Below are 288358 nucleotides of genomic sequence, written 5' to 3' on the forward strand. Positions count from 1 at the left end.
TCTCCATCCCAGCTGGTTATGGCAAAAGTACTGGTTATTATTTTTCAGAGAAAATGCCTGAATTCCCATGTTTTGAAGTCAATAACTTAACCAAGGGACAGGTTAACAACACTGACTGTAGACTTCTGGTGATGTATGTTGGAGTTAGCTAAAAGTATGGCTTATATAATTATATTTTCACATTAAATTTTTGAAGAAGTTAGGAAAGATATGGAAATACTCCTTTAAAGCTCATCAGAGTTGTGCATCACACAGAAGCAAATGGTATCTTTCAATGACTGAACTATTTTTCTCACTTAGGTTTTCCAGAGCCAAGTGATGCATGTTCATACAAAACTTGAACACCGAATAACCACTCCTCTCTTCTCATGCACCTGTACAGTCCTGGGCTGTCACAGAGCTTTGACTCACAGCAAAAGTACAAATGTGCTGCCATGGACTAAAAGGAAATAAGATTATATAAAGATATAAATATTTTGCACAACTGAGGCCCTACCCGTTAATTTCAGACAGGATAAACCCAAACATCAAGTGCATCAAGTGCAGGCTGAAAGGCCAAGGCATGTCCAGGCCAGTTCATCCCAGTCAGTAGCTCCCCCTGACATTACGTTTCCTTCGTGTAAGCCCTACGTAAAACTTCATTCTCTTACCTTTTTTTTAAAAATTGCTAGTTCTGTCCTTCAAAATTCAGAGGTCTTTCAGCCTGTTCCACTGGACATCCTGCCCCTTCCTCAGACCTTGTGGATAACTAAGCTCTGAGAACTATGGTTTTCTGGGTTAGTCTGAAAAAATGAAAAGCATTCCATTTGTTTCACCTACCCTGTGATCCTTCACATCGCCGCACAGAGAATGGTCCCTAAGGTCCTGCATGGTAAAACTCAGCTTCTGTCTTTCCTAAATCTGTCTCTTCCACCGCAGTGAAGAGAAAATCATATTCCCCCTCCACTCTGAGATGGCTACAGTGGTTGATCTGCACCAAACGGACCAATGCTGAATTTATTTTATCCGTTAATTTACATGATAGCTGCATTCGTTAAAATGAGATCTAGTGTTATTAAACTCCTGTAGAGTAATTGTGATTGAAATTTGTCCATGAGCTAGACACATTTGAACCTCATGAACCAGAAAAGAATTCATAAAATATATTGCTTAAGCACAGGCATGTTGTTTTTAAAATATCTGAAAATGTAATTTACACAGAGAGGATAAAATTGAGGAGGGATACTATTTACCATCTGATTTAACACTCAATGCAAAGAGTAAAAGTATAGAAGAGTGGGAAAAGAAGTGTACTTTAATTTCTCTAGAGCAAGATAAACTTCACTGAAGGGACTTCAGTGAGTGTTGTTTTAAACCTAAAAGAGAACCAGTGAGAATTTTTGTTTCTTCATTGCAATCTGTGAAACTATCAGGCTGTAAATCTACCTCTGAGTTTCTTGTACTTTCCCATTTACTGACCAGCACAGGCTAAAAAGCAGAGGTAAATTGGAAAACAAAATTAGGACTATAGGAAGAAAAGTTCTTTTAAGATATTTATTACTCACTTGAAGGTCTAATGACACAGAAAGACGTTATTTTATTTTGTTAGAATGGAAAGATTGGCATGAGGGAATTAGACCTGGGTAGGATGGCCTAATCAAGACAAAAGCTTGACATTCATTAAAAGACAATGATCACATGAAGATGGAAAAGGTTTACATAAAGAAAAGTATAATGCAACAAGAAACCAATTAAAAATCACAATACAAATGTAAAACTAATTACTTTAAAAATGTACCATACATATAAAAAAATTCTTGCCTCTACCTACTCCTCAGAAACATTTATTTTAATCACTGATCAGAAGAAATTTCAGAACTCCTTTAATAGAACATATTTATCTAACTTTTAAGAATCAAAGCTCTTGCTCAGAAATACCAAGATATGTCTGAGTTATAACTATCCTTTAAGGATAACACTGCTTTGCAGAGTAAAACATAAAATTGCCCTATTTGCTTAGTAAATGCTATAAGTGATGAATAACCCATCAGCTTTCCATAACGTGTTCAAAAAGCTTTCAGAATTTTATTGGTATGGTACTCAGTTCTGATAATTCAGCTTTAATGTAATCAAGAATATCACCAGGAGCTACTTAATTAATTCCCCAGTGCACCATGAATTTAATTTTCAATGACTTTATTGAGAACTTTTTTGTTAATTTTACAATGAGAAACTATAACCACTGTTACACAACTTGCAAATATTTCAAACAAGACAGCAATCTCCTATTTTTTTGATTTTTTCTGTTCCAAATTCAGCTCCTGAGATGGATTTTCTGCTTCAGCTTCATTTTCATCTTCCTGTAAAAGAAAATGAAAACCTGAACATTAATCAACTTATTGAAGAAGTACACTTTTTCTGCTTATGTAGATGTATGGAATTCTGTACAGTCTTTTGCCTGACCAATAAGCATAAAAATAAGCAAAAAAAAAGTAATTTATTCAAGTGATTGATTTTGCTCCAGAGCTGAAATAAAAATGATAAGAAATTTAAACAAGTCTAATTGCCTACATTTATAGTGGAAGAATAATTTAATGAGTAAATATTTTACTGACCATTTTACTGGATGGTTACATAAAGAAATTATTAAATCACACACGGATAACAAGATATTCAAACACCTACAGCAGACAGTATTACACACCTTTACTTTGTTCTTGACCAGAGGTTTCCACTAAATTACTTTTGAATGCAAGAAATTTCATCATTGTACTAAAAATTACTTTTGAAAAGCATCTGCCATTGAAAAATGTTTCATTTTTTTGCGACCAGATGCGTTTACTTCACCATTTGATAAAAGACAATAAATTTAACTTCAGAGACACTTTATGTGCTGCAGCATCGTATTTTTGTCCCATCTAGCATATTTTTTTGACAGGTCTGCCAATTTTCCAATTACTTGTACCACCATATGTTATCTGAAGATCAGTCAGGTCTAAAATAGGAAACATGAGCATGTCAGGCAGCAGCATGCTTACAATATTCTACAGCTTCAGCTCCAAGAGTTGGGCTCATAATTCACTATGGGTTCCTCTGGATCTCACTGAAAAAATGAAGTGACATCATAATGCCTGTTTCCATAGGAATGGATACTATTTTGTGTCCAGTACAAAATCGTGACCTCCAAAGTAAAAATTATGGAAGAGTGAGAAAACTGTTTTATAAGGCAACTTACAACTCATCACATCATGAACAGTCCTTACCACAATTTCAAAGTAAGGCCAGTTTTCCAGTCTGCATTTTAATTCAATGTACAGAGAATCTTCCACATTGCAATAACACAAAAAAGAAATGAGCAGACATTTTGGAATGAAGAAGCATCCTGGCTGCTGTAACCCTTCTCATTACAAGCCAACAGTTGAGAGAAAGGAAACACCAGGGACATTTAGGTGGGACCCAGTAACCTGATATGTATTTTCCTGATTTAAAAGAACATTTTCATTCTTGTAGGAAAATAACTTTATCCTTTTGTATCCTAGCCCTTCTTTCACTATCAAAGCATGCTTTGTAAGGATAACTATAATATTTAGAGGCAGAAAATATATAGGAAGCACAAGTGGGCAGCACAAAATAGAACAGCAGTAGAAAATCTCATTTAAAAATCTGATCTTGTAATATGTCACGCCCAATTATAATAAAATGGAAAAGCTAGTTGTTCTATTAAAGTAGCAGATGCTCCAAGCCATTATGCCTCTGAATCCTCCCCCTTCTGGGGACAGCATAGGCATTGAGAAATATTTACATAACTGACCACTAAAAGCTAAAATTTCTGGACCGTCATCTCTTCAATTACCTTTAAAACATGTAGTGCTCCCTGTGGCTCTTTTCGTTTAGGTAAGAAAACATGTCTGTGCATGTGTGTGAAACCAAACACTGCAGAATCATTGAAATCAGAAGTGTAGAATCAGATCTTCCCCAAGCATACTGGCAGTGAGTAAAGAGAGTGCAATGTATAGTAGAGGTCACAGAGGTCAAACTTCAAATGAAAACAAGCACAGGGCAGAATTGGAAACAAAGGAGTGAGCTGTTACTGAGCTTACTGCTTACAGGTGACAAAAGAATACTGTGGAATAAAAAAACACTCACAGAAACTTTTGGATGCTACAGAAAAACAGCCAGGTTATTTAATGAAGAACATGTTAATAAAAGAACAGCAAATCTGCAAGTTTCTGAAGGTCTCTACCTACAGAAGTTGTATCCCAACTGACCTCGATGCCAACTAATCCACCTCCCTAGCACACAACTTGACATTATTCTGATGCCCTGACTTGTGCTCCCTCATACAGGAATATAAACCCTACACTATTGTTCTTTTCCCAGAACTCTTCACATATTGCTTAGGGCTGCTTCTCCTAATGGATGGAGCATGCAGAAATTTCAGAGACAACGGGGCCATACTGTCACTGAGGACTGCAAGGGGGTGAAGGCACATTAGGCTCAACACTGAACATTGGCTTCCTGAGTTTTTTAATGGCAAAAAAGTTTTTGTCTAGTGAATGAGGTTTTTTTACAGAATCTTCTGTCTTTGTGTAAATTTGAAATGTTTTAATTCTGTGCTCAAAAGGTCATACTTGCACTCTGGCAGATTTCCTAGGTTACAGCAGCAGCTGCAGTGATCAGTATATTCTGAGATGCAGAAACAATGGCTATTGGTGATGGCAGCTCCAGGATTTGCTTGGGTTGAATACTCAAGATGAAAGCATCCACCTTGGGGTATTTTGCAGAAGTAATACTCTTTCCTTTGTTGATTTCCTGTTGCTTCAACCAAGTAAAACATTCAAACAGGTAAAAACTACCAGCAGAGCATAAATTGGACTTTTATGGGTAGATCCCAGCGCACAATTCATCCAGATGCCTGACTGTTCTTTAAATGTATTGTTATTTTTGCATTTTTATGCATAAAATCTTTCTGACTAGCTTGCATTAAACCATGCTCCACATAGAACATCTTAATTTCTACAAGCACTTTTACTCCATCTCTGTTTTCCAAGAACAGAAACTCACACCTCATTTGGAAACAGAAATTGGAGTTTGGTATCTCTGAACACAGGTGACTGCTGTGCAAAGCTCAGAGTAATGATGTTTGACAGCATGAATTAGCAAGGGGAGAAAACTTTTCCTTTGTTAGAAATGCCTTGAGCCAGCTCAGTTCCCAGGCCGGTGCACTGCCACATGAACAACAGTGCCAGCACAAACAAGATAGCAGAAAGGATTTTTGGGGAACACTGGAAAGTATGAACCACCAGTTTTGGCACTCATGCAGTTTTCTGCCAGAAAAGAAGTGACAGCAGAGGCCTCAGAATCACAATGTCAGAAAAATTTGGGACATGAACCTCTATAAATTATAAGGAATGTTCTATCACTGCCAGTATGCTTGGGGAAGATCTGAACTGGCAATTTAGAGCACATATTAACCATACTACAAGATGTGAAGACTCACTATTATTTCAGTTTGCTGACAATGCAGGATTTCTATGAAATGCTTTACCTTTTTTTTAGTAGCCCAAGAGGCAGCCCAATGCCTGCACATAGAATACTGAAATGGCTGGAGTTTCTAATGTCATTAATAATGTTTGACTTTTCAGCTACACAGACTATATAGCCTAATTATCAAGAAATTATGCGAAACAGGCTGCAGATTAAATATATTTAATATATTTGTTTTAGTAATTACCACCTATCATTATCATTATAGTGCTTTTAATTCTGATGAATAGCAAAGGAAAACCTTTTATTTTCATGTTATCTGTTAAAAACCAGTCCATGACGGCAGTGTTCAAAGTTTCTATTACCAGCAGCTACACAGAGATGAAATACTGAATTCTGGTTTCTGTCCACAGAAATTCAGTTCATGTTATTTTTATTAATACCTCACATCTCTTTTTTATATTATTATTTATTTTTCTTCCAGCCACCTAAGACTCCAACATCTAGTGTTTTCTGTTCTAAAAATCCTAAAATCAAAGTAGCTTTTCCTAGCAGATGTTACAAGTCCAACTTTTAAAGTAGTTCCTGCCCTTGGATGCCAAAAATAAAACTTATCTCGGTATCTTTTCTGACTACAGACAACCATAGACTCAAATATAGTGAATAGACTCAAATATAGTGAATACACTCACCTAAAAGATGCCTCAGCACAGATTTGGTGACTTGTAAGAATAACCAAGGGAAGTGAATCCCTCAAGACTGTACCACTACTTCTACTGAAAAAGTGCACTTAACAGCCAAAAGATTAATATTGAAATTAATAAAGTTCACTAATCTGGAACTGACATTATTACGGATTTCCAAAACCAACAGTGATACAGGAAAGTATAAAGAACATTACAAAGTGCTGCTAAACCCAACGCTCTGAACTGAAATGCCAGCTCAGGAGCTCCTTAAGCCACCAGTGACTGGACACCTCATCTGTATCCTGATGACACTGATGGAGAGATGGAGCTTCCACATTAGCTCTCCTACATCCTTTGCCCTGGCATCCCACTTTTTCTCTGATGGAAACAAGGTACTGGATTAAAGGGTCCTTTGGGTGCTCTACAGGTGTTTTCAAATGTCCTGCAGACATCTCTTCCTTCCCACTGCTTAGTCTGTACTTGGTAGCTGGGCATTTAAGGGTCACAGAAACAGAATGGGGTCAGGAATTTAGAACTGAGACCCTGAAATCTGCCACATAATTAAGTGTTGTGATTTACTGAAGTCAATGAGAACGCTTCGATATTTATATATCTTTAGGTGACAAAAACTAAAGGTAAGAGTCTGACTACAAGATTCTGTTTCTAAAGTTTTGAGCTGACAGTTGAGAAAGACTGTGACATAATTTCATCCCCTTTGAAAGAATGTTTGTCAACCACACTATTCTCTGACCAAAGAATAACGGGTCTAACAGAGAAAGTTAATTTTGTAGTAATTATTCCAGAATATTCCCCTGTAGACAAATTTTGGAATGAAAAAAGAAAAAAAATAGCCTAGAAATAGGGGCTTGAGTGTTCCTTTCTCTTTTTTTCTCCCTCAAACCAATTTCCTTCAAAAAGTCTGAGAATTTATTTTTCCTCCATTAGTTAATGAAATGAAATCTGGAAAATCACAGAGACTCTGACAATTCTTAACTCCACAGGAAATCTGACACTCTTCTACATATAGAACAAATCACTCATTAATTAACTGTGCTGGGAAATGCATCAATTCCCAGTTCTGTTCATTGCAGCCCACCTGTAATATCTACAGTTGCATTAGAATGTTGCGTATTTTGCCAACTGTAACCTTAATAAACTTAATAAACAGCTATATATTACAGAATGATGTAAGGGATCATCTGAATAATAAGAAAGTATGTGAAACACAAAAATGCCCTGCTATAATGAGGAATGACTAAAGGGTTGTCTCTGTTATTACATAATCTAGAAATACCATCTCAAAAGCACTCAGGACTACATTCTGATCCCGTTACTTTCTAGAGTATCTTAACACAAAAGACCTGTAATATGACTAACAGACTAAGGTATTAAGGATGTCCAGCTGGCATTTCATCTCTTGCCTCCCAAAATCTAGCTAGGAAAACACAAGTTGGAAGCAGGTAAAAATACTTTTAATACTCTTAAAATATATCAGAAAAAAAAAGGATTTTACTAAATAATAGAGCTTTTGTTTGTGTATGTGGTGAAAGTCTAGCTTCCAAAGTCACAGGCCAAATTTGGAGGAAAATGAGTGTCAGGGAATAGTCACTCTGTTAAATCCCCAAAAGGAAAGCATCCAGCAGTAAAATTCAAAACCTATTTTAATTCCAAAGCCTATGCTATCTTCTTGAATGTATTACTGACAGCCCTTATAATGACAAATGGTGCAAAAATACAGAGTACAAATGGAACAGTTCTTTACCAATGGATATTAGAAGCAAATATAAATTTCTTGTGATAGATGACAGTTTTCTGTCACCACAGCTCTGCAGTGATAAGGCAGCTGTTTGTTTCCCAAGAAAAGGAGACCCTTGCTACATGGATCATTTTCATAGTGACAGCCTTGACAAGTTTGACATTTGCTTCATGAAGTATTCTAAAGCAGCCATCAAGAAAATGCCCCCTCTGGGACCACTGGATATCTGACAGTTGTACCTTTTAATGCGCATCGCCATTAATTCTTTCTGTCAAAGCCCACCAAAGCCCTGCAGCGCAATCTCTGCTGATCTGGGACACTATGAAATGGAGGCTATGAAGGGACTAACCATTACAATGTAAGCAAACATGACATCAATTAACTGGAAGCAGCTCTCCACCCCACTTCGTTCAGTGAAAAGAGCAAGGCTGGAGTGTTTCCTTACCGAGCAGTACGTGCTGCCGAGCTCTAGGTGGCAATGCAAGACCAGCAGAACTACTTTTACGCTAAAGCTCCTCTTTAAGAAGCTCTAAGCAGCTGCATGTTTATCACAAACGCTTTCCTTTAACTCGCACTGCTACAAGAACTTCAAAGTCTTTTTGAAATGTTTGTCAGTGTTCTGTATTTTCTATTTCCTTGTTTCTAATTCTGATTATACAGATAAATGTACCATCGCAAGAGCCCTTACAGTCAAATTTCATTTAACGCTTAGTACAGAAGTGGAATTTCATGCCAGATTTCGAATCTTCCATCTGTTCCTCTCCTTTTTAGGAGGAAACCATTCCACTGAGTGGTCCCTTTGGCTGACTGCCACTACAGTTGGGATCCTCTTCAGGGCAGGTGGTGCTTGAAACCCAACCATTGTTTTATGAGTTCAGCTGGTTCTCCTTGAAGAAAGTAGAGGAGAATGTTTCCTCTTTAAGAATTTTAGTCTCTAAAGGTTCAGGTTTATGAACGTTTGACTGCACCTATAAATGCTTAGATATCACAAACCTGAAACATCAACTAAGAAAGAGATGAAAAGCAGCTTTAACGGGATTGTACTGCGCCCATATGGACAAGCCTTCTTAATTTCCACTCCAGTGTGAGAGGGCACTCTAGTTTTCAAATCTGAAATGGCCCTGAAAAAGATTATTTTTAAGGCAAATTTGTCCTTCAGTTATAATAATTACATCTGTGCATATATAAACACATATATGGAAACTAAATAGCATTTTCTACTTATGCAGCAACATAATAATTATTTTTATGATTTGTAAATTTAAAACAGAAAGTTCCACTTTATATATTCTCGTAATACTACTACAGAATAATATTTCATAGCCTAGAAAAGCATATTATAATGAAGATAATTTTAAACATTTATGGTTATACTCTCACCATATTTACACCATACATTTACAAAATTTTAAGAAGCAAACCTTATTCATGTTTGTTTTCTTTATACTAGGAAATAAAATGGCTTCTTTTTACAATACAGGAGAACAAAAGGTGCTCAGGCCAACAGTAAGGAATTAATAGATCTATTTCTTAGTACTATTTCATGAAAAAAACAAAACAAACCAAGAAGAACAAGTTTAATTTTTAAGTGCTCAATTGTTAGGTTACCAAGATACATGTATCTTGGTAGGTACTAAATGACAGCTGAAGATTTTTTCAGGCTTTAACTGCTTTCTCAAATAAGTTTGTGAAATATAATCTGCATATAATGTATTAATCTATATCTAATATCTAATATCTATAGCCCTTTATCAAGAAGTCTGAATATTCTTTGCTTCAGAAATGATTAACAACATTAAATGGAAAAGTAGGCACAACTGAGTTATAGAAAAATGCATCTGTAAGCTACTAGCAAGACATGCTGCCCAAAGTTGAAGGCAGCTGAAAGACTTCACTGTAAACATCACTGAAGGACATGTTTATGACAGAAAAAGACAGCACTACCATATGAAAGGAATAAATTTATCTCAATAACAGAGAAAATATGGACCCTAATGGAAATGTTTTAGGAAAAATGAGTGCATTGCATGCTTCTGACCAAAATTAATTACAGTTTTAATGTTTTACATTTCCACCATAATTCTTTAAATGGTGGATTTATTTCATAGTAATAAACATTCGGTTCATTAAGTAAAGTTCAAAATCTGTGTTACTCGCTACATTTAACAACCTTTGGCCCTCTTCTTCTGTATTTCTTGATTCAGGTTTCCAAAGCATTGAATAAGCAATTGAGGAACATAAATTTCATGACTCTGCATATTTAGGATTCTTATTTCATCGAAGACAAAGGGCTATTAATCTACCATTCTATATAGAATTTCAACTTTAGTGAGCCATGATAGATACTGAAATGAACTTACAGGAAATGCTTAATTAAATTACTCTGAAAAGCATAACTAAAGTTTTTCCCTTTCTTATGACAAAAGAAAATGCACATTTAATTGGAAAAAGCCTACTGTAGTATTATAAATTTAATAATTTTAGAATTCATGAAAATATTGCTATAATGTGAGAATTCAGAAAGCTTTTTTCTTCTTATTTCATCAGAACATTTCACCTGAGCACAGCCATGAAATTCTGTTCAGGCTCAAGGCATAAAAGCTGGAACTTTCAATGGCATTAATATGATGACGTAGGAGTCTGAACAACAGCAAAGGCCTTTATTTTGTCACTTATTTTCCAAAATGTGATATAAGAAAATGTTGTAGAAATGACTTTATATTTGCTGTAATGCTGAACTCCTATATTTAGTCACAATCCATGAAGTTGCCAACAAAACAGATAGAAACGAATGAAGCTGGAGAAGTAGATGAAGGATAGACTGTGAGAGCAAATAGAATCTGTACTACTGCTGAAGAAATTAGAGAATAAAAATACTTTTGCTTTAAAAAACCCACCAAAACCCCCCAAAATTCCTTTCAGCAGGTCCCCCAAAACACATAATGATATTTAAATTCAGAATCCGACAACCATAACTAAGCAAACATTTCAATTAATTCAACAACATCAATTAAATAAAATCCCCAAAAGAGCATTTTAGGCTAGGACCAGATCCATAGTGTTGTATTAGCAGTCCCTTCCATCTCTGATGGAAGATCTAGTCTTTCCCTACTGTTATCATTCATTTAATCTGAATTAACACAAGCATTGCAGACCTACACAGAAGTCAAAATCATTGCTTTCCAAGGTGTATAAACATACTTTTAATTTGACTATATAATCAGAATGATTCCCTTCATCCATTTGGCTATGGACTTGAAACCTAAGAAGACAAGAAATCCATGGCTTTAAAGGCTGGACTTAGTTGGTTTGATGGCAGAGGAAGTGTTGTAGATTTGTTTTTGTATTCTGACTTTATTGCTCTTTTGAAGCATCATGTTCTGACCCTATAATGATGCCTGAACAATCCTGTTTCATACAATAGATTAAATCAGTTGCCTTTGAAGCACCAAGGGTGTATTGGTAATTAACATGTAGCCAATTTGGAATCAAAATTGTAACATTTAGTATACCAAGATTTTAATAATTTCAGGCTGATCAGCTTCTAAATTAAAAAAAAAAAAAAAAGAAAAAAACCAACGTATCAGATTTAACAGTAGATCTCTTCGAACTCCATTCCTCTTTGCATTTCCAAGCAAGGATCTAAAGCCAAATGTCATTTAATTCAGTGGGTATACTGAGGATGTTTTGGTAATTTGTCATGATAGGAAGGTTGCTTCACTGTAGTTTTCTGAAGTCAGAATCAGATTAAATTCTTTCAACTGCAAATAATGTGATGTCCAACCATTCAATGTTTCAAATATAATCAAAAATAACTTTCCAAAAAGCGTGCCCTGTGTAATCAGCATCTGCTCTCAAACATACTCTGAAATCCTTCCAAAACCTTGTATCTAACAATATTTATACCCTTTGTGGGAAAAAAAAAAAAAAATTACTTGCCTTTTGGAAAATTAGAATCAAATTAATTGACAGACCTCATCTCAATAATGGTAGTCACTGCAAACAGGGCTTCTTAAACGTTCATTGTGCATTTCTTTCTGATAAATTTGTAAGTCACTGTTTCACTAAACCTCATCAAAGTCATCTTTTGGTTTGTCAACAGCTTGCTTCCTATCTCTGCCTACTCTCCAACAAATCACACACAGCTTTCTTAGAAGAGTGGGAGAAAAAATACTTTGATGTGATTGAATTACTGAAAAGCTATATTCTAAAAGATTCCCAAGGCTAGGGAAATTTGGCTATAACTAATTAGTGTTTTGCATATTTATGCTAGAAGAGCTCATTACAGAGCTTACATTATAAATTGTTGTTTATGTACTTTTTCCTTAACACTCTGAAGTCACTCAATATCATTCATTGAAACTCCTTTTGAAGCTCACTAAACTCTATGCCTCAGAAGGCTTTTTGTCTCCCATTACATTATACCACAGTGCTTCCAAGACATAATACTCTTCACCATAATATTCTGTACCATTAAGGAGCCACAACTTGCAAACATGTACACATGCATCGTTACATTCAGCTCATCTGATTACTGAACTGAGCAGTACCATTGACTGGGGCTATGTATGAGCTACACTGTAGAACAACGCTTCTCTGGAATGGACACCAAGTTTAAACAGCCCCTGAATCAAGCAGGGCATTTTCATTATGGGTATTTAAGAGGAAATTGAGGCTATTTTCAGAGGGCTATGTTCTCCCGAAATCCTAGTGCTGCCACTCAACTGCCTCTACAGAGTTTCTGTCCGTCACCTTACGATGGGTCAGCTACGGCCCCACGATGATGTCTGGTACTTGCTGCTCTCTGCTCTTGCTCAACAGCTGCTTTTGTACCTCTCAGTGTTACCTAATAACATCAAGCAAAACCTTCTATCTTCATTCATTTTACTTAGTTGCAATCTATTTGGTTTTATTCATTGGCTTTTCTTTTTCTGCATATACAGGAGCTCTAGGAATTGGATATCATGATTCTAAGAACTAACAGACAGTAGCTCTTTCATTATTTTCTGTTTACTGATGATTTAAGATAAACTGGCCATGTTTCCTTCACTCACAAAACTGAACGGGTAGTATATAAAAGAAGGTTATGTAGAAAAAACAGGTTCATGTTCTTCCTTGGCAAATACCAGTTAGTATTTGAGACAACCCATTTTGCTGCTTCCTCTCCTCTACATGTAACTTAGACAACTAACACATCCAGAACCACAGAAGCTTGTAGCACTCTCATTTAAATCAGCACTTAAATTTAGGAAAAAAGATAACTTTACTACTACTTCTGCCAATGTAATTTTTAAATACGATTATTAACGATATGTAAGACTGTGAAGAAAATACAGCAAATGCCATCTATTTTGGCAGACAACAAATCAAGGATCTTACTTTTCCTGCATTAATTGATGTTTCTCTTTGTCAGTGTTCTCCTTAATGTCACTGAAAGTTATTAGCATTAGTTACTTGTTAGTTGAATTGGACTTAGGTATTTTCAATTCATTTGCACTTAAGGAAACCTTTCAGGAGATAAGTTTTCAAAAGACCAAATAATGAAAAATTTTGTTAGCTGTTGCTTCCCCTGTCCACTGAAAAGTCCACCAAATGATGCTTTTTAAGACCTAGATACAGAAAGGCCTCCAGGTCCTTCGAAGATTTGCTGTTCAAATTGATAAATACATAGATATAATATTTATTTATCTATTATATTAATAAATAATCCAAATCTGGCGAAGTCGTATCATACCACAGGCTATATAAACACATCTGGGGAGTTTGATCATGTAGAGTCTAAAATCAGCTATGAAAAAAAATGAAAGAAGAGAAGAACAAGAAGTAAAACATCAGAGAAGCTAAGGGGGTCAGGAGAATGGCCATGCACATTAACCACATTTTGGTATGCCTAATAAATGAAGAATGATTAAAAAGTGGCTATCATCAAAATGTAGCCATTAAATGCAAAAATGTAGCCAATAAAACTGCTTCAAACAGATTTTTTTTGTTTAATAAAACAAATAAACTGATTGTACAGGACAGACAGAAAAAATCAGACAGTTATTGCAGATATTTTATCAGAACAATACTAAGGCTTGAGGCAGTCTGTAGATGTGTCCTTCTGCAGGGGAAACTGAGCTGAGGTCAAGGGGACAACTCCCTGTGTAGGAAAAGCTGAGGAAACCTCTGGATTTCTGGAACATGTCATTGAAGAAGAGGAAGAAATGGAGAAGTGGTACTTAACAGGTTTTCTAATCTAAAGGAGGGTCACTAACAGAAACCAGTATAAAGCTAATGAATGTGTCAATAGTAAAGCAAGGTCTGAGACTGAGATGAGGAATTTCTCAGCTAAAATCTCTGACATTTGTACCCCTACTATAATGCTTATTTGGCCTGGAGGGTGTGGAGATTGAACTCACTGCTACATTAAAGAACGTATCTGTAAAATGTGAATAGTAATACTTTCAATGTCAGGATGGGAGTTCTATGCATGAAAAGATTTATATAAGTGCTAAGTGCTGTCATTGTTATTACATTCAGAAAGTACAGAAGACTTTAAAAGCATTAACTTTTCTAGCACAGAACATCACCCATTCTTTCTGAAGCCAGAAAAGAAGACATAAAATGAGTGTAGTTATTGCAAGAAATTGTCTGGTTTTAAGTTCTGATGCGTATTTTTTGTCTCTAGAAAAGGTAAACAACCATTAATAGCAGGAATTTTATGATACATGACATTGTATAATGTGCAGCAACCTATAAAATATATGAAAACCAGTTTTACTTCATATAAACTTGCTTTTTGTCAGGAAATTATTTAATTGGAAAGATGCTTTGAGAGCAATCAGAAAGCAATGCATAAAAAAAGATGTCTGGTTTGGAATGATGAATAAAGAATGGAGTCAATTTTTAAAATATAATGTAATAAGGAAGTAACTACCAAGTCAGTGCTAGTACATCAGCCAGAGGGATCAAATGAAATTGATGTGTCTATTCCTTTTTCTCAGAAGAAGAAGCACCTGCTCTCCAAGGAAGACCACATCCTAATGGAATTTAAGTGGTGGTCCATCTTCTCTCTGTGAAAACTGCAGCGGTCATCTGGAGTTAGGTACGTTTTTTTATATGAATGTACTTTCACGTTTAGGCCATCTTGCATCATTTGAAGATAATTGTTAAGACTGTGTTCAAGAATTACATCTTTGGGTATAGAAACTTTTGGATATTTATCTTCTGATTTTGGATTTTTAAATAGTATCATTTATGTCCTGTCTTGTGCCTAGAATTCAAACTTTACTGTCCATTCAGTGGACAGTGGAACTGTCACACACAATATTCCTTTCATCCAAGAACAGCAATCACTCATTTGTCCTAGCAACATCACATTTTCAGACATGGTCAGCATTGTCTCTACATATAACCAATTTTTTCTCTTGAAAATCTTTATTTCATTGAGAAAAATAAAAGGCAGAATTTTCTTTAATTTATTTAAAACTTTAATTACAGGAAGATGGCTACTGATACTGTCCAACATGATAAAATACTTTCTCTGAACAGAACTGTCACTAATACAGTATTTAAATTTACAAAGTGATTTCCACATGAATGCGATTGTTCCAGGCTGAAAACAACATTTTAAGTACCATAAACAAACAAGAGATGAATGTACAAAATGAACTGTTTAACAGGGGTTTATGTACCCCTTGTGCATTGTATTTGGAAATGAAGTCCTTAAACTCAGAGGCAGAGGATTCTCTTTGGATTAGAAGAGACACATGCAGTCCTTTCAGCAGCATCCTTTTATACAAAATTCGGCACTAACACCCTGTTTGCTTCAGCAAATGACTTCACGCTTTGTCCTTTTAATCCAATTTCCACCATAATATAGACTGAAGTGTCGTGAAAATACTGAAAGAGGATGCCTGGAAATTTATTGCATTAGAAATCTAATCCAGGTGGTAATCCAATCCCACACAGCAGATTTCTCATTAACTGAGATGTTCAACCCACAGATGGCTTTATACAAACCAGCATTCTGCTCTAGCTATGACTGGAAATAATCCTCACACATCAAGACATGACTCAACAAGGCAGGTAAGAGGCTAAGTCTGACAAGAAGAGGAACAGTCACTCTACTGAAAGCTACAATAATTGATTGTAACACTCATCCCAGGTTGAATAGCTCCGATTTGTAGGTTATTACAGCCATAGGTACTTGGCTGATGCAGCCCATGAGAATATAAGCCCGCCTATTCAGCAAGAGCTTCATCATTAGGTACTGTCTCCTCTCGGGTGAAAGCACCACAAGTACCTTAAACAGCCACCCCACAGCAGACAGGAGCCCATTCAGAAAAACCTTATTCATATTTTACCATCACAGAAAACAACAATGTCCTAGCCAATGGACATTGCTACTTTTGTCTTTTATTTCTTGAACTGATTCTTTCCTGGAAAGGACAGGCACTTGCAGATGCCAGCAGCTTGTCATGTATGTGTCCTGGCCAGAAAAGCAGCATCCCCGTGTTCTCCTTGTAAAAGCCATGGGTCCATTTGTGTCCCAAAGGCAACACAAGGCTGCTGCTCATTGCTTGTGAATATGAGGTGAGACTTTCTGTCAGCACAATGAGATTCATCAGGGATTTAAATAAAAAAATACAAACCAAACAGTTTTTAAGAAACTTAAACATGATGAAAGCATACTATTAAGATATTCCCATCACAACATGCAGTGCCACACACCTTTTTATCCTAGCCAAACAACTATCTATTCACAGAGGTGGTTGTCTTTAACCTGTCTTGAGCAGAAGGAGGAGAAAGAAAATGGTGTACACCCATATTAAAAATTTCTATCAAATGCTTCACAAAAATTTGTGAAGCTAACATTTTCTTAATGTAGTTTCTTTCAAATTTGTCAGTTTTATACTCTTCTTCACAGAAAGGTAAATTTGTTCCTTAATAATTTCTGTAATTCTTCACAAAATATAAGTTTTTTTTTATATAGGATATTTCAAGGTTAGGCTGGTAGAAGCAAAAAAATGTGCAGGAAAGAGAAAGAATACCCAAAACCCCAGAAAATACATTCCCTGGCAATATTCTTTTCAACGTGATTTGAACTGCAGTTTTCCTGCACTGGGTCAATAAACCAGCCTTCTTGCTTAATGAAAAGGATTTGCATTCTTGGCCTATGTAAAAATACAGGCTGTATCTGTGATTCTCTTTTTCCTGTTTCTCTGAGTGACTGAGGTGACAGCTAAGATCTTTATTTTGTCTGAATAGTTCAATAAATGCAATACAGCCCTCCCCTACTCCTTGGGTAAAGTCCCCAACATATCTTTTTTTCATTTTCAAGGTCTTATCCACTGATACAGAGACTAAAAGAGAATTTTCTCTGTGCCCAATTGGTTGTTTTATTTTGACCTGATAACTAGACAAAAGCTGATGAAAACAACACGTCTCAAAGTTGCTCCCCTTTCCTCCCACAAACTGCTTTCTTAACGTGTGTAGAACTTCATATTTAGGTGCATATTTCACCACCTTCAGGCTTGTTTCCTTCTAGCTTTCACAGCCTACTTCACAGAATTCTCATATTTTATCCAGGAAAGTTCCGGGAGATCCTTAGGATGATGCTTAAAATCTTATCAGTATAATTTCCTTTGGATACAAGCTCTTCTTTCTTTCTTTGTTGCTGTTCTTCATCTCCTTCCTTAAAAGAACATCTATTGGAAGAAGGATAAGGTAGACATAACCGCTTACCACTAACACTTACAGATATGTTCAAGGTGGGGGAACTGAGTAGATTTCATTTCCCTAGAAAGGAAATTTCTGGCAGTTGTTTCGCTTTTTTAAAATTTGGAGTCATAATTTTTCCTCTAATCTTACATTAAGAGAATGAAAGTGAAGAAACTGAAACAGGCACCAGTCTTTCCCTCTCTCTAAAGATCTAAAACATATTCTGGGATTATGTTCCAACCAGACAACCACACCTATGTGGACACAGTGACATATCTTTGTTATCACTTTCATAAATCAAATTTTAAAATATTTTAGAAGTCCCATCACATTAATGTTTCATCACTTGGAAGAATATTCAGATTCCATAGGAATGAGGCCTATAGCTATGAGATATGCCATGAGATATGTAGTGAAGGGATTTCCATGAGATGTGTCACACCCAAACCCTCTGATCTCTGAGGACTAGCTGGAAAGCAAGGGTGTTTATGTTCTGCCAAATTTCTATACTCTTAATGCAACAGATTCTAACTGTGATAACAGCAGCTTCTGTCTCAAGTGTTAGAGATTTTCTGAGGAATACAGCAGGTTGTGATCATATTCAAATCAACTGAGATAATTTTCCTAACTAACTTCTATACGTAAAATCATTCTGCTTTCACCATGCCAGATGCATGTGCCCCACTAATCCAAAAATATTAAATGCATAATTGAATTTCATTTCCTTAGGGCATATGATTTCATAACCCATGGCAGGAAAAGATGAGAAGAGTCAATCAACAACAAAATGCCTGTCCAAACAAACAAAAGGCCAGACCTCAAAAAAAGCTTGGCTTGTGCTTTCTACATTAATGTTCATGAACGAATGCTCCATCAAGCCCTTCAAAATCAAGTAGTAGATACTCTGCAGTTAACAATTTTTTTCATACTCTGAGAGGCACTGTCAAGGATATGCTGCTTAAGAAACTTTCCCTTCAGAAAGCCCTAGGTGTATCTCTCCTGAATGTGTCACTGAAATACCATTTTCAAATGCAAGACTGGCTGACTTGCTGAAATTTCTAAGCCATGCACTTAAAGCTAACTGGAATGCTATGAAAAGACCAATATGACCTCACTTCTGACAAGTGACAGCCTTCCTTAATGAAGTTATTTGGTGCTAGAAGATGTGAAATGATCTCCTCTGAAAACATTCTGAAGATAGGAATTCTCATGCTGGAATTCAGAAGCCGCCACCAGTCAATCAAAGTCTAATACATTATATGATTCTGGAGTTTGCTTGCCTCAGAAGGATTGATGTATGTTTGAAAAGTATGAGGTACTAGCAGTCAGCGTGCCTGTTCCATCTGCCATGAAGACATCACAGTTGTTCTGCAAAGCAGACAGGCTCCTGTGGTTCTGGAAGGGATGAAGACAACCAAGGACTTCTCAGTACTTTCATTTCAAAGCACAAAAAGCTGACTTGTAATGAAATCAATTCTTCTGACGTCTGAAGATACTGAGTTTACCACAGTGAGAAAAGCCTCTGCTATGTGCAATTATACATATTGGTAGCCTAATGCAGGTTTTGTCTGATGAACTTGTCCCACACTATTTTGAACCAATATTTTGAAAAATGCACTGTGAATGCAAATTTGCCAGCCTGCATCTTCATAGCCAAAAGCCAAATGTGCTGGCCTAAATAAGTGCCTGATTTCCAAGAGGTATGATCCCATACTTTGATACAGACATTATCCTCATACAGAATCTCCTTTATTCTGAACCACAAAGCAGTGGAACCTACCAGTTAAAGCAGGTTCTTATCCTGTATGTAGGCAGCTGTTCGATTGAAGCACTGTGTTATTCTGAGCCCTCTGACATGGCTGACCACAGTTCCGTGTACATAAAAAGCATAATGTTACAAAAGCTTCCTAAGACCTGAACAAAGCATAACCAAAGGTAATCAATTCATTTCTCTGCAGTTGGATATAGAACCACTATTAATTTCAATGATTGTGACTCAAATTATTCTTTCCTTTGTTGAGCTCTCTGAAAATTAGGAAATTTGCTTGCACAAGATGCATTTGATGGACAGTAGAAGGAATGCCTAGAACATAACTCATCATCCTTATGTTCCACATTGATTTTAGGATGCAACAATGCAAAAATTCCCTAATACATATGCTAAAAACATTCTGGCAAGAACAGTTGGCAAGCTGTTCTACGGAGTGCCCATCCAAGAGTAAATTCCACTCTGTCTGCAAATAATCACAAAAGGTAAAGATTCAGAGTCTGTAGGAACTGGAAATGTTTACAGAAAGAATTAAAATTGAAATTGCAAGTTTCTTTCAAGCCACTGATCATACGGTATTAAACAAGCTTTATTGCCTTATCATAGCAATTAATTTTTGTTTCACATTAATGGCATTCTTATCATGCCTGAGATGCTAATGCAATGTGACAACAGCAAATACCGTAACATCACTTAGCTTATCCATGTCACTTGTGGGGACAAATTCACAGCTTTACATTAATGACCTTCCAAACATACTAACTCCTCCCAAAATGGACTGCTTTTGTGATTTTGTTATAGAAAGATTCATTCTCACATTGTCCTTTAATATCTGATTTTTAAAGAAAACAATTATCACATTTCTAGGCAGCACTTCTAAACCAAAACACTGGGTATACCCCCACAAAATTATATTTTGATGTCTCTTATTAAATACATGACCTTACTAAATCTCCCAGTTTATTTCCCACTTTATCATCAATGTGATGTGATACTAATGAGTGATTAAAGTTATATTTATTGCTGGAAGAAAACACTTGGAGTTCAAAGTAAAATTCTCACATACATCAGAAACAGTAAGACTTCATTTCAGCTTTCTGCTTGTTTGCAAAAAGCCGTGATGGATGCCTTGGGTCTTTTGTGATGGGACTGGCTCCAAAAAAAAGCAGTGTCTCTTCTGACCAGGTACCTCAGAGAGCACCTCTCTCAGAAGACTGCAAAGCTGCAGCTGGAATTAGGGAGCTAGTAGCCACAAATGTGGTGTTGATGCTGCAGGGCTTAGGAAAGGAGCATTCACAAAGAAAACACAAAACTTAACCATTCATCCTTCAACAGATTAGAGAAGCATGGGATATGACACTTTAAAGCACTACAAATCCAATGGTTTTAAAACAGTAGTAAAGGGACAGCTGCGAATTCTGCAAAACAGATGCAGGGTTTCATCACCTACAACTTTCCTCTTCTGTTATTATTTCCTTACAAACAGTACCAACACTTCCCTGCATTTTCTTGTTAGAGAAGCTGGAAGCAGAGCTGAAAAGGTGTTGAGATACCATAGTATTTATATGAACTGTAGTATTTGTGTATAAAATGCTTCATTACAAGTGCATTTTGGATTATAATTACAGTCTTATTAACCCAATTACTTTGCTATGTATATATTAAAACATAATTATATACTGTGATATGTACCTCTCCACTATTACATTTACTGCTAAGACTGATTTTAACTAAATTAAGAGTTCATTCAGATACACTCAGTATACATGTATATTGTATTTTTTTCCCAGACTACATTACTATTGTACAAAACAGTAAAGTGCTAGATACATCTTAAGTTTTCTGTAAGAATAAAATGGGTACCTTTAAATTGACACTAAACATGTGCCATAGTTTTCTAATGTCTTCTAAACAAAATATTTCCAGGATTAGTAGGAAGTTTACTGCAAGCTTGTTTTAACTTTGACTTGACCTTCACTTTTTTTTTTAAAAAAACAAGGTTTTTGTATTCATACATATAATCCCTTTGAAGATGGGGTTAAACTTGTCCGAAGCATTTTAATAAAATACTGAAAACCTCCTTTAATTTATGGCATATATATTTTCAAGAAGGAAAATGCTGATATTATCTTGGTTATAAGCTCGCTGCTGAAATGATTTAGATATTCTTTTCCTTTCACACAGTATCTGTATAAAGCTTTTCTTTGCATGCAATGAATTATAGTTGACACTTCAAACCTATTCTATCAGTATCTTCTAGTTCAGAAAAATGAGAAAACATAAATATTTATTCTATGTATACAGAAAAGACACAGGACTCTGATAAAAACGATCCATTATGGAGTGATGAATAATTGTTACATGTGTCACACTTAGAACAGTAAAGGGCAAAAAAATTTGCCACTTTTTAATATGAGGATTTGAGGTTATTGTGCAAATAAAAATGCAGTCATTTTATCATAGTGAGCTGATAAGTGTTCGGCCCAGTGATTTTTGATGCCATTCACTTCATGACTCTATGGATGATGAAGCTGCTTGATACAGATCCTTGGTCTGATTTGACATAGCCTATTAATGACGTGCTTTAACAGCGGAAAAGTATTTATGCAAACAACCTTCCATTTTCCTGGTTGATATGCGCAATACCTCTCTAGCTTAAGTTTACCAATTAATAAAACTAGGAATTCACTTGTTCCATTCTGTGATCTGCTCATTGTCTTTAATCTTGTTTCTACTACTAACTTAAGTTTCTACATTATGTAGAGAAGTAGAGGCTATTATAACCTGCTTAATAATAAACACTGTAGGACAAGAATGTGAAATCTCCAAATATTTAAAACAATATTATCAGCCTTCTCATAAGTCTTTCCTTTAAAAAAAAAAAGATTTCTCCTATTAAGTGTAAACTCTAACCAAAATGCAGTAAAAAGAACTAATACAATGTTATTTATTCTTTTTTTTTTTAATCCACAATGTCTTGTTTTATACTAGAAATGAAAGCTCTTTGAGGTAATTATCTTCCTTTTTTTTTTTTTTTTTTTTTTGATTCAGTGATTTTAACCATATAGCCCTGACTGCAACACTGAAATGCATTCATGATACAAATTATGGAGCTAAAAACAAATACCCAAAATTCCAAGTTTTTGGGGTAAGATTGACACAAGAAAAGCATACTATTTAATTGCACAGAATTATTTGCTAATTTTTGTTATGGGAGCTTCACAGACTAATGTAGAGACCCTGTACTTATTAAATTCAGTACATATTGATTTAAATGAAAATAAAGTAGTATTAATTCAGTAAATAAAAAATAAGAAAGTTCTAAAGTTATAGTACTCTGGAAAATTGGCTAAGACATTTTCTTAAAGGGCTATGTTTGTATTAAACAGTGAACTAGAAATCACAACTCATAGATGCTTACTTAGCTGAAAAAAAATTCCAACCTGGAACCACAGCATATCCGCAATACTGCATCTGAGAAGTTTTAATCTTTGGCACAATTTCTTGGCTTCATCACTACACATGGGCATTGGCAGCTTGTGACAGAAAGAAATAAGGAGCTACAATGGACAGGAGCAAATATTTCTCTAGTCCAGTTTCTTGCCACGTAAAATGGCCACAGGCAGACACCCAGAGAAGACTGCAAGATGAAAGCAAGAACAAATCAAATTTACCCATATTAGTTTCCCAAATTAAATATTATTAAATACAATTACTTTAGAGATAAAGAAATTCCACCTGAAACACTTAGTATCATATGAAGAATTTAGAAAACACAGGCTTTAGAAATAGTATTTTCAAGAACACTCCAAGCTCTTCCACCTTTTGATCTTAGATAAAATAATTGAAATAAATGCTGATTTCAAATTTTCTTTGAGTTTTCAGTGCCTCTGAATGAGATCTTGAGGCAAGGATGGAGGGATCAAATGTATTTCACTCCACGGCATAAGAAAGACCTTGCAGAGTCATGCTTGTGGTGAAGAAGGAAGTTTCCTCCACTTCATCTTTCCTTACAGGAGCAGGGATTAGATTTATGTCTTTGGTAAGGTTTTAATGTGCTTCCCCTTTTTGAATAACTTGGTGCCTCTGCAGACGCTAAAAGCTTTCTCAAGTAACACCATGACTTCAAAATTGGGTTATTTTTACTCTGCTGCTTATCAGGCTACAATATGAAAAATGGTGACTTTAGGATTATCTACACACTGAATAAAACCATCATTTTTGCCTCAATCCCCATTTCAGATATCACCCTTGAAACTACAAAGAGACTGTTGAAACAAGCAACATTTTGCAGAAACAAACATCTAAAATTTTGCACAGCATGCACACATGCACACAAATTATATTCTGTGGGTGAATCCATTTTTAAATGCTGACTTACTGAGATTTTTTTCCCAGAGCTAAATATATAAAAAAAGACTCTCAAAAAATGAGAATAAAAATAAGTATCTAAAATGCATTAAAAAATCTCTGCTCCCTTCCTCAGATTCTCTTTCTTCATGCACTTAGTAACTTGTCTTCGATTTTGAGTATTTTATCTCCCAGATTTAGAGATTTTTTAGAACAAATATGCCTTTATTTGACTAATTTTTTACACTTTTGTAATGGGTATTTTCTAAAGGGCTGTCTTTATCCTTCTAAACTCTGGACATCTATTTTTGTAATACCCATGTGACCCTATGTGACCAACGCTGGATTAACTGAGTTTACCTATAGCAAGTGCCTATAAGTAGTAGACAAAAAGTCTACTGAAAATTTGGGGGAAACAGTAGTCAAGTACAATCAAAGGATTGGAAAACATACAGGGAATGATTCTATTGTCAGTTGTACAGATTTAAGGCAAGTTTCTCCACTGGCAGCTTGTTTTCGAATTTAGATTGTAAGTCTCCTCAAGATTAGAAGCTACTACTTGAATTTTTTTCTGCTTTCAGATAGAATTCTCAGGTTAGAATCCTAGATTTGAACTCAGAATCATGGAATTATGGAACCCTTTAAGTGGAAAAAATCTCTAAGATCACCAAGCCCAACCATTACCCTACCAATGCCAAATTCGCCAGTAAACCATGTCCCTAAGTGCAAGACCTTCAAGTCTTCCAAATATCTCCAGAGAGATAGAAACTCGATTGTTTCCCTGAGGAGCCTGCTGCAATGTTGGATAACCCTTTCCTTCAATATTTTTTCCTAATATCCTATCTAAACTTCCCCTGGCACAACTTGAGGCCACTTCTGGTCCTGTCACTTGTTACCTCGGCGAACAGACCGACCCCCACCTCAGTGCAGCCTCCTTTCAGGCAGTTGTAGAGAGTGTTAAAGTCCCCCCGAGCTTCCTTTTCTCCAGGCTAAAGACCGCCAACTCTTTCAGCTGCTCCTGACAAGACTTGTGCTCCAGACCCTTGCAATGCCATTGCCTTCTCTGGACTCACTCCAGCACCTCAGTGTATTTCTTGTAATGGAAAGCCCAAAACTGGACACATGATTCAAGGTGTGGCCTCACCAGTGTCAAGTACAGGGGGGATAGTCACTGCCCTGGTCCTGCTGGCCACAGTAACCCGGCTACAATTCAGGATGTCACTGGCCTTTTGGCCACCTGGGCACTCTGTTGGCTCATGTTCAGCTGCTGTCACCAGTACCCTGAGACTTTTTAGCTGGGCAGCTTTCCAGCCTCTCTGCACCCAGCCTGTACCATTGCATTGCGTTGTTGTGACCAAGAGCAGGACACACATGGTTCCCTGCACCTCGATGAATCCAAATGAACACTGGTAGTTTTCCAACAAGCAAAGTGTGGATATGCCTCTGTCCACTGATAGTCTGAAAAGATTTCTCCTGATAAAGATCAAAAAAAAAACGTCACAAGGATGAAAGCGGATGCACACCACTATGTGTGAATTCCAATGCTTGTGGTCCTTGATACCAAATAGGAGTCTAAATTTTGTGTAACTAATCACCTTAAAAGCAAAAATTGATCCTAATTTGCAGAAAGAAGCAGGTTTTTCATTAATTAGAACATTAGCTCTTAATTTTAGTCAATCTCCTGAACAACCCAAATATGACAAGCCTACTTTTGTGGGGTAAACTGAGAATATGGCTGTAAAATAGGAAAAATGTGCTCCTTTTGAATGGACAAACATGGAAGAACTGGCTAATACATTAAATCCAGAAACACTAGCGAGTGTTTTGAAGATTATTTTCATTTATTTTTTCTAGAGCACCCAAATGACAATGCAATCTCAGTGTCAGCCCTGGATCATTTAACTTCATGCTGACACTGAAGAGGGAAGTCAAGGTCCACAGCTATGCATGTCCTTCACCCCCATGGATCTCACTCCATGGTCTGCCAGAGTAGCCCACTGACCCAGCTCAGTTTTCTGCTAGTCCAACACAGACTGCCCTTTCAGCAGCAGTGTGGCCTTGGTCTGGTAGCCAATGAATTGCAGAGCATCTCCAGAGCCCATCTCAGCCATCCTCCTAGGTTAAAGCCTCCTCCAGGTGCCCTGGGAAGTCCTCTGCAAGTATCTTCCTTGGTAAACACTGGCAGAATCTGTGGAGTTTTAGGCCAATAGTTTTAGCCAGCTAAGTCATGCAGTAGGCATATCTCCACCTCTACTGTGCATATGCAGAACTACAGAATAATACAAAGCAGTCATTATGAGAGGACACAGAAGTATCTTAATTGATAGGAGGTGCATGCTAATTCCCTGTGATGATTCCAACCAATTTAAACAAGAATCTTACCAGAGCAGATTCACCTACCCCCTAGGACTGGATAATGGAAAACCAGCTTTCCACAGACACCGCTCCTCATTGTAGCCTAAGTCTCTCTGAATGTAACTATATTTTCAGGAACACTCCCTGTTTCTAAATAAAACAAAGACCATAGCTACAGCACAGAATATGTCGTTCTGGGTATTCCAGGTCATCTAGAGATTTTGAGAGACTAGGATAGCTACATAGCCACACTTAAAAATTAATTATAGGAAAACTGTTCACTTAAGAAGGATTTAGCAGGTCAATGAGGGCTATTAAAGATAATAGTGTGTGTTAACCTACTTGATAGTCTTTAGAAAATACATGCTTGAAGTTAATATAAATTTAGTTTTAAAATACTGTTAATTCAGGTAGATTAATGTATATATGATTATCATAAAAATACACACTAATAGTAAAAAGAGCTATTCTAACAAATAACAAATCACTTATCCTACTGCACTGAAATATTTAGGCAATATGAACTCTTCTAAATATGTCTAAATATTCTGTTTAACAGAATTACAGAGAAATGTAAAGTAACAATGCTTTGGCAAAGCAGCATTGGGACACTACTGGGATTGCACTGCAGTTTAGAGATAACCCTGAAGCAACTGGGTAGGGGAAATCTATATAACCTATGTTATTAATGACTACTGACTGACCTCTGCTTATCTTCACTACCTTAAGGATGACATTGGAATCTTTAACTCTGCTCGAGCCTCATTACCTCAAATCTAGCCTGTAATAACTTAAAAGGGTTCTGACGATATTTTCAACCTGTCATATTAAAATAGGAAATTTCTGATACTATGTATCATCTACAAAAAGGATCATTGCTTTGTTCATGTAGTGCAGTGTGAGCCCTAATATTTACACTGCATGCAATGACCAGAGAATGTATTAGCTTAATTTTTCACTTAAATATTACAGGTAAGAGAGAAGACAACAAATCCCTCAGGAAAGAAACAAAAAATAGAACATTAAGAGTGTGCACATAATATATTGAAGAAAGACGCTCCATTTCCTCCAGGAAAGAACTTCCATTGTGTACCACACGTGCCACACATATATACAGGAAATGACAATAGCAGCTCATATGGCATTGCACCATGCCACATCATGGATATCTCCAAGGAACACAGTCAAAGCTGACCACATAGTGCACTGAAGTGTACTTCAGGTACACTGAAGCTCACTGACACCAGTACAACCAGCAAAATCCTCAGCAGGCGGAAACATCTCTAAACTTGAGCTCCTTGCTATTTTCCCGCCTAAAGCTTGCTTAATTCTAATTTTCTGATCAAATTTCCACTCTCCTCCTCTATCAAAAAAAAAAAAAAATTATGATTTAAAGCATGTCATTGAAGCTGAAAACAAAGCTGTTCCTTCCTCTTAGAATGTAACAAGCTGTTAAATGCTCCATAACATTTTAAAGGGGGACAAATATAACAACATGCTCATTTCAAATTGAATTTACAAAAATTAATTTTTTTTTGTAGGCAAGGTGTTAAAGAAAAACAACGTCTTATAAAATATACAGTAGCTGTAATTTAACTGTTTCTTCCTAACCTATCCATTTTAAAAATTGTTTCAGTTTTTTTTCTAAATAAAAAAGTATCAAGTATCATTTAAGGAAAGACTTTTTTCTCTTTGGAGGAACACAATTCCAACTTATCTGTCTTCAGAATACGAATACCAATTTGTACACAAGTCATCCTAAATGCCACTGCCTTCCTGCTTTCAATGCTGCTATTTTTCCAGAGAATATATCCACAGATCAATGACCCTTTCATGTGATCTGGAAATGCCAAAGAATAATACCTCAGGGAAAATACTGTTTTCACTTGAGTTAAAATATTAATTTTTACAACAGAAAGCAAGCAGAAATCCTAAAATCTTCGAGAATGCCATCCAGAAAATCTATAGACCTGGCAAATAATAAAAAAAGAAGTAATAGAGAACTAATAATTGTTCACAGGAAATAATTCTGAACTAAAGCCATAGTAATATTAATGAATCTCACAGATTAATAAACTGCTCATTTGGCAGCATTCACTGTAGCACATTTTTGCATGTTTGGCCATTTTTTTCTTACTGTTTATTAATTGCAGCTATTTGGAATTGATGATCTCCAGGGTACTTATCATTGCTTATCAAGACTGATGAATGCATCCCAGATGTTGGAGTCATGTGGAGGGTCTATCCATGCACAGGATCTGTGCTGAAATCCTGAATGTTTTCCTGCAGTGAACTTGCAGGCTCTCCTGACAACGGAAATGCAGCTGACAGAGTAAATTCCAGGAGTGCCTCTCCTTTCCCCTCTACCACTGCATGAGAAAGATTCTTATGCTGATGTGTGAGTATGCACACATGATGGGATAGTGCTTGCTGCCCTGTGGGGTCTTCCAATCTTTTCCTCTACCCAAAAGGAGAGTGTGATAACAGATTATAACACTTAATGAACTTTGATGGTGTGCTTTTCTCTGTAGTCCATGTGTAGACAGGATTTCTGAATTCAATCATTTGGGTACTGGGGGAAAAACTTAACAACAGTTATTTTCTCAATTTTTAGCATGCTTTTAAAATTTCTTTTAGAAATATGGATGAATGTCAGGCAATAAAGGAGAAAACTGCAGAGATTTTAATTGTCTCTGATTTGGCTATTACACAATAGATATTTTCGTCATCTATATATAAAGTATCTTTGTGAAATCCTTTAAAATATGATTTCAAACCAGTGAACGCCACTTTCTATTTGCCTTTAATTTCCTCTCAATAGTAAGTTCATCAGAGTGTAACAATTAACTAACTTAATTAAGCTAACTTAATTATGTTCTTTCATAGGTCAATATGTAGAGCTACTCAGATTAATAGCAGAGCTTGTAAAGTTAATCTTCTTGTATAATGCAAATGATGCCCAGTCATGTATTAAATACCTTCCTGAATAACAGACGATATAGGACTAAATGTACTTTAAAGAAGGGCAGAGACTGTGAAAAGGTTAAATAAAGAAAAATGTCTTGGATTTGTGGAAATTTTGAACAGATCTAATTCATTTTTTAAATTAATAATGTTCTTCTAAGAGGGACCCTCATTTCATAAGGCCATTTACAGCTTAAATATACATAAATGAATTTTGACTTCAAAAGCAGAACTGCATGACAGCATTTTCCAGCCATCTTGCACCCTTTTTATTTAGTTATTAAGAAGATTACATAAAACAGTCATGTGAAGAGATTAGAGGGAAAATATGAATTTCTAACTCCAGACCATTTACATGCTTAACTGTATTTCCCAGTTTATTTTACAGAGGAACCACTTCAGTAGTCAAAGGTATTATGTTCCTTTTCTCAGTTCATTATAAATTCACTTTTAACACAGTTAGAGTCTAAGGCTCTTTAGGCATGTGGCTTACCACTTCTGTTCTGGAATATTAATGGGAACTGCAGTAATAATAATAATAATTACTTGTAGAAGCATGAAAAGTAAAATCAGACAAATCTCTTGTGTGCCAAATAATCTGAATAGGTGACCCAACTCCGTTGTTTAGATAAATGAGTCTGATGGCTGGAAGACACACTCTGACAAGAAGAGTTGGATTATGGGCCAAATCACCCATAAGTAATTCTGAAAGGAACCAAATATCAGTCTTTTCTACAACGAATCTGACTTAGGTCCAGAAAATACTCAAAATGCATTCCAATTCCAGATCTGTAACATGCTGCAACTCTTCCACTGTCACTGAAAGAAAACAAAGTGGAGGAGTGCAACAAACACTATGCAATAAACACCTTAGAGAATTTTTATTGTAAAGGAGTGCGAAGGAAAAGACCCCGGAAGTATGAAAACCACCACTGTTCAGAAGTTTTAAAACCAGAAAAAAGTACTAACAAATGCACTAGGGAGATCCATCCTATGTCTACCAGGATATGGATGACACAGACGATTCTATATGTTTTCTTCTCTTTGTTAAAGTATGTAATTTAGTGTTTGTGGTGGTTTTTTGTGGTGTTTTGTCTGTTTGCAGATCTCAGTATAGCAGCAGGTTCAGAGTACAAATCAACCTGTGTTCCAAAATCACAATCCAGTATCACTACTGGAAATACTACTGGAAATGAAGGGGAATTATCTACCTACGATAAAAAATAACTAGTAAGTTACCACTTATGATTTTTCATCAGAAAACAGACTTCTAGGTCCATACAGCATGAACATTTACAGTTACTTTTCTGAGTGGGAAAGTTCCTCAGAAATTAAACAAAAAAAATTAGTGTTCAAGACTAAATATGAGTCCAACTCACCCTATGTCAGTAACTGTGTATTTTTTTAATTAGCAATGGGTCAGAAAGAATGCATTTATAGCAACAACTGTCTGACACAAATATTCCATTAAAGGCATTCAAGCCAGCAGCTACACAGAATAGAAGGAATATATTGTTATGCCTATGAAGTTTAGAAAAGAATGCACAGGCTTTTCACAAGTGCAAGCATAAAAGCTGTGCATTTATACATACAGATAGATACACAAATATATATTTTATCTAATATATTCTTGTGTTCTCTAAGAGTGAGAACATCTGTCACCTTCTTGATGGTGTTTATTCTTCACAATGATTATTCTCTGAAATGAATTATGTCAGTGATGGAAATTCACTTATTTCATAGCCTAATAATAGCAGATGGAAAAAAATATCACATGAACATTATTACAAACTTTCCTATGAAATTACTTTCAATTCAATCATTTCAGAACATGCTACATCATACCTTGTTTAAAAAGCAAAAACCTCAGTGTAATAAAATAGCATAAGAATGGATTGCATTCACTGCTGATGAAGTTTATAGCTTTGGGTTTTAAAAAAAAGAACTCCTTTTGTACTAACTTGAAATGCTAAAGGGACTTGTTGGGAGATCAAGGAAGGAGGATAAATCAATAAACAAAAGACAATATAAGCTGCCAATCGTATTAATAGAAATTAAGCAACATTTCCTTCACTTGTATAGGAAATAATGCAGTTAAAACTGAATTCTATAATCTTTTTACGATGCTTGTACCATACTTACAACTAATGGCAGATGACTGAAGTGTGGGACACATCTTTTTCTATCAAACAAATCACTATCCCTTAGCTGCACGTTACTTATGGAAAAACATCTGTGCTCTATCCAGATAAACTGCAAGCTGCAACTGGATGTCTTATAGTTCAGAAACAGGTTAGGGGGTATCTATCTTAATCCTTCTTTAGCTGAGAAACACAACGCTTTGCACAGCTTTTATAGTTTAAATACAGCACCCAAAAAGCACCACAGACACATGCTATTCAGGTTCATATGCTACCAACACATCACTCACATTTTACCCTGAAGTACTTTCTTTTGTAGGGAAAAGTAAGGGTTTGCTGGTTGTTGAATTCATTTTTCTATCCAAGAGAAAGGATAGCACAGCTTTTCCTCTGTGTCTGTACTGTTCTGGCAATGCAGACAGTAAGAAAGAACAGCTCTGTTAGCCTCTAGGCTTACACTATTAAAACACGATTAATTAATATGCCACAGGATTGGCAAAGGAAATTAATACACATAACTCATGTACTTCTATTTTACTTCTAATTAAGCAAGAGAATATGCCTCTTATGAGACTCCCATTTAAGGGAGCTGTCAGAACCAGTATTTTCTTAGACAACAAACCACTGACATCATCCTTCCCCACGGATTAAAGTGCTGCATATGAGAAATGGTATCAAGATAAATCCCACCCATGTTGCTCTTTAGAAACATGAAAAAGGGAAAGTAAAACTACTTTAACAACAAATCTTCACTTTCTTCAGCATCTCTGTATATCCCTCAAAAACCTACTTAAACATATGTACCAAATAGGCTGCAACTGCCAGATGCACAGTGAAGCTGACCAGAGAAAACAGAAGTAAGGGTCATAAAAGCAGATTCACCAGCCTTTCAACTTTATTGAACAACTGCAGTGTTATTCAAGCAAGTGTATCTGTACATTTAAAACATTTTGGAAGCTCTGCATCTTAAATAATCATGACATCCAGAGACTTTCCTTTCATCCATTCATGGTAAAGAATGTGTAGTATCAGAGAAAAAAGGGCATACTAATAGTGATGTAGTTCTGAATTTTGAAAGGCTTGTGGGAACAAAAATCCTATCTCAAGCATTATTATGGGAGAAAAACTGCCAAAACAATATAAACTTGGAAGGTCTAACGAAATTACACTGAATTTAGGATGACACACATCTATCCCCTTCCAAATGCATGAATTCTGCTCTCAATGCCACTTTTCAATTCCAATTCTTAAAAAAACCCATGAAATATATACAACATTAACTTATCAATCACAGAGAAAACATCCTTATTTTAGGATGGACACAAATTAGAATTACTCAAGCATTCAAATCTATACAACTTAAATTTTATGAAGGCTTGCACAGCTTTTGGAAACCGACAATAAAGTATCTTTCTAACTCTAAAGTTAGTTCAGTTACTTTATAACCCAAAATGTTTCTGCATCTGAAATACACCGATGAATACATATACTTTCCTGAACTACTAACAGGTGATTCAGGACACCAGTGAAATTCACAAAAAGTTCACAGTTGTGATCTAAACAATCAATATGCTAATTATTTCTGCAGTGGCTTTTGCCCTATGCCCCATAGCTGGACGCTGTCCTGATGCTACACAGAGTTAAATCTAATTTTAGAGCATCAAAAGAGACTGGGAACAAGGGCAGCAGTAAGAGGACTGGATACCATCCTGCCCTCCTGTTGAGTAGAACTCAACATTCGACCATCATTTCTATTAGGAGGAATGACTAGACAAGCAAAACAAAGCCTCATTTGGGTGATCAAATTACATCCCACAAATATCATCCTACTGATGACATGAGTAACGGAATGTTAGATTCAGACTGTCCTACCTAAGAGGAACACAAATTGTAAGCAGGAAAACATGTGCTTTATTAAAATTAATGTGGCAGCTTGTGGGATTTTCCACACTTTCTTCCACTAGAAGCTGTGTGTCCTCACATTTGCAAGCCCAAGACTCTTTTTGAGCACCACTTTCCACAACCTTCTCAATTTTTCTCCACCTTCCTGAAACCCTTTGCTGTTAGCCACCTCGCCTTCTTTAATCTTTCCTCATATTCTCTTTTCCATGGCTGTATTTGAGCTTTTCTTTAACAACTCTCACCAATACTGATGGTTTGAATTCAGATGAGACATAAATTACACAAATAATGCACCAGTCAGTAGTCAATTCCAAATATTAACTCATTAAGCAGATACTGAAAGATATAGGAGAAGACTTCAAACAAAATAAAAAAAAAAAAAGGCATTAGTTGAAGTCAAGCTCTGCAAACACTTCTTGGACCTGTTTTTTAGGGTGTAATTCACAAATGTTTATCATGCTGACTTACCCATGAGTAACTTAGATGGGTTGTTTCGTAGTGGGTTCTGAATTTGGAAATTCAGCATACTGGTGCTCTCCTCTCAAGGTTCCCTGCAAATCCAACCACAAAACTCTTTCTGACTCACCTCTCTCTCTTGTACAAACTGCAGTAAATATGATTGGAGAAAGTCTCATTCCCTTATATAATGCATGACCCCACATACAGTAAAACAGCCTCAACATAAACTACTACTGAACTATTTAATAAAATTTGAAAGGTGTATTTCCATCTTTTGATTCTCTGCAGTTTCCTCTCCCCCACAGCTGAGCAGCTTTTAAAAAGCAAAAACTGTATACCCATCCTCCTCTTAATCACCTTTTACTAACTAACCATGTTTCATTCCTCTTTCTGCAGCACTTTTCTTCTCTTTTTATTTTTAAACATTATCTGTGCTCTCAATTTTCATTTCTCCGGTGGAGTGAGGTAAATTGACAAATTGACAATTGAGAATTAAGAGGCAGATCCTATGTGTCTCCACAGACTAGAGGTCCCTTTGCTACTCAAGAATACATAAAAAAGCATTACTAAAAGCTCGTATTACTCCATCCTCAAGACTGCTTAGATGTGATAACCTGACTTTCTATCTTGGAATATGTAGTTGATAGCCCAAAATAAGTCAATCTACTTGGTCTTAATCCAGGAGACAATCTTCAGAATTCTCCTGGCCTTGTACTCTGGACCCTCCCTCTTCAGACAAAGTGACAAGACTATCAGAGAAATTAAGATGTTTATCTAAAGGCTGCACTAAACTAACAAATGACATTATATCTCCTATGACTAGCATTTCACGCTGTCCTTTGGTGTGAAGATTACAGTCAAAAGAAATCTCAGGAAAAAAGCAGGAAAGACTAGTCTTTATATTACCTGGTACTTGACATATTTTTAATAGTAATAATATCAACTAAACTGTTTGAATAGGCCAAAATTAAGTGTTAAGGCTACTATAAAGGAAAGACTTACTTCTCACAGGAAGGGTTAATTTAAGGATAATAATGGTTCTATGGAAAGATAATTGCTACCATGAAATGAATTTATGATCCTGAATTCTACAACCTCTCCTCCAGCTATAGTGTACTGTGACAAGGATGCATAGCAGGGACAGAAAACATCTTAATTCATTGGCTATCCTATGGAACTACCTTACAAGCACCTTTGATTAACACAACAGGAAGTATGAACTTATGATCATACCACATCACTTTTTTGAAACCAAGAGAACAAAGAAAGGCCCAGTATCAGGGAGAGTCTTTCCCTTGCACAAGCCAGAAGTTAGACATATTTAAATTTTGTGAAGGATGATAAAAGGTTTATATCTACCTATATACCTATGTACAGATTCTCTTTCAGACTCTCCAGTGTAATAACATTTATTTAGCCAGAATCTAAAAGGGCTCCTGTTACTGTCACGGTGTAAAAGACAGGAACGAGAAAAAAAAAATCCTAATTACTGACAGTAAGAAACAGCATTTAAAAAGTAGTGTATGTTATGGAATATACTTGTAGGTACCATTAATAATAGTCCTGAGTTTTACCTTGGTCTTGCGCACTGTTTATATGGGAGGATAAGATTGAGCTCTAGCTTTAAAAAGTCTCTGTTACTAGCAGTACAACACTAGGCATGAAAAACAGAGCCAAATGTGTATTCCCCAACAGTTAATCTTGGAAAAGAATAGACACAGAATGTCCTACCTCTTCTGGACGTTTCTGTGCCACCGATATCAGCTCTTCAGAGCTACTTCTTGAGGTAGAGGGTACCACGTTACCTGGGGCCTCTGAGACCACCTCATTTGACGGCTCGGAGTCCTGAGGGCAAGACACAAACAGACCCCTCAGCAGCATGTTGATGTGGCACGCCAAGAAAATGAGACTTTTCAGAGGTACTGTGCTTTAAGCACAGAGAGAGAAATAAAAAATACTCGAGGTCTGACACTACACTCTTTTTACCCTGGGCAACTTCTTCTGCCCAAGTCAAAAACATCTGTCACATATTTTCTCTTAAAATAATATTTTCTTCAAGAGAGCATTTTAAGACTTTTTAAATAGCTATGGCATTTCAGAATTGCGAAGTTCTGAATAAGCATGGTTTTTTGCCCGTACCTACCCCTGCCCCTGAAGGAAGGGAATATTACATTTCATCTACTTATGGCAGATGGATGTTTCTGCAAAACAGCTGGAGCCATGCTAGAACAATCACCAACAACTATATTTTACCAATCACTGCAAACCAATATAGCACACAACCTGGTAAAGTTAAAGAAGTTAGCAGAGTTTGCTATCTTTTAGTAAATTTAACATTACAGTAAAATATATAAAAATTCTTAAGTAATTTACATTCTATTTTCCAGATTGCCTTGATTTTGCCATGCAGCATGACTACATCATTCAGAATAAAACCCACTTTAATACCTTCACTGCTTCACATGGAGGTTTTGATAACTGCATAGATTGAGACATTTTAATGCAGAGAAAAAAATCCATTAGTTGGTACAATCTCTACTGTGCTTGTCATAATGCTCATTACAGAAGATATGTTAGATGTCCTTGCTTAGCACGCAGAATATGTGCTTTTGATATATCACTTTCTTTCTACATTCATTAATTGCAAGGAAATCAAGATTATACTCTCTGAAACTGCAAGCTGCAAAGCTCATTATTAAGTTTTCAAACATAACAACCTCTAAAAAGTGAATTAAAATTTTGTAATGATAACATTCAGCAATTGCAGTTTAGCCCAATGTATGGAAAGGGAAAGTGACCCCTGGTCCAACAACCATTACTGAATCACACAGAGAATCACAGGTAAGACCAGATACTGTAAAAGAATTAACACATGGAGGCAGTTCCCAGAGACTGTAAAGGGGAAAAAATACCTTCTGAGCTTAAATATGTCTAATAAAACTTTTTTACACCTTTCTTGTTGCATCACCTCTCTGTGACTTAGAAAAAGGATATTCTGGCCCATTCTGTGGCTTGCCACCTTAAATTTAAGGTGTGGTATGAGGAAGACATTTTAGGAAAAAAAAAACAGCTTTCAGTAAAAAAATAGCTTTTATTGAAGACTAAAGAATACCATTAATTAAAATGTTAACAGTGAAGTCCAACTGCCATTGCACTGAACTGTTTTATGGGCATATGCCCATGCTGGATCTATAGAACAAGAGGAAAAATGAGATATCTTGGAAGAATACCAGCCAAACACAGTGAGCTGCAAGGAGAAACATCTCTAGCATTCTGATAATAAAAGTCTGATTTTCCCCATGCTGTATATGCCATCAAAAGGAACTTTGAACCATGTTCGTCCTGACAGCTCACTAGTTTCCCTGGATTTGTACAAGCAAACATCTTCTCTCTCAAAGGCCACTTTTGTTTGGTCCTAGTGAACTGTGATGATAAGAATCTTTCTTCTTGTTGAGCCAATTAGCCATGAGCTAACTCTGAGTATAGAACAGTACTGTTTTCTCCTTGAGAAAGTTAAATCAATGCCATGCAATTTATCAGCTCAGTATGTTTCCAGAAGCTCTTCTGTGCTACTTACAAAAACAAAAGTAACAAACACATCTGCTGGAAGAAAATTATATACTTGTCTGAATCTGTTGGTTCAGTGATTTCTCTCTTTGAATTCTGCTTGTATTTTGTGCCTCAACAAGCTTTTGTTATGCTGTTATTACCTGTGGCCAGATAATACTGGTAACACTTTTCTGTTACTTGCTTTTTTAAAGTAATAGAAAGTGTTTTCTAAAAATTATCTGAGCAACTACAATCTGGTAAGTTTACATTCCTGTTACATTCCTTTGTGTCAACAGGTCCATGGATTCTTTTTCACATCAAATCTTAAACATCATCTTCGCCAGCAGCTTGGCCGTGCTTCTCAATAGTTCTCTTAAGAACCAGCTGGCTAATTTAACACTTCCATTTTTAGGGAGATGGATGGAAACCAAATTTACTTTATTATTCAGAAACCAATCCAAGAAAATATGCTTCCCTTTCCAATTGCACTGGTTTTATTATCTCTTTTCACATTGTTCAGTTGGTCAAAGCACAGAGCTAATAACACCAAGGTCATGGGTTCGATCCCAGTATGGGACATGCACTTAAAGAGTAGGACTTGATGATCCTTGTGGGTCCCTTCCAATCCAGACTGTTCTCTGATTTAAATAAGTAACACAGGCAATCTTTGTTGTTCTGAACTAGTTTGGCGACATGTGAAATACTGCTTTCAGAAACAGACATATTCAGTAAGTGGAATAAGATCCTTTCATGGAAGGTACCACAATAAAAATGCTGCAAGGTGCAAATGAGAACTTTTACAGAGCTGCTTCTAGGTGTGTTATGAGTATGTGGCCAAGTCAGCAACAGTTCTGGTTAGAAATCCTGGTAGTTTTAGTTGTAGTCTGGCAAGTAAAACAACCTGAAAAAGTATGAGCATAATTTACACTTGTAAAGGAAAGGCAAAAAATCTGTACCACTGACCTGAATCAGTATTTTTACCTAAGAGGTGTTAAAAGGAAAAATGTACTTTAAAAAAAATTAAAATTTATTGTCCTAAAGTCACTTTATTATTTTTTCAAGGTCCTGCATAATGAAAACAATGACAATGGCATTATCATGGATCTGTAAGCCTCAGCTGTAGAAGTGATGGAAGTGGTGGTTTACGGACATATAATTTACACAGTAAGTGTTTTGGTACACGTCTTTTCTGGTGCTTAAGCCCTTCCCATTTCATTAAATTATTATTAAATTTTCTAAAATACACAAGAAAAATCACAAATCTGCATTTTCAAGTCAGACAAATCAACACATAGCTTTATAATGGATCACAGTATTTAGTTATATTAATTATTAAATTATGGGGGAAGGTCACTAAATGGTACTTCCAGCTTCCTTAAAATGTAGAAATATGTTGTGAAAATATAAGTGCCCTTTAAACAAATAAATTCCAAATGCTCAGTAATATATTTTTGCAGATTTTGATCAAAGCTCCTCAGAACATGGTCCGTCTTGGACTTACAAAACCTTGAAGAGGAAACATGAAAGGTGTAGACATTCTGCCATGTTTATGCAAGAAAGACAGCCCTGCTTTTAACTATGGCTCTTGTCCTGTGACCTAAATGTTCATGCAGTTTAAGATACCAAAACTGCATAGGCTTGATCATTTTCTTTTCTGCAAAAAATAATATTTTAATTATATGTTGACACAAATACATAACAAATCAGATATTATAGTCCTGGGATGGAATCTTCTTACTAGATTTGTCAATATTCAGTTCTCTTCCTCCCGTCATTCCAGTTGGTGTATTTGCTCTTTACATCTACCGTACAGGAGCACACATTGTGCTTTTAGTTTTGTCCTTTTCTGTGCAGAAGCAGCACTGACACAGTATGCTGAAAAATCAACAGTGCATACAGAACAGATGTGGATTTCATTTGCAAGCCACATGAAAGTGATAGATTTCAAAGGGAGATGTTTGTGTTTTATGCTATGCTTATGTTGTGGCTTAATTTAAGAATTTCACTATTCTCATATTTTGCTTTTCAAAAACCAGACCTTTAATCCAAGACTGAGAGACATATACAGATATGCATGGTATATGTAAATAGGATACAGATATGTTTATAGAGATGTGTAGTCACAGGCAAGGCACACTGTGAACATCACAGTAGCAAAATGCTGTATTTACCAGGCCATGTTACTGTCAGCACAGATACTGACTCAACAAAATAGAAACCCAACATTGCTTCTTATTTTGAAGAAAATGGAGAACTGACATATATTTTTATTTTTTTAAAATATGCATAAAATATTTTCCTCGAAAGCACAAGAATTTCCATTTGAAACGCAATGATGGAAAAATAGTGTCTTAAAATGGTGTTCATACCAGCCTAACAGCCTTCTTCTTCTATTGCCTCTTTAAAACAAAACTAAAAAAGGATTGAAACAAATCCTTTATAGATGATTTCAAGCTGACAGGTTTGAATATATTATGTTAACTCTGCATCATTTTTCACATATCATCCTTTACCTTGGTCCAGTTGAAAATTACACAAGCCATAAATTAGCTTTAAACAAGTTTTGAATCAGCCTGGAACTAGTTTTCAAATTAAAGAGCCGTCAGTATATTACATCGTACTGTCATTTTATTACCCCAATCAATTCTGTGTGGCCTGAGGTAGAAAGAAAATGGATGCTGTCTTCATTTGCAAAGGGTTTATCTCTCACACCAGGCTGCAAAAACATGACTGCAGTAATGAATTGCAAGCCAAAGTTACTAACAAAGACTTCTAACAGTAACAAAGTAGAAATATTTGTCCCCCTTTACACTTCCAAAAGTGAGGGGGGGGGGGGGGGGAGGAAGGCCTTTCTGAAACATGAAGACAGCTTCTTACAGCTGAAGCACTATGGGATGAAATTAGCCCATTTTTATTGAAGTGCTGAAAGTGCTTGTAGCCTCACAGAGTGTCATTTCCAGTGCTGCACTGAAAAAGCCTTCCTGGGTCAGACACACAGTGCCTCTCCAGCCCAGACCACAGAACACCTCTCCAGCAGCTGAGCAACCACTCCTACTGTTCTTCTTCTCTCTTACACCCCAGGGGCATACTTTGAAAGTATTCGCAACATCTTAGTCAGAATTTCGGAAAATCTGCTGCAGACAAGATATCTGTAGCTCTCCACAGTTCACAGGTGGCCAAAGTAAATCCCCAGGGAGAAATGTAGAGTTTATCTCAATCTACTCACAAGTGAGATCAATCACTTTGCCATTCCTCAGATTTTACCCTGTGTTAGTTAATGAAGCAAGAATATGGGCTTTAGACTTTCAAGTCATGCTCCACAGTTGTAAAATTTCCCTCCCTCTTTTATTATGTCTTTGTCATTCTCTTCATGGGGATTTTATTCAACATCTGACAATCTCCTCTCTTCATCTGCCCTCTCCAAAGATAGGAAATTACAAATGCAACCTCTAACATCCATGTGCTAACCTCCTACGCTGCCAGTCACAGAGGCAACACTGTTGTTATGTCCTTGCCTATTTTTTCTCTCTCTGGAGAAGGCGACGATGACTTCTATGTTTATGCATTGTTAACACAAAAAGGTCTCTTTCTCAGCTCACTCTCAAACTACTTCAGTTAAAGCAATAAACCTTAAGCTATCTCTAAAACCTCTGCCTTCTTTTAGAAACAGAAACAAAACTAAAACCTTTTATAATTCTCTGTTTTCCAAATATAGAAACTAAATTACATTTTTTGCCTCACACTAGTTTTGCTCTTTTCTTTCAAATACCTTGTGCAATATGAAGGAACTCATAAAGGTACAAGTTTCCAATAAATACCCACTTGTTCCAATTTATTATCCCCTTATCTTCCAATAAACTACAGCACTGATGAAGTATGCTTGCATCTTTGAAATCTACCCAGATTTCCACATGCAAAGGGGGAATTCCCACCTTTACTGTTGTTTTAGAATAAACATACTACTATTGTTAGTATTTTATTAGAAGTGTTTGATTGAAGTACAAAAGGAAATAGGGTCATCTATTTTCTCTGGACACCTTCTTCAATGGAAAAAAAATCATTTACATATATTTAAAACTGGAAAGAGCACTTTCAAAATGCTTTTCATATCTATTCTTCTAACTTTATCACATGCAAATAGAAACAGCAAACAGAAGAACATTTTACTTCTTGAAGGTATTATCATTCACTGACCTCTGGAACCTGAATTAGTTTCCCCTTTCTAACTCACATATTTTCTACATTTCCATTACTCAGTGTACTAATCCTACCTCTCTTGGGACTCAATTCTCCACCTTCTCAATTAAAGTCTCCTGGATTATTGTATTTCCCTTTTACTTTCTCACCATTCACTATTTCCCAACATTCAATAGCTATTCTTTTAGCTACCCTTTCAATAGCTGCCTTTTCAGTCCCCAGAATTCTTTGAACTGTACTAAAAATCATCTCTTAAAATGCGGTAATTAATAAAACTACATTAGAATACAAAAAAGGGAATTAAACTTCAAGTTATAGCCACTGAACACACTAAACTGATCCTGTATGCATAATAAGGAATACAAGTTTTCTGTTACTGTCATGGATTAAAACTACTGATCACAGATATGGTACGGCTTAAACTATTGGCAAAAATTTCTGTATGAACATGTATATCATCACCAGGAATTTTTAGAATTTCTTCACTAAAGGGAAAAACCCAATATCCATCTTTTTTGCTTTGTGTGTGTTAAATGTCCTATGTCTCGCATAATTTGATAATTATCTGGTGCACCAGAGCAACAGATTTTATATGAATATCCTTTTGCAGGATATTAATATACTGGCAAGACTGCTGTACTATGCCATTATCAGTGCATGTAAGGGCAATTTTCTCCCTTTTTTTGTCCACACTGCCTCCTTCCTATATATTTTTCCGCTTTTTTTTTTTTTTTTTTTTGTATTATGAATTAGGGTTCAGGCAGATACTGTAGCCTAAAAAGTTATTTTTATCCTAATTTTATTCTTTACAGAGTTTATAGAAGTTATTTTATTTAGTTCAAAAAGCCTCTTATGACAGTGCACACATAATTTATTACAGCTGGATCAGGATATTTCATTTCCCCTGTGCCTGTTTGGTACAGCTCTGATCTCTCCAATCCTTTTTTACACCACCCAAAAAAAAAAAAACAAACCAAAAACCCAAACCCAAACCTCAGGAGCTGCAAAACAAATTCTCAAGCACAGCACAAGCATCTACAGCCACAGTAAGTGCGGATTCCGACGTTGCCGCTGTTGTCTCTCACACAGGTGATGTGCAGTTCACGGACTATGGATCTATGTAATATTAATCTGGTACTCTGGGTACATCTTTATTGTGTAGCTGTATGCATGTTGCATAGCAATTACTGACTTCAACATATTTACAAAATTACATGGGCACCTTACACCCAACATTTAAAACAAGATTTTCTAAACAACAGATGTACAAAGTCATCTGGATTCACTCCTGGAGGGCAGGGCTGCAGCTACAACAGCTCCATTAGTAAGGCTACAATTGCAGTTGCCTCCTTCCTTAAGCAACATTTTATTCCTTCAGAAATGATCAGGGGCAGATCACAGCATCCATTCATATAGTCTCTCTAGAAGAAAGTTTTAACCAGCTGTATTTCTTTTCAAGCCATGTTTAAAATGCTCCAAACTTTCCATGCCTTTGGATTACTGAGGCAGTGACAACTTGGGAGTAAGGTACACCAGCAAACTTACTTTCATCTCTTAGGGTCAAGCTGCACATTTGCACTATTTATGGTCAAAACAGTTTGCTTTAGTCCACTTCAGCAGCCTGGGAGAACGCATACACAAAATTTGCTCACAATATTTAGCTAATTCTTAACTTGAATGAGAAGATTGAACACTTGAGAAGATCTCTGCTCCAAAAAGCAGCTGCTTTATTCTAACAAAAATAGAATGTAGCTCAGAAAAGACTTTCTTTCAACCACACAGTCTTCAGATATTACGCATCAGCATGCAGAGTGTTGTCTGTCAGATGTTGGAACAAAGCTTTAAATTGTACCATCTAACTTAATTCTCAAGACAGGGTCAGCACATTCATAGGGTTGTGGGGGATTTTTTTCATCTTTGAGAAGTCCTTTAAGTAATATTTATTTAGCTCCTTACATCTTCATCAGCACTGATTCTTGCTTTTCAACTCCTTGAAGTCCAGATTTTCCCAACATAATGCAAAACAGGGTTATATTAAAATGTGTGATCACCAAAAGCATCAAAAAATCGTCAAAGGCTACTTCTTAAATCACTACTTGTTTTCATCTCTCCCCAGTTCCAGAATTTTCTTCCAATAACAAGATGAAATAGAAAAGGAAAGGGAATAGTATAGAAATTAATGGAAAAGAAACGGATTGTTCAGTACATCCTTTTCTGCAGTCTAAGTTTATTACACAAGTTTTATAGCTTTCTATAATATCCTTACATGTGACCCACCTGTTTTTTCAGATGTTTTCTGTAAGTGCTCTACCCTTCTCTGGGGGAAGGCTTTTAGCGTGTCCTCTAAATCCTCCTTTCCACTTTGCTGCAATCCTATTTCTTAATTCACCCCATTCTCCCAATAAGGGTTTCTGTGTACTCTCTGAGTGGAATTTTCTCATTCTTATGAATGTGTGTGTGCTTACACCTCTGCTTTTACACCAAGGGTGCTTCTTGCAGTACCATTGTTTTTGCCATTGTGCTTTTCTCACTCCCATTCTTCCTGTCTCTCTCTCTTCTGAAAAACTACCATCATTTATTTTCAACTGATAAAGCAAAAAAGCAAAACATTAATTCAAAGCTAGAAAAATATTTTTTTAAAGAATGAATTATCTGTAGAAAAGCTTTCTATAAAAATGTTTCCTTCCTTCTAAGATCTCTCTGATATCTGAATGTGCCAAAAGTATCTTTTACATCCTTTGTAACAAACAAATGTCAGGAACACTATTTTGTGGCTGCCCTTGATTCATTCATTCACACTAGGCACTAGGATAACTTTTTTTTAAATTTCCATGTAACTTTATATTACTAAATAGAGATACATACTCTTATTAATTAAAGTAGCCAGCTTAAACACTAGGATATTTTATGCTGGCACACTGAGCTGCACTGACAATGGGAAGTTTACTAAAAAGGGAATGAAGAGCCCAGTTGACACAGTTTAAGATGTGACATTAATCAGCCACCTTTTGCTGAGCTCATAGGAAATGAAAGGTTACAACTACTGCTGCAGCTTTAAAACATCCTCATAAAGGCCTGGAAATTCCCTTCTTCCCTAATTAAGAACACTGCAAATGGTACATGGAATGGTGAGGCTAAATTCACACAAAATGTCAACTTTACTGCCTTGTTCCAAGAAGCGTATTTATATTTTCCCTGTGGTGTTTTTTTTTCTTAAGATTATTTCTACAAGACGAAAATTCCTTTTTATGTTTCTCATCTGTACTAGAAAACATACAGCAAGTCCCTTACTCTTAAATATAGTTGCTTAACACTGCAGATCAGATGCTTTCAGTTAAAAGTATACAGTGCTTATACAAACAGACAAATGATAAAATTTAATACTCTAGCAATATAGATCTCTGTATTAATTCTTAGGCTTTTGATCTTGAGACTACTAATACAAGATTTCCACAAATTATCTTATCAAAATAGGAATGAAACAACTTTTTTAGTAGATGAAACTAAGACACAATATACTTTTGATACAGTAAAGGCAAGAGTCACTTCATACCAGGAAACTGAGGTGTGACAGGAACAGCTCTTTAGAGCAAAGCAGTTGGTGTTGAGGACCAGCCAGACGCAGAATACGTATTTCAAAGATGCAGCTAGTTTGGTCATGAACACAGCATGCCCATTAGCAGTCAAGAATACATCCTAGGTTTTAGTGCCCCTTGACAGAAACTCACTTTGCACATTCCTAAAAACACTCCATAATGTGAACCAAAGCATAGCCACTGGTGGCAACTGGGTGATTCATTTCAAAAATGCATTTCCGACCTTAACCAAAATGCTAAGGTAAATATACACTGAAACACCTCAGATTAAAATCCATTAAAATCAGCATACCAGAATGTAGAACCATTTAAGCTAGTAATAGGACTTTGCAAAATAACAGGGTATTTTAAATACCACCTTTATTCAGAGTTCAGCAGTGTTATCCTGGACCATCTCCTCCTGAGATTCACTGGAAGCTCTCTGGGTTTTAACAGCTGTCCCTACATTTTCCCTTTTTTTCCCAAATTAAAAAAAAAAAAGAGAACATAAGAGAGACAAACATAATTTATGCCGTACTTTCAGACAATGGTTTGACTGCTGCCCTGAATTAACTGGTGAACACATTCCATATCATAATATCATAGGGAAGATCTCAGTTCGCTTCTCTCTTCCTCTTCTTAAGCGGGTTCAAAATAATGTTCCCAAGGGAATGCTTAAACTGTTTTACTATTCTTTAGCTGAAGCAGGTTGTTTTGCACGGAGGGATGAGTCAGTAAGAAAAATGATTCATTCTGTATTAGCCAGGGTATCTATTGTCTTGTGACTATGTTACTATTTTTATGTAAAGGAGCTTTTCAGTCTCTCTTTATGATATAGCCAGAAATCACATGAACAACAACAGTAGGTCAATAGCTCATTAAGTAAGAGAATAAATAACAGATTAATAAATCACAGCTCCCAAATCTCAATCTTTTTGTATTTTCTTGTAATTACCTTTAAATGTAAGATTCTTGAAGTTATCATTACATGAAATCATACATTTAAAGACCTTCAATAAGTTCCTTACCACCACCAAGTTACAAAACAAAGTATTTAGAACATAATTGTGTTCGGAAATCCCTCTGTCTTGTGCAATATATTTAGCCTAAACAAGCAGTGAAGATATTATGCAGTAGGAGAAAATGGTAGGGCAAATGCATATCCATGTGATAGAAAATATGCTTGTAAATATTAGTATCTGTTATGTATCCTTATTTATTGCATGAGACTGGTTACAGACTTAATATTCACTATGTCAATCACTGTATCAATCTGCTGACACTCTTCTACTTCCAAAAATAAATATGTGATGTGATTAACTCCCTTGAAGTACACTTGTGTGTACCTTCTGTAAATATTGAGTTATCTTGCTGTTTCCTTTTTGACACTTTTCTTTGGCTATTTATATCACATCTGAAAGGATACCATCTGCCCTTCAGTCTTCATGAGATTAGTAGCTAGAAAAAATCTTGATATCTACAGATTCCAAGGTTTTCCACATATAAAATCTTTTGGTAATGTTTGTCACAGCTGAAATATATTTAAGACTTTTCAAACACACACAAAGATGTTTCAAACCACTGAACCAGATAATAATTTTCAACTGTTACCAAAGCCACATTTACTAAAAAATCTGAGATAAACTTAATTGCTACCAGAATTTAACAATGCACCACACATTTTAAAGGTTTTGTGAATATCTTTTCAAAAGCCATCTTAAAATTCCATGTAATAGTTGTGCATTTTCTTGGTAGAACTGATTGTAATGCTCTTGCAGTTATATTCTCACACAAGCTGAGCCAATTTTAAGAGGATGGAACTTTTCTGCTACAGAATGCTAAAATCCAAGCGATGAGACACTCCTTTGCAGAGAAAGTGGCTGACACAGCACAAACTGGCAATGCTCAGCTGTCTTCTGCAAAATGTGATTAAATGTGGCTGGCACTAAGAGCGTTTCTATCCCAGAATGGCAACTGAACCTCACTTCCACTATCTAACATGACGATGAAAAGCAAATCTTGACTGTACTAAAATTCATTACTTGCCCAGCACTTCATAAAATGGCACTTTTTTTGGTTTCCTCCTTCCCCCACCCCTTTCTCTCTCCTCATTCAATATGATTAGATTTTGCCCAGGCAGCATTAGCAATTTATACTGATGAGTAACACATTACTTAAAGTGACATATAGGGCTGCATTTCTTTGAAAGACTTGAAAATAAAATCAACCTTGAGAGTACACATGAGCACTTAATTGGGTAACTATGATAATGTGTTCAGATCTTATACAGAGACTAACAATTGAAGACCTAATTCTTCTTCTGTCATATAGAATATGCTTACAGGTGATGTGCTAAAATAATTTGCAGGGTAATAAAGCTGGACGAATGAGGAATTAAAATATATAATTCTTCTTTAATTACATACCTTCTAGTTCTATGTAAAACATAAGACAAGAAATATATTTCTAGGTAAAAAATTTATCTCAGAAATCTGGTAGCATCAGAACAGCACTTTGCAACATGAGGGTGGAACAGGATGTCACCAGTCTCCAGACACACCTTTGCACATCAGGAGTCCCTGCTTATGTCACTACAAAGCATATATCTTGCCATTTTCTGTTGACTACTTATTTCTCTATGAATATTCAAATCAAAAAAAGATTATGCAGAATGGAAAAGTGGGGCTTTTTTTAATACTGCCCTCCTGGAAGCCTGTATCACCTAACCCAAGAATTTAATCAAGACTCAAAAGGTTTAAAAATTCAAGTCAGTTACAAGCTTTTCATTCACACTTTTTTTTCAGGCATTTCCAAAATCAACACATTCTGCTACCTAAGTAAATAACAACCAAAATTTCCTAACAGATTATTAACTGCAAGTAGTGATGGTCAATTATAATTTATTGCTAAATTTGTTTATGGCTCCACTGTCAGCATGAAGTCCCTAATTATCAATACCCAAAGAGCTCCTTATTTTAGGAATTCTAGAAGCAGGAAGATGGCCAAAGTAGATCTGAACATACATCAGTGCTGTAAGCTATGACTCTTTGGAAGCTACCATGTAGTAACGGTGACACGTGTGTATCTTCCTTTTGTGGCTTCACTTGAAAAGGAATGTGAAATTGAGAAAATTTGCATTAAAACCAGTATTTCTGTGTCTTACATTTCAATGTAGCATCTTCAATATGCAAAATTCACTGTCACGATGCTTCCCAATACTGTACATATCTAGGAATCAATTTTCAAAAGCACAGAAGAAAGTCTCCAGTTCTGTAAGGTGCAGTCAACCTTGTTTCCTCTGTCCTTCCTAGACACTATTCCTCTTTCGACCTTCTCAAATTCTTTGAGAATATGCATAGCTGCATACCAAAGAGGATGTACAAAATCTTCCTGTTGTGGTGCGCTGCTCAGAACTCAAAAACTGATTTTGTTTTTTTATTCTCTCATGCTGTGTTAGTGTAAAACCACATTCAGTGGCTTTATTTCAGTCATGACACCAGCTGATTTCTGGATTTTTTCCAATTGCAGCTAGCTCCCAGCAGAGATTTCTTGCCACTCAGTACTACAGCAGCAGGCAACATAGGCTGTAAATTCATTTTGTCATGGCTTAGGAAGAGTAAGTCACGATTCAGTAGCAGAGCTATTACCCAGATAAACCATAATTGTAAGCAGATTTTGTTAGAAGCATAACCTAAAGAAGGTACAGAGTAGCAGCAGCATTTTGAACACCTGCCCACGAAGAGATTTTGCTTCCTTAGCCACTACCTTAGAGTAAGTAATATTTATTATACATTAACTAGAGGTTTAGTCGTTTAAATATTAGATTGTGTATGTTTAGATTACATGCATTAAAAACGTACAACTACTATGCTGTTTATGATTTGTTCCCAGTATTATATTAATCAGGTACCTCTTAAATGTTCCACTGGCAATTGGACATGGCTATGTACTTTAACCAAAGGGATAGTTGTTGACCAAGCTTGTTTCTAATTTCAGCCATCCAGCTTTTTACGTCAGTAACATATTTTTCATCACAAAAAAGCAAAATTATCAAGAGAACTTATGAAAAGCAGGACTAACTCAGTAATAATTTGATTTGTGTGATACTCACAAAGCCTTGTAAAAATTGATTTGCTTCATTTTTGTATTGTGTTCATGTGGCAAGGTTTTGGCAGCAGGGTGGGGGGCTGCAGGGGTGGCTTCTGTGAGAAGCTGCCAGAAGCTTCTCCTCCATCTGATGGAGCCAATGCCACGTGGCTCCAACAGGGACCACTGCTGGTCAAGGCTGGGCCCATCAGCAACAGTGGTGGTGCCTCAAGGATAACGTACCTAGGAAGCAGGAAAAACCTGTGCAACAGCACCTGGAGAAAGGAGTGAGAGGAACAGCTCTGCAGACACCAAGGTCAGTGCAGAAGGAGGAGCTCCCGGTGCCAGAGCTGGATTCCCCTGCAGCCCATGGTGAGGCAGCTGTGCCCCTGCAGCCCATGGAAGACCATAGGGATGCAGAGATCCACCCTCAGCCTGTGGAGAAAACCCACACTGGAGCAGGTGGATGCCCAAAGAAGGTTGTGATCCTGCAGGAAGCCCGTGCTGGAGCAGGCTCCTGTCCCCTGTGGAGAGAGAGCCCGCTCTGGAGCAGGTCTGTAGGCAGGACTTATGACCCCACTGGAGCAGTCTGATCCTGAAGGACTGCACTCTGTGGAAAGGGACACAAGTTGGATGGAGCAGCTTGTGAAGAACTACTGCTCTCACACAAAGACAAAGAACAGGGTACAAAGTTTCAGCTTTGGAAAAAACTCTATGTTGTTGGGTTGTTTATGAAAAAGAGCAAATAAAGGTAAGGAGCAAGGGATTTCTTCCTTCTTCTGCACAACAAAAAATACGGGGAAGAAAATGAACTTGTAAACCAAAAAAATTTTTGGACCAAGTGCCATTAATATGGCTCTTTTCTTTTTTTTTTTTTTTTTGACAAAAAAAGCCTCATTTAAAACTGCAGTGCATATTTAAATCTCAATTTTCTAAGAATATACCACTGGGAAAAGAGACTCTTAGCAGGTTTATTTTAACTGCTGGTTTTTGTCAAAGTTTAATGCAAAAAAAAATTATGTATTTCACTTTGCACTCCTAATCGGTAATTTATTTTTGTAATACTGCTCAATGTTATCTTTCAGAATCAGAAATCTGGTTTTGCATTAGAAACAACAATAATACATTTGAAAAAAATAGCCCTATATTCCAATTTCTTTAATCTGGCTAGTATTAGTTGCACTATCATCTGTCAAAGAGAGACTATCTTAGGCAATGATTTTTCATGTGAAAGACAATGCTATATTGTATTGCTCATTTCCTGCTACTTTTTTTTAAATACAGTTAAGCTGCACCCAAAAAGTACAAGAACTAGAAGCCCATGATGAGGATCTGACAGTCAGCACGAGAGAATATTTGAACTGGTAAAATTGCTTTTGATGTGAAGAAGAATCAAAATATTACAAGCAAGCACGTGTTCCACAAATACTTTCTAGTGCTTAACCTTTTTTTTTTTTTTTTAATTAAAACCTAAGCCTCCCACCTAGACTATGAGAATCTTCTGCCAACTAAGCGTATCTGAATTTTTGGATTAATTTGGGGATTTAGTACCAACTAACTTATCCACTATTCATAAATCAAGTCCCATCTTAAGTTAATTTCAAGGCTGATTATTTTTGGAACATACTATGGTATAAATTATTCATTACATAGATGTAATAAACTTGTTTGCCAGAAAATAAGAGAGGCTGTGCCAACTCATTTTTTAAAAATATGATACCTGGGGAGCAAATATTAAAACACATTTGGCAATACTTCAGCCAAGTGATATTACCATACACTACAATTTCACCCTATTTTTTTACCATCTTGGTAGTGAAATCCATTTCTGTGCCAAGGTTTGGCATTACTGAAGTTCTTAAAACAGTGAATAAGTGGTGTAAGGACTTGTGTTAGATTTTCACATGGCCTGACAAATTTGGTTTATTTTCTCTTGTTCAATTCTAAGGAAATCACTCCAGTACCAAACTTCTACTGCTCTTCACAAACCTAGGAAGGCAACAGTGATTTCAAAACCAGCAAATATTTTCCAGTTGCTGTATTAAAAAACATCTTTCTTTCTATGTCACACAAGAAACCAAAGTGCTAGTTAAACTCTCCTCAAGAAACTTTAAAATACATAAATAAACACAAAAATGTTTAACTCTATCATTCTCTATGGCCATATAATAACACAGATTATAATATTCACACCTGTGGAAGACAAATGTAGTTAGCGAATTGCACTACGTAATTTGTTTTTCTTTACCTTAAAATACTTCTAAGTTCTGGCTGAAAAATGTTGCATAGAAACTGAACATTTTTTCCCATTATACTACGTTCTGCTTGAACCAGCAAGCAGATTTATTAGCAGTGTTGTTCTATCATTTTTCAGCTGCAGTGCTGGGTGCCATGATGGCTGGACATTTGCTTCTATGTTCTGTCCTCAAAAGAAGGTGCAACAATCTCTGTGATTTAAGGTGACTAAGTAAGGGTCATCCTTTGTCAGAATATGTAAATGAAGCAAGTTTGAATTAATTCTAAATAGGGATTTTTTTCTTTTTTGCATACTGTTTTAAAAATGATTTTAGATATAACTATGTAAAATTGCATTGTATTGAATGATAAAATAAGCACATGTAAAACATATTTAAGGCAAGATTAAGCACTATGTTACTACTGTGTGCCAACCTCACATGTTACATTCAAATAGGGGTTCCTTGTATGTATACACATTTTCTCCCTCTTCAGCTCAGAGAATTCAGCAATTTTACAGGTTGGGCCAATGGATCCAAGTTGGGCAAGACCAAACAAGGAGAAAAAAATTACTAAACATTTGAAAATGTTAATTTTGTCTAGTACTCGCAGGAGCTCTATGGTGAGACAAAGATAAAATTCAATTTATTGCTATCAACTACTTCAAATATAAGGTCAAAATTCCTTTTTTGCCCATTTCTGAAATCATCACTTCAGTTCTCATGCCTTGCAAACCCTAAAAACAATACTTTTTCCTAATTCTCAACCCAAATTAATCCTTTTTAGTGACCCCCGACAGCTAAATCAGAGAAGGCAGGGGTCCTAAGAAAGAAAATTAAAAAATCATAGCATGAAGTGATTAAAGGCTGCAAAGTCACACATAGCCAAAAAAGCACTTAAAGCACTGCATGGCACCACAACTTTGGTATTTCTTAAATTTTGGGAGGTTAACATTAGGAATTTTGGGTTCATTGTTTAATTTTTAACACACTTGTGAAACTATATGTGTGAGGAAATGCTTCCTGCATTTGGAGAAAAGTCATAAGGAAAAAGATGAAATTCCATAAACCATAATGAGATTGTCGCCTGCCCAGCTCCGGAGAAGATCAGACACTTCTGTACCCCTCACAGACCTTTTTAATCACCAACTTTATTTTTGATTAGAATAAAATTCCATGGACTACAGGAATTGAATCGTGCACTTCTTTCTTTTCATCTGACCAAATCTAAAGGTTTGAAATACATTTTGCATATTAAAATTCTTTTAAACTTAAAATATTATTTCAAACATTATATTCAATAATGCAATATTACAGTGTCCAAATACATTTGCATTTTCACCACGTGAAAGCAAAACATACCCAAAGAAATGCTTCTACTTGGCTAATAAGCAAAATCCATGATTTTTTTCCAACACCAAATGTGTACAGAAATATATTACTTGCCAGGGTTGGTGTGTTGTGTATTTGTAGTTCCAGAAAGTATTTCCTGGGTGGTTTAGATGAGATGCTGACATATATACTTACAACTTACTTCCACTGAAAAAATGCAGTACAGTAAAGAGATTAAATAAAAGGAAGCTAAACAGAAGTCTAGAGATGAGGCAGCTGATCTTGCAGCACTCAAATAATGACCTGACATGTACACTCAGCACTGTTTTTCAAAATAGATTATGTGCAAAGATGAGCAGATAGAAACCTAACTAGCATGGTCAGTGTAACCACCATGATAATATGTTTAAACTCCTTATTGCCTTGGTCCTCGCAAAATTTTAAAATTGGAGGAGATATTTCAAACAGTACTTTTTCACTGGAAGGCAAGAGAAAGAAGCCTACATCTAATAATAAAGACACCTCATAGTGAGATCTTACTGTACATAATGAAAAAATGGTCAGGCCACATTTATTCCTACTAAATATTACCATGTCATGATATTGAATAACTTAGTTTACATTTTATTTATCTCTCTTAAATTCAACTAGAACAACTTGAATCAAGTATCTACATTAAGCCTGAATACCACTAGTAAGAACTATCAAGAAAGTCATGATTTATAGTGGTGTTTGGCACTCCTGAAAGTGCACTGCAATCCTTTTGCAAGGTGGATGGACAGTGCTATAGAAATGGAGACCTTATAAGTTTATTTCAGCTTTCATGTGATATAACAAAATCTACAATGTTTTTGAGATGAAAGAGCTTGTCAGACCTTAGTGGTGAGCATCACCCATTCCAAAGAAGTGACAGCAAGTATTACCAGCAGAGAAGCTGTTGCCCTCATGCCCTACAGCAAAGTCACTGTCTGTCTATTATTTGACAGGCAGGGTAATAAGGGAATATGTCCCGCTGGTGGAAAAACTGACACAATTGCTGGAGAGTCCTGTGACGAGGATGAGCAAAATGGAAGTAGCATGTCCAATGTTTGCGCTAGACAACAATTTAAATCATATGTTTATTACTGCTAGATTACATCCCTTGTACTGCTGACACTTGCAAATGCTTGGCAAAATCTGAAAATAAAATAGCATTATTGCTGTCAGCAGAATGCAACTTTTCCTGAACATCTAAAATTGAATTTCATAATTAGAAGTAAAAACTAACAGCCATTATATGCTCAGCACTATGGTCTCTCTTGTCATTGAAATAGTATCATTTACCTACCAATTATTTTCAAGGCCCTATAGTGCTAATGAAGATATATGGTTGGGGAATTTAAAAATGTGTATTATATCAGTGATTTAAACTGGACCAAAACAAATGAACTAAGTCAAAAGAATGAAAACTAAACAATAGTCTCCTCAGCCAAAGCAGGAAATCCAATCACATTTTGCTGCTATAATCCATACTAGAAACTTCCCTGTGACACATCAAAAATTGGATGCAGTGAGTAACTGAGAGCCTGAAATCACTGATAGCTCAGGCTTGCAATTCATCCACAGGTCAGGCAGAGTGCAGCAAATGACCCAACGTTCTCTACACTTGTTCTCTTCTGAACTCCCAAGCACATATCTGAGAGACCGCCCCCTCTGAGGAGGGGTAGAAAAAGCCTTATCATGTCAGCTCCTTCAGGCTGTGAAAAATCACAGATATATAATACAGAACCCTAAAGCCACGTAGAACAAAGAATTTGAAAATTATGAAGTACAAAACAAAGTCCTAATCCTTTAAAAAATAGGTTCACATAAAGGCTGAAAGGAGTTTAACTTGATACCATGTTTCTTGAATTTATTACACTGCATAATACAAAACAGAAAAAAGCTACCAAGAAAGGTTTTGAGGAACATACAGGGCAATTTAGTGTTATCAGAGAAATTTTTCTGCATAGCTGCCTGGAAAAGTTATGTGAAAGTGACTAAACAAAACCACAAGGAGTCCCCATAAGACAAGTTTTTCAGTATCTTTCATATTCATTACATATTCACTCAAATGCAATTCTAATTGCCTGTACTTGAAAGCACAAGAGACTTTAAATTTACTCACTAAAAATCTTTATGAATGAAAATCGGACAAAAGAACATTTTAAAAATTTCTAATAATCACTAAGATAACACAAAATATATAATCACTCTACTGATAAATTTTGTTATCTCTTGAAAACATTCAATTTTTCAACACACCTTAAAACTAATACACACCCCGCAAGAAGTCCATCATAATTAATTTACCTGATAAAGTAGCTAAAAAATTGTACCTGATACACGGTGTACTGATCTTCAGGAAAACACAACTAGAAATTACAAACCCTTGAATTTTTTTGTTTACTTGGAAGTCAAAAATACAAGAGACACAAGATTTTAACTGATGTTATCAGAACCCCATTTTAGTTTAAGCAGCTGACAGAAATTCAATAACAATTTTAATTCACTCTTGGAACGTCTCTTGCATGTAAGTGGTATTCAAGAAAGATTGCTTGATGTCCAAACTGCAGTGGACAGGTAATTTCCGATGTCTGTCTCTGTACCTCCTTACAAAAGAACAATTTGGTTAATCCCCCAGGGGGTAACTGAGCAGTATATTTTTGCAACTGGAAAGGGACACTAGCAAGCCAAAAAATGATCCCACTCCCTGAACGTTTTGTATCTGCCAATCTTAAAAATAAATGCATGAAAGAGTTTAAGTATCCAAGTATGCTGACAAGTAACATATGAGAACACCTCATCACAGCTGTGTCCCTGTGTATCCAAATACTGAGGCACTTACTAGGTAAAAGATTCTGTGAAATACAAAGAAAGTGGCAGTAGCCTGTAAAATCTTGAAGACTTGTAGAACACTCTTTTATTTTTACACTGAGGTATCAGATGCATTTATAAATCCAATTTTGAAAATCAATTAGAAAGTGTCTCTTCAGAGATTATGGTGATGATAGAAAAGAATGCCAGTGCTAAAGAAGCTTCTGTGCAGACAAACAAAGAATCAAAATCTTTATTTTTTGAAAAGTCAGTACTACAATAGAATACTATTACTTTCAGTATTATTAAACAGCTAATCCATGTCAAAAATATAGTTCTAGTTTTACAATGTTATATTTGAACAAGGCATGCCAATAAATACAAAGTAACCTTCATATGAATTTTCAGTGAAAGAAAAAGGTTTAGCAATTTAAATCACCTTACTTTGTTTAGAAAACACATGCCTTTTCTATCTGTGTCCGTAGAGGTTTGTATTCTGTAGTACGCCTGAAATACTTTTTCTTGTCAATATTACCAATGCTGATACAGTATCTGTACTCACACCCTTCTCAGAGAGACCACAATGTCAAAAACAGGCATTTAGTAAATACAGGGGATAGTAAAATTCTCTTTATTAATTCCATTTTGCATACACTCCGGGTTTTTAATACCTATTTTAAAGAGAATCTGAAATCTTTATTTTATGACCTTCTGCTGTTTTCCAGAGCAAACCTATGCATAGCATTTCATAAAAAAACTGCAGACACTAAGAAAAACTCCTAAAACCAGAATACTTCAACTATTTTTAGGGTGCATTAACTTACTTTGGAGGATGTAGAGTCACATTCCTGACAAATCCATCCATAGCCAGTCTGTTTAGGAGACTTTTTCAAGGGAGGGTCTAGACAGCCAAAATGGTAGCAAAGCCTGCATTCATCACACCTGCAAGAGAAAAACAAAATATATATTTATATTAAATGGCACTTCTGTACTATTTTAGATTGAGCTTCCCTGCAATTCTCAGCAGAAGATTTCCTGATCCATTATCATAATAAAGAAAATCAATTTTCTATAAGCAGTAATTTTAAACAGCCACTTCAAGTAAGTTCTGCTTAATCTGGAATATTCTGATGCAGACACTCATGTATCACCTTTGTCATCATCTTATATAAATGACAACATTTCAAAGACTTGAAAATTAATGAAAAAAAAAGCTTAAATTTTTAGATACTTCAGTGTCATTCACTGCCCTTTTTTATCAGAAATTTTGACTTTTTTAGACAGTGACAATATTTATTTTTCATAGTTTTAAGACACTATTTTGCACATGTAGCTTTGTGAAAAATTCACTCACATATTCAATAACTCAGGTATAATTTACAGCTATGAATTATATTTTTTACACCAGGACTATGTGGTTGATAAACAAATGCACAAAATATTTTCTCATTCACACTGAATTTTCTGGAAAGAGGCATTAATTTAAAAGGATTTCACTGTGATCTTTCACTTATAAAAGTGCTCCGTGTATACACAACAAATTTACATTCTTCTTTAATAAACCTTTCATCAGTGTTTTATACTATGCATAGTCCACAGCAAAAGCTCAAAAAATACAGCATAGCTATTGTTAACCTACTTTTAATGTACAACCATAGAAAAAATGCTACAGTAGAACAAGTGTTTCATGAAGGGATTTTTAAATCAGTACAATAATAGGCTCAAAATGAGAAAGAGATTTTTTTCAAAGTAAATAACAGAGATTTTCATATACCCTACTGAATTTCTCTTTATTTGCATATCCCCCTGTATTCCTTTGTATGAAAAGGAAAGCTTTTTTCAAATTTACTTTGCAACAGTCTCTTCATTAAACACTCTTAAACTCTGAATTAAAGCCAATATAAATGAGTGAAAAATAAGAAAGAGCAAATGTTTAAAAATCAAATTTTTAAAGAAATCCACCACACTCTCTGCTTTCCTGGCCACTCATTTTCTCCTCTACAGTATGCACAAACACAAAAATGTCAAAAAAATTGCAGTAATAGCATGGCACAGGCATCATCAGGTCAAAGACAGAGGAATATAATTTACCAACAGAACAGACAGTGCACTGCAGAAAGAGGATTCAACTAACAGAACATACTGCTGCGTTAATAGAACAAAATGTTCATGTGACTTCTCCAAGGATTAGTCTCCAAATAAAAAGAAGTAACTGTTTTGCAATTATGATTGCTTAAGCTAAGTAAATACTTCTGTCCTCACTGCCAAGGCTGTGCTTTCTAGGAGTCACATGAGCACTGGTAAGGGTGTGGCATGTACTGTTTTCCACTAAATAGAAATTAAAAGCAATAATCTGACTATCCACAGGATGCAACACTGGACTGACATGGTTTTGATTTTTTTTTTTTAAATGATAGGACTGCTTAGCAGTGACTCTTAACTCCAGCACAAAGCAAACACTTAAAATAGAAAACCATTCTCATTCTTTAAAGAACAGAAGAGTTGTAATGTCGGAATATATTACTTAAAATCAGGAATACATGCGGTTTTATTTCCTGTGAAAGGTATATTAAAATAATAAAAAGGTTGAGAATGGGAGATGGGATAGGTCACACTCCTAAATCCCAACAGTGTATGTGACCTTCAGCAAAAGATTAAGCCTCCTTTGAGCCTCAATGTTCTCATCTGTAAAGGAGTATATTTTTACTAACCCATTAACCTAACTATCTGGAATCTTATGCATGTAAGGGCTTGCACTTGAGCAGTGCTTATCAGAACTCCCTTCATGTAAACTTAAGGATCCTCTTAAGTAACAGAAAATAAAGAAACATACTATTTCTGACTGATTTAGAGTATTTTCAGAGTTTAATCCTAAAACCTACATTTGATTTAAACAGTGTCAATTTAGATTTTTTTATGAAGCAATTGCTTTATATGTTTCTATGTTCAAAAGAAAATGTTTCCCCTTTAAAATTACACTTTGGCATCTCTTCTTACATTTTTACCATTTTGTATCTAGAATGTGGTACTTCCTGACTGTACTTTCAGCCACGTTTCCTCAGAATACACTGAGAGAATTCGCAAAGCCAGGTTGAAATAACATTGACATTGTGAAATTAAATATGGACCTCAAGGCACCATTCTAAAGCTTGATGTTTTTAATATTTATTGTCATTAGTTTTGATCACTTCAGAGTGTTTAGTTTCGTAGAAGAAAAACTGCATTTTGCTAGAATGAGTTAAAAACATCTGCATGAAAGTTTTCAGATACTAATAGCTTCTATCCTCATCTGCACAGCTGAGGAAATGCAAATGAGTATTTTCATATATCAAAACATAAAAAGCTGCATGGTGATAAAATGTAACTATACCAAATATTTTTAAATGCTTGCTTCCTACTGCTTTTTATTGGAATATGAATTCTGTATCAGAAAACAGAAATTCCCCAATTCTGAAGTTCCCAGAGAATGATGCTGAAAAAATGGATGAATACACACTGTACCTTGGTTAAAGATGATGCTCTAGCTGTCTGGCAATCATTGTCTGCTGAGACTGACTGGGGACAAAATGTGAAGCTTACACACATCACAGTGCAGAAAAAAAAAATTGGGATTCTTAATTCTTAATTCCAAAAGAAAACCTTACACCTAAGTTAAAATGGCACTAATAAAACAAGATTAATCCCTCAAGTGTATACTATTAGTTGTGTTCTTTTGTCTAGCAACATAAAAATGATAAAAATCCCACTGTCACATTCAGAAAATAAGAAAGCGACACAAAATACAGAGTACTTTCGACTTAGTTATAGAGAATGAAATTGTTGGGTCACAAAAGATGTCACGCTGACAGTCTGGCAGCCTGTCGGTAAATGCACTCACAGATCAATCACAGTCCAAACATTCACTGAGCACAGGAGTCACATGGCACCATCATTTACAAGTATTATCCACTTCCATCCTGAAGATGGCCTAATAAGACAAACAAAACTGTTGGGATGGGGAGGGGGGGAAAGGGAAAGAAGCCACTTCCTCCATATTACAGGTTGTTGAAATTTTTACCCTTGTGCATTCAAGGTCAAATGTTCAAAACAGTCCTTAAACTAGCCAATATTTTATCTTGCTGCTATTTATGGATAACTATTTTTGTGGTGAAGCACAGGACTTACAAATGCAATTAAGTGGTGGGCCCTCTTCAGTGGCCTGGTTAGCTGCTGTACTGAAAACTTTGTGGAAATAAAAGCAGAGCTCCACACGAAGACAAGCTAACCTAACCTCCTAAATTACCTCTAACTGACAGGTAATTGCTAACTATCAATGTTGCAACAAGCCTGAAATTACTTTATGCATCAAAATTAAAAATCACTGTGTTCCTCATTCCAGCAATTAATGAGGATAGATATATGCCCACTAAATACAGAGAAAATGGAGTGTGAAGAAGAAAGGCGAATTCTGACATAGCTATGATAAAAAAGTTTTTAAAAATCCCAAACAAACATGTTTTACTTACAGAAATATAGAAAGCAGGTCAGCTACATCTTCACAGCAAGAAAGCTTGATTAGGCATTTCCATACCTGAAATATGTTTGCTTTGTTCTTTAAAAGAGATCTCCATCTGCTCTTGCCCTTGGATTGTTTTTATTAGTTTTTTTAGCAGTACAGCTGGCTGTCCTCAAGCTCTACATAACTGCATTTTCGTGTTCATAACTAACTAATTATCCACTAATCAATAGTGTAGATACTGATTTTACAATGTAAATGAGATAAATGAGATAATGGCTGGGGTCAATCTCATTTTATTTACAAAGCTCAGCACACACATCCAATTTCATTACATTGCATCTACGTGCACAGGAGGGAGTCTTATCAGTTGGCCTGCAGAAGTCCGCCTGCAAGCACTGGGGAAAAAGACCTGTGCTTTTACAGAGGAGCAGTGAATGCAAAACCCACCCGTCACTGGCACATTTGTAAGCCACTGGTTAATATCATCGGAAACCACGAGGAGCTGATTCAGCCAGAGCGAAGAAACCTATTTTGCATTCACGAGACAGCATCACCCATCTATAGCTGTAAAAGTAATTACCTACATGTCCCTGAAACACAACATTAATAAGCTAATCTTTAAATACAACTTTCCAAATATGCTTCAGAGACTACAGAAAATCTCACTTATGTACGCATCATTGCACACTGCCTGCAGTGTCATGCCAAAAGGTACCGTGGTGAACCAAATACAAAATTGCAAAATAGATATACTACTCTCAATTCATCACAAGAGCTTGGGAAGATTTACTTTAATGGAAAAAAAAAATTGATACATATCATATAAAACATTGATACATATCATCACCATTGAAAGTAGAGAATTTGTCACATAAGCCTTACTCTGACAAACTTAGAATTAGTTAGAAAAAAATTAGAAGCAAGCCAACCCAGAATTTTTAAACTCTAAGGGAAATGCAGTGGGATGGGTGTGTGTACATGCACCCACTTGCTGGGAAGATGCAACACAATGTCTACTCTGGCACCTGCGCAGATTTAACTACTGATAAGCATCATCCCTTGCTGGCTTGTTTTGGACCCCATTTCTGACTAAATGCTCTTAGCACCTGAAGAAGAACATAGGTTCTTCTCAGGCACAGATCTCTCTCCCCTTTAATCCCTCAGTGTCCAAGTGCTGAGTCACTCCAAAACTGCGAACAGACGGAGACGTGCTTGGGGGTTCATTTTAAATTGCAGCCCGTTCTCAATTTCAGATGAGCAACTTAAAAACAGCCATGGCCGTGTAAGTCACTGTCAACACTTAGATTCTTACTAGCAGCTGTATGATATACCCAATAGAAAGAAGCACATAAGCATTCTCAAAAACCCAGAATAAATCAATGCAGCTCAAGTGAATTCAAACTGTAGAACCAAAATGACTGACTTCAGCCTGGAGCAGCTGAGGAGTGCTCCTGGGATACCTTACTGCAACCAGACCACAGGAGTGATAAATTCTGGGTGACAGGAATGAATAATATGGAGCGGGTTGCAGCAGCAACTCTTACGTGTCACATCAAAGAAGGTACTTTCCTGTGCCCTTATTTAAACAGTAAAATTCAAGAGCTAATGGTGAAATAAACGTATAGTCATCTATTTAGTGCACTATTATTAATGCTGTCCAAGAAGTAGATTTATCCTAGTTACTGAGGGAGGAGCCCAAAACTGTAGCATGTTTTCATTACAGAATATGTGGATAACACTCATCTTTTGCTTCTGACATTTCTTGAAACAAAGTGAAAATAAGCAACGGTATGACTTACTATCTTACCCTACCATTCTACACCAAAACTCTTCAATTCAGGCCCATTAATTCCAAAACAAATTACTTTCATTTTCCTGTGATATGTCACAGGTCAAACACAAACCAGAAGTGATGCTGTACTATATTTAGACTCTGAAATAGAAGATCTAGATTCTTATCAACTCCTTTGTTTTTAGGCAAAAAATTGTCAAAATAATAAAACCCTATTTAAGTATAAAATGAAAGAAGCTAGTTCTCTTCTTCCTGATTGCTACACTTTTGCCTTTGCCTATAAGTGGTATAACAATTAAAAATGGATGGTCATCTTGCAGTTCCTTGTTCTACAGAACAGTTTTAAGAAGTCTATTCACATAGGCCAGTCAAGCTTTAGGTGACTTTACCACCAGGAGTATGACAACATTTCAACACTAAAATTCTTATGTGACTGCATATGCATAAATTGTTGATTATAAACCAGGATATAGCCCAACTATACAGCCTCTTCACACACAGGTACTTGTTATCCTGAACAGCTCTCTACCTTCACAGATGCTAAAAGTTCAACCACATAAAACTTTAAGGAACTTCACCTAATTTCTAAGTTAGAGCTAACTTTGCAGTCAGTCCTGTGTTGAGTGGGTGGCTGGAACTGATGTCCTTCAGAGACTTCTCCAACCTACATCTTTCTGGATTGTAATATTCTCATAATTTTGATTTAGGTAAATGAAATACTCTTTCTGGGAAGGATAATGCTATGGTATTACACTAAGTAATTAAAAGTCACATTCTAATTTCTATTTTATCAGGTACAATGCAAGTACACAAAAGGAGGTCTCTCATTTACATAGTTTATAATGGTAGATGACAGAGTAGACTATCACTCTCTTCTGTTATGCCTGGAAAAGAGAGGGCATGGCTACTGTTGAAAGGTGAGAGTTACCAGATGAGGGATGATTATTGCATTCTGGTTTTTATTTTTACCTACTACTGATGAAGACAGTGTATGGGCAAGATGGACACACAGCCTGACAGAGCATGATGAGCTTATTGATCATCAACTAACAGTAGTTTCATTATAAGGTACCTATGTGCTTTTGGATATGGGAAACTGTCTAATCTCCTGTTTACTTAAATTTCTGTCCAATCTCAAGGGCATTAATAAAAACAAATAGCGTCTATCAATTATATCCCAAAACTGTGAAAAAAAAAAAAAGCATTAATCTGGCAGATATCTGTGTAGCTAGATTCATTACGTTAAACCCAAAAGTGCTGCCTAACTGATTTAACTCATGATGATAATACTAAATCAAACACCCCCTCATATCCAAAAACCTAACACTGATTATTCATGGGTAAAGAAGAATTTGAAAGGGCTATCGTTATATGTCACTCCTATGTAATCTGGATTTTTTCTGAACTACACATCATTTGCTTTAAGAAAATTAAGTTTGTGTGTACAAAATGAATTCTAAAAATGCTGAGAAGAAACTTTATTTACTATACCTGCATGTGAACAGCTTTCTTTCAGCAAGAAGTGTTCACTTTTCTCTCTCACAGGACTGCCAAACTATACAACACATGGCTTTGTTAAATTAGTTCGCAAAATTCATTAATGGCCCACATATACAAGTGAAATATAATGATAAGAACACTATTTCAGATGTGGTTGCTTTTGTTAATACACAGCAACAGTCCAGAGCTTCTATCTACAGCATTTTAATGTTTAAACTAAGAATTTCTGTGAAGATGATGACTCTACGACATGCATGAAGGTAATAAAACACCAATTACAGACACTGAAAAAGTCCTTTGACAAATTGAAAAGTGTGAAATTTAGGAAACTATCACCAAATGCTGCATTTGTTTTTCCGGAGTACATTCTAGTTGTAATACATGATTGCATCTATAGTGCCACTCTCAGGTGTTCAGACTATTAACTCTACTGAATGGTGTACTGCTTATGAACTACTAGAGAAGTCCATTATAGTTTTGAATATTCCCTTCAAACATCTTTCAAAAGGTGAAACGTCAAGTGTTAGCATCTGGCGTTCAACATAATGATATGGGGGGAGAGAGAGAAAGAGAGGAAGAGACAGAGAGAGAACGAAATTCTACAAGGAAGCTGTACTGGGGAAAAACATAGAAAATACAGCAGGAATTCATCTCAGGACTTCAAGCATGCCCAGGAAAATATCAACAATACTTGTAACAGTATTTAACACAAATTAGTCTGTCCTTAAAATCCTCCAATAGCAGAGATTACTGAACTTCCCTAACAAACATCTCTAGTGCAAGTATTCTTGTTATTAGAAAAAAACTTTCTATTGGCTAAATCATCTTGATACAATGTTGCTTTTTTTGGTCTGACCAGCTTTGAAGATTTTTTTTTTCCTTCTTTGTATCAACTTCTGTCTTTATCATCTTTATATTAATTTAGGCTTTTTGCAGATTTTCCACCTTCACTAAATTGAAGAAATATTACTATTTTAAGCTGTTTCAATTAATGTCTCCTGTGGTCTTCTTATCATCCAATTCAGTTTGCACTGGACCTTCTCTGTTTACCAAAGTGGACAGGATGCATTAGCTGAGACTTTGCAAAGGGTGAGATACTGGTCTTCTGAATATTCAGGAGGAGTACTCCAATGCGTTAAATGTAACATCTCTCTTTGTATGTGTCAGGTTTGATAAGTTTGACCCACATTCTGTGATCTGTGATCCAGAGTCCCCCACCCTTTCTTTTTTTTTGAAGTTACTCTTGATATCATAATCACACAGTCAACAGTGATTTGCCTTTTCCTTCCTGCACTGCACGCTTTTTCTGAAGGCTTTCTTAAAATTTCTTTTTTAACACTGTAGTCCCTCACATCCTACTGTCATCACCTGCAAATGTAACCAAAGCTTTACTTCAGTATCTAATACACTAAAGCAAAAATTAACAAAAATATCGTAATACTGAAACCAGGAGAGCTTGAGTGGAACCCAGTGAGCTGAATATCACTGGACAGCGAGTCCATGGTAGCTGGCTTACTTTCCTAATCAGCTACATATTTTATTGCAGCTTGTCATGGTTTAGCATGACAGTAATAATTAACAAAATCTCTAACTTAAAGGAATGTCACACACAGAAGTATTTTGAAAGACCTACTAAAGCCAAGATAAGCTACATTTATCATTCTCTCCTATCCACAATATCTAGACCGCTTTAGTTTAATAAATGATCATAAATCACAGCAAACTTTACTTTTTCTTTTTTTTCCTAAACTCAGCATGATGTATGGGCAAACATTTCTTTTTCCCCTTGCTCACACAGCACTTGGACACAACTTTTTACTTTCAGAATACTGCACAAGTGGTCAATAAACTTGGGTCCTTTCTTCCTAAAAAGGATTCATTGATCCTTAAAGATCAAATTCCTGCATTAGCATCTACTTCCTAGTGCAAATTTCTTTATTTTTAAGGTATCTTTGTGTTCCTTGCCGATACAGAATGAAAAGCATTTCTAATAGTTCCAACAAAAATCTTAACTCTGAGATTCCCCCACCCCCTTTTTAAAATAAAACGACGTGTTAGACATCAGGTTAATTTTATTTAATATAATATTCAAACATGAAATGCCCTAGTAAGATATGACTCGTAGATAAGTATACATAAATTTGTATATTCTCCTATTACTTATTACAGCATTTAATTTCTTTCTTAAGTTTAAAAAATACTTTCAAATGGAAACGTGCCTTGATAGATGACAAAACCCACCATATCTCAAAAAATTCAAAGATTATAGATCATAAAGTTACAAGTGTGATTGCATTTGAGCAGAATTTTTCCGAGCAAGTTCAAGATGAAAACGATGAAGATGTCAACACTCTGATACTGTAGATTTAAGAACTGTATCTGTACCATTTGAAGATCAAAATACTATGTGTGCATCTACCAGGATATATACGGACGGAGACGAAGATCTCAGCTGTCACGCTGTGTGATCAGTTCTTCATTCCTTCCCCAACTTACAAAACAATTTCGTGTTTGCATTGGGAGGAGATAAGCTTGTCCTGAATACTGCCAGAGAAATAAACCAAATAAAACAAATGTCTGCATATACTCAATTTTTTCTTATTTAAAAAAAAAAAATTCAGAAAGAAGTATAGGTGTAGTTCTGTTCACTCGAGTGTCTGGAGTCAGAAACAATTTGTTCATACTAATAAGCATAAAATCAATTTTTCCATGGCGAATCTATTCCTTCAGAATAGTAAGTCTCAAGTGTTTTACAGGTCTCATTATCACTGAACATTTATTTTTTTTACGAAACAATCCTTTTTACAGTAAGGTCTATGTACAACACAGTGTTCTATATAGAAATGTTCTTATTAAACTGTATATAAGAAGAGTGGCAGGCAGATGGCAAACCATTGCTTATTTCTTTCAGTATCACCATAGAGGAACACACAATATTTAAGTCCCACAGGCTTCTGTCACTCTTCAGTGAATCCAAGCATCGTATAACATCATTTGTCAACGAAGCACAGGGGAAAGAGACATTACTTAATAGGACAATCCTGACAAGACATTTATCCGGGATTTTTCAATGATGCACATACAAAATGTTCCTGATTAGTGCAAAAAAATGCAGGCAAATTAACTACCTTGTCAGTCCAAATAACAAACCAATCAATTACATTCTATCCAAGCCTGACAAGCAAACTCAGTGTTTTGTCATAATAAGCTTATAGTTGAGACAAGGTAGCTGTTCTCCTTTACTTTAGGTATTCTATTGAGAGCTTTATCCACATTTAAAAATCCTATTATAAAAGGTTTCCACGATTGCCTCCGAGGATGAGTTGTGGCAGAGTTGTGTCTCATGAAGGGTATCTACACAGTAAAGTGATAAGAAAAAAATATTAACATTGAAAGATCATAGCAGCTCTCCTCTGTCTTATGAAACATTTTAACATCACACTAAATTTAAGCAATGTGTATGCTCAGATCCAAATACTTAGACACCCACACCAAATTTCAAGAGTCTCTAAGTGTCAAAACATTAAACTGAGTTAAGTATAGCATCCTTGTAACTTTTTCTCAATACAGCTCAAAGAACAAAGGCAGTCCACCACAAGACAGAGAAGGAAATTTTCTTTTTTTTTTTTTAATCATAAGAGCAACAATTTAATACAAGTAGGCTTGATAGTGAAACTAGCATTTTTACTCAGATTTGAAACCCACAGAAATGCAGCTATGGGATTGACTACAAGCACAAATAACATGGGTACTATGTTATAACCTTAAAAAATGCTTGTTTTATAGAATAGCATTTGCAAGAAAACAAGTCTTAGGATTTAGGAAAGACTAAGTAAGGAAGGGTTTCTTTCAAAAGACATTGTAATAATTCAGTACATAAAAAGCTTTAGTCACTTCTGAAAAAATGTCTTTGAGCCAATAATTCCAAAGTCTTCAAAGCTTTTTCTTTTCCTACTTGTACTTCCTGTCTTTTGACACTCATGACATACATACTTTTAAAGAATGCTTTTTTAAAAATCAATACAATTTTAAAGTGCTGATTCTCTACATTTAAACTCCTTAAACTACTTGCCAAACAGCAAATTAATGTATCTTATAGCATTGTGAGATTTTAAGCAGGAAAGCATCAATGTTGTCTTTAAGCTGAGGAGATACATTTTGAAAGAAAGACCGATACAAAGTCTCCATCACCACATCTGGTGGGTTTTAAATAAAAAAGAAACTGCTGTCATACTTTGATGAAATATAACAGTCTGATGAACAGGAGCCATCTTGTTGCCACATGTTTAAACAAAAATTCTTTGCAACCAAATTTTAGTTTGATTATAAGGATTTTGAGTCTAAGAATTAGAGGGACAACAAGAAGTACCACATGTAAATCGACTCCCAATTCCCTCTTCATCTCTTACTTGAGACACAATTACGATTTTAAATTGGGTGTCCTGAACTGCAATTCTACAGTGCAACTTTGAACTTCTTACGAAAACTGAAGAAAAGCTTAGCTGTAAAATAGAAATACCCTTCATAGTCATCTTATTACAATCCTCATCCTTCACTGAGTGCAACTAGTTTTGTTCTGACAGCCTCAGTGGGTGAGGTTGACATGGGTGCACAGTGAAATGCAGAAACCTGAAGGGTAGCATCAGAAACAATTCAAGATAAACTGAAGGTCTCTGTGCCACCTCTACCTTCTCAGCAGCAATGTCAGTAGCTGCAACTGTACCATTTGAGTCAGGTCATCAGAATGTGACAGGCTGTCCCATCTGGGCTAGTAAGGTTTGGGCAGGAATACAGCAATCTATACTTTAAATACAAGGGGTTTTATTTTGGTTTCTCAAAATAAGTAAATGAGTATGTGAACATGTGTATACACACACATACATGTGTGTACTTATATATAAATTTCTATTTATAAATTATTTTTATATAAAAATTTTATCTATGTAAATTTTTTTATATATGAAACCAACTTCACAGCTGAACCAATAAAATAATCAGTTAAAGTTTAATAAGCTCACAAATAAAATAATTAAGTACAAGCAAGGTTCTCAGAGGAAGCTTGTAACTACTGAGATCCTAATATTTTGTAGTACTTTAGGTAAGGCTGTAAGAACGCAGACATCCAGTAGGAAGTGTAGGTAACCTATACCTGCACTAGTTATTCCTATAATATTTCTTTGTATTACATTTTTATTGGTAACAACGTGTCAAAGAATTTTAAAGGATATTATAATATTTACTCTTTTAATAAAGTGAAATTATTTTTCAAATGGTTGGACAATTTTTCCATTTCTGCTCTATTAAAAATTTACCTTGACATCATTTATTTTACATGTTCTACAGTTATCTTCACCCCTCTCATGTCTGAAATAATACAAATTAAGGAATCACTACTGACTTTGTTTAAACACAGTTCTAGCAAGTAAAAGATTGGTAAAAGACAAAGGAATATGAATGTATAAATACAATAGCGTGCAATTATTGTAGTTATTGTATTATTGTAATACAATAGCAAACTCATCTGATAACTGACTATTGTCCTGAGACCTCCCACACTGATGACATTTCTCCTGTTCTAGTCTCTCCTTTTGCTCTTCTTCCATCCCTACATACCATTTGCCAACCCTTCCTCAACCAAAGAACTGCTCCCATTCCGTACATCCATTCAAATTTCTACTGACTGAAGTACCCAGTTGTCTGCAACAGCTGAACTTGTATTTTCAGCCTCACTTAGGAAAAGGATGTAATGAGCACAAAAATCTGAAATAAGAACAGTGAGCAAAACTGAACCTTCCTCTCTTACCAGGAGATGCAACAAATATGAAGATAGAAAAAAGCATCACAGATAATGCTGTAACAGATGCTTCCAACAGGAAGGTTCTCAATTGCGTATTTGGCCCTTTAGAAGAGTTGCTCTCTCCCAGCTCTCCTTAATCCAGGACAGAAGTAATTATAAAAGCACTTTCCTTCAAATTTTGGTACAAAGAGGGAGAAACACACCAAGCTCTCTCACCCCCCTCCCTAATCACACATGGCTGTCATCTGCTTCCTCCCTTAAGTAAATATTATGTAGAAGGCAGGTGTCTAAAAGTATGTGCAGATTTCTTTTTCAAAAGACTTTGTAGGACAAGAAACCCCACAAATTATTTCAATGCTTTCTACTCTTCATTTGTGTAACAGGCACTGAAAAGTGCACACTGCAGACAAACATAATGCTTATCTCAGCAGTTTTGATCCGGGTTCTTTTCTAGCCATTTTAATCCCTGGCTTCATTAGGTTAAATACCTGTTGTAAGAGCAATGTTTCTGGCTGCTAACTGGGCACAAGTAAAAATATATTTGCAACCACAATGTAAAATCAGTTTATCTTCAAGGGTCTGAAGGCAAGAAGCTGCTTCAGCGTACCTTACCAACTCTGAAAAATTAGGATTCTCCCACCAGGTTAAGTCTGTTAAACCTAAAGAGGAATTTGGGGTATTTACAAATAACTTTAATGAGGTAAAGATTACAAGTAATATGCATTTTTAAAAGTCAGGCTGCTCAAGGTACACCTCATCTCAGAAATTAATCTGTACCCAACAGCTCTATTAAGTGGATGAGAGTTACTGAGCACTTCAGAGGGGAAAAAAAAAAACAAACCAGACCCACAAAACAATGATGAGCAATGTGTCTCCTACGCATTGCTAATTACTTCAATTTTCTCAGTATTGATCGTTATAAATATTAGCAAATGCTTCCTGAAAGGTTACAGATTTATATCTGCTAATATAAAGACTGATTAGCCTGTACAAAAGTTATCTGCAGGACAAAAGATCACGGCATCTGAGGTACCACCAGAATAGAAGAGCTCTGCTTTATTTTAATAACTGTCACACGGGAGCATAAATAATGACAGAACTGGTCACTGCATAAACATGTTGACTGTCTTGATTTACGGAATTCTGTTCTCCAAGTACTTCTATGCCCACTTCAAAACAATAACACATTTTTGAACTACTTCAAAGGAAAATTACACTTTCATTACTGAATGAAACCATTTCACTTATATGAAACCAACATTTTATTTAATCTTTTGTAGAGGATATGTAATTTTCCTTCATGCTGTACTGTCTTTGTGAATACAACCTTCTGAGAACCCATGAAAAAAATATCCAGTCAATACACTCAATACTCTACATGAAACCCAGTTTTCTCTTTTAAATGACTGCATTTACAGACCTTGTCACAACAAGGTCCCTGATGTTATCGAAGCAATTTCAAGATACTTTAATCATTGGCTAAACTCAGTGACTTGACAAGAGAAATTTGGGCCAGAAGATTTCAATGGCTTAAAAGGAAGGTTATTGAGTGATGTAATTTCATTTGGATGGGACTGATTCCAATTGATCTGTTTTTTTGCAATGCGTATCTTGCCTCTGCAGCTGTCTCTATCTGATTCAGTGCTTAACTGCAAGGAGTGACTACCCCTTCCCACTTAAAGAGAAACTCTTCCTTCCTCCTGCTATTATTTTAAATGAGCATGAGGACCCCATTTTCAAGTTCAATCTCTGTACTCACTGAAAAAGAAAAATACATTCAACTGAATACCAGCCCATGAATTCAATTGAGTCTTGTGACTGCTAGCATATGTAAGTAGAAAAACAGATCATAAAGCATTATGTTTATCATCATTATTATTATGAACTGAAAATAGTGAGTTAGGGTTTGTATAACACAAGGGCATATGGCAGTACAAAATAATTCTCAATCCCAACTGCACAATATCACATAATCTACACTGTATTAGACTCTTTTAGTTGAGTACTTAAATTCAAAAGAAAAAGACCCTGCTTGGTATGCAACAGGCATAATACTTAATAAATGGTTATGGTATATATGAAATCGTATCTTCCTATACAAGTATGGTTTTCTACAGTTTTAACAGAAAATAAGTGTACCATTAGAAACCTCACAATTCAAGGTTATTTTAAACTGCATAAAACCTGGGGGGGAAAAAACCCCCACATATACAGGGAGTTACAAAGCTTGAGAGGAGTATTGATGAATAATGTAATCATCACTATATGCTAAGGAAACAGGATGTGGCAATAGATGTTGCCAGCAATATGTAGCTGACAGGTCAACTAAGTTGCCCTTCATTCACTCAGCTTTAGTCTTATGCTGTCTGCGCACACAAAACACGCTTGACCAACAAAACATGTGACTTGCTGAATTAGACATAAATGATAATCTAGTTACCAATGAAAATGGAGTTAAAGATCAACTGCCACTCCTTCACTGCCTTCCCAACTTTTTGTATCACAGGAGATGATATGAGTTCTGCTCAATTTCACTTTTTATGTGTAATCTATATACTTCCAAGTTTTAAGAGCTTTTAAGTGTCTATACCAGCAGGAACAGTCAGGTCACTCTGAAGCAACGTGCACACCAGACAAGCCTGCAAAAACTCTTCCAGAGAAAACATGACTGACCCTCAGTACCAAACACTTTGCCTGCCTGATCCCAGGGCTTCAGTTCTGTTGACAGTAATTGTTACAGAGTATCTTCCCTGTAAAATGATGTCTTCCAAAAATGGTAAGTAATTAGGATTTCATCTATCAGTTAACTCAAAAGCATAAACTCAATAAAAATATGTACATTTTATATATTAGACAGCTTTTTATTATGAGTACTGTCACTCACTGTAATTGTTTCTGTTAATGTGAGAACTGTGTACTCCTTCATAAGTACTATACAAATACATTAACGTACCATTAATCTTACAGAGCAAACATTTTATTGGAAATAAAAATCTAAACTTTTTTAAATACAGAACCTGCATGTTACTGCTATTACGTGTAGAGCATACTGTGAGCAATATTTTAACTAGCAGAGCCCTACAATACAATAAATTAGATTATAATATTGATTTGAGATAAAAAACCTGAATAGTCTTTTAAAATAAAAAAAGTGGTGTGAAGGATATTTTTTTCCATTTCAATAGATAAAATAAAGTCTAAAGTTGTTATTATTATATGATGCTATTATAATTATTTTATTTATTTTTATAGAAAAGTAGATGAAGTAATGTATTGGACTGCTTCTTTATCAGTGGAGATAGATGAATTCTGATAGGAAAATCTATATTTCACTGTTTCAGTTTCAATACTCGACAGTCAACACCAGGGACTAACGGAGTTGCAAAGTCACTGGACTGCACAGTTTTCATACTGCTTGCAGTGAAAATACAGGCCTAACCCATTAAGTTAGCCATCAGCTATTGATAGTTTATTGATATCTGTGAAGCATTTAGAACATTCTGTGCGACTTCAATATGTTAAAATCCAAGCATGACTACCACAAGCACTACAAAACAAGTCAAAGCAGGAATTCCGGTTTCTCACTCTGCTGCTCTACTAAGCACAAGTCTAAAACACAGATTCAGAGCTCCGAGATGGGCATTTTTTTCCTCCTTTTAAAGTAACTTGTTCTTCAAGATATTTATAAGGGTTTTTCCTCTCAAAACTCCCACTCCCAGAAACCTTAAAACTGTAACAGTTCTACTGTGAGCCATTCAGAAGTCTCTATAGGATCACAGGGAACCTCTTCATCAAGCTGCTGTATATCACAGTCCAGGTCAAAACCTGTGAAGCACCTGCTGCTATGATTAAGAAATCAATTCTGATCCAATTTTATTTATAAATTAGGTTGAAAATATTAATGGCACTAGTGACACTTTACGGCTTATTGGAACCTTGAGTCCAGAGAACAAAGTGAGGGGTAAGCACAATCTCTTACCACTGCTATGGTTTAAAAATTACAAAAGAATTTACTACTTCTCGATAAGGAAGACCACAAAAAGCTGTATCATGGCTTTAGAAGAGGAAACCTAGACTTGTCAAAGGCACTGCTAGGCAGAATCCTGCAGGAAGCTGCCATGAAAGGGAGGGTTGTCAAGCAAAAGGGCTATGATTTTTAAAAGAAAATTTACTCAGAACTCAGAGAAATAAAGCAGAAGGGGCTATGTACGTGATGCGTTTGAGCTCAATGCATCAGCATGCATGGTGAAAACTTGGCCTCAGACTTCCATGCCTACCAGAGTGACATGGGAAAGAGAAGGACAGCCAACAGCAGGAAAGCAGCAAGTCAGGATCTAGTCCATTTGGATATATTCCAGTCCACAGGAATTATTCAAAGTTTCTGGAAGAGATGTTATCTCTGTCAGGATCCTGTGTAAGATCTAAAAAACACCATTACAGTCAAGGCAGGACACTGAAAACTGAAAAATGCTAAGATGAGCCCATCTTACAGAGGTGAGACATGCACAATAAAAAACAATAGTGAGTAGTACCTAGGAAATCATGGGCTGATCTTGGAAAGATCGAGGGATCCATTGTCAAACACATGAAAGTAACTGAGAGCAGTTAATAAGGGTAGAAGAGTTGGTCGTATTTGAAATGACAAATGATGTGCTCTGTGAATGGGGGAAGAGCAATGGTTGTAACACACCAAAAGGTGCCCAGCATAAGGCTTTTCAATCAGTCTGGTACAGCATTTTCCTTATCAAGAACAAGGCTGGATGAATGGGTTGAAAGCCAACTGGACTCAAAGGGCAGAAGGCAATACCTTGAGCTCTAGATGCTGTCCAGTAAAAAAGTACCCCAGGGAGCCAGGGAGAAGAGAACTGGTGCATCAGAAACAGCATCAGCAGCTGGGCAAGGGAGGGGATTGACCCACTCTGCTCTGCACTGGGATGGCCTCACCTCGAGTCCTGGGCAGTTCTGGGTGCCTCAATATAAGACATAAAACTATTAGAGAGTGACCAAAGGAGGGCAACAAAGGTGGTGAAAGGCCTTGAGGGGAAGCTTGTATGAGGAGTGGCCGAGGTCACTTTGTCTGTTCAGCCTGGAGAAGAGGATACTGAGGGCACTGAGACCTCATTGCAATTACAACTTCCTCATGAGGGGAAGAGGAAGAGCAGATACTGATCTCCTCTCTGTGGTGACCATTGACAGGATCCAAGGGAATGGCCTGAAGTTGTGTCAGGGAAGGTTTAGGTTGGATATTAGAAAAAGATTTTTCACCCAGAGGATGGCTGGGCACTGGAATAGGCTCCTCAGGGAGGTGGTCACAGCACCAAGGCTGGCGGAGCTCATAAAGCGTAGACAATACTCTCGGGTCCATGGCGTGATTCTTGGAGATGGTCCCATGCAGGGTGGGATTGGACTCGATGATCCTTGTGGGTCCCTTCCAACTCAGCATATTCTGTGATTCTTTGATTTTGGGGCTGACAGCAAAACCAAACTCTCCTCCATTGAGAGAGGGAGGACTCTCACCACAAGGCTCACAGCCACAACCTGAAGCTTAGGAGGTTTAGAGGGGACACAGATGCCTTTTCCGTACAAGGAATTGTGCAGTGAGCTCAGGGGTACTTATGCCTCAGTGCTACGGGAACAAACAAGTAAAAAGCTATGATAATTTGTTCTTGATATTCTAAAAGCTTTCATTTCCAGTATTAGAAAGCATTACTAATTCCTGTGGTCAGGATGGGAAGCCACCATGCTGAACAAAATCCTGTGATGCCCAGTGCCTGGGTCAGCAGTGGATTTCTGTCAGTTAGAAGGGTTAAGAAATTTCCCTCCCAGCCCTCTTATAGACAGTATCTGACTGTACATAAGCCAATAGTGTATTTAAGAGGTATCTGAGACTGATTATAATCAGTCTTGTTGTGCACGAATAGTATAGTATTGTGCCCTTGATGCAGTCTTAAAATTCAGTGGTACTAGGCATATTAAAGGCTCTTTTCTTAAGACTGCAAGGTGATTTCATATTCTACTGAAACCTAGACACTATAAACATTTCACCCAATAAAAGCCAGAAAATGTTATACATGTAAGTTTTGTAAGTGGGAGCATATCTAAAGCATTTTGGTAGCTATCAAAAAAACCCCAAACAACCAAAACTAAAACAAAGCAAAAAACCCAACCAAACAAAAAGCAAAAAAACTCACAGAAAACTAGTATTATTCATTTATATTTACAACTCCACAATAAAAAAACTTTACACATAAAGTGGACGACGGAAAAATTTCCCATATGTATTTACAAACAAAATAAAGGGTAAGAAAATAAAAGTAGGGAAAATGCAATGCATTCACTTGAACAGTTCATACAAATACCTGTATTTTAAAATAATCTTTTTAACACTGGACTCTTTTTTTAATGGCCATAAGGTTTCTCAAGTTGATTGACAGATGTAGAAAAGCTTAACTTACAAAGCAAACATTTCATATATTCCATTATAATTCCATAGTTAATTTTCAGTCTTCGGTATTAAAACTTTCTAAAAAGATAACAGGTCTCTAAGTGGAAATGGACTATTTCTGAAATACACAAAAAGGAATTATGATTTTCTTTGAAAGTAGTCCTGAAGCAAGCAAAATTTAGTGATAGTTTTTTTCAAAATAAGCCAGAAGTTAACTAGTATTTATAAACAGTGGATACATTTGTATTATATCATAATCAAGCTATATACTAAAAGCATTGTACAGCACTCCTGACAAGGACTATTTAGACAATATACTTAGAACAACATTTGTTATAACACAGCTCATCTATACCATGGCTGAATGCATGCATGCAAATAAAAGTCAGACATAATAAATAAATCTTAAAAGCAGTAACAAAGATAAATTGTATTATATATAAAAATCTATCCATTAATAGCATTTAAGACCACGCCAAAAGTTTGGGAACAGTGTACTACGAAGATGTTTTATTTGTGAAACGCTGTCCTAGATATTAAATAAATCCCTTCCAAAAGAACTAAAAAAGTTCAGTGAAATAATACCACAATGTCCCTTGTAACATGCTTATTTAAGACTTTTCTCAAAAAATATTAAGAAGGACCCTCAAGAAAATTATTTCATCACGACAAAAATGGAATTCAAGTAAAAGATCATGCAGATTTTTTGCAATGTCATTACCACACAACTGTATTCTTGATTACTTTCAGCAGGTACATCAATAACCTAGTCTAGATAAAGCATGAAGTTTGTTTCAACTGAATCAAGAGATGAAACTACCTATGTAGATAGGAAACTAGTAATTCATTTGTACATACATATTCTCATTATATTACATCTTGGCAGTAAAATCTATATGAAACAAACGTAAACCAAATGAAACCAGTAGGAACAAGGGATGTCTCACCCTGTACCATCCTGGGTGTAAGGTGAATCAAATTATTCCATCTGATACTCAATTTTACCATTTTCCTAGACTTTTGTTACTTTCATGTTGGGCACTTTGTTTAGATTGGTTCCACAGTAACACTGGTTCCCTGCAATACATCAGATCTTTAGCCCAGGCAGAAATGAAACAACTTTTCAAAGCAATTAAAAGCAGGCTTAAATGCATTTCAAACCATACATCTATATCAATTTCTCTCTTCAGAACTTGAATTTGGGAGAAATATAGGAATTAGAAGAATATTGTATATCATCCTGCATGACTGAAACTACAGAGTAGATTTAGCCTTTTGCCTTATTAGTGGTCATAGACATTCTGAAATGCCCTTGTTCCCCCATATTCCTTTTCACTATTTTTTCCCCTCTAGAAGAAAACAACACAGAATATTAATCTGTCAACCCATTAGAATGGTAGGCAGACAAAACGTAAAAATGATGGATACCAAGTTGAAGAACTTGATTTCAGAATACTGCAAAGTGCTTGAATCTGTGACTGTGATTAACCGATTTCTGAAATCTCTCCTTCCCTACTTATTTTTGGAGAATAGAGGAAAACAGAGAAAAATGAAACTATTCCAAATTACTTGACTACTTCATCTATTTTTTAATTAACAGGTCAAGATAGATGAACGACAGCACGTAACATCAAAGAAAACATCGAATAAAACATGGAACTTCAGAAAAAAATCCCCTTTTTTATAAAGGGTTGCTGATCAATATATATTTGTATTTATATATATTTAGTTAAATCATATACCAACATTTTTCTGCATTAAGAATAAAGAGTTTCTAAGTATGCAAAACAAATACATTGGAACTGTAACTGTATAAGTAATGCTAAGTATCCTTTAGCATAGTTTTTTTCATTAACCTTACAATTTGTACTTTTTTCTTTCTTAATAAATACTTCTTTGCTACTTTTGTAAATGTTTTGATTAATCAGTAAAAAAACCCTGTAATTTTGCAATCATAATAAATAAGTATCTTCTGCTACCTCTAACGATGAAGTAGCTGAAAACTTACTACCGTGTCATTTTCCAGTCAGCCACTCCCCATGTCAGCATCACTGACTTGTCATGACCACAGAAAACTTCTCCATTTCATATAGGCTTTCTACCCACAACTACCCCTCCCCGGCTCTTTAAACAGTTTCAGTATCCCCCCTCCTCTATTATCCACGGGGTTTTCTTGTTTCAGTGTCTTTCTCTAATCAGTCCAACTTTGTTCAATTCCTGAAGCTTGAATAGACTGGATTTAGCTGCCTCTGCACACCATTTAAATCCTATTTCTTCACATTTACCATCCAAACTCAGGTCCTTCTCCAGTCCTAGTCCCACCATGATCTGTGTACTGGGTTGTACCAGACAACCACAACTCTAAGGTCTCTCTGTCTGTAAATCAAGGCCCTGTTTCATACAGCACATCTGCATGATTTTTGGCTTAGCTTTACTGAGGAAACAAGTATATAGTACAAATGCTAAACTCTGGTAGATGAGTAAAATTCATGTCTGCTGATATGAAAAGGTACAGAGTAGTGACTCAAGAGGAAAAAAACAAAACTAAAAACCCATGAAAATTAAACCATCTGAGAATACACTGGAGAATCCAAGGAAGCCAATTCAGCTAGATAAGGATCAGCCTGGTCCAAGGACCAGCAAAACATCTCTACCTTACCAAAGACTGCCCCACCAGCAAAGATACATCAGACATCAGCACTGGGTGAGTTATTCATACTGAAGCTTAGCCTAGCAAAATGCTAGTCCTCGACACAATGTGATTGCTGTGAATTCTTGAATTCTGCACATCCTGCTCACATCTCTCTATGAATGACAAAAGATGACCCAGAAGAAGAGGAGTCACACACCTCTCCACACTCACTGCCCCATTTTACTATTCTCATCTAGAGCAGCACTTGTCCACCCTGCATCTGGATCAAAGAGGCTTCAAATTACCAGTCATTGATACTGTCCTTAACATCTTTCTTCTCAATCCACATTTCTGTTCCTTCCAAGTTCTGTAGCAACTCCAACTGTAGGGAAAAGCACACTCAAATGGCCCACAGCACACTCTAAGCACAATGACGAAAGATCTAAAACCTGCCATACCATGACTCTAATAGTTATGAGGAAACTACTTCTCTCACAATATCCTTTAAGGCTTCCCTTTCCCCAGATTTCATCGAATTGACATGAATATATTTCTCCTCTGTCCTTGGGAAAGGGAGGTCTTTGCCAAAATTCAATTTACTGATCAAAGACTTCAATTCACTTTTCTTCTTAAAGGTATGGGGTGAACAACATCTGGGCAAGACAGTACACTTGCTCAAATCTCACCTTAAAAATTTTGCCTGAAAACATCCAGCCTAAAAGACGCACAAGAGACATTAAGAATTCTGAGCCCAAGTGATTAAAATTTTGCAAGTAATAAGGAACTGAAAATGGGGTCTGGTACCACAATTATTACTACTGCCCAGCATAGCAAACTTTCATCTGTCTTAATGCTAGTTAAAAAATTCCAGAGAGTAAGCTTTGCTAAGTTCCACTCACAGACATTTTGCTTGGTCATTTCCCCATTTCTCCTTTTGCTATGAGTCAGTATTTCATAACATAGTCATTGTACAGAATACTGTATAGAATACAAATAATACATCATTCTTGATGACATTGAGTGGTCAGATTTCCCTAATTCAGAAATAAAAATCATAGTATGAATTTGAAATAAATGAAGTTCTAAAAGAAGAACCAAACTTTCATGAGAAAGTGCTCCTGAAAAAAAAGCAAACACTTTTTAGGTCGTTCGCCAATGACTTCTCTAATTAATTCCAGATTTTTTTTCCCTTGTTAACAAAGACACAGGAAGCCTCAAATAAAATGACCAACAGAAGCTGAAGTACTATTTTTCCCAAAGGTCTGGTGCCAAGGACAGAAGGAATTCTTTTGCCTGTTTGAACAGTGAAAATTGTGCATATATCTCACAAAATAGCAAAATTAAAATTAACACATAACACTCTAAAAATGTTCATAATTCTGGGGCTGGCAGAAAACATAAATATATTCAAGTAACTGCAGGCAACTGCAGCAATATTAAATATTTTTCCTTTTCTTCAACTAACTCATTAAACATATGTATCAAGCTCATTGTCAACTGATAAATTTTGCTTATGGTGACAAAAGTTATGTTTTCAACCTTATCACTTTAACTTATAAAACCCACCAGCTTCACATAAACTTTTCTTCATGTAACTGTCAGAGGAAATCTACTTCAAAAATTTGTAACACGGATTAATCTATACTGAAAATACTGTGCTGCTTAATTTCAGAATTTTATCAATCCTCACTATCAATTATCCACTCACAGATACGGTTTAATACAAAATTTAAATGCAAACAAAATGAAGGAAGCATGGGAATTTTACTGAGACAACTCATCAAACAGTGAAACTAGTTTTGAATTAAATATTAAGGTATTTTCATAATGGGAATGAGACAATAAGATTTAAATAGAATTAAGTACATACAATATTAAATGAAGTTTCAAAATAAAAGTCTTTTAAAGTTTTCAATATAAAAGTTTTTAAGCTAAAACCTCCTGAGTTTTCATTAGTAAGAAGGACCAACAGCTTAACTAATAATTATTATATACTGTAAACACAATCTATGTTTTCTTTCTCACAAGATGCAAAATGTACGCTGTTAAGAGATCCCCAGAAATCACACTGGGCCACTACAAGCTGATGTAGTGGATTTTTTAAGTGAAGAACCACACTGTGAGAAAGATATAAAGCTGTGAGAAAGAATCCAAAGGAGGGCAATAAGGATGGTGAAGGGCCTTGAGGGGAAGCCGTATGAGCAGTGGCTGAGGTCACTTGGTCTGTTCAGCCTGGAGAAGAGGAGCGGGAGGGGAGACCTCACTGCAGTTACAACTTCCTCATGAGGGGAAGAGGTGGGCAGGCACTGATCTCTTCCCTGTGATGACCAGTGACAGGACCCAAGGGAATGGCCTGAAGCTGTGTCAGGGCTTAGGCTGCATATTAAAAAAAGGTTCTTCACTCAGAGGTTGGCTGGGCTCTGGAAAAGGCTTCCCAGGGAAGTGGTCACAAAACCAAGGCTTACAGAATTCAAGAAGCATTTGGACAACACTCTCAGTCACATGGTGTGACTCTGGGGGCTATCCTGTGCAAGACCTGGAATAGGACTTTGATGATCCTTGTGAGTCCCTTCTAACTCAGGATATTCTATGGTTCTATGAAATGACAGTGAACAGGAACAGAGGACATGCCTAATATGTTTGCTAGCACTTACACTGACTACTCCAAATACAGGCACGTGTGCACATAGATACTTGTCAAAATGCTATACAGAGATATAAGCTACTACCTACAGTGTGAAAAAAAGAGGCCACAATAGTTTTTGGTGCATATTAGAAATCAATGGCACAAACTGTTCAGATCAGGTCTCCAAGGAACTAGGATCTGTAGAAGAAAAATCCTTGCTGTTAGTAATCTTCCATCACTCCACAGAAAGCCAGCTTCTGTATTCCTAGTTTTGCTTGGAATTAAGGGAGTGGGAATCTTAACTCGTAGTGTGTGTAAAAACTGCATCCACTACCCTACTTTGTGGGGTACTCCAGTACCCACCACAAGGGATGCAAAGGATAACTAAAAGGCAATCCTCCTGCTCTCATGTTCTCCATCCCTCACAAAGGACCCTACCCTTCTAGTGCAGCACCACTAGACCTTCCCTCCTCACAGTTGTAACTCCCTTGTAGCTAAGTGTGGAGTTTTAGCTGTGACATTATTTATTATTTTCTGGGGCTGGAAGAATTGGCAAAGAGCCCCTTCACAGTTGAGTTTTGTGAGTTTTTAGGTATCTCAGTCTGCTGCCAAGTTAGGTGATACAGCTCTTTTAATGCAATTTGAAAGGTGACCCCTGAAAGCTATTGTTGGGGTGATATTCTAATGTAGTGAATTTAGAAATGCATTTGAAAATGCACTTTTCAGAGGGAGCAGAGGAAGGGATTCAGAACTGTGGATGTCTTACCTGAACTTACATAGTGGAACCTCCCACTAAGATACAACTTCCAGTGGAAAACTGCAAGCATTAGCACTGATAATCCTCCGTAATGTTGTACAACTACAAACTACAACTGACATGACTTTCCCAAGACATGTATTTCATAAGCATAATTACTTTCTCGTTCTTAATTAGTGTTCTTAATGACTTGCTATATTGACTACAGAAAGATGTTTCTTTTACAACAAACTAAATTTTACCTGTTATATACAATAGAAGATTTTTTGTTTTCATGGTTTACTTTTAAGAACAATAAATACACTTTTTCTTTTGACTCAGCACTGGTGGAACCACACCGAGAACATTGTATCCAATTCTGGGCTCCCCAGTACAAAAAACATAATGGAGTTATGAGAGTAAGTCCAGCAAAGGGACTATGAAGATGATTGGCTGGAGTGAGTACCTGTCATGCAAGAATAGGCTAACGCCTGAGATTATTTAGTCTGGAGAAGAGAAGGCTCAGTGAGAATCTTCTCAGTGTATAAATAAAGGAAAGAGAGCCAGACTTCTAAGTGGTGCCCAATGAAAGGACAAGAGGCAACAGGGAAAAACTGAAAGACAGGAGATTGTTAAATATAAGAATAGGTTTTTTTTCACTCTGAGGAGGAACAAGCAACAGAACAAGCTGTTCACAGAGGTTGCAGACACTCCATCCTTGGATATATTCAAAACCCAACCAGACACTGCCCTGAGTAACATGCTCTATCTGAATTGTTTTGATTTAGCAGGCTGGGACTAGAGGAGCTCTAGAGGTCTTTTACAATCTCAAGCATTCTGTGATTCTATTTTTAATAAAAGCAGAAATTATTTAGAAAACCTTTCAAAATTAAAGAAAATTAAAGTCCTGCAGTTTACTTATTGTTCTTTAATGTGAAAAACTAAGATTACCACTAGAGTTTTAAAAGTCCACTGGTTTTCTTATCTCTTTTTCACAGCAAGTGTTATTAAAAGAACTGTCAGTAGGTACCAGCAGACAGGCTGTTTTTATGTAAATTTAAACAATTTTTGCTATGACAAAGTAACACTTTTATTTTTCCTCTTTTCATTTGCTCTGTGTTTTCAGATATTAAACTGCTGCTTTTGCAGTTTTTACATACCCATAGTTGCACATTCTCTCCAAAATGTAGAGAAACTTCAAATAAATATTACTGTTCACATCACTCAATAGGACTACTAAAGCTAGCACTACTGATTTTACTCATGCAAACTTAAAATCTTAAATGATATTACATTTTCTTTCTAAAGAGGTCATTTTAAGTATTTTTTCCTCAAGTGCTTTTCTTAACATCCTTTCATAAACTCTTATGCTGTGGCAGCTACAGGTTTCATCAAGGGAAAAAAAATCTAAAAGTTCCTCTCTTCTGCATTTATTAAGAAATGGTCTTCAATTCTGAAGCAAACAGCTCAATAAATAAGGTAATCCTTGTCACAATTTCTCATGCTGTGACTGAATCCTGTTCGTTATTCCTTATGAATATCTTCAAAAATCAACTATTATTTTTCCAGTCTGATTTTTTTGGTCACATTTTGCATATTCTCAAGTAACTTATTTTTTTCTCTTCTCAATTCTTGCATCATGAAATGTTAACACAGAACATTCACTGCCAGGAAGCTGTCCCCAGCAGTGTGTAGACTGGATCCCTTCTAGCTTTCATGTGAAATTTCAGATCTTTATTCACTACTTCAGGGTTTACAGAATTTGAAAACTGGTTTCTCCTCTATTCATAACTCACTACTATCTGCCTACTTAGCCCTTCTTTTGTGTCATTTCCTTTTCTCACTTTCCCAGAAGCTCTGTCTTCAGCAGCATTTCCATATTTTCACCTTTTACTCAGATTACTTTAAGAAATATAAATAATTCAAATAGAAATATAATTTAAATATCCTAAACGTCTCAAAACCAGTTGATGTTCTCAAATAAGAATTTCTCTGGACTTGCACAGATTCGTGACAATTAAACCAGCTATATATTCTGTTCCATCTACTTAGTGTCAAGTTCAATAAGCATTTATAAAGCACACTTCACTTCCAGAAAATTCTTCCACAAACCTCCTCGTGTAGTCAGAGTTTCTATACAAGTTAAAGGACAGACAACTTAGAAATGTATAGATTCTGCTCCCTCAAAAATAACCCTACAAAGGAAATGAGAGTCAAATTCACAATTACAATGGACTTCACAATTTCATAAAGACAGAGTTCAGAGATTAAATTTTTTATTTCATTTGCCTTTCTCCAGGCATAAGCCAGAAGTCTGCGCTCACACTTGGTTGTGCTAATGAGCATGCTCTCAGTTAGATGCAAAAATGCAGGCATGAGCCCCATCCATTATCTTTTAAGTTTTATTCACGTGGATCATTGAACAGAGGTGGGAATACTTAAATAGGAAGTCCGTATCTCAAGGTCCAAAGAGACTTCCATTTTGAGTCCTGGGAAGGCTTAACACAGGGATACTTAAAGAATAGAAGATTTAACTCCTCTCCTCTATTTCCCTAGGCAGCAACATCAGCACCAGGCACAATTTGTCTCTGACTTTTAGCGACAAGAACACTTTAAAAAGCTATTCAAATTTATGAGATTTTTAAACCCAAGGATAAACCCTGGCCACAGTTTACACTGAAGCGAGCACTTTAATCCATACAATATTTTCTTACCAAATTATAATCAAGTTTCTGCTATGCAATTTTGGTGCTGCTATCGCTAGCTTTTATTGCTGTATTAAATTGTTAGCAAACAGCTAAAGGCTGCCAGAACAATTTCATAACATCTATTTCCTTTTTAATAGTCCTTTGTACAAAAGAGCTCTGAAATTATTGTTTACATATTATGGTCAAATAAATGCCAACAAATTCTATTGTTTAGCTTACTGCCATAAGGATGTTTGCAATTATTTTAGTCTTTATTACAACATTATTTTTTAGAATTTAATAATTTAACTACCAGTCCACCACTATCACTGAATTATACTGGTTTTACTTCAATCCTCTCACACTAAAACTGAGTGATTCTTCAACTTTTAATTATTGGTACCATTTTCACCTTTAGCTATCACTGCCATTTCGGCTTCCTCTCTAAAACAAAGATACCTCCTCCAAACTGGTTTAGCATATGTAGGATGCTGAAACTTTTATAAAGTCCTGAAGCTCTCAGATGCCACACAGTTTTTCCAAGACACACCCAACTTTTAAAACCCAATTTTACGCATTAGTTTTCAGGAAAATGAGAGAGTTAGTTGCTAGTGTTTCACATTTAGCTACAAATATTTAAATTACAATAAACTGAGGTCCTCTTCCCAGAAGTTAAGATTATTTTGAATTTGTCAAAGCCAGCATGCCTTTTTGGTCAACCATTAAATAATGTGACAAAACATATTCCAACACATACATTTTCTTTCAAGTAAGTTACTGTGTAACCAAAATTCTATGTTTATTTTCAGTGACTGCAAAGTAAAATATTTTATTCCTATTTAGATCCCCCCGAGGGAAACAGAATAACTTACAATGACAACAACCATCATCCAACACATTGAAATTGCATGAGAGAAAGATAAAATAGATGAGGTGCCAAGAAAAGTTCACACATCCTTAAGAAAACAAAAGCAAGAACTGTGTTTTTCAAAGATAAAATTGTATACTGTGCTAGAAACAAGCATAGCTTTTCATCAGTTCTGAAACACAAAATTGAAAGCTGCCAAAGGATGCATGAACTACACTTTAGACTTACACTTAAGTAATTCTTCTGTCCAAGTATTCTTACATGCATTACTTTAGATACAGACAAGCTCCTGTACAGCATGAATGGAGAGCCGCTTTCTGTTTCCTCACTCCATAAAATTTTATCCTTTTCCAAGTGACAAGTGCTGACCTTTCATTGTATCATGTCTGCTCATGGTTTGCTCCCTTCTACAATCACTTCTAGCAATATACATCAAAAATGACAAGCAGAAGTAAGTGTACTGCATGTGCTGTGTTGTATAGCTGATGTGTAAGGTTTCTGTGATTGTTAATTAGAAAGGATACTTTACTGAATTATCATACTTTGTACGTAATTACTGCACAGCAGCAACGTAAGTTAACCTTACAGAGCAAGGTGTTCAATATTGATGCTGGAGATATGTGCATTTCTTTTCCCCCAAAATCTGTACAATCAAATGTCAGAAACAATGTATATTTAGAATGGCTTCAGTTTTCACTTAAAGCAGAGATTTCTGTATTAGAATTCAAATGCTTGGCCACCCTCCCCCAACCTTCCTAACCTAACTTTTGTTTTGTTTTTAATAAGAAATGAAAAAGTCAGCAAAACAAAATGTCAACATTAAATCATTTCACAGCATTTTGTGTCAGAAACGTAATGGAAAATGTGCACATCACGGGAAATGTTACTGTTCTTCCAGAACATCTTTTCATTTGGTTCAGGACTCATCCCTCTACATAACTGTGCAGGCACAACCGATGGTTGCTCTCCCTGGGCTTAATTTGGCAGTTGAAGGATTGTGGCATTTTCAGGAAACCACAGTGCAGTGATTTTAGTGGTTATCCATCTGAAAGTGATGCTATGATTTAGAATAATTGCTCTGTTTATGTGCAATGGTAAAAGTCAGTTACCACATCATATTCCAATGTCAGTTTACACTTTCCTGACTATTTCCCTAATACAACATCACATCCGATGTCAAAGCCAGAATTAGAGGGATTTAGTGTTCCTAAGCAGTAAGTGCACATGCAGTACAGTAACACTGCTGTATTTAGTTTAACTGACAGTTGGGTAAGGAGAGGAGCAGGAGGGAATGGGCCAAATTCAGCTAGTTAATCAAAGCACGCTGCACATTAATTTACGCTCGACCTTTGCATTGTTACAACCACCAATATGAAAAAGAAAAGAGAAACATACTAGTCTTCGCTAAGAGTTTTTTGATATTCTTGAAGAAAACATAAGCTTTTCCTTTTTTCTTTTTTTTTTCTTGCATATCCTTTCCACATCCTTTCCTCTCAGAACTAAGCAAATTTATTAGGCCTTTTTCAAGATTAAATCGGAGATAGGCTTAAATATTTATTTGTAACTTTATAACTTAAAAATCCATTCAAGGGTAAATGTTCAGAAAAAATCTCAAGAAGAAGAATGAGGTTGTTACAAAGTATTGAAGTCCTACCTGGAACATTCAGTGATACTGAATTCCTGTCCTAATACAGAATCTTGTCTTTGGCATTTTAAGTGGCTTGAAGCAAATCAGACACAAAAATTTAATTTCACTGAGATGAGAATGTTAAGCAATGACACAAAGTGGAAGTAATACTAATAGTCTCAGCCATTGTAAAGGCAATCCAGTTTTACAATCAGCAAGGCAATCAGCAAAATCTGAATCCAACCCTTGGATATGGCACAGATGAAAAAAACCAAAAATTATTTGGAAAAAAAAAAAATCAAAAAATTCAAAATTGTGCAAAAGAAAGGAAGAAAACTAATAACAAGGCAGAAAAATAAATGAAAAATATATAACTCTATTTTACAAATTCCTAAATTTTGCATGCAGAAAAATATTACTTTTGTAATAGACATTAGTCTAGATTATTCGATCTGTAATTGCAATGACCACACTAGCAGGGAACTACAGTAAGACAAGTAGACCAAATCTAGTCGACATCAAAATCATGCTGAAGTACAGGAAATAAACCCTACAATTCTATTCCTTTTCCCAAAAAACAAAGATATTTTATAAGAAGATTGATATTAATGTCACAATTCTCAAATTGTCCATTTAGATGTGATTACATGCAAATTATTTCAACTACTTCAAAATAAAGTTCAATATTAAAACCTGACTTCTATTCTTAGATAAACTGCCAAAAAAACAATGTTTACCAAATACATTGTAACGCTGAAGAAGCATTACAATTAAATGTTTTTTTTATTGTTCTTTTAAGTTTTTTTATCTGTTTAAAAGTATGTTCTCCAGTAAGAAGCTTTGCCTATCACTCAGCCTATAGCACAATTAAGCTAAAAAGAACAATAATATCCCAAATACATGTAGATTATCTACAGCCTCTCAGGGAATAATACTGTATGCAAAATTCTTGATTTAGAGCCAAATTAGCAAAAACTTGCATGCAACTTTGCTCCATTTATTTATTAATGAAATTAATGCCATTAGTGCAATTAATACTATATAATGGTATTATATACCATTTTAATCATGTGAAGAATAAGTCTGGTCAATGCTGAGAAAAGTGACTCAATGTCCTTAAGCTCATTGCACCTCTAGCTGCTTTTCATGTACAAGCTTCTTTGGTAATGCAAAAAATCCCAAAACACACAAACCCCATACTCTCACACTGTTCCAAGACAAAATTAGTTTTGAATAGTGTAGATGAAGTTTTGCACCCAAACTTCAGATTACCTACCAAAACCCCACACAGATTAACTAACTACAGATCAAAGACTTTTAAAAGTATTGGGCAGTAGTAACAAAAATGAGAAAAAATGCATGTGGAACAGTAAGCATCACCCTTCTACATACTAAGATTTCTTATTCAAATAGCCCATAACTCACACTACAGTTCTATGAAGAGAGATTTAATTCAGAAAACTGACTGCACAAATGTGCACTTGACACTAATTGTGACAAGTCAAAACTGATGCTGCAACATAGCATTTAAATGGTTATTGACGACTGCTGTGGTCTTCTATCACATCATTTTAATACCTGGACATGAACATTCTCAGGTCATAAATTTCGTAACTATAAATTTCAGTCTTGTGGCCCATGTAGCAATGGCTCAGCTTAACAATGCAAAACAACTGAATTGGTAATGAATTTGACATTTGCTTTCTGAGTGTGCTGTACTATGAAATTTTCTGATGTGATAAACTCGCTGCACTCAAAGTGACTGAACCAGCTTGGCCCGAATGAAGGAGTAAGTGACACATTCAAATGCCAACTGAATTGAATTATTTGATGCAATTTGATGTAAGAAAAAAATCTCAAGAATGCCCACAAAAAAAATAAGCTACTGACTCCATTCCTATGATATTTTTGCAGTCATAGCCTATTACTGGTAACCAGACTGAGAAATAATTTGCTATGTCATGAGTCTCCCGTCTTCCATCACAAACTGCAATTTCAAGATCTGCATCTTGTTTCATTAAATACTTTTAATCTTCCAATGGAGCACCTCATTCAGTGACTGTTTTATCTAAAGAGGCCACTCACTACTTATAGCAAAGAACCTCTATATCATATTTTTTCATTTTATAAATTATTATAAATCCTAGTAGTTATAGAATACAAAAAAAGGAGCAAAGGTCTCTGATACATATATTTCCTAGGGCAATCAGAAAAATCATAAATAAATTCTGAGATACATAGCTGTCCAGAGAACAGATTACAGCTGCGAAATACAGTTTCAAGCTGTTATTTACAAACCCACGATTGCAGCACAGACTTGATCAAGCAGCTGTAACTGAAGGGGAAAAAGGGAAAACTATATATTAAAAATTCAGTAATAAAAAAATGGCAAAATATTTCTTGTTAGTGGAAAACAAAGTAACCCCATAGAAAGATCCTCTTATTTACGAGTGGTTATCTTGTTGCCTATTTCTGAAGTTCATGACACTGCTACAGAAGCTTTTTGGATCAGCATACTTCAAATATCAATACTAAGAACTTCTGACAACTAATGAAGAGTATAAACTTCTACTGTTCACTAAGCTTCTACAGATTAAAGCCCAGTATGAACTTCAAGAAGGTTTGACTGACAGGTCACTAATCAGCCCAAAAAATAATGTGAAGAAAAACAATTGGGGAATGCTCGCACTGCTCTCCCCTATTCACTTGTAAGAGGAACACTAACGAACCTCATCAACTATCACAATAATACTCCAACAGGGTTTTAGTACTTCCATAACATTGAAGACAGACAAATATGCCTTTTTCCTCTATTCTAGGTACTTTAAGGATGCATACTTCTTCCCAGTGTATTAATAGGAAATGTCATTAAATAACCCCCAAAAAATCAAAGAAACATTTTTGTGGAGCGTGCAGGGGGAATCATGCTTTGCCGTTCCTGCGTTTGATCAGAAAGCACTGTAGGCCAGATAATTTCTCATGCAGTTTTGCTCTCTTTTGCAAAACGAAGGCTCAATGTTAAACTTTACAGAAAAATTACATCAGATTGTCCTGTACATATTTTTCAGCCTGAAATTCTTAATTCTGGTAACAGAATTGAATGGTAAAAAAGTCTTTTAAACATGGAAATACCTCCAAAATTTCAGTTTTGGGCCACTCCTATATAGACTACCCCTAAGATAGTTCCTTCAAGACTACACAGTATCAAGAATCAAACCAGAGATGGAACACAAAATCAGTAGCCAACGATCTGAGCTTCTATTATTTAGATGGTTTAAATTTCCCCAAAATAAAGCAGCAAAACAATCAACTGAGAAAGGTAACCTGGGCTTCAATTCCCATTTTGCTGTCTCATTCCAGGAAAATAACAGACAAGTCTACTGAAGAAATCCACTAGGTACCAGGTAAATAGATTGATGCCTAATTAACAGAAAACCCAAGGGTCTGCCATGCACTTTTAGCAAATGTTCCAGGCATGAGCAGCTTCAGGTAGCTGGAAGCCCAAATCCAAATGCACCGAGCAGTCTGCTTCTAGAGAAGCCCTGAATGACAGCAGTGTAATTCTTATTACCAGACCTATGCCTGACTCCTAGGTACTTGGCAAGAGAGCTGCACAATGCCTACAGGTTTTTTTGTAATGTCTGCCCTAGCATATGAATTTACAGAAAGTAAAATGCAGTGCAAATTCAGTTTGAATAAAGCCCTCTGTGATGAAAATGCGCATTTGTCATCATACGTACTATCCTGAAATCTAGAATAAAAAAGAAACACTTTTCAGAAGGCAATACAATAAAGAATTATGCAAAAAATGATCTAACAGGTAACTCAAGCAATTAGAAAAGTTAACTCACAGATTTAATCCCTGTAAATTTCATAGCAGAAATAAACTACACAACTGAATGTTACATTTCCTTTCACTCTCTTAGTTCATTCCAATAAAATAATGCATTTTTAATCCGCTGTAACACACAAGATTGCTGCAAATTGTGGCTTAACTAACATTTTCCTTGTGATTAATCCCTACATTAGTGGTCTTGAACTTCTATGGTAACTAACAGGCTTTCAATCACTCTGACAGACTGTGAATTTTGTTGCAGTGCATTTAAAGTAATGAATAATTTGTACTTGTTCTGGAATAAACTTCGGCTCATGAAGAGATTCAAAACTAACAGCTAAACAAATAAGGAAGAAATCCTTTACTTGAAGTTTGGCATGCCCCTTTGCATGGAAATTTAAGAAATAAAAATGCAAAGGTAAACCTATACAAGACAAATACAATTAAGGAAATCTGGTGAGAGACATTTTTGGAGAGAAGAACTCCAGAGGATTCAAAAGAGACTGTCTAGAACACACTTTCTGTCAAAAGCAGAATTAAAGCTGACCACTGTGTGCAGCTAAGCATGCAATCTTTTATACAGTATAAATTATCATCCTAAACTTGATACATACGTTTGTAGCACCAGAATCACAGATGCTGCACACCTCTTGAAGATTTTCAGTTACAGTATGATTGGATAACTCATACTATAGCCAACCTTATAGTTAATTTTACTCAATCACTTCTTCGTTTAGTAAATATGACACTGCATATATTTTATTATTTCTCCTTTCCTACTCCTCACCTTCACTGCCTTGATACAGTGACTGTACGTGCAGCACATTAGACTTGCTTGAAAAGTGAGAGAGTATATTGGGAAAAATAAGTACTTTTACATTTAGCTTATTTCCTAGTAAATATATCCATTAAAATAAATACTACTTACATGCTTAATAATTTGCTTTGCAGATCTATGTTTTTTGAATACTTTATAACCAGCATTCAAATCAATGCTTTCGACAAATTCTATTCTCTATTCTTTCAAATACATGACCTTCATATTTTTTACCCTCTCTGTAATGCTGAAGTCACAATTTTGCCTCAGTTACTGCAAATCAAATGAAATGGAAAATTCTAACTTAACTGACAATACAGCAGAAAAACTCAATACATAAAACTACAAAAGAATGTACTATATGCTTGCTCTAAATTGTTGGATGAAGAAATCAAGTGTTTTACGGAGATTTCTTTAACCTGGTTTTGGCCCATACAAGAATGATACTCAAATTCTACTCAGCTTTTCTCAAAATCTACTATTGAGATGCCAGTTTTATCTAATTCACTACATTCCAAAATATTACCCAAGCACATCTTAAAGCCAACAATAGAAGCTATACTTAATTCTTTTTTTTAATAGCAGCAGTTGAAAACTGGATTATTTTTGAGACCACTTCTTTAGAAGGGAAGTCATTTAGAAGTCTTCCCTTGAAAGTTTTTGAACTGGATTAGCTTTTGTATTCTTCTTTAAAGAACTGTTCTGTATATTAAAACTACTTTAATTCATCTTAATTTTTTATATTACTAAAGCAGATTATACAGTAATATTGTGCTAGAAGCAGTCATCTGTACAGTGCTACAATATGGAGGGCAGGTTTTACCTATTACATATTCAGCCACCGGAAAGACATTTCTTTATCCATGTTTCTACTAAATATTGGGATGTTCTAAAGAGAATTACTGGGGAGCTATTTTTAAAGATCTGCATGAGTGAACTACAGCCGCATTAAAAAACCCCCAAAAAACCAAAACAGGAGGTACTTATGAATCAAGCAATTCCTCTGCAAGATCTATACTTCTAGGCAATTCATGTGAGACTGTAATTAAGCACTCAGGAAACCTATTAAATGTCTAAACTATATATGACTTCAAAAGATTCACAAAATGAAAAGCATCGCATCTGAATTCTTTCTGAAACATACAGCAGAGGTCAGCTCTAAAAACAAACAAAACCTTTAAAATTATTTTCTGAGTTTCTTAGAAAATTCACCTTTCACATCAAGCTTTAGAAACTCCCGTATTTCAATGTATGTCTTTAATTTCATGCAAATGTTGCCAATATTTGATAACTGGTTAAGACTGAGCAGTGTCTTTTTATAGGTACCCTCTGGTTTCACAATACTTTAGTTTCAAGCACACAGTATAGCTCTTTTAACTCCTCTCTCTTTTTAAAAAGTTCTGTGTCTTCATGCCCTATATCAAACCTATCTGTGTCAAATACAAAATATTTTAAGAACTCCATCTTTTATTACTATTTCTCTCAAAACTCAGTGACAGGTCATTTGAGTAAAAGATACTCAAAATCCACACTTTTCTCTAATTACAGCTATAGCTTTCTCACTTATTTATAATGACAGTTACAGATCCAACTTTGCCTCATTTGAGTACATGGTTTCAATTAACTTTTCACTGTTAGATCTGTAAATCTTGACTGTGCCACTCACTCTTCTTGTAAATGGTAAAAATTGCAGAATTAATTAGTTCAACAGAATGTACACAGACATGTATAGAAGAATTTATAAAATAAATTCACTGTAATTTCTTAAAAAAAAAAAAAAAAGCCATCACATAAGGATCACAAGACTGATCTTTTCTAGTGGACAAAACCACAAAATCTGAACTTTCAGTTCTAGTGCATGCTACTATACTGAAAGAGCCTATCTATATTATCTGACATCCCTGATTAAATAAGCACTATCTTGACATGTCTGTAATACATACATATGGCAAACTATTAGCATATATAAAAGCAACATGTCAGTAAGTTTTAGACAAAAGCTAATAATTAAAGATATCCTAATTTTTGTTACTACAGTCACTAAGGCATAGTTCAGTCAGTAAAGTATTACAATTCATGAAATGTGCTTTTTAATGAAAAATCCTTCCATAGTCATTTACTGATTTTAAACCATATGGACAACAGGTTAAGTAAAGCCACTGAACATATAACAAATAATCCCTTAACCATCCAATGCTACCCAGAAGCAGCTAAAATGGAGACTAAAAAAAAACCATTCTAATAGTCACACAGTAATAACTAGTTAAATTATAGTTTTTTTTGCTCCAGATTCATTGCTAAATAGATTACTATTATAAATTATGAATTTCTGCTGCACTATTTGAAATAGGAAAAAATTGCTTATCTTCCTCTAATTCTTACTCAGATAGCAACTCTGGAGTCAGGGCCAAATAAATTTTACAAAAACTTACAACTTTTAAAAGCAGCTTGTCCAAGTATCATGTAACTAGCCCTGTCTGTGGTAACATGGCAGAAAAAGACAGAAGGCCCTTCAAAATTATTCCTTAAATCTGCGGTTTCACCAGTTACATATTTCTATTTAACTTAGTGATGAACTTCTCTAGTCAGAAAAATCTCTTGTATAACATCACCACAACCGCCCTTTTCTTAGTTACAGATGGGTTGGCAAGGCGGAAAATTAAATCCAGGAATTTTCGTGAAGACCAAAGACATTAAAAAAGATCTGAGAAATTTTGGGCTTTACTAACAGATAGTACCAAACAAACAGATATTGAAAAAATACTTTGTATACTGTTCCAGTTTGGGCGGTCACCCCAAGACATATACTTTGTTTTCCCTCCTAAACATATCTTGCTTGCAAGGAACCCTACAACCTTGCATTTAAAACACTATTTCTACCACCACAAAGGATTCCTGCATGATGGTACAGGGAGAAGAAAGCAACAGGGCAGGCAGAGGGTCACTTCTACCACTTTGTGACAACACAAAAGAAAATAAGCTTCTGAAAACTTTCTCTGACATAGAACACTCTGTGGATCACTCCCCTACACATCTTAGGCTGCAGAGTTACCACAATTTAGTAATTATCCAAAGTACGCCTCCACAGCTCTTTAGAAGCAGTGGTAATCTAAACCGGATAAAGTTGAAGCTATTTATAGGAATTATCTGAAGAATAGCAAGTTATAAATTTAAATATTTTTTAAAAAGTAATATGGAAAATAAGATTTAAGGAAATATTTTTCAGAAAATTACAAACAAAGGATTAGAACATAACAAACTCCTTCTCCTATGCAGGAGTACTGTTCTTGGCCTAATTATGAGGATGATTTTTAAGAGAACCTGTTGGATTTTTGGATGTAATATGTTTATTTTTGGCCCATCTAAATCACTACTAAAATCTTTTCCTGTAGTAAACAAAACATAACACTAATTTTCTACCATTATTTTTTAACTGCAACTTAAATATACAGCTCCTCATGGCATTTCCTCATCTTATCCTTTATGTCCTCCAATGTGGTATTTAAGACTTCTAGAAAAAGCCTGAACAAAAAAACTAATTCACTGCCTTTTTCACAGTAAAGCACAGTATATGTTTTACCAGGATTCCTTCCCACCACAAAATAGCCTTCCTGCATCTTTTATTTCTTGCAAACTATAGGGCTTAAGAAAGCCCTTTATCTTGTCATGGGCAGATAAAAACCTGCTGCCACCAGTTCTCATCAGTGTAACTGCACGAGCAATCCCTGTAACGCCCCCCTCTATTTCACAGTCTGGTTCTGAGTAGGATCTAGGATTACCCAGCAGTAGCAGCTTGTCTATATATGAGAGTCACACAGTTACTGATGAGCTTGTAACAGGCACTCTGCCTCCAATTTGGAAATACAACTGCACTCTGGCACACAACCTTGAAATTTTATCAACTTCTATGGAAATCATATGCTGTGATTGATACTAAAACCAGCTATTCTGAGTATGTACAAGACTGTATCTGTACCTGTGACACATCCTGATTCTTGCCTATGTGTTGCTTGCCTATGTCATCAGTGATTCTGACTTCTCTCATAACCCTGACTCCCAGAAATAAACTAAAATACTTATTTTGGAGTAATCCTTCCAGTTAAAAGCAACAATTATATGTGACCTAAAGAGAAGAACTTGTCTAGAAAAATCTGGTCGAAACGTACAGGACCTAAATACAACACACTTCTTTTAATCTGAACTTATCAGATCATTTTAATGAAATCTCTGTAGATTCAATTAAAATCCACCTTCTGATTGATAAGGTCCATGATTCTTCTTTCAAGAATTGCAAACAGTTTCTACAGCTTTGTAAAGAGGCTACAATGTGAGCTATAAAGTCAAAATCGGCAGAAGTTGCGGTCAATGGTAGCTATTTAATAGCAGCTATTCTACACTTTAATTAGATTTCTGCACCTACTAAAATATCATTCAACGGTCTTTTTTTCATTTCTGTTTCAGATAAGAAACATGATTATCCAACCCTTTCATGATCTGCATTAATGGAGGTAGCATTAATACCTTTTTAAAAACTTAAATTCCTCATAATCCACATTTCAGCTCATAAAATTGTTGATTACTTTAATTCAATTACTTTTAGGATGCTCATGTAGCTTTAATATCATTAAAATGCTGGTTTACCATTCTGACCTGCTCTAAAACATTGACAATTCACCCTGATGGGAAAAAGTTAATTCTCCTGTGTTAGAAAAACAGATTATCTTGGTTATTTAAAATATAAATATTTTTGGCAGATCAATAAGTGAATCTAGTCAGTATTTCTGATGCAATGTTTCCCCTAGATAAGGAGAGGAAATTTATTTTGTTTTTAAAAAATTCACTTTCTTCATTTTAATCATGACAGAGTGATAAAGATGGGACTTTAACTCCTCATAAGGTCAGAGTATCAAACCTACCTGACTAGATTTTCATTGTCTCCAGTGCCTTTGCAGGTAGCACACTCAGTCCTTAAATCCTCTGACTTGGGCTTCTTTTGCAGCACAGACTGCCGTTGCCTTCTTTCTCTGGGAATACGCTCCTGTCACAGCACAAGGCAAAAAGAAAGGAATGGGGGGAAAGGAGGGAAGGAAAGCAAATATTTTCAATTATGGCTTGGAAGTAACACTTCAGCCCAAAGTTTAATTTTTTGTGAAACTGTTAAAAAAACAAACAACAAAACACTATATTCCAACCTCAGGTTTTTCTTCTTCAGGCACAAAGCTTCGTTTTCGTCCTCTAGTTCTCTAGAAGAGAATATATTTAAAATTCAGTGTTAGGCAACAGAATGGTATTGCTATTTACCTATTACTCCTAACAACAACAAAAACATACTGCAAGAAATAATTTAAAGCATCACCTACAGAACGATTGCCAAACAACTACACTAATCACATTCTGGATATAAATCTATAGAATTAGCCAGAAAGTAAATATAAACACTTGAGCATGCTAAGTCTTGTTCTTAAAAAGATTGCCACTAGAATCACAAATATCTTACAGACTTTGCACAAACTTCCCAAAACTAGTAATTTGAAAATTGATATGACCAGTGAATTAAAATAAATTCATTGAGCAGTAAAATGTGCTGTTTGTAAGCCAAGTGATAAGATTAAAAAAAAATCAAAATTAAAAATTTTATCGAAACAGAAAACTCATAGATTTTGAGGAGTAACAAGAATTAAAGCTTTCAAACTGGAGCTTACTATAATGGGTATATGGCAAATGTTTATAAAGCTGTAGCATATACCAACATATGACTGGTACACAATAGATGTTTCTGATGATTCTACACAAAAAGCAGAAATTATTTCAGTATTTCAGATGGCAAAAAAAATATAAAAAAATATAAATACCAACAGTGTGGAGGACAAGAGGTGTCCATAGACTCTAACAGCAAGTACCAAGGGTTTACAAGCATCTCTTAAGTTGCTACATACAACTTGACTGAGTTCAGGTTCAGTCACTACATTTTATCTTTAAAACAGCAGCATTATGTTATATGAGTGCCACAAGCTGACAGTATCACACACTTTCCTTCTGGTTTAATAAGGGAAGTATATTAGAAGGGATGTGGAAGGAAGTAAGAAACATCAGAGACTATTCCAGTAACCCAAAATGTCAGACATACTGACATTAATAACAAAAATATATTAAAAAATCATGAAAATGCTTGTTTTTCTGGGAGGAAATAATCACAGTAGGAAGTAATTTATCATATGATAAAGGAAAGCACTGACTACTTTATGATTTCTTAAAAATTTTTGAAGCAGCTGGTGTTCACTTCAGAAAAAGTAAAAAAAACAGCTCATCAGAAAAATCTTAGACCAGTTTAGAAGCACAAGCAGTCATAAATCCAATTGCAAAGAAGCTAATAATATCATGCTTCTCCTGCTTGGGTCCTCTTTGAAGGTGATTTATACTAGCTTCAAATTCAAGACAGTTCCCTATTTTAAACAGTTTTACAGATTTAAATACAGCTACACTGCAAATAAACCTGCCACTTCAACACATCTACAACTTTATACTTATGCAGATTTTGATCTGTATACGTTAAAAATGCTCTGTTTGGGAAGACTTCCCTTTTTTAGACAAGAGTTAACATTACACTAGCAATGAATGTAGTTGAATGGAAAATGCTAGTCTACTTCATGGCTCTTTAAAATACTTTAATTACCATTAGGATTCTCTTTCACATTTCCCTAAGGGTGATTTATTAAAAAATGTAAAACCTTATCTATTTAATACATACCAATATTTACTGTACATTTAATAATGGAGGTGTGCTACATTCCACAAGCCACACAGTAGACACCCAAGTGCCCAAATCTGGAAAAAGTGATTTACTACAGGTAACTGAATTTATCAGTGTAATATTAGAGGTATTAATGTAACATGGGCTACATGTCAACTACATGTTAAACAATCCAAGGTCACTGCAAATTAAAACGAGACAAAAGAAAAGTTTGATCAGACACCAGCATACTGACTGCCAATTTTACTACTTTCAGCCTCTGGAATTAGTCCTAAGAACATTTACAAAGTTAAATAATTTTAAGTTGTGTAGGCCCTCCTGAATGCAGCTGTGTACAGATTATAAAGAAGTAGGTATAATGGTGCACTGCCAATAAAGGCAGTGTTACGGTCCTCACTCTTCATGTTTAAGCAGCAAGAGAAAAGAGCGTAGGCCTTGTAACATCAGAGTAATGCTATCTTGAAAACTGATACATAATTTGGACATCTAGGCAACAAAGACATTACTTTTGACTCTAAATAGAAAGTATTACAAGTTAATAACTCCATTTTAAGGAATAATGAAACATACTTAAACTTCAGCAAAATAGAGATGTAAGATTTATAAATAATTTAGTCACTTTTGCCAAGAAAATATTGGTTTTGACCTGTATAAAGTGCTGTATAAAGTGTTATGTATATGACCAGGAATGTCACACTAAATTACACTTTCATGATCATTTCGTTAGCTTTCTAAATCTTCAAACATACTTGAGTTTGTTCGATAATCACTAGAAAACAAACATTAAAATCAACACCTTTAGCACACATACTTGTAGGATATCTTATATGCTTTGAAAATAACAATTTTACACTTTTTTTTCCAAAGAGACCTCCATAGTTAAATATATTTGCAATGTTTCTGCTCAGATCACTTTACTATTGCCAGCATTCAACACGGAAAATAAGATCAAATTTGCAACTGAAAATTGAATATTCTTTGATTTTCAGCAACAGCCCTCCAGTAATTTGACATTCGTCATTTTACATATGTTGTCACTAAAGTTACCTTACAGGTTAACTGGAAATAATCAGGTAAATCTGGATTACTATGTTCAATATTATTCACTGCTGTTTGCCTCAAAGTACTGCATTTTAAATTGCTTTGAATAATTTCTGTCATTAGCAGGCTCAGAATGAAAACATCAGAGATTAAAAATATAAAACATTAGAGCTGCATGTACTCTCCGTAAACAATTTAAAATTTAAGATTTGGTATTTAAAAGTAGCTAAAGGAACCTTGTTATTAAATGGCATATATTACAACTGAGATAAACTTGTTCATATTCAAAACTTATTATGCTAATCCCATAAAAGATGCATATAAAACCAGTGATTTTTTTTACTCGAAATACCTGGCAATTCAATACTACAGAGATACCTTCAGTTGAGGATTTCCCTGTAACATAAAATGGAGCAAGACAGTTTTGAGAAATTTGTCCCCGCATTTCCAAAGTGTTCGAACAGTAAGTCAGGGAAGCAAAGACATGTTATCAGCACTCAAGCAAAATCCCAATGCCACTGCTGTCCCAGCAGCTTTTTTATTTTACTGCAGACGGTAGAAATGCTGTAAAACTTCTACCATTTGGGATGGACAACTCAGTCCAGATCAAAACAGAGCAAGGTATGGATAAGAGAGATGCAACCCATACACAGCAACTGTGACAAGGTGACACTTTAGGACAAGAATAATTTTTTAAAGAGTACTGAACAATGGAAAGTGGTTCAAAATATGCACCTATAAAATTTTCTACATGTAGAAATAAAAGATTTCTGTGAAAAATTATTTCAAATGTTGACATTTAACGACCACTTTGGCAAGTGTTTGGCTGTGTTTCATCCTAAGTTGTCCACTTGCACAGCTTTGGAATTCATTCAGTGGGCACTCCAGTAAGGGCAAGGTGTGCTATGTGCTCAGATACTTCCCTACTAGTAACAGTGAGACTCTGAGAGTGAGACTGAGCTCTGAAGCCCACAGCATCAGAGTGGAATCACCATGCAGCTCTGTTTACTACATAGGCAGCTGAAGATTTAAATCAGATGTCTATAGCTAAGGGCTGATTCTGTATAACCTTAGCTGCCCCAAAAACTCGGACAAACATGCCAAGCTCATAACAAGTGCAAACTCCGTTTTTCATTTCATTCCTTTCACAATTATGGCAGTGAAATAATACAAATAAAAGAATGAATTGATGCTAAAATCAGTCGAATTAGTAAAATCTGACCTCCTGATACTATACCATATTTCTATTCCTCCCCTTCTCTAGTGACTTCTTAACCTCTTCTTCTCTAGTGCATCCAAAACACACCTCCCACCGTATTCCAAAGTTCTCCCTGTGTTCCCCAACTAAAGTGAGAACCTTTTGCGTACTCAGGCCTCATCCTTCCCATTCAGCTGCTCTAATAAATACTCCAACACTTAGTTACCCTAGGCATACATAGCTCTCAGTCAAATACTGTAATAATGGGTCTACCAGTTACTAAAGGCAATGCTACTATAGTAGTGGGCAACTAACTTATTTTCATTAGGAAATCCAGTTAAAAGCTATTATTTTTTAAAATAAACAGGCCAAAGATTTAGCTGCTGCATCACAAAGAACATACCTTACATTGAACTGAAAGAGAAAGAGTATTTTATTTCAATAGCAATGCATCCCAAAATAATCTGAGCAGCCCAAGAAAGGTCAACGAATTAAAATTAAGATTCCAGCATAAAATAGAAATATTTTTAAACAAGAACAAAAGAAACACTTTGATAAAAAAGTTAAAAATTATGAAAGAGAAAATAGATTAAATTCTTCTTATTAGTCTCTTTTAGCATAACATTTTGAGGAGAAAGACATACCTCATCAAATAAACTGCTTATTAAACTCTTTAAAATCCTGTACAATTATGTTCCTTGGGTAAAGAAACTGAGCCATTTGATTCAATGAAATCATCAAGGTGAAGGGAAGACATCTTTTCCTGACCATATCTCACCGAAGGTTTAGCCTTCATAGCAATTTTAATGCCCTTTCTCTAAAAAGAGCAATGCTCTGAATAAATGAAACCTAAAGACCAACAATGTCCTTTTTTGTTTTTTATTTCAAGGCTTACCATCTGTGGAGGTTGGAGAACCATCCCACACTATTAAGGTATACCCCATTTCACTTATTTCAGTTATTTCATTAACTTCTGATTTTTCATTTAATAGTTGCAAAAGAGAAAGTCCTACCTCTTGCCTATTGTTTTAAAAATTCCCACAAAACATTACAAGAGTCCCTACAGAGAAGCAGTGGTAGGCATCACATGCAAACAGTTATCAAATCTGGAAAGAAAGAGAAGTAGCAAAACACCCAACATTGGTTTGCTCCTCTCTAATCTAATTTGCAATGATCTAGGTTGACAGTTACTACAATATCCCATAAAATACATTTCATTTTATAATATAAAATGCAAGTAATGAAACACAATTAAGAAAGAATGTTAGAGAAAGCCTAGGAAAAAAAAAAAGAAAAAAAATAGGAGAACTAGAGCATACACTTCCACAGCCAAGGGAAAGATAAATAAAAAATTGGCTTCTTTCAGCCATCACGTTTTGTGTCACAGAAGTATCCATCTGTGCTCTGCAGCATTCTGCTGTTACGGAGTGGAAACTTGCATGTTAGCTTAGGGAATTAGAAGAATCAGGACTTAAATGGCTAAAAAGTAGAATACTGACACAAGAAATTAATAATGAATGATGAAATCATAAATGATATAATGTGACACAGATCAAATGCATGAGGGTATGGGGTGATGCATGAGAGGAAATGGTGAACTCAAGACACTTTAAAAAAATCAGAACATTAAAAAACCCTGTCCAAAATGGAATGAAAATATGCTGAGGGAAAATGTGATCAACAATGGGTTCAAACCCAACTGTAGGAGAAGAAGAAAGATTGAAGTAGAAGTCTCCATTTTGAACCTGGAAAAGCTTGAAGTGAATGCTTACATTTCATATTTTTGTTTATAAGCAACTGGACAACAATATGAAACACACAAAATGAAGAAGATTAGATAATGCATTGACTATAAGATTTTGAATACTCTCAGAAAAATGAATTCCATACATGAGACAAATGAAAGACATCTATAAAGGAACAAATAAAGTCTAGGATGAACCCTGTAGTCTTTGAAAGGAAACAGACTGTTTGCAAAAGGAAACAAGGCAGCAAAGCAAAGCTGCAAAGGAAACAGTCTGTTTGCCATCACTAACAGATGCAACGAGTTGATACGTTAGCTTCCAGGTGGGAAAGCACAGTGCTGAACAGGACAGAATAGGTGCCAACATAACCCAAAAGCCCTATGGCTGTCACCAAACCTCATTGTTATGTTTCATTGTTTATGCTTTAAACCAGTTCATCCAAAGACAGCAGTAGAAGGCTGACTGTTCCCTTGGAGCACTTTTGCTTTGCCAGTCGGAAGAAAAAAATACAACATGATTGATCCAGAACTTGTGAACTGACCAAAACAGGAGAGGCGATTCCCAAAAGTCAGAAGTATATGCTCTTTGTGAGCTTTTTCTGAAATGGTCCTAGAGGATAAAAGTGTATACTGTCACCTATTTAATTTCTTGGTTTACACAAGAAGATACAGACGAGTTAACAATGTCAACAATACATGGAAAAGAGCATGAAATACTGAAAGCATCTGTGGTCAGTGGCAAGGGTTCAAATCCACTCCACATAAAGTAAACTAGCATGGTTCTGGATTTGATCTCTTCAGTCGCAGTTTTTCAAAAGGTCAATGGTGATTTCTGCATGGTAATTTCAAAAAGTTACTTGAGAAAAAAATAGAAACAAAGAAGGGGTTAGACCACAATGACATTTAAGACAACGTAAGTCATTCCCAGTCATTTGCAAAAGTTGTATTAATTCTGCCAACTATTTCACACACCACAACCAAAAAAGCACTGTTTCCAGTTCTTCCTTTGCTTACTATGCTAACTGGTTAGAATTTCCTTTAACTGTTTGCACACGCACACAAAGGCAGCAAAGAGGCCCAGCACACCTGCTCATGCCATTCTAGCTGGGTATTTTAGGTAATTCAGGGATTTCACTACATTAGCATGCATGCTTCTGCTTGCAGACAGAAAAGATGGCGATCCTTATTACGCTCATGCTTCTAAACCTCTTGGATGCCACAGAAACAATATGGTCATATTCACAGGGCTCTTCTTTCCAGCACTGAGTTTCTGATACCCCTAACAGTGCTGGTACTACAAAGTAAGTATTACTTTTATTTGCAAAGCTGAGCACAGGAAATTTAGTTGGTACTCCAAGTGCTCCTGGAGTTTGGAGGCACGGGATATCATTACGAAAACATGCATTTTCATTTGACCATTTCATATAAATAATTCAAAACTAGTCTCAGATTTCCTGTTTAAAAAATTAATGAAATTACTGAAGACATACCTGGCTTTCAGAACTATTGCTACTATGATAATTTCTTTCCTCTGCAAAAAAGTCTGTAGCTGTTGTTTTGTGTGTGCGTTCTAATTTTAAGAGGGAAAAATGTGAAGAACTTTAGATGTGTTGATTTTCGGAGATCTATAAACCTCCCATTTCTTGTTAGAAATAATAGCACATACTGTTTATGTTTCCCCGACAGACCTGTGGCTACAGTAACTACTTGAAAAAGACACATAGCTGTCTTTTACACACACTGAAATGCACAGGGAAGAGGATCAGTATAAGATTACAACCATGTTTTAATTCTGGATCCTATGCAAATTCTTCAGACATTTTCATTTCTATCTTATATCAAGTTGTAGCTGACACACTAACGATATACTTTCACAGTTTTACCTTTTCTCAAACTATGGTTCATAGATACATATCACACACATCAAAAACCTCCAAACCTCAACTCTCTCTTATGCAGCCTTTCTCATATACTGATAAGGATAATCTAAAGACAAAAAAAAATAAAAGGAATCAGTAAGCATTAGAAGCCTATATAATCATTCCAAACAAAGAGGTCATGGCAAGGAGAATTTCATTACTACAGAACAGAGGATAACTCTGGTATGAAACACAAGCAAAACAGAACACACTCAGAAAACAGAACTGGGAAAACCTTCACTATACCAAAAAAGCGACTTGAAGAAATCACTGCACTATCAATAGCATGCATAAAACAAACCACAAAAGCCTGTGAAAAAAGCCACACAGGTTGAAACTGCACAAATAACGTGTTCTCTATCCTGTTACACATTAACCATAACCATTCTGCCAAGATAGCAATTTTTAATAATCCATGATGTCACCCACCCCTTATGAAAAGTTAGAAATTACAAACTTCCTTTTGCCAATGAAAAAGTTATGATGAAACCAACTGCAGAAAAAAATCCTTCTGACACTCTTTGCTTTGTTAAAAGGCAGAAGAAGTGTTCAATTGATGGCACCACATAGGCATAAAATTATTTTAAATACAGGTAAGGACTGCCATGTAGACACCAGATGGCACACTCGTTCAATACAGATCAAAGTGAGTATCTTAAATGGTACATATTACTACTATTCAAAATATATCTCTGAAATAACTATTAAATTGTCCAGAAAAATGACAGTAATAAAAAGGGAACTGTCAGACAAAAAGAAACAGTAATGAATCAAAATATGATTACAAAAAAAACCAAGTCAACCATAAAGCTTAATTACATAGAATTACGATTTTTCTCTATTTTTTGTTTCCATTGTCTTCAGAACTTTTTCTTCTAGAAAACCAAAAATTTTGCAACATTCCTGCTGTCAAGCAAAACTATCACTGAGTCGATCAATTAACTTGTAACTACTGTTTCTCAGGCTTAAACAAGTAACAGAATTTGATAAAGAGCAGGATTGACTTCTATCCTTTTTAACACTAATTTCCTCCAAAGCACACACACAGAGAACTGAAACAGAAGAATGAGGACAAAGAGGCCAAAAGACCTCAATTTTCAAGTGTTGCTAAAACAAGTGATTCTTTCCTGGAAAACTCAATTTAAGAGTACTTATTTGCAGAAGTAATAGATAGGCCAGTTACCTTTACTTACAAAGATATCAGTATTGACACCATTGGAATACTATTTGGAATATGTCCATCTCTCCATGCCACTGCAGCATGAAAAAGTAGTGATCTTTCACCTGCAAGGTTTTTTTCCTTCTTGCTTTTGTAAAAATCAAACCAACCAACCAAAACAATCCCCAAAGTCCAAACAAAACAAATTAAAAAAGAAAATGTAAAACTCTGATACATTCCATTTGCTTCAAGCATTGTGGAAGAGCTTGATCTTACTTCACTCCATTCTGAATTTGATCTGAAGCCAGAAGAGTATCGTGTATCCATGTATTTGGCAAGCTAAATTAATTACTTTTAACATTTGTGACATTACAACATGTCATAGACTCAGTTGAACTTTTCTATTAATTAATGAAGAAAACGAAGTATTTTACAATGTTCATTATAATGAAATCCTTAAGTTTTAGAAAGTTGACTGACTACTGGTTTTTTTTCTAGAGCATTTATGTTCAGTTGACAGAAATTAATCTTTCAATTCTGTATGTCAAAACCATAACTAACTAACACAGACTTTTTACTGTTAAACAGAAATTTACTGTCTGTTCCTCTTGATTACACACAATGCAATTACAGAAAAAAGATTTTCAGGTTTCAAATTAAAAAAATAGGTAAAATAGGTTTGGTATCAGAGTATTAGAATACTTTATTTATTTACAGGCTTCAACTATTAAGTTCCCAAAATTCTTTAATTTCACCTTTATAACACTGGGTAGATAGCTGCTTCTCAAGAAAAAGGAATAAAAAATGGAATTTCCACAAAAACAAACCACACACAAAAAACCTCCTCTAATATGTTCATTAAGAGTACCAGGATCTGACAGAATTTATTGGAAGATGGAATATTCAACAACACAAACACTACCTAAATTCAAAGGATACACCTGCATCCATACACCATACACTCAGAGCACAGCTAGCCCCAGCTGCACAAACTTACTTTAGAAGATGGGTACGTATGTGACATACAGGAACTCGGTTACACTTCCGGACAATAGCATATATAGTAGGCAAAGTACAGTTTACAAAATTTTTAAAAGTTCACTGAAACTTCCTTAGGATCATTTTTTTAAAAGGACAGAAGAAAAACCCTTATTTTGCAAAAATGTTACACCAGACTAACAAAACTATTTTAGCAATTACATGTTTGATAAAAAAAAAAAAATCTGTGTATTCCTTTTTATTCTAGGACAGCAAACGAAGTCAACAGACTGTTAAAAGCTGTGTTTTTATAATATGGATCACCTCAAAAAGACTCTGAAAATCTGAACATACATAGCTGAGTAAAATCATTAATCTCTCAATTTACTGCTGAAAAATGCTATTTGTATCTCTTTAAAGTATTTTCCAAAGAAACAATCTATTCTATACTTTTAATCTTTATAATAAAAAAAGGTGAAAAAAATTGTACAGTTTTGAAAAGCAAATGCTAAAAAACATATTCAGATTTATAGTAAATATAAGGAAGGTGTTTATAAATATCTGGTTTAGGCAATTAGCTATTGGTTTCTATTAGCTCTTTGCTAATCATTAGCTATTAATTTCTATGAAATAAACTGGAAGCAGAAATAATGATTTGCAATGATTATGAAAGTGTGACATTGGAATTATAAAAATAATAGATGTTAAACAAACTTGGTTTAAAAAGTTATGCACTGAAATGCAAGAAATCTTTAAAAGGTCACTACATATGGCTTGAAATGTATAAAGCATAAACAATTCATTAAATTCTGTCTGTAAATACAGCCATCATATAACAAAATTAAGTATAAAGACCTAATGTCTTGTTTATTTACATTCATTTATAATTTGTACAGACTCTGGCTCAGAGTAAAAGTATGGTATGTTTAAATTCACCCTCATATATCCACTTACATGGTCTTAGGAAGTTTAAAATCAGAAAAGTCTTCTTGTAAACTTGTTACATTTTAATGTACAATATGATAGTTGCTGTCTCCAAAACAATGGAGTTCAAACAGCTGGACTTTCTCTCTGTCTTCCCAATTCTTTGAAACAGCTGCTCTACAACGCAGAAATGACATTGGCCTGTTACAGGTTGAGGATGGTCACCTCACAAACAAGGACACAGACAAGGCAGAGATGTTTAATGCTTTCTTTGCCTCTACCTTCAACAGCAACGATAGGCTAAGGGGTCCCAGCGCCCTCAGCTGGAAGACCATGGCTGTGAGAATGATAAATTCCCAGTCAACCCTGAATTTATGTGGGATTTACTGCTCCAGCTGGACCCCTTGAAGTCTGTGGGGCCTGATGGGATTGATCAGAGAATACTCAACTGTCTGATGTCATTACAAAACCTCTTTTGATGATTTTTGAGTGGTCCTGGGAATCCAAGAGGTCCCAGTTGACTGGAAGCTGGCAAATGTCCCAGTTTTCAAGAAGGGCAACGGGGACCCTGGAAACTACAGGCCTGTCAGTCTCACTTCAGTGAGAGGTAAAATCACGGAGAAGATTATTCTGGGAGATACTGAAAAACTCTTGAAGGACAACAAAGTCACCAGTCAGAGCCATCATAGCTTCATGAGGGGAAAGTCCATCTTGTCAAACTTGATTTCCTTAGGTTATAGTGAATAGGGTGACATCAGACTGGCAACCTATCACTACTGGGGTTCTGCAGCACTCCATACTAGGCCCAATTCTCTTCAACATCTTCATAAACCACTCGGACACAGGACCTGAAGATACACTAAGTAGGTTTGCCAATGATACTAAATTGTGAGGAGCTGCTGACTCCCTGAAAGGCAGAGAGGCCCTGCAAAGGTCCTAAATGAGACAGCTGGGAAATCACCAATAGTATCAAGCTTAACAAGGGCAGGTGCCAGAATGTGCAGGTGGGATGATGCAACCCTCAGTGCATGGACAGACTGGGGAATGAGAGGCTGGAGAGCAGTACCACAGAAAGGAACATGGGAGTCCTGGTCGATGGGAGGTTGAACATGAGTCAGCAGTGCCCTGGCAGCCAGGAGGGCCAACCATGTCCTGGGGTGCATCAGGGACAGCATCGCCAGCTGAGCAAGGGAGGGGATTGTCCCACTCTGTTCTGCACTGGGGCGGCCTCACCTTAAATATTGTATTCAGTTTTGGGTGCCACAATGTGAAAAAGATATAAAGCTATTACAGCTATTGTATCTGAACTCAGAAAGAGTTCAAAGGAGGACTATAAAGATGGTGAAACGCCTAGAGGGAAAGACATGCAAGGAGTGGCTAGTTCAGCCTGGAGAAGAGGAGACTAAGGGGAGACCTCATTGCAGTCTCCAGCCTCCTCATGAGGGGAAGAGGAGGGGCAGGCACTGATCTCTTCTCTCTGGTGACCAGTGACACAACCTGAGGGAATGGCCTGATATTGCATCAGGGGAGGTTTAGGTTGGATATCAGGAAAAGGTTTTTCACTCAGAGGGTGGTTGGGCACTGGAACAGGATCCCCAGGGAAGTGGTCACAGCACCAAGGCTTGCAGAGTTCAAGAAGCATTTGGACAATGCTCTCAGGCACATGGTATGGCTCTTGGAGGTGTCCCATGCAGGGCCAGGAGTTGGACTTCAGTGATCCTTGTGGGCCCCTTCCAACTCAGAATATTCTGTGACTCTACGATTCTATATAAATATGCAGTGAAATATTTGAAAGCTAAGAGATAGAAATACTAGAGAGCACTCACAGGGTTCTTTAAAAAGCTTATGTAGCTTTTTATAAAACACTTATATACTGTTTTATAAAACACTGTCCTGGCACACAATTAATGCGGAGAATTGTACAAGGAAGAAGCATTATCCTGACTGAATAACCTACTTCAGTGTTAGTTCCCTCACACTTCCAAATTACAGAAGGAAACTGAGTCTCCAATGTCATGTAGAAGCTGTGAACACTAGTGTGCTCCAATTGTCACAGGTCTCTGGACATTCTGGTTTTGTCTGGGATAGAGTTAATTTTCTTCTGAGTAGCTGGTATAGTGCTGTGGTTTTTGGACTTAGTATGAGAATCACAGAACATTCTGAGTTGGAAGGGACGCACAACGATCATCAAAGTCCAGCTCTCAAGTGAATGGCCCATACAAGGATCAAACCCACAATCCTGGCGTTATTAGCACCATGCTCTGACCAACTGAGCTAATCTGGCCTAATGCAGATAGAATAATGCTGGTAACACACAGATGTTTTGGCTGTTGCTAAGTTATGCATACTTCAAATCAAGGACTTTTCGGTGTCTCATGCTCTGCCAGGGAGGAGCTGCATAAAAAGCTGGGAGGGAGCTGACCGAACTGGCCAAAGGGATATTCCACACCATAGAACATCATGCTCAGTATATATACTAGGGGAGTTACCCAGAAGGAGGCCAATCAGTCAGTGGTTGATGCTCCTCTTTGACAGAGAAGCCCTGCCCAAAAGGCAGCAAAGACGCTATCTTGCAAATCTGTATGTTGTACAAAAGTAGAGAACTGGAGAGAACTGAAAGAGAGACTGAAAATTCAAGCAAAGGAACAAAATCTTTCTTAGACTGGCAGCAGTGATTTTTCCACAGTGCAGTGCCATACAGTGACACAACACATCAGTCCGCTGAAAATCAATTAATTCTGTATTACATACTACAATGTGTACAGATTTGATTTGGCACAGGAGGTGCCAAATCACCAATGCAGCACCAGTTCAGCACATCACAGCATCATGGCATGAGGGGAACACTTCAGAGCAATCAGACTTCTCTCCATTTTGCACAGAAGAACCTTGGCAGTTATTACACGAGCTTTAGAACAAACCAGTCTTGCATTCCTATTGATTTCTGAACAATGCCTTATACCACTCCTTTTTTTATTACAACTACGAAGGTCTTTCCTGCAATAATTTCAGTTCTCTTTAGTCGCAGAATCATGATTCTCCACACCCTAATAGCACTACATTAGGTATAAAAAGAGAGAAGAGAAAGAAAGAAGAAACAGGAGAAATGAGAGACAAAGAGTTCAGTAAGCAGAACACCAGATAAGTCTTCTTTCTGTATGAATAACAGCATAACAACAGTAAGTTCAACCTACCCAGGCAGCTGTAAGATTCTACAAGCTCTTAAGCAGAAGGAAGAACGGTACTTTCCCTCAACAAGGAAAAGAAAGAAGTAGTAGTTTCTCAAAATTTAATTTTGGATTTCTCACACTCCCCATAGTTTGAGCTAAATTCATCAGCTTGGCTTGAGTCATTCTTAAAGTTCTGAGTCACAGACCAGGAAAGGGAAGCCATTAGGTAAATCAAAGCTGTGGCCCAAAGTTAAAGCAAACATTTAACATTGGGTCAGGAAAATACTTGCTTAATTCTATCAGTATATGTTAAGTATGGTATGTGCTAGTATAATCATAAAATGTCTGGAAAGCTTTGTGAAGAAAATAAAGTTGTGCTGCATGAGAGATGAAGTTTATTTAACTCCAATGTGAGACATTGTAAGTATTTCTTGATAATAAGGAATATATTGGAAGATGAACCACTTACGTCTGAAGGGATATGGGAACACTACTCATCCCGTAAACTGGACCTAAATGCCCTTTGATATTTTTATGTACTTTTTATAGGTGATATGACACATCACACATGAAAAGCCTTGTTTTATGAATAAGTAAGAGAGCCAAATTTAAGTAAAAGTGCACAGTGATTAATAAAAAAATTCTACTTTCAAAGGAAGGAAAGATGCTAAATATTTCGTCAGTACAGAAAGCAAGAGCTTTTGCTTGTCTTCTCAAAATTCTATCAACCAAGAAAGTTTAAGAAAACATACAATGACTAATAAGACTAGGAAGGCAAACAAACTGAAATAACAGGGTGCTGTGATGGTCACAAAATGTGCAGTTAGTCAGCAGGTTGCCTGTAGATAGGGAAATGACTAATTACTTTACAGCTATAATTCAATATATTTAAATCTTCCCTAGTAAGTGTCCTTACTACTACAGCGAAGAAGAACTGTAAAAGCTAAGTTTAAGTGCAAACTGAATTTCTTCTTAAGCTTGTACAGCTCTTCAGTTAATTACCATGTTTCCCAGCTTTCTACTTTAGCAAAACTGTATTTACCACAACTAATAAAGCACTAAAAGGAGAAAATGGAATAAGTAACAAAAACAGAACATCAATCTAACTGAAATACCTCAGTTCAAAATACCCACAATGTAAGTCATCTGAAACAATATTATTATGAATATGAGCCTCAAAACATCAGCTCCACCATCATTTACCGTGTTCCTGATTGGAATTTTCTTCGGTTCTGTAGGCACATCCTGAGGAACAAATTTCACTGGTTCCTTAATTTGCCTCCTTGATCTTTTGGTCCCATCTGGTAAGGTTTCCATGGCGATATCAGCCTCCATATCACTGCTACCTGCCTGGTCACACTCTGAGCATTGCCTGCAAAGTGGAAGATTTTCTTTTTAAGACTGCAGTCACACGAGCAGAAAAAGAAACATATTGAAGTGTTTGTGTTTAAGATAAATTCAAAAGTTGAGAAATCAAATGAACACCTAAAACGTACACTTTACGCAACCAAGCAAAACACAAGTAAGATGTTCTTATATTCCTGACAGTATTTAACTTTGAAAACCAAGATTTTGAAAGTAGGAATTAATCTTCAAGAAATATGCACCCTATTTCATCATTTTCATTCTACCACATCCTCATTTTTAAAGCTGCCCACTGATCTGTAATCTATTAATTACTGCTGCTGCAGTTTAATTACATTATTATTCAGTGGTTTGGATTGGAAGGGATCTTAAAGATCATCTCGCTCCCACCCCCCTGCCATGGGCAGGGGCACCCTCCACTGGACAAGATTGTTAATCTTTACATTGACATGCTGCTGAATTCATTCTGATGAGAGCATGCTTTAGTGGCAGGGATTTGGAGGACATGTTTGTTATGAAAATTAATTTTAATATGTATTTCCTAAGGGAGTGGGTTTTAAATCTGAAAAAAATAGTTAGGAGAAAATTAAAAGTACAGAAGCTAGAGACATATATTAACAAACTTTGAACACTAAATTGAAAAAAGTTTCTGAAAAAAGTACAAAATCACCATCAGAACTTCAAAATTGAACAGATGCTAAAGTAATGCTATTAACATGCTCCATAAAAGAACTAAGAAAATAGGAATTCATTAAGATATGTTTTTATTTGCAAAAAGTCATCTTATGCAAAGTCATAAATGCGGATGTTCATTAATGAAAACATAAAAATTATACTCACTGGTAAGAGTCAGTTTTAATTACTTCTCACACTACACTTCCAGTTCAAAACACTACAAGTCTATTCAAATGAATTCCAATCCACCACTGTTCTCCTATTAAACATGGTTTTTTTAATAATACAAACTAAAAAAAAAAAATCAACATTATGTTCTGCTATTAACTGGCATTAACAGGGATAATAAGCACATTAAAATTATCTAAACGATGGAGCAAATTTGCTTTGGATGGAGACAAAACAAAAAAAACATGTATTTAATTATTTGAGGTTAAATTTTAGTACACACTTGTGACAAGAAGGCATATCCATCCTGTATAATCAAAAGCACAAAGTCAGATACACACGTTGTATTTGAGTCCATTTCTTCCAATTTGCACGTTCAACAGGAATAGTTCTCCTGTGAAGTTCAGTGAGGGATAAAACAATATCAAGTCTTAACCTTCCATGCTTTCTAATTCTTTCAGAGTAATCCAAGCAGTATAACCTCAGATCTCTCCTGGCTATACCAAAAGACACCAGGAGGCATCATGGTTTGCTAGACAGACCAGTGGCTACCAAGTCAGAATACAGGGAAACTAGTCATGGATTGGGTAACAGATCAGTGTAACCCTGACTAACTCAACCTTTCTCCTTTAACTTTTCCATATGTCAATTTTAGATAATTCTGGCTACATTATAATGTTATGAAGGTTCAACATCTTTATCTCAAAAGCATTTAAGACCACTGTAAATAGGACACATGAAAGTACTTGGAATATTTGCTGGTCTAGAAAAGCAGAATAGGGTAGATTGCAGGAAAGGTAACAGTTTCTCCCCTGTCTCATGGAAGTATGGAGTCTTTATGAGTAGCCAAAACACAAGGAAGTCAGTTTACATACTTTTCAAACAGTTTTGGGCCAGCATACAAGAGTATATTTCTGTATTCTTCCTTCTTGTCCAGGCTACAGAGAAAAGGGGGATGGAGTTTTTAGCACTGTTTAATTCTGTACCACAGACATCATCACTGGGGGCGTGGGTTCGGCAGCATGAGCTGAGTGCCAGAAACTAAAAACTTGCCATCTTGATTGGATCTCTCCAGAGAGAAGGTGCTGGGATCAGTCGGCCCCAGCCCCCTCTCCATCCCTGGTGGTCCCCTTTCCATTCCAAACCCCCACCTGAGCTGGCACAGCCAGACAGAGCCCAAAACCCTGTCCAGAGCTGGTGGTGTGGTGCCAGTGCCGGCCGTGGGGGACTGAGTAGAGCAACTGAGTAGGGCAAACGCTGCCAAACACAGCCGGGCGCAGCAGTCTGGAGAAACAGCGGGAAGCACAATGCCAGCGATCTGGCTTCTAAGTTTCATCCCAGTTCTTTGCTGGTTTCTTCAGACTGGGGCAAGGGAATGTTAAGCTGCAAGGGCTCTCCTCAGCTTAAAGCCTTTGTCCAGAGACCATACTGGCAGCACTATTTTTGGGAAACATTTTTGTTTGCTCCCAGGGGTGAATACCCTTTTGTGGGTAAAATACTCTCTCTCGTATACATTTTGCTATTAATACTGCTGTGGTTACTGATTTTAGTAAACCTCTCCCTATTGTTCCTCCATTATCAGAAAGGGTGAGGGAAAAAGGAGTAGCTTATTTGGAGTTTTGTTCCCTGCACTTGTTAAAATGAGCACACTCCTCTTTACAAGCCTTGGTTTGCCACACACAGAGTACTTGTTAACACCTCTAGGCCTTAAGACACTAGAATACAGAAAAATATAAGGTATAATAGCTTTCACAATGCTACTTTTTACGGTCATATGTTTACATAAATTTGTGTATACACACACAAATACGTATTCACAAGCACTTAAGTAAATAAAGGCACACAGACCAAACTACTACTGCTTTAAGATTTTTGGAGAAAGGCACTCCAATGATGAAGCAGAGAAAAGCTTTAAGTAACAATATTCCCTCAAAATCTTGCATATCTGCTTAGCTAAAAGTTACTTTGAGATCTTTATTTTTATAGGATACATTGTCTTCAAGTCGTGCAACCCAAAGCTTTAAGGTGAACTTCTATTTGGTAAGCATCAGAGAGCATGGCCCTCCGTAACACTGCAGCACCAGTCATGTCATTAATTTATGTACTGGAAAGCACAATTGAAAGTAATTACTATGATCTGCTTATGCAGATGTAACCAAGACCTATGAAAATGTTCAAAAATTCTATGATGAGCAGTTCTTACAAAACGTTTATTTTGCCCATTATTATGGCAAAAATATGCGCTCTAGATAAAGTAAAAAAAAAAGCTTCAATAACTAAAGAGCTGCACTAAAAATAAAGCTTTTATAAGAGAAACAAATAGTCATAGGGTTTTACAACAATATTTGGAATTGGGAACCAGTTTCTTGGATATACCACCCTGCATGTATGATTTAAATCATTCCTGTTTCTCTCTGTGTTATTACAAGGGAAAGACACCATATTTCTGCTACCTGTGTTCAGACAGTTCCACAGAAAATACCCATGCAGATCAGTAAAGTCCTGAATTTTCACTATTATCCTATTTAAATATATATAAGTGAAGCACTTTAACTTCAATGTTACTGAGGAAGACATGAAACATCTCAACCAAAAGATGAGGCACTGCATGCAAGTTCCTTAAATTTCGTTTTTAGGAACAAGCTTGCTCTGAAACAGGTTGTGCAAATGTGAGAGCAATCAAAATTACAAAAAAAGGTAGATCTAGAAAAGAAAGGCAAAATCATACTATGATGGGGGTGAGGGTGTTGTGTGAATCACAGAACAAAACTTCACAAATATACCAAAGGTAAAGCAGGAAAGGAGTTATAAACATGAACTTACAAGCAGCCTCTTGATTTACCAGAATAGGCTCTACTATCATAGTCAACCATGTCTCATCATCCCTATTACAAAACAGACAAGCTTCAACTACAAAGCAGTTTGGCTATTAGCTCCCACAGAGCCACAGAAAAGCTGTTACAGACACACACTCCTCTGACTTGGAAACAATCTCCTTTCAGCTCTTCTTATAGTTTATTTCAACATGGTTCTTGAATTTGAAGCACTCTTCCCATTCTGCTGTTTAATCCCAATATAGTCATAGAAAACAGCCTATCACTTCTGTTTGGCTATGCCACAGTCTTGCTCACTTCATTTCAGCTCTTCAAGCACAAGCAGTGAATAGAGAACCTGTCACAGCAGGTCACCTTTAGAACTACTGAAACAATCTTCGACTACCTCTACATCAGCAAGCATTGCTATGCAACATAAACAAAATTACAGAAGAAATGGTGCCAAAGAATCAACTTTCAGCACACAGGTTTTGTTTTGCTTTTAGTCTGGACTTGCCTAATCTGACCCACAGAGAAAATCGGTAGCAGGCAATAATATGCCTACTTCTAAAATGTGCCTACTGCTAGAATTACTGGAAGTGTTTGTTCCATAAAGAAATCTCAGTACTGATTTGAAATCTTTTAATCATGCAGAAAGTCTTTGATTAAGCACTAGCAACCTACAGAAGAAAAAAGAAATCGTGTGATTTTGTTGCGTTTTCAATCTAACTTGGTACAAGAATCAGAGATAACTTCCCATGTCACAAACATCTTATCAACTCAGTAGTAGTGAGTTGGGAAAGAGTGTATTTACATGGCTCAGCAAATACCACTACCATGCTTCCAGAAAACAGTTCTGTCCTCGGTATTTAAAAAGGAAAACTGTACAGTTACTGAGAGTGGGGCTTGTTTTCAATAAGGAAGATGCAGGTCTCATGGATATACTCTCTGACAAACCACCTCTCGCAATGTTTACAAAGAATTAAGCCACTTTGAGCTCAAGAAACATGGACCACAGCTTTAAGATGACACACTCTGGAGACAGAAGACAGTATATATGAACCAAATATAGTTGTCAAAAAGCTTCAAAGAGCACCTCACAGAGTGTGAAGTTACAGAGTGTAACAAAAAAAATTGCCATTTGCAATGACCCAAACATCCTTCAATTAGGACAAGTTACAAATACATAAAAATACGTATGTCACATTCAACTCATGTTTATGTAAGTTAATAATTTTATATCATTATCCAGTGACCCAGGATGAAAAAACATTTGAAGAGGTGCTGGATCAGTACTGAATGAATGAGGCCAGGACTATGAATGAATATCCAGATACTGCATGAATGTTCATGGGACTACTGGTCAGGAATTCTACAGCTCATACTGTCCTGTGGCCAGTACTCCCTACAGCAGTCACCACTAAAATAACTTGGCCTTCTAAAACAAAAATAAAAACAACCAAGCATAATACAACCATTAGTCCTTGTTTTGTCCATCTCAGTTCCTAGTATTTCATATGCTACCAGAAGTTATCACTGTCTGTCAGCAATCTCATTCCAGTAGAAAGAGCTAATCCTTGTTGGTACCTCCCAAGTATTTTTTTTAAAGAAAATGTCAATATTTTACAATTAGATTCATTATATAGTCTGCCAACACTTGTGCATTGCCTTAGTACCAGTTAAGATCATTCTCTACCAGGAAAATGCACAGTTCCCAGTCCATCCAGAATGGCCAGGAGCATAAAAGCACACAAGTTGCCAGCAAGAATGGTAAGACTTAGTATTATGATAACATGTGACTCAAAATGATATTCAACTGTTTAATCAATAGGATTTCTAGGAAACCGAGAATTTCAAATTTTTAAATGAAAGTAAACCACAGCATTTCTGTGTATGGTTAAAACTCCTGATCTAGGAGTTGGACTCGACTCTTTGAACTCAGGATATTTTATGCTTCTACTTTGAAAGCACAGCATCAAAACAGGCATAAATTAATGCTTTAATGTATTATTACATAAAATAGTTCCTATGCTCTTCATCTCAAATCCATTTGAAATGAGGACAGGCTTTGAACCTACTTGGTACAAACTGATGTGTAAGATGTTATAACTGTTACCTTGAAGAAAACTGTCAGGCCTCCAAACAAGGAAACTTCTTAGTGTTAAGTGTTTTAAACCAGTTAAACTAGTAAGCTGTGAAACACCGGTGCTCACCAGGTCTAGAGTCTTACTATGATTTTGCTAAGACTAAAACTGTTAACTCATTTTAAATTTTAGAAACACTGAGATAACAAAATATAATTTGTGCTTTCTTTAACAATTTAGCTTTTAAATACACAATATATTTAATTCTTTTCTCTTACTATTAACATATAATACTGGATTTAATTTAACAATTTCAAAACCCTTTTTGGTAAACTGTAATTTAAATTATTAAATGCTGAGCATGAAACAGACAAAAAGTATAACTATAAATTAGCCTATGTAGCATCACACACATAACCTGAATCACCTGACATCCTCAAACACAATAAAAAGGATGAAGTTTATGGAATAAATTCATGTTAAAATATTCATTGTTTAAACAAACATATACTGGTAAAGTACATGACCGCAATCATCAAAACTTTGGCAAGGGCTCAAGTTAGCTATTCTGAGTAAATTATTAGCAATGATAATGGAATAGAAGAAAAACCCAAACAATCATTTTTGATTGTTTCTTGATTATTATTTTAAAAGAGAACTAAACTCAGTGTTTTTAACCACTCACAAACGAAGTCTTTCAACCTGCCTAGTGTTTCAAGGAATTTCCTACTATACCAATTTTATCTTTTTGCTAAGTTCCTATTATATCCTATACAAATATCTAAAAAGTACATGGCCCCCATCTAAAAAAAAATGCACTTTTATTCATATCTTAATCAAAAGAGAAAAACTGTATTCAAAACAGCAGGGGAGGAAAAACCTGCTGAACTCGAACTTGGATTAAGGGTCTGTTCTGTATGCTCTCTACTGATCCTGAAAAGAATACATAAAGGAATGTTCAATGATGAAAAGGATGCAATCAATGAAGCTCAATTTGTCTGCTATCATCTCACACCCCAGAATATGCCTGAGCTAATTAGAAGTAAAAGCCAAGTTTGTGATCTGAGATATCACTGAAGCATGAAATTCACAACAAAGATAAGTTATAGCTTTGAAATGAAAGAGCTTTACTACCTAACCTGACCTATCTTGCCTTTAACAGCTACTGAGAATTACAGTCTTACATCTATTGGACTGATAGCTTTTAGTGAGCCTTTTCAACTTTGTTAAAAGCAGAACAAAAATCAAATCCCCTGTGCAAATGAAGAAGCTATCTAAAAATTTAAAAAAAAAAAGCTTCCATGTAAAATAACTACTTGGCAAATTTGACAAAAGAGATCTAAAGTCTCACATCACACACTACATTAAATAATTAAAGGAATATTAGGTTCAGGAAAGTATTAGTGATGGTGAAAACCTTTTTGAGACTTTCATCTTTAAAAAACAATCTCTATTAATTTACTAAGGAAATTTATTGAGGTAAATACAGGTTTTGTCACATTAAGATATAAAAAAGAGAGGCCTCCCATTTCATGTACTGGCCATCTTGTTCTGCACACAATCTTCAAAACTAACCAAAGAGATGGCTGAAGTAAATGTTTTATGCAGGTTCTTTAAGAACAAAAATTTAGAGATATATGAAGAAAAACAGAAGATAATCTTTTTCTATTAAAATAGTTTTACTGTATTTTTAGAAGCAATTCTGATACTATTCTGATTTGGTACCTTAACATTCAGACAAGGTGATGAATGACTCCTTGAGATGCTGTACACTAACCTCTTGTCAGCTACAAACTGTTTCTGAGTTTGTTCTAACACATTTCAGAGCAGTTTAAACATGGAGGTTGCTAACACTACAGAGCAGAGCAAGCTAATTTTATGACAGTTTGGAAATCAGCATTTTTGCCACCTTACCAATTCTCCATTGTACCACTTAGCTTTTGTTCTGCTCTGCAGGCATGAAAGAACTTTAATTCATGGAAATGTAACTGCAGTAAGTACACTTATGAACATACTTCTGCCATTGTACATTTGAGTCATAAGACAGCAGTAAACCCAACACTTCCCATCTTGCAATAAACAGATCTATTACTTTTATTTAAAAATATTACAAGTATTTGCCTGAAAATCCAGACAGAGAGTTGCTTATCTGAGTCCTAACATAAACAGAAAACTGAGTCTTCCATTTCCCAAAAGTATTCACCTATAATTTGCTACCACTATTATATTGCAGCAATAACAATCGCAAATGAACTCAAAACCCAACCAAAATTACAACTATAACCTATTTTTACATAGTGGCTAATAACGAGAAAATCTTTACAACTTTTTTTTTTAACCTTGAAACATCACTGCTAATAACCTGAAAATAAAAAATTTCTGTTCAAACTGCATTAAAGCAATGTCTAATCCACTCAGAATTTTCAAGTCTATTCATATTTACATCCTACTTTAAGTACAGAGACAGCACAAGAACACATCAACTGCATTCTTACCAGTAACTGTTCTTGGTCTTCCTTGGCATCCTTGTAAGAGGTGGATCCAGGCAACCAAGATGATAATGGAGTTTACAAGTGTCACACAGCAGCAGTAGGTGTTGATCATGGTTCTTCTTGCAAATTCCACAACTTTTCATGTACGTACCAGAAAAGCATTATAATTACATATTCATAAAGAATAAACAATACACCCCAGCACACTCCCCAGTTTCAATACAAACACGTGGCAACTTCAAACTGATGTATCATTTACGTGCATAATTACTTTTTGAAGTAATTGTGGAGTAATTTTGGAAGGGTTTAAGGAGCTTCTATCTAAGTACAATAAAAGCATAAAAGGCTCCTAATAAGATTCAGCAAAAAATGGCTTTCAATTTAAATTTTTGAGGGCTTCTAACAAGTTAGTAATCACTCAATACTTCAGCAAAATGTACCAGTAGCAAGTGGAAAAAAAATACAACAAATACGTAAACAGAAAATTATACTGCTAATATCAATCTGAACAATCAATCATACACTTATTAATTACCCTGAAATAGGTCTGTGCTGCTATTACACTGGGCAATGTAACTCATCAGAAATTATATCTCCTTTTTATTATTATTTTAGTGGAATTGAAATCTTAGTTATTTTGAAAAGATAGGTGTTCACTGATTGCACTATAACACGGAACTGAGTGCATTTGAATGAAACAAAACTAGTGAAGCATGACTCCAATTATCTGTGTACATCTAAATTGCCAAATCCTCAGATCACTGCCACGTTTTCAAGATTTCTACCTCTTGCAACACTAAAATTAACTTTTGCTTATGTAAATCATCCTCTTCAGTTAGCATGCTAGCTGGGCAAGACACTACTTGCTGTGGCTGGATGCCTGGCTGCTGCTCTCTAGATAAACAACAGACCATGTCACTTCTCAGCTGTGGTGAGAAAAAAAGATCCTAGATGATGTGTTTTGCATCTGGGATTCTAGTTTATGTCCCACTATTAGGCTTAATAAAAACCCAGTCAGTAGCTTCACAGCTTACAGAAGAGGGGAAAAGGTGGAACTATGTATGACAGAGTAAGTGAATACATTTTATAACCTTGGGAATTAATAAAAAGAGAAGTAGGGAAATTTAGCATGAGCAAAAAGTGAAATTCTTATATGACAAGTGTTTTGTGCATAAAGGAATCGTGACTGAATAGCATCATCACTGTTCTCAAAATCATGCACTCAGAGGACTGCATTCAAAGAACAAAGTGACCAGTTAGTTTTGACATCAAAAAAACTTCAGATGCAAGGAGTTAGCTTTGTCCTTAAAGCACTGCTGTCAAATTAGCAAAAACACCCAAGTTTTACTCATGTGTGGTAGGGTGAAGAATTGACCACTGTTCAACTTAGCACTCAAACGTATAGAAAACAGTAAAGCATTTTGTTAATTAAACACTGAAGCAAACAATTCTGAAACTGTAACTTGCTGGATACTGTTATCTATTCTGTCAAAGTTTAATTACTTGCCTATAAAGTACTGCCGGAAGTGTAGATGCCTTTTGTGTTCCTCCTTCCTTTTTACTTGGTTTCCTTTCCTTTGGAGCCCGTAAAATTGCTGGTATGTTCAATTTCTATTGGATTTGAACAAATGCAGTACACATGAGTCTTGACACTTTTAAAGAACATTCCTCTAATCTCAATGCATGAAGAACGAGACACATAATAATGAGTGGGAAATTGCTTAGCTAGCTATTTTACAGACTACACATTTACTCCAATAAGATTCTGTAATATAAAGTAATCTTAGAGAAAATTTTTCAATTCAGTAAGAAACACACGGAAAGACTGGCTTTTAGAATCTTTCTTCAAGCTTCCAATATAGGGATGGACAAGGATGCATTTCTCTAGGAAGCTGAAACAAGCAAAGACAAATTCATGAAAGTGACAGAACACTGAGGCAGTTTATTTTCCCCAGCATTGCAGCTACACTGGTGCTCAACAGGTTAATTAGAAAAATTATCTTATTGGACCAAGCCCTTCACAAAGCAGACAAGGCTCTCGTTGGGTTTCTACTATCTGCCGTATGCTGGCTTCTCAGACAGCAACCATCTATCAAAGTCATTTCTCAGCAGCCCCATGGGTCTGCATCTGTTCAACCAACTGGAAAAAAAATGTCATGCAAGCTGTGTAAATGAATTCTACTCAGCTTTTCATTCTTTTTTTTTTTCAAATTTCGTAACATTTGCATCAGGAAATATCTCTGCAAATACTTACTCAAAGGAAGGAAAAATAATCTTGGTTTAAAAGATACGTTATGCAAGAATTCTTCTTTGCAAGTAGGAGAGGTAGGCAGACAAATAGAACTAGTAAAAGGTTGCATATCTTAGGAACTATTACTGCATAAAGAAAGTGTAAGGTTCGTTTTCTGAACAGCAGCACAAGCTCAGCAGTAACAAAGGGCATGCCAAAATTGTGAATAATTGTATTTCTGCATTTTCACAATGAACAGTTTCTTCAATATCAAATCATAACTGGAAATGATTGCAATCTCCCTCTCACATCCAAAATGTCCATTGACATTTAATACCTCTGACATAAAACATATATTGAAAACACTGCAAAAATCTACACTTCTCTTTTTTCCCATATCAGTGGGAACAAAGATAATTGCTGGCAACAGGAAGTAACCCAAATCTTCTGTTGTCCTAGATATTTATATTCATTTGATCAAAATATTCTCCTCTGTCTAGTTACACACCATTATGTAAATACTGCATTTAAAAGGATTTGTATCTTATAAAACCCATAAAGAGTTAACTTATCATTTGAAGCCTACAGTAACTAAAGACAACTGGAGACAAAAACAGTAGGATTAACTCATGCCTCATGCTGAGATTCATCACAAATGACAGGTCAATCACTTATACCAAATGAAAGAATTTTGCAAACAAGAACACTATTGCAACAACAAAACGAAGCTACACATTCCCAGTAGGTGGTTTGCAGAAGTCTAGGTACTTCAATCAGGAAGCATTATCCCCCAAGTAAAGCCTGGGTCTGATCAAATCAAATCAATTTATTCGGCCATAGAAGTGGCAGAGAGAAACAAAACGGCCTATGCTTGGAAAACCTGTTCTGCTGGTTTTTTCTGTAAAGGGGGGCAAGGAACCAACCAACCTGTCCAATGATTCTACCCAGCAGAGCCCAAATGCCTTGCCCTTCATTTCGCAGTTTTCCATTCATATTTTGTAGCTCTTCCAAGGACTCACACAGCTGAAAAGTTTAAAAAAAAAAAAAAAGGCAACAGGAATGAAAAGCCATTAACAGTAATTCAATAAAATTTACTCAACCTCTTACTTATCAAGGGTGCATTAGTTTATTGTGGGAATAGAAAAACAGTGAAACTGGTATCAATATAGCTGAGATCAGTACAACCATTCAGTAATTTAACAGAACTAAGACAAAAACCAGAGCAGCCACTTGTTTTGTAAAGACCTAAAGAATTTCAGCATGGATATAAGGTTTCATAAAGTCATATGGAAAGGAAAACTAAAATACAACAATATTTTCTATGTGTTGTCCATACAACATATATAATCTTGTAGGCAGCAAGATTATAGCACGCAAACATATAAATGAATTAAAACTCTCTTTTGCCACACTCACAGAAAAAGAAAATTTAAAATTAAAGGATGCAAGCAAAAAAAAGGGGTTTTTTTTTCTCCTGGCACTAACTGTTAGGTTGTATATTTTGGGAGGTAACTATTAATTTGGTTAAAAGCCCCAGGCACAACTTCCTTTCCCTTTATCATCTTTGGGAAGTTCACAAGGATCTGCTGCTACATTTTCCTTATGTTCTCACTTAAAACACACACCAAACAGTTTAGGAATTAGTAGCAACACCATTTTTTGTCATCATTAACTAACACTTAATAGGCCCCTGAATTCAGCAAGAATTGCAGCATGTCATCCGTCACAAAAGGTACAGTATATCAATGTTTCAAAATATTTAATTATTAAAATAAACATTCATTTGATAAAAATGCACAAAATTCTTTTTTAGTCATAATGATGAGTTAATAAAAAAAATATATTAGCAACATTTTGGGGGAGCAATGCCATAATTTATGGGCATCAAATTTGTTATACCCTGAAAAGCATGCAGAGGACACTATGGAGGTGTGAATACTGATAATTTCTGTCTAAAAAAATAGTCATTAAATCTAAGCCCAACTGAAGCTGTAGTTGACATAAATAAATAAATAAATAACAGTCTGAGTATCCTAGATTGCCAATTATCAAGCAGGGCTCCAAGTAGAGAATCATGCAGGTTCAAACAAGTCCATGTGCAATTTGTTAGCGGACCTCTCAGTGGGGTCAGTCAAAGAACTTGTGTCCAGTTGAAGTATCACATTTTAGAAATTGATACTACTTGTATGGGAGAAGAAAGACTACTGAGTATTTTTAAAAGAAGAAATATGTTTTTAAATATTACTTTTAACAGATCAATAGTTTGCATCTTTCACTTTCATCCTAATCTTTTTCCAGGGAAAGAAAAATTCTATCAAAGTAAACAGCAGCAATACTAAAATGGTACAATGGTTTATCAGCCCATTTTTTTTACCTTATTATACTCCACATGAAGCTTTTCTTGCTCATTTTCTAACTTATCCTTGATATTCTTCTGTTCAGCCATATTCTCCTGGATTTGAATCATGCGCATATTTCTCTCTATTTAAAAGAAAATCGCATCATTTTCTGTTCTGGAATATACATTTTCAAGTTTTATGCACTAAAAAAAAAGTGAAGCAATCGAAAATGAAAAACCGTAACAATACAAAACTATGGCCTATAGGTTTATTACACAGAGTAGAATGAACAGTCAAAACATTTTTGTTTTGCTGCATAAATATTGTAGTTAAAGCGATGAACTTTGATCAGGATCTAGCACACAGTCAAAAAGTCATGCTATTCCACATAGAAATGGAGGAGAATTTAAGGAAAAAATATTATACCAAAAGTTACTTACTCCCTTCTTAAAGACAGTTTAGTCTCCTCTTTATACTTGAAAGATTTTATTCTTTTCTGAAATGTCTTTAAAAAAAAAACTTTGTGTACACAGAGACTCCAAGAAATAATACCTGACCTAAAATGAAGTCATAATCCACATTTATCTACTATAAACAATTAAATACAACGAAAATAAAAAAGCCAATTAAATAACATAGCACAATGCAGCAAAGTGGTACCTTTCCATTGAGAAAAATAAGGCATTTTCACCCTTACCAAGGTAATAATTCACAAAGTCAGCAGTGAGAGCTGGTTGTTTATGTTTTCTTCTTCCATCAACACTGGAACTCGTATCCGAAGTATCCACTGGAAAGATGTCTGTGCTGATTCCCATCAGTTCGGCTTTGCGCATAAGCTTGCGTATGGCCGAAGCACTGCTTGTGAGCGGCCGCGGCAGCTTCTCCCTGGGAACCCAGGCCTGTGGCCTGGTGGTGCGGGCCAGCTCCGCCTTGGCACGGTACTGCTGCAGCCTGGCATTGATGCGAGCCTGCAATGAAGAATTCCACAAATTAAACACATCAAGGAACAATTCACAATTAGTTGTGAGTTGCAATTTGGAACACATCTGCATTTTGTTTTCATTTTAAAAGCTGCACAATCTAATCAAGGTCATTTTCACTCCAGAACTCCACATCTCAAAAAACAGACATTGCTACAGACATTCCATTTTACTTCAAAGCATACACACAAACGACACTATCCTTTCACTAGGTTTTGGAGCTATGTACACATTTCTTGATGAGATTTCCCTATTGATGAAAGCAACAGATGATTGCTGGCTTTGAGACAACCCCTTCTGATAACGAAAATTTGACTGGACTGTGAAAACTCACTACTGGTAAAAGCTTTGGCTGACCTACCACATATGCATTTAGATATACTTAAAATTGGTATCCATGTGAGCAAAAAAAAGTTGATGAAGAGCATTATTACCATATTTGACATACTTTTGTAAGAACTCCTTTCACAATGCCACTTCTCTTTATTAATGTTAAACTTGCTGATTATAATTTGTCAAAAACACAATCCAAACAGAAGTGAAGCAGACAAGAGAAGCTCACAATATATATTGCTGGTGACATCTGTATATTTGTGACCATCTGGGAGACCTACCCCAAAAGATCGAGCTATTACTGACAGTTGGAAAACACTGTCTTGAGGGAACTCTATGAAGTGGCAATTCTGGCAGAAAATGACATCAACATACAAACCTTCAGAGGCAAAACTCCAGATGACTATCAGTTAGAAGCTGTTTACTTGCCTGCACAAAGAAGAAACTAAACTAATGTGACTGCCCCACCATATGGTGTGAGATACTCCTGAGACAAAAGCAAAAAGTGTGCATATACATACACACTGTGGTTAAGGAACATCTCTGACTTCAAACAGAATCATTGAAGGTAGTATTGCAGACAGTTTAACACATTATAGTAAGGACTAGGTCTTGAACATTAGTGACCAAGAAACACAGGAAACATGGCTTACAGGTCAGCTCTGACCTCAGTGGCTTTTTTCTTGGAACCATAGCAGCAGGCAACAGGTCCACCTACAGCCACCACTGTTCAATACCAAAGCCACCAATAGTGAAAACACGTGGTTGTACAAAATGTATGCAAGTTATCGTACCTATATCAAGGTGCCTATAACACTATGTCAAGTAACTCCACCTGCAGTTTTCAGCAGTCATTCTTTCAGTTTCCAAAAAAGTAATCCAAATAATTTAGATTAAAAAATTGCAAGGTCTTGGATGTGGGGAAAAGAGGAGGGAGAAAGGAAAATGCTGGGAACTTACCAGCATTATCAGCACTGCGTAACACATGCCTGAAAACAGAGCTAATAAGGCCTGTTGGATCCAAACTGATACTGCACAACCAGCACTTACCATTATCTTGGGTAGTACTCATTGTAATGCCTCCACTACACAGGTGCATTTCATATAACTCAGAGCTGAGTATATTCAGCAAGAAGTATTAAATCAGTTTTACATCAAGCTACATGAAATTCAGTACCCCATAGAAATATTGCACTCAAAATTCTTCTACAGTATGAGTTTGCTCATGCTCATTCTCAACAGCATAGGTCAGTTTAAATTAATATTCTCTTCTCCTGTTCAAAGATCTCTGAAGAACTAGAAAGGTAAGATTTTTTAAAATACGAAGTTTGACAATATGAAACTGTATTTCTTATCATTACACTATAATTCTCACTTCAGAAAAAAATCAGTCCTCTCCCATAAATGATTTCCACTATTTACAGCATCTGCTACTTGCTACAAATAAATTAGGCAAGTTTCGTTCAGGTAACAAGCTGCTTTTCTGCACAGGTGTGATTTTTCCATGGAATGCAGTTCAGTCTAAGCAGTGAAGCAAACTATGCTAGAAATTCCCTAAAGGACACACATTGAAGCATATGAAAGTATGCAGATTCCCTCAGAGGGATTGAAACCTTTACATCAACAGGACATTTATCAGTTGAGCTTATGCAGTAACTAACAGTTTTAAATGGATCTGCCACTAGACAGAGATACAGACTTGCCTAAGGCTTTCAGACAACGCCCACGCTGTAGCACAGACTCACTTCTTTGCATACATTATTTTTTTCCCTTGGAAATTTTTAGTATGAAAACACCTGGCACACAGAATTCCACTTAGACCTACAAAAATGGAAATTCAGAAATAGAAAAATGCCTGATTTTTTGTCTGTCTTTTTTTTCTTCAGAATCTTGAAGAAAATGTTAAAGAAAATCTATGGATTACAATGAAAAAGTAATTACCAATTTTTTGTCTCAAAACCTAAGTAATATTTTTCAATTCAGACAAGCATAGATATTAATATTTGATATTTATTGAAATATATATATGAGATATAACTATATAAGACATATATATATATATATATATATATACACAGAGAATTGTTCTCAGAGACCAAACCCTACAAATAGTTCACTGTACTGTTAAATGACCATGCACTATCAATATATTACCCATTTAATTTCCTACAATAATTACATTTTTAGGTTCTCTTAATTTCTGTCTTGTTCAACATGGATGATTAATGCAGAGGCATTTGTGTCACGAATACAATACCTGAGCTTCTGGCGAAAGCTGCTTTTCTCTTTCCTGCAAGGACATTTTACAGTAAGATTGTAAAGCCAAGTAGTTCTTCCGCTTCCATTTTCTGTCTAACCTGTCCGCATGCTGTTTACAATAAGCAAAAAAAGGGTCAGCTATATCCTGTTTCAGAAAAAACAAAGGGGAAGGAACGAAAATAAAGTAAGACATAAAGTAAGGCCAAAGGGCTCTGAACAGCACAAACATTCTGGCAATCAGTTCCCATGTTCGAATGGACATGTTTTTAAAAACAACTAAAAAGTATGTTTCTAAATCAATTTTGTCATGTTGATGCCATCTACAATATAAGGCGTATGTTTTTAAATGCATTAACTATTTAACTCTCTACTAGTCAATATCTGCACTATATTTGCACTCCCAGGAAAAAAAATCCAGCAAAACAAATTCCTAAGTAAAAATCCCTTTAACATATAACATGCATTAACTTCTTGTTGATTCACTGTGCCTTATAAACTAAATCCTACAAGTGCAAAACAATTCTGAATACTATCAAAGGCAATATATTTGGTTTCTCTAATGTTTTTCCAACTGTTCTGGAGGCTATACCCTCACATGATTTATCATCTCTCAAATGATCTTTTTTTTTTCCATTTTTCATTCCACTGTATCTGCACATTATCATGGCTAGGTTTATAGCAACTTTTAGCACCTGCAAACTTTGTAAGCAGACTACAAATATGTGAGCCATGAGGAGACATCCTTTAAGAAACACATTCATTTTGTATTTTCAAAAGTGTACAAACAACATCATGAATCTACAGACTAAGAAAAACTTAAAGCAGTCTTCCTTCATAAAGTAATACAAATATTAATAAATTATCTGCCTATCAAATTTTCCTTCACTCCATCTATAAAATATAGACCAATAAAATTTACTCAGACTTTCCTTACAAGCACATTTTCTTTTAATTTAGATTTTCACACTATGCAACAGCTTACTTCAAAAATTAGCAGCGCCCTAAAATGAGATTGTGCGAGACCTTGATTAAAAATTTGATTACAGAACACATGTAATAAAATTTTAAAGTGGAAAGGCAAGCAGATACGTATGTCCAGAGAGAATCCACATAAAGCATTTGAAGACTCAACCTTACACATAATCTATTTAGGACAACAACAATGAGGCAATGTGCTATCTTCCTATTTATCGGTCCAACAGAAGGAAGTATTTTGTGATTCCTTCATGAATTCCTTAGTGATCCACTGTTTTCAGAAACAGAATTGTCAAGATGAACAGTGAAAGTAATGCTTGTTTTTGTGTTACCTGTGCTACTTCCTAAGGCAAAAAGTTAAATCGTGAAGCTATGAACACGACAGGCTTAATCCAAATGATACATATCAGGATGGAATTGGGCAACCTAAAAGTACCTATACCATAAAAATGAATTGGGAAGTAGGAACTTCAAATCTAAATTGCTTTAGATCATATTACAGAGAAAAAACTGTTAAGAAAAGATATTAAGAAGTTATCAGGAGGCTATAAATACTTGCTTTTCATTCTGATTCCAAAGATTAATGTTACCACAAGGGAAGTCATATATATGTACTACAATTTGAAGAAAATACTGGAAAACAGGCATGAAAAAGTGGCATCAGAAATGTAGTTAATTTCTCAAGTCTCCTATTTGGTATGTAACAGAGATGACTATACTACACAAACAGCTAGGTAAGTACGTCACCCTCTGTGAAGTTCAGGAAATACAGCTAGAATTCATGTCTATATTGACTGATAGTCTATTAAGCCAACTTCTGTGTTAACTTTCTCTGTCCTTTCTTCCAGTCAGTTTCAAAAGGTGCTCAGAGTTGGCCAATTTGGTGAAGCACTCTCCCTGTACAGTTCCTTTACTCAGCCCAGGCCTTGTTACCTACTGTAAAAAACTTAGTTCAGTGTCTGTGAACAAAAAAGCCACCATTTCAGGTCATCTTCATAAGCTTTCAACAGAGGTTTTTTATTCTATCCTTTCCATAGCTACCTCTTCCGCTGCTGCTTCTGAGAGGAGGCCTTCCTTCTGAGCACAGGTCACATGGAAATAAGCTCTGCACATCCCAGCATCACAACTAATGCATACACCAGTTCTGGCAAAACGAGGATCTTCGCAAAAACTGCACTCCTTCATAAAGAAGAATGGAAAATGCCACAGTAAATACTTCAGGTGAGTTTTGCCTAGTATTTCATAATTTATGTCTTATATATAAAAAGCGAACCAGTAGGTTACTCCTGTGTGGTACAGAAACCAAGTATGTTCCCAACAGTTGACACTACTTAAAGCTCCATGCTTTCTCAACTCCCACTATTAATTTCATTTTCAACAAGCAATGGTAAAGTGCTTAATTAATCTAAACAGCATGTTGGATGAATTTTTATATGAACCTCCATGTTTTGCATTCCCCTTCAGCAAAACAACTAAACACCATCCAAGCAATTCAAGCACAATTAGTTGTATAAGTATGGTGTAAAAAAACCACCACTCCTCAGTAAATGTTCAACAAGTTCAGAGGACAAACAACAAAAGAACAGTGCTCTGAATGACTGAACACCATAGGTAATTATGTACATGTCCTTCGATAAGCAATGACTGAAGAGTAAACACATGACAATGCAGAAACAAATACTCAAAAATCATAATTATCAGTAGAGAAGGTTGTGATTCACTTAATTAAGGAATTATGGCTTCAGATTATTAATTAAGGAATTATGGCATTCTAGGCACAGTCACTTGCAAAACAACAAACTGACATCCCCTAATATGACCTAGAAAAAACCAATGAACTTATTTTTCAGTCAGATCAATTCCTCAGTCTGTTTCGCCACAATTTCAAACCAAATCCCTGTGCCAGCAATCTAGAGTGATGAGCACACAAGCAGGAAATGGGAACATACATTGCTTAAGCAGTGCTGCTATCCAGTGCATAAAAATGATCTAAAATTATACAGGCATGCATTTCCTAGCCTCCTACTTGTTGAATAGAGAGCAAAGCTGTTTATCACCTAGAGAAAATATCTCCATGCAGAAAGTTAAACAACAGAAAGGAATGGTAAGGAAAACTCAGTGACTGAAGAATCTCAAAACATCACATATGCTACACTAGAAGGGCACCCTTTAGCTGTGTAGCTGCAACACATAACAGATAAGAAATTAAATTAAAAGCACCATTATATTAAGGTGGTTTTGCAGGGAGGAATTTAGCAAAGTAAGCTGTAACTTCCACGCTTGATACAGAAAACAGCATTTACAGCTTTGCAGCAGTAATGAGTCTTCTTCACCTGTACAGTTCACTTTCACCTTACCACAGCAAGAAAAGATGCCCAAATTCTTTGCCTGGCTCCTATGCATCACTCATGTTATTAAAAAAGAGCATGACTTATTTCAACAACAGTTTGCAGGGTCTGGCGTGCTTGCCCCAACATTTTTTTATACAAATATTTCTAAACAACGCTAAATGCATCAGCAGGCCCAGGCTCCTGACACAGGTATGTTGAACATGGGCAATCCAAAGTGTTTTAATCTGTTTTATATATTGCATGTGTTTTTAAAACTGCACTACATATTTTCATTTAGCATTGAACTTAACAAACTGACATTCAAGAAAACAAAAGTGACTTGGCAGAAATGAAGCTTTAGAGCTGCAGGCTTACAACCAACCACCTTCCCTCATATTAATCTGATAGACATGGCTTCTCCACACTGTCTCCATTAGCCATACAAATAGTAGTCAGCAAACTAATGAGCACTGTGCTCCGCCCATTGCAATGGTTTTCTGCATGGTTTGTTCCTGACTGCTTCTGATCTGGATTGAAACCATTTGCATATACAAAACAATTTTAACTTTAGAACCATTTTTCAGCTCAAGTTGAGGATCCTATGTTGCTATGGATTTCGGAACAGCCTTTTTGTATGCATACTAGCTTACATATAAACTCTAAAGTAATTCTTACTGAATGTACATCTGCCCCTTTCTTAACCAACTTAACCTCCCATTTCTCATCTCACAAATCCTCCTCACTTTCCAGTCACATTTTGTCAATCTGCCACTAACTGACTTCAAAAGAAATTAACACCTGTGTAAAAAATCAGAGAAATTGGGGGAAAACAGTGACAGAAATTATGTAGAACAGTGGCAAGGGAACAGATAGAAGGATGGAGGGAATAACAATGGTATAACAACCATTAACAAACTTTATCTCATTTTTAGTTCTGAACCTCACTACAAAATTGCTATAAAAAAGAAAAATTGAGAAGATGCATTTTATTCTATTACATGCAAAAACATAAAATACAGCTACTCATTGGCACTACATCTCTTCTAAACTTACCTTTGCACCGTACTTTGAATAATTCATTTCTGTTAGTGTTACTGGCCGCAACTTGTCAATATCTCCAAATGCCACTCCTGGAACATAGAGGGCACAAACAATGTGGACCCACCTAAAACAGCAGACAAAATCAGGTTAGTGTTACCAACATTTTGATCCTATATTATACTCACCATTTTCAGGTTTCAAAGTGCCTTGTAAATGCTGCAGATGCTAGATGAAACGTTTGAAGGAAAGTACATTAAAAGCAGGGATAGAGTGCCTATTTGGAATTCAGGAGCTCAGACACTGAGCCGTAGAGCAAGGCCTTTCAAAGCCACTGGGATTGCTCTGCCTGCATGGATCAAGGGCTGGGCTAACCATCACCTTTATGTTCTGATGGCTCTCACAAGGGCTCCACACACTTTTCAAGGAACATGAAAGGTGTATGAAGATTTTGGTATTACTTATAAAGCTAAGGCAGACAGACACTTTAATGATGTGGTAAGGGGTAGGAAGGGGAGGAACAAAATTATACAGGTAGTCACACCAACACTGAGCTCTGAGCATATAGCATAAACACAGCATCAGTCAGACTTTGCACTGTTAGTTACACCTGTTAGTACCACCAGAACTAGCTAGTTTTAAGCAAACAGATAGGACTTGCATTCAGTAATAAACACATCTGAATAGTATTATAGAAAGGCCTATCTGAAACTCAGATGAACAGACTGTTACTTAGCTGTTCCCTTCCTCACTGGCCATGAACAAACGGGGGAGTAATCTTCAGCCCTGAGGGGCAGAAAATTAATCTGGACCTTAATGTACAGTAATTAAATAGCGTATAGTAATTTACACAATGGTAAAGGCTTCAACCTCAAGTCTGCTTTTGACAGGCATCTTCCTAACCTCCTGAAACTCTCAGCTACCCAAACAGCCTTGGAGCAGAAGGCAAATTTTCCTTTTCTTCTTATGTAATGAACATTTTCTAAAAGATCCAATGCTCATTGTCACAAACCATCAGTTAGTGACAAACTCAAAATCTGTTCTGCACAGCATGTATGACCCAAATTAACTGAGACAAACTACTCCAAATAATCTTACTATTTTATCAAAATTCAGGAAGTATTTGCTACTCCTTGCTAAATCACCAGATGGGAGAAAACAGTGATAGACGGAGGGTCAAGACTGCTCTTTTTTTGTTAACTTAAAATATTCAAGAAAATGGCCTTTCAGTTGCAGAGACTGTAGCTAACACTTTGAACCTAGAAAGTCCCACATGGCATGTAATACAACTAGGGATGTCAGACATAACTGAGCTGAAATATCCTGTTTGAGCCTCAGCAAGTGTGTTAATTCAGCACTTTACAATCTTCCCAGTCATTACTGTTTTAACAGTAAATGTATCACTAGTGAAGACTAAAACTCTCTTCTGTTCTAATCAAATAATAGAATCTACTCCCTGCATTCAAGATGACTCATGATGATGTGAGAAACACTTCCTCCCTTGTCTCTTTTACCAGGGATTCAGTACAGACCTGTTACCACTTGCTTAAATCCACATGCACGCTGCTGTGATCTTTTTTCCAATCTTCTACCACTTTTCAGCCTATCTCTTCTCCCTCCTCTTTCCTTTTTAGGTCAATTAAAAAAATTCATAGCAATAACATCCTGGGTTCAAGTGCACTTAGAACAGCTACTGTTATTAACTAGCTCCTTACAGATGAGAGAAATACTGAAGCTCATGGTTATACTATTCAGGAGCTCCATGTAGTCCTGGTTTCCCAAAGCAGCACACTTCTCATCAATGGTCCTTAGACCTACAATGCTTTATCACTCAGATTTATTAAGTTTCATGTTATTCATGGATCATATATCCAAACAGAAATTCCAAAAAAGCAAAATACGAAAGGTTCAGTAGCAAGCTCAAAAGTACATCTGTATTTCAGCCTTTACAAAGAAAACAATCATCTTTCAATAAACAAAATTGGTGGACAGACTATTTACTTACCATTTTCCCCCCAAACAGTCCAAGACATTAACTGGGTAACAGAAAAATCCCAGTAACAGTAAGAAACTACTTAAAAGCCATTAAATCACTTAACTCCGTAAGAAATTTCTCAGTAAATCTAACAAGCCACAACACTGACTGACCCATTGTGTCATATCTGATAAGACTCCTTTCACTTCTGTATTTAAAAACAAGTTTTTATCCTATGGTTGAATCACTCAGGTTTGAGATGCTAGGTAGTAAATTCCCTTTAAAACATATAATCTTAAAACAATCAGAATAATGTATATCCCAAATACACATTTATATGCAAGAACTGCATTGCTTTGCCTCCACAAATTTTACTACTGCTCTTCACATCCACAAAATTATTTGGTCTCAGCACTGTAACTATTTGAAGATGTAAAGAAAATTTAAAGGTGAGTTACAACTTTGTCTTTGAATAATGTAGTACAAATAAGACAGCCTGTTAGCTGCCAGAGAACAAGCTGAGATACTCAAGTGTTCTGCCAAACTTCTTGCTACTCAGAAAGGGAGTAAAGCTCATCACTGGTTTTATTACAGCATAAACACTCTAGTATGCCAGCACAACCCCCTAACTTAATACAATGTGAAAAAAAAAAAAAAAGACTATTTTCATTAGTATGTGAAAAGTACATCCCCACAAAACCAGTGGAGGAACAAGATATCTCTGCAGGGAAGCAATGGAGCACCAGGTACCACCTCTGCCCTTCCATGCTGTATCCGGGAGTGGCAATAGCTTGGCCTAAATCACTACCACACTTTAATAAAATGTTCCTCTACTAAAAAAAGCATAGGTATGTGCTTAAATATGCATTTTGGTAAACATTATGATTTACTAAAGTAAATACCTCATTGACATAAGCATATTGTACTTGTTTTCAAAAGGAAATTTAAAAAATTTTTAGAAGAAAAATACCACACAAAATAAATGAGACCTGTAACCTTGAGATAAATAGACTGCTTGTTTGTAAATAAAAAACATCTGAATTCTGTAAGGCTTCTCTTCCATACTCTTCCTTTAATTTAAGGTGTGTAATATAGAACAAATCTTTATAAACAGAAGCTACATATCTTCACAATTATTCGTAACAAAAATCCAAGGTTCTGGTTGGAGATTTTTGATAGTAAGTTTTAATACAGCCTACTAAACGTACCCTCCAAAGTTCACTATAACGATACACATCTTCTACAAGCAGCTGCTTTCTCAATTTAATTTGCACAGTTTTTTCATGCTCCACTGGTGTATTTAATGCTGCTGCACTCTGTAGGAGTTTATCTATGATAAACCCAACAGCTGGCTGCTTGCTTCATACTGACCTTCTCAAAATGTTTTAGTACGTCACCCAAGTATTGCAGTATCACAGATTTAAACTGCCATTTCAGTGTGATTGGCACACAAGTGCCTCATTTCTTGAACCACCTATATGCGAACTCAGACCTGAATCGTTATTAAAAAACATACACAAGTCAGTCAAGTTCACAGCTGAAGCAGCTTCAGCTGCTTTTAGTACCAGCTCTAAATATTTTCCTGCTCATTTATTTAGCTGCACATGTTTTAGAAGCTTGTAATTAAGACAAATTGGGTAATCAAAGAAGAATAATCTTCCTTGTTACTCTACCATCCATTTAGCTTGCAGCAATGATGACAGATGTTGATTAGGAAAGAAGAAAAACTCCATACTGAAACAAGGACAGAATGTGTATTTTTGGATAATAGCATTTTGAGAAGTAAAATTTCATAAATTCACATTTATACTTGTGAAACTGAGAGATTAATGTGAAAAGGCTTCTGCTGAGAAATTAAGCACCTCATTATTCTAATGATTCACCTTTCATGTAGAAAGAAATTATTCCAATTTGATTATGAAGAGAAACTGACTAGGTTTGGCTTGTGTAATTTCTAGCACTGATGTATATGAAGAATTTATTTTTAAAAGGTGGTAAGGGCATGAAGAGCAATGGTGAATTAAAGGAATCTGTTACTCAGTAGTCTCTTCCTGCTAATATGTCAAGAAAAGCACTGAATTGGATTGCAGTTTACTGAGTATAATGAAAACATAATAGACACTGCCCCAAGACTCTACAGTGCCTCCCTACCCCTGAGAATTCAAATTCATAAACAAATAATAAAAAGAGAGCACAGGAATTTTCACATATTAGTAATGTGAATTAGTAAATTGCAATTAGTATTTGTTTTTTTCTAGTACATAATCTCTTCATCTGGGAGAACAAACTTATCCAGGACAGCAATATCACATTGTCTAGCAAGTAAAGACACAACAACAATAATAAATTATTGTGATAACGCCCACTGTCAGCAAGGCAGGCATATGCCTCTGCACAGACAACCTACGTAACAAAGAAAATACCTCCAGGTTAACCAAAAGCATACCACCATTTTACAAGAAGAATTTTAAACAATTATTAAAATGTTGACTATAGTTTCTACTAGGATAAAGGGGAAGTCATATATATAGGGCTTAAATTGTTTGTAGAACACAAGAATAAAAAGGTTGAAATAAAATTTGCCAGGTGATATCAAGCCTCACATTTCTTGTTACACAATTGACTTTTACTCTTTAAAAAAAGTGTTTTTCTTGCATATAGAAGCATTATCATTAAAACAGAAAACAACTGAAAAAGCACAAGTTGCTTAGCTCTGTAAAAGCTTTATAAGGAAGATGCACATACACTCTTGAATCTACAACAGACCCGACACAAGGATCTGAACCCTAGAAGTATTAAAAGAGCACTGCTACCTCCAATGGTCAAAATTATTCACTACAAATCTTGACTCACTTGTGTAACTTGTTTTTTAAAAGCTTATGACAAGCCCAGCACATGAAAGCTTTGCTTATTACCACACACCTGCAATTTATACAACCATAGGGTGTAGGGGAAAAACCTTAATTTTCATGGTCTATTTAAAAAAAACAAACAAACAAACAAACAAACAAACAAAAAAAAAACACCAAAAAAAACCAAAACCCTATGCAGCAAAAACCAGTAAAATTAAGCACAAATCAGACATCACTGATAATCTAGTTTTTGCCTTTTGTATAGATAATTAGTTATCATTAATATTTACATCTTAATTTATTTTCCAAATGTGACAGGAATTGAAGACATCACGAGAATTAATCTGCTTATTCTCAAATTAGACCTGAATGCAATCCTAAAAAGAAGCGAAGAATATTCTCAAAAATCAATAATATAATCTTTATCATTCAAAATACTCATAATATACCAGGTCTGTCTGAATACCTTTAGCACACCTTCAATATAATTTTGTTATGCTACTTTTTCCTATTACCTGGCATTACTGACCCAGTAAAGAACTAAAAAACTTGTAGTTTTCCTTCCACTTACACCATACTTGAAAGTCAATAGACTTGAGCAGAGTCTTTACAAAGTATAGGAAAAAACCCAATCTTTTAAATGTAAGAGGATGTCAAATTTAAAACATCACTTATTCAGTCTTACCTGCCTGCATCAGTCTCCTTGAAGATCCCATCCTGGTTGGGACACAATTCACAGCTAGGAGTGACACCACATTTGCATGCATCACAAAACCAAGGCTCTGTGGAATTTTCTGAAGCTGAACTCATGATAGAGTCACTCTCTCCATCAACACCATAGCAACCTACACACAGGATAAATGCGAGATCAATATAAGAAGAGACAAGTGTAGCAGCAGACACTTCTCAGTTGAGTTTAGAAGGAAACACACACACATACAGATTCAGGGGAACAATATGAGAGAAATACTGAGATACCCAAGAAAGCTTACATTTTTGAAACTATTATTGTTAGTGCAAAATTCACATTTTAAAGAGTTTTATTCTAAAAAGTCATCTGTTTTATGTGATTGTCTTAGATTACAACTGTAAAACAAGAAGAAAAAGACTGTTTTACTTTATTTTTCTAGCCAGACTTGGTGTTCTTTCAGACTATCCGTTAGGAAGGAAAGTAAGAAAACAAGACTTGAAGCAACCAAAGATTAAAAAAAACCTCAATGCATTACGCATTTTTTTTTTCAAGAAATGTATTTCAAGATAAATGCAACAAGCTCTTCTCCCTGAAAATGAACATTTTTTGGAGGGAAGGGGAGAGTGTTTGGGTTTTCTTCTAGAGGTTCATTATCTCAGTAGAATCCAGTCAACAACTACACACTCCACTTTTCTACTTTGCATTCAGCATGCAAATCAACTACAAAAGAATATACACACGAAATAAAAAACACTATTTACCTACTTTTTGAGTTGCAGGACTGACCTTAAGAACCCTTGTGCAACTCCAAAACCAAAGTATAATTTGTGGAGCACAAACTGACAATTCTGAGACACCACATTGGTGATTGATGAAATATACATATATTTTTTAAGCACTCTCATTTGTACCTGCTTTGAAGTAATGGCTAGGCTCAATCATTCAGTTTCTCCATTCCTCTTCAGTACAACTAAGGGTATTCTTTATGACTGATAGGTGCCTATGCATGCTTAATTACCACAAATTTAGGAAAACAGTGTCTTTAAAGTGATTTGTTATTTAAATTTTGCACAAGAGCAAGAATTGTACTGGTTACTACTGCAAATGAAAAAAAGGAAAATCCTAACACTAATCACCACAAAACTGTTTTTTTTCATATCCCACCACACTTTGAACATTTAGCTGCTATTTAGTAAGAGAAAAAATATTTAATTGTCAACACTTAAAACGCAGTAGAGACTTTACTAAAAAATTAAATTCATCTATTTATCAAATACAGCAATCAAGTCAAAATTTGTGCTTCCAGAGCAGTAAAATTACTCAATTCTGCAATTAAATAGCAACATCATCTTTTACTTTGTTTCATTACCCACTGGCTGTAATAAAATAACAACAGTACTCCAACTCCCCTTGCGACAGAAGCAGAGGTCTGCATAACACACTGAAACTACATTCAGGAAATAAGCAACGCTGCAGGAACCACTTAAGAAATGTAGTCTTCCATTACAGAATGAACCTTATCAATAAGAATTAAAATAAGATGGCAAAATGTTTCTTTTCATTATAAAAAGCATCTTAGAATGAAAGGACAAGTCATGTGCAGAAGCACACTCACAGACAAATTTCATTAGGGATATACAAGATCATATAGCTCATGCATAGGGTAACTTCATCTTCCTTATAATGTGGTACCAGCTTTAAGGCAGCACTCCACAGAGTAATTTTTTCTTAATTCTAATAACATGATTTTGAATACATGCCAGCAAATCTCATTTTCAGCAATAGCACTAATGTACAAACACATGGCCCATTGATATCATAGAGCTGATGAATTATTAACCTTTTGGTAATTCCTTCAGACTTCTAAACATATTAACACTTTCTTAAAAGTACTTACCAAAAGTTTCTTAACATTACAGATGCTGTAATACTGCTCTCAATCCACATGGCAAAATAAAATCAGTTTCTTTCAAACACTGATGCTTCTTCACCAATTGAAAGTAATTAGACTTGCTTTTCTAGCCTAAGTGCCACCAGTATACTAAAATAAGAATAATGACTTTCCCAAACTGTCCTACCTTCATTCTGAAATAGTTGCTTTATTATACTTATCACTCATATATACCTGATTGTTTTTTATCCTTCCTCCCAGGAAATGACACAAATGTGCTGCAATTATTTCCATCCTTATCACATGTGTTGGCATTAAACATTATTTCTGTAACAATACAAATATAGCTCCTTTTCCAAAGTGGGGGGGGAAAAAAAAAAAAAAAAAAGAGGTCCATATTTTTAACCCAATTTTTTACCACAATTTGTATATAAATCTTAATGACAGCTTTAAAGAGTTTAAGATCTCTGACAGACAAGGAGGCATTCACTCTTTTCCTCAACTGGCATTTAGCAAAAGCTAAACACCACACAGTTACACCCAGCAGAAGGGGTGGTCTTTAGCTGGAGAAAACAGACCAGATTATTATTAATCATTGCTGACAAAAACATCAAAACAATCTGGTCCACCACACAGCTGAAGAAATCCAGCCTGTAAGACTGTAAGACTGCTGCTGACCTGGTGTACACTGCCAAATAAAGCTACTGAATCAAAGCTGGAATACAAAACCTTGCTGGCTATGAAGCCAGGTTTCAGAGAAGTGCCAATTTCAGTATGCTCCAAAGTCTAAAACAATTACCTCTTTAAAGATATCATTTTAGCATCCTTAAAAATGCTGAGTACAACAAAGGTTCAACCTATTACTACCTGCCTTCTTTTGCTATGCTGAAAGAATTTTTTCGTTCCAGTTAACAAAAATTTTAAAACCCCTTATCTTTAGGACTTCAAAATGCATAGATATGCAAATACAAAGCTGCTACTTGGTAAACCATTCCATCCTAGTATTAAGTGGCTACACTGAAGATCAATTTAAAGTTGCTCCATCCAACTGTTCTGTATGAATTATTGGGAATTGCTGGTGTTGGAACAGAAAGCAACCTAAGAGCTCATTTAGTAAAAGCATCAGGAGGTAATCTTTAGGTTCCCTCTAAAAGTACAAGTGCACAGATAGTGTGACTACTTAAGGCCTGAAAGGACAACAGGGGGAAGGATACAGAACCTGTAAAGGACATGTTTGGCTCCAGCTATTATTACTAACCTATTTGGCATTAAGTCAACCATCTGCCCCTTTGACTGGAAAACACACTGAAGAAAATAAAATAACTTTTAAACACTTTCCTGAAAAAGCACGCTGCCTTTCCTTAACATTCACAAAAATTCTGAAGTCTGGGTCTTCAGAATACCCGTAAGAGCTCCTTTTGAACTTGTTAGGGAAGATGAAACAGGAAAGCCTTATAAATATGATTGCCTGACAAAAGATTTTGGGAATATGAAAACTACAGGCGACATCGAAATGAAAGCCACTTTTGAAATACCAAATCTTAGTTACTGAACAACTGGAAAACAATGGTATGGCCGACTGAAGGTAATCCCCTCTTGATGGAACAATACCCTCTGCTTGCAGGCAGGTCCAAGGGTCAGAGCAGACCCTACTAGCTCAGCAGAAGGGGTCCAAAGAGTAGTTTTTAGAAGTTAAGATGTAACACTCTATGGTAATATAAGAACTCTTATAGGCTGTATGTAAATGCTATAGGATTTGTATCTTGTATTAGATTGGTTAGTGACAATTAGAATATTCAGTACAGAAGATGATTTATTGTATTGTAACCAAGACTTCACCATTCCTCTCTTACTCTTCGCACACTCTCACTCTCTCTCTTACTCTTACACACTCTTACTCTCTCTTCACACACACTTCTTCACTCTCATTCTTCTTGCTCTCTCTCTCTCTTACTCGCTTACTCTCTTGCTCTCTTGGGCCTGCTCAGAGCTGCCAGCTGCAGCTCTAAGCAGTGCCCCTATACCCACGCCCTTTGCAATAAACCCCATGTTCCAAGATCTGACTACAGAGATCTCTCGTCACCGTCCGTCCCGACCGTCCAGCCCACCAAAGTACCTACAGTCTGGCGCCCCTCGTGATTGCCGAACCCACACCCAGAACCTACATGAACTAAAGTTCATTAAATCCTCATGTTTGTATATTCTTAGACTACTACATCATAACTCCACTTCTGACACCTCCTTGAACACCATTAACACTAAACAATAAAAATAGTTTACTATAATACTAACCTGTGGTGGCCAGTGAACCTACATTACAAGGGACAGAGAGTGCTCAGTAAGACAAGTCCCTCGTACCACAAGAACCACTTAGGTTAGGGTGACCAGAAAGGCTTCTCCCAGGATGCTTGTTCTGTCATGTTCATCTACCCCAGTTTGGGTTCCCCGGTTGGCTGTCAGCCTCTACCCCTCCTCACTCCCCCAGAGCTTCCCCATTGGTCTCCGGTCCCTAGTCCTGCCTTTTCCCCGCCCCCGGATAAAACCCTGGTTTGCCACTGTTCTCTCGTCTTTGCCCCTGAATCTCCAGCAGAGTAGAAGCAGTAAACGCTCCTGCTGGAACTCGTGCAAAGGCCCTTCCCATCTCTTGGCGACCGACGTTTACTGAAGCTGGCCGTGTGCTGCGTGCATGTGAGCACAGAGCCGGACTGGGACAGTAATACTAACCTATGAATTTAAACACATGAAATTCCAGAAGGTAAAATTTTCACAACACTTACTGTTCCATCAATGGCATCTGTATATTACAATTACAGCCAAGTTATCTGTTGAATGTATGTCATTATATACAGAAGACAACCTTTTTTATTCCCTGATTTTGAAGTCATTTTACTCTGTCAACAGCTTATATTTTCATGTGATTGTCAATAAAAAGTAATTGTACACACTTCAAAATACTGCCATTAAAATAATTGTTCTGAGATGCATACCACTGACAGAAACAGGAATAGAGACCTAATTTTTGTCTTGGCTGCATCCGGTCCTCTGTTTCTCTGGGAAGGTAATTTTTTGCCAAAGAGGATATCTGCATACACCAACTACATCTACATATACTTTGAAACATGAACTTTCTGGTAAACTCTGTGTCTGCAAAATTAAATGCTGTGAGATCACAGTATTTAAACTATGCTTCATTCAATTCTTCATTGGACCAACAGTTTAAAATAAATACATTAATAATTTCATGCATCATAAATTCAGAACAGTATTTTTATTTAGTAAATGGAGAGTACTAAAGTACATGATTTTGAAAAATGGATTTTTATACCAGACAGCAGCAGACCACAGTAAGGGGCAAAATTAAAATGCAAAAGTGTTTTACTACACTGTAGAGCATATGGCAACTACACTATTGCTTTTAGCAAGAGAAGTTTTATTCTCTGATATACACATCAAAGTACAGTAAGAAACAAAGACAGGAGATGGAAAAGAAGCTGCTCAAAAATGCAGAACTTTCCCATTTAATTCACAGCAACTAACCCAAGGGCAACAACTGGCAAGCGGACTACCTGCACTTGTGGCAAATGATAGGATGTGTGCCAGACATTTTCTTCAGACACACTGCAATCAAGATGTCAAAAAAACTGACAACACAGTTGGGGGTGTTCTGCTATTACAAGATCTTAGCACAAACGCATTTATCCAAAATGACAGACTGGTGTCTAAAGAAGACTTTTATAAAAAGAAATGACAATTATCTTCATACAGAAGTAAAAATTCTAAAAAGCAACAGTACAAATTCAGTAAGAAATAATTTTTTCTGTTTTTTTTGGGGGGGAAAAGAGACGATGTGACAGGATAGGTTGATATGCAAAATGAGAACACACTTTTAATTGATGGACATGAACTAATTACAGGCTTTTCAAACTAGTAGATGAATGCATTGTGTAAGAGTGGGTATTAAATTAGCATTACATGTACGCTACTTATGCAGTTTAAAGGCAGTTAAAATTTGAACCAGTTATTTACACCCCTAAGAATAGATTTTTGGACACATATCTGCAGTGCAAAGACAGCTTTTGGACAAGTGATGCAGGCTGTGTAGGTGATATGAACATCACACAGCAAACAGTTGTATTAGAAAGTAAAATTAATTTCTCACAATCTCAAAACTCGTCAATAAGTCAAGTAAAGGTATTTATTAAGGGCCCATGACTTTAGGTCTGAATGAAAATTCCCCTCTAACTCTTGGCCATGTTGCTGTTTCCACATGAGCTCTGGCAGACTTGCCCCTAGATGAGTTATCACCTCCTTTTTTCCATGGAAGACCTTATGTAACAGCTCATTAATGTAAGCAAGCAATCCAACAGGAAGACAAGTCACAACTGAACAAGCAGCTGCTGCACCAGGTCCTCAAAAGGAAAAGGTGGTAGAAGAAGTAGGTTTGACTCAGAACACTATTTTCTCAGCTAATGAATAACTTCGCATTAAAACAGAGGTGGCTGTCATAGAAAAATCTGTTCCAGTCACCAGAAAGGTTCTGTGGTAGACAGAAACTTCCACTTGAACAGAACACCAAGGCATAAGTCAAGGGTGTAAAACCCCCTCCCTGTGAAGCAAAACAGTTTCTGTAATAATCAACAAGGAGAAGGAGAAAACAAGGTCTTCAGGGGAAGAACAATCAAATTGTCAGTATCATCATTATGTGGGATCCTGGGTGGGACACCAGTAGGGTGTGAAAGGAGTGCACTCCTTCCAAATAATTGTTTACCTTGCTACAGAGAAGAAGAGAAAACATGCTCATTCATAATACCACTTGATATTGCATATAAAAACTAGGAAGGAAACCTCTGTGATATTCCAGCAGCTTGCTTTGGGCATTTCGGAATAACTGGCTTTGATTCTAGGGAAAAGGCAACTGTTAAGAATCAAAATCAGACTGCAGGAAATGGGCATACTACTAAATGCAGGTAAACGTCACTGCATATTTATGAATTCTATCCAATTCATAAATAGGAGCCTCTTCATTCAATACTGTGTTCTGAAAAATTCAAAAGCTCAAATATTAGAACAAATTTCAGGACACAGTATGATATCCACAGCCACGGCAACCTACCTACTAAAGGAAACATGAAAAAATAAAACAAATTCTTGGATTTCACTGTATTTACAAAACAGACTCACTCATTACTGGAACTTATTTTTCAAACTACCAAGCAGCTATGTATAAGAGTACAAAGGACTATAAATACAGTCTATGTCTATGATCTGGGTATACATTTACAAAGTACAGATCAAAGCCAATGCCATTAAGAGTAAATCTTGCTTCTATTAACATTAAAAAAATAATTCTCAAGGTTGCAAGCCATGTTTATATGATTAGACAGTAATTACCTTTTCAACTACTTTTCAATCTATTTTGGAAATCAGCCAAGTTGAATGATTAGGCAAACAGGACCAAAAGGTAACTGTTGCACTGCATTTTGGTTTTGACTGCAACTTCTAATGATAGGTTGTCTTCATGTATTACTTGTGCATTCAGAAGTAAATAGTCAGTCAGTGAGCACTGGGCAGGAGTGCAGAAATCTCCAAGTCACATATATGTATGTGCATATATAAGATCAGTGAATCAAACTAAAGCTTCAAAGGTTACAATTCTTTTATAGCTCTTCAGGTTTTGGCTTGGGTGGAGTTAATTTTCTTCATAGTGGCTAGTGTGTGGCTATGTTTTGGATTTGTGCTAAACACAGTGATGATAATAAAGAGATGTTTTTATTATTGCTGAGCAGGGCATATACAGAGTCAAGGCCTCTTCTATTTTCCCTACTACCACAGCAGTGAGGAAGTTGGGGGTGCATGGGAGGCTGGGAGAAGACACAGCTAGGACAAGTGACCCCAACTGACCATAGGGATATTCCAGACCATCTGACATCATGCTCAATATACAAATTTGAGGGGAAGATGGAGGAACAGGGAAATGCTTAGGGTGATGGCATTTGACTTCCCAAGCAATCGTTACACGTGATGGAGCCCTGTTCTCCTGGAGATGGCTGAACACCTGCCTGACTATGGGAAGCTACGAATTAATTCTTTGCTTTGCTTGTGTGTGTGGTTTTTGCTTTCCCTATTAAACTGTCTTTAACTCAACTCACAAGTTTTCCAGCTTTTTCCTTCTCATTCTCTCCCCATCCTGCTGGTAGGGAAGTGAACGAGTGGCCATGTTTGGCTTGGTGGCTGGCAGGGGTTAAACCACAGCAATAATATTTTTATTTGCTGCAAGCAATTATTTAAACAAATTACTGAAAAAAGCTCAGATTTAAAATAGCACCTGCCCTTACTTATCATTAGAAAATATCAAAGTACAGAAACAAACACAGCAAAATAAATGTCCATTTCTACTTGAAACTATATTCATACATATCTAGTAATGAAACATACACATAAAATGTCAAGTAAAACTCCGAATTGTTCAGCTTCAAATTGTTGCTGTGGAAATTTGCATTTTTATCACAGTCATCAATTACTTTCACATACACAGCTTGCTTATTTTCCTCTAAGAATTCACCTATTCAAACAGAACCTCACAACTGCTTTGTATACACTTCCAAGTATTTATTATTAAAATTAATTGCAAAGAGCTAACTAAACACTCAACCACAAGTGTGAAAAATTAACCAACATCTATAGTCAATTACCTGGTACACACTGTAGAACTTACCAGAAGAAACTAACAAATTAAATCTTCTGAATTAATCTATTTTACTTTGTCACAATGACAACAAAAGAAACATACACGCTGTACTCTTTGTATCAGTGGGACTACAGGGAATCTTTGCTGGGAACACTGTAAAAAGAATAGCAGCCATTACTTTTAAACAGATTTAGAACTACTAAAATTCAAGTGACTTTTGAACTATGGAACTACTTTCCTGTAGAGGAAAGCCAGCTATAATCTTCCTTTTGTAGGGACAAAAGTTTAGTAAACTAAGCGAAGTGAGGAAGTGATCTTTTGGGGATTTTTAAAGCACTCCTCTTAAATAAAAAACAGATTTGCCATCATTTCATTCCAAAGTGGCAGACGATCATTTTCCTATCACAATCATTCTTCACTTTAGCAATCATTACAATCATTAAATAAATCTTCCAGAAGAATCTTCAGGGAGCTCCAGAGCTTTAGAATTTGGATGTTTTGACTGGATGTAATGTTCGGGGAATTCTCAAACATGCATTTATAACTATCAGCAAAAGACACTTTTTTTGTTCCTCATGAGTTAATATTAGACTATGCTAGGGAAAGAAGAAGATCTATCAAGATTCTATAAAACTTTTAGATAGTTACTGCATCCCAAATCAGATATATTCTGCACATTACTTTTCAAAAACTTCATGGATACAGAGGAAGGAGATCTGCGAGACACATAAATTTAGCAGCCTAACAGTTATAGTAGGCAATAAGACCTGTCTAATGCCCTCAAAGGCACGTGGAGTGTGATTCAGCTCATCATAAATTAGGTCAACTAAACTGCTCTCTAAGCAACAATTGACAGACATTATGGATCAGTTCTTCAAAAGACCACAACAGGTTCAAGAGTTGAAAGTACACATGGACACATAATATAAGGCACCTGACCCACAGGACAGAAATTCTATCCTTAGTTTCCTAAGTGATTTCAAGGGAAGAACTGAATACATCCTAGTGCATGAAAAATACTGTTTTGAAACAGTTTTCAATCTAGTATGAGAAATCCGACGCGTGAGCATGGAATTTATAAAACCACTTCCTACCTAGAAGGACATGCTAAACAGCTCAAAAAATTTTTAAATTAAGGGAGTCACATAACTTAAATAAATGCCTTGTACACTTCTGAAGAATGAAAGCCTATTTCACTTATAAATAAATGCCATGGAGTATACCTTTCTTCTTCCCCTTCTCTCTGCCATTTTGGTACAACAAAAATATAGCTGAAATAACCTTCCCTTTTAGAAGGTATCCTATTCTCATTATCTTATATCCCAATTAGGCAATCAAATTAATATACTGAACTAGGTAAGATATAGGTAAGATATAGAATATCCTAAAGCCCTGAAAATACAGTGTATAGCTCCAATATTTGCAGACTGTCATTCACTGTATTAGTATCTGTAGACTACATCCCATCCCACAGGTTCTTGTATTTGCTTTGCTAAAGCAGAAGATGGGTGTTACACCACTAAAAAAGATCAATGTAGCATTACAAAAACATACCCCCAGCATTGAAAGGTTTTGTTTGAAGAACACGAGTCAAACGAGTCAACACGAGTCAAAATGTTATTAAAAGCAAAGCATATGCTTTCGTCCTGCAATGAGAATGAAGGGTTGTATTACCTTCATGCACTGTTATTCCACAGTTGTCACACTGGATTATTTCATCAGCATCTTCACTGTTATCTCCAAGACAAACGCAACAAATCAAAATATGGTCCATTTTCTGGGAACTCCAATTTTGAGACTTCTCAAGGATCAGTGAGTCCTAATATTGAAAAATGAAGACACATTGATTATGCCAGGAACTTCAATTTTATTTAAAGCAAACAGAAGATCTGTTAATTGCTCAATTTTTCAACAATCAAAAAACCATGGAACATTATTTTCACAAGGCTAAAAGCTTCTTTGTGGTCAAAATGCTCAAACATTTCATCCCTGAATGCAAGAGCTGGGACGCATGGATCTCAATGCAACCTATAGACCTGTTAAGATCCAAAGGTCAGAGGAGAGCTAGTTCCTCAGACAGAAACATATGTCTTTGAACCATTTATATTCTACAAAAAGGAATACCTAAGACACCATTTAAAATCAAAATTTAAAAAAAGGCCAAAGGTGACATTCAAATGTTCCAGCATTCAGAAAAACTGCTTCATCTTGTTAAAATTAAAAAAATCTCATGCATCTGAGAAATCCAAGAATACACTGCTAATACAAGCCTGCCAAGTTTTCATTTACATAAAATGTAAAAAATTATCAACTCTGTATGAGTTTGTTGTAATGCAAATTTATGCATCTCTATGCAAAATTGTATGATTTATAAAAACTGTATGTTCTTCTGATTATACACAGGAGTAAGGATTTGCAGAACATGCACACTGCCCTGTTCTTCCGACCTGCAATATGAACCAGTGCTCTTAAAGTGAATGTGGGTTTTAACAGGGAATTTTTCTAAGGAAACACAGAGAAGTGCTTCATAAACCAAAGTTGTACGTAAAATTAATTTTCTTAGTAAAACTGTCTTCTTATTATTATCATTGTGTGACAGAGCCACTGTCTCTTCTGTCGTTTCATGGCCGCCATACATAGTCATTTATTTTTTATACTTGAGCTTGAACTACCTTCACTGGTAATACGAAGGCATATAAGGATGCTAAAATAGGCTAAAATATTTTTCACAATAGTGAAAAATAACCATTGCAATACAAAGAAACAGCAGTAGTTTCAAAGCAGAGCCCGAGAGTTCAATGGTACCATTCAAAATGTCAAAGATGCAAAAATATTCCAAAACTGCTGTGGCATCCAAAAAAAAAAAAAAAAAATTAGGGTGGAAGATGCCCTCTCAAACTTTTTTTTTTTAAATTCCAGTCCCCCATTTATAAAATACAGCACCAATACTATGCCTAAGGGAACATGAGCTCATGTAGAAGTAGAAAGGAACATTCACAGTGTCACACTGCTTACAGAAGGGCAATTAATTGTGAACAACAGAAGATTCTCTTAAACAGAGCTCAGACTTACGGAGCATTTCTTCCAACATCCTCCTTTTAGGATGAAGCATTTTGAGGAAAGCAATAAGCTTGGGACATTCCTGCAGCCCATCATTACTCAAAATACCCACGTTTAGCTTACCATTCACATTACAGATAGGAAAATGGCAGCAGATGCTCCCTAACTTTGGCAGATTAACTGTGCTATGGCACAGATTTCTCCGATGCCTGTGACAACTCCACAGAAATCAGCTTTTTCTGACAGTACCTTCGACTTAAACTGTTATTTGGCTTCACTGAAAGAAGCTTAAAAGAAATTTGTAATCTCTACTGTTATAGAAGCCCAAGGTCTGGTAATTAAAAAAAACCACCAAAGTATTACTTCAAATTAAGAAACAGAATTGCATTGTAAAAACAAGAGTGAAATAACACTGGTTGTCTAGGCAGTGAGAACCTATGCAAACATGGACCGAAAGACCCAAACAAACAAGCAATGATGAAAGGACATCAAATTTTTCTTCTAATGTTAGGATCCCCATCCATTAAGGTTCACCTCATGTGAAGACAGCCAGCCGGTCAAAAAAGGCAGCTGAGCAACTTACTGTTTTTAGGCAGGCACAGAGAGGGAGTGATCTGGAAAGTGTGCTGCTCTCCTCTGCTCTTAGTCTATGTAAGCACCTGAGAGACCCTACTTGTCTAAAACATGGGAACTTTTCCATACAACAGTAACTGCTGCAACTCCTGAACAAGTCCTGCTCCCTACTGAAGTGGGAGATACTATTTCAGCTGGATCACCATGTAATTCCCATTTCTGTGGTGTTAATGAAGAAAGTGAGCATTTCAATCTATATGCCCGTAGAATTTAAACTTTACAGGGGAAAAAAAAATTCAAAATACAATAACCATGTCACTGAGAATAGAAGAGTCCTATAAAGTGGTAGTAATTATAAAAACAGAAAAACACCATTTACCTACTAATGATGCTTGACCTCAGGAAAGAAAGCTAAGCTTGTATTCTGTGCATAATACAATGGAAAAGCATGTGGTATTTAATTACAGCACATGTTAAAATAATGTATATGCAGACTTCAAAATATTTTTATAAAATGTAAAGAAATAAAAATCACAGGGAAACAAGAACCAAACAACCCCTTCCCAACACCCTCCCCAGTTTCCATTCTCCAAAAATAAGCAAAGGAAAGAAAGAAGAAAGAATGCATATAAAGGACTACAATATGTTCAGAACTAATTACCTGAACATTCTTCCCTAAATTAATTGCGCATTTGAACATCTCTTTTTCTAAGAACTCACTTTCTGCAGTGCTATGAGATTTTGCTAGATGTGTCTGCTAGACAAGATTTTTCTTTACCCTTTTTCTTTTTTACTAATTCAAAATACTGCAGCAGTGGAGAGTATACTGTTACAATACAGTATATTGAGTATCAGAGAAATCTGAAAATTACAGTCTGTAATTCAGTCTATAGATACTCACTTTTGCAAGACTTCTTGATAAAGACATACTCAGAAACAGTACAGCACTTTACATGCAATAAAGATAAATTGTTACTTACAAAACTATAATTTGAACTTCAAATTTTATGTTCTGATCACTGTTCCAAATCTAAGTCAAGAATAGAATCTGATATCCATGCATACTAAGAAACTTGACAGAAGACATACCAGAGACAGCTCTGGGTTTCCGAAACAGGTCTATTTTTCCAAGCCAACAGAAATTATACTGAAGAATATATCACTAAGAATGTAGCCTCACATCTCCATTTTGATACGGGAAGCAAGTCTGAAAAAAAACTGCCTCTCTCTGTTTCAAGTTCAGATCATTAGTATTGGTACAGCACTTTCAGCTCCTGAGCCAGGAAAATGAAGATAATAATACTAGAATCACAGAGCCTGACAAGGAAAGAAGATGCCTATACAAAAAGTTATAAAAAGAAAAAAACCCAAACGAATCATGCTATTTTTTCAATCTCAATTATTACTAGTAATAAAAACAGCACAGCTCACGTGCAATAATATATATATACACAAATATATATATCTCACTATACATAAATATATATATATATAATACCTATCAAAGTATCTGAAATGGACACAGCTAATTCTTTCAAATACTGTTTAGTTCCCTGTCATTTTACACATTTAAATAAAGTTTAAAGGGAACAGCAGAACTTTAAAAAATGTCGTATTACTACCATTTACCAAATGTTATGTTGACATTGTGACTATTTCCTGAAAACTGCATGTAGATTTTACAGCAATTCTGTTTATTTTGTTCAGAATTTTGCTATAGCAGAACATGAAGTCATCCACAGTGACAACCTGGTATCCTAATTTTTCCACAGGCACAATCTTCAAGGCAACTGTAATTGTGCATAGGGAAAAAAAAGGTTACTTTATTAAACACTTATATATGTAATTTTCAGATTCTGTAATCAGAAGATATTTAATATAATAATCATAGTACCCAAATGCTTTTAGTATGGTAAGAAGTTAGTTCATTTGTGACTATATAAGCAAATCCAACATAAATGATCATAATTATTCTATTTGATTTTAAACCTAGTGTGCATATTTCTTTACTTAAAATTCTTCTATAAGTGAACTTTGTGTTCAGACTCTGATGTTTGTCACAAAAAAGGGCAAAGAGTAATGTCTCATTTATCTGTTTTATGATTATATCACAGATGCATTTAACCTTCAGAACATTACAAGTATACAACATTTACATTAAAACAGAACTAGAAGTCTCGTTAACACGTTGGTTTGCATACTGGACCTCCTATTTGTTTTAGTACTAAATCCAATCTCCTTAAAGCCAAGAGAAGTCCCTCTATTGACTTTAGTGGCATTAGATTGGTCAAATGGTCCAAGCAAGGTTATTTAATATGCAGTGCCTATTTAGCATAATTTTTCCTGCTTCATTTATTCACTTATTATTGTGTAAACACAACTCCAGCCAATCAGTTTAACTTTTAATATTAACAGAATAGCTACTGGAGAGTAGATTCCACTTGTCAACAGATATATTATAGAAAGTTGGTTGCACTACCTCATTACTCTTGCTTTGTGAAAGAGCCAGGCTATCATTTGTCAATTCCTCATCATCTGCATTATTCCTGTTAAGAACTTTACTCTTCTTCTTCTTGGAGCCTCCATCGCTAGCGGTGCTGCTATTATCTTCTTCATTACCTTCCTCATCATTGTCATCCTCATCACTTCCACTCCCGTCATCTTCATCATCTTCATTATCTCCATCACTCCCCTCTTTCCGCAGTGCATTCTTTCCTTTTTTTTTCTCAGCAGTAGGCCGCCAGTCATTGTCATCTTCACTATCATAGTCATCCATGTCATTTAGTTCTTCCATCGATACAAAATCCAGCAGAGGTCGGTTCCTGCGCAAATTCCATTTTTTTGGTTCATTTGTTTGCTCATCAGCCACAGCATCAGGTTCAGCTGCTTTCTCCTTCTCTTTCTTCTTTTTTGGCTTTTCTTCTTCATCTTCTTGCTCTTTCTTTTCAGTTTTAATTACCTCTTTGTCTGCTGTTGGCACCTCTTCTTCAGTGGAGGTTTTTGGCTGTTGCTGTTCTACTTTCTCTTCTGCCGGTTCCTCCTCCAAGATATTTTCTTCTGATTCAGTACAGGAACCTTCACCACTGTCCTTAGATGCATCTTCACTCCCATGACCACTTCCTTCAGAATCTGTTGAGCAGATGAAAATTTAAAAAAAGTTCCGACACAAATGTACCCCCAAAAATAAAATCTCTTGAAGCAAGTTGTTAAACAAAAGAATGATGCATGTTCCTCCCTCATAAGGTATTCCACCTATTTTTTCAGCTGGTGTCCAAATACTGCTATTTCGAGTGCTATGTTGAGAATCGGTTAAACATGAGTGCATTTTAAGATGCCAAAAAAAAAAAAAGATGGTAGAACTTATTAAATGAGCGTTATATGTTCCTTTGAACTGCAGCTCATATTAACAAAAAGCAGTAGCACAGAGTAATTTCCATGTGAAGTCACATCTTAAAGAAAGAGCATTCCAGTTTTTAATTTCTGGAGTTGTTTTCTACATCTTCAAAACAAAATAGCTATCCAATAGAAGAGGTTTGGAATTACAAAATGAAGAGCTTACATAACTATTCCTAAAAATAATATGGATAATCCCACGCCTTCATTTTTAGTACACGTTTTTTTTTTTTCTGGGTTTGAGGGCTCTTTCAACTTCCAAGGTTAGTTCACTTATTAAACCCACATAAACCATGTCTTACTCAGCATTGCAGCTGCACAACAATGCATTAACCTTATACCATTCATATGATACTGTTCTGTACGTACTCACTATTTCCATTAATTAACACATGCCAATATGAGCAACAGAAAAGAGAAGGATCTTTATTTTTTTAAAAAAAGACATTTTTACTATAAAGTACATGTAAAAACTATTGAAAAATGACAGGTGAACTTGTTAAATTTTATAAACAACATCCACTTTGCTATCTCTCATCTTATATCCACCTACTGCTTTTCATTCATAGTTTTAATGAAAGAAAATTCAGAAAATATTTTTTTTTAAATTTTAAAAAGAAAATGCAGTTTCTTGATCCAATGCAGGGATCAATTAGGCAGTGGCCACCATTTTCAGTTTGCTCAAAGCCATCACCAAGTTCTTGATCCACTGTCATATAGATGCAAAGATGAAACATGTCAATGCTCACAGATTTAAAAGAAAATCTTAATTGCTTTAGCTACAACCCAAAAATCTCCACCACTCAGTATCACCTTACACAGAGAATTTCTGTACACACTCATCTCTGTATAAATCCAAATAAACAGACACTGAGGTCAGTGTGCTACACATTTCATATGGCATTTATTTCCACCCCAAAGAACACTGCCAATGATTAGCCAGTTGTTACTTCAATATAATGGTCAATTTTGCCTTCTTCTGCATATACCTGCATGTGGAACTGTTCAGTGAGAAGATTATAAAACTATTGACAAAAAAGTCTGTAAGTGCTACTATTACTGATTAGAACATTAAAGCTATCCATCCCCTTACAAGCTAATAGAAACTGAAAGTTTCCAACATGTTCTAACATGTAGAGATCCAAAAAACCCACATTTTTTACAGTCTTTTGAGAAAAGTGTAATTCAGACATTTTTCTACACCTATTAGCCTTAATTGTAGTAATCAAAGTACAACATAATACACAAGAAAAAAAACCCAGAAATAACTAACATACAATCCAAAAAAATTATTTTCAAGTTACAATAACTTTGTTTGGATGCAGAATCACGGGACAGGTAAGGCTGGAAAGGACCATGGTGGTCCATTCTAGAGTACACTCCCCAGGATTGCATCCAGACAGTTCTTGAATATCTCCAGTGAGGGAGACTGCACAACATCTCTGGGCAATTCTGTCCCAGTGCACAGTCACCTGCAGGGTAAAGCTCTTCCACAGATTCAGGAGGAACTTCCTGTACATCAGTTTCTGCCCATTGCCTCTTGTCCTATTGCTTGGCACCACCGAGAAGAGCCTGGCTCCATCCTCAAAACGCTCCCTTCACATACTTATAGACATGGATGAGGTCCCCTTTCAGATGTCTCTTCTCAAGGATGAACAGGCCTAGTATACTCAGCCTTTCCTTGTTAAGAGTACCTCCACAGAAGGGCCACAAAAATGGTGAGAAGGCCACACTCCATGACAAGCTTAAAGAGTTGGTGTGGTTCATCTTGGAGAAGAGAAGGCTCCAAGGAGAACAGGGCTTGTAAGTGAGATTTTTTACCAAGGCCTGTGGTGACAGGAAAAGGGGAACCAGTTTCAAACTGAAAGAGGGTAGAGTTTCAACTGGACATGAGAAACTTTTCAATGAGCATGGTGAAATGTTGGAGCAGGTTGCCCAGGGAACTGGTAGATGCACCATCACTGAAAATACTTGAGGCCAGGTGGGACGGGGTTTTAAACTACCTGGTCTAGTGAAAGATACTCCTGACAAAGGCAGGGGGTTGGTTTAGATTATCTTTAAAGGTTTTTTGATCATGGGTTGGTATATAGGATACCTGGCCTGCTGGCAACAGACACGGCACACCAGATACAAAGTGGGGGAGGAAAAGGATCTCTGCACAGGAGTTAGCAGGGCTTACTGAAAGACTAAACTAGATTTGAAGGGGGGAAGGGATAAACCCACGTTCACTAGAGGTATACTTCAGGGCAGCACACCACTGGGGGACAACATGTTAGAAAGGTCCTTTGGTCTGTTGCCTCAGTGGGGGTAGGGAAAGGAGATCCATGCTGCAGTAAGGACACAAGGGTTATTATTTGTGAGAAAACACGGAAGTGACTGAAAACGGTCATGTAAGACTTAGGGCTTGCTCCCCCAAAAAGTTAGTGAGATAAGTAGCCCAGCTGAAGTGCCTCTACACCAATGTACACAGCACAGGCAACAACCGCGAGGAGCTGAAAGTCACTGTGCAGCAGTAAAACGATGACAATAGCTGCCACCATGTAGGCATGAGATGACACAGACAGTGAGAGTGGCTGCAATGGATGGCTATAAACTCTTCAGAAGAAACAGGCAAGGAAGGAGAGGTGGTGGAGCAGCCCCATATCTTAGGGAGTCTAGGGCATAATGATGACATGGTTAAGGGTAAAACTCAGGGGAAAGTCTAACAAGGCAATACTGGTGGGAGTCTGTTAAAGACCACCCAACCAGGATGAAGAGAAAAGCTAAACAGTTCATAAGCAGTTGGGAGAGGTCTCACAATCACTATCCCTCATTCTCACAGTGGACTTCAACTTACCAGATGTCTGCGGAAAACACAATACAGCAGAGAGGAACTGGTCCAGAATGTTCCTGGAGCATGTGGAAGGTAACTGCCTGAGAACAGCCAGTGAGGGAGCCTACTAGGGAAGACTCCCTGCCAGACCTGTTATTTGCAAACAGAGAAGGACTTGTGGGTTACGTGATGACTGGAGGCTGTTTTGGGCAGAGCAAATGTGAAATGATAGTTTTCAATTCTCAGAGAAGCAAGCAATCAGCAGATCCTGGGCTTTCAGAGAGATGATGCCCCGTTGAGAGGCTTGGTTGAGAAGTCTCTTGGGAGGAAGTCCAGGAAGGCTGGACATTCTTCAAGGAAATCTTAAAAAGCACAGGAGCAGGCCATCCCTATGTGCTGATAGACAAGCCAGCAGTGAGAAAAACTGATGTGGCTGAACAGAGAGCCAAGAGCTTTGACTGGAACTCAGAAGAAAAAAGAGAATTTAAGGCTTTTGGAAGAAGAGGCAAGAGGACTACAGGGATGACATGAGGGTTTGCAGGGAGAAAATCAGAAGGGCCAAAGACCAACTAGAACTTAATCTGACTACTGCCATAAAAGATAATAAATACATAATCAACAAAAGGAAGGCTAAAGACAATCTCTACCCCTTACTGCATTAAAAGGAAAACAGTGACAAAAGATGAGGAAAAGGCTGAGGTACTTAATACCTTTTTTGCCTCAGTCTTTAACAGCAAGACCTGGTGTTCTCTGGGTATCCATCCCCCTAAACCAGAAGACAGACACAGGGAGCACAATGAAGCACCCATAATCCAAGGGGAAATGGTCAGTGATCTGCTGCATCTCAGAAACACACAGGTCTGTGGGCCCAGATGAGCCACTTTCTATCATTTACCAGCAATCCTGGCTAACCAGGAAGGTCCCAGATGACTAGAAGTTAAAAAAACGTGATACCTATCTGCAAGAAGGGTCAGAAGGAGTATCCATGGAATTCCAGTCAGGTCAGAAGGAGCATCCATGGAACTCTCTGGAAGGTCATGAAGCAGATCATCTTGGATGCCATCACACAGCGTGTGCAGGACAACCAGGCAAGCAGACCCAGCGAGCACTGGTTTGTGAAGGCAGGTCCGGCTTGACCAACCTCATCTTTCTATGACAAGACCACCTTCTTAATAAACAGGGAAAGGCTGTTGATGTTGTCTACATGGATTTTAGTAAAGCCTTTGATGCCACTTCCCACAGCATTTCCTGGAAAAAATGGCTGCTCATTGCTTGGATGGGTGCACTGTTTGCTGGGTACAAAACTGTCTAGAGGCTGAATGGCCAGAGAGTGGTGGTGAAGAGTTACACCCAGCTGGTGGCAGGTCACAACTGAGTTGCCCACAGCTCAGTACTGGGGGCAGCCCTGTTTAATATCTTCACTGACAGCCTGGACAAGGGGATCGTGTGTACCCTCACTCAAACAGTTTGCAGACAACACCAAGTTGGGTAGGAATGTTAATCTGCTGGAGGGAAGGAAGGCTCTGCAAAGCGATCTGGACAGGCTGGATTGATGGGCCAAGGCCAATTTGACGATGTTCAACAAGGCCTGGTGTGTGAACTTGGGTCACAACAACCCCATGGAGCATCACAGGTTGGGGGCAGAGTGGCTGGAGAGCTGTCCAGTGGAAAAGGAGCTGGGGGTGCTGGATGACATCTGGCTGAACAAGACCCAGCATGTGCCCAGGCGGCCAAGAAGGCCAATGTGTCCTTGCCTGTACCAGCAATAGTGTGGCCAGCAGAACGAGTGCAGTGATTGTCCCCTGTACTCAGCACTGGTGAGGCCACACCTTGAATCCTGTGTAAAGCTTTGGGCCCCTCAATTCAAGAAAAACACTGAGGTGCTGGACCATGTCCAGAGAAGGACAATGGAGCTGGTGAAAGATCTGGAGCAGAAGTCTGACGAGAAGCAGCTGAGTGAGCTGGGGATGTTCAGCATGGAGAAAAGGAGGCTCAGGAGAGACCTTATCACTCTGAACTGCCTGAAAGGAGGTGGGTCTTCTCCCATGTAACAAGTGATAGAACTAGGTGAAATGGCTTCAAGTTGCAACAAGGGTGGATTAGGTTGGGTATTAGGAAAAACTTCACAGAAAAGGTTGCTCCTCAGGGAAGTAGTTGAGTCACCATCCCTAGAGATTTTTAAAAGATGTGTAGATGTGGCACTTATGGACATGGTTTAGTGGTAGGCTTGGCAGTGCTAGATTAATGGTTAGACTCTTATCTTAGAGGTCTTTTCAAACCTAAACAATTCTACAATCCTGTGATACTTGCCAGCTCTCATAAACACTTTACAAGAAACTCCTAAAGCTATACTCTCATACTAGACATATCACAGATTAAATGCCACATGTATGCTCAAAGCAAAATGTATTTTTGTATCTCATTTCACAGGTGCTGAGTGCCTACGTGCACTATTTGTCTCACTGTAAATATGGTAATACAGGATTTTGCCACGTAAAAATTAACTGAAATTTTTAAGTTAGATTTCATTATTTTCTCTTGCTTTATTTCCCCACCATAAATCTATGACAGACATTTGTTTTGATGCTTTAACTGTGCTGTTGCAATTATAAATAGTCTTAGACCCCTTGCCAATTTTATGTTTTGCAGGGAATCTTAAGTCTTGGTGTAGTTTGATCTTTAACAGCACTCTAAATTACTAAGACTGATTCTTGTTCATCAATACTACACCACGCAAATAATTTAAAGCAGAGAACAAATAAACACTATTTTCACTCACTTCTCTCCTTCAGTTTCTCTTTGCCTTCTGCCTGCACATTTTGCTTTCTACTCTCCTTTATACATTCATATACACACCAGAGATACCTATAGTAAGAGATATCTCTCCTTCATCTGAATGCATCCACTGTGAGAGGTGCTTTTCTAGAAAGAGCTATTCGGTGATAACAGCAATTTTTGCAGGTCTTCTTCTGTCAGCTGCACTTTTACTGAGCAAAAGGCTGCAGTATACAATTTTCTCCTTGACAGAAATGCTTAAAGAATGGCTCTTTCAAATTGGCAACCATATCATGTCATTCCCTATAGGAGAGAAGCAAAGCAACTCTAAGTGAAAGATGGGGCCAGATACACCATCAAATAGTGAAGAATATAGAGTTCCATTGAGAACAAATATGAGAGATAACAGTTGGGAGAAAGACATCATTTATTCCTCTACACCTTGTATCTTTAGCTCTACTAAGCACAACAGCAGGTGGCAGTCAAATCCAAGAGGATAATTCTGAAAGGAATTCCAAGAACAGAACATTATACTACAGAATTAACATACACAGAAAAGTGTAATAAAGAAACACTCCACTCAGCCGTGGAGTCTTGTAAAATATGTATGATGCACAAGACTTCAGGGTAAGCCTACTGAAATCATTACATGAGTCAACAAAAAAAAAATCCTCCCAGGGTTTGCAGGACCATTTTACAAACAATTTTAAATATGACACTCCATAATTTTTACTTTTTTTTCAACATTCTAAGAAAATTCATATATACAGCGAGCAAGTGCTGCTCTACAAAAGTACCTGGCCAACCACTCACAGGAGACATTCTGGTTCTTAAATGCAGTATTTAGCTTAATAAGCAGCTCTGTAAAAAACAGATTTATTGACTGTTTCAAGTGAACTCCAAAGGATAAGCTAGTTAAAGGCAATCATGGACTCGATTTTGGACTTGCCTCTTCCACTAACAAAGCTTAACAAACTCCATATAGTAGACAAAAAGCATTTGGAATCATTTCAGAATATTCTTTTATTCACACTGAATCCTATCTGGTTGAGTCTTTCCAAAGTGCTCAAAGCTATCTAAAACGAATGCAATCAAGGATCCTGGAACGTTGAAAAGGAATAAAAAAACTGAAAAACTGAGCATGCAATACAGAAAGCAACTACGAAGTTATCACTGCTAAATAATATTCAATAATAATCTAGCAATCACATGACAAAGAGCCTACAGTGGCTTTTACAATACCCTCTTTTTGAGGGCAGTAACAAAAACCAGGATGCAGGTGAGGTTAATGTCACTCAATCACCACCATCTGATCTATTGGTCCTTTACCCTCTTTTTCCCCCATCACAAGGCAAACAACTAGCCTTTGACATGATTATGTGAAATTACCTAGCTATCTCTGCTGAAACACCATGTACAATCCCTCACCCACGGTGCCTGCATCCTGATGGATGGGAAACACGGAAAGCACTACTAATTGTGTTTGTCAACAGCCTCTGGCCATAAACTTCCTTACAGAAGAACTGCTCCAGTATCACAAAAAATCCTCAGCACACGTGCTATACCAAGCATGCAAAAGCAGCTGTACTTCCTACACATCTGATCAAGGTATCGCAATAAAGACTCCGTAATACCTTAAGGAACTCCTTAAACTAACTAGGAAGCTACAATATTAATAACTGGATGTAAAAACGAGGCAGGAAAACCTAGATTATGTGTGTAAAATAAAAATTTTTAAATTACCAAAGGCAGAGTTGTGTAACTGGTAAAATTGTGACCATATCTGTCTATTAGACACAGAAGTCCATTACGCAATGATCAATGTAACTATAAGCAAGAACTAAAAAGGCTTAATACTTCATTGCAACATAATTTCAAGAAAGAGAATCTAACATACCAGTTAGATATATGCCCCTGGCTTTCTATGCTATTTTGCTTCATACGATGATTAAACACTGGCAGACTACCGGCAACTTGACATTGGCAGTGCTGGCAGTTAAAAAAATGGAACTGTCCAAAGCAACATGATTAAGAACACGTAAAACCAAACCAATATAGATTAAGATGCTACAGCTCCATGGAGAGAAACTGTCTTCTCAAATAATGCTTTGAAAAGAAGTATCTAACATGTATTAACTGCAGATGTAGACTGGGCGGAGCAGGAGATGAAACTGACCACTGATCCATGATTACACATTTCAGAAAACAAGTATTTAATAGAAAAAACGATGGAAAGGGAACAAGGGAAAGTCATTTGGTAAGCAGCTTACTCACTTCTTCACAAGCAGTAATTATGTCATGACATTTCAGTAGATGTCTATTCAAGTTGCAAAACCACTCAAAACTGAAGATTGCCAATTTTGACTTGAGTCATTAGGAAGTGCCTCATTTACAATGTTACAACACTGATGAAATTGGGCGCCCTACCAATGCCTTGTCAGCAAGCCCCTGGAATAACAGAAATCCCAGTGTTTCCAAAGAGAACGAAGTTGACAATCTTGTCAGTCACTCCCAAGTTTTACTTAGGGTGGCAGACAAGTTTTACCTGGGATGAAGAGGTACATAATGCTGGTATTTTCCATTTTCCTCAATTAGAAAAAGCCCTTGTGACTTCCAGTCTCAGGAACTATACATTAATATGGAAATACATGATAATTTACTAATGATTAATTCATCAATATTTTCTTTTATCTTCACTGTCTACTGAAACACCTTACAACTTTAGTGTTTCCTATCATTTAAGTTTAGTCTCAAAAACAAACATTTGTTTCTTTATCAAGATTTCAGTACTGTTAAACACCACAGTATTTTGATCGTTCACAAACATTTCTTTATATTACAATATCCTGTATAGGAAAGCAAAAGTGTAATCTTCGTTGTGCTAAGAGGAAAGAAGTTACATAAAGATAATAATATTTGCAACTTTTTATTTCTAAATCAAGACACAGGTTTTTAAGAATAGCTATATATATATGCATTTTTGTAGATCATTACTTGTTTTAAACAGATCTTCTACTGACTTCAGCTGCAAGAATAGTACATGATATATATGCAAGTCAGGCTCCACACTCAACACCAAAAAAAAAAATTATGAATGCATCTAAAAATTTGAGTCAACAAGACTAGTAGCAGAAGTAGTAACAGGATTGAGTTCTTCAAAGGCAGCATTCAGTTATTTTCTTCTTAGCTACACTGTGATAGAGAACCAGTCCTTAAATTCACACATGATTCTTGTTCAGGGACCACACTACATTCCTCTGCATGATTTCAATTTCAGTATATGCACTGACAAAACTGAGTTCACTGATGAGAGACAAGAAAAGTAGTAAATGCTTGCTTTGGAGCCCTACTGGGAATTACTCTACACCTGTACTCTGATTTCTGACATCAGTGTATCTCCAGCTGCTCCCACTGCAGAAAAAAAAAAACTAACAAAAGGACTCCCCAAAGCATGCTTAATTAACTTAAAAGCAAAACTTGAAATAACTGATGGGTATTGTGAAAGATACTATTAAAAGCCTTCAGTTGAATATATTACAGCACCATTATTTCAAGTCACATGTTTGTACACTCTGATTCCAAAGGGACATTTTTTTTGATTGATCCTGCATTAAGATTAAATATGACATTCTTTCTTATGGAACAAATTTTTCAAGATATTTACAAAAACCAGAAGAACACAGTACTTTAGAATATGGCATTACCAAAAGAAACAGAGAAGCCATTAAAAATTACTTTGTTCAGTATAAGCATAACGAAAAGCCCGGAGGCCTGAAAACTATTTACATTAAGTAAACTTAAAAGAATGTAACGATTCTATAATCAGTTTCTCTAAAGAGATGTCAGAATATTGAGAACTTTTAAGTGGAAAAGGCCAACTGACAGTTGGTATGACCTAAATCCAAGAAAATAAATTAACTACACTGTAAGTAGAAGTCCACATAAATTTTTTTGGTGGAAATAGAAGTTGGGTAATTTGAAATATTTTTTGTAATGAAAAATTTTACCAAGGCACCAAGACTCTGAAAACAAAAATTCAGAAATGCCAAACTGCTTCCTAAAAGTACTTAGTAACAACTTCTCAAATCCTTACTGCATTGCATTTTTCCAGAAATCTGGCAGAACAATGAAGGTGTCTAAAAGTTTAGGTGTTCAGGGTTCAGTCCCCATATATTTGCACAGTGTCATCTACTAGTACGTATCACTGGAGATCCTAAAGCTCACACATATGGACACAACACAATCATCAGGGAGAAAATTACTTCAGAATTCTTTTAATTTAAGTAATCCCTTAACTTAAATTTTCGAATTTGTTTTGTTATTTTAAACACCTATATGCGCATTTGTGAATGAAGTAAATGCAAGTATGTGTTGTGGAGCTGTGGAATTACCATACTAGAATTTATGCTCATATTCAATGCAGACTGGGTCTTATTTCTGACACACTTATTGCCTTTTGTAAGCAAACTAAACAATGTCATTCTGAATTCAAGCAAATACTAAATACTGATTTGCAACAGGCTGCTCATGAAGAGCCCTATGTATGCATGTGTGTGTGTGTAAAAAAGTCCCTTTATTTAATCACTTCTTCCAGCCAAATCTAAATGGACTAAGTGCAACCAAATTTAACATATGTTGTACCAGCTTCATTTTAAATCAGTACAGATGTTGTGCTTCAGGTATCCTGCAACTATTCATTTAAACTTGTATTACATGTAAGAAACACTTATTTGTAAAAACTTTCTATTCCCCAACTTCTCCAAACCCTCACTGATTTCTTTTTCCATCCTGAAAATCTTTGAATAAAGTATAAGATGTCAAATTCTCTTGCTGTTTCAAAGTGTTTTCACAAAATTTTAAATTTTATTAAACAGAACAATTATTTCTCCTACAAATGATATAGGTTCAGAAATGCTAAAACAACACTTCATGACATATATGAACACAAAACAGCAATTAGAAAAAAAAAATAAGTAGAATTTTTTCTCATATGCTTGTTTCAATTCAGTGTTGCATATTAAAAGAAAAATCCATTCAACTTCCTCAAAATGAAATTGATTTTGAAATACACCCAAGGCTAGATACTGACCAGCCCCCTCTAGTATATATACAGTAGCCTGAAACTCAAAAAGGATAGTAATTAAAAATTAATCTGCACTCACACATTGTTGAGTCAGGAAGCTATATTCATTTTTTTAATAAATGACTGTCTTTTGACCAACTAATATACTTCTCTGAATTAAGTGCTCATCACCCATACTCCCTTTCCAATTCTCATTTTCCCTTAAATCCTGCCTACACTACTGTTCCAAAACAGGGAGATTTCTCTGGTAATTAAAAATCATTTCCTTTTATGGCAAATTATATCCTTACTCAAAAGAAAGGATCAAAAGCCTCAGAACACAATTAAAAGAGTAGATGAAACCAGCTCCCAAAAGTCTTAACATGAAATTGGTAAGATGACATCAGTTTTACTCTCTTAAGCCACTGCAGCCTGCTCTACCAGAACAGCCAAGGGAAGTATGTCTAAGCCTAGGGGAAGAGGTGGTGAGAAGAACAAAACTAACCAACCAAACCAAACCACAAACACGGAGCATTAGGGCATATCTTAAAACTGGCACTGGGTAAAATATTCTTAAGCATTTTTAAGTTCATCAATACAGAGGAACTTGCCAAATGTTAAAGAATAAACCTTTAAATGGGAATATTTTTGCACTATACATTCACACAGAACATACACCAGCATCCCCAGTGCAGAAATAACAAAGCCAAGTTATTTGATAAGCTGCCATAATGCTTCCCTCACATCTTATACATCCTGCATCTTCTGTTTATTTCCCTCAGCATATGCCACAGAACATCCAACATGCAGTTTATTGACCAACATGGTCCTATCCCTTCTTTCCCTTTCCTTCAATATACTTGAATTTACTAATTTTATTTTGGCCATCTTGTCTATTTTCAGTTTCTGTGGATGTTCACTGCAGATAAAGGAATCTGCACATATAGAAAAGACTGCAAAGCAACAAAACTCTGTGGCAAGGACTTCCTTCTAGTATGAAGTGTGTACACTTCTCTGCATATTTCTATCTGAATGGACACCTTAAGTTTGTCTACTGTAAAAAACAATAAAAACCTGAACAGATTATCTTTTTGCTTTAGGTTCTTACTCACCAAGTACAATTAACCTTGAGAAAAAGGCAAGTTCATAAGTCCACAACAAACTATTATCCAGACTTGTTCAAAACAAAATGGCTTTAGATTCTTCTTATTTCAATACTAAATACAGTGAATATTCCAAAAATTATCTCTACACTGAAGAACTCAAAAACAATAAATACAGTTAAGGCAGTCTGCACAGAAGGTACTCAAATGTTTCTACCAAAACTTGTTTCACAGTCATGAGATTTCTGTTGAAAAAAGAATAATCACAATTTTAAGTACTGATTCCCAGTTATCCAATCAAGTCACTCCCTTCAAGGGGCTCCAAGTCCCAGCAGACTCACTACAAGCATTCTGCCTCCTATATGATATCAAATGAGCAACCATAAACCAAAAATGAGATAATTCTGAACTGAGGAGATGAGAAAGCATATTTACCTGAAGCATCTCCAACTTTAAAATCACTGTCATCAGAGCTATCATAATCTAAAGCTTCCAGCAGCGAAGCTGCCAAAGGCTTCACCTGTCTCCTCTTCGAACTGCGGTCCACTGCAGGAAAAAAAACAGTGTTGTTACTGGGTAGCATAAAGAGAATTCAGCATCGCTAAGGGCATTCAAATTACAAGGCAGAACGGGCGTGACAGGCAGGGGCAGTCCCGAGAGCAGCCGGCAGATGCAGCCGCATCGGGATCCGGGGCACACCCGCTCCCACAGGTGAGGCAGGGCAGGGTCCGCCCGCCCGGCGGAGCGCTGGTGCTCCCTGCAGGCGCCGGGAACCGCACGGCACTGCGCACCGCGGGCTGCCCGCAGCCCCGGGAGGGCTGAGTGGGCACTGGGGCCGCCAGACATCCCCGGAGCAGCCAGCATCCCCCGAGGACGCGCCCTGGCGTGATCCGCCAGCGACCAGACGCAGGGGGGACGCGCAGCCGGGACCGTGGGACGCCCAAGGGACAGCGATGCGCCCGCTCGCCGGGGGCGGGGGCGCTCCGCGGGCACAGCGGCACCCCCGCGGAGCAGGACCGGCAGAACCGCTGCGGATCACTTACTAAAGCCTGCGCGGATGGGCGGCGGGCGGGCAGGGGCCCTCGGGTGCAGCGCCGCCGAGCCCCGGGCCCCTTCCCCAGACAATGGGCACGGCGGCGACCCGGATGCAGACCCGCGCCCGCCCCTCCGCCCGCCCCGCCGCGCAGGCGCCGGCCGCGCGCGTGCGCACGGCGAGGGGAAGCCGGGGAGCGGCGCTGCCCGCGGCCCTGCAGGGCCCGGCGGGGAGGGTCCTGCCGTGACCGGCGCTGGTCGCAAACTCTCAGCGCAGAACCGCTCATTCTCAGGGGACTGCTGGTAAAGAGCAGCTTAAAAAAACACCCTGGCACTTTTCCATTTCCCCGGGTGGAAGCGAGAAAGCGTTACAAAGCTGTTCTCATTTAACCCCTGCTCGAAGAGATGCGTTTCTCGTGGATTCTGTTGCATTGTCAAGCTCATTCCTGCAGTTCTGAGGAACCGTAACCCATAGCATTGGGGAAAAAAAAAAAAAAAAAAAAAAAAAAAAAAAAAAAAAAAAAAAAAGAAGAAATTTGGGAAGAGATGTTCAAGGCCAGGTGGGATGGGGCACTGAGCAACCTGGTCTTAATTGAAGGTGTCCCAGCCCACGGCCAGGGGTTGGAACTAGGTGACCTTCAACGTGCCCTTCAACCCCGCACCATTCTGTGATAGTACAAATCCCAGGGGTTATTGTTTGACCACATCACACAAGTCTGGGAGCTCAAAAGCACAAAACCCAATGGTGACAGATGGACAGAGAAGGAGAGCAATGCTGGGCCATTGCCTTTGCAAGACTCCCAGCTTTGCCTCGGTTGCCTGGGCTGTTTTACCAGAGTCTCTTCTCATCTCGTCCCCACACCACCAAAATCGGCCACCTGCACAAAATCTTTAAAAGGGACGGCTTTAAGAGCTTGAGAATAATGCTAAACATGAAAGCTTCCAACAGGATTGTAAGGGCTTTAAAACTGGAAAGTATGTGTTTAATGATGGATAAGTGTAGGGCCAAACTTGTTCTATGGTTGTACAGAAAATCACGCTATGAAAAGCCAGTGTCCAAAAAGGAGACAGAGGAATCCTGCAACTTGATTTGAATAAAGGGAGAGTCCACTGGGGCACATGCCCGTGGAACTTTCTCTCTTGAGGTTCCTGACTGCACAGCCTCCTTTTATCCCTCCTCCTGTTGCCCTCTTCCTTTCCCCATTGGCTGAGGTACTAGAAAGGTACAGCCTTCCCAAACCGCCTACCATATATTTCCCCCCCTTGAACCTGTCATTTTACCCCAAAGTTCAGAAACTCAGACTTGTGCAGATTCACTTGCCTGTTTCAGGAGTCAGGCTGTCTGGGCTCTGTAACAAACCTGCTGCCCAAAGTTACTAGAGATATTAAGACCCATTTCAAAGACATTAAAACCCATATCTTCAATGATGGAATTGTTTGTAAAGACATTAGCACTCATCTTCAGTATCATGGTGAAGTGTGGAGGAGAAATAAAGTTTGGCAAGTCTACATACTGTGGCCAGAGCCTGTGCTACATTTAGCATAGTGCTGCATGTAGCACCCACACAGACCTTCCCAGAGCCAAAACTCCTCCTGGCATTGCAAAGATAGATAGGTAGTTATTGGCATGTATGTTTATAAATAGAGCACAGAGATGGCTGGTTGGTATATAATTACACAGCTGAAACACTTTCAACAATAATTTTCTGTGTTTCTGATTTTGAGTATTTTGGAAGGACAAAAAATTCCAAAGGTAAGTGTGAATTCTGTTTTAATTCTGTGCTTGAATTTCCTAGGGTTTTTGTAGCATGTTATCACATCCATAGTTGATGTGTTCATGCTGACTGCTCCTGTTTCCTCCATCAATTCTTTGGCTACACAGGTGGTGTGACTGCAAAGTGAATTCTTTTCCTGAATCTGTTTTTGCCAGCCCTACCCAAATATGCTATCAGCTCATGTACTCTAGTGTTTTCTTCCAAATTCTGATCAGCTTCCCTGTTCAATGAGGAATTGTGTATGTCAGCTTTTCACTTTTTCCTTTTGACTGGCAATCCCCATCCTACTTTCCATTCACACACTATTTCAGTCTTAAAAGACAAGTGGCAGGGCTCAGATCCCTTCGTTGAGACTGCAGATCCATGATAACGTGCAGGAACAGGTTCTGCCAAACCTCCTCCCTGCCAATGGGCAAGTCCCTGATCTTGTCCCATACACAGTGATTGTCAGGACAGCCCAAATCATATGTAACAGGAAGGAACAGTAAAAAGAACTGCCCCCAAGTTTGGCCCAAATAGAAGGTCAGGCTGAGTGGCGCAGACAGCTTCGAAGAATGAGAGCTTTCAGCACAGACAAGGGGAAGAGAAGCACCCTGTAGAACAATGGAGGAATTTATGAATCCTTTAAATAAGAATGCCAAGGCAGATGTATGGACTGTCTGACTTGCAGTTCAGCCCTCTGGGACAGGCTGCAATGCTAGGATTGTCTCTACCTACATAGTTCTGGAAGGAATAGGTGATCAAACAGAAGTTAATTAATGGCTGCCTGCCCCTGCTCCTCATTAGCACTTCACATTCCTCAACTGCTCCTTCCTCCTTTTCTCTTTTGTACTCTGTCCCATGACTCAAGCCCTCTTAGCCCTTCTGTCTTATTCTTTCTTGTCCCAAATCTTTTATTTTCCCTCTCCTTTTTTCCCCTCTCCAAAGGAATATTCACACTTTCATTTCTGAAAATAACATGCACACATTCTGTTATCTTCTGTACTCAGTTTGCATACTTTGCCCTCATTCCTCAACAGGAAAAAACCCCACATCAATAAAATGAAAAGAACTGTGAAGTGCCTGAAATTTATTCACTGTTTCTCTAACCTTCTAGGCACTGCAAAGATAGTGCTTACAAACAAATCCTCCAAATGTAGTAAATAGAAGTAAATAAAACATAACAACACAGAAATTAAGTAGAACTACCAGTTTATCTTTTGATCATCATTCTTTGGAAGTTTCTGGCTACTAAAACATCTGTTAAAAGGTATTTCCCCCTTAGTAGTTGCTAACCTCTTCCAGTGGAGTCAGATTATTTCAAGTAAGGGGAAAAGAAGGGAGAATTCATGCTCCAAATGAAAGAAACCTTCAGAATGTCTGATCCCCTTATTTCTGCAAGGCCTTTGCCAGTCTCAGCGGAAAACCAAGAATGTTGAAATGTTCAGTTGCCTTTTTGGTAGAAGAAAGGTGGTATTACTGGCACACTGTTGGGAGCTGGGCACTGTACTGTATTGTATTTGCTATAGCCATTAAATAGATTCTAAGTGTTGTCAGTTTAGCACCTTTAAGTACTACCCTCATGCACATACAAAAAATCATCCTGAAAGGTCATTTTTGGAGAAAAATTGTGAAGAGCTGAAATAGTACATCTAGTACGAAAATGTCATGGCAGCTCCATCACTAACATAATACCTAAAAAACTGCCTAGAAATATTTCAGTATTTCAGGTCATGTCAAGCACATCAGGTCTTTGAATTATCTCGGCATTCCATTCTCGGTTCTCGGTTCCATTCTCGGTTCTCCTCAGGCTAAGCCTTCAGTGCACAGCCTAACTGCAAGATTAGGTGTGTGAATCTCCATTTCAGTGCTGCTCTTCAACTGCTGGAGAAGCAGAGAAAACAATATCTTCTGCCTGTACTTTTGCCCTAAGAAAAAAAAATCTTCGTTGTGGCTCTGTAAAGACCATTTTAGAAGGACTTAAACAATAGCAAAGCAGCAGAGAATATAGTCACACTCAAATAAATTGCCTTAAAAATATCATTCTTAGTTTAATGAAACTGGTGAGTTTTCAAAGGAAGAAGTGCAATATTTCCTTAAGTAAGGAATAAACTCAAGAGTATGTTTCTAACTTATCTGCCAACTGTAAATGGAGAATAATAGTATGAAATCTCGTATCTACTTTTTTTTCCTGTCAGTGAGCAGACAGTTAAAGCCATGACCTACCTCTCTGAATCCAAATGGCAGACTCTTTTTTTGTCTATCCAAACATCACCATCCTTAGTGTGGAGACTGACCTCTTCAAATAACTTTCCAAAGAGAAATCTTCCTGCTTTTACTCTTTAATTGTGCCATTACAGCAAACTCTTCTCAGTGATCTCTCTTGTCTAGTATTATATGGTAAAATATAAAGAGAAAAAGACTGAATCAGATGTCCTTGCTTTTTTAAATACAAAGGGGAGAAAATTCAGTATGAATGGTCTCTGAACAATAAGACTTTGAAATAAAGTGCAGACTGCTACAAGGTCTAGTGCAGTCAAATGCTGCCAGGGAAAGTTCCCATCGGACATTGAGAGATTTCTTGCATCCGTAAGGTCATGCTCAACCTCAGTCAATTAATTATGGGGGGTTTTTGATTACATGGTACACATATTGTAAAAGAGTCCAGGAAAAGTGAAAAACAACAGTAAAAAACAACAGTATGTATCTTCAGTAGAAGAGCTTTCTGAACTATATACATATATTTGCATATCTATTCCCACCATTACCCAGGCTGTATATGCCTACCTACTTAGCCACTATGAGACCACCCCCTGTCACTCATAACCATGAAAAGGACATCATCCTCAACTCAAACCTCACTGCAGATTCTGCCACTGAAGTTATGTCCAAAATATTCAATGTAAAGCATAGCTCACATGCAGCTTTCCTATCTCCCCATCCAGCTAAAATTCTTGTCTAGGCTCATGTCCTACTAAAACCTCACTGCAGATTCTGCCACTGAAGTTATGCCCGAAATATTCAATGTAAAGCATAGCTCACATGCAGCTTTCCTATCTCCCCATCCAGCTAAAATTCTTGTCTAGGCTCATGTCCCTTCTCATTTCCATCAATCTTCTCTTTCTCTGGTTTTCAAAAATGCAGCTCTGATGTTGCCATATCTATTGTAATGATTCTCCTCAGCTTCTACCATGTTCCTTTTCCATTTTGATCTTTCCAGTGAATTTGCGTCTGCTGCATCAGTCATAAACTTTTTGAGTTTGATTTCAGTACATTTCATAGATTACTCTTTCTTTCATCTGCCATTTCTTTGTAGCAGATGAAATTCGCCATACAAATTTGTTTAACACAATGTATTGGCCTCTAGTTTGCTGTTGAATTTTCAGACAAATTTGAGGGCTTTTTTCCAGGCATCCTTCATACTTAAAATGTATTTCATGTAAATACCTGCAAACTGGGTTCATTTTTCCTCACAAATACCCTTCTACCACCATGCTCCCTAAAAATTTTGTACAATCAAATGAATATTTTGTCTTGTGTTGTCTCATAGTTTATTTGTATAGCTGTTATACAAGTATAGCAGTATAGCAAGTATATGCTGCTATAGCTGTCTCTGGTTTTGGTTCTTGTTCTATGTATGTATTACCAAACCATTTGGGGCAGACTTAGTATTTCCATTTTTGTATTGTTTTTCTATGATTTATATCAGACATGGCAGAATTTTGAGTCGTGATTAAAGCTCCCAGACATTAAAGCTACAAGAGGAATATTAATAATTTTATCATGTGACTTTCAGACAATGAACTCATCCAGTAACTCGTCCATTTTGTTTTAAAAATACATATACTTTGGGACACTGTACAAAGAAATTATAATACTAAATAACAACATATTATGAAAATTTTAGCTTATAGAGGTGTTTTTCTTATTCAGATTAAGGTATATCTAGCCTAAGAGGACAGCCAAAGGAAAGGAGGAACAGAGCAAGTATATATGATATTATACAGTCATTTCCCAACTTCCAGTTATTTTCAGTGTTGTGGGTTTCTTGATCCTGTTGTCGTTTGTCCATTTAGTGGCCTATAATGGGTCTTTCTCCTAAGAATTTGTCCATTCTCCCTTGTAACCCATGTAGAGTTCTTTAATACCTCAATATTATTACACAGAATTCCACACATCTACTACCTTATGTAGGAAAACATTATTTTGTTTGCTTTGAATCTGGCTTATGTTCTGCTATACCTCCCAAGTCATCTGTTTCCCAAGCTAAAGAACCCCAGCTGACACAGTCATCTCTGTGATCAGAGATGACTATCAGGGCTCTGATACTGTGCCTGAGATAGACTTCAATTTCTCAATGCCCCTTGTTTCACTTCAATGAACTTTTCCCATTTTTATAGACAGCCTTTCTGTAGTGAGAGGACAGCACTGAAGTACAGGCAAATAGTGCATTTATTCAGTTGAATAATACTGTTTTCTCTTTTGTTCTCTATTTTTTATTCTCTATTTCTTTCATGTGATTTTTAAGATTCTTTTTTTCTTGGGGCATGAAGTGAACATTGACTGCACAGAAATAACACTTCCATAAAACTATCATAATCCCAAGGTCTTGTTCCGAAGTCAAAGCAGTCAACTCAGAGTCCATTGGTTTATGTACAAAGCTAGGATTTCTTGCCTTCAGAAGCATAGATTTCTTTACATTTATCTATACTGCATTTCACTTCCTTTGCCTTTATCTCTATTGAATTTCATCTGCTATTTTATTTACTGTCCAGTCAAGTAAGAATTTACACCATTAGTAGTTGAACCGTTTCATACCTGAACTCTTTTAGAATTTTTGGGAAAGTGCTGGTTTCTATGTATTTTATCAGACCATTTTATCTTTCTAATATTTTATCTGTAGCTGCTTCCACAATAACTTCAAATTCAGACAGATTGTGTCCACTGAGCCCTCTCCCCCCAGAGAACTGTACTTTAGCATGGGAGCATCTTCATTTATTTTTCATAGAAAATACTGATGGAGAAAATGCATCTCTCTGAATACATTCCATACAAATGATCTGCTGGGCCAATGGCTGCTGGCATGTTTTTTCTATTTCAAATATATCTTATTACTAATTTTGATGCTTTTATTTTGTCAATTCTCAAATTCTTTTTCCATGCTGCCAAATTGATCATATTATGAAATTTAATAAATTAAATCATATTATACTTTTTATTTTCTTGTTTTAAATACAATTTGAAGGATTCCTTCCTGTTTGTGGTAGTCTCCCTAACTTTGCTGAAAAGTGATTTCAGATTCCTTTTGTATTTTCTCTTCCATTTCCATAGGTGATAAACACTAATGCTGCAATTCCGGTATAGTGTTGTCTAGTAGCTTACATGCCCATCAGAATTTAATTCCTTGGACTATTCTTGGAGAGGGGAATTGGAGGCACAAAAGGTAAAGATCAGGGGTTGAGATAAGAACAATTCACTGGAAACAACAACGAAATAAGAAAATGAACAGTAACAGCAACAATATCAGTAACAGAAGTGTACAAGAGAGAGGTGAGTGATTCACATGCAAAACATTCACCACAGAACCCAACCTGACCATGCCATACTCCCCTAACACGGAAGTGAGGTGGTATAGAATAACCTTCAGGTCCTAGCCATACCTCCTCCTGGCTACTGCAAAAACTAGCCCTGGCCTGGCCAAAATGCTGTCATAAAAACCTGAGTCTTTAGCTTCTTGTTTGCTTAAATATTCTTCCCCTTTGTCAGTAGTACTGGTACACCACAGCCAGTTACACCTTCCCAGCATCTCTTAGGAGCCTTCGCAGACTCCCCAAGGGTGTCTTGGGTGCCAGCTGGTAGCACTGTGCAAACCTGAAAGTCTCATGGGACCCCAAGCCCAGCTATCCATAAGTGCCATGACATATTCTTCTGCCAATACAACCTTTCTCTTCCTCACTGATGGAGAAAGAAATTACATGCAGTACAAGTAAAGAATGTCACTCCATTATTTTTTAATAATCAAGACTTACTCCCTCTTAACAAGATATGAAAAATGTGAACATAAGCCAGGAATTCCCACTGATTTCAGTGGGCTCTGGCTCAGGCTTTTATTTTAATGACGCTGACTGATACACTTTTTCCAGATGTAGTCTTTCATCCATCAAACCATTCTGTTGTTCTGAGGAAATCTGGGATGTAAAGAACATCTGCCACAATGAACATAAAAAGCACAGACCTGCTGTTACTAATGGGAAGTATTCTAAGGGCTTGGATTAAAAAAAAAAAAAGTTAATTAATTTTACAAGAATAATTACTTTGAATGTGAATGCCAATGGCCCTTCTCACATAAAGCTTTTCCAAAACAATTTTGTTTTGGTCTTGATGACAAAAAATGCTTCAGTTGTTCTGACAAAAATCTTTGTGAATTGCTATAAAATAAATTCTACTGAAGGGGTTTCTATAGCTTCCTTTTAAGTTCTATTTATTTATTATCTGTAAACAAAGAAGCTGAGCTGGCCTGGTTTGGATTTGTGTGATAAATTATAATGAAATAATAAAACCTCTGAGCAATCAAGAAAGGAAATAACTGCTTTTAATGTCCTCTGTTAAAATGTAATTGTGACATTTAGGAATCAATTTGCTGGTTTTTCTAATATTCATTGTATCACTGATTAGCACAATGTTTAGCAAAGACACAGAAGATGTCTTTTATTATAACAGATTTTATAGCATCTAATCTGTTTTTAATCTGGTTTTGCCAAATTGTGTCTTTTTTTCTTGAAAAATTGTATTTTAAGAATTTGAGGTGATTTAAGATCCAGTTTATTGCAAAAGAAAAGACATTCAGTTATGCCAGAGCTCCCCTTCATCTAGACATATATACAGTTTCCTTTGTCTTTTAAAAAGGAAAAGCAATCGCCAAGACATGTCTTTGTTAAGGTTCCCTGCTGGCAGCATATGGCAAAGTTACTGGCACCTTGCCTGGAAAATGTAGCAAGAACTGATAGATCTGATCTTATTCTGTAGCTGGGGAGAAAACAGATTACAGTGAAGGCCACTCTTTTACAGCCTGCGACCATCAGTTGCTTGGCAAGAAGCACAGGTTCCTGAAAACAGATCTGGGAAGGTGAAAGAGAAAGAGATTTTACCTTCCTAAGTGATGGCAGAGCCCCCAGAACAGTCCATGCTAGAACAGGACCTTCAGAAGTCTCTATGTAATTCTGTTTTATGCACTACTGTGAAATAAAACTCTCAAGGTATAAATGTTTAAGAAACAATAGCATATAAATGCAGACAAATGTTTAAGAATTACTACTCGAATAATAATAATAATAGCAACAATTTTATTATAAATAATACAATAATTTAATATTTTTACAGGTTGGTCTCAAGTTTTTCTTGAGAACTGGGATGAAGTCGTGCACCTGCAGAACTTCTGAAAAAAACCCCAGATTTTCTTCCATACTGTCATATTGGTTGAACCAGACATTAAGAGTGATGACCCATTTGATGTAAAAAATAGACTTATTTTTCATTATTTGAAATTAGCTTGGCAGTACTCAGTTTTGAAGGGTTTAGTTGTATTGAATGGAGGGGGAATCTACTGTAATTTTGATGCTTTATAAAGCAGAGACTTGAACGTCTTCAGTCCCAAACTTGGACAAGACTTCTAGCAATAAGATTCCATTCTATTCTTTCATGAAGATATTTGTATACTAAATATCATCCTATAGCAATGGTCATTTCTATGCTTGTACAGATTTAGTACCCATGACAATTATAGGGAATGGAATTGATTTCCAGATTGCTTTAATTATTTCTCAGAGTTGAGAAATGCTGCAAAAACTAAAATAGAAAGGTTCTTTTCAATTACACTGGCATGATTAATAATTTTTTTTTTCTTTAATGAGGATGTCCAGCCACAAAGGTGTCATCTTAGTCCCACTGATGGCAGGCTGCCTTTTCATATGAAGTCTGGCGTCTTCCATTCTCAGTACTTATACCAAATTGTGCAATTATCAAACCACATACTGAGCCAGTTTCTGATCTGACAGAAACCTACCCTACCAAGAAGCCCTGTGGTTCTAAGGCCAAGTGATCCAGTGCAAGCCAGGGGCAGGGACACAGGGTCAGGAACATGAGGGAGAGAGGGAAGCAGGCATGAGTGCCCAGCTCAACAGCAGCCCATATCAGATCAGGTGTGACACACAGCTGCTGGCGGCTCTATGGTCAGATCAGCTGGGCCTGGAGTGAGACAGCATGACCCCATCTCCCCTCTCCCATTCACTTCTCCTGCATGTTTTCTGCAATTACATCCTTTACCCTTGCAATTAGCACTGACCTGGAACTGGTCCATATAAAATCTTTTTTTTCATCTCTTTTGCACAGCCTTATGTGAACTGGTGCTGAATCATGAGTACCCAAGGTCGAAGGATGGATAAAACTGTATCTCCAAGTACCACTTTAAGCTTACTGTGAATTAAAATGACTGTGCTATTTTGGCCTAACCTATTCATTACATCCTTTACTGTTCCACGTAATAAAAGCATACCTGTGCTCTCACTGTTATTTATTTGTATTCTGTGACTCAAGGTGCCTCTAAAGAAATTTGTGGAATCCACAGTGCACAGTCTTTTCTGTTGCTCCTCAAAAGACTCTTCTCTCTGTTCCAGATTCTGCAGTAGTGAAACTGCAGAACAAATCAATCTAAAAAAAATACAACCTCGAAAATCATGCTACCTCCCCTTCCAAATCAAATAAGAGAGCAGAGAGGTAGAGACAGGGAGCAAAAATTCCCACTGTACTGATTTGTTTCTTTTAACATGCAATGTGGATTACTTCTTTTAAAACTCATTGCACTAGAATGTTCTGATTTTAAAATCGCAGTTATTTCAATTTGGCCAACTTTTAATGAAAGCTTGTTTTGCACAAATACACTGACTTCAAGTTTGATTAGACAGATCATTCTTGTAAAGATGTATTTGTTTTAGTTAAAAAAAAAGCTAGTTCATCTCCAGACTGGCCTCTTGCAGGACTTTTAAATTCTTTTTTTTTTAATTCGTAATGCTTCTGCTGTGAAGAGGTTGTGTAAACATACCCCCCTATATTTTTGACAAGGATGTTACTTATCAGAGCTCTAGCATTTTAAATTATGCTTGCAGAAGATACCAGTTTTAAAATTTATTCATTTCATCTGCATCTGTTTTGCATTCCACAAAGACAAGAGTACTGGGTGCTTGAACACTTTAGGAGTACTACATGGGTTTGTTAAGACAGCTCTTTCACACAAGTGCTACTGTTCTGCTTATGTCTCCATAAATAGGGATGGCAGCCTGAAGAGGTGTTTCTTAGGGGCAAGTCCCAAAGTGGAAAAACAGATGGGCAAAGACAGCATCAATGGAGTAACATCTCAAAGTATACAAGCTTGTAAGTTAGTTAGACAAATAGGTTAGTGAAAGACAGGAGTCAACTGTTTTGGACCAAGTATGTTCTGAAACCAGCAAGTAAACAAAATATTCTGTTGTCTTTAATCTGATTTCTTGTGTAATGTAAGGAGAAAACAGCCTTCTACAGAAAAAAAAGATAGTATGCTATGAAACTCATTTTCAATTAAATGTGCTAACTCTTATGTTATGCCAGTTCTCAAAGAAAAATTTTGATGTCTTAGTACATACAAGAAGAAATATCAAGACATGCTGTAGTTTTCCCCTTCACATAATTTTTATTTCAGTCAGGAGTCTGCTGTTCAAATAAAATAAATTCCTCCTCAGAAGTCTGACTACCGTTATGTATTTCATGCAATCACACAATGTGAATCTTACAGATATGCTGTATATATTATTCAAAGGAGAAGGATGAGCTCAGTCCCACATCAAAGCACGTTATTATCCTTTTCCCATAAATATAATAATACAATTCCCTACATTGAAATGAAGCTGTATTTAAAGAAAGAATAGCATGGGAATGCTACTTCTCGATAAGTGGTACATCACAAAATTTTTAACCGAGTAGAAATTTCAAAAAAGACTTAGTAAAACTCAAGAGTAACCGAAACAATTACTTTCATGCACTTTTCGATAAAGCTTTTGTGATTTATTAAAGACAGATATCTTTAATACTTTGTATTCTTAAGAACAGAACATTAAGTTTTGTACTAATCTAGACAAAAGCATAGACAAAAAATGTCGTTCTTTAAAATGTGTAGATGAAGCACTTTAATCTGCATCCAGGCTGAAACATGGTCTAGCTCTCTTCTCCCAAATAGAGAGAGTACAGCATATTTATTTATTATTTACCCAGAAAGGAAACAAGCTGTATTTCATGTTCCACTATGCTAGAAATTATCTGCATAAAGTACTAATGATTCAAACAAATGTAGTAATTTGAGATATTGCAAAAGGACAGTGGCTTAGAGGTTCTTTACAAGAACCTGTCACTGCCCTCCCATGTCAGTTTTGTTTATGTCTGAATTATACTTCATCTGGCAAAGCTCCGGAAATGTTTAAACCATTGCTAATATATCAATTTCATATCCCCAGTTATGTGCCACTGTCTGTTAAATCAGGCTGCTTACAAAACTCATCAGCCCTTGCAGTGTGCGATGTCATAGCCCTCGTAGGAGGAACCCCAAAACCAATGGTTTTGCACAGCATGAACCATGTGAAAATAGCAAGAAACAGATATTATTAGATGTTCTGCACAAGCACTCCAGGTCTCACCAGGTTCATATCAGGATACTGCAGATATCTTGGTTTTGCTCTGAAGCATGAGATTTATCCAGAAACACCTTCTCAAATGCAACCGAAGTCTATCCCTGTGCATCAGCTTTTATCTCCAGTCATTTTGGCAAAGGCCAAATATGACATCCTGAAAGAGCGATTTATTCTAGCTATATCTTAGATTGCCTCTGCGAACCACCCATATCTTTCTACAGACTTCAGAAGCAAGACTTGCATAAACTAAACTCCTAACTTTCGCATTTCTAAACTTCTGTGGAATGTATTGCCCCCAGTGCACCGTCATTCACTGAAACACATGCAAAACACACTCCACACCTATCCTTTTCAGGTGGCTCCATGTTACCCAACAGTGCCAGGATCTGCAACATTATCCAAAGACTCCTAAAATAATCAATAATAATTCTGTCATCTGGTATTAGCAGCTGGAATGATGTATCTCTTCTTTCTGTGATGCATAAAACATACTGGATTTCTCAACTACCTTAAAAACATTCTTTTGCAATTTCTATTCAGTAGTCCTTTCTTCTTCACAAATACTAACCTTCCTCTAAAAACTACAGCAGACTAGAAAGGCAAATAATATTTTCTCTGGAAAGTACATGAGTAACATTCTTACTTCCAAAATAGCTGTATCTGTCCTGTTCATAAATCGCAAGAATCCCTTGTTACCTTTTCCATAAAGAAAACAAAAGCATACGGCTCTTGTTAGGGGAAGACAAATGAGGTTTTTTCTCCAGCCTAGGTTTGTGGAAAATAGCTTGATCAGAATTATGTCTCATCCTGTCCTCTAAAGGCTCTATCACTGTCTTAAATGAGAACAAGTTTTGGCTTATTGAAACTGTTAGATTTGGAAGCCTTATTCTTTCTGCAAATTGTGGTTCTATTAAAATACTGGCATTCTTCATGGAATTAAAAAATACAGAAAAATAAATTAGAATACAAAATCTATTTATACTATTCTGAGTAATCCTTTGTTGGCACAGCTTTTGCAGATAATGCCATAGCAATAAGACTATACTTAATAAACATGCACAGTTTTCATGTTGCTTTGTTATTACTATATTGTTCTCTTTAATATTTGGAATGCATAGTGAACGTGAGATCTCGTGTATCATTCTTTACAGCTGCTGCACAGCCAATTATCCTATGTGTGTGTGTGTGTGTGTGTGTGTGTGTGTGTGTGTGTTTCTACATTTCAGAGGCTGCCTACGAGCAGTTTGCTCTGTTCCCAGACTGTCTGCTTGAGTCACTCCTGTGGCAGCTGCGGCAGTTTCTCCTAAGCAGCAATATGTCCTGGAAAGGGCTGTCAATACCAAACTATTATTTTCTGATAAAGGAGAACAGCTTTAATCAGACAGCCAAGTTTTATAAATAATTAGCCAATAGCTGATGAAATATGATAGTTTTTACTAGTGTGACTTTAACTGTCATGCCAGACCTGGAAATCCATGACTTGTCTCAGTTGGTATAATTCCCAGCATTAAAAAAAAAAAAAAAAAAAAAAAAAAAATCAGCTGAGATGTGAGTACATTTTGCTAAAACCATGTGCAAACAAAAGATTAACCAAAGGCTAGCTTAAATTTGAACATCAGAGCAGAAGACTCGTAAGAACTATCTATTTCTTCCCCTGCATATGTAAAAGAAATGACACAGAATGCTCCTGGAAGTATTTTTCAAGCATGTTTCTCCTTACTCCATAGCAGAAACTAAAAAGCATACTTTAACCTTCTATATTAAGATGAAAGATCAAAAGCCTTGAGACAATTACCGGCATAGAAACAGAAGCACCTTTAATTTGTCTCCAGTAAGTTGTTGCTGAATAGCTGAAGCAGCATCTAGTTAAAAACAGTTTCAGGTACCAGTCCTGCTTACATTTTTAGTGAAGATTTTCAATTTCTATTGATCCATTAAACTTATCTTTTATTTATGGAGTTCAGATAGTTTTTTAAATCAAACACAAGAGCAGCTTACAGGGATTCTATGGATGCAATTCCATGAAAGAGTTTATCTGTTAAAGGGCACTGGATCAGCATTGTTCTTAGGGGGAATCATTCCAGTAACTTCTTGTGGTCTTCTGGTCAGATTCAAGCCATCCAGTTGGGTGAAAGCTGTATTTCTGCATCCTACGTTTTGGCAGATTATATAACTTAAAACAAACTGTATTTTAAATATAAAGACCAGCAGTTTTCATTTGCTCTTTTGAACCTAGAAAGGAAGCATGCAGAAGCACGTACAGGGACCACAATTAATTTCATTTTAAGTACTTGATTCTCAGCTGTTATGCTTTTGCCCTGTCATTCTTCTTACTTTCTTTTCCTATTAGTCATGGAATGATACTGCATTTAACCCCACCACCCCCCCCCCCCCCCCCATATACTTTATAATTATTAGTATTTGAACCTGAATATTTTCATCCATTTGGAATGTCTTAATATTTTGTTTCTGGTTCTCTCCCATAACTACTGAAGTCTTTCAAATGAAAACATTTATTTTCTGTCAATAAGAGAAACTCTTGCTGGTGATCTGTTACCTGAGGTTCTGCCCACTGTCTCAGTCCATGCTGCTCCAAAATCTCTAGAGAAAATGTACTGAGCCAGATTTATATCTGTTTACTGGAAGATACAAACCCTCAATTTTCCATTATGAACAACTCACACAGCCACCTGGGTCACTGTGAAATATACACCTCAATAGGTTTCCTATGCATGGAACAGGTTCTTTTTATATTCCGTATGGACAAACAAAGAACTTCCCTCTAGATCTTTTATGCAGATTCAATAATAACAACTTATGAAAGCTGAGGGACAGGGATTTTATAAAAATCATATTCAAGGACAAAATTTTAAATACTTGCGAATACATGAACATTTTGTCAGAAGATGCTTCAGTTCAGGAAAGAAAAATTAATGCTTCATTTTATTACTGCTAATTTCACTTTTGCTAAATAGCACATATTCATGCAGTCACTCTCGTATGGAGTGTATTTATCTTCTTTTTAAAATAAAAGCCTTTATTTTACAGTAAGGATTTATCTGCTTTAAAGCAATTATAATTACTTTAATGCTACAGCAGTGTGTATAACTGTATGCTTAATAAAAGCATAATATTACAGAAAATCTGCACATTTGGGCTCATAACTTGAAGTTTACAAACAGCACTGTAAAAACCCAGGACACAATTTGTATTTGCAATATAAATGAATAATTATAAGTTACATACTTAAGTGCAAGTGAACTAAAAAACTTTTCCGTCCCAATAGAGTATTTTTCTTTGACTTTCTGAGCAGATTATAAATGCTATAAAACAATTCTTCCCTTAGTGATAGAACATACAGCCACTTTTGCCAAGGTTTTTTTTTCATTTCCAGATCTCTAGGAGGCCTATTTAACAAAAATTTTGCTTTTATGACTGATAGCAAGTTATGCTTCTTAACATGTCCCTGAATTGTATAAAATTATTGTGTACTTTTAATGGATATATTGAGACAGGAACCTTTATCAATGTGTATTTTTGACAGACACAAATGAGAGAAGTAGAATATTTCCATACTATGCATTTCAGTACCATTAATTTTTAATTTCTTCTTTGTTATAGCCCTTGTGCTGTTAGTTTTCAAATTTCCAGTCATCTACTTCCTTTCACCATACTTTCTTAAATGCTAGACATATTTTTGTTGCAGTTAAAAAAAAAAGTCTGGTTTCTAACATTAATCTTTTTTCTTTCTACTTTTTTTTTCCTCTATAAGCATAGCATTTGACTTAACTAACTCTAACTAATCATGAAATTCTTACACCTTTTGGTTTTGCAGAACAACCGCGATGTTTACACTTAATCACAAGCTGCTATATTGAAATGTTACTGTCCCTACCCATCCACCTCAGATCCCCATGTTTCCTTACTGCCGTTATACCAGGGATGCAGGAATAGAATCTGCAGCCACTCCATTTCACAGAGTTAGAGCCAAATACAAGTCAGATGTTAAGGAAGACGTAAGTGAACTACTCCGAATGGGCATGGCAGAGATCTGCACACGTATATCCTGTTCTGCTGTTGCCCCCTGCTAAGTACAGAGAAAGGAATACAAGGACGTACAACAGAGGGAACAGACCTATAAATGGGAACAAGAAACAGTAAAATAAAATAAATGACAAAAAATCCCAATGTATTTGTCGCATGTAAGCCGGGCTTTACATTTTTACATATTTTTTTTAAAGTTTTTTCATATATTTTGCTCTTCTAGAGACAGCAAGGAAAGCTCCTTTGCTCTCCTCTTTTTCTCTGCTAAGAATTATTTTTAAAAGTCATTGCCTTTTCACCAACTCTGATGACACCTACAGAAAATCCTCGGTTTACACATTCTTCTGATTAACAGAGAAATGTCCTGATGCTATAGGACAATTCACAGTTAATTTAGTTTCTTGATCAGTGACCAGTTGGAACATCCCCAAATCTAGTAATCTTTCCTTCCTATTTTCCTCCAAGTAAAATAAGTAACTTCAAATTAACTATAATTTTGTCTGTTTCTTTTTTTCTTTTTTAATGAACTGACTTTGTGAAACCTTAAGAGCGCAATTCTTCAAATAACCTGATTTTATTATGACTTCTGATTCTTGTTCTTTAGGAGATCAGACCTGATTATATCTGTAGCTAAAATGAGTTGCTTTAAATAAAAAAAAATGAAGTACACCATAATTGATGTTGAACAGATTAGAAATCTGCAGATTTCTTTGAATCAATTCATATTGACAGGTAAGATTTGAGGAATAAAGACTTTAGAAACAGGAAGGCCTCCAAAAACTAAAACAAAACATCTGGAATAGAAGAAAAGTTTCTGAAATCAAAAGCTCAAATGAGCCTAAGGACAGAAACAAGGTACAATAACAATCAAAGAGGGACAGTGAGAGACAGAGGCCATAAGGTGAGGCTGTACAGGACGACAAAAGACAGGAGGAAAAAATAAATGACAAAGCACCAGAATAATCTGAGGACTTGACTTTTCAGCAGTGCTGAGCACTACTGCAAGTCCAGCTCCCAGTTCTTAACGGACTGGTTCATCACAAAAACTTGCCAAAATACCTGAAGGATTTATGCATTCACTTATTTAAAAAGCAGAAACCTACACAAAAATAATTTTCCTCAGATTAAAAGAAATGACATGTCTAACTAAAGGTTTATAAATGTAATTGTCAGGTGTGAACACAAAGACACCAAACCTCAAGAGGGAATAAATGTGTTTACCTTCAGCTTGAGTAGCTAAGCAACAGATACAAGAGCAGCAAAATTATCTACCTTTATCCAGTGTTTACTGTCTTCCTGGGAATGGGTTGATAAGTTACAGAAAATGGTTAGTCTTCAAGTATGGCCAATATATTGACAGTATTACTATAAATTAACACATATAATTTATATAACTCTAGCATAGTACAAGCACTCAAACTTGGCAGCTAAGTAGGTATTTCTCAGAACCACGGATCCATCATCAAGATGCCATGAGGTGGCTTGAGTTTATACTCAGAATTTTGCCAAGTGACGCAAGTGAGGGGTTGCATTTTTTGCAATGCTGCATTGTGTGAAATTTAAAAATATTAACTTGCAGTTTTCAAATTAGAATGAAAAAATCTGATTTCTGATTGTTTTCAAACTTTTTTTATGTCTGCAAAATTCATTTCCATACACAAAATTCCAAGTATTATAAATAATAAGACATGTTTATGAACAATGAAGCAGCTGAGCCATACAGATCCAGGCAATAAAAGCTGATGTACACGATGAAAATTTATGAAAGCCCATTAAATGCGTGACAAATTTTGCAAATTGATCAGGTACTATGCCTCTTTAAATTCATAAAAGCGTACGATGACAGCAAAAACTATAAATCATTGTGAAAAAAATTATACTGAGAAACATATAAAAATCATGATATCTTTCCTAAAGATACGTGCCCAAGAAATAGCCTAGTGGAAATAACGTATCTCAGATGATCTTTCCTTAGTAGAAACAGGATACTTGAAGTCTCCAAATTTTTGCACTTAGCCATGTGTTGGCTGTGCATAAGGAAGCAGACTGTTTCAGTCTGAGCAGAGTTTTGCTGAGCAGCCCCACATGGTTTGTGGCTATCTACCCTTCGGTTGCTCCCTGATTTTCCTGAAGCTGCTTTGGCAACTGGCATCTCCTGCAATCCAAGTATATGGTGAAAAGTTCAACTACTGTACTAGAGGGTGAGCACTGTAACCTTCCAAATTACTCTTAGAGGTTTCTCTTTTATAGGAGAATAGCAGCAATGCTATTATTTTCCATACTTTTAACACAGGGAAATTGTTCTTTCCATTTTGAAAAAAAATGGAAAATTAGTGTCTTTATGACATAGTGAATACTGGAACAGTTAACAGACTCCTGGAGCACAATAACTATGCTTTTTTTCAGTTTATCAACTCTGAAACAAATGAGGGAGACAAGCAATAGGATTGCATTGCTCCAAAGAAAACATTGTTGTAACAATTTTTTTCTTGTGCCACCCAATAACTTGTCAAATGCATCTGTACAAGTTACCAAACTTAGCTATTACCCAGGTTAAACTGGCTCTGGCAATCTGAAAAAAAAAAAAAAGGACTTTTGAATGATGTGCAAGGAATATGACTTTTTTTTTTTTTTTTTTTTAAGAATATATCATAACAGAGACAATTTGAGACAATGTTTGAAAATAAGCAGAAGCCAGTCTGTGGAACTAGTGAGTGAAATAGTAGACATCCATTTATTCTCTGCCACTTTGTTATTTTTTACTTCAGAATTTTTCTTTGTTATATGGCCACAGAAACTAAGAGCATTCATGTAAAGTTGTTTTGCTTCTAACCTAGGAAAAGGACTACTTCTGTCTTAGGTTAGTAGCATGATGATTCCTTTTACCTAATAATGAATTTTTTAATGCCTGGGGGACAAATTTACTTTTTGGGCTACCTTTTGTGAAAGAAATCACACATCAAAGTGGCTGGTGATACTATCCAAAAATAGGGATTAAATTCCCAATTCTATACAAGATACACAGTAACGGAGAAAAAAATAGGGCAGCACTTGGACACAGTACTATACAATAAATAGCCATGCTGCTCATTTAAAATTATGTAACTAGAAAAGTAACTAAATTCAAGCCATATTTAAGTAATTAAAGCAACCTTGGCCAAAATATTATAGAATCATAGAATGGATCAGGTTGGAAGGGACCTCAAAGGTCATCTAGATCCAACCCCCTGCCATGGGCAGGGATACCTTCCACTAGACCAGGTTGCTCAGAGCCCCATCCAACCTGGCCTTGAGCACTTGCAGGGATGAGGTATCTACAGTTTCTCTGCACCACCTGTTCCAGTGCCTCACCACCGTCCAAGTAAAGAATTTCTTCCTACCCTCTGTAAGTTTAAAGCCCTTCCCCCATGTCCTGTCACTACGTGTCCTTGTAAAAAGTCCTCTTGCTTTCTTGTACGTTCCCTTCGGGTACTGGAAGGCTGCAAACGGGTCACCCCATAACCCTTCTCCTTTCCACACTGAACAACCCCCACTCTCTCAGCCTTTCCTCCATCCCTCTGATCACCTTTGTGGCCTCTTCTGGGCTTGCTCCAGCAGATCCATGTCTCTCCTGTAATGGGGACCCCAGAGTTGGATGCAGTGCTCCAGGTGGAGTAGACAGGGAGAATCACCTGTATGTAATATATCACTATAAACCCCTTCTGAAAATCAAAGGGCTGTCTCAATGCCACGTATGCACCCAACTTCTGCCAACCTGACCGTAGCAGAATAATTAAGTTGGCAGTTTTATGATGGATTTCATTCCCTGTATCCTTTTCAGGACAATGAAACTCTTAACTCTTTTGCCTCACCTTTAAACAACCCCTGTAGCAATGGGGAACAAAGACGACGGACCCTCTCGCATGTCCCAAGAAGATGCATTTATTGCCAACAATCGCCCCCTCTTCCTACCCTCGATCTCAACCGGAACCAAAGCGAAGCCTGACAGAACTTAATAGCAGAAGGGCACCCATTGGCTGGCACAGCTGCGGTGCTGCTGTCCACGCGTCCTATCACCCAATCAGCTTCCCGCTCACATGCCATCCACGCGTTCTTCCATCCAATCACAGTCTCACTTCCAACTGTCACTCAACCGACTCTCTCCTCGCCCCAAGTGCCTCTCAGCCCTCAACCGACTTCGTCCCGCCCGCAGCTGTGCATTTCCTGCAGGGCCTTCTGGTGGCGGTGAGCCTCGACCACTTCAACAGATATAACCCCATATTCCACAAATCCCTTCGACTTTTAACCCGGGTTGGTGAGTGCTCAGGCCTCTCCTGTGAGGGGAGCCCAGCTGAGAGGCAGACACGGGTGTGCACGTACCCAGTACCCACCACCACCACACACCTTCCCAGCAGTCCCGATGCCACAGGGAGCAGCAGGCGCCTCCCAGGAAGGCCGTGGCAGGCTCTGCCCTACGTCTCTGTGGCAGCAGCTCTCAGGCGGTGTGAGGGCCGTGCCAAGAAAGTCCTGGTGGACAACAAGCTGTCAATGAGCCAGCAGTATGCCCATGTGCCCAAGGATGCCAGTGGTATCCTGGGGTGCATTAAGAAGAGCGTTGCCAGCAGGTTGAGGAAGATGATCCTGCCCCTCTATTCAGCCCTGGTGAGGCTGCACCTGGAGTGCTGTGTCCAGTTCTACACTCCACAGAACAAGACAGGTAGTTCCTGGAACAGGCCCTGTGGAGGGTTACGAGGACAATTAGGGCAGCATCTCTCTTAAGAGGGAAGGTTGGGGGAGCTGGGCCTGTTCAGCCTCGACAGAAAACGACTGAAAGCAGACTTTATTGATACCTGTAAATATCTAAAGTGGGCGGATGTCAAGAGGATGCAGTTAGGCTCTCCTTGGTAGTGCCGTGCAGTAGAATATGAAGCAACGGGCAGAAACTGATGCACAAGGAAGTTCCACCTGAATGCGCGGAAAAACTTCTTTACTGTGCAGTTGACCGCGCACTGGAACAGACTGTCCAGAGAGGTTGTGGAGTCCCTCTCACTGGAGATATTCCAGAACCGTCGAGATGCAATCTTGTGCCATGTGGTCTACGATGACCCTGTTTGGGCAGGGAGGTTGGACCAGATGACCCAGTGAGGTCCCGTCCAACCTGACCCGTTCTGTGCGAGGGACGGCAGGCGGGCGGCCCCCATAGCCGGGCGGCCGAGGCTGCCGGGCCCTGCTCGCCGCGGGCAGCCGGGGCGCAGGCGCTGCCCGCGCGGCAGCGGGCGGGGCGGGGCTGCCCGGCTGCCCCGGGGTGCCCGGGCCGGTGCCTGCTGCCGCTCCCGGTGCCCGCGCTGCCGGCGGGACGGGGCCGCGCTGGTGCGGGGACCACGCAGGCCGGGGAGCGCGGCGGGACGGGAGCGGGGCGGGGCGGCGGCGCGGCGGCCGGCGCAGATCGGCGGAGGGCGAGCAGGCGAACGCCGGAGCTGCTACATCCGGGCTGCGGCGGCGACACCTGCCGCGGCGGGGGCCTCGGTGACATTGGGGCTCGGTGGTTGAAGGGGGAGGCAGCGCTGCGGAGCCCGCAGAGAGTGAGACTTTCGCCCGCACCCGCCGCCACCAACCCGCCACCACCGCACCGCTACCACCGCCATGGTGCTACGCGTTATCTTCACCCACGCGAAGAAGCACCCGGCTGTGAGTACCTGGGCGCGAGTACCCGGCCCCGGCCCCGCGCCCGCCCTCCCCTGCCGCCGCTCGGTGCCCCCAGCCGCGCCGGTCGCCTCGTCCTCGCCCATCCGTCCCTTGGCATTCCTGTGCATGCCGGGCCCCTGGACTGGCCGGAGCTGGTTCAGCAGACGCGGTCCGGTCCCCTTTTTCTTCTGGTCTCTGCGGCCTTGCTTGTGCTGCAAGGCTCGAGGTGGCCCTTCTGTTCTTCTTGCGCATCAATTTGCCCCCACAGTCCCACTCTGATGTTTTCGGTTTGTAATCTGAGTACAGACGGTAGGAGCTGTTTTGGCAGTGGAGGGAAGGATGTGTGTCTCAGAAACGCGTGGTGACGGGATTTTTGGTTTGGGTTTGCTTTCTCTTGAAGTAGTAGTGGTTTTTTGTATCTGCCTCTTCATAGCTGCTGGTTCCTCAATGACCCCAGGGATGTCCCGCAAACAGGAAGGTCATGCCAGGGGTTTAGAGGGCCACGCTTTTGTGACTCAAAGTCTGTAAGATTGTTTTTTGGTTTGCCATAGCTGCAGTCAGAAGTGCTATGTATGAATACTATTTTGCTGTATCATAGTATGATACTAAATTTTTTTGTTGTTACTCCAGTTGATCCCTCTGTTTGTGATCATTGGATCTGGAGGTGTTGGTGCAGGCCTGTATCTCATGCGTTTGGCGATGTTCAACCCTGATGTCTGGTATGTATACAGTAATCCCCAATGCCAGTCCTCTTGCTGCATGTGTTAGACTCCACTGCCTTGGCTTTTATGTTCCTGGAGGCCTTAATGTCTTGATCCAGTATCACCTGACATTAAGTGTGTGGAATCTTCCTTGATTTGGTGATTTGTTTACCATGATATTTCGAGACTGCTGGCAAAGGACGATGCCTTTTGCTGTGAAAACTTCTTGGATGGGTGACTCCATGACCTAATAACCACAATACATATATGAATATATTTTTTTAAAATTTTGAAGATAATGTTAATATTCTCTCACGTCTTGCATTTCTCTCAATAGCTGGGACAAGAAAAATAACCCAGAACCTTGGAACAAATTGTCTCCCAGTGACCAGTACAAGGTAAAATGAGAAATACAGATTTTTTAGGAAGCATAATATTAGGTGTAGCCTACTGCTTTAGGATGTTTGATTATATAGGGAAAGTAGTTGAATGAGTGATGTATTTGTTCTGTGCAGCATTTGTTTCTATCTAGAACCCTGAGCAGAGATGGCTGAGTTCGAGATTTAAAACTTTCCTAATGATGCTTGATAATGGGATGAAAGGAGTCTATATGAAAGCAGTCATATCTACTGCACTGTAAGGAAAAGAGGAACTATGTATGAGAGGAAGAATTTACTGGCTCATAATACTCAGAAATAAACTAAAGGGAGAAAGACAAAACCCCAAAAGTTGTGAACTACAGTTTTCTAAGCTCTATAAGCTGGTGGCCTATACTCATGAGAAGCACTGCAGGAAAATGTCAGTGTTTAACGTAACCATGAATTCAGTTCTGCAGTTGATTTTTTGAACACAAAACAGTATTGTAAGTAACTGGATGCAATAGAAATGTTCTTTAGCTGGTACTCAGCTAATTTCATTGAACTAATGAGGAAGCGTGCAAAGATGTCTAAAACATTGGGTAGTTTACAGAAATCCTAGCATCGTAGAATCATTTATGTTGGCAAAGACCTCCAAGATTATTGATTCCCACCTTTGACTGAACACCATGTTGTCACCTAGACCGCAGCACTAAGTGCCATGTCCAGTCATTTCTTCTACACTTCAGTGATGGTGGCTCCATCCTCACCCAGGGCAGTCTATTTCAATGTTTGACAGTCCTTCCAGTGATTAAATTCTTCCTGATGTCCAACCTGATCCTCCCCTGATGCAGCTTGAGGCTGTGTCCTCTCATCCTGTTGCTGGTTGCCTGGGAGAAGAGGCCAACCCCTACCTGGCTACACCCTCCTTTCAGGGAGTTGTAGAGAGTGATAGTCTCCCCTGAGCTTCCTGTTCTCGAGGCTGAACAACAACAGCTCCCTCAGACATGCCTCATATGACTTACTCTCAATACCCTTCACCAGCTTCATTGCCCTTCTCTGAACACGAATCATGTTTTAATCATGTTTTACAGAAGTGCTATTTTAGTGAATTGCTGTTAAGAATATTTTAAGATTATTCTCAAGCTACAAAAAAGGCAAACTTACTATGTTTGCCTACCTGAAGGGAATGTACAAGAAAGCAAGCTAGCGTCTTGTTCAGTACCATATGCTACTATTTCAGTCCTTGAAATAAGTAGAAAAACCCCACAGTTCCAAAATAAAACAGGTTGCAGTTCCCTTAAGAGTCCATGAAGAACATTTCATTCTTTGTTTTCATTGCCGATTCTGGAATGTTGCTGGTTTGTAAATATCTAAACTTGGCAAATCCAGCATAGTGCACAGCACAAATTCTTTTAAAGAGTGCATGACTTCTGTAGCACTCCCCTTCTGCCTTAACATGCAGGCACAGCCTCGGGGTTTGCCATATTTGGGTGTGTGTATCATTGGGGACATTCTTTTCCAAATCTACACTGTGGGAAATGAAAAGGATGTATACTCTAATTTGAGGATGACTCTTTAGTAAAAAGTTCTTGTTAGTCTTAGCTTTTGATGAGGTTTTTTCTATTGTAAACTTCTCTTTGTCATATTAACTAAGTCTTTTTCCAAAGAAAGAGTTGAAGACCTGATCATTACTGTAGGAGTTGCACAGAAAGCTGTAATTTGAATGTGCTGTAGGCTGTTTTGTTTCCTTTGAGAAAGTTAAAAAAAATTAAAAATTGGGTATAACTAAAAATAATCAAGCTAATAGTTACGTGTTTTTTTTTCTTTTGTTTTTTTAAGAAAAACATCTATGTGCTTGATGTCAAGTCAGGCTGGGATGCCAAAATATGCTGTTAGTCTGTAAACTCATTGTCCTCAGTCACTTTTCATGTTGTTCTGGATTGCTTGTAACAGGATCCAATGATAATAATATAAACTGAGTGTGTTGGAGGATTTGTTCTTGCTTTCATTCCTCCTTGTCATCCTTCGCAGTTCTAGATGCAACTACTTAAACCAAACTTGGCTTTTGCAGCACTGCAGTAAAAATGTTCCTTTGTGCCACTGTCTGTTCACAGACACTGTGCTTTGTGCCACTTGGCAAGCTGGCTTTTGCCTTCAGTATACAGGAGCCATAGATTTTGAGAAAAATGGATAAACTCAGCAGTACTGTAAAAAGTTCATCTGAATGGACTTATAATTCTGAGGGTTAAGAAGAGGAACTGTGGGTTTTCTCTAGTGGAAGACATGAGCACTGCTTCATTTTAAGTGCAGAGCTTCTAATACTGGGTGTAGAATTAATATTAAAAAGTTACTGCTTATCAAAAGTTTTAATTTATTATTGTCCAGTTCACAGACTCAAAATATTATTTCAGTTTCCTGAGTTGAATGATGCATATTTTTAGTAAATACCAGGGAAAATGTGTAGTCAAGCTTCTTAATATTTTTTCCTTTCTCTTTCCTAGTTCTACTCGGTTAATGTGGACTACAGTAGACTGAAAAAGGACCGTCCTGACTTCTGAAAACACACTCATGTCCATAAGCTGCACCGAAAGATCTTCCAGAAGCCGTCCGCACAAGTGTCATGCTTAATCATCCAGGAAATAATCAAATTTGCCTCACACAGCACTAGGTCATGTGTTTGAAACTGTTTTGATGAGGCTTAATAAATGTTTAAAACTTGAAGTGTCTGCTCCTTCATTTTGCAAAACGACAATATCCTCCTTTTAACAGTTTCTGCTGTATGATTTGTCACTTAGCAAAAGCCAGTTTATGTTTCCTGGACAAGAAAGCAAAGTTGTGATGGGCTTTATGCTCAGTGTGTTGATCTCAGAATAATAACTACATGCTCATGCAATGTCAAACTGCGACATGCAGTTACACCAAACTTCAAGAACTTGAAGGCATGTATTTATATGTGTGCATGTATATTTTTTTTAATTGCACCTGAATTTATCTACTTGCCACTTTAAGTGGTTGCAGAAAAGTCAATGCCAACAAGTCATTATCCATCAGGGAGGCAGCAGATGTTGCCATATGTTGCTGGAGAGAAGGAAAAAAAAAACCAGACTGACCTCTCCAAAAGGTTTTGTTTCTGTTCTTTTGTTTTTTCTTTTCAAGTCAAGCAGGTTTTTTTAATAAACAGACAAGTTTCAATATTTAAAAAATAAAATTCTACGAACATTCTCAACATTTCCTGTGGATCATAGTTTTAAGGAAGGGAAGCACATAGAAGAAGGTACAGGTTTTGGGACATAATTAGCTATTCATGTAAGAACAAAAATACCTTTTAGAAAGGACAAAATCTTACACTTTAGTACTTGGCTGAGTCTTACTATGGGAAGACTAACAGAAAATATTTTTGCAAGTCAGTAACTTATGGTAGGTTCTTTGTGCTTTACTGTGAACATCTGGCATTTCCTTGGATAAGGGACATTAATTCTGGACCATGACAGAGTACAGCTGTTCTTACTTGATACTCTGCTTAAAGTAGACTCCAAGAATGTAGATGACTAGAGCAACTATTACAAGTAATAAATCAAGCAGCAAGAACTTTTATTGGAGAAGAAAGACTATTCTGTGGTAATTGCAAAGTAACAGATATTTGCAAAGACTTCGTATTTTATATGGAAAAATCTTGTAGGTGCATGGATGATGTTTATTTGGTAGCAGTTCAGATTAACCCTTCATTATGTACTGAACTGGTGGATTCACTCAGTTTTTATTTGCTTGTTTGAGAGGTTCTCAAGAAGTCTGAATAAGAGAATGTGTGTTACAAAAGACATGGTTACAGTGGTGGGCAAAGCCTGTAGGTGTCCTTGGGGAATGGTTGCTCTCTGGATCCAAACAGAATGTTCTGTTGCAACACTTTAATTCAGTTTTAAAAGTATGTTGTGTAAAAATGGGAAGAGTGTGTTATAACTTGCAAGCTGGCACTTTGTTTGGATTTTACCTCTTCAAATGCAGATTCTCTGGACGTTAAGAAGGACCAATAACCAGGAAGTAAACCCAGTTCTTAGGTGACACAAGGTTATTATTCCTTTTGTCCACAGCTGACTAAAGCATAGGATCATGTCTTTCTTAATAAAGGCACTTAAATGCATATTTCAATTATATTTAACAAGCACTTAAGCTATTTAAATCTTTAAATACAGGTTGACTAGAAAACAAAAGACAATTAATTCAATGTTACTGTGTGGTGGCTGGTCAGCCTGTGGTACAAGGGAGGAAGAGCTCTGTGCTAAGACAGTTCCAAGCACCAGAAACTTCTGTCAGGTTAGGGTGAGAAGGGAAGCCTCTCCCAGAATGCTTTGTTCTGTTATGGTAATGTACCCCAGTTCTGCATTCCTGGTTGGCTGTTGGCCACCTAGCCCCCTTGCTACCTTTTATGTTTCATGTCCTAGAAAGTTCTCCACTCCAGGTTCCCCCCATTGGCCTTTGCCCCTCACCACTCCCCCAGAGCCTCTCCATTGGCTCCCATTCCCTAGTCCTGTCTTTGTACTGCCCCGTGCCCTCAGATCCTTGGTCCCTGGTGCTCTCGCCGCTCCCTTACTTAAATCTGGACTCTTCATTGCTCTCTGTCTTTGCCCCTGGAATCCTTCATCATGTGGAAACAATACACTGCTCCTGTGGAACACTATGCAGAGATCCTTCCTGCCTCTTTGCTGTCAATCCACATTACTAAGCTACCCATGAGTTTGTGCATGCACGCATGTGTGAGTGTGTGGCTGATCCTGCCGAGCAGCTTTGCTAAGGAGATGCTCTTGGAAGACCGCTGCACCCCAAGCTACGGCACAGAAGCCGCAGAGAGCATGGGCTAGTGATACTACTTGGTTTTGCTCATTACAGCATACTTGCTCCTGAAAATACACCAAACTTAAAGTCTTCTAAGTTTATCTATTCTAGAAGTCATTATCCTGAGGGGACACTTCTTTCTTTTTCTTTTAGGGGTATGCTTTTGTCCTGTGTTAAATGTAGGGGATAATAGTCACCATTACTTGCCAAACTTAAAACTCTTGACAAGAATCTTAAAAACTGCTTCTTTAAAACCATCATCTACCTCTTTCTTCATGAAGCCAAAGATGGTATTCCCTGAGGACAGCATGAAGAAATGACTGCAGTTTGGATTCTTAGGATTCCATCTTCTTACATTTATCTTTGGCTATTAACTTTTATGAAACAAGGAAATCCCATCATTAGTAGGAAAAGCGAAATCCTTTATTAATGCCGTGGCTTGTCATTTTGTTTGATCAGATGTGTTATCTGAGAAGAGACTGATGTTGTGCTGTCTTAGGTTTCAACTGAGATGGATATAGCCGCTCGATTTCTGTTCGTGGCAGATGTTTTTGGAATGGTTAGTGTGGACCTGGTCTTCATGTCCTTTTCATGAGCCACATACAGAAGATTCATCTCTTATTTTTGCAGTGCAACATTGTGCCTGCCACTGTCAGATTTTCCTTAACAGTTATTCCCTGCCTCCTTATCAGTGGTCCTGATATGCAGTGTTGTAAACGAGGCTGAGACTTTTTTAAAAAGAAAAGCCAACTTGTTTATTTATTAATGACTGAGAGCGGGAACCCAGGATAAGCCCAGGCTCTGCACGACAAGCTAGAGTAAACCAACACACGAAAAAGGACAGTGTGACCCACTGGGTGCGCCCTTGGACCCCAAGTTCTGCAGGAGGACCCCAGATAAAGTCCCAGGTCCGTTCTTATGCCCTTTGTCTATTCACAATTGGTGGATTTTGGATCCTTCTTCTCATTGGCTTGTTTCCAGGAGTTCTATTGGTCTTTATCAAGATGCATTTTTGTCCAATCATTTCCTGAGGGCATCGAATGATTGGATAATCCTTTATCCAGTAGAGGTCCAAGATGTTGACATCGCCTGCATGAGGTAATTTTCTAGTCCATCACGTCATCACATCCCCAATTGCATCTCCACCTTGTGCTCACACTCTGATATTACACCTGGACAGTCTCAAAATATCCTCAGTTAACATGCCCATTTATTCAACTATGAACTCCCCTCTTTTATATCTCGTCCAAACAGTAACAATCCACACCCCGAAACCGATTCATTTATTACATGCAGCATGGTGATTAAATTTGAAATTAACTCTGCCCATCTAGGATAAAAAGATTTACAGGTTTCTGTCATTCTGTTACATGAACACATACTCCATGCAGCATGTTGAAAAATTTGTTGTTTGCCTGCAGTGAGAAAAGCTCCTTGTGGGTATAAAATAACTATCTGCCTCTAAGAAATTAGAAGGGTGTGCCTGATATTAAAAGAATAATTAAAATTTTTTGTGGGATTTGTAGCCAAATGTCATCTGAGGAAGGAATTTCAGATCTGTTTTCAAGCGCTGCTTTACCTTTAAAGTTAGTTTGGAGTGTGACTATTGAATGACCTCTAAAATAAGGAAATGTATGTTTGATGCTGATTTGCTTGTAATACTTTGTCAGGAAGAAGGATTGAGAAGTTATTACAAGAATTTTAAAAATATGTTTTGAATGAGTTAATTGAAAATAATTAGAAATGTGCAAGTGCAGGCAAAGTTATTGTTTCTGCTGACTGGCCAGCCTTACTATGAAAGCGATTGGATGAGCTACAGAACCATTTCTTCAGGACAAAGTGAAGCACAACAGGTCTGTGACAACTACAGAAAACCGGTGTTCACTAGCATCATTGCCACAGTAGGGTTTTATTAATATTGCTTAATAGAAAACTTACTCTTCAGTTCTCTCTTTTGAAATCCAGAAGTTGGTTGACTCCATGCTGTTGTGATCCATTCACTTTTCCTTAGATGTGGTCTTGACATCAGTATTTAGTCACGAGAAGTTTCTCTGAAGCGCAAATCATTTCATATCCTCCTCTGATCTTTAAGCTTCTTAAGAGTGCCTCTGGACACTGCTATGATGGCATATTTCCCAAATGTGTGCTAATTTTGGTGCTGTGCTGTTTGGAAGAAATTTGGGGGTTTTTTCAAATAATTTCAAAATGCTGCTGTCTGTGGTTGGTAAGGCTTAACACTTTCTTAGTAAGGATGACATGAACCAGTACAGTGCAAAAAAATTACACACCATTTCCATTCTTGAGAAGCAAATGCATTTTTAGCATCCAGAGTAACATTTATCTGAACCAGGACAATCATTTGCATTTTTTCTTTTTTTCCTTTTTGAAAGTTTCATTTAAATGAAACAACAAAGTAATTTTTAGACTTTCTAAGCTAACATTATTTTCACAGGTACAAAGTGAAGAACCTAAGAGATCACCACACTTGTTCAATTTTTTTTTCTATTTTTAGTCAGAATCAGTGATGCTTTAGGTAATGTGAAATGTGAATATGTGTATGCAAGTAAAGGCAAGACAAATGTATTCAGACTTTCGATAATTTGCTATCAGCATTTACCTGACATTCATTTGCTACTAGAATAGACACAAGACTGGCAAGTGGAACTCCTGCAAGAGCAGCAAGTTCTGAAGATGATCAGAAAATTGTTTATTAACACATGGCAATGCCTACATTACAAAGAAGAAAAGAAATTCTGCTGGCAATATTCATGGGTATTGTCAATGCTTTATAACAGTCACCTAAAATAATATTTCTAGGGTCATTAATTTGAATTACTTTGGACAAAATAATGCACTACACCATTTACAGTTCATCACTATAATGTAAAGACAACTTTACAAGAGAACTGCACAAGCCATAATCCAATAGACAAATTTATAGACTTGTTTTTTTCACATTGGAAGCAAGCTAACTATGAACATGAAATGTTTTCTAATTTTAGTTTCTCTACTGCAGGCAAATGAAACAAACTGCTGAGAAGGTAATGAAAACAGATTACTTAATGGTGAAAAATCTGAGTGCCATTCTTTTTCTACCAGTGGTGCCACTGCTGGAATTTAATGGAGTGGCACCAGTGTGTCTGAATGAAGATTTTGATCCTAGCTGTTTAAAAATAGAGTTGAATCTAATAAGATTCCCTCAGTACTGATAGCTTTTTATTTCCCTGCACTGAGCGCAGGAAGATAGCAGAACTCATTATTAACACGAAGAAAGAGGAATTTCATCCCAGTTTCAAACTTCCTGCTCTAGTTCCACTTACACTTCATGATAATCTCTAGGATTTTGTTAGAGTGTTAAGAGGATAATTTGCTTCAGATGTTCTTATCTTCATGTTGTGTCAAACAAATTTAACTTCCTAGCTTTTTTGGAAGCTTAGGGGAGGAAAATTCAGGCCAGCAATAATGTGCTTAAAATGACCAGGGATCATTGAAGCTTTTTTTTTTTTTTTTTTTTTTGCATGTGATAATCATCTCTCCTACCCCTTTATGAAAGTCCAGGTAAGTTCAGGAAGTATACTGGGAGAAAAAAAAAGAGCAACAGACATGTGATGGAATAGGCAGAGGGAGCTGCATCAGGTTTTACACCAATTACAGTAAGTTCTTGGATTTAGTGCAGGAGCTTTCTTAGTTTATGTCCTTCAATTTCTGCATATATTTGGCAATGCAGAAGTTGTTTGTTACACCTGCCATGACTGCCTGGCCTATTAGGATGCAGTGAGAATTAGTCTGAGAGTAAAGACAAAAGCATGATACTCCAATGGCTTTAAATTACTGTGCAAAATAAAAAAGCAGTAGCAGAATAACTGCAGAAGAAGATCTGGTGCATTGCCTTCTGAATTTAGAGTACTAATGACAAGTTTGTATTAGTGCCATAGTGTGAAATAAAAATAAAAACAATTTTATGGCTAATTTTGAAAATAATATTCTTTCTTTCTGCATTGCCTCATAACAGCACAGTTTCTAGAACATTCCGACATTGTAAAATAAACATGTGAACTGTGTTTGAACTGCATGTATTTTAATTTATGCTTTCTTTTAATGACTTCATTGTCAGTAACCATTTATATTCGTTTAAGCTCATAGTATTTTATGTCTCAGCCTATGTTACTGTCTCTGAACAAAACTTGTCTTATGCTTTCAAACTGGAAAAGGGTTTTAGAAGATCTTTCATCTTAAATCTAATTTTATTTTTATCTATGAAAATTAAACACTTGTGTCACCAGAAAGAGTTTTTCAGCAGATTGTTACTCAAAGCATTGGAGCAGGTACCCTGTCACTTTTTCTGTAATGAAGTGTAGCATAGTAGGCAGTTGGATATGACTCTCCCCAAAATAAGGGGAGACAAAATTTCTGGGAGCTGTTTTATGCTGGTGGCATAACACCTAAATATGAAAGAACTCTTTTTCATGGTTGGATGGATGGATGGATTATGAAGAACCACCACCTGACCTGCTTTTTATCCAGGTCCCTGGTGAATGTTTGCTTTTGTCAATCCCTGGCAAAGGGGAATAAAGTCAGGAGTTGACTAATGGCCCAGACTACAACAGCTGAGTACTTAAAAGTGATTGAGACTGCCATGCAGTGTTTACAGAGTGAGGATAAAAGAGATGACTCAAACCTTTCCTGTTTCCCATATCAAAGCAAATCTTTCTCATCTGGCCTGGTAGCTGGAGCAAAGATTAGTTGAGTTTTTACAAATTCTACAGTTTATTAAGCTGCGCTTGGGCTGATAATGCATAGAAAACCATGGGCAAAGGTAAAATGAGATCCTCAAATTTAGAGTATTTTGCCAAATAACTATTTCCACCACAGAGCACAGTATGCAGTGGTCAGGCAGTAGACATGATTATATTGTATATAGCAGTAGAGCTCCTAATCCTGAAGTGTAGGTGCTTGCCCCAGCAGTCGAATGAGCCATGTAGCTGCATTTACTGGCTCATGGAGCTTGAACAGTCTGCTTCAGGAAGAGTGGAGCTCTTCTGAATGGAGCTTAATATTCCATTATCTACCTGTGTGCACATTAAATGCAAAATAAACAGTCCAGTAGTGTATCTGAAATTCTATTTGGATGTGTTTTACTGTTTTTCACTCATTACAGAGAGCTTTTATGTGAAAGAAGAATGAGCTTTTGGAGACCCCAGAAAAAGAGATTTGTTACATCCAAAGCAAGGAGAATGGAGAGACAGAAACAAGCAGCCTACTCACTCAGGCATAGGAAAGCAGAGGATGTAAAATGTGCAGTGGAAGTATAATGAATTCCTCCCTTACAAATTATTGTCACAGGGAAATGTTTTTGTACATGAATTCTGACACAGAAAATTGGATGGATTTTTTTGTTTGTTTGTATGTTGCATTTATTGAAAATGAGAAAAGCTCAGTGACAGCAGTATATAAATGTGTATAGGTATGTTGCTTAAGGTCTCCATTTTTCTTGTCTTCAGACTTTATTCTCTCATCCTCTCCTCAGCTAGATAGCCAGGGTTTCTGCTTACTAGCCTGAGAAATCCACTTCACTCATATATCTTCCTCTTGTCAGGAGCTTTCCTTCTGTGAGGCTATGCTATTTCCTGACATGCTGGAATCACTGGTACTTTTGTGTTAAAAAGAAATAACATGTTTCCCCATCAACATCTCATTACAGCTGTGTCACCAGGTTTCCAAGTAAGCAGAAAAGTTAACTGATCCAAGTAAAACTTTTTAGAATTTGCAATAGAAACCTCACTTGGCATCAAAATGTTTACCAACAAATAGATGATCTGATGGAAGCCCAATCTCTCTGAAAAAGAAGGGATCTCATATCCTGGGCAGAACAATATCACTGTACATTAAATAGATAAAATATTGTTACCTCTTTCAAGACTGTATGAGTGTGTTATTTGGTAGCATAAAATGAAATAAATTTAGTGCCACATACAGAAAGAATGTAGTGAATATTCAACTTAAAAGTGCAACTGTAAAGGACACAAAGGTATTTGTATTTTGTATTGTTTTGTTTTCTACTGAAATATTGTTAATATTTCAGGTAGAGATCTTTGTAGATCCAGAAGGGACACATATGGTGTTACTTGCTTCAAACCAGATTCTATATTACTGTACAAGGTACCTGTTGAAATTAAGAGTTCCCCATCAGCTACAGCAGGCTTTGTATTAAGAGCTTGTTGACTATTTTATGTTCTGTGGGGAAGGAAGGAATGTCCATGATGATATTTTCATGTCACTGTGAAATTTTGTGATTGCTTATAATGAGATCAACATTTCCCTTTAGGACTGGATTTTCAGTAGAGTTTGGTGGGGATACAGTCAGTTTTCTTCATAGTAGATAGAATGAAGCTGTGTGCTGAATCTGTGCTGGAAACAATGTTGATAACAGGGATGTTTTAGCTGTGGCTGAGCAGGGCTTGCACAGGTTCAAGGCCTTTTCTGCTCCTCATCCCACCAGTGAGCTGGGGGATGCACAAGGAGCTGGGAGGGGACAGAGCTGGGACAGCTGATCTGAACTGACCAAAAGGATATTCCACACCATATGGCATCATACCCAGCATGTAAAGCTTGGGAAGAAGCAGAAAGAGTGGGACATTTGGAGTGATGGTGTTTGTTTTCCCAAGTAATGGTTAGGTGTGACAAGCTCTGCTTTTGTGGGATGGTTGAATACCTACCTGCCCAAGGAAGCAGTGAATGAATTCCTTGTTTGTGACTTCTGTTCTATCTGTTACACTGTCTGTATCTCAACCCATGAGTTTTCTCATTTTTACTCTTCTGATTCTCTCCCTGTCCCACCGAGGGAAAATAAGAGAGCAGATGTGTGGGACTTGGTTGCCAGCTGGGGTTAAACCATGATAGGTAGAGGTGGTTCATAAAAGCTGCTTTACAAATCCAAGGTGTCAGAGAGAACTCTTAGAGCTACTTCTTATACTTACTATTTTGTACATGCACACAAATACATTTAAATTTAGCAAGTTCAGCTGTCACACAATTTTTTGACTCAGTGACTTTAATTCTGTAGAATGCATACTATTTTGCATTTTATCTCTGTTTCCTAAGCCAAATAGACCTTGCTTTTTTTAAGCAATCTTGACTATATTAATTTTCTTGGGACTAATTAATGCATGCAACTTCCAACAGAGAAGAAAAATTAACTTCTGATTTCTAGTGAGAGGTGTACTTGGATGTTCTGGCTAATGCTGTCAGTTAAAGGACCATACGGCCCACTTTCAAGTACACCCTAAGCCTTAAGGAAACTTGTTCAGCAGACTCCTGTGCCCCACAGCAGTGTGACTTTGGGAAAACAAGCCTGTTTTTTCACACTAGTAGCAGTCCAGCCATGACCATAGCACATGGCATCTGTTCAAGCTAGCAGAGGTACCTCACACTGCCGTGAGACCACAGCTGCTGGTGTCCAGGCTTGCTAAAAGCCATCTCAATTACTATAGTGCAGCGTTGCCCTCTGTCTTGTGAATTTATGTGGTCTGGAACATAGTTGTGATTTTAAAAGGCAAGACTGAGGGATTTAGACCATTTAATGAAAAAAGAATCATGGGAATTCTGTGGTTTTGTGCTTGCAAACTACAAAATGTCCTGTTTGGACAAAGAACATACATTAAAGTAAGTGATTCTTTTGTACATCTGTGAGTTCAAAATACTTTCTACCAAAGTGTGCACATATATGCACACAGTACGTGATATATATCAATATAGTACACACACATGAAATACTTTTTAATATTTGCACTTCAGGTGATGTGTTCCACATTAATATGGTGACATTCACGCAGCAGTGCAGAGCTTACATATCCTGTGATAGTTAAATGGCATATGGTCTTCTCTCCTTCATGAGCGTGGTGTGTCCTTTTGCAGCTGAATCTCTATAGGGATATCAGTTCTTAAAGGAGAGTCACTCATGTTGGGGAAGCAGAAGGCAGGATTTCTCAGTTGAGCTCTGTGTTTCCGGCGCTGGAAGTGGTCCACTGAGCGTTGCGTTGCGCCAGCCCTTCAAGCCCTTCCAGCTGCACCTACATCTGTGCATCATTAGAGCAGCAGAGGCTACTGCAGTCACCCAGTGGCTGTTTGTGAGCAGCTCTCTTGCCATTTTACTGCCTGGAAAGGAAAATTTCTCTTTATCTTCTCTCCACTGAGTTCCCAGTTATGTGAGGTGTGTAAGGTGCAATGACAGTGATTATGCTCATAAAGCATATCAGGTGATAAGCCTATTTCTTAGCGTGTTTTAATATTCAATGTTGGTATTCCAGCATACTTGAAAAGAAAATCTTGATGGTGTTTATTATAATTTCTTCATTCTTGCATAAAATTTATGATTTTCTAAGAGAACTCTTTATCAGCATTCTTTTAGACACAATGTTGCCATTCTGTTGAAATGTTTTTCATCTTCCTATAAAAGGTTCTTACTTGAGAACTGATCTATTTCACACAAAATTTTGGGATGTGGTGATGTTATGTTATAAATGGCAAAGCTTTATTGTGAAATCTAGTTTCTTAAAGTGCGTATTTTCTATGAACAGTCAATGCAGGCATAAGTGTGGATTTATCTACATAAATTTTAAGGAGATTTTACTTAATAGTAAAAAGCCATCTATCTAGGTATTTAGGAGTTTAAGAAGTGTATAAAAAATAGTAATCAGCATATTCAGTGCACTGGGATGACATCTAAAATTGAAAGGGTTTGTACTGTGGCTAAAAGTTAGAGGTAAAATTTACTGTTGCTTTAAATGGGACCAAGATTTCTTTTGGCGTTATTTGAAAATCATTAGTGGAAGCTTTTGCAAACTGAATTAGTGTTTGCTTAATCCCTGAGTTTTCAGCGGAGAAACATTTATGAAACATGCATGAGATGTCTGATTCTTGGCAGGAAGAGTTCTGGCTGGTTTTTTTGCAGCAAAGCATCTCAGCCTTGGCAAAACAGGAGTAACAAGCTTTAAACAGATTAATAGTTTATCTGATTTAGTGATCATCTTGCTTTAGGATAGAGTTAAAACCATCAGAATCCTTTCTTGATCTTGCTCAGAAAGCATAAACTGAGAAGTGAGAAAGCTGCTTTTAGTGCAGATGTGCTATCGCTGAAATTAATGCTGTTGGGTGTTACTGTGGTTTACTTTACTTATTGGTTGTTCTAGGATAGCCCTATTTTTGCAAATAAGTATATACATAGCACATACATATATATACATGTATGTGTGATGTTTTATCTTGCCATAGCTTTTGAATACAATAAAAACTACAAAGGAGAACTTTGAAATCCTGCTTTTTTATCATTATCTTTTTGTTGTTGTTTGGTTGGTGGGAATTTTGTTTACTTTTATATTCACGGATAAGACCTGTTTAAAAAACATGCAGTCTACAAGGAAATGTCCAGTTCTGACAATCTCAATCTCAATTTTTGGATGATTCTTTTAGTTGTTAAGTGTTCTTTGAATACACATGTTGTCCTTGAGATCAAAGAGTTAGAGGGCACGTCTTTTTTGTCAGCTGCTAGATTCTCCTTAATTTCCCTCCTTTTTATGTGGTGTACTATGCAGTTTTTGAAATTCCACACTCCACCAGCAGCTACAAATCTTTATCCCTGTGTTTATTCAATCTATTATTCAAAGACTCAATTTTAAACATTTGCACTGTGACAGCTCCAGGATCCAATGCACAGTCCTAATACTAGACTGACCTTTCCAAAAGAGTATACAGTCTGAATAAATAAGATAGAAAGGAGCTGGAGAAAGAGTGCACGTTAATCTACAAGTACAAAAATAAAAGTGACAATTCTGTACAACAGCACACAGCCACACTTTTGTTGAATGGATTGCTTCACTTTCATTTGCTTTCATTTATTGGGCCTGCCATATGGGCACACTTTTTCTTCACAGCCAGTGATATTATCTGCTTTTCTGTGCCAGTGTCCTAGCCCTTGAGGTTGTTTATCCCTGAAAAAAGAGAAGATCAAACTTGTAATCCACTGCAGCAATAGTCTTCCAGACTCAATCACATTTCTCGTTAATCTCCTTGACAAGCATGAGTGTAGCTTCCTCTGCCTGAAGAAAAGCTTAGAGTTCACCAAATCTCTGGTTTCCAGCATGGATGGTTATAATTTTCACTTTTGAACTCTGACAGCTCAAAACACCAAGTTGGTCCAATTTATTTTTAACATTGGAACTGATAAACATTTGTAAAATTACCTCAATCCTAAACTCAGCATTGTGGACATAGGGTGAATAAAAAGAGTAGGAAAGATAAATTAAATAGATTATATATAGAGGCAGGTGTAGTGAAGTGAAGGGGTGGGGGGAAGGAAGAAATGAGTATTTTATTATTTTGCACTTGATTTTAAGCAGTTTCTTAATTACTGAACAACAAAAATCCAGCTGGTAGCATAGATGTTGAAAAAAGGTTTCTAGACCTGCCGAGGAATAAAAAGAGGCTCTATTTAAGAAACTGGGGCTGTGAAGAGCACTTCTCTGTGAAGATTATGCTCAGCACTACCCTTGCACAGTGTTTAATCCTGTACAAGGCTCATATAGACTTCCTTTTCTGGTGTTGCATTATTTCCTATCCCAAGCAACTCTTTCTGTGAGGAAAAAGTAAGCTATTGTATCTAGTTGAGCACAAAATGTTCAGGCAATAACCAGAACTGCATTGTTATATTATAGAGAAATCTAGTTACTATTGCAGAAACAGGAAAAGCACATAGTCCTTGAATATGAAGTTGTAAAAAAGCCTTCTGGCTAAGAAAAAGATTCAAAACATTTCTTGTCGTGACTGTACCACTTATTAAGTATAAACTGGAGTAGCTAATAAATTGTGGGTAAAGCTGAGAATCATTTATCAAGGGTCCAACAGAAACAGGAAGTTGATTGTTTTTCCACTAGCCTTATGTACCTTAAACAAGGTACATAAAACCAAAGTCACTGTGAGACATCCAAAAATTTGTAATTGCATGCGGATAGTCTTTGCCCTTATCCACTGTTGGAAGGGGGAACTGAGGAGAAAACTGCATGATAAGCAGAGCTGTTGGATACCTGGCCAGGCTCAAGGGCTTGCTTTCCATCTCCAGTGGCTGTCAAGGTGGGGAAAAGTGCAATAAATTTTTGTTCAATGACTCTTTGTGAGAGAAATGGAAAAACTTAAAGCTTCATGGTGAGTTTTTACTCCTTTAAGTGAAACCTCAAGGAATCATATATTGAATTCTAATTAAGCAGTGAGTTTAGGTATACTTCTTCCTGATAAACTTAGGGGAATATAAAACTTACACTTCTGATAATTTATTTTGGTATTTTAAAGCAGTCCATTTTATACCATGCATAAGGCAAAACAGGAAATAAGGTAATTTTAGCGCACAAACTTACAAAATTGTCAGAAATGTGTTGTTTTAACTGTGATTCAAACCAAAATAGTTAGATACTAAAAGTAATTGTGCTCTTTTTTTATAGTAGTTGCACTAAAATGTAACCAATTACTGTAAGTAAATTTATTAAGGAACTCAATAATTTTGGTTCTTTTTAGTTTCCAGAACTTACTGATGTTTATTACTTGGCTATATGAGTATCCTGTGAGCTGTAGTTGCCTGGGTCAGTTTTTGTGTGGATGCCTTAACAGTGTTCAGTTCACTCTATGTTTGCACAGGTTAGTGTGGCTCAATAAAACATTACTCAGCTTAAAATTTTGAAACTTGCAGATCTACTAAATACCTCCAAGGTCAATCCAGTCAGTGAAAGGAATTCACTTTATAATTTCACTTCTGATATTAGGAATACCATTTATGAAAATGGCAAACGTATTCTATTAACCTTCTGTTTAGAATACTAGGTAAAAAATATATACACATATATTGCCATCAATGAATACATTATGCATACAACATTTGGGGCCCTGGATATGTGCAGTTAGCTGAGGTTCAGGTGAGCCTCTGTTCTGGAAATGGATAGAACTAGTAGAATTTTGTCTGAAGGGATAAGATGACATTAAATAAAACAAGTTGCTGACTCCTTAGTGAGAATTTTTTTTCTTTTCTGTCTTTCATACTTGGGATAACACAACTTCCCATCCTTCTGCATCTTGATTTTTCTCAGTGCAATTTCCTCTCCTTGCCAACCACACCAAATACCCACACTGCTCAGATGCATTCAGACCTTTCTCTGATAAGCCTAACACAGATCCGAAGGAATACGAGTGCTCTGAAGGGTCAGCATTAAAGGTTTGGAGGTGCTTTAAAGCCTTAAAAGGCTCCTGTCTTGAAGTTTAAAGCCAAGTCGGAGCAGGCACATTCTTCTGGCATGAAGTAAACTGAGAATGAGTAGCCTAAAAATGGGGTGATGAGCCCAATGGACTCCAGCCTCTCAGATGCACTTAAAGAACTATAATAATGATTCATTCTAAATGGATTTGCTTAACTCAAGTTAGCTGACTTGCACTGAAACATTGGGAATTGTAATTAGCAGCTTGTATTAAAATCTATAGTGCAGTTACTGTTTTTCACTTAGTTTTCTGACCAAATTAAAGCACGGTTGCTTTGGTTTCAGCAGGCAGAGATGAGCAGAAAAGAAGATGGACACTGACCTTGTTTTTATGTGTCCCTCGCTAGCTCTGTATTGAGGTCCATATTACTTCATTCCGTGTTGCAGTCAGAGGTCTGCATCTCGCTGCAGAATTCCCATTGCCCTGCATACAAAATCTCTGATTCCAGACTTCCTAGTGGCTATGGTGCTCTGTTCTCTCAGTTATCATGGTAAAGGCTGACATTTATTTTTCAATGTTTTACACTGTGGCTTTTCACCCCAGTTTACTCTTTTTGTCATTATTTCCTTTTATCAAAAAAATTAGTACTCTCTCTCCACCAATTTTCCCAATACCATCCCTATAATGCATTGTAACATTAAGACAAATATTGTGTTTTTAGAACTCATTCACCAATTTTCATTTTTCCTTCATTATTTTTCTATCTCCTCAAAGTTCAAGATATATGTATGTATATATATATATATAGACATATATATTCTGGAACTGACTGGAATACCACAATGACAAACACTTAAGCAATAGCTTATAAGAGCTCTAAAACACTTGCATTTCTCTATGAACAACAGAAAACAAAAGAATTCTTACCCATTTCCACAGCACTAATAGAGTCAATAGCACTACTGTGGGAATTTTATGTCATGGCTGACATCAAAAAGCATATTTGAAGAAAAGAAAAAGTAAAATTCCTTGATGAATTATTTTTTGAAAAACTGTCATAAAATTCTGGTGACACACTACAGTAATATTATTTCAATTGTTTTAATTTATTTGAGTGTAACAATTGTAATCATTAATGTTTAGTGGTTCCACCTAAATTTTCAAATCTTTGTGTGCAGTAGAGTCTCACTAATCTTGTTAAAGTCAGTGAGAGCAATGTTTCTAAATCCCAAGCAACTCCTTGGAAGTTCAGCAATTATGTGAGATATCCTCATCGTGAGGGGTGATCGTACTGGAACACATTAGGGAGACAGCGGTAGCTTCATCGCCAGTCTCAGCATTTTGGAAGGAAGAAAGGAAATAAGTCAGAGCTGCAACATATAGATGAATTTCCTGGTCCTATATGAGTAGGTAGATGTTCCATATGTATTGGTATTAAAGCCACATAAGAAATGGTATAATAATTTGGAAAAGCCCCCATTTAATAGGGGATGCTACTTTTTCTTCCCAGAAATTGCCTTACTATTTATTTAGCTCTTAAAAAGCACGAAGCAGCTATAAGAGCAGTAACAGTAGTAACAATAATAATAGTAATAATAATAGTCAAAAAAACTTGCCACTCAAAAGTTTTCTCTTTTTTTCTTTAATTCAGTGTTTATATAAAAAGATTTTTATGTCAAACAAAAGGATCAGCCTGACTCTCTCTGTTAAGATTGTTGTAAGGAACTAGGGAGAAGGAGGTATGGGAAAAGTTACAATCAGAAGCTCTGCAGTGAGACAAGAAGATGGAGAATTAGTTTCTGGCAAAATAACATCTTCTGTTCTCTAATACAATTCTCTGCTCACTGTTAGAAATTACTTTTTCTGTGATTCTGAAAGTATCCCATTGAAGTCCACTTATTCCAGGAACAATTTATTTGTTTACTATACATTTAAAACAAATATTCATGTTTAAATAAAAAGCTCCCTAAAGTTTTTGAACTTTCAAGTGCATGAATAAACAAAATAAAAGCAAGTTATTTTGTGGGTTGTAGAACTATTAATAACTTGTTTCCTACAGATTTTAATGCTGTCCCCTAACTCTTCCAAGAAAAGTGAGCCCAAGTTTTCCATCATCTCATGACATGCACCAGAAGCACGTACTGTGGCTAGCCAGGGTCCTAGATGCGTGCTTGTGCGGCCATCTGTCAGGTTCCAGCCATAGTCAATAACTGTCTCCTTCTGTCAGAATTCCTGTCTCCCTTACATCAGAGATGCTTGTTTGGGTCTCCTCCTTCCAGCTGATGATTTTCATGAAGTTTTTAGTAATCTAATCACTGCAGAAACTTAAACCAGTGTTCAGTCTTGTAAAAGTGGATCAACAGATCTACATATTGGTAGGGAAGAAGAGATGGAAACAAAGTCTTAATTTATTTTGCATAAAAAACCCTTAACTTATTCCAAAAGCTGGTTAGGAAAAAAAGCACAAGCGATTACCAGAAAGATTTTATTTATTTAGGCACATTTTAAGTTGAATCAAGCATGATAGTACTTCTTAAGCACTGTAAGCATAACAAAATGCTTCCCAGCAGTGGGGAGAGTCTACTAGATTTAGATTTTAAAGTAGTAATAGTAATAAGAACATATTGCTGTGTGGGATTTGCTTTATGGGAGGATAACTTGGTATTTCACAGAGTTTTTTCCCCAATGGGCCTTTACCTGGAGTCATTTGTCATTCATTCAGCTTTCAGAAATTCGTGTAGCATTATACTGCTCATAATCTATTATCTGTTTTCCTGGAGATCCCTGATTTTAATTGAATCACGATGCCATACGTGAGGCATCAGACCAACATATTTTTGAAGAGTTACATCAGAGAAAAATCCATTTCCTGCATCAGCAAAATGTTCTTTATTGTATTCTGATGGATCATTGCTACCAAGCATTCTATTGCGTGTCAAAGTGGTACTGAAATAATTGATCTTCTGATCATTTTAATTCCTTTACCAAAATATCAGTGTTTAGTCTGTGCTCAAACTACAAATAGAGATTTTTTTGTTGTCATTGTTCAGGGAATTCCTTGATTAATTTTTTGTACAAAGGTCTTCTCTCTAAGTACAATATAAAACATATCCAATGTGGCATCTTTGAGGATGAAGGACTGCAGAATGTCATCCTCAAAGCAGCTAAGAGCTTTTGATCCTTCTAGCCTCCTTCTTCTTTACATAAATAATGAAAAACATCAGGGAAAAGTGCAATTTAGATCTGGAATTAGACTCCTACCTTGCTACAACCTCCCTTCAAGTAGTCATAGAGAGGACTTCACCAATATGTGTGGTAATATCATGATCAGGTAGTTTTTAACTCCCTAAGCCCACTCATAAACTTATTAAGAGCTATTGGGTGAAATTCAATGCTGGATTGAATTTCAAATGGATTTGAAACAGAATCGTTGTACTCCTTCATGCTTTTCACCAAGTATAGCGATTGTAGAGATTGTGCAATATAAATGTGAAGTCTACTTAACAAAAAATAAGTAACATAGAAATGCTTCTTTGTATTGAAGCTTCTATGAAAAAATATTATTTTAATAGTCTAAAATAAGCTGGAAAGAAACAGGTATTTTCAAGCAAGTGCAGAGCTCAATAGCAGCTAAATATTCTGAAATACCTCAAGGCCATCATCATTCCATGCACAATTTTCAGCACAGATTCTGGCATCCTACACTGGTAATGCTGTGTACGCATATGTCCACTCTGACATACACACCATAACAAAACCATCAGCTCTCAAGTTATACTCAAAAAATGTGATGTGCAGACTACATCCACAGCACCATTCTCACTGTTATCCTTGCCCTACGTTTACCCAAAATATGCAGCTACAACTCTTCACTCTTTTTCAGACAGAGGAAGGGTTCATGCCCAGAAGATTTATAATCTATATAAAATACATATGAGGGATACGAAATTACATTTAACAAGGACAGTATCTTATCCTACTCTTCACATTACTATTGACATTTAATATGAATGTTGTTATTGTTTTTTGATACTCATGTGATAAGTAGGCTGGTGTTTCTTTGGTCTTCTAGAAGAAATAATTCTACATATAGAGGCAAGGAAGATATTTCACAGACTTAGTGAAACATGAGGCAGCTGTGAGACAAATTAACTCAGGAAGCCTATAAGCATTAAAAGCAAGAAAACTTAATAAAAAATTAAAAATAATGATGAAAGTAAAAATGAAGAGTTTTACTCAAAGGGTCTCACAGATCTTGTAAGTGTTAATTAGTGTGAATAGATGTGTGAGTAGTTGCCCTCAGTTTCAGTTCTTGTCCGTATGGTATTAAATATTTGGGCTTTAATAGAAAATTGTGTCTGAAATCACAATCATCAAAAATATATCTGGCACGAGCAAACCTTGGGATTGCATCCAGCATGTGTTTTGAGTGTCAAAGGAACAAATAATTCATTTTTGTGGTCCATTCTCCATACTTTCCTGTCCAATCACTAGCTAGTGGCTTAATGTGGTATAAACTCCTTTCTTTGAGTGCGTTGTGTGGTTTTCTTCTTTGCCAAGGTTATTATAGTAGGACAAATACTGTAAGCCATAAGGATATACAAGGTAAGTCGTAAGTCATATGGGCCAACAAAGCCAAGACTTGGCCTTGCCTTTGACAGAGGTTGTAAATTTGACAACATTGACCTACACACATGGGCACGGCTATTATTTAACTCAAGTACATCTCCTGAATGCTCTGCAGGGGACCACTGGCTAAAGCTGTTCTTTTCTGGCAAAGTTTTTGAAACAAGGCAGCACTGCTATTATTCTTTTAAAGGTAGTGTAAGGTGCAGCCAGACTGAAACTCACACTGAAGCTTGCAGTTGTGCAGAAACAAATCCAGAGACATTTTTAATAATTTTAACATTATGATTGTGTTTATTCTGCACCAGTGAATACTATTACTCTAAGTATGTTCGCAAAATCCTGTTTATAGGAAAAACCATGGGGTGTTTTCTCCTTAAAATCTCTAATAGAAGAAAAGGAACTGCAGCAGTCAAATAATGAAAAACCCAAATAGATATCTTGTTTATTTTTGGTATAATTGGTCCCCTGTAGTGTTGCTAATAAAATAAATGACAGCCAGAAAGCAAGGGAAAAAACAGAGCATCCACCCTTTTCTTTGCAGCAGCTTTCAGGAGGCCCTAGGCTTAGATGATGAATGGATGAATGAAGTGAGAAAAGAGATTTCCTTTAAAAGACCAAGCCTTCCTTTAAGCTTTTATCTGATATTCGGGCAGAAACACTATGTGCAAGTTGTAAACTAAAAAATTCATGTAAACCACTAATATTTGTAGATGAGAGGAAAAAAAATGGATAAATATGTAAATATCCTGCCACTAATTACAATGAGGAATTTACTTTCCTGTCATGTTTCAGGGCTGCTACTATGTGACAAGACTTATTAATTAATACAATGCATCAAACAGTGGGGATACCAGTAGAATTTCATTCTACTTGAGAAATATAACATGTATTTTTATCAAGGCTTCTTATATATATTTACATAAAGCTATTGAATAAAGGAATAGCTAGAAATAAGGGACAAAGTTTTCATATTATAATACTAGAAGCAACATAAGAACACTGAGGAGTCTTGGATTGCTTCTGATGGCTTAGAAACCTGGTGGTTGCCTCATTACTCTCTTAAAAAAAGTTACTGAAATAAAGCTTCATGCAAAGAAGGGTGTTTTTTAGAAAACTTGTTATAATCTTAAAGCATTGTTTAGCAAAATGAAAAATGAGTTGCTTAAACCATATATCCAGCAGACATTGACAAGTCTAATCTTTCTGATTATCTCTTCAATAAATCTTAATTTTGGAAGAAAACTGCCATTTTAAAGTATTTTTTCTTAGCTAGCAGTACAATAAAGAGGATGATGGAATTCCTATTTCATAAATCATATTGCAGAACATATATCCAGCTCAAAAAGTATGTCTTCAGCAATATTTTTCTGATCCTGTTTCAGATGGATGAATCCTTTAAAGACTTTCTTGTATCTTGTAATAATCTAGCGGTTTGCCTGTGTGTTAAATAATTCCTATCAATACCAATACCTCTCAGACCAGGCCTTTTTTGCCTGAATATTTATGATATTTTGTTTTTATGAAAAAGTCCAGGGCATGAATTAATTCTCTGTTACATACCGTAAGTCATGCTGGGAAACCTGTAGATGAGACTATAGCTGCATCTTAAATGCCTTTATTACTGTTTTCTTGAAATTCTCAGCCTGATGAAGCCCAGTGTAACCACACTGTTGGTGATAACACTCTTATTTACTTCATTTTGAGGGCAGTTGCCAACATAATTTCTTCAGCTTCACATGTACCACAGTAATGAAACAGCCTCTTATTTTCTCTCTGTATTAAAAACCACCAAAAAGCAAACAAACACATCATGAAAAATTCATAAAGTAGTTTACACAAAAGTACAATCCTTGCAGTACCAGGAATTTTTCAGTATGAATGGGTTCTGGTTGTTTACCCAGTCTGAGTCCTTATCTTACTTGCATCATGTATTTGAGCATTAGCAGGTAAAATTTTAAGATTTTAATATATTTGAAGTAGCTGTATCTTGTGACCATTTAGTGAATACCCACCCCGCCCCCCACCAAAAAATCAAGGCATCTTCATGGCACTCAGAGTGACACCATTACCAGACCTGGTTACCAAAACATCAGCCAATGACTTAAATTGTGCATTTTCTTTCTTCTGTTCCTTGAAATTATTTTAATGCTAATATTTTGCCATTTATTGGACTAGATTTCTGAAAAATATTGCCTGGATATCAAGATTGCTTATATTCCCCCATTAGTTACCTATTTTCTAAGGGACATTAACCTTATGTGGAATTTTATGAATACTCTGGGGGAACTGATCCTTTGGAGCAGGACCGATGATGTAAAAAGCATGGCTGTAGCTTAACTGTACTTTTAGATTGCTCCAATATTTGTCTGAAACTGCTCTGTATGAGATATTCAATTATATGGTTTAAAACCAGAAAAGAAAATTTCTTAGTCATTACTAGAAATAGGGAAATCATCTTTGGCTTGCGTCCAAGTTGACAGGTTAATAAATATTAAGAGCTAAAGAGAAAAATAAGAATTCTGACTTAGTAAATTCTAAATGAGATAGCATCCTTACACCAAGGCTTTTTACTGTGCCTTGAGAATATTAATATGAAATACTATGTAGGATTATTTTGTACTCTCAACTTTAAAATACACTGGTTTGTGACATATTATGTCCATGGAAAAGCATGATAGGTATGAGTCAGAGAATTACTTAAGAATATAGTTCAATTCTGACGGCACAGCTAGCTTCAATGTTACTGTTTTGGATGAAAAATTATTTTATATATTATTTTACAAAAATTAGGCATACATTTGTAACAAATAAATGCATTTTTAAAAAACAAATGCAATAATCAATTATATTTAGGCTTAACTGTAAACTGAAGAGTCAAAGCCAATCTTTTTTTACAAGTAATAGCATGCTGCATTCATTCTAGTGGCTGATGCACCACCTAAGAAACCCTTAATAATGGAAATGACAATAAATCAATGTCAGCTTGCATACTTAGGAGAGGAGATTGATAAATCTCAGTGCAAAAATATTCAACTGGGTACAGAACTGTACCTGAGAGACTATACCTTTAACAAGGTATCTGCAACACCACGTAGTGTTCGTGTGGCAGTTCTTTGAGAGTGCAAACTGCAAGGGAATTTTAAGTCTTCTGGCAGTTTGAAAGTTCTTCTTCATTCTCCTTTAAATGAGCTTATCTGCATTTCCACATTCTATTTCCTGAATATTATTTTTCTGCAATATCTGTTTATATGCTGTTTGCTTAACCTTTTTATTTGCTTTATAAACATAAAAAATCAAACACACTTTTCATTTCCTCTTTTTATCTTCTCTAATACTCTCTCTCGATTTCTCATCTGTATGGTACCTGTGCATACAATTTGCAAGTGGCTTTTTTTCTATACGAACAACTCATGATTAATATAAATGAGCTCAGATTGATTCAGATACAATAGGGGCTGACGCAAACAGGAAGGGGGATTAGCATTGTTCTTCTGCATGATGAATTGCACTACATCATACGTTAAAACAATGAATTGTCCTTCAGGATATCAAAGACATTAGCAAGCAAGATGATGGCAAATATACAGTCTTTTATCTGATGGAGACAGTATTCCTCACAGAAGATGGCAAGGCTGGAGGAGCATCAGCAGGATTGCCAACAGGATTTTTGGAAGCTGGCTGCATGGAGACAGAGCAGCTGCTTGGTCTATGAAACATACTGCCTGAAGTAAACCTTCCACAGTGAGCTCTCTTGCTGCCTCTTTTCGAACAGTTGTGTTTTAATGATGATGATGATGATCATCATCATCATCATCATCACTATCTTCCTCAGATGAGTGAAGGTCCAATCAAGTCAGTCAAGGGTGGAGATTGGAAAAAAAAGCAGTAATTGTCTGTTGCCAGTCTCACAGATGAAGGCCCTTGAACCTCACTGGCAATGTCACAGCACTAGCATGTACTAGTCCATAAGCATGGAGCCTTTGGTTTGTAGACACAATTTTCTACTGCTGTGTCAGTTGTCTTGTCTTAAATAATAATTTCTTCATGTGCAAGACAGTTTTTAGCAAAATGGGCTATTCTGCTATAGCAGCTTGCCTTTTAAGTATTTCTCTTGGCATTATTTTAGTAATTTTCCTTTATATGAATGTATCACACTGCTTGAAAATTGCAAATTACATTTGTATTTATGAATAGCTGGCGAGCAAATTTAGTTTGCAAAACCCACCTCCAGCACAAATGCAAGAATAGAATAGAGTAAACAAAGTCTTTCAATTTTAACTACTGTTTCCAGTGATCTGGTGGCCTGTTTACAGGAAAAATACTTGTGTTGTTACCTCACAGTCGATCAGACTCCTGCTGGGGCATTACACAGCAGTTCTAATTGTATCTTTCTTACCATTATGGAGAGTTCAAGCACCTTCACTTTTATTAATACGTGCTGTGATGGACCTGTTCATCTGTGGGTGTTCAGAACTTTGTTCAGAAATTCGAGTTCACATGCATATGTAGGGAAGCAAGACTTAGCATAATGAGAAACATAAAATATGGTTATAAGTGCACAGTTTTCATTTTACATAAAAATAGTACCCAACACCCTACAACAATTTAAAATCTCTTTCCTTTATTCCTTCTGAAGAGATAATTAACTTTGGTGTTAGGCAATTTTTTGCCCAATCAAAATTAATCATCCCAATCAACTCAAATGACATTATGTTTGAAATAGGAATATTTTGCTTGATCAGCTGCAGTGTATTAAAAATTATATTTCCTTCCAGGCTAGACTGCATTAGTTCTTGTTCACTTGCTTAATTTCAAGGGAGTCTCTACAGAAACAGGCACTAATTTTCATTTAATTGGAATGACAATATTTGCAACTCTGTAGTATTTAAACATTTCAAATTTCAGCAGTAATTTTCAAATTTTCATAATGACTTATGTTGTTCAAGACAGATAATGAATATTTTTTTCATATTGTTCCGTCTCTAACACAGGGTTTTTTGAGGTGAAAACATACTTTCAGAAATTTTTGACGTGATTGAGTGATGCTTTAGAAAATTTCAAATTCCTCTCTAATTGATCTGATTTGTCATATGCATACGAAACCCACAAAGAATGACAAAAATTACCATGTTGAATCCCTGTAATGCACAATCTACTCCAATACTTGTCCTGCCACTGCCAAATATGGAGAAGTATTAAAATCCTATGTTTAATACTCAAACATTCTTCTCCATTATGGACTTCCCTCTGGATTGAGGAATCCAGGGTTGGTCCTGACTTTCCTCCTCTGCTTTGAAGTCATTTACTTTTATCTGTCTTGCCTGAGACAGCTGTTCTATTTCACTGATAGATGTTATGTCACCTTACAGCTATCTTGGGCTTCTTTCACTTTATGAAGGCTGTTTTCGTCTACACATTTTCATTTCAACTCTTGTCTTCTTATATAAATGATGAGCTCTTTAAAAACATACTACTGTAATCTATTGGCACAGATCAAGAAGTGTCTGCAATCCACAAATGAAACTGGTGTGTGGGTTGTGGTTATCTCAACTCTATTCTATTCTAGACATCAGAATCATAAACTTTGACATTTCACAGAGGAAATGAAATGGTCTTATATTTTATCTGGCATAACTATACTCTCATTTGTTTCAATTGCCTCAAATTACACTGACAATATATAGTTTGTAGCAAGACCAGTTATATCAAAGATAATAATAAAAATATGTTTGCTTCAGACTGAACTGCATTTTCAATTTGGTTGCTTTCCAAAACAGAGCAGCAGTAGATGTAGTATATTAATCTGCACAATTTAAGCTTTAATGGGCTAGGAAACATGCTTTTACATTAATATGATTTAAACCTAAAGTACAGCAGTTCTATTAAAAATAAATCAACTTCTACATGGATGTCTGAATAACCAAAGTTTTTTTACAACTAGCATTGCTTTTTCTTTGCTCTAAAAGGCAGAGACAATCCTGAAGGGGCTGGCACAGGAATTTCAAGCTCCAGTGAATAATTAAAGCCATACATAACAGCTGAGGCATAAAACAAGAGCTCTTAGTTTCTTTAACATGTTTCTGTTATCAAAAAATATAAAGCAAACAACATTAATTAGGGGGATTTGTCATTTTTAAGACCTATCGTGTTGCTGTTCATGTACACGTCCAGGCTCGGTGTATGGTCAGCCCACACCAGCCATGCTCAGTGTACGCACATGTCTCCTGCTCTGTCTGCACAAGTGCTTTCCTATGCAGCCTTTCATTTTCTCTGTGTTGCTCTCTCCCTGCCCAAGATCCAGTTTGAACCTGCTGGTTTTCTCTGTCTGCTGTAGTTAGAGACCTTTTCCTTTCTGCAGGGAGATGAAAACTTTTCCAAGGGCTGTGGCAGAAAGCTGAAGAGGAGTGATATCTTTCACCAGGTTGCCAAAGTCATGGGTGACAGAGAGAGTGTAAACAAGAACAACAGGAGGGAGGAGAGCAAATAAGAACTGGCCACTGGAGTTTCATTTTGGAAACATTATAAATTTTCATTCCTTTTTCCTTTTGTGAAGGTACATATAGGAAAATTGCAGCTATGGTGAATAGCGCAAAGCAGTAGAAGATAACAGTGGTACTTGGTTTCCAGCAATCAATGGAAAAAAACAGGCTGGAAGCATGTCTTAATTTGGCACTGATTGCTAACTGCATGCATCGGAGAAACTAAGGAAACATTGAACTTCATTTTATGAACACAAATCTATTCTTTATTAATGTCACTGCATGGGGAAGTGGAACAATGAAATGCTGATGTTGGTGTAGTAGTATATTTTTGGTGTCTTATTTGAGGGTTACTTTCCTACTTCAGTATCAAATAATTATATTATCTAATTTATTTTTATTTAAATTAAGCTCATAAGAATAGATACGTCTTTTATTAGAACAACTTTTACTAATATATAAACGATATCAAAATTTTTTCCTTTCATATGGACTTCTTAAAAGTGGCAGTTTTATAATGCTTTGCTTCTACTGAATCTTAAGTACTTGTCTTCCACTTCTAGAGTGTGATGAATATAGCTTCACTGTGGCCTGAAGTATACCTAAGTATGCTCTAAGTGGATATGACAAGCTTTAAATATTAAGTAAGAATATTTAGATCAGGTTTTAGTACAGGAAAAAAAAAAGATGTTAAGACAACAATGCTGAGATTATAAAGCCAAGTGCTTGAAAGTAAAGACACTCCAGTGTGCAACAGGATTTATCCCCCTTTCTGCTGTTAGCCACTTATTAAGCAATTTGTAAATTTCCTCTGTTTCATTTCTTTTCTTCTTTGCCTCTGTTTCATGAGTTCTTGTACGCAGAGTTCGGATTAAAACGCAAGAGACACAGGGTTCTTCTTCTAATTGATGTTTATTAATTCTTATCTATGGCATAGCTGCACAGAGTGTGCCTTCTAAGTTAACAAGGTGGAAAATGGCCCCAAGTTCTAACTTCCAAGGTCTTTTAAAGCCCAATCTATCCAATTATGGAATGCCAACTAATTTATTTTTACTTATAATCCAATAACTAATTATTCATGTTCCACACTGTGGGTTTTTGAAGCAATACCAGAACACCCAGATTTGTGAAGAAGAAGTAGGAAAGAAGAAGAACTAATCCACACCCAAAATCCTCCATATTGTTACTGTATCCCATAAACCTAATATTTCTACATCTCTATATATTCCACCCATTGATATAACTTTAATTACACAGCAACAACCTCAGTGTTATCACACAATTTGGGAAGCCTTTCCCAAGGCCTCAGGTCAAATGCAGTGTGCTTTTGAAGATCATTGCCTGTTAGCACTGAAAGACAGAAATTCTTAGAACTCAGGGTTCCAACAGCAATTGAGTAGTTGCTTTTTCTATCAGTGAGCAGTGATACCATGATCTATTGCTTCAGCAGTCTCTGGAAATTAAAATAATGACTAATAAACTCAACACAGTTCAGTCATGTGCGCTGCTAATATTCATTGTAGAATTTTAGCCAATTTTTCAAGTTAAGTGATAGTGGTTTTGCACATGAATTAGGTACCACTTTAACCACAAGAAAGAAAATAGATTCAGGTAATGAATATTCAGTAATTAGGAGACCATCCTGGTTCATGAGTGACATCTGAATGTGGATTTGAGGCTTTGTACCAGGAGCAAGCAAACACACCAGGAAAAAAACTGCTCACAAAGTGCTCACTTCTAGCGACTAATGAAAAAACAATGTTATGTTCAGGACTGTGAGAGTTTTCAAAAATTCTTATGAATATGGCTTTTTAATATTTAATCTCTAAATCTAACTATTAGATAACCTTTTCATCTTCAGAAGCATTAAATCACTAGGAGCTCGCTTGCCTAGGACCTGGCACTAAAATTCTTCAGAAACAGTAAAAGTGGCAGTAATTGTCACTGTAACTTCATGAATAGAAGACCGTAAGTCCGTGAGAAGATAGGATTTCCAAGTTACCTTCTGGCTACTCAGATACTGTGAGCACCTTGAAGAGATGTAAACCCAGTCATTTGATCTCCAGCCCAGCTGGGCTAAGCGCTGGGACATATTTCTGATTAGGTTGTAAAACAAGAAATGTTAGAGGTGGCCTGAAGTTGTGTTTATTGTATTTTAAATTCTGTTTCTTCACTCCTTGCATGGATTAGAGCTTGACCATAGAGGAAGAGTTGAGACTTCTCCTTTCTGCTACTTTCTGCGAATATGTTTATCATATTTTAGTTATATGACTGCTGTACCTACTCTGGAAATTCTTGATTATAAGACAAAGAAGATATGGACAAGTAATCAATTTCTTCTTAATGATGCTGTGTGATAAATTACAGCTATTTTAAGTGTGCAGAAATAAATAAATGTGCAGAAATAAGCAGGACATTTAGGATTTTCATAGGTAAAATCGTGGAAAGGACTTACTCTGAAAAACAAAGAAATGGGGTTTTATTTTCTAATAAATGTGATAAAAGAATTATTTAGACTGGGAGAGGGTGCTTTCTAATGAAGCCTCATTAGCAGTGTATTATATAGCCATATTGAGATTGAGGATCCAGTCCTATGAGTGATTGAGCAGTGATAATTAATCTGCATTTTCTCTGGCTCAGGCCAATTGTTTTCTTAGGCGGTAATTAATGAAAGATCTATTTAGGAATCGTGAGCTTTTAATATAACAATGAGTAGGTATTCCACCTTAGGGTGTAGCACAGATGACTAAAAGTAATTTGTTCTAACAGACAGCACCTAGTCTCAATAAGAGCATTTCAAATGGAGTTCTGTTTTAGCCTATGCATTTAGAGAGCTCTTTACACTTTCATAGGATGCCAGATATGTACAATGTTTCCAGTGACATCAATCAGCTTTGGATTAGGAGTATTTGATCAGCAGTTATTCTCTTTATCTGGGTTTGGGGCACGAAATGATGGTTGAACATAGCACAACATTTTAATTGCTTGAAAGCTCAATGCATGCTTAGTATTAGTCACATAAAATTGACATGGGAAAATTTTGGGATAATTTCCTGCAGCATAGTTTTCTTTGTCTCTTGGAATACACTAATGCTATCCAGTTAATTTTTGTCATTAAACCCTGAAGCATTTACTAAAAGGAAAAAATTATAATTCTATCCCTTACACAGAATTGAAAATTTGCAAACCTAAGATTAGGTAGAACACATTAGCATGTGCACAAGTACTTAATTACATTAGTGATGCAAATGTTTTGCAATATTGTGGTTTTGTAAACAAAATAATCTTGTTATTATAGAGAATTTGTGATAACTGCAATGTGAAGGAGGCTCAGAGGCTATGAGAACTGAAACGCACTACCATGTTTAGTGCCTAAAACAAAGGTTTTTTTAAAATCCATTAAATCCCCAAAACAGCATTAAAAAAAATCCACTGTTTATTTTTAAATGGTAGATTTTGTAAAAAATCTGTTTTATTTTATTCTTGTTCTATATGGATTACTTCAAATTCAGTTGAATAATTACTTCAACAATAATATATTCAACTGTAGCAATTTTTTCCTAGCTAAGCTTCAGGATATTCTAAATCCCCAACAATCAAAACCACGTGTGTGTAGAGGAATAATTTCACACCTTCAACAGTACAACTTGGGATATGTATTCATACATTTATTTTGCAAAATATTAGAAAACATATTACATGGGATGAAATATGTTGCAATGAATAGCTAAGATTCTTAGGAAATAGGGGATCATTTCACATTTACACCTGGTAGATTACAGTCTGCATCTTGAAAATTGATGCATACCTGTCTAAAATTTTAACATTATTTTCCATCAGTCTGAAGATGTTTACTAAGTTTCTTGTCTTAACATTAAAGTGTTAATTATAATTAGTTATTAATAACAATTTTTTTCCCTTTCCTTTCTTTGGCCATATTTCTTGAAAATCTCCATCTTTTCATTGAGTTCCATGGGAATCTGAGTTGAACAAAGATAACAGATTTAACTGAAAAGTACTTTTATTACTCAAATACAAGTATTTTTGCCTGATTATCAAATAAGAGAATCTGAATGTAATTTTTCTTTGATGACCTTTATAGCTCAGGATGGCTTTTGCCAGAGGCATCCATCCCAGTTTCACAGCTATCAATACCCTTTTTCCAGGGCACAGCGAGGGCCAGCTGCTCCCTGAGGGACAGGGTGCCAGGAGAAAGTCATGATGTGAGAGGCATTTATGCTGTGGAACATGTAAGGCTATGGGAAAAATTATTTAAAATTATTTAGGTTTGCAGAATCATGTTAATGGAAATTGAGATGCACTAAGATATTTAGCTGCTTCTGTAAGCCTCATTCCCCTTCCCTGTGTGACCAAATTGTGCATGGAAGAACGACAAAGTATTATGTAAAAATAATGTAAAATTGATTAAGCCATCACTAGATTTTTACATAAAGAAGAAAGTTCACATTTAGCACTTGTTACACGTGAAACTGTGATTTTTAAAACTAACCCTCCATTGTTTACAGCAGAACTTAAGTGTTATTTCTTAGTTTTCTAAAAGGAAAGACTTCAAAGCAGTCCAAAAATCCTATTTTTCCTCATTTGGCTGTGAGCTTGAAAGCTGTGACCCATTTGGGCTGAGTTTCAGCATTTCAACCATGTGCCAAGGGAAAGTTAGCATTTCACTGTATTTTTGCAAGAAATATGTTAGGATGCCCAGAACCTAAATAGGCACTTTTATCACTTTAAATCTAAAAAAAAAGAAATTTTTCTGAAAGGATAACAAGCCTGGGTTTTTGTCCTGAAGTACTGTACAACCTCCATCAGTTCATGGCATCTCTGGTATAGCACATCATGAGGGGACCATTTCTGGAACATTTTTTGGGAAGATGGCCTAAAGTTTTTATGAGGAATCTAGCCATTGCAGGGCAAACCCTGATTTTAACCATGTTCAATAAATAAAGAAATAAACCGAGCTAAAGATTCATGTTATTTTTTAGCAATCTCCGTCTTTTTTTTTTTTTTAAGGATTTTCTCTTTGCTTTCTTGATGTTTGCATGTTGCATCAAAGGAGCTAGAAGACATAAAAAGGGCATAGAATACTTTATAATGGAAAAAGATAACCTAAGCTGCTCTCACTCCAAGTTTCCTTATCTTCTGGTATACATGTAGCTGTAGATGCATGTGTATCTATATCATCTATATCTATATGTAGACATACATACATGCACACATGCAGTGCCAGATCCTAAGCAGATTAAAACCAAAATTACACCAACCTGGCTTGTCACAGGATGAGTATGTGTCTGGTAAGGATATATACAGTGTCACAAGTATAAATAATAAAAGTTAAACAATACTCTTCTAATTCTGTATTAAAATGTAAATATAAACACACATTTGTACATACATGCACACATAAGTAAATATATATATATAAAAATATTCAAGAGACTGCTTTGCAGCTATCTGTCCATTTATCTATGTAATTTCAAGCAATTCTGTAATACTGTGATGCTTTACTACCATGAAACTCATTTCATATTCCATCAGTCCCTTAGAAAATGATGAAGTGAGATCATTTACCCTGTTCTTGTTAATGGGCTGGGTTTTTTATTCTTACTACAACAAAATGAGAGAATAGCTTGGCAAATTCATATCCATTACAACAACAGATGTACTGCAGTGATATTAGTCAGATCATGTTTAATATTTGTGCTAATAAAGAAAAATATTCTGTCTTTTGACAAAGTCTGAAATGAGAAAAATTGGCATATTTTCTTTCCATTCTGCAGAGGCTCATGTTCTGACTCAAAGTAAACCCGACCTCCAAATTTCATATCTTTTTTATGAATACTGCAAAGTTCAAGAATGCTTAGGCACATATGACTTTATTTGTGTAAGTCCGAAGATACCTGCTTTTAGCATGAGGTTCTAATTTTTTTGTAATTAATAACAATTTGCAGGCATCCAAATGTCTCGAAGCCTTCTGCAAAATTTAATTAATACTTACAACAACCTGGAGAAGTAGTCATGGGAGATAAAAGATTTTTTTCACATGAATTGAAATGCAGCTGTCCTTGGACTGGCATGTAGCAGCTGTTTAACAGGAGGTGGAAGCACAGATTAAGGCTGGAGATGAGCTAAAATCAAGAGGAAATTTCTGTAATAAAAGTAGGGAATTGAAGGTTAGTTGAAGGTGGACATTAGGTTGAATCCTCTCTTGACTGTATCATGATTTCATATGCATGGCTTATGATAACTGTATTTTGTTGTAGGTTGATTAGAAAAATAGACAACTAATAGATGCCTTCTATAATTAAACAAATGCAAACGAAATTGTATTTTGATAAAAATTGTGCACTTAATAGGTACTTCTGATTTCCCTAATGTGAGATAAGAACCACAAATCATAACAAATCTATTCCACTAGTTTTACAAAAGTCTCTTAAAGATGCCTAGAGGAGCAGAATTAATATGTATTTAAAATTAAGCTGTCATCTTTGTGCTCAAATAATAAGATGCCAATAAAAAAATAAAAATAAGGTAATTTCCTATCATAAGATCACTATTGATAGAGGTACCTTAAACAATTTGGAGGCCTTGTTTGCAGTAGTGACTGGAGATCTTTGGGCAGGTAAATATGTTCACAGAGCAATTCTGCATAATATGCAATTTGGAATGATGAGCATGTGTGTTGTAGTTATCAGAGTCAGCTCTCTATACAGAATAGTCCCTTTCCAGAGTTTCTGGCAGTGAAAGATGGCTTGTCATTATGAAAAAACAGTCAAGAACCACAGTTTTCTCAGGGTTAGAGACTCTCCTCCCACAGCACTGGGGAACCTTTGGAGGTTTAGAAGAGATCCAGGCCCATAGCCTACACCTTTGGATGACTCTGGCTGGGAGGTAGCTTTATTAAAGCACCCTCTGTAGTCCATTTTCATTAGTGCCATATTAAAGGCTTAGAAGCTAAAACAAACTCCATAACAATGGAGCAATAACTCTCCATTTTCTGCTGTTGCAGTTCATGAAATATTAATATATTAAATGTAATTTCTTCAAATGACTTGTGATAAAGGGAGTCAGTGATACTCCCCTGGGTTAGTTTCTTCATTTAAAGAGACATGCTACTGCAGAGCTTTAGTGGCAATAGTGTTTTGACAAACTGCTATAAACCAAGAAAAAGTCCTGCTTTCCAGTATTAATCCATCAGGAAGCTGTTAGGGATTCATCTTGTCTGAAATATTCATAGGCAGCAAAATGTCCTGAATGCCCTACAGAATTTGTGCAGAGTCAGGCAGGTGATTGATAGTGAAGTTCTGTTCTGAGTCACTCACAGTATGTAACTCTATTTGTCTTGCCAAACACTAAAGAGCAACGAACTCATAAAATGTAAAGGTAACGGGGCTCATATTTTCCCCAATTTAAGAAAGAACCTGGCGTCTCCACTTCACTGTACGTCACTGAAACTAATTTCCATTAAATCAAAGGGGAGAGGCACGGTGTTCCTAACAGAGCACTTAGAAGATGAATTAGGCAGGTGTCATTTATTGTGTCATATATATTTGTGTATATGATTTTTGAAAAAATCCTTCACAATTTTACATTGTTAACATCTGAGATAAATCAATGGATATGTCTCTCAATTTACAATGACATTGAAAATATATTGAAGACCCTACTATTACATCCTTAAGTAAAAACCCCCAGCAAATCTCAATTCCTCCCTGAAATACCTTTAAGTCAGTAAATATTGTGTTTTATTTTAAGTGTCATGTGGCTTTTTGGGGTTCAGGGATTGGTTTTTTTTTTTAAATGCTCATCCTATTTTCATGCCACATCATTAGTTTATTCCATTCCTCTACTGTTCTTCAGACCTCTACGGAAAGACAGAGAAAAATATAAATTAAAGATGAAGTGGCAGTTTAAACTCTGGTTTTTCTCATTTTGAGTTAGGCTATAAAAATAGCTGGAAATTTTATATAGAGTTTATTTTTTATTTGTCTGGTGTCTAGGTAGCTGCTTTCTCAGTGAGCCTCAACTGATAGCATGCATTTCTTTCTTCTAAGTCCCACAGCATCTCTGTGAAAACAGGTTTTGACAGAACTCGTCCAATGTCTTACTGCCAGGGCGCTGCTGGGAGTAAAATTCAGCTGTACCCAGAGGTGATATACATTTTCTCTCCTTTCAGAGCTGGACACACTCAGCACCACACTGACTAGGAAGAAACCTATTAATCATGAAATAATGTAGTGTCCCATGTATCAGCCTCTGCATCCATCAAAGGTATCACAGCTGAATCAAATTGTTGACCGTTTGCCCCATTTCACCAAACCGAGAAATTAATTAAATACTAGTGAAAGGTCCTCACTGGCTTCTGCAGGAATTCACAGCATTCCTCAAGAAAGTGGGCTGGGTGACACGTTGCTTTCCCTAGTACTTTAACAAGGTAGCCATTGGCCCAGGGGTTTGTGCTGGGTATTACTGGGTATAGTCCACAGTAGGGAAAAAATGTTTCCTGATTCTGGCTAGCAGTCTGTATGTCATGGATAAAATCTGGGAGATCCAGAGCTCAAACTGATTGAAACTGGTGATCTTGTTAGTAGGAACATTATGCATCTTTTCATTACATGTGTGTGCCATGTTTTCTAAGCATGGGCGCTGTAGGATGTGGGAAGGGAAATATGCATGCTCAGGACCTTGCTTTTATACAAAGTCAGTAAATTCAGCTATTTCATCTCTTCTGAGTGCAACAGATTCTATGAGAGCCTGCTGGATTTCCTATCTTGCTCTTAGGACTTGTCATCTTTGGTTTCCTACTTCACACAATAGCCTTGTAGTGTAACTGTAACCTCATTTGTTTGAGACTGAAAATGTCACCATACGGATAAAAAGTAGGCATTAAAAAAGTGCTTACACTTGAAAGATAAATTGAGCTATATACTCAGTTTTGATGGAAGAAAAAGAAAAGTAGAGAAAAAACTAAAGAAGCAACATGGGTCTTATCCACCCTTTACATAAGGAAAGTCAGATTAGAGACAGGAAGGAAAAAGGGAAGAATTAAGGCCAGGGAACTGCAGAACAACACAGAACACAACTCTCTCCATAAAACAAGTATTTCTTACTCAGCAGCATCTTTGTGTTACTCTACAATATTTGTGCTTAGATAATGTTCATCTGTTAACTTGTTTATTGAATAATAACCTGTTTTTTAAAAAAAATTATTTCATTTGGATTTTTTCCTCATTTGACTACTTTTGCCTGTTAAATTAAATGAGTGGAGAAGAGCTTTCTACTTTTATATAGAACAATTTTATTTGATGGTAAAATCATTCATGGCACAAAATGGCTGATAGAACTACCCCAAATTACTGACCAATTCACCCTCCCAAATGTAGATGAGATGAACCAACAAATGTACTATAAATTCAGAAGCATGTCCACATGTGAGCCTGTTTTGTTGCATCCTTATTCCCCTAAGCCTTATTGCAATCAGTAATGCAAACATCCTCTTCCAATCAGCAGTAAAGACAATTGAAAAAAGTTACAAAAACAATAAACTGTAAAAGAAGGTTTAATGCCTTCTGGCAAGATATAAATGGCACTGATTATACTCATGTCTCAATAAAGAATCAGCGGCCAGATTCTCAGCTGACATAAGTGGTGTCAGCAGAACTGTGCTGCTTTAGTATCCCATGTGAAGATCACTCTCTACTTAGGGAAAACCATGTTGCATCCTTAGTTCCAGAATCTAATTACATGGAAATACTGTGGAAGAGCAGAAAATTGTGTTACTTAATAGGTCTATGTATGAGCAGAAGAAGGGTTTATTGTCTACTTTAAACTGCACTGTACTTAAACAGAAGGATACCTGTGGAAGGTACAGTTGGTCAAAAATTACTCAGCTGCTTCTCTGCTTAAGATTTGAAAACAGAAAGAGGGATAAAACTCACACTAAGCATTGCCTGGATTCTGGGTCTCTCATGAAGCCCAGCAAGCCTTTGCTCTGTGATCAGGCTGATGGATGAAACTTTGGTTTATTCCAGTGTGACTGGTACCTCCTTGTGAGAAGGTCAACAGAGAGATCCAGTCTGTGATTTCTGTGCTCTGTGCAAGTGTAAAATAAAGCAGAGTAAATGCCTTCTGAAGCCGTTTTCGTGGGCAAAACTGAATGGCAAAAAGGTTAATTATGTACACTGTCTGCCAACAGTGTAAGAACAGCATGTGTTCAGGATGGGAGTCAGATTCCTGCTGAGGAATATGATCAAGATAAAACAAATGCCAAGAGACTGATAGAACAATGCAAACGACAACACTTGCCTAGCTTGGTAAAGCAGATGGAGCAGAAACACTAATAAGGTAAGGTCATTCTATGAGGATGTCACCGTATGGAGGCAAGACTATTAAAAATAACAAAGCTTGATAAAGGACAAAAATAGAATTATCACATGAATAGAATACACATTTACACAGAGTGGTGTTAGATAGATAGATGGTGCAGTATTTTCACGAGTGATTTAATGAAGAGCTCAGTAAGGGTGAACAACCATTTGTTGAGCTCTGTGTCGAGGAACCGAATTTTGACAAATTCCAAGAGGCATCAGGGATGTTCAAACAACAAAGTTTCTGGTATCAATCCACTGAATGCCACAAAAGTATTAAACACACAAAGGGAGAAGTCAAACAAACTCTCTACACATTGATTTTATGCCTTTTGGAGATTTGAGAATAAACCAGAGGACTTTTCAAAAAGAAGTGGCTATACACTCAGTTTTGAAAAAGGGAAGATAAAAGGGAAGAAGTGGGAAGGTATTCAATTCCTGCTTATGCTCAATAACAGCCATTCTCTGAGGTCCTTTTACACTGAGTAGTTCATCCTAGAAAGGCAACATGTCATAACACTGTAAATTTAATCTGAATTCCAGCAGAAGATGTTCAAACTCAGTAACTACTTGAGAACAGTGAGTATAACCAGAATTTGCACATATTATTACATCATTTTCAGAAACAGGTGGTGAGGTTCCATGCAGTGACTCATGACATACAAAAAAATAATTTAGAAGCATGTAATAAAGCGATTAAATTGAGACGGTTGCACATTTTTGGCTCAGAAAAAGGCTGCAAAAGCAAGGAAAAACCTTTCTGGTTTATGGCTGGTTGTCAAATTATGGACAAGCCTAAATATATGATCATGCCCGCCATTTTCAATACTGAGATAGTTTTCTATTAATTACTATTAATTACTTATAAAAATTGGTGAGGCAGAAAGTTTAAGCATGGATAAAGACCTAGAATTCTTCTCATTCTCTGCCTGTGGAGAATTATAGCTCTATTTAAATACTAAGAAAGGCACTATTTCAATTGTGCCTGGCCAGGTATTTCATATGAACAGGACTTGGTCATTTTGCTAAGAAAAAACAATACAGGCAAGTACATGAAAAAAAAAAGGGACTTGATTTTTTCATCTGCTAAGTCAATATGGGGAGACAAAGTTCTAATATGAAGTGATAGGAAATCGATGCAAATCCACACAAAGCCAAAAAAAGCAGAACCCAACCTAGCTGGAATATTGAAGAGAGTTTAGATAAGTGACTTTAGATAGGGTCTTATGATGGTAATTGAACCCGTTGTTCATTGAAGAGTAGGCTGGAGAACAGGACAATATCTAAAAGCAGTGAATGTGAATGACCAACAGTAAGAAAGGTCAGGCTGATGAGGGAGGGGGCTGCAGCAAATGCCCAGATTCATACGGGGAGTCTTCTCTAGCAAGGGAGCTTCCTTGAGAGAGGAAATGAATGTGAGGGTAGCAGCCAAACACAGAAGAGCTGATCTTAGCAAAAATCTAGCCAGTGACTCAAATACTGCTGGGTGCTTGGCAAAATATCCATGATATTTCATCCTCGGATGTCGTTTCTAAGTAATTTTTTGGTACTGTCCAATCAACTGACACTGATGTGTGTATCCTTGAGCAATATTCTGCCTTTGTTCTATCACCATAACCATTGTTACCTCTATTGCCTGCCTCTGTTACAAGACATTTTCACTGCAGATCTGCATATCACACATATATGTTTGTAGACCTTATTGTCCCTTATATTTAAAAGGAAAATGTAGTCTCTCATTTCTCTTTTTGAACATCTGCTTCTCTAATCTGGCAATGGCTGATACAGAAAAAAGATTGCCTTCTCACAGAGCTTTTTTTTTGCTTACCACATTATCCACATCTTCCCACAGGTTTTTCACCTTCAGTATTTTAAAAGGCAGAAACTGAACTGGGTTTGATACATTTCATTTCATCTGAGAAAAAAAAAAAGAAATAGAAAGTTGAAAGCTTAAAAGATGGACAAAGGGTTCTGGGAATCTATAGCTTCTCTTGCAGCTTTGTCTTTTGTAAGGCTTTCCTCCAATATTAAGAGCTGTTCGTTCAGTAAAATGTATAGCAGAAAAAAATACTGAAAAGTGTCTTTTGCTATATTTAAGAAATACTATAACTCTACAATGTGTTATCATTTTATAAACCTATATGGAGGACTATTTTGACTGCTTTGATATATACAATTTGACAAATCTATGTGTTTACAACACTGTTTATACAAATGGGTTACAGAGGATAATGTGAAAAAAGAATTACCCTCACTTGCCAAATACAGGGTCTTCTTCTCCCACTTAAAAGTTGCTGTTTTTCTTAACCCTGTGGAGCTATTTACTTTGAAATTGTAACAAATAGAAATAAAACTTTTTCTTATCCTGATAACTTGAATTTTGTGTTTGGTATCTGACAAGTCCCTTTCCAACAATTTTTCTTGATGTTATTCTGCCTTCAAATACAGAGAATGTTACAATTTTGCTCTGACTTACAAGGGTTTAGGAATGTGTTTTCCCTTCCTTCCCAGGGGGCATTGTTAACGTTTAGCAACTCTATTGTGTGGTGCAGCAGAAGGAAGCTTACCACTTTGATGTGGATTCCTATTAAAGCAGTGCAGAGTATTAAACTAGTGATCCAGAGATGCAGAGAGTTGAAAATAGTGCTGTTTCAGAGAGCATTCATGAATTCAGCTTCAGGAAAAAAATACCCAAGAAACCAACTCATGGCCGAAGCATAAGGTAGCAGTATTAAATTTTACATTTTGATGGGTCACTTAAAAATTAGTGATATGTATGGCAGCATTGCTGAGTACATATTATCCTTCTAATTAAACTGCGATTTGCTTGGTGAAAAAAATCTTCTTTTCTTAAAATTCACCTAAATTATCTACTTCAGTTTAAATTTGAAAGAGAAAGATGACAAGTTAATGGGAGCTACAATAACACTTTGGTTGAGACTTAATTAGTGGGAGCCATCAGACATTTCATTTTGCATGTAATTAATCTTTTTCTACTGAAATTGTTTTAGTAAATCACATTTCACAATTTTCCACTTGTGTTTGGCAGCTGAATCCAGATTCTCTGGGATGAAACTGGTTGCTCTGGTTTACTCTCATGTGTGGATGAAAAGTTAAATCGCACCCAGTTACCACCTACTTTGGCACAATTGTATGTGAAAAGAAAGACCAGAATTAGCATAACTACAAACTAGGAATTAAATTAATTATTTCTATAAAGATACATCTTGGCACAATTATGTTATTATGCATTGCTTGGACTCAGTAGTAAAGCTTGAATTCTGATGATGCATACACTGCAGCCAGAAAAACCCACAACTAAATAAATTTCTATGTAGAGTGTAGGAACATGCTTCTAAAAGACTTCACTGGAAATATGTGGACATTAGATATAAAACCTGGTTGAACGGTCAGGCCAGGGGAGGCCAGGCACTAGTGGTGTACCACAGGGATTGGTACTGGGACCAGTGCTGTGGGACGTCTTCATCAGTGATGTGAAGGATGGGGCAGCGTGAACGCTCAGCAAGTTAGTATATAAAACAAATCTGGGATGAGTAGATAATACAGCAGAAAGTAGTGCTGTGATCTGGAGGGACCTCAACAGGCTGGTGAACTGGGCTGACAGGAACCTTTTGAAGTTCAACAGAGAGAAATGCCAATTTCTGCATCTGTGGTAGAATGTGTACCATCGTGTGTTGGGGCCACCAGCTTGCAAGCAGCTCTGCAGAGAAGGAACTTGGGATCATGGTGGAAAACAATCTGTCTGTGAGCCAGCACTGCATACTCATGGCAAAGAAAACCAACAGCATCCTGGGCTGCATTAGTAGGAGTGTTGCCAGCTGGTCAATGGAGGTGATCCTTTCCCTCTACTCAGCACTGGTGAGGAAACACACCAAGCTCTGGTTCCTGTTCTGCTCTCCTTAGTACAAGAGAGACATGGGTATGCTGGAGAGAATCCAGTGAAGTGCCACAAAGATGATGACAGGACTGCAGCATCTCTGCTGTGAGGAAAGGCTGAGGGAGCTGGAACTGTTTAGCCTAGAGAAGGGAAGGTTCAAGGATATTGTCAATGTGCAAAATAACTGATATAAGACAATGTAGAAGAGGAAGCCAAACTCTTCTCAGCAGCACTCAGCAAGAGGACAAGAAGCAATGGACAAAATTAAGAAACATGAAATTCCATCTGAACACTAGAAAAAGCTTTTTTTGTGAGTCTGGTCAAACACTGGAACAGTTTGCCCAGACACAATGTGGAGACAGTCAGAAGCTGTCTGGACATAGTACTAGGCTACCTTCTCTACTTAATTCTGTTTAAGCAGGGGGGTTGAACTAGGTGGTCTCAAGATATCTGTTCAATCCTAAAAGGTTCTGTGTGATTCCTGGTGATTTGATGGCATATTAAGGATTTTGGATTGCACCATTCATTCAGAGCTTTGGCTCAATAACAACATTTGCTTCAAAACTCAATTTTATGTTAATGCTTCTGGACACCTTTCTCACACTCTTGGTCAATGTACTGTAGGTTCTACCAGACAAATCAATGGAACCCACTGATAGAGACTTAACAACAAAGCCAATAGTAGATTTCTGAAACCATGTCTCATGCCAGGGACAACAGACATTAATTTTCTGAATGAATATACCTCAGAGCTGACCTAGTGCAGGTTTATGCCCTCAGCCATAGGCGTAAACCCTGTGAACAAGCTGCAGATATGATATTCCTGGTTGGGAAAGCAACACTTGAAATGAACACTGGAGATCATATCCCATCTTTTGGCTGCTTTAACTCATCTGTCAGTATGGCAGTATGCCTGTTAGCAGTGTTGTATGCCAATTTTTTGGGTCTTGGGATAAACTGGAGATACAATTAGGTGGGCAGCTTGAGCATGACACTAAAATATAATTTCTTCTACAGGAGGCATTGTTTGGATGTTATGAAGATGTCAATGCCTGCCTCTTCTTGGGATTTTTACTTACTGACATAAATGCCAAAGAGGTTATGGACAAGTAGTGAAAACTAAGAAAGATTTTAGGAGCAGTAGTTGCCAGAAGGATAGTTTGCATTTTGTGGACAGTGTGAAACATTCTATGAGAGTGCAAGCAACTCAAAACACAAGTTTGGGGTCCAAGAATATTCATAATATTTTCTTCAGAAGCTAAATGCATGAGCTATACTTTTATGAAAGGAATTCAGTACATTATTTCGGCTACAAGTATTCCAGACCAGCTCCCAATGCCATTTTGTCCAGCTGAGAACTTAGGCTGCAGTGCAACGAGTGACACAAAGCTGTGATTGTTAAAAAAATATTTTGCTAGTTAACATTTTTGTTATCTCTTTATACAGATAAATTTCAATCTGCTCATAAACTGTTTTCTTGCTATCAATAATATTCCTGCAGTGTGGAGTGTCCTTTAAAAGAGGGAGTTTTGCTTTCCCTTCTTGGTATCAGCTCTGCTACAGGAAGGAAATTATGTTCTTAAGATGTTTTACTAGAGATGAATTGGAAGTTTGGCATGAGTTTAAGTGTTTTGTTGAACTGAACACTGTGAGTATAATCTTCATAAATTGCTTGCATTAATCAAAAAGTGTTAATTAGTAGCTAAGCTTCATTTTTGGAAAAGACTGCATTTATTTATTAAGTTAAATAAAAAAACCTATTCCCTCTCAGTGGCCCATGTAAAGAGGATGGCAGATCACAGCCCAAATATAGAGAGGAGCTAAAAGCTTCTTAACTGCTTCTAACAAGTAGATCTCACTAGGAGGAGGTGGAGCTGCCTAATGCTCCATTATGTGTTGAGTGTTGGATATCTGTGGAGAAGCAGAACAAATAGCTTTTGAACCAGCATAACTGTTGAACTTCATGGAGCATTGTTTCTTCTTTTTTCCTTTTTCACACTTCGGGGGTGTAGCTGAGTGCCTCAGGCCTTATGCATCATGATTAAATGGATCATATCAATTTGAGCCAGTGGTCAAAACCTGTTGTCTGTGACAACTGGAAAGAACAGACTTTATTTTGCTTGAGTCTGCGGGCATGCAGGCTCCATGCAAGCAGCTATCATCATGTTCTGCAAGGCTGAGACAATGGTATACATGTCTGCTGCTCTTCCATGCATAAAACAGCCCTGCATACGTGGAGCTGGAGGAAAAATAAGAAAGCGCTAGAGGTGCTTCCAGTGTTTGAAAGGATTGGCATCAAAAGGCTAAAGGCAGATGACTGACAGTGAACTGTAACCATGGAGATGTCTACCAGTTTTTAAATTAAAAAAAAAAGAAAAAAAGGAAGTATTTATCTTCTAGGAAAATTGTTGCAGTGACTGTCTACTGGAACTAATCCATCTTCCACTCCTGTGCATGTGTGTATTTGGGTATTCTCCACACATGGTGCAAGAGCAGCTTGCATACACAGTCTCTGAGCCCTGGTTTAGTTGAGCCCTTGTCCGTGTGGCTGACTTCCACAGTGATGACTGGTGAAGTACAGGAGCACAGATAGTTCCATGTGTGAATGGTGACATGATAATAGTTGTTCCAGCAACATGGGATTTCAGCTGAGGGGTGGGTTTAGTCCTGCTTCCTCAGTAATCCCCGCCTTCTCACGCCCTGTTTACATAAATCCAAGTAGTTGCAGATTCACTCTGATTGATGAGTTTTGTCAGGGGACATCTGGGGAACGGAGAGAGGCTACAGTAGTGTAACAAGGATTTAGGTATTGTCATGACAGACACCTTCAGCTCACCCCAGGAAAACTGTGTCTGAAGAAGAATGAAATATTATTTAATTTTCATTGCAACAGGAGGTACCTGCCTGCTTGTCCATCTGCCTGCACATTGCTCTTATGAGACAAACTCTTCCTGTATCCAATACTTGAATTCTCACATCCACCCTCTCTATCCCCTAGTGCAAAAATACTCATGTTGCCCTTTTACAGATATGAAAGCTGCCCTTCACACTGGAAAGCAAAATTTGCAGTAAGGAATTTATTTTTGCACAATTTAATCTCTTCAGGGAGTCCAGCATTTATGATCTAAGCTGAGCAGTCCACTCAGATAAGTACTGATCTCCTAGAAATATTTGTAATGAAGTGAGTGGAGGAGAAATAGAATTTCCGTCTGCATTGTTCATGACATTGCCACTCAAACAATTATTGAACTGTTCAACTTGAGACTTACCAACAGATTTAACTGGAAAAACTCTCTTGGAAGTTTTATGAGATCTTTATTCTTCCTGCCAGAATGCGAATATTGAGGACATAAAAGTAATCTTCTGCCTGTAGTTTTAGATAACTTTAAGTTTTATTTTCCGTCTTTTAGAACTCTTTGAGATGCAAATTTATTTCCTATCATCAAGCTTCTACTGTCTTTGATAGTAGTTTTCCCAAAATAAAACTATATTTCCCCACTGACCTTGACCAACACAAATTTTCATTAGAAACAGTTTGAGGATGTTCTTTTAATATAAAAAAATCTAAACAGGACAGTGTTTGAACATTTGACATCTGAAACAGTTTTATAAATAGCAAACAGAATCACTTGAAAAGAAAAAAATAATATTTCAAAACCAATGATGATGAAAAAGGAGATAGAGTGTTAATCATGAGGTTAAAAGTTGTTTTATTTATGCTCTTTTAAGATCATGCAGTTCAGTAAAAACATTCTAAACAGTGATACAGCAATAATTTAACAATGCAAAGATGTTTGGTTTATTTTGCTTATGTTTTTATCATAAACACTGATTTTTTTTATATCAGTGATAGATCATTTTCTGGTTTATTTAGTGCAGTTTTCTGCTTAGTGTGTTTAGAGGATGGGTTTTAAAATACTGTAAAATTTAAGTGAAACTAGGTGAGCCTTCAGCTGTTGTATACGTCAATGGCCCAAACAAAACAAAAATTAAAAAATCAAACCACATTTCCAAAGGAATGCCGGAGAGCCTTCTGTGGCAGTTGGCAGATACATAAAGGCATTATTTTGCAGATATTATTGTTGATAGGTTTGATACGCAGCATGGTTTGTCTGAGCCAATGGGATATTGTCCTTTTAACAAATCTCATCATGCCAGCAGTGTTGCTTCTATAGGATGGCTTATCAGCTCCAACCAGAGTCTGCTACACTTCCACTTGCCTTCATAGCCTGAGAGGAAAATAAATTGTTCCCAAGCAGTTAATAAGAAAGAATTATTGTGAGTGAGATGCATGACATTATGAGAAAGCATGGTGTTTTACTGACTAAATGTTTCTTTGCAACCATCCCCATCTTCTCTCACTTGGCAACATTCCCTCTTCTCCCCCCTCCCTCCTAACAAAAAAAAAAAACCTACCTCAGGTTTAGTGTAAATGAAATGAACATTTCATTTTTGGAACAGAGGCTCTTTAAACACTGTTACTGATGTGCCATTCTATTTCAAGAAGTGTACTTATGACACTTCTCCTCTGCATTTTAATATAGACATTGTAGCAGGCTGGAGAAATATTCCAATACTGCCACTGTTATGGCAACATGCCTCTTTATTTTTGCTATCTATGGAGCTAAAAATGAACATATACAAATATATTACATAGTATGCAAATATTAGATCTGAATACAACTCTCTCTTTTCTGTGTGTTAGCAGAGCTACTCCTGGAAAATTAAGGATTTATTGTACTGAACGTAAGCAGTTTATGGGCCAAATGCTTCTTACGTTACATATGTAAGTGGGTCCACTTAAATTAATGGAGCTACACAGGTAATAACAATGAGTGACATTTGGTCTTTTAGTGAATTCCTCACAACCATTGTCTGGGAATCAAAAACAAGAGGTCTTTGGTAAACTGTAAGTTTATATGGAGGCTAATAAATACAAAGGGAAATGTAGGCATGTTGTTGTACAGCTTTATTGTTTTTTATTGTGCTATATACCTAATGTCTTGCTTAGCCAAGCAATTAAACAGATATTTATCTTTATACCCCTGGTCAAATCCCATTTTGGGTAAGAAGAAATGCAAGATATTTGCTTAACTGTGACTTTATACAGAGCACATAAGGAACTCAGTTGTCATAGTTTTAATTTCATTTATACAATTCTGATTCTTCACAATTCAGCCATCTGCCATTTCTTATCCCAGTGCTGGCTGTCATGCAGGGTGTCTCAGAAAGAACTGAGAATTCTTATGCAGAAACCACCATCTGAGGGAATTGTTCAATATTTTATTGCTTTGAAATGGAAAGTGACTGTGAAGATCAAAGTACAAGAGAAAAACACTGATAAATACAACATTATTACAACTCCTAAATGTTCTGGACTTCCTTAGTATCTGTAATCTTGGACCTCAAAACATTTTCAGATTTTATTTAAACCTTTTGACATGTTTGTAGACATAGTTATTTAGGTTTATTTGTAGACAAAATGAGAGGCAAAAATCATCACCTAGCGTGTCATAGGCATCAAATGACACAATTGCTTGGGGTAACAGGGGACTGACTGAGAAAGCACCATATAGTTATGCATATTTTTGAGACCACACAGTTAGTTTTTAAGATACCTGGAAACTGAACTTGTACCCTTCCTGGTAGTATTCCACTTCCTTTAGTGTGGCTTTTGTTGTGTTTAGATTTAGAGCTTGTCAAACTCATAATGGAAATTGCAAAGGTCGTGAATTTAAACTGATTTAATTGTTTCGATGCAAAAGTGTATACACTGTTTTGGGTTTTTTTCAATCAAAATTAGGTTTTTTAAGCCAATATGAAAAACTTCTATCTTAGGATGTGTATCATTTCACTACAATATTTTGATTACCTATAGGCAAGTTTTGGCACTTCTCTCAAATTCAGCTCAACAAAAGCTTTCCCTGACACCAATTTAACAGTACAAGAAGTTTCAGGCCCCTTTTCCAGTGAAGCATCTCACATATGTATAGGATGTGTATGTATATTATTGAAGCATTGCACCAAATGTGCTCAAGTTCACATACTTTTCTTAGGACTCCCGTTGAATCTTATCTCTTCTCACTATATGTAAGGAAAGAAATGATTAGGTGTCTGAGATTTGCAGAACCAGTAATCACACAATGCATCAAATCTGCATGTGTTGGCGAAAATAGTCACAACAAAATGTATTATGCAGAACAACCAGTCGATTTGATTAATTCCTATTCAAAATAGAAAAAGAGTGGGAAGATTTATTTCTTTTTATTATTCTGCACTACTAAAGCAAGTAGGAAGAGAAGGGGATAAGGGATAAATTGAATTCAAATTGAGATTGAGACAAGCAACATTCATAAATTCATATCCATGCTGTTCTCCCAGAGCTTCACAACTAATTGCTTTGAATTTTTCTCTTGTTCTTATCTAGGCCATCCTCCATATGGCTCCGTATGCCTGGGTTTTTTCACCTTGAATTAGTTATTTGTGTTTTCTCCCCTCCTAGCCATAGCCTTTCTTAAAATTCATATTTGAGAACCTTAGACTTATATTTCTTTTGCTAATAAAACACACTTCCTTCTGTTAATAAAGAAAATATTACAAAAATATCTTTAAAACACCTTCCAAGTAAATTTTTGGCTAAAATGCCTACTCAGTTGTAATGCAGCAATTTGCAGTCCTTGACAGTATATATCAGCATATCTCTAATGAATTCAGCTCCATGCTGATTCTTTAAGATTGCCATGTCCAGTTCAGAAGTTTGAAACAAAATGCACAGAGCAATTAGGAAATCAATGTCTTTCCAAGACTATTTTCATGCAGAGAAACATCTAGACCCCTAAAATAGAGTCATAGGGTTAAAAACAGGTGGGAAACAATATCCACTTTTTAACCATGTTAGGTCAGAGGAACATCCCCATAGGAAGTTTTCAAAAAAGAATAAAAAGTAATTTCCTAAAATGGCTTAGAAGCAATCAACCTCAAATAGATAAACAGAGACTTGTAAGTGAGAAAGAAGGAAGATGAGAGGAAAGATAGTGTTGTAAGAGGGCTTCAGCTCCAGCCAGTGAGAAGAGGTGAGGAATGACTGTGGAGTGCCATGATGTCTCTCTGTTTCCACATTCTTGTAGGTGTTATGAAGGGTGTGTGCATGTATGTGCTTGTGCCTGTGTGTCTGTGTGTGCAGTCACTCATGGGAACATGGTTCCTGTGTTCCTCTGCTCACACACAAAGGGCAGTAGCTGTACATAGGGAAAATTGAAGTGAAAACAATTTACAAAGACTGGATACAGTTCATTTAGTCATATTTTAAGGCAAAAGGGCTAGCTTCTGGTTAAGCTATATGACGATCCCTTGTCCTAGAGACATAATTGCATTTAGCAGACTGTACTAATAGTATACTTGGTAGAACCAGCAATACTAGTAGGCAGGCTTGTTCTTTATATGTTACTCTTGGACTGGAAAAATGTGACAACATTATTTTCATGTTCATGAGAATACAGTTTTTTGTCTAATTAAGTTAATATAAACTTCCCTGAGAGGAAAAGATGCATTGTACCAAGCAGAGAATATAAAATTCAAATCTTCATTTGAATGCTGAAGAACCAAATCCAAATGAAAAAAAATTAAGTCCCTTGCATGTTTAGACCTACTTTGTTAAAGTCTTAACTGAATTGTCTTATCTGTGCTTAGTGACAATAATAATTAAGCTTAAAATTAAACATGTACTAAATTATTTGGACACGTTAAACACAGAACACATCATACAGGTGCAGCTGATGATAGTATATTCCAGTGCATTGCAAGGCTATAGAGTTTTCTAGTAAGAGTCTGAATTGCAGAATGCATCCAAAATAGAAGCAGGACAGGTCTTTCTTCCATTCTCTATTGGAAGAGGGGATACTGTGAGAGATAAGTCTCAAAACTGATTCTAGATTCCTGAAATCATGAGTTTCCATCAGAACACAGACCAATGCATGCATGCATTCAATTAGGTAATTCTTTATCTGGAAATACCAAGAAAAGTTTCACATTAAAAGCTGTCTAAGGGAAAGAAAATTACCTGGGTATTTCCTGAATGCAGGTGCTAGCCTATATAAGGGTTCAAATCTACTATATAAGTCTACTAAATGAATCTACTATTTAATAATACATAACCCTAAGTTCATATCTTCCATTATCAAGAAACTTGGGTGATGAAAAAAATTACACTATGATTTAGAGCTTTGAGTCCAAAATCAACTTATTTAAAATAAAGTCTACCTTTCTAACACGGAGTTTTAAAACAAAAGGAAATATATGAGTATTGCAAAACAAGAATGCACAATTTAATATCTTTTCTATTAAAGCAATATTAAAACAAATTTGAGAGATGTTTCAGAAACTTCATTCCCAGTTCTTGAAAGTGGGTAGAGCAGCATAAACTATTACCACTCATCGGGTGATTGGTGTCTCCGTACACGGCCACAGGAATGAAAAGCAGGGAATTTGCCTAGTCTTATTTAGCACAAAGTTGGTCCAACCCACTGGCAAAAGTGACAAGCTAACCTTGCTGGTTCTAATGCAATAGGAGATTCTACCCTGTTGAAACACATATATAACATCTTCAAAATGTATCAGAATGAATCTTGTCAGCAGCCAGCTCTGGCATTCACTTTGTCAGTGTAGAATAGGTGTTCAATGGTAAGTCTGTAGCTGAACAACTGCTGTTTTTATCCTTGCTTTTTCTAGACCTTTAAATCTGAAAGCACCAGCTCATCTGCTGGATTTGGCACAAGGTTTAGCCATATTCACTTATTTTTTCTTCTTCCTACTGCGCAGCTCTGGTTCATGTGCAGGCAACCGTCCATCTCGTATTTTGAATAAGGCTTAGTTCCCATGGGAAAATCGAATGCGGTTACCCAATTTAAGACTGTGTAATATCACATGTTGTCTGTCATCTCTATAGGAAAATTTAGTCTATGCTACTTTCCAGATTAAGGTACATAAAATATTTCTACATACCTTTTCAGCTGACAAAGTGTCCTGCAGCTGAGGTAGGCACTGACACTTACCAGGCTAAGTGTTAAGTCTACAGCACATGCAGGCTAAATTAAGAAAACTAAGGAAAACGTAGTTTGTCATTTCTTGATTTCTGAATCTTCAGTCAGAATATTCTTCCATGTTCCTTTTCTTTGTAGTACTTTCCTTTCACCTGAACAGGCAAATCTGTTGCAGTGATTGCATCTGTCAGTTGCCCATGTTAACAATGCCTGGTATCCAATTGTGCAGTTGCATTCAGAGTGACTGGATGCTTCTTTACACCAGTTAAGAGTCTGGTCTCCTTCTGCCAACTAGGAATGGACTCCTGTATTTGTTCTGTCCTGCCCTCTTTGCTTAATAGTATCCCTGGTTCAAAATACCAATGTACCATCTCAAAACCTGAAGCAAAGCAAAGTTGAAGCAAAAAAATTTAATTGTAACCACTTTTGCTCCCCAATAATGTGCATCTGTAACCTTCCCCAGAGGTTGTTCAATGCCCTAGGGCATGCTCGTTAAAAAAAAAGTGGTAAAATAGTAAAGGATGAAGAAAATAATAAGAATGGAAAACAAAATAAATGGTAAATAAAAAGAAGAGGACCTAAAAGAGCTTGGCCATATCAAGAGCAAGGTGAAAAAATAAAAGGCAAAAAGAGGAGAGGAATGAAGAAAACAAAATAATTAATTGTGCTATTGGGTTTCTTGCATGAAGAAACAAAGAGTGAATATGTTTTAAATATTATGAAATTAATGTCAGAATGTAGATTTATGTATTTAGTACAACATTCTCCTACCCTGGGAGTTGGAAATGTAGAGTGATTATTAGCTAGGTTTCTGTTTTTCTTGAGTAGATATCTTTTCTATTATTACTCTGTTCCACTGTATGATCATATTTTTTTGCATAATTTAGATCTGATATATGCAAGTGCCTCCATTTTGAACAGACCATATGGAGAGCTCCATGAGTGCCCAGGGAACCAGAAGTGTGCAACGATTAACCGTGGTTTCTGTTATTTGTTAAGCAGATGAAAAGAGCTGTGAAATAAAAGGCATTGCATGATGGTTTCTGTGTCCTTGTACTGTCCTTTGTTTGGTTGTGCTGTACTAAGGGGGAAAAAAAAGGCAAGATTTAATATAGCAAAGGAAATTGCACAGCCATTCACAAGATCCAAAGCCAGAAACAAAGGAAAAGAAGAAAAGGAAAGGATCTATATAATAGGTCAGTGATGATGAAGTAAAGGAGAAAGATATAGATTACATATGTATATATTTTCTGGATCTGCATTTCACTTCATCTAAATTATGAACAGACAGATAAAGGCAGAAAAAAGATTCAGAAGACATAAAACATAATTTCAGATTCTAAAGAGAAAAAGAAATGAAACTATTTCTAAGACCACCTCTGAGATCTCTGAAGTTTGTTAACCTCCATTTAGTTAAGACTCTATATAAGTTAATTTTATTAATTTTGTCTTTCGAAAGAGAGAAATACAGCATAGTAAGGCTTTTACTTCACATAAGATAATTTAGTTTAATATAAATTAATATGTCAGCATATTGACATATGTAGCAGATCCTGGTATTTCAAGTTGGAATATTAATGTGGTAACAGAAAGTTTAGCATTAGATCATTTCCAGATAATCCAAGTCATATTTGGCTTTAAATGATGCATCACAAAGGATGAACAGAATAGACTCTACTTTGGAGTAGCTTTGGAGCAAAATCTGGCTACACCCACAGCTGTGGGTGTTTGACATACATGATAGGCAGACACAAAGCCCTTGATTGGAGCCATAAACAGGTGTCCCTGTTGGTGCTGCATTGTGCCGGAACACTTAATGCAGCAGTCCAGGTACAGAGCTAGTACCATTATGATACATCCTGATGCATTAAGAACTCAGAAAAATATATTTGATGCAGAGGAGATGAATTTTCACTTTTGGATGTAGTTAGGGCACCATATTATTTCATCTACATATGAGCTATGTAGCCTGTTGCTGCTAATCTTATATAGAAACTTTGGCTGATGCTTTCAAAATGGGAGATATTAATCTCTTGTAAAGAGGAGGAATTATAGAAATCAGTAGCAAATGGTACAAAGAAAATGAGTGAGGTAAATTAAATTATTCAAGTTAATTTACAAATTGGAGAGAAAAGAGAGAAAATAGAACTGAAGAGACCCCATATAGACATTCATTGTGTTTGATGATGTGAGATAAAAGGAAAAATTATTCTGATTTTTTTGGCAGACAAGAAAGAAGAGTAAGGCTCAATGATCATTTTTAGCAAAATGAGAAAGCATCTGTTGTCCTAGAGTTAGTCCTTGGTCTGAGGTTTGATTTTTAAAATAATATTCATTAAAGAGTTGAATAGTGCAATAGATGAGACAATAGTATTTAGCTTCATTAAGACTTCAAAATCTTGATGGAAAGATTTAGAGCTGATGCAATTCATGAGGGTTAACTTGAAATAAACTTGTCTATTAATAAAAAAATATGAATTTATTCTTACTCTCTTTTTTAAAGAAGTATTTTAACCAAATGCTTTACTACTATTACATTTTGGCATAGGTCTTACCCATTATGTGGTATGTTTCCATTGAATATTTCCATGGGCTTGAAACCGCTAAGTACTTTGCTGCCCTTCTGAGAAGCTTCCAGCTTTGGCTTTTTGAAAGGACCTAGATGTCTAGATTATATATGATTATATACTACTAGAATAATTCAGTGCAAGTACAAAAGCAGAATCCTGCTGTCCAGAGAATTTTTTAATCTAACCAGTTGCTTAGTGAGATTTGGGGATGATTTGAGACGGAAAGATATTAAGCAAAGGTTTTAGAAATATATTTTTGGCACATGGTGCAAGAAGTGCATGTTATGACTATTTTCGGTGTCAAAGTCTTCATTTTAGATCACTTGTTTCAGAAGTTAAAACAAATTCATCCAGGGTCCCTTGTTACATTGCATCTGATAGACTTGACTGTACAGCTTTAGATATTTAAGCATGATAGAACAGAATCATAGAATCATAGGATCATTTAAGTTGGAAAAGATCGCTAATCATTTACTGAGCACTGACACATCCACCACTAAACCATGTCTCTAAGTGATACAGCTACACTTTTAAAGAAACCCTAGAGGGATAGTGACTCGACCATTTCTCTGGCCATCCTGTTCCAATGCCTAACAAGCATTTCTTTGAAGAAACTTTTCTTAATGATAAGGAAATGAAGAATAAGACAGCAAAAGGAAAGACATTTTATGTTCAACTTCCATGAGCCCGTTGCTGGCTAGCGCACTACCCCGAGCAGTGGCCAATCTTCTGCCTGCTCCGAAGGGGAGGACAGAGGCCGATCACAGCGCAGGAGGGCAGGCGAAGCTCCTGGTTGGGTTCGCCTTGCCCACCGAGGGCCAAGGTGTGCAAAGGAGGCAGGAAAGAAGCGGAGGAACTTCTTCGTGGGGGAGAGGGTTTATTCAAGAACACAGGAAAACCACGGAGAAGCCGAGAAAATGGGACTGACATGGGGTTTTATACCCCTACAGAGTGGGCGTGGAAAACACCCAGTAACCAATAATACACCAGCTAGGGGGCGCTACAAAGGCGGGGAAAAGGAATTGTTGCAAATGGAAGAAGGAGTGGGGGGGGAGGAGTAGCAAGGGCCAATCAACTACCGAGGAACATGGAACTCTCTGGAAAGACAACCAAATATGAGAAATAAGGGGAGGGGAGGGCAGCAGCCGATGGTAAGGCATGGATCTACGTATTTTTCACAGCCTTTTGGGTGTTCCCTGTGAGTTCAAGGCTTTTGGGCTGTGGAGGCATCAAACCAATGGACCTTTTGGTCCACTTAATTCAGCTGATCCTGGTGTTGGCCGTGCTTTGCCGCAACATTCACCATCTATGCTAGACTTGTTTGTTATAATTTTTATGGAAATTTTTAAGATTGCTATTTTTTTCCATATGTGAGATCACTGTGCATCATGTTCTGGTTGACCTAAATACCTAAATACACAGCACATATCAAAAAGAATGGAAAATGCTCCTTTCAGGAAGTGATTATAGATTTTGAGAATTTTAACTGAAAGAGAGACAAAAGAAGAAAGAAGAGATCCATAAACGCTGACAGAGAAAGGAAGAATGCCACAATTCATCTTATATTACATAAACACTAACCTTGCCAGTACTGGGAGAAAAATCTTTATTTCCTCCTGAAGCCCAACACTTACATTCTTTGAAGACAATACTGTATGTAGGATCTATGCCATTTTGACAAGTGCTCAACAGCACAGTCTAAAAACTTGTTATTTGAGAGATTTTATGATAAGAATTATATTTTTAAGAATAATTCTGTCAATCAAGTGTCATAATACTGCTTATAATCTTGTGATTTTTAATTGTTATTACTTTGTGGATTTTTTGACTGAAGCCATATTTTGTTTAGCCATTGAGAGTAATAGAAGGAAATAAAATTTATTTTCCAGCCAAAATGAAAGAATCATAAAATGGTTTGAATTGGAAGGGATCCTAAAGATCATCTAGTTCCAACCCCCTTGCCATAGGCAGGGAACCTTTCACTCAACTAGGTTGAGAGCTCCATCCAGCCTAGTCTTGAGCACTTCCAGGGGTGGGGCCTCCACTAACTCTCTGGGCAACTTGATTGGGTGCCTCATCACACTCGCAGTAAATAATTTTTTTCCTAGTATCTAATCTAAACATACTCTCTTTCAGTTTGAAGTAATCCCCCCTTGTTCTGTCACTATATGCCCTTGTGAAAAATCCCTCTCCAGCCTCCTTGTAAGTCCCCTTTAAGTTCTGGAAGGCTGCTCTGAGGTGTCCCCAAACCCTTCTCCGCTCCTGGGTGAAAACAGCCCTAACACTCTAAGCCTTTCCTTATAGGACAAATGTCCAGACCTGTGATCAACTTAGTGGCCCTCCTCTGCACTCGATCCAAGAGGTCCATGTTCCTCTTGTGTTGTGGGCCCCTGAGCTAGATGCAATACTCCAGGTGAAGTCTCACAAGAGCAGAGTAGAGGGAGAAGAATCACCTCCCCTGACCTGCTGGTTTTGGTGCAGCCCAGGATGCAGTTGGCTCTCTGGGCTGTGACAGCACATTGATGAGTCGTGTTGAGTCCATGAAAACCCACAAGTTCTTTTTCCCAGGGATAGTCTCAATCTATTCTCTGCCCAGCCTGTACTTGTGCCAAGTCAGGTGCAGGACCTTGCACTTGGCCTTTTTGAACTTTTTGACGCTCCCACAGGCTCACCACTCAAGCCTGTCAAGGTCTGTCTGGATGGCAACCCTTCCCTTCAATTTGTTGTCAGCACTGCACAGCTTCATATTGTCAGTCCCACTGTCCATATCACCAACAAAAATGTTAAAATGTGCCAGTCCCAATACTGGCCACTCATCAAAATCTTTGTAACTGCTTTAAATCAAAATGATGGAAGCATATCTATGGCACCTATGCAGATAAGAATTTTCTGGGACCATTGTTATCCCTTTAATCCAACTCTTCAAACTTCAGACTTAATTATGGACAGATGATCATGACTGATCACACATATTACTTCTAAAGAGTAACTCATGCTTTCAGGAGAGATAAAACAGGCAAATCTGACCTCATATTCTAAAAGGGATGCACCACAAAGTATCACGTTCCATCAAGGCATATTTGGGGGCATACTCATGACATATTGTGTCTAATTGAAAGTATAATCATAATTTAAAAAAATTAAAATCTTAGCTTCGAATGGATTGTGAGACTTTACCATGTGAGAGTAAAAAGTAATAATAATACTGCTGTATATGCAGAAACTGATCACTGATTCAAGCACCAAATGGCTGGTTCTCAGACTGTCTCATAACAGCATTGAGATGATAAAGGTGATATTTGTTAGCAAATTAATCCTGTCAAGACTCTAAATGAATCTTGTTTCTTCAATTCTATTCTCAAGAATACTATGAGATACTTCTGTTTTCTCTGAACTGGCATTCAGCTTTTATTATTGCTATTATTGCTGTATTCTCACTCTCATCGACCAGCTCTTTGGTACACTCTACTCATTTCAGCTCTACAGGAAACAGGAAAACAATACCTGCAACAAGACAATGAAGAAGAGAGAAAAAATCCCAACACAATTTCAGGATGCAGAAAAATGTCTACCATGACATGACAGTTAGAGCAGATATTGTGTTTTTTACAAAAAGATCGTTTTTTTTTCTGCAGCAATTTTAAGAACATGTTGAAGTACTACTATCATTGCAGGTGCTACCAACTTTTGATCTGTTTTAAGTGAGAATGTGTGGAGCGATGTTAGCTGACTACAGTAAGGAGAACAAAAATGTGAAAAACTGGAATCTACTCATTCCATGAAGCATCCCATAGGTACTGGAGTATAAGGTCACACTTGTATACTTTCTTCCTCAAAGTCCTTAAAGAAAGAGGCACGCAGCTCTTTTAAAACTTAATTTTCTGTTCTTATGTATGCAGCATTTGATGTTGTTCCTTTGTGCAAATGATACGATAATGTTTCTGCCTTTGGGAGACAAGTTTCTAATAGCTGAAGGGAAATACTGTCTCTCAAAGGAACTGATCCAAAATCAGTTTGAGTGTAAACAGATTCAACCAATTGTTTTCATCGGAGTTGTATGAATTTTGAGCTAAATTAGGCCTATGATTGGTCCAATAATATAATCATCAGGCAAAATTCCCATTATTATAATCAAAGTTTGTAGGATGTAACTATAAAAAAGATGACTCAGAAAGCTGCATATCCTGTTTGTCTTTCAAAGGCAAATTGTGAGCATTTTTCCCTTTGATCACAAGGTCAAAAAGTATTTTTGCCACTTGAAGCAACATGAAAATACAAATAATGAGCCAAATCTGTAACTGGTGAAATTAAGTACAAATTCAATTATGCCATATCTGAGTTTAGCCTCTTAATCTTTTGACTGGAATTATTAGCGATGACATATTTATTCCCCCCCCCCATTAATGTGAAAAAACAGCAGATATAAAACAAAATAACCTGTCCTCTTAGCTATAGTCTCAGGGTTTGTACATATCACGCTTCATCCATGTTATTTAACTATTAAGTACAGCAGTCTATATGATTTTTTGCCTATGGAAGCAATTGTATTGTTCTGTTCTCATAGACTGCACCATCTTTTCAAGTTAAGAACTTTTCTGTAGTAGTGTTGTTATGATTTTATTCCAGCTCTCATGGTTTTCCTTACCTTTTTTTTTTTTTTGAAGCTCCAGCTTCCAAAAATGGATGGCTATGTAGAAATCACTTTTTTTTTTTTTTTGCTTTCAAACTAAAATTATTGTCCTCTTGGTTATAATAGTGTGTGAAAATAGGACCTCAGTGAACTTCAAAATAAATAAGAAGAGATAAAATATTTAAAAAATCTATTTTAAAATACTTTCATTTTTTAAAGCCAATTTTATTTCTTATTAAAACCACACGAGATTTTTTTGAAGACTTGAAATTGGTAAACTTCTATCTCCCCACAGCTTCCAGGTTGAAAATCTTTCCTTACCCATGACTGGCAGATATTGAGAGAGCAGAAAATGAGTATGCAGTCTCCCAGTTGGCTTTCTGTGATTTATTTATAGATGACAGAAACATCAGAGAAGTCCAGACAGCTGGACTGTGTGTAAGACTTTCAGGGAATGATTTCATTTAGAATGTTGTTTCAGGGAGATAATGTAATTAATGTAGTTGGGAGATGAGAAATCTCACACACTGCATCTGGAAGTTTCTCCTCAGGAAATCCTTGTAGCTCGCTGTTTCTGTCAAGCAGGGTAATGTGCCTGTAAAACGCTTTTGACAGAAAACATATTACTGCATCAGCAGAACCAGAAAACGACAAAACATGCACAATGTGGAATAGTGAATGCCAATGTCTTTGCACCAAGCAAACACACTCATGTAAGAAAAAGAAACCTAAATCAGCTGGAATCTTGTAAAGGCAATGGAAGAAACAGCCTTAGACGAGACGTTCCACTGGTTCTCTTACTAGGTAAACAAAACACTTTGAAGAAGTGAGGAATATCATTATTAGCACCATAAGCACCTTTTTTGCACAGAAAATGACAGAAAGCCACTACAGCAGGTAGTAGGTTTGGGTTTTTAAAATGTTTAAAAATTTTGTTTCTTTTGCCATTGTAGCTGTGAGGAAGCAAATAAATCTGAGGGCAAGTACATACATTTTCAGAGAATTAAAATCGTAAATTTATAAATCTCAGTATTCAAAAGGCTCCAGAGAAAATAATCTGTATTTAACTCTGATATTGGCTATTGGCTTTCCTGCCTTTCAAACCACATTTTCAAACTTTTACTATTAGCCATGAATTCAGAAATTTAACATGACCGTAAGGAAATATTTGAAAAATTTAAAGAAAAATCAAAATTAGAATATTCTGCTCAAGGGCCAATGACTCTCTTCCTTCAAAACAAAAATACCCAGCCCCCCATCAAATTCTAGACTCTACTAAAGCTAAATAAATGCTCTATGCATGCAGTTTTTTAATCTATAAAGATTATATGAAAGAAAAAGAGCAATATAATAGTCACTTATGCAGACATGTTTCTGATGAAGGTGGAATTTGAGCATATGATCAACTCCAATTCATTATACACAGAAAGAAAAAATATCATCCTTATGTGGAAAGAAAAAGGCAAAACCAAACTGATGGAAATCTCCTACAAAAAGATGGGGTTTTTTTATTAATTACTAATTTTTACATTCTTTATGTGTTATACGCTTTAAATGCTCAACTTCCGCAACAAGAGAAAAAGAAATATTTCATTACTCTGCTTACCCAGATCTCTGAAAGAGCAAAAAGTTAAAAGAGTAGTCTAAATGAAAGGACACATTTTTTTAAGCAGCAATCTCACATTTTGGACTGTCTGTAATAAAAAATTTAGTCTTTCAGTAACAATAATAATTATATTTAATAATACTTGGTTTACATATTATGCTTTCAGACTGTATTCATCTTTCTTAAACATATTCAGAGCTCTCTTGAAATAATCCTAATTTGTTATAACCAAAAGATGGCAGCACTCCATGCAATATGCACTGCCTTCCACTCTTATTTATATTCACTGATCTCTCTGCAAATCCCATTTTATAGTGCTGTAGTTTAAGTCATCCTAGCCAGAGAACTATTTAGAAAGCTCTCAAAAGAGAACACATGCTTATTAATTTGGGAAGGTTAACATGGTTTTGGAAAGACTAAAAATCAGTTCCTTTATTTTCTTTAGTATAGTTCCAGACTAGTTAGCCATTGGTATTAAATAAAGGGCTCTGAGAAGCTCCAAGCTGAAGTCCATTTTAGGGAAATCTATTCTCATTTTCTGGAGACTTAAGCACCAGGTGTTTTGTCTCATCTAGGTCTCCTGACTATTTTCAGAATACTTTTTTCTTCTTTTTCTTCCATATCTTCTTTTTGCTCTTCTTTTCCTCCTTGTCCTGTCTCATTCTTTACTGTTCCCTGGCCTTCTGTTGCACAGATCTCAGCATTTGTGCCCAATACCAGCTCTGTGGTGTAAACACCTCCTTTATTGTATACCACTACCCACCCCGTGGCTGTGTGTCATCTGATGTCTGCACACTGTTGTACCCACAGTTGTCTGAATTCATGTTCCTCTGTGAGACTGAACATAAACAAGGCACTTCTTCCCCAGTGAGAACAGAGTTCGATGGAGGTAGATGCTTGGTGGCTGTGTGGCCTTGACCATGTAATGCAAAAACAGTAATGAAGAGGCTGGTGGCTTCAGTGCACAGTCCTTGCTTTTTTTGGAATGAGATTAAGGGGGCATATACAATGGTCACTAAGAAAGCTGGATTGTTGGTTTGGTTTTAAAGATGAAATTAAGAACTGAACTGGTTTACTGAACAAATCAAGGGGTAAAAAGGAATGTAGAAAAAGAAACCAAGATTTACGATACAAAAGGAGCAAAAAAGTGGAATTGTTAATAAATGAACAGCACAAATTTTGCACAGTCACCCTAGAAAGTGCCAAAGACTTAATAAATACTGTGATCCTAAATAAGAGGATAAAACAATGAAGTACATCCTTATATGAAGCCTTTGACAGAATGGAACCATTAGGCAGATGGATGTGAAAGCCCACATGTAAAATTTTGAAAATATACAAAAATTTAATAAGAAATGGTTATTCTCTACTTTATTCCCACACAGATATGTCCAAATAAACAAGAGCTCTCCCAGGCGGCACAGGCTGCTAAGCTGTGAAGTGAGCAGGTAAAAGAAACTGAGAAGCCAAAGCATGGTGTAAAATAAACCCATCCAAGACAATCCCAGAGGCAAGACAAAGATAGGTCACTCCAATACATAATTCATTGTACATAAGGATAACTGCATGGAGGAGTAAAAAAAAAAAAATTATGGAAAATTTTCAGTGGAAAGAGTATGAAAACTTGAGTTTTCAGCTCCATAACATATGAGAGAGAATAATGTGAGAGACTGCAGAATGTGTAAGGACACACATTGTTGGGTTTAGGGGTTTTTTTGCTTGTTGTTTTGTCATCTATGTTTTCCACTGACTCTAACTAGACTCAAGACTAATTTTATTCTTTTCTGATGCTTATTATCAATACTTGTAGATATTGCTGATTTTCAGAACTGTTACCACCCTCATCAAGTGAGGATTCTCCTCCACTCTTTTATAAAATTCTGACTTTTAACAGAGGCTGTGCTGAAAAAGTGTGATTTACAGGCCTTTCCAAACTGAAGTGGGTTTCACTTAATGAGCTAACAAGTGTTCTGACCTTAAACATTGTGCCATGGCCAACCTGAAAAACAAGGCTTTGGTAAAGGGGACATAGAAAGAGGGCTAACCTTGGATATTCTGTGGCCTTAGTCCATGTTAATGTAATATGCCTTACGTAGTTCCTTTGCTATCTGGAAAAATCACGACCTTTTTTAGTGATAGTCTCATGAGAAAACAATAAAAACACCTAACAGTATCTTTCTTTTTTATATAGAAATAAATATTAACAACTAACCAATATCAATTAACAGCTTCATTTCCCATACAATATTAAAAAAACTAGCAACAATGTAGAGTAGAAGAAAAACCAAAATGGTGAGATTTTAATTATGTTTAATAAGATGATTCTGAAGGTAGGAAGTAGATATTCATATTATGAAAAACAATAGTGATCAAAAGATCCAAGGCACGTGAAATTTGTGACCAGCAGGAATCTGTTTTTTGTCAAAAGATGCTACAGGCAGTAGATTTGATGATAATATTTAAGAATAGGTCCCGTCCAATTAAGAGTACTCTGTGAAGCTGTGATTCGGTGAAACCATGTGCTGCTGGCTTACTTCCCACTCCCACCCTGCCTTCCCCTGTGGTGAGCTGGAGAGGAGAATTAGAGACAGAAAAGGTAAAGATCATGGGTGGAGATAAGAACAATTTACTGGAAACAGCAATGTGGTAAGAAAACGAACAGTAACAGCAACAATATTAACAACAAAAGTGTACGAGAAAGGCAAGTGCTCACCACTGTCTCTGACAATGGCCAAATGCTGTCACACTACCCTGACCTGGAAGGGACCCCTTACCCCGCTCCTAGAAAATGATGTGAGGCGGTATAGAATTCCTATTCCTAGCCATACCCCTGGCTACTGCAAAAACTAACCCTGTCCTGGACAGGGAACCTGGACATCTAGGTAATGCTATCATACTATGTAAAAGAACCATCACCTGAGGAGGTAGATATTTACATTTGTCCTGGGTGAAAATACCAGTTAAGTGCTTTACTTACGTAACTTAGAATGAATAGGATTATCAAAGAACCTGGGTGTAAGTATAGGACTGAGAAATTAGCTGGGCTTTTGAGAAATTTGCATCTGAGAAATTATGCTGATTACATAATCCTGTGAGAAAATGGTCTTAGTAGTCAATGTCTATGACTTGCTGTATCTTGTGTAACTGTGGTTACACTATGAAATGTCAAGAATTAATCTGAGGACCAAAAAAAGGAATCTTCTTTAGTAACAAATAAAATTATTACTATCATTAAAGATGAAGTCCTGTGAAGTCCGGCTCTGGAAATTTTCATGTGCTGGGGCCCAACATTTTCTATGCAATACAAATATATCTCTATCATATATTTCTATGAAATCTATGGAGTAAGAAATAATTTCATTGTATTTCTATACCATAAGAGTACAGCAGGTGACCTCCTGAAGGGAATATCAGTGAACCAAATGAAGCAGAAGAATGGTCCAGTCATGCTCCATGTAATAGTGGCCATTAGCCTGGGGAGCAATTATCTCTTTCAATCCTTAACATTTAAATTTGCAGAAAATATCTGGCATTTAAGAATATCAGCATGTGAAAAGAAACCAGAGAGCAGACTATGATGAGAGAAATGGAAAAGACCATTCCATTTACGCAGCATCACTTTACCATTATATTGAATAAAGTGCATTTTAATTTTTAATCAACTTTGAGTCTGCTCTCTATTGTAACTCAGCACAAGATAAATGAAACAATTATTGTATTGCAAAGTGACCCTCTCTGAAAAGACAATTGTGCTATAAATCCTGAGTACATGCTATGTAAACCTACTTTTGTTCCTGAACTCAGCCCTTTCCATACTCTTTGTTTGTAATATACCTTTCACCAGTTTACCCACAGTAGTAGCTGTGGTCATGTAATCAGAAAAGACAATTCCTTGTGAAGATATTCAGATAGGAGATATTAAAGAGGGCTTAGCAAGAATTCATTAACATAGGGATTTTGAGTACCTTTACATAATCTCTGCAAGTTCGTCTGCCTCCTGCTACACTTCATTCTGGATTTTTGTAGGTAATATTAAGAAATACATTTTCACACCATGTTCTGTACACTGATTTTCCCCTAACTGCCCTCATGTGTTTCAAATGTAGATGTTGACAGTGCAAAACTCACTGAAATAAAAAAAAATATCAAACTTTCTGTTAATATGATCTCTTTTCTATCTGCCTTCTGAATAGAGAGGCTTAAAAAAATGGAAAGCACTTTGTTTTAGTTTGAGGGTGAATGAAGATAGATACTTCGTGTTTTAAAATTAAATAACATCTTGAGACATGTTCCTGAGCTTTCCTTTGCAAGCTTTTCTAAATTTCCCTTGCTAACACTGAGGATTAACAGGTTATTATTGACTCTTTGTTTTACTGCATATATAACTGTAAGTATTTTTTATCTAAAATAAATATTCCCAGAAGCTTTAGTTTCGACACACAGTTGTTTTTATTAGTTTTCTTTCTATGTAAGCATTACCTAAATTGTAAAGATAGTCTCATGAATAAGTGATTGGCTTATGGTCTGGGGGATTGAGATTTAGAGTCAAACTACAGCTTTCTGCGAGAATCTGAACAAATCCATTGAACTGCCTGGGCTTCTGTTTCCTGGGCTTCTGTTTCCTTTTTGTACCTTTTGGATAATAATTGCAAGTTTTTATGTGTTTACACATTAACAGTATAGCCAAACCCCAAGTTTTAAAAAAATAATAAGTATAGGCAAAAATAAGGATAAAAATCTGTCCTTTTTTTTTTTTTTTTTTTTTTAGCACTTATGCTCTGTTTTTTGAATCTTTAGATTGTGAAATTCTTCTCTGTAGCAAAAAGGCATGGAAAACTCATTTTAGATTATTTCTTTCTCAAAGAAATTAAGATCTTGCACCTTCACATAACTTCAGACACCAAGGCTGTAAAAAAACCACTATCTGTGACTATATTTCTAACGAAGTCTTTACTGTTGATGTTCATGATGTCTCACGTATACTCTGACCATATCATCCTTGGCACCTTTGAGAACAGCTATCACAGAAAAAATGTGTTGAAAGTACTCTGCTCCAAACTGGCTATGGCCATAGAGCCACTGAGCAACTCCTGAAATTTCTAATTTCTTCCTTTTAATTTAGTTAAATTAAGTAGAAGGAGAAATTCTTTTTTTTTTTTTTGACAGGGAAAAAATCCTCCAAACCACCAAAACCCTCAGCATTGTTTAGAAAAAAACTCCTCTCATGTATAACAATGTAGCAGTTCTAGTAGAAAAAAGCAACATCTCCACCCAATTTAAAAAAACGCCAAGAAAACACCTTGACTTTATTTCTCTGGTTGTTAACCTTGCAACAGCAATATGTGCTTTGTGATCAAAAGGCATGTTTACTATAAATCTCTAATAGATTATGCAGGCTTTTCTGTTCCCTGCAGCTCCTTGGAATGCAGAAACATGTTCATTTCTTTATCTGAGCATCTCTGATACCACAACCCCCTACCAGCACTCTCTAAATTTGCTGCCCATATTTGTAGAATAATTTCAAGATGGCACTGTTAATTCCTAAAAACTTTTAAAAATTGTTTTAATGAGGTCTGTTAGAGATTTCCCTCCTCTATAGCTATGCCCATCTTTATAGGAATTTTGGTGTTACCTCTTAAATTAGAGCAGTAAGAGTATACTTTAGGTGTTGTAAGCCTGTAATTGAAAGCATATTTCATTCTGGCATTTTTTGGTTCCTGCTTGTCCTTTTTTTGCACAACATCTGTCAATTTGTCACTCGGAGGGTGTTAAAAACTACTATTTTAGTTGGGTTGTTCTTTTATGAACAGCCTCTTAAAATCCCAAGTGTCCTCCTTTCTTTCATGACACGTTATTGGTATTGTTCTTACTATATACATATAATTTACTGACCATATTTAGGGTTTGTTTACCCTGATTCTCCTTTACATGAATATACTGAAATTACAAGTTATTTTCCAGATCAAATGTCTGCAGCAATGCAGTGCCACTCTTCCTATGGAGTATCCTCAGACAGCTTCAATATTGTGAGTCCAGAGATAAATAACCAGAAGGAAAAAGAGAACATATAGTGATGAAAACAATATTATATCATTTACAGTAAACCAGAGAATTCCTATTTAAAGAGAGTAGCTTCTTGCCCAGCTGCCATCAAACAGGTGCACAGTCTGTAAGAGATACCAGAAGAAATGCTACACCAGAGGTAGCTCTAATCTAGTTTGTTTAAGCGTAGAAAATGAATACATGGCAGCTCAGCTTCCATGAAAGTTTTGCAATGCATAACTGGGATTCTGAGTACTGAGGAGGTTCAGTCTTGATCCCAGCACACCCACAGGCAAGATTACACCTACATCACTTACACTGACCTGCTCTGGAATCAAAACTTCTTTTGCTGAGTAGCTAAACCACAGATGCTGTAAGGAAAAGTAAATGTTCCAGGCCATGCTTGATAGATACAAGGAACAGGCCAATGCCAAGCAGCAAAGAAATTGGAAAATGAACCTAAACCAGACAGAATTTGAAACTGTGGTCTCATGAGGTGGTGGCAGAAAGGGCAATACTTCACCCAAAGCCTACAACATGGATACATAGCATTGTGGATCTCAGCAGAAACTGTGCAGTTGATTGGTGTAACACAAAGCTTTACGGCCTGCAGAAATAGTTTTACACTTGCTGATATCTCTTTAGACAAAATCACGTCCATCTCAGCTACTTGAGGATTCATGTAGTATACTCTGATCTTAGTCCTTTGCTCTATTTAGGGAAGTTGATCATAATAACCAAAAGAAAGAATTATGCCTTTGTTGGAATGCATCATTACTTTCCATTCCATTACGAAAGAAGACAATCTGTATCCCCTCTGCAGGAAGAAACTGGGATCCACTGTGGTTTTTAAAAACACTAAAATAAGTAGTAGATAATGTTTTTGTCTAATGTGAATTTACACTAGAGAGTATAGAAACATTTTGTTTATTGCTGATAAACCTAGCCTAAAAGATATTATGGACATTCTATATATACACGACATGGGCATTATGTATACCTTATTAATGTTTACCTAAGGAGTTTTGATATCTGTACAGCCAATAACTAAAGTTCAATTTAATTATGAGCAGCCACACGAGCATGTAAACATCTAATCCAGAATCTCTGAAATTACATTAAACTGAAAGCCTCAAATATCCTTTATTCTATGCTCGTAAATGTCAACCCTAGAAATTATTAATGTGTGGGATATGAGGCAATTTAATCCCCAGCTGGCACCAACACTAGATGCAAAAGAAAAACAGCAATATCTATTATGCCATTTTGCATCAATTGTTAATGATCCGTTTTACTAAATGAAGAGCACACTTACTGCATGTACTTGTCCTTCCTGAAAAGGAAAAATCTACCACCATGTATAGGCCTAACAAATTAATTCAATCAACAAGTATGAAATGACTGAAATGGACCAAACTTCTTCCTTTACTTGGCAAAAGCCACTGAGTTGTGCCCCTGTCAAGGGAAGCAGCATCTTCTGTATGTTATTAGTGCTTATGCTTCTGCCCTCTCAAAAGTGAGGATTTAGCCACTAAGATGCATTTAAGGTTAAGCCCGCTGAAAAAAATGAGAGCTGAAACTTACAGTATGTTGTCTCTTATTGTCATATCAAAATGAAAGTAAGTAGAACTAAGGAAAAACTTGAAAGGTAAAGAAGGAATAAAAATATTTTTATAAGACTGGAAGATTAAGGATACAAACTTTCTACCTTGCATACAGAAATACAAGGAATAAATATGCTGTGCCCCTTCAGATCTCAAGATAACTGACCCTTATCTACTGAATTGTGGAAAGAAAACACTCATGCCATTCTGTCAGACCAAGGTCTGGCCTTGCCTCTGCTACTGCCATGAGGAGGCACAGTTACTCAATCATGTAGGCAAGTATTAATTATAAGACTAATGCAAAGTCTGACACAAAATTATTGCTAAGGAAAATCTTAGAATCTTAAAGCACATACTCAAACAGATTGCTAAATACAAAGGTTCTGCTGGACTTATTAAATTGGAGGCTATTTGACACAACCTTTAAGGAAACCACCCTTACCAAGATCATTTGGAAGCTTTAGGAGGCAACGTGTGAGAGGAAAACTGGCTCTTTAAAATGAGAAGTGGCTGCAGTACCAGAGAATGTTGGAAAGAAATTAAGTGGAGCAGAATAAACATGAAAATGTGTAGAATAAATCGTATAAGAATGTAGTTCTGAGAGGAAAGGTGTGAGGGAGAAACATGAGTGAAAGTCTTGAGCAGAGTGAATTTTCATAATCATGGGAGAAGAAAGAATAAAAAAGTGCTGATAAGTCACTCTCCAGGCTCACCACTACAGTAGGATTTGGTGGTTCAATATGATTTGGTGATGTATACTGGGGCTGTGGCAAAATCAAAGTGGGTCTGCACAGCTGCACTGGAGTACATTACAACTAATCTGTGTGTTTATGTTTTCAAGTATATCAGAAGAAATTTTATTGAATAAACAACTCTGAACCTCTTGTACCTTTATTTTGTGCTGTGATTATTTCAACGCTTATTGCAAACATATCTGATCTCAATTTTTGTTTACTCTTGTATTTTGTCATTATGACACTTGTAATTATAGGCTCTTGAGCTCTTTCTCTTGTTGTTTGCTCTTCTGCTAAACACAATATTAGCCCTTCAGAAATCCACTTATTTCTACTAGCTAGCTATGAACCACTTATTGGCTGTGTCACAAATGAGTAGTCTCTAATTAGCCCATCCATTAATTGTTCAGATTCTTGAAACTTTGTTTAGACTACCATTGCATACTCAATGGTCAGTGACACCATCTGAGAGCATCTGAGTTTTGTGTGAAAAAAAACCGCTCTTGCTCAAGCAGTGTGGAAACCTTACACAAGAAGAGTCATCAGACAGAACTACTATCTTGCACTCCCATAGCTTCCATCTCACTTCCCCCATCTGCTAAATGCTGTCAGCCACAGCTGAGTCTGCCACAAGCAGCTGCAGGGTGACAGAGGCTGTGGTGCCCTGCAGAGTATGTTCAAAGCAATCAGAGAACAGATTCTGGGGCCAAAGTCCCCAGATCTTATAACTGTCACTGGTGATGCAAGGCATAGGACATTTCCATCCTGGAAACAGTGGTGGAAAAGTGTGCCTTTTCCAGAATCTTGATTTTTTAAAGTATTACAAATTGCTGAAATTTTGCAATCTGACTCAAGTTTTTGCTGAAAAACTCACAATTGCAAAGACAGAAATTGTTTACGTCTATTATGAAATAGAGGACTCAACAGAATCTTATTTTTTGCCAGTAGTATTTCTACCAGAACAAACATGGAATTACCTTGACTGTTTCCTTCAGTTTCCTCTCAGACCAAAGGAGCAAATGGCTTCAATTTAGTCAGTTTTGACAGATAATTTGACTACAATCATTCAACATCATCAGGCATATAAATGGTTAATAGATTGCCATATGAAGCTAAAATGTGATGATAGTATTTGAGGTAAGCCATAAAAATAAAGATGCTACAGATGTAATGACCATGGTGTAGCTGGTGTAAGCTCTCCAGAATTCATATAGTTAGTACTGATAGCACTGTAAACCATACAAAAGATGGTTTACCTGTCTTAAATTATCTGAGTATTTATGCTGCATTTAATGGCATTAGGTTTACAATCTATCTCTTTGTTGTTCAGACTGGTCTTTTCTCACTTACTATGGATCTCATGTTAGCTTTTCAATTACAGATTTCAGAGAATGGCAGTTTATCTTTGAATGTGACTCAGCAATTCATGAATACATAACCTTGTCAGAGCAGCTGGACCATATCTCTTACCTGCTCTGTGGCATGTGCTAAAGACTTTTTTCACAAAGTGAGAGTTTGTTAAAGTGTGACTCCAATGCAGTAAAAATCGCCATACAGAACTGACTTTGGAAGTGGTATTTTTAAAAATTTTTTAAGTCTTTAATGCTTTATCTTGTTCTGAAGGCCTTTAGAAAAGATATGGTCATCTGAAGGTAACCAGAACTCTATCTTGAATTTAGTTATCTTAAATTTGGTAACATTCTGTTCAACAGAAAGTTGAAAACAGCTGAATTGAGAACATTTCACAGGGAAATGTTCTAATTTTTTAGGAGTTATTTTGGCAATGTTTGACAGCATTTTTCCTTTCACCAGTGAATTTGCAGTGGACATGGCACAAGATGTTGCTTGTACTTACCCAGAAGCTGAATCCCTAATTGCTATGGCTTGCAGCCAAATCTGAATGGCTTCACTGCCGCTCATACCTGAACTTTCTGCAATTAAGACCAAATTTTTCATTTGTACAAGAGAGATTTAATGGTGTCACTGTCAACTATCAGACAGATCTGTTAATAAGGCATTCCCAGCATTTCTTGTAACCTACCATAAGTATCAAAAATGTTCTGAATTGTGAATCTCTTTCAGTCATACTCTGATAGCTCTACAGACACGTCTCTGAGTGTAGGTGACAGCAGGATCAAGATCTTGCCAGCAAAAAGTCTGTCCTGCTGAAAACTTGTCTTTCCCTATTTTTGCAGCTTTTCTTCTCCTGCCTGCAAGAACATTCCTTCTCACGAGCGGTTTGCCACTACCAATAAGGAATGCCGCAGAAGGTTGCATGTGCCGGATTCCACTTTGGCCAAGATAACTTACGTGCCTGCCATTGTCATCTCTCTGTTAAAAGAGACAAAAGTGACTTCTGCCTTCCATTGTCACCAACATCACCAAGACCAATCTTATTAATATCATCACTGCAACTTTTCAGAAGGTCGGGTTCAAATCTAAGTTTTCTCCTAAGGCAGTAAAGCAAACTGGACTGATGTCTCCTGCAAAACCCAGGAAGGAAGAATATCTAGTTTTAGCAGGCTGTCCCTCTCCTTTTGTAGATTTAGAGTCTGCATATAAGCCAAGAACACTTTCTCTGGTGGGAGAGGACATGGTAAGCACAGCAAAAACAAACTGATAAAATATAAATAGTATTTGTAAAGTTATACTAATTCTCAAAACCCAACAATGAATGAAAAAAAAAATCAGTCCACACGTGATACTTTTTAAACCTAGCAAATTTTAGGTCAAGTTGTATATGATTTGTGAAGGCTTGGGTTTGCAATGCTGTTAATATTTTCAGCAGCTCATGCTAACATTCTAATTAAGGTTAGAAGTGTGTCTAAGCAAATTGATTTAGGTGAAATAGCAGCTTACAATACATACATGAGAGGAGAAAAAATATGAGTTCTAGACACAGACTCCGGGAAACTTTTCCACCCTTATTTTACATTGGAAAACCTAAACACAGTTTAAGGTTTGCATTCCTAAATTTTACCATCATTTTTTTTTATATATAATTCTCCTCTGCAAAATTTTCTGAGTTTTTTCTTTTTCTGATTGTGAATCTATGAGTGAAAATAAGGAGTAACAAAGTAGAAAGTTGAGCTTTATATCCACTCTTAATTGGAAGCAACTGAGTAATCTATAAACATCTCCATCGGGCTGGGGCAGAGATAATACAGTAAAAAAAATTGTCATTTAGGTGCTAAGGGTGAATATACAAAGATTTAGTTAGGAATAATTTCACTGAGCAAAATTTTAAAACAAAATTTTGTTTTAAAAATTAAAAAATTTAAAATAAATTTTGCAAGTTATAGATAACTTACCTATAGATCTCATTTGTTTCTGTTTTGTATCTTCAGCAAAGATATATTATTAACTTCTTTTAAAAATATTCAGAATGAAAAACCTGTTCAAGTACTTCTTATTTATATGTTTTTTTTAATAGAACAAAGGCTTAATTTTGACATCAGAATATATCAAGTAATGTCTCTGATGCTATTAAAACACATATTTTAATGTAATTGCAAGGTAGACTAAGAGAAGCAGAGGGCATGCATTAGTAGAAGTAGCTACTGGAAGCAGCCCAAATAATAGAACACCTAAAGGTAATTGCAAGGGAAATGAATCCATGTAAGAAGTAAAATACTTAAAGCATTCCCCAGTGTGAAAGTCCTCTTTAGCTGTAATGGTGCTAGCAAGTGCTCCTGTAGTACTTTCTTATTCTGTATGTTTTCTACCATCAGATAAGATAAATGGAAATGTCTTTTTGTTCATTGACAGTATTGTCCCTTCTGACTGAAACATTTTGTCCAAGTCTGAAATTTTAACCCTACTGACATGAAATCATAGTTTTCTGTCATCATGTCAGTGACCCACATTAATGTTATAGAAGTGTTGTAGAGCAGCAGCACCTGAGTTCTAGTTTTTGTAAAATAAACCTTTGTGGAAACTGGGCCAACAGCATAAATTTAGCACAGACCTTACTGCTAATGCTTTATCAGGGAAATGCTTATCTTGAAAGCATACTGCATGCCACAGACAGGCCATGAAATACCTGGAAGGATTAATTTTTTTGGTAATCCACTTATATAGTATAACAGCATATATACAAAAGGATGCTCTGGGGAAATTTATTTATGTTACAAAATAATTCATTTTTAACAATTCAAATTACATTTTTTGTAGAGTTATATTATTTTCAGTAAGAAAGAAAATTATCCAGTACTTGGCAAATTATGATGATTTTACTTCCTTTGGTCACATGAAGTAGATCTTACAAACATTTCAACAAGTACCAGAGCTGTTATTTAACTATAGCTGTTATTCAGATGAGTGGGATACTTCCAATGTAGGCAAGTTTGGAAAGATCATATAGATCTAATTTTCTTCAAGAACAGACTGTTAAGGTTCAAATTCCTAATTTCTGCTCCCTCTTCCCTTGTGTCTTATAGCAAACAATGCTCTACCTTTTTCACACTAAAATGCATGTTCATAGCAATTAACAACTATAATAACATTTTAAAAATCCCAAATGAAGAGAGTTATTATGCACTCCTTATTTACCTGTGTGTGAATAGAAACCGATTCTCTCACAGAAAAATGTGGTTTGTATTTGGCTTTCACCTTTACTCTTTATCAAAATGTCTTCTCTACTGCTAAAAAAAATTGGCTTGTTGTGGTATCATTTGCAATTCAGGTGAATTCTTGCAGAAATGCTGCTTTTCTACAGTGTGTAGTATATCTGTTTAACATATTGATGCTAAGGAAGTTCTGACAAGTTTAGAATGAAAAGTGTGAAAAACAAATATCCAATTTCTATAATATTTTGTTTACTTTCTTATTCCAAGCGAAATGTTTCCCCATCGTGCAAGTCAGCAAAAGACACGTGGAATTCACAGAAAAAGAACCATGGAATGGTTTCTGTGGGAAGAGACATTAAAGATTATCTAGTCCCAACCCCGCAGTCATGAACCTTCCTCTCGACCAGGTTGCTCAAAGCCCCATCCAACCTGGCCTTGAATGTTTCCAGGGATGGGGCATCCACAGCTTCTCTGGCAACCTGTTCCAGTGCCTGATCACCATCACAGTAAAGAATTTCTTCCTAATATCTAATCTGAATCTACCCTCTTTCAGTTTTAGAGGGTATTTTGTTAGCCTGCGTCCTGAGCTGAAATTACCATGAAGTCCTACTGAATGGGAGACCCTTTCTACCTTACTTGTTACAGCTGCTTGAAGAATCATCCCAAAGCTGGAAACTGGCCTGTGCATTTTCCTAATGGAGTAAACTGCATGCATGTCTCTTCATTTTCCTGCACAAGGCATAATTCTATCAGCACCTAACTTTGTTCACTCTCTAAAGGGCTGGAAAATTTTTCTGTAAATAGTGAGAGAAAAACAGTGAGAATCTTAGGGTGAAAGGGGTATGAAAATCAGACTGATTTTTTGGCTAGTTTAAATTTGTAGAACTCTACTGCTGTCCATGGTTATAATTCCCTAGATAAAATAAACGGAATAGTTCTTCTGCTTTGCCTACCTGAATGTCTGGTCCAAGATTTTGCTTTGTAAAAGAAGTGACAGACTAATGGTGTTTCTCTTATTACCATTTATGTTTTCTTGGTGTTTTATGAAACAAGATGAGGCTCAAAGTAGTAACTGCTTTTAAAAGTCACTCTGTACAGATTAGTACAATTTCTATTAGAATTAATTAAATTGAAAACAAATAGTAAAATGAGTAAATAAAATCCAGGTAGTTCTAACTGGTCTGTGTATGTAATTTTGCAAATTTGTTTCTCTAAATGTACAGGGTAGGAGAATCAAGAGTGAGTTAGCAGCAGACCTGTGAGGGGGTGAGCGACTGGGCTGACAAGGGAAGGATTGGAGTGAGGTGAACACGAAATCACCAAGATCGAACTCCAGTGAGCCACCTCCTGCACTTCCATGCAAGCAAGGAAGTGCCTGTTCTGGGGCAAACACCACTACTGTCCCAACCCTTTCTAACAAACCAGCATGCTGGGGTGCCCCTCTGAAGTGCCTGCACACTAATGCGTACAGCATGGGGAACAAATATGAGGGGATCTGTGTGCGGCTGTAGGGGTACAATCCTGTTTGGATCACAGAAGCTTAGTGGGATGTCTTCTGTGGCTGGAGTGCTGCAATGGAGGGATATATGGTTTTCAGGAGCAATGGGCCTTTATGTGAGAGAACAGCTGGAATGCATGGAGTTCTGCCTCAGGATTGATAGGCCAACAGAAAGCTTATGGTTAAGGATTAAAGAGAAGATCAAGATGGATGTAATATCTGCTAAAGCCACCTGATAAGAAAGAATAAGTGGCCGAGACCACTGGACCTCATGGGTGACTTCAGCCACCCTGGCACCTGCTGAAGGAAAACTCAGCAATCAAGGATGCTTCTGGAGGGAATCCATGACAGCTTCCTGACCCAAGTGACAAAGAAGCTGATGAGTTGAGATGCTCTTCTGGATCTCATGCTCACAAACAAGGGCTCATTGGAATTGCAAAGGTTGGAGGCAGCCTTGGCTGTGGTGACCATGAGGTGTTGGAGTTTGGGATTCAGAGAAGAGGGAGTAGAGCAAAAAGCAAGTTCACAACCCTAAAGTTCAGAGAGCAGACTTTGGCCTCTTTAAGGATGTGCTTAGAAGGCTTCCATGGCATAAGGCTGTGGAGGGAACAGGGGCCCAAGAACGTTGGTTCCATATTCAAAGCTAACCTGAAAGTCCTGTGAGGGTGATTGGGCACTGCAACAGGTTTCTCTGAGAAAATTAATATCTCCATTGTTGAAGATATTCAAAAGGAACCTAGACACAGTCTATGTGTCCTGCTTAAGAAGTGGTATTAGATAAGATGGCCTCCAGATGTCCCTTCCAACCTCAGCCATTCTTTGATTCTACAATTCTAAGATTCTGTGAACTGGTATGTAAAGATTAAGAAAGAGTTTACTTGACCTACATTTTGAAATATACTCAAGATGGCATGCAGGATAATAAATTTAATAAGACAAATATCAATCTTACTTAAACTGATCACACTATTCCCTTCCAAACTATCCTTTAATCCTATACTTGATACTTGGGTGGTTTTATGCAAAGAATTAGTATCTATTTCTAAAAGACAAAAATAATGTGCAGTATCGAGATAAAGTGATCTATTCTCTTTTTAACACAAGTTATCCTCCAAATGAAACTGAAGCAGGGAGATAATCAGAAGGTAGAACTACAGCTGTGTTTGGTATATGGCAAATCAAAGAAAGAAACTGCTTTGATTCTTATCCTGCTGCCCTGTAAAGAATTAATGCAAGCAGCTGACACTCTGAGCATTTACTTTGTAAATGGGGAAATCAAGGAAAAAGACAAAAAACACCATAGCGCAATTACAACTGTCCCTGAAAAATGGAGTAACTTAAACAGCAATGTATTCCCTCAAGTTTCAAGGTTTAAAAAAAAAATTTACATCTGAGCAGATTTATTAGTGCTCTTTATTATTTGTTCATGGCCAACGTTTCTCATATGTAAAAACTCACCTTTAAGTTACATAAAACTTCCCTCCCTAGTGAAAATAATCCCAGAAACCTGAGAGTAGTAGCAATGAATACCTGTGTCCCAGTTCTGCACAGTGGACATATGAATATATACTGATAAAGCCAATCTGAACTCTTCTCTTAATCCTTCCTGAAGCATTATATTTTTGTTATTCAAACTGGAACTGTTCAGTCTCCTAGGTACAAGGGTCTCTTATTCTGTGCATATGTTTATGTTTTTGTATGGATGTAAATATATAAATATATAAATAAACCACAGAAGAAACTAGGGCTCACTGTTCTAAAGACTAAATGTTCCAAAACTCCTTGGCAGTCAGTAGGCCAGATGTGTGTGCTTTTTAAAAAAATATATTTTTTGTTTTTTTAAAGAAGTGAGATGTATAAAAACAAACATTTTCACAGTCTGGAGAATATGATCCCATTTCCAAGGTGTGGCAGAGAAATGCATAGATGCTTGTAAAACCTCTTTTTTGGCACTCGGATGCTGTTGTAAGCTATCTAAGTACCAGTGAAAGGTATAGAACTGTACATCCAGAAGGAAATTAGGGCCCTAGCACAGACAGACTAGGAAGGTTTTGAGAAGTAGCTCCATACTGTCATGCACTCTGTTCTGTAAGCTCTATTGGGTTTGTATTTTTTTCACCAAATTCATGCCTGATTTTTTTCCAGTAGGGCAATAGATGATTAAGGCAGTATATACCATGAAAGAAGACAATATCTAATGAGAAACTCAGAGTAAGAGTTGCAATAGAGGGATTCTTGCAGCCTGAACTCCCAGCCACAATATACCTGTCAGGCTCCTGAGGGCACTATTAGGCTACAGCAGCCCTGATCAGTACACATAATTGCCATCAAAATTTACATGTTTTTCAGTGACTACAAAGAAATTTCTGACTCCTTCACTGTTCCATAACTATTTTGGAGAGCTAGAGACCATCTGGCAGAGCAAGAGAAGAAACTGGGGTGTGACAGGGGCTGCAGACTTGAGCTCTGTCTGGTCTGAGATTGAAGAGAGTTTAAGAGCAAGACCGAAGGATTTACCAAGTTCTCTTTGTTCATAGCTCAGACTGTGCCCATGGCTGGGCTCAAAGTGTTACACTCATCATCAGATTAGGCTCCTGATGCACCCAACATGAAGGTGTTACTCTCCCACAGCCCCAAAGCTCTCAGTCTCTGCACCTGAGGGGTCAGGTCCCCACAACAGGGTGGTCACTCCTTGCTCCACAGCTGTTCCCCTCTGGCAGCTGGGGCAGTTCATGGACTCCCCTCCACTCCCCCAGTCCCCCCACCACGGCCTGCCAGGGTGCCAGTGCTGTGGGAGGACAGTCTCCATTCTCAGGGGTTTGAAAGCAGCTGATGCTTCCCTCCTGGAGAGGAGCCGCAGGATTCCACAGGTGACAAGTGCGAGGTGAGTTTAATTCAGGCACCCAGGCTGAGCTGGTACTGTGTGTCAGCCATAAAGACACGTCACCCTGTGGATCAAGGGTGTGTTAAGACCCATGTTCGGAGTACGGATGTCAGAAACAGCAGCCTGCACAAGGTCTGTGGGGTGGGATGGGCTTCGGGAGACAGTGGCACACACTGCCCTAGAACTGAATATTTTCATACTTGTGCATGCTGAGCTGCCTTAGAAGGTGAATGAGGAATTGCTCTTTCCTTCATTTATGGGCAGAAAAATTCATGACCAGTGTAACTGGACTTTATTATTTTTTTCTGCTAGAAAACCTAATAAACCTGCAGTAGGTCTTGTCCAGCTCCTGAGTGCAGCTCCTGGGGCTGGCTCCTGTAAAGCCTAAAAAATTTCTCTCTCAGCAGTGTGGTCAGTCGCCCATCAAACTGTGAAGTCTCTAAGACCCTTAATACACAATAAACAGAGACAAGTCTCCCTTTAAGATCAGTTTTCATGCTTTTTGCAACAATGCAGAGAACTGTTAAACATTGCAGATGTCTCTGAGCTAACTATTTGTCAGGGATGAAATTGTGACTTTCCAGTACCTTCACCTCTATTAATATGCTTCTAAGCAAAGCAGAGCTTGAAAAATATGTGAAACTTTTTTTTTTTTTTTGCTGCGCCATAAAATGTCTTAGCTCCCATTTAATTTTATCCATGATTATTTACAATAAAATTACTTTCATCTACCTATAAATCCTTACCTGGTACATTCTTTTTCCAAATTGCTTTATTAATCCTTAGTTATTAATTAGAAATGGCACAAACAGCACAATAATTTCCTTAACTCTGGCTGACAGCTGGGCTTTAATTGACTACAAAGCATGACTTTGGTATCTGGATTTTATTTCTCCTCTGCATTAGCAATGCCACATGGTTGCAGAAGGCAAAAAAAGAGAGGAGATCTATTTCTGAGTGTCATTTTTAACTATATAGAGACAATGTTTTATTATAACTATAATGGATTAAAACTCATGGTATACTCTGAAATAATGCAGGCAGACAAAGCAGTTAGCAGCTTTGTATTCACAATTATTAGCTGGGGTTTTTTAATAATTTTTCTAAACCCTCTACCATAGGTATAAGTTTACTTTGCTGCTGCCATCACTGGTCTCTCTCTGCCATGTTTGTGGGACCCACAGATTATATGATGTGTGAAAGAAATTGTGTAACTTCCCTGCAGTGACAATTGATCTGGCAAAATATTTATGTTTAACAGTGCAAGATTCTGGTAATTGCTTGGTTTGGGAAGAGCATGAATTTTCCTTGGATACTCTTCATGCGCTTGCTGACTGTACTTCTTTGACTTCTTTTAGCCACCTACTGGAAGTCTTATTAATGATATAAAAATCATATAAATTGAGGGATGGAGGAGCTTTCAGCTTCTACATCTAAATTGTAAGCAGAAGACTGGAAGCATGCTGATAACACTGAAAATATCTGAAATATTTGCATTTTGCGCATATCACAAAATGAGTGTTTTTTCCCTGAGCAACAGTGTTATTACTTTTACTGATATGTTGCATCTAGACTGTTAACCCACAGGTTAAAGGTGAGACTGGTTTCTGAACTGATATTACCATATTCTCAAGTTCACTGTATATCTTTCTTCAAAACACAGAAGAATTAAAGAATCCTGATCTTCTTCTCTGTCCAAGCATTTGAAGGTGCTTTGGAAATTTGAGAAAATGACCTACTTCTGAATTAAAGAAATGCTTTAAAATTGGATGTGGAGTTTTTCTAATGTAATCAGGACAAAGGATATAAAACTGTGCAAAATAGAAAATCTGTCAATTAGAGAGATATGAATATACAATGCAAATGTAAGAACTATGGCCCAAGGACTATGAAAGTGATCTGATGAAAGAATTATAATGGAATCTCTTATAAAGGGGTCTGTGTTATTGACATCTAAGACATTTACATGTGTTCAAGGAAAGGCAAATGAGGACTAGTCCATATAAAAGAGATCCATTTCAAGAAAAATGAGAAAACACAGTAGAAAAAAAATATTAAAGTCTCATTAATCACCAAGATATAGGAACTTGCTATTTCTTTTAGACAAGGAAACTTAACTTCTTTAGAATAATTTTTAAAAACTTTCCTATTTCATAAATTCTTAACTAAGCTAATAATTTTTATATTGGTTCAAGAAGCAGGGTTTCAGACCTAAGGCTAGGAAAAGTCTACTGTTGTCCCTAGCTGCTTGTGTGACCTTGAACAATTTAATTTTTTCTGGATTTAATATTCTGATTCCTAAGGTCTAAGGGGCATATGCTTAGTAGTAAGGTAAAGATTGTTGGTGAATTGTTGAAATGTTATAATAATGGGTTACATGTGCCAATACAGCTCACTCGGTGGATGAATAAATACTATTTAACTCTTGTTAAAAATGTTAACATTATTAACGATAAAAGTTAATTTATGCAATGTTTTAGTTCTTCCCACTCTTTAACCATCTTTGCTAATGCAGTCTTAGAAAAGTAACCCCTCTAAAAAACCCCAAACAAAACCAGCTTCTCTCTTCTACCTACAAATTGGCAGATTCACAGAAGTCAATGGTATTGTTGGAGTGCCCAGATAGTCCATCCTCCCAACACTCCTCATTCTATTTTGTATGTTTTGAATTGTACTTTTGTATGTTTTAAAACACGTGCTGCAGATTAAGAGATTCTGAGAACAGAGACTCACTTCCTAGCTCTCTGTAAAACAAAACCTACTATAAGGATTCAGTCCCTGAACAAAGCATATACACTCATGTGCTAAAAAGTAGTTACTCAGTATAACAGTATTTCATTGTAACATATATTCATGTGCATTATGTACTTTTGGGCTCAATTTTTGCTATTTAAAATGGGTCTAAAAAGATTTATTTACACCTTAGATGGGGTTCTTGTGTTAAATTTGTCCACTGTATCTGGAAAGGACCAAATATTAAGAAAGAAAGGTAGGATCAGAGGGACTACAGCTACACATCAAATTCCTTTTCAGTACATACAATTCCTGTTTTTGAAAACTAGGAATAAGCTTGATACTTTCAACCAATTATTCCTGAGACTAAAAATGGGAATTTCCCCCCAGTTTTATTAAATCAACCGAAGCTATATGGAAGAAAGAACCTTCTTTCTATATACAGCCTTGTGCAGAATGCTGTAAACTGTCAGAAACACTTAAGTTCATGCTGAAATGTTTTATACCTGCTCTGTTCCTCTCTTGATATTTGCTATTGTGAAAAGGAAAGGACAAGACACCACCCGCACACACACACACACACACAAAGAGAAGAAAAAAAAGAATAGAAAAAAAGAATGTTTTCAATTATAAATAGTGAATTCTAAGAAACAGCTGCAACATGTTTCTGGATTCTTTGTTTCTGACTGCTTTCCCTTCATGCCTTGAGCAACCAAAAGGATTAATTCTGGGTAGTTATTTAAATATAGTTACTTGCTTAAAATCCTCTGCCAAGATCAGAGAAAAGGGATTAGGATTAAACTGTTCTAATCAAAAGTAGTGTGGGTTGATTTTTTTTTCCCTGATAGGAACTCTATTGCTCCAAGAAACAAGTATTAACACTGTAGGGACCTCAGTGTTGTATAGTGCATATGTCTCAGTGCCAATAAATACTAAATACAGAAAATTGTTTTTATTTATTTTTTTTTCTTTAGATGTCAGTAGATGTATTGAGGGATGTTAAGGATAGGAGTAAAATACCATGTTGCAAAATAACATCAGCACTAGGTGTGTTTCTATTTTTACCAGTTTGTAGAATGACTTTGGCTTGTTTGACGTCCTTACAGAAGTCACACACAGCAAGTATGCAACTAACTTCAGTTAGAGCTCATCCCTGGTGTGACTGTAATTGTAATAACAATAACCAGAATGTTTTCCTATCACATTTACTTTGCTTCTGTAACGGATGAGGTACAACAAAATTGTAGATACGAAAGATGTCAATGTAAGGATAACATCCTAAGATCATGCTGTCTCTTTGGGTCTTCATTTCCATTATTTTATACTTTTTTCATTTTTTGTTTGAAAATGACTGCTAGTGACTATTTGCAGACATAATGATTCTTATTATATTTAAATTAAATTTAGGTATTTAGTTAATTGTTATTATTTAGTGTGCATGGGTGAGAGAACACTTTTTTTAATGAGGCATAATGGACATTTTAATGAAGAATAGTGTGGACATATTGGTATAAGCTGCACTTCAGAAGGATATACTGCATGTTACAGCGGTCACAGTAGGTTGAGAGCTTTTTTCTCTTAAACTGGTTGAACTGCTGCAGAGATCATGTATTATCCATTCCTATGCAGCATGGAAATCAGGAACAAATTTGTATTTCTGGAACAAATAGGAATTTTTAGTGCTTGGCTACCAAAACACCATCTCCATTTAGTGCTTCCTGAAAGAAGTGTTACTGCCTTTATTTCTCTAGTCTTTTGCATGGTCTTGCACCCACAGAGGCAGGTATTAAGGATGCTTCAGCCAGTTCTTCTACGCTTGGAGAGGAGAACTTACTGCAGATTATTTTCGAGTATTCTATTGCCCATTTATAATCAGAGAATGAAGGGTCAGTGGACAAAAGTGCAGTGGTTGGGGTAGCTGAAGTGTTCTCAACTGTGACCATGGAGTGAGGAAGGTCCTGGCAGATTTGGCACTAGGATGTAGTCCCTGCTAATATTTAGAAGTGCTTTGTCTGATGGTAGAAGATTGTCTGAGAGGGCAGAACTGGTGGAAGATAACTGCAAGCATTTTTATTGAGCATCTATGTGAAAGAGAAAAATTGTGCATCTCAGAGTTGTTCTTCCTTAATTTAATAATATGTGTGGCTATAAGCCTGTGTGAGTACACTATTAAAAGTATACTTCCTTTCAGAAATTAGTTGAACAAAATTGAAGAAATTGAAACTAATCTCATTGTAGATAAATACAAAATATGTTCCATCACGTTGCTGAAACATCTTCTAGTAGTAGATGACATTTGGCTCAGATGTTGTGGAAACATTGATTGTTGGGATCATTGTTGATGAGGGAGCAGGTTGGAAGCGAGGTTTGGAAAATATTTCTATGGTCCCATGCAGCCATCCAGCAACCAGTTGGAGATAACTTAGATGTTAATTTCTTGGGGAGAGAAACTGTCTCTTTCACAGCACGTATGAATCAGAATCATGACTGGGCAGCATTGGCGGTATTACAAGTAATAACAATGTTGTTTAGCTGTCCATTCTGTCCTGTGATAGTTGACTAATCTGGCCTCTTGATAGTCTCAGTTTGGTGGAGAAATTGATAGAGGAGTTTTTTAAACAGTCTATTGTTTCTCTGAATTGGAAAGTTTCAAACAGGAAACTATCTGTGTTTTTCTCTAAAGTTTTTTTCTAGTGATTTTTTTAATGTGCTTTCCTGGTCTTTCTTGGCCTCTTTTTTTTTTTTTTTTCCCTGCCTTCCTTCTGTTTCTCTTATAGAGTCCTGTGCAAACTTAACTCTTACTTGTGATGCTTGGGTGACTGCCTGAATCCTGAGGCTATCTCATTACTGATTTTTTTTTCAGGAGAGGCTCTAGATAATGTTGCTGTAAAGATCCCCTTTCTAAAAACAATGGGTCCTGATGTTTTCCTTCTTTCAGCTTTATAGGAAAGAGACTCTGATTTTTGAATAATGTTGCTGGATTCTGTACTGCTGGGCTCTAAACATATAATTTTATATGTGCCAGCTCTGTGGAGTTAGTGCATCTTGAGCTTAAATCTTTGCACTATGATTTTCTTGCTCTAATATCATCTAGGTTTAGCATTGAAACAAAATTAAAGTTTATGTAACAATGCTGTGTGTACAAACCCGAAAAGAATTTTAGAAACAAAAATTTAAGTACTTGGCAGCTGGATAACTTTTCAGTTACTTAACCTCTTGTCTAAAATCCCATGCTTTTATCCTTTGAACCAGAGTTTCTCTCAAAACACCTTCTTACCATTGCCCCCCGCTCTGAATAATCTTTCCTGGCATTTCTTAGGGAGGCTCCTTTAGAGTTTGGTTTTGGGACACAATGCAATTAACTTTAGTTGTTCTTTGGGAAGCCATGTGCTCTGTTTTTGGGGTTCTTGTCAGTCCTACTGGGCAAACAGATCACAAACAGTGGAGATTTTTTGGTTATACTGAGGGGTGGTTTGCTTCTGCATGAGTGGTCACTTGATATTTTCATATGTTCTGAATCTCAGAATCTCTGGAACAATACTGGCACAAGCCATATTATTGAACTAGACTGCTTTAATTAATGTTATATGTGTTGTTTGGTAAGGGTATGAAGAAGAAAACTGCCTTTCCCGTCTCTTGCTGCAGGTTCATGTCACATAAACAGACATTTTGTTTGCTATATTTGCTTTATGTCAGAAAATGGCTACTTGTGACTGTCTAAAATGAAGGATGATACCTTAATCTATCACTACAACCGATACTATTCTTCCTCCTCTTTTCTGTATAGCACAATTCTTACTAAATTAAGCAAGTAAGGTGTCAATTATGCCCTCATATTTGTAACCAGTTGGGTGAAGGAGAGTTCACACAGAGCAGCTTTTTTTAACTTCCTTTTGTCCTCTGTCAAAAGGCCAACAAAAAAAAAAAGAGTCCAGCATTTTCCTAAAGAATTAAGTGTTATCCATGTCACAATAACTGGCACAGACTCCCATTATTTGAATAGCTGGGACAAGGCTCTACACATATGAAAATTCTCCTAGAGAAATATATAGGACATATTTAGCTGCTTTGGACTTCCTTTGGCAAAGTAACTGATGTCATAATGCACAGAAGGTGATGTGTCAGTCTGCCCTTCGATGGGAACAAGCATATCTACAAAAGGCTTTTCCTTGGGTCAAGTGGTTGTACCTCGCCATGAGTTATTAACAGGAAGCTACAGACATATATTTGGTCTTCTGGCTTATGCATACACTTTCACTGACTTGTTTAGAAATTAATTAAATCACTTTTTATACTGGATATATTCTCAGTATTGCCAAATGCTTAGTTTCATTTTCATGCATACAGATGTTTGAGTCTTAGTGCCTTTTTCTTGGAGCCAGATGGAATTTATCCAAGATATGACTAGTCCTACTGAGCCTTGGCACCTGACTACTCTTATATTGTCAAAAACCTTGGTAGCTCAAGGTCCTTCGAGAGCATACACTGCTCTATTTTCTGACTTTCTGGCAGTGTTTTTATTTCGTGTAGTCTGTCCCTGAAGAAAATGTTACTTTTCCTCTCTAGGAATGGAAACATGTAAGTTCTTCTACCCAATGTAGTTGTGTAATTTTTGTATATTTAATTGTGGTGTGAGATGGTGGACTTGTATAAAATTAGACATGATGGGGAATTGTCCTATGGTACAGCATTCCCTAGCTACTGAATAGGTCCAATGTGGATGCCAATTAACACTTGAGAATGTTTATATCAATGAGCCCTAAAAATGATCAGTTTAGTGCAGGTCAGACTAACAGATTGTCTTTTTCATAACTCAGCAAGGTTTTGGGATTTTAAAACAGGTGCATAAAAATATTTAGTAGTCTAGCTGAGTCCTTCAGGTTTCCTTTTCTTCTCTTTTAGCCATACCAAAGATGTTATCGGGAGTTCTCAAGAGGTTACCTGGTGTATTCAAGCCTCACTGAAACTGAACAGATGCTTCTCAGCTTTGTTGAAGCTAAGTTCCTAGGAAATTCATTAGCATTTCACACGAAAATCCCTTGCCTTTATATCTGTATCCAGGTGACAGTGGAAAAACTGGGAATGTAGTCTTTGTTTTGCATGACTTATTTCTTGTTTATTTAAAGCTCTATTTTCCTCCTCAGATTTTCTGTGCGTTGATGGCTACAGTCCTATAAGCTTCTACCGTTGTGAATTACAGGTAGATTGTATGTGAGATGTTATGAGACAATGTGGTGTGAGAGCTTGATGCTGAGTCTCAAACCTCTGGAACCTATGTTGCAGGGATTTTTAGCTGCCCAGCATGGAATCCCTGTTGAATGCTAAAAAGAACATTGTAGCTAGTGCATCTGTGTCCTTACTTCTCCATAACACGATCTTTAATATTGTTCACATATGTTGGCAGTACAGGTCAGGCCCAAAGGAGCTGATCATTGTTGAGAAGAGTAAATCATGAGGTAGTCAATTTTCTGGACAAAGTGGCAGTGTTCTGGCAATGGGAAATACTTTGAAGCTGTGAAAGCTCGTTCTGAAGTGACAGAATCAATGTCCATGCCACAGATTTGAATGCTTTCCTATTAAGCAGTCAGACCTGTTGCTAGACTACCAAGGGATCATCTCAGCTAATCACTGACATTACCCATGACAGGAGTCTGTGAGGCCATAAATAACTTACCCAATCTATTTAAGTGGGAAATATTGTTGGACAGAGTTGTTCTTTCAAAGTGTTATGTAGATTCATAGTACTCCTTACCAGAGCATCAGAAATTCAGACATAGCAGGACAAGTCTGGGAAACCATTTTCAATGTTGAAATAAATCTTTCTTCCTTTATCAAATGCTGCCCTCAGTAACACGGTAAAAACCATAGGGAACTGGTGAGAACAGACTGGACATCTCATGTGTGGTTTAAAAATACCATAAGGCATTAACTGAATGGTGTCTGACCTGCAGTAAAACCCCAAACCAATGATATCTCCATCTCAAGTTTCAGCTCATCTGTACAGATGTATCAAGTCCATGCTTGCTGGCATTGTTGGATTTACTGTACCTGCCTAAATCACTTACTTCACTGTACATGTAGATACACGAAGCACATTCCACTCCCCAGATTCTACCTGAAGGGACAGTGGAATGCCTTGACAATGGAAGGAGGGACTTGGGCACAGGCTGCCTCATGTAACCAAACCAATGCACAGAACCTTCCAGACTCTCCTCTGTAGGGTGGGGAGAAGGGGCATACTAGATAAATTATTGCGATGATTGCAGCTTGCAGTATCTTTCCTGAGAAGCCCGTGGAGCTTCACTTGTTATGACCTGGTAGATTACCAGATGGATGCACAAACCTGTGGAAAATACATGCACACTAATCTGTATTCATATAAAATGCACTAACTTAAAAGGAAAAAATCTGGCCTCATACTCCAACGGAAAGATCTTGTAAAACTAACATTTTGAATGTATATGATATACAACAGAATGATAATGTTGCACTAATAGAAAAAAGGAAAATGATATCACAAGCTATTTTACTAAAGCAAGTTAAAATAACTGTAGGAACACCATTGGATAGATTCCCAGTTGGGTTATATTGTTTAGTTCCATTGATTTGAGTAGAATTATTCCATTATGAACTGAGTGAATAATTCACTAGGATTTAATTTGTGCGCTAAAATCAACACACAAAGAAATTATCATAGTTATGTTCAGCCTATTGCTGCAATCATCCAAAAGCCTGTATCGAAGGAAAGTAGGTAGATTTCCTTTGACATAACTAAAGCAACATCTGTGCACCACAGAATTAGTCCATGTATTCACATCGAAAGGTAGATCTGGGTCATGAAAGTCTGGTTATCTTCTTATTTACAGAGATTGTGTAATAGACTGCTGAACTGCTAGCATCTTACCTTTGCCAAGACCTTAAAAAGTATAAAAATCCCTAAAAGACATGATAAGTATTTAAGTTTATAACTGATTAAAATATTTTGAATTAAATTTATACAGCAATTAAATTTATATAATTTATACCATTAATATTTATACTCAATAAATACCTTAAATATGTTATTAAAAGGTTTTTAAAGTTTTTTAGGTTTTTCTTTTTTTTTAAATAAACATATTTCCTACCATTCAGGAAGGCTTCAGTTCTTTTTCTTCAAAGGAAAGAAGACTGTCAAAATACAGTATTGAAAAAATATATTATGTTCCTTTATTCTCACAACTTCCAGATTAATTAATTCAGTTATAAGCTAGATCTTTTTCTGTCTCTGGTAAACTGGATTTTTTTGGATTCTACCCTGAAGCCATACATATTCTTTCCATTCAATCTTTCTGCTCAGATTTATGCAAACTCCTTCAGTCATGGGAAAAGCTTATCCCAAATGAGTCTAATTTGACTGAAGCACAACATGCCCATGCCTTCTTCTGTAGTTGATTATGTGGACTATGTATTTAGTTCGGGAAAACATTCCTCCACTGGTTTCTAATGGCTTATTTATGGTCCACGCTGTCCTGAGCAACATATATCATTCAGCACTGGATGTGTCTGTTCTTAAAATACTCAACAGTTTACAGACAAAAACTTCTGAGGGAAATGAATAGGAACACTACGAACAGGACCTGTGAAGTCTGGCTTTTGCAAAGTATCTTTGTTCTGTTATCTTTGTGCTTGAAGTTTTTGCACTAAGTTTTTCTTTTAAAACCATTGTTAGAAAATAAACAATATTTTTAACAGTTGCACTTTTTCAAAGGAGTGTTCCACATCCTTCAGGACAGATGACTGCTCAGCAATGGGTAAGGTTGGAAGGGACAAAGGTGGGGTCATCTGGTCCAACCACCCTGCTACAGAAACTTAAGAGAGAAGCAAAATTCCACAACTTAGTAAACTGAGATCATGCACAACTTACTGTTCTACACAAACTCAGGGGTAGACCGGTTGACCCCCAGGCTTTAATATTTATGGAGGAAATATGTATTTAGGTATAGCAACAGTTAAGCTACAAGATATGTTTAAACTAATACAGAAGTTTATTTGTGTAACAAATGTGTTTAAGTAATAACTGATGCTGGATCACCTTAAAATATGACCTTAGAAACCATTACTAATGAAATGCTAAGCCCATTTCTGGACAGAGTCTAACACTGCCGCACCACAAAGTACCAATGAAGCCATCCAGAGTGTACACTCCTTATATGCTGGACCTCTGCATCAAAGTGTTAAGGATAAAGTTGGTGGAATTTACACATGAAGCTGCTCCTTTTAGCCCAGTGAAAAAACCTGCAGCCTTTTTTTGTGACTTACATTATCATAGATTTATTATTTTCAAGTACTTATTGGCCTTTGAGGTAATTCTTATTAGCGTGGAGAAACTGTCTGATTGTCTTAATTTCCTTGTCCAAATGGACATTTTTCATGCTGGCATCTCTGAGTATGGCCACTGGGAGCCTTTTTTTTTCTCTACTTTTTGACTTCTGTCTGTTGTGTTGTATTTGCAAGGCCTGTTGCTTTCCTCACAGCCCACCAGCTGTCTCTTTTTTCAGTTGCTTGCACAGACTCATGGGATGCAGTTATTTCAGAAATGTTCATTCTAATAGAGTTGTTATTCCTATGCAGTGTGTGTTTATTTGGAGGCCTTTGAATGTAAAGACCTGAATGTGTCATTTGATGCATGCTGCTGGAGTCCAGGTTTCATGTATTTTTAAGCCTATGGCATTCTCTGTTATTCTGAGTTTTATCTTTGATGCACTTGAGATATCCTTGTCTCGTCAGGTTATGCTGAACTTTGCAAATACTGATATTGCAAAAGCAATTCTACTTTTGATTTCTGCTTCAGACTTTCCTTTGTGATGCTAATTCTGAGATATCTGAATGAATCCACTCATTCAAGTTTCTGAACTTTGATGTAAATTTCTTTTTGTGTATGAGAAATTTTTTTTGTCCTTTATGTATTTTTTTCTGTCCTGTTTGATCACCAGTCCATGCGTAGCTTTGTTTTTAGATCTGCTAACTATGGCTCTTTTTCTTCCAATCAAGTTGATACAATCTACAAAGTAGAGATTATAGATCTTTTACCACTAGCTGAAAACTTTGTCCTACCAGAATTTTCAAGCACTTTGGATTTGCTACATTCAAGGAGAATATAAAGAAAGATGCTGCCAGGAGAAATTTTTCAGTCAATTCTTGTCAGAATCATTTACTTAATATGTACCCTGTGAAGATTACACTCTTTTAAAGCTTTTAAGTTCTAATGCAAACCGAACTTGCAGGTTTTTAGGAGGGAAACATTTGCATTTGCCTATGAAGTTGAAGGAGCTGCCTTTCTATCTTCTGTATTGATGGAATATTGCTTTACATAAACATTTCTAATTTTACCTTTGCTCTTCATTTATTTTTGAGGCCTGAAGTATTTAATAGAGCTATACTCCTATGTTTACTACAAGGAATTTAGTGACTCACAATATGCTTTATATCAGCATTCCCTTCCAACCTTAATTGCTGTTTGGTGGAACCTATGCTCTTATCTAGTATGTGGAGCAGGTTCTGAGATCCACATCTGCTTTGGGAAAAGAGCACTCTAAGAGCAGGTTATACAAACACTTGCAGCCCATTCTATGCCAAGCCCTGTATTGGCCTGTATTAATCTACCTCACAGGAGAGAAACAGAGTTGTCACTTATAAATAATCTATACTTCTGTGGTTAGGGCACACTTGGGCTGGTAGGCAAGGGGTGTGATTTATAGTCAATGGAGACAAAAAAGGGTTTAAGCCTGGATCTCCCAAATCCCCAAAGGCTGTACTAACTTAGGGTTATTTATTGAGTTAATGAAGAGGCAAGAAAATGGGGCAGTGATGCTGTTTACTTTTTCTGCTTTCTTGAAAGGTCTGACCTGATTTCATTTAATAACCTCAGGAGATGGTTTATAGCTGTGGTTCTTGGAAAATGATGGACATCTAGCTTTATCCAGGTGCTAAGTTTACAAACAAAAAAGTTTGTAAGCATGGTACATAGAGTAGTTCGAGCACGCCTGGTGCACATAGTGAGTGACTCTGAGATACTTGTATGCTCTAAATGAGATATTTATTTTTATATAGGACTGCAACCAACCTTAAAAGTCTTGACTGTCAGCCAGCTCTCCTGCTTAGTGAGGCATGCACGCACATGCACTACTACTGACGTGGTGTAAAATACATGCTTTGGCCTGGTCCTCTTCATGCTCATAATTCTGAGTCTGGACTTAAGTCCCCTGTTGTCCAGATCCTAATGTTTGCTATGCCTTTTAAAGACTGTACAGCAAGGCAAGTTCTCTCCTGGCTTTGGAGACTATGTAAATATACTTGAATTGATGAATCTAACACTAGTCCAACCTCTCCTCCCATTCTCAGTTCGATATAGGCTTATTTCAAATTTCTTCAGTTTTTATGCAGCTGCTGCCCAGATTAAACATTGGACAACAGTGTTCCTCAGTATCAGTCATGCTTAGCTCCTACTTTACAAGTTGTCATATGCCTGCCCATGCAGTGAAAACCTCACAGATTTTAAAATGATTTATTATTAGTGAGAATTCATGTACCTGTGGCTTGGAAAAAAAAAGAAGCTATTGAGAATTAACAATTTGTTTGGCACTCAGAACTCATGAGGGAGGTGCTAGCAAGGGGAAAAAAATAAAAATCAGTGTACAAAAGTTCAGTGCAGTCCCCCAAATCTCACTCCAAATTCTGACCTCAGTTCTCTTTCTCTAAAATTTGCTTATTGTCTATCAGTCTTACTGCATGTTTAATAATCACTAACTTGCTGAATATACTCAGTGATCTCTTAGTTGATGTACACGGAGCAGACGATGGAAAAAAATAGAAAAGATTGGATTCATCAAGGGTAATATTTGTGCCCTGGCCTCCATTCATAGTCAGTGGAGATGTAGTCAATACAGTGAGTAGAGTCTGAAGTGCAATTTGTCTCATCCTAAAGCAGCTGTCTAAGAGAAGTGAAATGAATCAAACCTTGAAAGTGCTCATTACTCTCCACTGACCTGAAAGGGAGCCGAGGGGGACTAGCATCCAAGCTTCCTTGTAAGCAGACAGATATCAAGCATTAAATGATTTGAGTCCATCCCACACAAATAGTATTATTTAACAGATGTGGAAAAGTGTCTGTGAATTTGTTACAAACAGGCCTATTGTGTGACCAGGTCGGTAATCCCAGTTTGGACAGAAAGTATCACACATGCAATGCAAAGCGCTTGAGTTCGGGCACAGTTACATTCCTTTCTGTTCTAGATATGGATGGTCAGCACCGATTTGGGAAGAGATAAAGGGGACAAAGCAGAAAAAAGGAATATTATTCCATGTAGTTAAACATATCTGAGTTGTAGCTATGAGATTTCAGTAATACCTTACAACTAGACTTGTGTAGCTAATGTTTAAAATTATGGCTGATCTGAATGCAATGCCAGAATTCTTAGACACGTAGTGCTTCTCTTGCCATGCAAAGAGGTTTAGAGCTATAGAATTATGATTTTCTCTTTGGGACTGCATTCCTAAAACTTGAGTTTAGTTTAGTAATGAAATGTGTATCTACTTTCAGGTTAAACTTCAAAACTTGTAAAACATGCTTTTTGTATGGAAATCACTTTTCTCACTTCAAAAGCAGAAAAGGAAAGAAAGATTAATGTAGAAATGTAATTTATATCAAAATCTTTGCCCCTTATGGTGGTCTTCTGTAATCTGAAATTTATGTCCTTTTTCTCCCTTTGCTAAATAAGAGGGAGAAAAGGCAAAAATACCCAAGCCCCTTGATTTTATGACGTTAGGAAATAATGACAGGAAACAAAAATTTTTGTTTGTTCTTTGGTGTGAATTGGCACAGGCATTATGATGAAGTTAAAATGCAGAGGTTAATTGAAAAATGTGATAAACAAAGCCCCTTGAAAGTCTCAGAATAATTTTGCCTGGCAGCATTGTCAGTTTACTACTGTCAGGCACTAAATCTACTGCAAATTGCTGGAGAGAAAAGGGAAGGGAAGGGGAAGGGGAAGGGGAAGGGGAAGGGGAAGGGGAAGGGGAAGGGGAAGGGGAAGGGGAAGGGGAAGGAAAGGAAAGGAAAGGAAAGGAAAGGAAAGGAAAGGAAAGGAAAGGAAAGGAAAGGAAAGGAAAGGAAAGGAAAGAAAAGAAAAGAAAAGAAAAGAAAAGAAAAGAAAAGAAAAGAAAAGAAAAGAAAAGAAAAGAAAAGAAAAGAAAAGAAAAGAAAAGAAAAGAAAAGAAAAGAAAAGAAAAGAAAAGAAAAGAAAAGAAAAGAAAAGAAAAGAGAAAAGAGAAAAGAGAAAAGAAAATGGAAGGAACTCTCCCTAAAGTTAATTGTCTTTCTGTTCCTTCCACCTCATTCCAGCCCAATTATAACTGGGAAAAGTACTTCTGTCTAATTTGCATTAATACAACTCTATGGAAAAATAGCTTATACAATAAATTTGATTTTTTTTTTTTTGTTCCCCTGATTTATTATGGAAATATTTAAAATAAAAGGAAATCCTGCAGAGCAAATTGCTATGGAAAACTCATGTAAAAGATTCTTGATTTCTTTCAGTTGTTATGCTGTCAGATAAATTCTAAACATTTAATGTTAGACAGTAGACAGTCTTTAATCACAGGACAGAAAATGTTGAAATACCTGCTGCAACTCCTTCATGTCTGGCTAACTCCCTGTTATTATTAAGGCAGAAAATGTTCTGAGGTTTGTGATAAACTTAGCTCTTTGCCTGCAGTTGTATGTTTTTCATAATAGCTTTCAGAAAAGTTCCATAAATCCACACTTATGCTGTGTTTTGAAAAGAAGTCCAATGCATGATCCTACTGCATGTAAAGCCTAGTGGCGTGAAAGAACTCAAAAGAGTGTCTGTCAGATTCATATGCAGCACCATGTTTCCACTCAGCATTTCAATTCCCATTTTAATAAACACATTAAGTAGGCTCAGTTGTTGTCAGACTCAGGTTACATCTAATTTCTCATTGAGATGGTGAAGAAACACAGTATATTTTGCCCTAAATTGTCAGTCAGTATATGAGCTCGGTCTGTGTCTTCTCAGTGCCTTTTATATTAATAGGTAGATTATCCACACAGACTTTATTTACAATATACTGTGTTTATAGTCCCCACTTGTACATCTTGCTGGGGCTAACATTTTCATAATGATGACGAACAGCTGGCCACGAACCATTGCTTCTCGTTAAAAAGATGTCTCCTGAGCTTTTGGGGATTCTTTATACTAAACCAATACAGACCACTGACATTTTGCCCTTTTCATTTTCCTTTAGCTCTTCACTTGTGGGATATCTAAGGTTCAGGATTCTAAAAGAATATTGGAAATGTTTTTGAGGGAGAACCAAGGAGAAACCTACTTTGGGTCATTAAAGATCCCAGTGAACTCTGAACAATAAAAAATGTGACCTGGACAGATTCCAGCTTGTAAGCTGCACTGTTATCTATTTAATAATGTATTTTCAACAAGGTAATCTCTCCTTAAAAGGCTACTGTACTATGCTACTGAACCTATGATGACCACTGTGTTCTGCTCCAAGAATGGCTTCACTCCAGATGTGGATATAATTTCTTTATAGTGATTTCAGCTAGGAGAAGATAAATAATGAGTACTCCACTAGTTACATCAGAAGCTTGTTTTTCATTTATACAGTTTAGCAATCATAGGAGGTCCACCTGAAGAATCATTGGTCTTGGTTTTATTGGTTAAAAGATTTGATGCTGTGATGTAAAAGTATTTGTGCTTACCTACTTAGTCTAAAATTGACTGGTTTTAGTATTTTGTCACTTTAAAAGGAAGTGAATCTAAACTTGAAAGCATTTTCTATGATTTGAAGGGTTAAACATTGTGGAGGGCTTCTGCAGCTTCCATTCAGCACCTGACTGGAATCAATGACCAATTAGCAGAGTTTATGGTGCTGCATCAAAAGACCAACTAAGTCTGCTACAAATTCAGCGGCCACCTTCTCCTGTTCTGTGAACTGCTGCAAATATTTGTGGTGATTGCTTAATGTTTCTCAAGCTTATGACCATTTCTGCCATTATAAGTCTCTGTGAGAAGGACTAAGGTTATACATGGACAGTCAATGTTCATGATGCACCACATACAAATACATACTTCTGTGACTAAGTGAAGGTAGTGAAAGTGTTTTTTGTAGTAGTATTTTGTGTAGGAAAATATATATTTCCCAATACAAATTTTAGAGATTGAATAAACAAAAGACATGCTTAAACTATATTTCCAGCTGCATTGAACTAGACATTTTGCAGAAATTGTAGCTGTGCAGGAATCAAGCTATGCAGTGTGCTGAGTGTATTTTAAGATGGGTGAAGATTAACCAGCATACATGTACAAAAGAGTGAACCTTTCCATATTATACATAACTTAAGCAGGACTTGGCCACAGTGCCTATAGACCGAAGTCTCTGCCTGATGCAAATAATTTGAATGGTAACATCTAACCCAAAGAAAAATTAAAGACATGAAAGAAAAAGAAAAAGGGGTAGGAAATGATACTATGCTGTTCAAAGGTGCAAGGATTGGAGATTCAGTCAGAATTCTTCCCAATACTCCCTCTGCAATCTTCACTTTCTGTCAGACTCTCCAGTCAGGGCTGTGACTTATACTCATTGCAATATGAAAAAACACATTCTAATTCATTACTGCTTTCTAATCCAATATGTGAATGTATTCAACTGGATGCCTAAAAATGTGATATACATATATATAGATAGATAGGTAGATAGATATAGTAATTAAATATCTGAAGGTTTTTTTATTGTGTTTACAGAAGAGTAAAATTTAACAAGTAACAAAATATTCCATAAAGATCTGTGCTCTTGTTGTATCTATTTCTTTTGTATTCATCCCATTTGGCTTTCATTTTGCCTCAACTCAAATTTGGTCAACCCTGAAATTCAGAGCTATGGCATTATCTTTGCTAGTTTTCTGAAAAAGCCCAAACAAAACAAATAGTTGAGTTAGTGTGTCATCATCTGAATAAATCTTTAGAATGGCATTAAGAGAACACATTTGAGATATGTGGAGGATCTAGAGCACATGTCCTATGAAGAATGTCTGAGGGATCTGGAGTTGTTCAGCCTGTAGAAAAGGAGGCTCAGGGGAAACCTTATCACTCTCGACAGCTACCTGAAGGGAGGTTGTAGCAAGGTGGGAGTCAGTCTCTTCTCCCATAGGATGAGAGGAAATGGCTTCAAGTTGCACCAATAGAAGTTTAGATAGATACTGGGAAAAATTTCTTCACTGAAAGGGCTGTCAAGCATTATAACAGTCTGCCAAGGGAGTCACTGTCTCTGGAGGTATTCAAAATGCATGTAGATGTGGCACATCTGTAGAGAGTCAGGGACATTTCTGCTCAGAAAAGTGAATACTGAAGATGTAGCTTGTAATAAGTTTCTCAGTCTGTATTTACAAAAGATAAATGAATGGTAAAAAAGAGCATCAACACTTCCCCCTCCCCTTCTCCCAGTCAGGACATGGGAGAAAAAAGGACTAACAAGGACAGAGCAGTAGGAGGTGCTTCATGCTGGAAGAGGCACATCCTAGAAGAGACTGTGGTCTGTGGATAACCCATGCTTCCCTGAAGGGCCTGTGGCTTGTGGACAACCCATGCCAGAGCAAAGGAAATTACTTGGAAGGAGCAATGGAAGAAAAGAGTGAGAAACAAAGAGAGGCTGAAGGAAACCCCTACATTCTTACCCCATCCTCCTGAGGTGCATGTTGCCTCACCAAAGGGACTGAATGTTGTAGCCTGTGGCAACAACATGGAGGATGAGCAAGTGGGGAGGAGAGTAGGTGTCTGTAGTGAAGCTGTTTCCCAACACTCAAGTCAGTAACTAAGTGTTTCAAATTAAGTTAAATTCTCCAAGTCTGTTTTGCCTGTAACAATACTTGGTCAGTGATTTCCTCGTATTTTTTTTTCCTGAACGCATGAGTTTTCACTCTGTTGTTATTCTTATTTTCTCCTCTGCCCCTCTTGAGGGAGGAGGAGTAAGTAGCCCTGTGGGTGCTTGGCTACTAGCTGACACCAAGTCACTACAGCCATCCCAGAATCCAAAATTAGATTAGGGCTTTCTATATTCTGTTGTAGTTTTATGTGTTAGGGACAGTATGGCAAAATCTTTTCATTTTCACTTGGTTGAAGTAACTTGGAAGGTTCACTTATATCATTAAAACATTGCAAGTTTTCTGTACATACAGATACACTCTTGATACACCGCAGCTACAACAGCAAAGGGAGGTACTTTTTCAGGTACACTAGCTCAGCTACATTAGTTCTGTTGCCAAGACAGGATTGTAGGCATTCAGGAGAGATAAGACTTAGGTCTAGAACTCTAAAATTGAATATGGTACATAATCTTGAAATAGAATTCTAAAATATGCATATGCTATATATTATGCTTACTTCTGGAACCTTGACTACGTTTTTTGCTGTGTTCCTTCGGTTGCAAATGGTGTATTTCAGATTCAATAACAGAGAACACCCAACTCTGCTGTTTTTCTCTGTAGACTAAAGAGCTTTGCCCTTTTTATCCAAATCTGCAGGGAACTTTAAGAAATATTGTGCTTTTTTTATGTGTATTGTTTTTAATAATGGCAGAATGAAGGCTGAGGGAGAGGCAATTTTTATGGAATCAGAATGTGATTTGCATGTCTTATAGGAAGTAGCTCTGCATTAAAATGTTTTAAACATCTTTGTTTTCCTGACTTCTTTTGCGATTTGGATTATCTGAATACAGATATCTCAAACTTGCTCATAAGAATTCTAAACAAATAATTCCACAAGATCATAGAAAAGCTTTCCTCTGAGTTTAACATCTTTAAATGTCTCTATTATTTCTATTTTTGTATTGTCCTTTTTCCTATGTTCTCACCATTCAACACTCCCCCATGACAATGTAGCATTGTTGACATAATGATCAATGAATTGGAAGGCAAGTAAAAAAATAATGCCCAAGAATGAATGACTGTTAATAGTATATATTCATTAATTGCTATATAGTAATTTTATACCCTTTTTGCTCATCCTTTTTCCTACCTTTCAGGCTGTTAGTTCTTTAAACATTAGCATAGGTATATGGTAACTGGAAATAGGCTTCGCTTAGTTTGACATCTAGCACTAGCTAAGATGGTACAAACTGGTTTGGAAATAACATGTGATCAATTTTATGCCATACTTGACCCTGTATCTCAAGTTTTCAAATGTTTTTTATGGCAGTCATAAACATGTTTTTGTGGTAGGTCAAGCTAACAACAAAATACATTCACTTCTTCAAGTGACAGAAGTAAACTTTTGGGTGGTAAGCATTACATGGAAAAGCAGACATAATCAGTTACAGTAAAATAATGATATTATAGCAGTCTGCTATTCCATTTGCAAGACATGCCCTTTTTTAATATACAATGACAGGAAAAGAGGAACTCCAAGAAGAGTTCTCCTCTTATTGTGTAACATGGAGAAGTTAGAAATGTCTGTTTACAATGAAATTCCAAGGAATAAGTGTCATGTACCATGGGCTTATATTTTTCTCGTATTTGACTATAACAACTGGTGTTATACATTTACTTGATTTGAAACATGGGAGTAACTTCATCACTCTTAGAATTTCTCCTGGACTCATTAAGCATGTACACTTTACTATGTAGATGTTCAGTTACGCAGTGATGTGAGGTGGCTGAATCTTAACAGGTTAATTTGGGAAACAAAACATTTACATCTTCTCTGACTGTCATAAATATATGCACCTTAGGAATGGATAGAGTACTGCCTGTACATCTCCATTTTAGTTTCTTGACTAATGAATGTTTCTACTGTACCATAAGGTTACATTTGTTGGAGAGATCTGAGTTCTTCCTGGGGTACTGGGGGATGTCAAGAAGCTAGCTTTTAGTTAGTTGGCAGAAATGGAGGCGAGGATATCAGGGCTGAACAGAAGGAAGTTATGATAGATGTCCTTGGGAAACTCAGTCCAGGTTTGAGACATTTTCAGTTACCATTTGCCAGGATGACGGTCACTTTGGCTATTTTGGTTAAAATGTCAGAATGTTTTTTCTATCCAGGTCGTTGTCCTCGGGAAGGTCTCTAATTGAATTGACAAGTTTTCAATGTGTATTCTGGCATTTGCATCAGAGGTTTGGAATTATTTTGTGAATTTCCTGCTGAAGCCTTGTAAAAGCCACAGTTAAAGAATGTTAATTCTTAGCTGCTCTATTTAGCAAAACTGCTTGTTATTTGGGGGCTATATAAAGTCTTTAAATTCTTCATTAATTTGGCATTCAAACTCCTGTAACCATTTTTTACCATAAAACTTAATGTGGTAATTCTAATTTGCTTGCACAGTCACTTCAGATATTCTTAACACAATTACATTAAGCAGCTTGAAAGATAAGAGGCATTATTGTTGTGAGCAAGTCAAGTCATTAAATCAACATCAGGTTAGCAAGGAAGGTGTGACGTCTGTGATGACATTAAGGTGAAAAGGAAAGCAATGATAATCTGAACAGCGACTGTGTAAACAATTCATATTTTATACTGTACTTAGGACACCAATATAAATGTAAAGTTATCAGTGATAAAAATGGTGACAAATGCAAATAATAAAAAAGTCAGATGTTCTTCAACAGAAA

General features: G+C 36.7%; 2 protein-coding genes and 1 long non-coding RNA gene across 9 annotated transcripts; 2 read left to right on the forward strand and 1 right to left on the reverse strand.

The window, feature by feature from the left end:
- Positions 1 to 1519: 1519 nt before the first annotated feature.
- Positions 1520 to 166235, reverse strand: PHF14 (PHD finger protein 14). Of its 7 annotated transcripts, none has more exons than XM_032111126.1 (19): positions 166104 to 166235; positions 165496 to 165606; positions 152395 to 153044; positions 147957 to 148101; positions 137698 to 137857; positions 132201 to 132312; positions 129859 to 129996; positions 127841 to 127987; positions 124968 to 125238; positions 124306 to 124412; positions 122859 to 122954; positions 121209 to 121312; positions 119705 to 119836; positions 111308 to 111476; positions 96413 to 96463; positions 96137 to 96258; positions 56185 to 56302; positions 35284 to 35397; positions 1520 to 2339 (listed from the first exon to the last, which is right to left on the reverse strand). In XM_032111126.1, coding segments are annotated over exons 1-19 (2823 nt in total). In that variant the 5' UTR covers positions 166105 to 166235; the 3' UTR covers positions 1520 to 2264. The 7 variants fall into 7 exon arrangements, 6 of the variants coding, with proteins under 6 accessions (XP_031967017.1, XP_031967006.1, XP_031967027.1 ...); XM_032111115.1 differs by lacking the exon at positions 166104 to 166235 and adding an exon at positions 33562 to 33644 and having other exon boundaries at positions 165496 to 165658; XM_032111136.1 differs by lacking the exon at positions 35284 to 35397.
- Positions 165701 to 176414, forward strand: LOC116445080. The gene is made up of 3 exons (XR_004240645.1): positions 165701 to 165771; positions 173178 to 173396; positions 176235 to 176414. It is a non-coding gene; the product is annotated as an uncharacterized LOC116445080 (long non-coding RNA).
- An 11481-nt stretch (positions 176415 to 187895) lies between these two features.
- NDUFA4 (NDUFA4 mitochondrial complex associated) lies at positions 187896 to 192047 on the forward strand. Its single transcript, XM_032111180.1, has 4 exons — positions 187896 to 188269; positions 188897 to 188985; positions 189305 to 189365; positions 191828 to 192047. Exons 1-4 carry the CDS (start codon positions 188225 to 188227, stop codon positions 191882 to 191884), a joined length of 252 nt encoding a protein of 83 aa, XP_031967071.1. The 5' UTR covers positions 187896 to 188224; the 3' UTR covers positions 191885 to 192047.
- The last annotated feature ends 96311 nt before the right edge of the window (positions 192048 to 288358 follow it).

The sequence above is a fragment of the Corvus moneduloides genome, chromosome 1 (genome assembly GCF_009650955.1).
Source record: "Corvus moneduloides isolate bCorMon1 chromosome 1, bCorMon1.pri, whole genome shotgun sequence".
Classification (NCBI taxonomy): domain Eukaryota; kingdom Metazoa; phylum Chordata; class Aves; order Passeriformes; family Corvidae; genus Corvus; species Corvus moneduloides.

Coding starts and splice junctions, on each gene's coding strand:
- PHF14 (XM_032111107.1), bottom strand. CDS start 165,643: ATGCTACCCAGTAACAACACTGTTTTTTTTCCTGCAGTGGACCGCAGT. Junction 148,102..152,394: donor CACAAAGCAAGAGTAATGAG/GTAGTGCAACCA, acceptor TTTCAATATTAG/GACTCACTGATCCTTGAGAA. Junction 119,837..121,208: donor CTTCCGGCAGTACTTTATAG/GCAAGTAATTAA, acceptor GTACATGAAAAG/TTGTGGAATTTGCAAGAAGA.
- NDUFA4 (XM_032111180.1), top strand. CDS start 188,225: ATGGTGCTACGCGTTATCTTCACCCACGCGAAGAAGCACCCGGCT. Junction 188,270..188,896: donor ACGCGAAGAAGCACCCGGCT/GTGAGTACCTGG, acceptor TTGTTACTCCAG/TTGATCCCTCTGTTTGTGAT. Junction 188,986..189,304: donor ATGTTCAACCCTGATGTCTG/GTATGTATACAG, acceptor TTCTCTCAATAG/CTGGGACAAGAAAAATAACC.